Below are 288,358 nucleotides of genomic sequence, written 5' to 3'. Positions count from 1 at the left end.
ATGCTCTACCACTGAGCCAACTGGCCAGGGCCAAGGTTTCTTTTCATTAAAGCCTGTTACTCTGGTCTTTCAGACTCTGATTGATTCTATCAGTATGTTCCCTGCCCCCTCCCTAGAATCAGATGTTTCTCCCATTTCCCTTTACTGTAGAATGGTATTCAGGATCCAGTATCTGGGTGCCGAGTGTGCTCATTGCCCCTACGGTGTGGCACTTCTTTCCTTTTTGCTTCTAGACCCTCTGTTGAAAGAGTAAAGAAATATGTGTGTATGCTAACCACCATGTATATATATATATTTATAAGTATTTCTATATGCATACATCAGCATCTATATAAAGCTAAACATGACTTCATAGAAATGTCTCCAATTCTAATGCATTCCCACACATTTTGTAGATATTACAACTGTGAAGATGTATAAGTCAACCTGATTTTCCCTTCATCTATATAACTCACTTTTCCTAGCCATTTTGCTTATCTTTGAAATTCAGTAACTTCACCAGGCATATATTGGAGTTAATAATTGGACCCTGACTCAATGAGAGGAACAGAGGTGTTCATTCAGAAAGACAAGACTAGGAAGCTACCTTCTCCACAATTCCCAGGCTAAGGCCAATGGTGGTGGCCCAATTTTGGGACACAAAGTTCCCTTCTGCCTCTCCTATTGTCTGGATGGAGGGGGAAATGCGTCAGGGCAAGGAACTCCAAGTAAGATTTTTATAATTTTATTAAAATCACTTAATTTTTAAATTCATGTTTAAATTTACATGGAGTAAAAGTCACTGTCTGGGATGTACAGTTCCATGTCTTTTGACAAATGGATGGAGACGCATGTCTTACTTAGTTTACTTACTCCCCCCAGCTTCCCTCCTGTGCCCTTGGTAGACAACCCCTCCCCTAACTCTAATCTTTGTTTCCACTGACCTATTCCTCATCCCTATAGTTTGGCCTTCTCCAAAATGTCATATAAATGAAATCAAATGATAAGTAGCCTTTTGGGTCTAGCTTATTTCACTTAGCAAAAATGCATTTGAGATTCTTCCACATTATTGCATAAAATCACTCAATTTTAATATTAACATCACTATACTAAATCAGCATAGTTTAGATTTTTTCCTCTAGTCATTCCCGTGAATGCCTGTATTAGTTTTCTATTGTAGCATAACAAATTACCATAATCTTAAGAACTTAAAACAACACTCACTTATTACCTCACAGTTTCCAGGGTCTGGAGTCCAGGCTCCACTTGGCTGAGTCCTCTGTTCTGGATCTCACGAGGCTTCAGTCAACATGTCAGCCTGGACTGTGTTCTCATCTGAGATTCATGATCCTCTTCTAAGCTCACTATTGTTGTTGGCAGAAATCAGTTTCTTGCAGCTATAGGACTGAGGTCCTTGTCCTACCAACACTTTGACTTTTGTACAGTGAAACAGATTTTGGATTCTTTACCTCCAGAACTGTAAGAGAATAAACTGGCATGCTTTCAGTTTAAAGCTACTGAGTTTGTGGTAATTTGTTACAGCAGCAATGAGAAACTAATACATTGCACATAAGGAGAGAAGTGTATATCCAGTGGATATGTTAAAATACAACAGGGATTTTCAAACCCTTTTAATTGCCAACTCTTGGTAAGTAACACATTAAATCCAAGATGAACAAGCATGCATAGTTATACACACACATAGTCAAAAGTTTCTCAAGTCCATATCTATTTTACAAAGTATACTGATATTTTCTGTATTTTATCTTTTTTTAACTTAATTATTTCATTTTTTAGAAAGTGCTGGTTAGGATCCACTAAACTGATTTTATTATCTCCCAAGTACCTTGAAAAACAATGATTTGAGGAAAGAAACTAGGTTCTAAGAAAGATGGATTGAAATCAACTGAGATAAACTTTAAATGTCAACTTCTTGACAGCATATGATAAATGCTTCTTAGTAGCTCATAGATGGTGTCACTGCCATCAGGGGCCTAAACAAAATACTGTATAGACAGTGAAAAGTTTTTCCCTAGAATTCTGAATTCTCTAGTCCTATGGTTCTCAGCTGGGGGTAGTTTTGCAGCCCAGGGGTCATTGGCCAATGCCTAGAAACATTTTTGCTGATATAACTGGGAGAAAGGCCTCTACTGGCAGCAAGTGTGTAGATTGCCAACAATTCTACGGAGCACAGGATAGCCTCTAACAATGAGTTATCCAGCCCCAGACGTCAGCAGGGCCGCGGTTGAGAAACCTAGCTCTAGCTACCTTTTCTCTTGGTCTGCTGTGTTCAGGCTGACTATGTTAATCTCTTTTCAAGTCCTTCTCCAGGCTTGTCCTCCTTTATGACGTCATACGGTCCAAAATGCTGCCTTTCCTACCCAGCATAAAATAGTCACACTGAATTAGGTCCATTTGGGCTGCTATTACAAATATACAGACTGGGTAGCTTATAAACAACAAAAATAGATTTCTTACAGTTCTGAAGGCTGGAAGTGCAAATCAGGGTGCCAGCATGGTGGAAAGAGGACCTTCTTCCAGGCTGCAGACTTCTTGTTGTATCCTCACGTGGTAGAAGAGAAGAGCAGCCTCTAGGGAGCCTCTTTAATACAGGCACTGGATCCAGGCATGAGGGCTCCACCCTCATGACCAAATCACCTCTTAAAGGCCCCAACTCCTAATAACATTACCTTGGCAGTTAGATTTTTAATTCATGAATTTTGGAGGGACACAAACATTCAGACCATAGAAGCTTGTGATAGGTGACAACTGTATTAAAAAAATGTTTATAGTAAATCTAAAAGCAGTAACTGGTGAAATGTGCAAGAGATCTCCCCGGCACATAGTGGCTTAGTTTAGGCTGCTATTCTCAGTGAACTAAACCATCACATCTGCAAATTGTTTCAGACTTCCAGACTACAACTTACGTAGCTCATCTACTCATCTAAAATCGGCTGCTTTAGGTCGTCAGATTTTACTACTGGGAGAGTTAAAGTACATTTGAAAATCATTTGGGTGGGACACAAGTAGCACTGGCCCGTTGAAAACTGAAAAAATAATGACTTCCACATTGTAAAGCTATTTAGAAGTTTTTTTTTCACTCCAAACTTAATTTTACCAATCCCTAATTCTACACATTCCATTGCAAGGCACTAGAAAACAGTTTAAGGATAGAAGGAATAGTTAGTAATCAGCTTTTGTTGTTTCTACAAATAACATACAAAATATACCATATGTTTAGGAAATGACATCTAATTAAAGCAAACATGGGACAACTCTCTAAGGAAGCCCAGGCCACAGTCACAGGGCCAGCTCACTGGGGTAGGGGTGGGCGGTGGTTCACAAGTGAGTGGTGGTACTTAGTGACATGGTGGATTGTGAAAATAATCTATTTTATCTTTCATTTGGGGGGGGGCATCTTTTGAAAAAAATATCACATGTACTGTTAATTCCAGAATGAATGGTTTTGTGGTTTGGGTATTATTGTCTCTTCTAGTTTCACAGGCACATAAAAGCACCCATAAAAATAAACTCCAGGAAGTGAAAGCTACATTACAAAGAAGGTTTTAAACATAATAATTAGAATTCCTGCCTTCTGAAACTAAGATGGCTTTGCTGTGGGAAATACTCTGATCTTAATTTCTGTGTTGCAATATGTACCCACAACCCCTGGAGAGGTAGAGTCCTGGTGAGGAGAGGTCTTAGGAAACCAAATTTCAGGAGCTTGAATAGTTAAGGAAGGTGTCTGAAAAAGAAGTTTCCAGAAGGGCATTGTTCCAAGAAGTACAAACCCTTGCAAGTGAAAACTATTCTTTTTTTTTATTATTGATTTTAATTTATTGTGTTTACATAGATTCTAGTGTTGCTCCGAATGCATCCCCCCTCCCCCATATTCCCCTCAACATCTCTCTTGCCCCTCTCCCCATAACGCCCTCCTCTCTTCCCTTCAGGATTATTCCATCCTAACATGTCCTTTCCCTCTGTCCTCTTTTCCTCTGGTTCCTTTGATCTCTCCTCTGTCTCATTCCCGTTCCTCAGTTCACATTGTTCATTGGATTCCTCAAATGAGTGAGGTTATGTGATATTTTTCTTTTTCTGCCTGGCTTATTTCACTTAACATAATAGTATGCAGGTCCATGTTGTTGCAAAAGGTAAGATTTCCTTCTTTTTCATGGCCCCATAGTTTTCCATTGTGTATATGTACCACTGCTTTTATTTATTTATTATTATTTTTTTTTTGTATTTTTCTGAAGCTGGAAACGGGGATAGACAGTCAGACAGACTCCCGCATGCGCCCGACCGAGATCCACCCGGCACACCCACCAGGGGCGACACTCTGCCCACCAGGGGGCTATGCTCTGCCCCTCCGGGACGTCGCTCTGCTGCGACCAGAGCCACTCTAGCGCCTGGGGCAGAGGACAAGGAGCCATCCCCAGCGCCCGGGCCATCTTTGCTCCAATGGAGCCTTGGCTGAGGGAGGGGAAGAGAGAGACAGAGAGGAAGGAGGGGGTGGGGTGGAGAAGCAAATGGGTGCTTCTCCTATGTGCCCTGGCTGGGAATCGAACCTGGGTCCCCCGCACACCAGGCTGACGCTCTACTGCTGAGCCAAACGGCCAGGGCTGTACCACTGCTTTTTAATCCACTTGTTCACTGACGGACACTTGGGCTGTTTCCAGATCTTCACTATTGTGAACAATGCTGCCATAAACATGGGGGGTGCATTTCTCCTTTTGAAATAGTGTTATGGTGTTCTTGGGGTGTATTCTTAAAAGTGGGATAGCTGGGTCAAAAGGCAGTTCAATTTTTAATTATTTGAGGAATCTCCATACTGTTTTCCACAGTGGCTGCACCAGTCTGCATTCCCACCAGCAGTGCAGGAGGGTTCCCTTTTCTCCACATCCTCGCCAGCACTTGTTCTGTGTTGTCTTGTTGATGAGCGCCATTCTGACTGGCGTGAGGTGATATCTCATTGTGGTTTTAATTTGCATATCTCTAATGATTAGTGATGTTGAGCATTTTTTCATATGCCTATTGGCCATCTGTATGTCCTCTTTGGAGAAGTGTCTATTCATTTCTTTTGCCCATTTTTTTAAATAAATTTTTATTCATTTTAATGGGGAGACATTAATAAATTCTTCTGCCCATTTTTGATTGAATTGTTTATCTTCCTGGTGTTGAGTTTTACAAGTTCTTTATAAATTTTGGTTATTAACCCTTTATCAGACATATTGTCGAATATGTTCTCCCATTGTGTAGTTTGTCTTTTTATTCTGTTCTTATTGTCTATAGCTGTGCCAAAGCTTTTTAGTTTGATATAGTCCTATTTGTTTATCCTGTCTTTTATTTCACTTGCTCGTGGAGATAAATCGGCAAATATATTGCTGCAAGATATGTCGGAGAGCTCACTGCCTATGTTTTCTTCTAAGATGCTTATGGTTTCATGGCTTACATTTAAGTCTTTTATCCATTTTGAGTTCACTTTTGTGAATGGTGTACGTTGGTGGTCTAGTTTCAGTTTTTTGCAGGTAGCTGTCCAATTTTCCCAACACCATTTGTTAAAGAATCTGTCTTTACTCCATTGTATGCTCTTACCTCCTTTGTCAAATATCAGTTGTCCATAAAGGTGTGGGTTTATTTCTGGGTTCTCTGTTATGTTCTATTGATCTGTATGCTTGTTCTTATGCCAGTACCAAGCTGTTTTGAGTACAATGGCCTTGTAGTATAACTTGATATCAGGAAGTGTGATGCCTCCCACTTTATTCTTCCTTTTCAAGATAGCTGAGGCTATTCGTGTTCTTTTTCGGTTCCATATAAATTTTTGGAATATGTGTTCTATATCTTTGAAGTACGTCATTGGTATTTTAATTGCTATTGCATTGGGTTTATAAATTGCTTTGGGTAATATAGACATTTTAATGATGTTTATTCTTCCTAACTATGAGCACAATATATGCTTCCACTTGTTTGTATCTTTCTTGATTTCATATCAATGTTTTATACTTTTCCAAGTACAAGTCTTTAACCTCCTTGGTTAAATGTACTCCTAGGTACTTTATTTTTATTGATGCAATAGTGAAGGGGGTTGTTTACTTAATTTCTCTTTCTGAAAGTTTATTGTTGATGTATAAAAATTCCTCTGATTTCTGAGTATTACTTTTATATCCTGCCACCTTGCTGAATTCATTTATCAGGTCCAGCAGTTTTTTTATTTTTATTTTTGACTGAGACTTTAGGCTTTTCTATATACAGTATCATATTATCTGCAAATAATGATAGTTTTACTTCTTCTTTTCCAATCTGGATGCCTTTTATTTCTTCTTCTTGTCTGATTGCTGTGATTAGGACTTCCAGAACTATGTTGAATAAGAGTGGTGAAAGGGGGCACCCCTGCCTTGTTCCTGATCTTGTGAGGATTCCTTTTAATTTTTTCCCATTGAGTATGATGTTGGCTGTGGGTTTGTCATAGATGGCCTTTATCATGTTGAGGTATGTTCCATGTATTCCCACTTTGCTGAGAGTTTTGATCATAAATGGGTGCTGGATTTTGTCAAATGCTTTTTCTGCATCTATTGAAATTATTAGGTGGTTTTTCTCCTTCCTTTTGTTTATGTGATGATTGATTTGCAAATATTGTACCAGCCTTGCCTCCCCAGAATAAATCCCACTTGATGATGTTTTATGATTTTTTCATATATTGCTGAATCCAGTTTGCTAATATTTTGTTGAGGATTTTAGCATCTAAATTCATCAGGGATATTGGCCTATAGCTTTCTTTCTTTGTGTTGTCTTTGCCTGGTTTTAGAATCAGACGTATGCTCGCCTCATAAAAGGAGCTTGGAAGTCTTCCTTCCTCTTGAATTTTTTGAAATAGCTTGAGAAGGATAGGAGTTAGTTCTTTGAATATTTGGAAAAATTCACTTGTGAAGCCATTGGGTCCCAGGCTTTTATTTGTTGGGAGTTTTTTGATAACTGTTTTAATCTCATTTGTTGTAATTGGTCTGCTTAGGTCAGGGGTCCCCAAACTTTTTACACAGCGGGCCAGTTCACTGTCCCACAGACCGTTGGAGGGCCAGACTATAAAAATAACTATGAACAGACTTCTCCCGGGAGTGGTGGCCACCATGGGCGACTGGGAATAGATGCGCTACCCCAATGTGAAGAGGAACTCAGACACGCTGCTGCACACAGGCCTCCGAGCCCCTCAGACTGCTTTCATGGGTCACCGTTGGCAGGTCACCAGACACTCGGTGGAGGACACAGAGGACTTGGATGAAGAATGGACTCCTAGACAGCAAGGAAAGATGAGGGGAAATAGTGACACTGACTCCCATATGCACCCTCACCAGGATCTACCCGGCAACCCCAATTCTCAAGTACTGAACTGCTTTTTAGCACCTCAGGATGATGTGCTCTGGCTAACCAAGTCATCCTCAGCACCCAGGGCCAGTGTTTGAACCAACGGAGCAACTTGCTGCAGGAAAGGAAGAGGGAGAGAAGAGGAAGAGGGAGGGGTGAAAAAGGAAATGATCGCTTCTTTTATGTACAATGACCAAAATCAAACCCAGGATATACACTGGGGCAATGCTCTATCCACTGAGCCACTGGCTATGGCTTAAATTCAATGTAAAGGAACGAACACATACAAGTTGTTCAATAAATACATCTCTGATAATAGCAAAAAGAAAAGAAAAGAAAAGAAAAAATCCCTATGCACACTGCACATATCTTATTTTAAAGTAAAAAAAACAAAAAACAAAAAAAAAAACAAAAACAAAAACAAAAAAACCCAAACCAAACAGGAACAAATACAATATTTAAAAAAAAAACAAGTAAATTTAAATCAACAAACTGACCAGTATTTCAATGGGAACTATGTTCCTCTTACTGACCACCAATGAAAGAGGTGCTCTTTCTGGAAGTGCGGCAGGGGCTGGATAAATAGCCTCAGGGGGCTGTAGTCTGGGGACCCCTGGTTTAGGTTTTCTGATTCTTCCTGATTTTTTTTTCTTTTTCTTTTTCTTTTTTTTTTTTGTATTGTTCTGAAGCTGGAAACGGGGAGAGACAGACAGACTCCCGCATGCGCCCGACCGGGATCCACCCGGCACGCCCACCAGGGGCAACGCTCTGCCACCAGGGGGCGATGCTCTGCCCCTCTGGGGGGTCGCTCTGCCGTGACCAGAGCCACTCTAGCGCCTGGGGCAGAGGACAAGGAGCCATCCCCAGCGCCCGGGCAATCTTTGCTCCTATGGAGCCTTGGTTGCAGGAGGGAAGAGAGAGACAGAGAGGGAGGGGGGGTGGAGAAGCAAATGAGCGCTTCTCCTATGTGCCCTGGCCGGGAATCGAACCCGGGTCCCCCGCACGCCAGGCCGACGCTGAGCAAACCGGCCAGGGCTGATTCTTCCTGATTTTTAAAAGAGTATATGTTGCAAGAAATTTTTCCATTTCATCTAGGTTGTCTAATATTTTGGTATACAGCTCTTTATAGTATTTTCTTACAATCCTTTGTATTTCTGTTGTGTCAGTGGTTATTTCTTCATTCTCGTTTCTATTTTTATTTATTTGAGTCCTCTCTCTTTTTTTCTTGGTGAGTCTGGCTAAAGGTTCATTGATCTTATTTAGCTTTTCAAAGAACTAGCTCTTGGTTTCATTGATCCTCTGTATTGTTTCTTTAGCTTCTATGTCATTTATTTCCGCTCTGATCTTTATTATTTCCTTCCTTCTACTACCTCTGGGCTTTACTTGCTATTCTTTTTCTAGTTCTTTTAGATGCAGGGTTGTTTATTGGAGCTTTTTCAAGCTTCTTAAGGTATGCCTGTAATGCTATGAACTTCCCTCCCAGTACTGCTTTTGCTGTGTCCCAAAAATTTTGAGTTGTTGTATGCTCATTATCATTCATTTCTATAAAATTTTAAATTTCTTCTTTGATCTCATTGTTAACGCATTTTTTTTAATAAATTTTTATTAATGGTAATGGGATGACATTAATAAATCAGGGTACATATATTCAAAGAAAACATGTCTAGGTTATTTTGTCATCAAATTATGTTGCAAACCCCTCGCCCAAAGTCAGATTGTCCTCCGTCACCCTCTATCTAGTTCTCTGTGCCCCTCCCCCTCCCCCTAACTCTCTCCCTCCCTCCCTCCCATGTCCTCCCTCCCCCCCCACCCTTGGTAACCACCACACTCTTGTCCATGTCTCTTAGTCTCATTTTTATGTTCCACCAATGTATGGAATCATGTAGTTCTTGTTTTTTTCTGATTTGCTTATTTCACTCCTTATAATGTTATCAAGATCCCACCATTTTGCTGTAAATGATCTGATGTCATCATTTCTTATGGCTGAGTAGTATTCCATAGTGTATATGTGCCACATCTTCTTTATCCAGTCTTCTATTGAAGGGCTTTTTGGTTGTTTCCATGTCTTGGCCACTGTGAACAGTGCTGCAATGAACATGGGGCTACATGTGTCTTCACGTATCAATGTTTCTGAGGTTTTGGGGTATATACCCAGTAGAGGGATTGCTGGGTCATAAGGTAGTTCTATTTGCAGTTTTTTGAGGAACCACCATACTTTCCTCCATAATGGTTGTACTACTTTACAGTCCCACCAACAGTGAATGAGGGTTCCTTTTTCTCCACAGCCTCTCCAACATTTGCTATTACCCGTCTTGTTGATAATAGCTAATCTAACAGGAGTGAGGTGGTATCTCATTGTAGTTTTGATTTGCATTTCTCTAATAACTAATGAAGCTGAGCATCTTTTCATATATCTGTTGGCCATTTGTATCTCTTTCTGGGAGAAGTGTCTGTTCATGTCCTCTTCCCATTTTTTTATTGGATTGTTTGTTTGTTTGTTGTTGAGTTTTATGAGTTCTTTGTAAATTTTGGATATTAGGCCCTTATCTGAGCTGTCGTTTGAAAATATCAGTTCCCATATAGTTGGCTGTCTGTTTATTTTGATATCAGTTTCTCTTGCTGAGCAAAAACTTTTAATTCTGATGTAGTCCCATTCATTTATCTTTGCCTTCACTTCTCTTGCCATTGGAGTCAAGTTCATAAAATGTTCTTTAAAACCCAGGTCCATGATTTTAGTACCTATGTCTTCTTCTATGTACTTTATTGTTTCAGGTCTTATATTTAGGTCTTTGATCCATTTTGAATTAATTTTAGTACACGGGGACAGGTTGAAGTCGAGTTTCATTCTTTTGCATGTGGCTTTCCAGTTTTCCCAACACCATTTGTTGAAGAGGCTTTCTTTTCTCCATTGTGTGTTGTTGGCCCCTTTATCAAAGATTATTTGACCATATATATGTGGTTTTATTTCTGGGCTTTCTATTCTGTTCCATTGGTCTGAGTGTCTATTTTTTTGCCAATACCATGCTGTTTTGATTATCGTGGCCCTATAATATAGTTTAAAGTCAGGTATTGTAATGCCCCCAGCTTCATTCTTTTTCCTTAGGATTGTTTTGGCTATTCGGGGTTTTTTATAGTTCCATATAAATCTGATGATTTTTTGTTCCATTTCTTTAAAAAATCTCATAGGGATTTTGATGGGAATTGCATTAAATTTGTATATTGCTTTGGGTAATATGGCCATTTTGATTATATTTATTCTTCCTATCCAAGAACAAGGAATATTTTTCCATCTCATTGTATCTTTTTCGATTTCCCTTAACAATGCTTTGTAATTTTCATTATATAGGTCCTTTACGTTCTTTGTTATGTTTATTCCTAGGTATTTTATTTTTTTTGTTGCAATCGTGAAGGGGATTATTTTTTTGAGTTCGTTTTCTAATATTTCATTGTTGGCATATAGAAAGGCTATGGACTTTTGTATGTTAATTTTGTATCCTGCGACCTTACAGTATTGGTTTATTGTTTCTAATAATCTTTTTGTGGAGTCCTTCGGGTTTTCGATGTATAGGATCATATCATCAGCAAAAAGTGATAGCTTTACTTCTTCTTTTCCGATATGGATGCCTTTTATTTCTTTGTCTTGTCTGATTGCTCTGGCCAGAACTTCTAGCACCACGTTGAATAAGAGTGGAGAGAGTGGACAACCCTGTCTTGTTCCTGATTTAAGGTAGAAAGTCCTCAGTTTTATACCGTTTAATAGGATGTTAGCTGATGGTTTATCATATATGGCCTTTATCATGTTGAGATATTTTCCTTCTATACCCATTTTGTTGAGAGTCTTAAACATAAAATTGTGTTGTATTTTATCAAAAGCCTTTTCTGCATCTATTGATAAGATCATGTGGTTTTTGTTCTTTGTTTTGTTGATATGGTGTATTACGTTAACCGTTTTGCGTATGTTGAACCATCCTTGAGATTCTGGGATGAATCCCACTTGATCATGATGTATTATTTTTTTAATATGTTGTTGTATTCGGTTTGCCAGTATTTTGTTTAGTATTTTAGCATCTGTATTCATTAGAGATATTGCTGTAGTTTTCTTTCTTTGTGCCATCCTTGCCAGGTTTTGGTATGAGGGTTATGTTGGCCTCATAAAATGTGTTTGGAAGTATTGCTTCTTCTTCAATTTTTTGGAAGACTTTGAGTAGAATAGGAACCAAGTCTTCTTTGAATGTTTGATAGAATTCACTAGTATAACCGTCTGGGCCTGGACTTTTATTTTTGGGGAGATTTTTAATAGTTTTTTCTATTTCCTCCCTGCTGATTGGTCTGTTTAGGCTTTCTGCTTCTTCATGACTCAGTCTAGGAAGGTTGTATTGTTCTAGGAATTTATCCATTTCTTCTAGATTGTTGTATTTGGTGGCATATAATTTTTCATAGTATTCTACAATAATTCTTTGTATTTCTATGATGTCTGTGGTGATCTCTCCTCTTTCATTTTGGATTTTATTTATTTGAGTCCTGTGTCTTTTTTCCTTGGTGAGTCTTGCCAAGGGTTTGTCAATTTTGTTGATCTTTTCAAAGAACCAGCTCCTTGTTTTATTGATTTTTTCTATAGTTTTTCTGTTCTCTATTTCATTTATTTCTGCTCTGATTTTTATTATCTCCTTTCTTCGGCTGGTTTTGGGTTGTCTTTGTTCTTCTTTTTCTAGTTCCTTAAGGTGTGAAGTTAAGTGGTTTACTTCGGCTTTCTCTTGTTTGTTCATATAGGCCTGAAGTGATATGAACTTTCCTCTTATTACTGCTTTTGCTGCATCCCAGAGATTCTGATATGTCGTATTTTCATTTTCATTTGTCTGTATATATCTTTTGATTTCTGCACTTATTTCTTCTTTGACCCATTCATTTTTTAGAAGTATGTTGTTTAGTTTCCACATTTTTGTGTGTTTTTCCCCCTCTTTTTTGCAGTTGAATTCTAGTTTCAAGGCTTTATGATCAGAAAATATGCTTGGTACAATTTCAATTTTTCTAAATTTGCTGATATTGTCTTTGTGGCCCAACATATGGTCAATTCTTGAGAATGTTCCATGTACACTAGAGAAAAATGTATACTCTGTCGCTTTGGGATGAAGTGTCCTGTAGATGTCTATCATATCCAGGTGTTCTAGTATTTCGTTTAAGGCCACTATATCTTTATTGATTCTCTGTTTGGATGACCGATCTAGAGCCGTCAGTGGTGTATTGAGGTCTCCAAGTATGATTGTATTTTTGTTAGTTTTTGTTTTAAGGTCAATAAGTAGCTGTCTTATATATTTTGGTGCTCCTTGGTTTGGTGCATATATATTAAGGATTGTTATGTCTTCTTGATTCAACTTCCCCTTAATCATTATAAAATGACCATTTTTGTCTCTGAGTACTTTTTCTGTCTTGTAGTCAGCATTATTAGATATGAGTATTGCTACGCCTGCTTTTTTTTGGGTGTTGTTTGCTTGGAGTATTGTTTTCCAGCCTTTCACTTTGAATTTGTTTTTATCCTTGTTGCTTAGATGTGTTTCTTGTAGGCAGCATATAGTTGGATTTTCTTTTTTAATCCATTCTGCTACTCTGTGTCTTTTTATTGGTAAGTTTAATCCATTTACATTTAGTGTAATTATTGACACTTGTGGGTTCCCTACTGCCATTTTATAAATTGCTTTCTGTTAGTTTTGTATCTAGTTTGATTCTTCTCTTTTGTTTTTCTATCATTTGTTTTTGTTTGTTTGTGTTCCATACTTCTTTCCTCTGTTGCTACCTTTTTTAAGTCAAGTGTTTTTGTGGTGGTTTTTTTAAGGGTGGTTACCATTAAGTAATGAAAAGGGTACCTACCATATTCATTGTAGTACCCTATCTTATAAGTATTTCTGCACTTCATCATCCTTTGCTACTGTTAATCTCCATCCTCTCCCCCCTTTTTTTCCTTTGTTGTCACAGTTTAAGTTTGGTTTTATTGTGTTCTTGGTGGAGCTGTTACTTGTGGTGTTGTTTTCTTTTGTTCTTTGAATCTGGTTGGAAAACCCCCCTTAGTATTTCCTGGAGTGGGGGCTTTCTGTTGATAAATTCTCTCATCTTTTCTGTATTTGTGAATGTTTTTATATCTCCTTCATACTTGAAGGATAGCTTTGATGGGTATAGTATTCTTGGCTGAAAGTTCCTCTCTTTCAGGGCTTTAAATATTGGGGTCCACTCTCTTCTAGCTTGTAGAGTTTCTGCTGAGAAATCTGATGATAATCTAATAGGCCTTCCTTTATATGTTGTACTCTTCTTTTCCCTGGCTGCCTTGAGAATTTTTTCTTTGTCATTGGTTTGTGTCATCTTTATTATGATGTGCCTTGGAGTGGGTTTGTTGGGGTTAAGAAAACTTGGTGTTCTGTTTGCTTCTTAAATTTGAGGCTTTAGTTCCTTGCACAGGCTTGGGAAGTTCTCGTCTATTATTTGTTTGAGTATATTCTCCATTCCATTTTCTTTCTCTTCTCCCTCTGATATACCTATTATTCTTATGTTATTCTTTCTGATGGAGTCAGACAATTCCTGTAGGGCTTTCTCGTTTTTTATTATTTTTGAGTCTCTTTCTTCTTCTCTCTGTTGTGCCTCAAGTTGTTTGTCTTCTATTTCACTAATCCTATCTTCAATCTGGGCTGTTCTGTTAGCTAAGCTTGTTACCTCGTTTTTCAGCTCGTGAATTGAGTTTTTCATTTGTTTGATTTGTTTTTATAGTTTCAATTTCCTTGGTAATATATTCTTTGTGTTCATTGAGTTGTTTTCTGATCTCCCTATATTGCCTTTCTGTGTTTTCTTGTATATCTCTGAGTATTTTTAAGATTTCTATTTTAAATTCTCTGTCATTTAGCTCCAAGGCTTCCAATATGTTAAGTCTTTTCTCCATAGATGTTTCCACATCTATTTGTGTTACCTCTCTTTCTTTTGTATCCATAATATTCGATTTCCTCTTTCTTATCGGCATCTGAGGGTGGTCTTATTGATAGCACTAATTAGAGTTAATAAAGAGTAAAAAGAAAAAAAAAAAAGGGTAAAACACCCCACACAAAAAAAACAGTAATAATTTATTATTTCCCCCTTTTTTTCTCTCTTCTCTTTCCCTCCTCTCCCCTCCTCAGGGAAATATCATGCCTATAATGGAGGGCCTGATTTGGGGTGAAGAGTTCAAGGGGCAAAAAAAAGGGAGTAGGGACCTACTAAATGCAAAAAAAAAAAAAAAAAAAGAAGAAAATCTTAGACAAGCATAAGATGATTTGCTTGTAAGTGATGGTCAACTAAGAGATATAATGAGAGGGATAAGAGGGAATCAGAAAAAAGGACCAAAAAAGAATAATAAAGAAGAAAAAATAAAAATAATAAGTAAAAATCTGTTGTATTAAGTGGAGCGAAGACTAAATACAATGGAGACCTTGGGTTGGGAGGACCCAAAATGCCACAAAAATAAACAAACAAGAGAAAAAAAAATAAAAACAAAAGCAAAAAAGAGAAATAAAGCCAAAAAAAAAGCCTTGAGTCCCAAATTAACTAATTTGTTCGTGATTGAGGATTATATGGGAGGAAAGTAAAATGAGAAAAGAAAAAACGAATAGAAAGGAAAAAATAAGAAAAAGAGAAAAACGAAGGAAGAAATAAAATAGGAGGAGAAAAAAACAAAATAAAGCAAGACAAAAAAAAAAAACAAAAGAGGAGAGAGTGAGAGTTAAGTGTTTTGGAGTATAACCTTAAAGGAGGGTGAGGATGAAGAAGAAAAATAAAATGCAACACTCATGGGTAGTGTAGTTCAAGAAAGGGGAAGCATAAGATGAGCAGAGAATAGAAGGACCGAGGTGGAGGAAATAAAGGCAAAAAGATAGAAGAAACAAACAACAACAACAAAAACAAAAAAAAATTAATGGATCAAGTTGTAAAGTCTGTGGGTTTTTCTTGATTTTGAGAGGTTAACTTCTTCCTTTTTCTTTTCTCTCCCTCTTCCTAGTCGGTGACTCTGTACCCCAGGCTCTGCCCCTGTGTCACTCTTAGGTAGGGATTTGCAGTTGATGGGATTCTATGGCAATGTCATATAATTGGCTTTAGTCTTGCTGGAAGTAAAGGCTTGTTGGCGTTTGCAGGGTCCAACGATGAGAGAGTTTGCTTTCCTGGATTCTCTCTCCTAGTCCCCCCTTTCTGAATTAGCAGCCTGGTGATCCAGCTATAAGGCTGCAACTGCTTCTGCCTGGGGAGTAAGAGGCTCAAAGAGCTGGGAAATCCCCACTCTATCCCCACTCAGTGCAAGGCTTTGGGAAAGGCTCTGACAGTCAGGGCCTCCAGTGTAATCAGGCGGGGGTGGGAGTCAATTGTTGTCAAGGTGACTGTTCAGCGCCTATCATTTAGTTGGACCTCTCAACCCAGGCTTTCCACACTTTGTAGCCTGTTTTTGCAGGGAAGAAGAGGCACTAGTCTCTGCTTATGACTAGTGTAGTATAGACCTTATTATCTGCCAAGTCCTTCTTGTTAGCGTTTATCTCTGAATATGGAGGCTCTATCAATCAGAAGTTGCCCCCGCCCTTTTAGCGAGAGGCACTAAAAAATATCACGCCTCTTGTCTTGGATCGCTGAACTGAGAGAGATCTTATCAATTAGAACCGAGGGTGCGCAGATTTTATGGGTTAAGCTAATTTCAGTGATTGGGTCGCAGCTGTGTTTCCGAAGGTATTTTAGGCTGCCTGCACGCGCCCCTCCCCCAACGCTTGATTGTTAGCTTGAATGGCTGGGTGAGGTGCCCCGCCCACGGAGAGAATCTCCCAAGCCTCTCCCGCTCGCCCTGCCGCTGGCGGCTGGACCGCACCAGGCGCAGGATAATGGAGCCCCCTGGGTGTGCGGGCCAGTAGGGCGCCCTGGGCGCGTGGAATGCCCAAGGCACGCATGCAAATGGGGCACTCCGGGCACCGGTGGCCGGCGACCCCCACTCGCAGTGTGCGGGCCGCTGGGAACGTCAGCGGTGCTCAACCGGACCCGGCGCGCGCGGCGGCTCGTGGCGGCCGCTCGCGGTGGCGGTTCGCGGGGGCTCGCGGCCGCTCGCGGTGGCGGTTCGCGGGGGTTCGCGGCGGCTCGCGGTCGGCCGCTTGCGGCGGCTTGTGGTTCCCAAGTATATGGGCTGACTCACCGCAGGCGCACTCCCTGGCGGCTTGAATGAGTGTCGCTGCGGTAGCTTCCTCCAGACCCTCGTCTCTCAGATTCAAGTGATAACAGTCCTTTTGCTTTCAGTTTGTGTGGAACTCCGGAATGCTCCGAGGATAAATTTTTCTGTTTCTAGTTGATAAATTTGTTGTGATTTAGGGGAGAGCTGTCGGTCGCGCTTCTCACGGCGCCATTTCCATCTGTTAACGCATTTGTTATTTAAAAACATGCTATTTAATTTCCAAGTGTTTGAGTATTTTTCAGTTTTTCTGTTGTGGTTGTTTTCGTGCCATTGTGATCAGAGAAAATGCTTGATATGATTTCAATCTTCTTAAATTTGTTGAGACTGCTTTTGTGCCCTAACATGTGGTCTATCCTAGAGAATGTACCATGAGCACTTGAAAAGAATGTATATTCTGCTGCTTTAGGGTGAAAGATTCTGAAGATAATCTATTAAATCCAGTTGATCTCTTGTGTCCTTTAAGTCTGCTGTTTCTTTGTTAATTTTCTTTCTTGAGGATCCATGTAGTGATGTTATGGGGTATTGAAATCTACTATTATTATATTGCTGTTGATCTTGCCCTTTATATCCAACAAAGTCTGCTTTCTTTATTTAGGTGCTCCTATATTAGGTGCACAGATATTTATTTATTTATTATTATTTTTAATAATTTTATTTTTTAATGGGGTGACATCAATAAATCAGGATACATATATTCAAAGATAACATGTCCAGGTTATCTTGTCGTTCAATTATGTTGCATACCCATCACCCAAAGTCAGATTGCCCTCTGTCACCTTCTATCTAGTTTTCTTTGTGCCCCTCCCCCTCCCCCTTCCCCTCTCCCTTTCCCCCCTCCCCGCATAACCACCACACTCTTATCAATGTCTCTTAGTCTCACTTTTATGTTCCACCTATGTATGGAATAATGCAGTTCCTGGTTTTTTCTGATTTACTTATTTCACTTTGTATAATGTTATCAAGATCCCACCATTTTGCTGTAAATGATCCGATGTCATCTTTTCTTATGGCTGAGTAGTATTCCATAGTGTATATGTGCCACATCTTCTTTATCCAGTCGTCTATTGATGGGCTTTTTGGTTGTTTCCATGTCCTGGCCACTGTGAACAATGCTGCAATAAAGATGGGGCTGCATGTGTCTTGATGTATCAATGTTTCTGAGTTTTTGGGATATATACCCAGTAGAGGGATTGCTGGGTCATAAGGTAGTTCTATTTTCAGTTTTTTGAGGAACCACCTCAAAAAATACTTTCTTCCATAATGGTTGTACTACTTTACATTCCCACCAACAGTGTTTGAGGGTTCCTTTTTCTCCACAGCCTCTCCAACATTTGCTATTACCTGTCTTGTTAATAATAGCTAATCTAACAGGTGTGAGGTGGTATCTCATTGCCGTTTTGATTTGCATTTCTCTAATAACTAACGAAGATGAGCATCTTTTCATATATCTGTGGGCCATTTGTATTTCTTCCTGGGAGAAGTGTCTGTTCATGTCCTCTTCCCATTTTTTTATTGGATTGTTTGTTGTTGAGTTTTATGAGTTCTTTGTATATTTTGGATATTAGGCCCTTATCTGAGCTGTTGTTTGAAAATATCATTTCCCATTTAGTTGGCTGTCTGTTTATTTTGTTATCAGTTTCTCTTGCTGAGCAAAAACTTCTTAGTCTGATGTAGTCCCATTCATTACTTTTTGCCTTCACTTCTCTTGCCTTTGGAGTCAAATTCATAAAATGCTCTTTAAAACCCAGGTCCATGAGTTTAGTACCTATGTCTTCTTCTATGTACTTAATTGTTTCAGGTCTTATGTTTAGATCTTTGATCCATTTTGAGTTAATTTTAGTACAGGGGGACAAACTATAGTCCAGTTTCATTCTTTTGCATATGGCTTTCCAGTTTTCCCAGCACCATTTATTGAAGAGGCTTTCTTTTCTCCATTGTGTGTTGTTGGCCCCTTTATCAAAAATTATTTGAGTATATATATGTGGTTTTATTTCTGGGTTTTCTATTCTGTTCCATTGGTCTGAGTGTCTATTTTTCTGCCAATACCATGCTGTTTTGATTGTCGTGGCCCTAATAGTTTGAAGTCAGGTATTGTAATGCCCCCAGGTTCATTCTTTTTCTTTAGGATTGCTTCAGCTATTCGGAGTTTTTTATAGTTCCATAAAAATCTGATAATTTTTTGCTCCATTTCTTTAAAAAATGTCATTGGAATTTTGATGGGAATTGCATTAAATTTGTATATTGCTTTGGGTAATATGGCCATCTTGATTATATTTATTCTTCCTAACCAAGAACAAGCAATATTCTTCATCTCATTATATCTTTTTCGATTTCCCTTAACAATGATTTATAGTTTTCATTATATAAGTCCTTTACATTCTTTGTTATGTTTATTCCTAGGTATTTTTTGTTGTTGTTGTTGCAATCGTGAAGGGGATTATTCTTTGGAGTTCGTCTCAAATGTTTCATTGTTGGCATATAGAAAGGCTATTGACTTCTGTATGTTAATTTTGTATCCTGCGACCTTACTGTATTGGCTTTTTGTTTCTAGTAGTCTTTTTGTGGATTCTTTGGGGTTTTTGATGTATAGTGATACCTTTACTTCTTCTTTTCCTATATGGATGCCTTTTATTTCTTTGTCTTGTCTGATTGCTCTGGCTAGAACCTCTAGTACCACATTAAATAAGAGTGGAGAGAGTGGACAACCCTGTCTTGTTCCTGAATTAAGGGGGAAAGCCTTCAGTTTAGTGCCATTTAATATGATGTTAGCTGATGGTTTATCATATATGGCCTTTATCATGTTGAGATATTTTCCTTCTATACCCATTTTGTTGAGAGTCTTAAACATAAAATTGTGTTGTATTTTATCAAAAGCCTTTTCTGCATCTATTGATAAGATCATGTGGTTTTTGTTCTTTGTTTTGTTGATATGGTGTATTACGTTAACCGTTTTTACGTATGTTGAACCATCCTTGAGATTCTGGGATGAATCCCACTTGATCATGATGTATTATTTTTTTAATATGTTGTTGTATTTGATTTGCTAGCATTTTGTTTAGTATTTTAGCATCTGTATTCATTAGGGATATTGGTCTGTAGTTTTCTTTTTTTGTGCCTTCTTGCCTGGTTTTGGTATGAGGGTTATGTTGACCTCATAAAATTTGTTTGGTAGGCCTGACCTGTGGTGGCGCAGTGGATAAAGCGTCGACCTGGAAATGCTGAGGGCGCCGGTTCAAAACCCTGGGCTTGCCTGGTCAAGGCACATATGGGAGTTGATGCTTCCAGGTCCTCTGCCCTGTCTCTCTCTCTCCCTCTCTCTCCTCTCTAAAATGAATAAATAAGTAAATAAAAAAATTTTTTTTTAAAATTTGGTAGTATTGCTTCTTCTTCAATTTTTTGGAAGACTTTGAGTAGAATAGGAACCAAGTCTTCTTTAAATGTTTGATAAAATTCGCTGGTATAGCCATCTGGGCCTGGACTTTTATTTTTGGGGAGGTTTTTAATGTTTTTTTCTATTTCTTCTCTACTAATAGGTCTGTTTAGGCTTTCTGCTTCTTCTTGACTCAGTCTAGGAAGGTTGTATTGTTCTAAGAATTTATCCATTTCTTCTAGGTTGTTGAATTTAGTGGCATAAAGTTTTTCATAGTATTCTACAATAATTCTTTGTATATCTACGGTGTTCGTGGTGATTTCTCCTCTTTCATTTTGGATTTTGTTTATATGAGTTCTTTCTCTTTTTTCCTTAGTAAGTCTTGCCAAGGGTTTGTCAATTTTGTTGATCTTTTCAAAGAACTAGCTCCTTGTTCTATTATTTTTTCTATAGTTTTTCTGTTCTCTATTTCATTTATTCCTGCTCTGATTTTTGTTATCTCCTTTCTTTGGCTGGTTTTGGGTTGTCTTTGTTCTTCTTTTTCTAGTTCCTTAAGGTGTGAAGTTAAGTGGTTCACTTGGGCTCTCTCTTGTTTGTTCATATATGCCTGAAGTGATATGAACTTCCCTCTTATCACTGCTTTTGCTGCATCCCATAGATTCTGATATGTCGTATTGTCATTTTCATTTGTCTGTATATATCTTTTGATCTCTGCGCTTATTTCTTCTTTGACCCATTCATTTTTTAAAAGTATGTTGTTTAGTTTCCACATTTTTGTGGTATTTTTTCCCTCTTTTTTGCAGTTGAATTCTAGTTTCAAGGCTTTATAATCAGAAAATATGCTTGGGACAACTTCGATTTTTCTGAATTTGCTGATGTTGTGTTTGTGGCCCAACATATGGTCAATTCTTGAGAATGATCCATGTACACTGGAGAAAAATGTATACTCAGTCACTTTGGGATGAAATGTCCTGTAGATGTCTATCATATCCAGGTGCTCTAGTGTTTTGTTTAAGGCCACTATATCTTTGTTGATTCTCTGTTTGGATGACCGATCTAGAGCCGTCAGCGGCGTATTGAGGTCTCCAAGTATGATTGTATTTTTGTCAGTTTTTGTTTTAAGGTCAATAAGTAGCTGTCTTATATATTTTGGTGCTCCTTGGTATGGTGCATATATATTAAGAATTGTTATGTCTTCTTGATTCAGTGTCCCCTTAGCCATTATGAAATGGCCATTTTTGTGTCTGAGTACTTTTGCTGTCTTGTACTCAGCATTATCAGATATGAGTATTGCTAGGCCTGCTTTTTTTTGAATGTTATTTGCTTGGAGTATTGTTTTCCAGCTTTTAATTTGTTTTTATCCTTGTTAGTTAGATGAGTTTCTTGTAGGCAGTATACAGTTGGATTTTCTTTTTTAATCCATTCTGCTACTCTGTGCCTTTTTATTGGTGAGTTTAATCTGTTTACATTTAGTGTAATTATTGACACTTGTGAGTTTTCTATTGCCATTTTGTAGATTGCTTTCTGTTAGTTTTGTGTCTTGTTTGATCCTTCTCTTTCATCTTTCTCTCTTTTGTTTTTATTTGGTTGTATTCCATACATCTTTCCTCTGTTGCTATCACAGATATATTTATATTGGTAATATCTTCCTGTTGGATTGCTCCCTTTATCATTATGTAGTGACCTTCTTTATCTCTTACTATAGCTTTTGTTTTAAAGTCCATTTTCTCTGATATAAGTATTGTTACCCCAGCTTTTTTTCATTTCCATTTGCATAAAATATTTTTTTTCCATCCTTTTACCTTCAGTATATGTGTCTTTTCTTTTGAGGTGTGTCTCTTGTAGACAGCATATGTATGGGTCCTGTTTTCTTATCCACACAGCTACTCAATGTCTTTTGATTGGATCATTTAATCCATTTACATTTAAGGTTATTACTGATATGTAATTGTTTCTTGCCATTTTAGTCTTTAAAACTATATTCCTTTTTTTTTACTATATTCTTTTCCCACTTTGATCTGTTTACAACAGGCCCCTTAACATTTCTTGCACCACTGGTTTGGTTGTAATAAATTCCTTGAGTATTTTTTTTTTGTCTGGATACCTTTTTATTTCTCCTTCAATTTTAAACAATAGCCTTGCTGGATAAAGTAGTCTTGGTTGTAGGCTCTAGTTCTGCATTACTTTGAATATTTCTTGCCATTCCCTTCTGGCCTCAATTGTTTCTGTTGAGAAGTCAGATGCCATCCTTATGGGGACTCCTTTGTAGGTAATAGTCTTTTTTTTCTCTAGCAGCTTTTAATATTTTCTCTTTATCTCTTAGCTTTGGTATTTTAATTATGATGTGTCTTGGTGTAGATTTCTTTGGGTTACTCTTTAATGGAATTTTCTGTGCTTCTTGAACTTGTGTGACTTTTTCCTGCATTGATTTCGGGAAGTTTTCAGCTATGATTTGATTGAACAATGTCTCTAGCCCTTGTTCTTTCTCTTCTTCTTCAGGAACTCCTATGATATAGATTTTATTTCTCTTTATGTTGTCACAGAGCTCTTTTAGAGTTTCCTCAGACTTTTTGAGTCTCTTTTCTTTTTGCTGCTCTCTTCTGTGCCTTCATTTATCTTGTCCTCTAACTCACTGATTCAATCCTCAGCTTCATCAATCCTGCTGTTAATTTCTTCCAGTGTGGTCTTCATTTCTGATATTGTATTTGTCATTTCTGACTGATTCTTTTTTAGTATTTCAATGTCCTTTTTTATACTTGCTGTCTCTTTATTTAGTTGTTCGTTATGATCATCTATTTTTGTTCTAAGATCTCTGATCATCCTAACAATCATTATTTTAAACTCTGCATCTGGTAATTTGGTTATATCTGACTCATTCAATTCCTTTTCTGGTAATTTCTGTTGATTCAATGGGTTGTATTTCTCTGCCTTCCCATTTTGTCTGTGTATAAGAAGGGTGTGGCCACTGTAGTCCAATGGATGTGGCCTCTGTGTTTCCTAGGTGTGGTCTGTCTGCAGGCCCACCACCCCCTCTTCCACTGCCTCCAGCGTTCAGGTGTTTGGGTATGACCGTTGCTGACTGGCTGTGGCTGTTGCTGTGGTTTCTGCCTCTCCTCCATGGGAGGGGCTGTGTTCACGTACCCGGGTCTACAAGACTTGGCTTTCACCATGCCAAGGCGGGTGGGGCTGCATGCTGTGCCCAGGGCCGCAAGCCTCTACACCACGGGCAGGGGTGAGCACCTTTGCTCAGCCACGGGTCTCAGCTTATTCCCAGGTTTTCGCCCGCCCCCATGGGCGGAGCTGCATTTGCAAGTTAGGATGAAAGTCCCAGGCTCTGTGGGCCAGGTGGGGCTGCATGCCTATGCTCAGCCCCAGTTCTCCATCTGTTCCTGGGCTTTTACCCCACCCCCACAGGTAGAGTTGTTTTTGCACATAGGGCTGCAAGCCCTGGCTCCACAGGCCAGGTGTGGCTGCACACCAGCACTCAGCTACTGGCCTTCACCTGTTCTCTGGCTTTCACCCCACCTCCACAGGCAGAGTTGTGCTCATGCATTGGGCTGCAAGCCCTGGTTCTGCGGGTCAGGTGAGGCTGCAGGCTTGCGCTCTGTCGTGAGTTTCTGTAGATCCCAGGTTTTTGCCTTTCCACTGTGGGCGGGAATGCAGGTGAGCCTGCAGCTCGCAAGACTTTTTTGTGCCCCTTCTGCCCCCACTGGGCGAGACTGAGCTCATGCAAAGCCTCAGTCAAAGCCCACTTCTGCCCCCACCGACTGGACTGTGCTTTCATGTCCTGCCGCCACCCGCCCTCCAGCTAGCCCTCAGCAGTGTGGTTGGGGGCACTGTACTTCAGACCCTAGCACTCAATACTGTATTCCTTAAGGTTCCCTCCTTCTAAGTGACTCTGCTCTGAGTGCCGTTGAAGAGCTTGTTTAGCTGGTGTCCTGCTTTCCTTTGCTGGTATTGCTGGTTCCAGGGGAAATATTCTCTTCAGATTTGGGGAGTGACTCAGCCCCTCAAACTGTTTCTACCTGTGCCTCCTAGATTACACTATCTTCCTGCTACTCAGGTCCTCTCCACTCTCCAGTCTCCCAGAGTCCCGGGTCAATGGTTGTGAAAGACGTTTTCTGAGAGGTCCCTTTAAGAAGAATCCTGGATTTGAGAAATCTGTCCCTTTCTCACAAACTGTATCCTGACTTGTTTCAGAGCTAAATACTGTCCATACGCTTCTTCTAGGCTTTGGGACTGCCGGCTGGGGCTTTGTTCCTGGGGCCCATGGCCCTCCGCTCTCCACTAAATTCATTTCCCACCATGCGAGTATCTTTGGGATGCTGTTTGCTCCCAGGAGTTGGGCGGCCCTCTCCGTATTTCTTTCTTTTTTTATTTAATGTATCTGATATAAAATAATTTTCTTCATTGAATTCCTGAAAATGTTTTCTTGGCTTATATTAATTTTATTTAGTCTATAATCACAATTTTAATAACAATTAAAATTTCAAACAGTTTATTACAACAGTCAGTAATCAAAATAATTGTACTTTCACCAGTAATTGAATTGTAAAATAAAACCCTCTCTTTTCTATCCCCTCTACTTATTAAGTTCAACTGCACATACAGATTTTCTTAAATTAATTTTAATGCAGTGACATTGATAAATCAGGGTACATATGTTGCAAGAAAACTTTTCCAGATTATTTTGACCAACTTCTCCAGATTATTATTTGACATTTGGGTATATCCCTCACCCAAAGTCAAACTGTCTTCCGTCACCTTCTATCTGGTTTTCTTTGTGCCCCTCCCCGCCCCCCACCTCCTCTCTCTCCTTCCGCACCCCCTCCCCACCTCCCCATTACCATCACATTCTTGTTCATGTCTCTGAGTGTCATTTTTTTTTTGTATTTTTCTGAAGCTGGAAACAGGGAGAGACAGTCAGACAGACTCCTGCATGCGCCCGACCGGGATCCACCCGGCACGCCCACCAGAGGGCGATGCTTTGCCCCTCCGGGGCATCGCTCTGTCGTGACCAGAGCCACTCTAGCGCCTGGGGCAGAGGCCAAGGAGCCATCCCCAGCGCCTGGGCCATCTTTGCTTCGATGAAGCCTCGCTGCGGGAGGGGAAGAGAGAGACAGAGAGGAAGGAGAGGGGGAGGGGTGGAGAAGCAGATGGGTGCTTTTCCTGTGTGCCCTGGCCGGGAATTGAACCCGGGACTTCTGCACACCAGGCCGACGCTCTACCACTGAGCCAACCGGCCAGGGCCTCTGAGTCTCATTTTTATGTCCCATCTATGTATAGGTTCATATAGTTTTTAGTTTTCTCTGATTTACTTATTTCACTCTGTATAATGTTATCAAGGTCCATCCATGTTATTGTAAATGATCCGATGTCATCATTTCTTATGGCTGACTAGTATTCCATAGTATATATGTACCAAAGCTTTTTAATCCACTCGTCTTCTGACAGACACTTGGGCTGTTTCCAGATCTTCGCTATTGTGAACAATGTTGCCATAAACATGGGGGTGCATTTCTCCTTCTGAAACAGTTTTATGGTGTTCTTGGGGTATATTCCTAAAAGTGGGATAGCTGGGTCAAAAGGCAGTTCAATTTTCAATTTTTTGAGGAATCTCCATACTGTTTTCCACAGAGGCTGCACCAGTCTGCATTCCCACCAGTAGTGCGGGAAGGGCCCCTTTTCTCCACATCCTCACCAGCACTTGCTCTGTGTTGTTTTGTTGATGAGCGCCATTCTGACTGGTGTGAGGTGATATCTCATTGTGGTTTTAATTTGCATATCTCTAATGATTAGTAATGTTGAGCATTTTTTATATGCCTATTGGCCATCTGTATGTCCTCTTTGGAGATGTGTCTATTCATTTCTTTTGCCCATTTTTGATTGGAATGTTTGTCTTTCTGGTTTTCAGATTTACAAGTTCTTTATAAATTATAAATTTTGGATATTAACCCTTTATCAGACGTACAGTCAAATATGTTCTTCCATTGTGTAGTTTTTCTTTTTATTCTGTTCTTATTGTCTTTAGGTTTTCTGATTCTTCCAGATTGATTTTTGGAAGATTGTATGTTGCAAGGAATTTGTCCATTTCATCTAGGTTGTCTAGTTTTTTGGCAAACAGTTCTTTATAGTATTTTCTTACAATATTTTGTATTTCTGTTGTGTCAGTTTTTATTTCTCCACTCTCATTTCTAATTTTATTTACTTGAGTCCTCTCTCTTTTTTCTTGGTGAGTCTAGTTAAAGGTTATTGATCTGGTTTACCTTTTCAAAGAACTGGTTCCTAGTTTTATTGATCCTCTGTATTGTTTCTTTAGCCTCTATGTTATTTATTTCTGCTCTGATCTTTATTATTTCCTTCCTTCTACTACCTCTGGGCTTTACTTGCTGTTCTTTTTCTAGTACTTTTAGATACAGGCTTGTTTATTGAGTTTTTTCTAGCTTCTTAAAGTGTGCCTTTAGGGCTATGAACTTTCCTCTCAGTACTGATTTCACTGTGTCCCATACATTTTGAGTTGTTGTATGCTCATTATCATTCATTTCTAGGATTTTTTTTATTTCTTCTTTGATCTCATTCTTAATCCATTCGTTATTTAACAACCTGCTATTTAGTTTCCATGTGTTTGACAATTTTTGAGCTTTTCTGTTGTTGTTGATTTCTAGTTTCATGCCATTGTGATCAGAGAAAGTGCTTGTTATGATTTCAATCTTAAATTTGTTGAGACTGCTTATCTGCCTTAACATGTGGTCTATCCTAGAGAATGTACCATGAGCATCTGAAAAGGATTTATATTCTGGTGCTTTAGGGTGAAAGGCTCTGAAGATATCTATTAAATCCAGTTGATCTAGTGTGTCCATTAAGTCTGCTGTTTTTTTTTGTTGTTGTTGTTAATTTTCTTTCTTGAGGATCTATCTAGTGATGTTAGTGGGGTAATTAAAATCCCCTACTATTATAGTGTTGCTGTTGATCTCACCCTTTATATCCATCAAAGTCTGCCTTATATATTTAAGTGCTCCTATATTAGGTGTGTAGATAGTTATAATAGTTATATCTTCCTGTTGGATTTCTCCCTTTATCATTATGTAGTGGCCTTCTTTATCTCTTATTATATTCTTTGTTTTAAAGTCTATTTGGCTTATATAAGTATTGCTACCCCAGCTTTTTTTTTTCATTTCCATTTGCATAAAATGGTTTTTTACATCCTTTTACCTTCAGTCTATGTGCATCTTTTGTTTTAAGGTGTGTCTCTTGTAGACAGCATATGTATGCGTCCTGTTTTATTATCCACACAGCTACCCTATGTCTTTTGATTGGATCATTTAATCCATTTACATTTAAGGTTATTACTGATATGTAGTTGTTTATTGCCATTTTATTCTTTAAAGCTGTATTCCTCTTTTGCTCTATTCTTTTCCCACTTTGATCTGTTTACACCATGCCCTTAACATTTCCTGCAGCATTAGTTTGGTTGTAATAAATTCTTTGAGTTCTTTTTTTTGTCTGGGAAGCTTTTTATTTCTTCAATTTTAAATGATAGTCTTGCTGGATTACGTAGACTTGGTTGTAGGTTCTTGTTCTGTATTACTTTGAATATTTCTTGTCATTCCCTTCTGGCCTCAATTGTTTCTGTTGAGAAGTCTGATGTCATCCTTATGGGGGCTCCTTTGTAGGTAATAGCTTTTTTTTCTCTATCAAGTTTTAATATTTTCTCTTTATCACTTAGCTTTGGTATTTTAATTATGATATGTCTTGGTGTAGGTTTCTTTGGGTTTCTCTTTAATGGCATTCTCCGTGCTTCTTGAACTTGTGAGAGTTTCTCCTACATTAATTTAGGGAAGGTTTCAGCTATGATATGATTGAACAAAGTCTCTATCCCTTGTTCTTTCTCTTCTTCTTCAGGTACCCCTATGATGCGAATGTTATTTCTCTTTATGTTGTCACAGAGCTCTCTAAGAGTTTCCTCAGACTTTTTGAGTCTCTTTTCTTTTTTCTTCTCTGCTTTCATGCCTTCATTCCAGTTGTCCTCCAACTTGCTGATTCGATCCTCAGCTCCGTCCATCCTGTTTTTAACTCCTTCCATTGTGGTCTTCATTTCTGATATTGTATTTGTCATTCATCTCCGACTGATTCTTTTTTAATATTTCAATATCCTCTTTTATATTTGCTATTTCTTTATTTAGGTGTTCGTAATGACCATCCATTGTTGTTCTAAGATCCCCAAGCATCTTTACAATTATTATTTTGAACTCCGCATCTGGAAGGTTGGTTATTTCCATATCACTCAGTTCATTTCCTGGATGTTTCTCTTGTGGTTTCATTTAGATTGCACTTCTCTGTCTTCTCATTATATCTGTGTGTTAGGGTGTTTTGTTTGTAGAGCTGATTGAATCTAGGCTTGGTGTTGTCTGCCTCCAGTGTTCAATGGTGTTATTTCTAGGTCTTCTTGAGTTGGCATCAGCTAGTATTTCTGATCTACTTTCGGATTTGGGCCGCTTTGAAGTTTTGATTTGTTTGTTTTCTTAACAGGTGATTGTCTTGTTTGCTGATCTAAGCATGGGGCTTATTTGAAACTATCCAGGAATGCAGTGGGTGTAACCTGAGACTCTGAAGTCCTCTTCTGCCAATTAATCTCTCTGGGGGCGAGTTGCTTTCTCAGCTTCAGTAGGGGGAGGTGTATCTCAGATCTCTATGGATACCTGAGTTACTGCCCCTCTTCCCCACTTCTTGTTTTCAGCTATGTCTTGTTGCGCTGATTGGATCTGGAGAGATGTCTGGAGATTGGTGACCTGTAAGCACTTTGACTTTTGTTTTGTGGATCAGCTCCTCCCTCAGCTATGGCCGCCTCTAGCACTGGATGAGTCAGCTTTTTAGGTCATCCCCTGCATTCCTCTGCTCCTCACTGTCTGTCTCTCTCTCTCTCCCCTTTCTTTTTGGAAGACAAGCTGGTCCTTTCAACACACCTCATTCCCTGGTCACCAGGCAAGTGGCTGTGAGCAGTATTTACTGCTCTTTTCTTTGGAGTGAGATCCCTTCTGGGCTCTCAGCCTCATCCCCACTCTGTTCCTGTAAGCAGGGGAGATTCAGGCGCTCCCTACCAGGTTTGTTGTGGTTTCTTCTTTGCTCCTTGGTTTTTTCAGAGCTGTTCTTGTAGTCCAGATTTGGTTTTTCACAGATTGTTCATAAATTAGTTTGTAATCCAGTTCGGTGGTGTGAGCTGGGAGTCTGTGCGTCTGCCTACTCTGCTGCCATCTTCAGGTTCGTCCCTCTCCACATTTCTGCCTTTCCTACCAGTCTCTGTGTGGCTTATTTGGTGTTCCTTCGTTCAAAAGTTCTATTAGTTTAGTCCCAAATTGGTTTTTTCCAGATGATGGTTCTTAAAATTAAGTTGTAATCCACTTTGGTTCTGGGAGGTGCAAGTTGGTACGTCTGCCTACTCCATCGCTGTCTTGTCGCCTCCTATGTGGTCTTCATTACTGACTGACTCTTTTTTATTATTTCGATATCCTTTTTTATACTTGCTATCTCTTTATTTAGGTGTTCGTTATGTCCCTCTATTGTTGTTCTAAGATCTTTGAGCATCCTATCAATCAGTATTTTAAACTCTGCATCTGGTAATTTGGTTATATCTGACTCATTCAAGTCCTTTTCTGGATATTTCTCTTGATTCACTTGGGTTGCATTTCTCTGGCTTCCCATTCTGTCTGTGTATAAGAAATTTGTGGCTACTGGAGTTCAATGGGTGTGGCCTCTGTATTCCCTCGGTGTTGTCTGTCTGCAGGTCTGCTGCCCCCTCTGCCACTGCCTTAATTGTTCGGGTATGGGCATTGCCGGCAATGGCCTGCTGCAGCAGTTGCTGTGGTTTTCACCTCTCCTCCACAGGGAGGAGCTGTGTTCACGTGCCCGGTCTACAAGCCGTGGCCAGCCTTGGCCTTCCCCCGCCCCTGCTGGGGTCGCAAGCCTCCACACTGCAAGAAGGCCTGTGCACCTATGCTCAGCTGTGGGTCTCTGCCTGTTCCCTGGCTTTTGCCCCACCACTGCGGGCAGAGCCACACTCCCATGCAGGCCGCAAGCCTCAGCTGGGGGTCTCTGCAGTTCCCTGGTTTTCACCTTTCTGTTGCGGGCAGGATTGCAGGCAGGACTACTCTTGCTCAACCAATCCACAGCCAGGTTGGACCACTTTCATGCACCCCTTCCACTCTTGCCAGGTGAGACTGAGCTCACACCAGGCCTCAGTTGTGGCCGGCCTTCCTTTTGCCTCCACAGACTGGACCGCGCTTCCGCATCCCACCATCTGCCCTCCGGCAAGCCCGTAGCAGTGTGGGTGGGGCACTGCTGCTCAATTCCTAGCACTCAACACTGTATTCCTTAAGTCTCCCTCTTTCTAAGCGACTCTGCTCCAAGTGCTTCAGAGAGCTTGTTTGGCTGGTGTCCTGCTTCCCTTTGCTGGTATTGCTGGTACCAGGGGAAATAATCACTTTAGATTGGGGGGGATTAATCAGCCCAGAGGTTAGGGTGGCTGTCCTTCAAAGTGTTTCTGCCTGTGCCTCCTAGAATACACTGTCTTCTTGCTACTCAGGTCCTCTCAACTCTCCCAGTCTCCCAGAGTCCCGGGTTAGTGGTTGTGAAAGAAGTTTTCTGAGAGGTCCCTTTAAGAACAATTCTGGGTCTGAGAAATTTGTCTTTCTCAGAAATCGTATCCTGACTTGTTTTGTAGCTAAACACTGTTCACACGCTTTTTCTAGGCTCTGGGGCTGCAGGCTGGAGCTTTGTTCCTGGCGCACAGGGCCTTCCCCTCTCCGCTAAACTTGCTTCCAGCCACGAAAGTCCCTCAGGCTGCCGTTCGCTACTGGGAGCTAGGCAGCCCTCTCCACGTTTCTGCTTTTCCTACCAGTCTCAGTGTGGCTTCTTTGGTGTTCCTTGTTTAAAGAGTCCTCTTGGTTTAGTCCAAAGTTGGTTTTTCCAGACGATGGTTCTTAAAATTAAGTTGTAATCCACTCTGGTTCTGGGAGGTGGAAGTTGGTATGTCTGCCTATTCCATCACCATCTTGCTGCTTCCTGAAAACTATTCTTTACTAAGCAGTCAGGATCCTTCTGTATTTGTATGTACATATTTCCTTCTGCAGCAAAAGCATACACACTTTTTTTAAGTGACCATTTTATTAAATGCTGACCTTGTGTTTGGCACTATGCTAGGTACATTATATAGATTAGTTCATGTAATCATCACAGTAATTTTATGAGGTAAGTATGATTTATATTCCCACTTACATATTGGATAACTGAGCCTTAGAGGAATTGAGTATTTGGCTTAACAAGGGACTAAGCTAGGATTAGAAATCAGGAAAATTGACTCTACAGGTCATTAAATAATCACCATGGAATGTTCAGTGCATGGGATTCTTTCAAGCCCTGTCATAGATTTATTTTGTCATGGATTCAAAGTGAAGTGAGTTGTGAGTTGTTAAGGTATAGATGTTTGAAATAGGAGAGGTCTGTGAGTTTCTTTTTCCATTTTCCAGTCGTATCAATTCCCCTTATTGAAATATATTTGATATATGACATTTTGTAAGTTTAAGGTGTACAACATGTTAATTTGACACATTTATATATTGCAATATGATTGTCATTATAGCTAGCACCTCTATCAGTACATAGTTCTCATTTCATTTTTTTGTGGTGGGGATAATTAAGATCCAGTTTTTTAGCAAGTTTGATGTTTATAATACCATATTGTTGTCTACAATTATACCTTGCATTAGATTTCCAGGACTTATTTATCTACTAGTTGCAAATTTGTACATTTAAACAACATTTCTCCTATTCCCCCACTCTTCAGCCACTAGTAACCACTGTTTCACTATCTTTTTTTATGAATTTGGCTTTTTTTAAAGATCCCATATGTAAGTAATATCACACAATATTTGTCTTCCTCTGTCTGACTTATCACACTTAGAATAATGTCCTCAAAATCCATCCGTGTTGTCACAAATTGCAGGATTTCCTTTTTTCCCATGGCTGGATAATATTTCATTGTGTGTGTGTGTGTGTGTGTGTGTGTGTACCACATTTTATTGATTCATTTCTTGATGAACTCTTAGGTTTTTTCCATATTTTTGCTACTGTGACTAATGTTACAATTACTATGAGTGCATATATCTATTCAACATTATATAGTATTTTCATTTCCTTTGGGTATATACCTGAATATGGAATTGATGGATATGATAATTCAGCTACCCAGTCAGGGCAGCCACCGAAATTTTGATAGAAATGGTGTTAAATCTATAGATGGCTTTTTCAGGAATCTCTATATTATTTTTCACAGTGGCCAAACCAATTCACACTCCTACCAACAGTTTATAAGTGTTCCCTTTTCTCCACATCCTTGCCAATACATGTTACCTCTTGTCTTCTTGATGATAACCATTCTAACAGGTTTGAGGTGATGTCTCATTATGGTTTTGATTTGCATTTCCCTGATGATTAGTAATATTGAACATTTTTTATGTATCTATTGTGTATTTGGATGTCTTTTTTGGAAAAAATGTCTATTTAGTTGTACTGCCCATTTTTAAATTGGATTGCTTGTTTTTAATTGTTGTCGTTACTGGGTTGTATGAGTTCTTTATATACTTTGGATATGTATTCTTTATCCAATATATGGTTTGCAAATCTTTTCTCTCACTCTGTAGACTGTGTTTTCATTTTGCTGTATAAAAGATTTTAAGTTTACTGTAGTTTCACTTGTTTTAGTTTTTACTTTTGTTGTTTGTTCTTTAAGTGTTATATCCAAAAATCTACTGCTAAGACCAATATTGAGGAGCTTCTTCCCAGTGTTTTCTTCTAGGAGTTTTATGCTATCAGGTCTTATGTTTAAGTCTTTGAGCCTTTTTGAGTTAAGTGTTGTGAATGGTGCAATATAGGGGTCCAGTTTCAGTTTTCTGCATGTGTTTATCCAGTTTTCCCAACACCACTTGTTAAAGAGACTATCCTTTCCCTATTAGGTGCCCTTAGCTCCTTTGTCAAATATTAGTTGACTATATCATGTGAGGGGTTTATTCTGGCCTTTTATTCTGTTCCACTGATCAATATGTCTATTTTCAGGCCAGTAGCATACTGTTTTAATTACTATAGCTTTGTAATATAGTTTGAAGTCTGCAAGTGTGATGCCTCTGGCTTTGTTCTTTCTCATGATTGCTTTGGTTATTCAAGGTCATTTTGCATTCCATACAAATTTTAGAATTCTTTTTCTGTAAAAATGCCACTGGAATTTTTCTTGTATGTGCCCTGAGCAGGAATAGAACCCATGACTTTGGCATATTGGGATGATGCTCAAACTAATTCAGCTACCCAGTCAAGGCAGCCACTGAAATTTTGATAAGAAATGGTGTTAAATCTATAGATGGCTTGCAAGGTGGGAGGGGGGTGAGTGATGTCAACACAGAAATTCTGGAGCTGAAAAATTCAATAACTCCATGAAGAATCAGCTTAGGAAATAAAGCAGATGAGATTTAAAAAATAATTTGTGACCTGGAGATTAGGAATTTAGAAATGATACAGAAGATAACTTAAGATTTTAAAATGCAAAAAAAACCCAGTAAGTGCTATCAGATATGATGAGAAAAGCAAGTATAATAATAACTGGGCCCTAGCCTTGTAGCTCAGTTGGTTAGAGCACTGTCCTGATATACCAAGGTTACAGGTTTAATCCCCAGTCAGGGCACATACAAGAAACAACTAATGAATGCATAAATAAGTAGAACAACAAATTGATGTTTCTCTCCTTTCCTTTTTCTCTAAAATCAATCAATAATTATTTTTTAAAAAAATAATAATTGGTGTACAAGAAGGATAAGAGAAGGAAAAGAAAGCAGAGAGTCTATTTAGAGAAATAATAGCTGAGAACTTCCCAATCTTGGGGAAAAATTTGACATACAAATCCAAGAAGATAATAAGACTATATTATCTCAATGAAAAAAGACCTTGTACAAGACATTATAATGAAACAGTAAAAAATCAGTGATAAAGAAAAAAATTTAAAAACAGCCAGGGAGAAAAGGAAAGTAAACTATAAAGAACCCCAATTAGGCTATCAGTGGATTTCTAACCAGCAATGCAACAGGCCATGAAATAATGAGTGGAATGACACATTCAAAATGTTGAAAGATAAAAAGTAACAGGCAAGAACACTGTATCTGGCAAAGTTATCCTTTAGACATAAGCAGAAATGAGGGCTTTCCCAAACAAAAACTGAGGGTATTCACTACCACTATGCCTAAAATTTCATTCAGTTTTTTTTGTGCCTTCGTTGATTTCTTTCAACAATGTCTTGTAGTTTCATTACAGATTTCTTTCACTTCCTTGGTTAAATAATATTCCTAGGTAGTCAGGATCCAAAATGGTGGTGGAGTACGTAAAAATAACACTCACCTCCTTCCAGGACCAAAATGGAATTACAACTAAAATATAGAAAAATCAACCCCAAAAGACAACTGAACAGAAAAGTCTCAAAACAGATTTGCAGAGGAAGCTGCATCAAAACTAGTAGGAAGGGTAGAGACACAAGAAGGGCTGACCTGCTCCCACAGGCTGCAGCTGAGATTCTGGAGGGATATCCCAGCTGCAAAGGCCCCCCCCCTAAAGAATGAGGGATCTTAACCCCATACCAGGCTCCACAGCCCACAGCACCAGAGCCAAAAAGAGGTACCCATATAACATCTGGCTGTGAAAAGTGGCGGGAATGCTGTCCAGCAGGGAGAGATAAAAGTCTGCTAGAGACCCAGGTGCTTTCTTAAAGGGCAAATGCACAAAATTTTGTTTGCAGCCATTCATCCTGGGCTTCGGCAGAGAGAGGAAAGAGCAGACTATAGTCCTGTGATAAAAGACTGAGGTTGTGGCTCTGGGAAAGGAGTTGAAGGGACAGCCACCAGGATCCCTATGCTGAGTCCCTGTCCTACAGCACAGAGACCATCTTTCTTGAGTGAAGCACTCCAATCCATACAGCATCAGCCTGGGAAAACACAATAGCCCCACCCTGCTGAGCTTGGGCAATTCAGGAGGTCAGGATAGAATCAGGACAGGCAGAGTTGTGTGGCTTTAGGTAAGGGGCCATTCCCTCCACCTTCCTGCAGTGCCTACCCTCCACAGAAGATCCACTAGCCCCACCCTTTCAATTACTCATGGCACTGCCCTGCTGAGCTTGAGTCCTCCAGAAAGTCAAGGAAGAATCTGGGACAGACTGAGGTGTAAGGCCATTTTCCTCTCACCCACATGGCTGGTGGAGAGCCCTTCCTTCATTTGGTCAAATCTTGTTCTATTTGAGCCTGATAAACACTGCTGGCCTCATCCTAAAGACTCCCTGAGACTCCGTCTTAAAACAAAGGTGTGTGAGCACCCAGCAGGTGGCAACAAGACTTGGTGTACCTTTTGCTGAGTAGCCTCAAACCCAGCACTGACATTGAGTTTGAATGTGTATCAATCTGGTGAACACTGTGGTGCCACAGTAGCTAAAGCGTTGATGTGGAATGCTGAGGTTGCCAGTTCAAAACCCCAAGTTTGCTCAATCAAGGCACATATGAAAAGCAAATACTACAAGTTAATGCTTATTTTTCATCCCCTACTTCTCTATCTCTCTCTTCTCTCTACAGTCAATAAATAAAATCTTAAAAAACAAAAGACTAAAAAAAGTCTGATGAACATCATTCACCCCGACCTGGTCACTCACTGAGAACCTACCTCTTGGAACTCAAGTACCACCAAAGCTATTTCAGTAACTGAGCCTAACAGGCAGGCAGCAGATGGAGGGAAGCATGTGGAGATGAATCTCAGGGTTCCTTGGGCCTTTTGCTGGCCTGCCCCCAGGGCTTGGTGCTGGTGGAAGCCAGTCTTGTTGAGTAGCGTGGTCCTTCCTATGCATACCTAGGCCCAGCAGAGGACACCACAAACTGTGGATTACTTTGAGACTTCAAACAGGTTGCCCAGGGCCAGTTACAGGCGGCATCTACATTGACCTGGAGAATGATCCAAGGGGCCCAGAACCAACATGCCATGTGGCCAGCTTCAAACAATGTCAGAACAAGATTCAATTAGCTTCACAAGTGGCATTTCCAAAGGGATATCTTGGAAGGCACCAGACCCTGCTATGGTGAATTCTACTTTATGTGGTCACACCTGCACAGCAGCTCATATACTGTGGTCAGGGTTGATCCTCACAATCAGCCTGAGAGTTGACCCCATGCACAAATGGGTCAATAGCTATCAAGGCTCAGTTACAACAAGAGGGCTCACATGATACACACAGGGATGTTCCTGGAGCACCCAGCTCAAGTGATCAAGGAGACTGCACCACTGGATCCACAGGACACCTAATACATGAGGGCCACACTATCAAGACTGGAACACAGCAGATCTACCTAATACACAGAAACAAACAGAAAGAAACAGCTAAAATGGGAATAGAAAAAATATGTCCACTATGAAAGGAAAAGAGAATATTCCAGAAAAAGAGCTAAATGAAATAAAGGTAAGCAATCTATCAGATAGAGCAGTGGTCCCCAACCGCTGCGCCATTGACTGGTACCAGTCCGTGGGCCATTTGGTACCAGTCCACAGAGAAAGAATAAATAACTTACATTATTTCCGTTTTACTTATATTTAAGTCTGAACGATGTTTTATTTTTAAAAAAATGACCAGATTCCCTCTGTTATATCTGTCAAAGACTCACTCTTGATGCTTGTCTTGGTCACGTGATACATTTATCCGTCCCACCCTAAAGGCCAGTCCATGAAAATATAAATATTTTCTGACATTAAACCAGTCCGTGGCCCAAAAAAGGTTGGGGACTACTGAGATACAGAGTTAAAAAAAATGGTTATAAGGATGCTCAAAGAACTCAGCAAGCACTTCAACAGTATAAAAAAGGATATAGAAACCATACAAATGAATCAATCAGAAATGAAGAATACATTAGAAGAAATAAATCATGGGTTAGATCAGGGGTAGTCAACCTTTTTATACCTACTGCCCACTTTTGTATCTTTGTTAGTAGTAAAATTTTCTAACCGCCCACCGGTTCCACAGTAATGGTGATTTATAAAGTAGGGAAGTAACTTTATTTTATAAAATTTATAAAGCAGAGTTACAGCAAGTTAAAGCATATAATTATAATTACTTACCAAGTACTTTATGTCAGATTTTCGCTAATAAATCTTTATAAAAATTTAATAAAGATTAAATCTGGCAGAATAAATCTTTATAAAACAACTTACTATAGTTAAATCTATCTTTTTATTTATACTTTGGTTGTTCCGCTACCGCCCACCATGAAAGCTGGAACACCCACTAGTGGGTGGTAGGGACCAGGTTGACCACCACTGGGTTAGATGAAGCAGAGAACTGAATCAGTAATTTGAAGGACAAGGTAGCAGAAAACAACCGACCAGAGCAATAAGGAAATAATTTTTTTAAATGAGGACAATTTCTAGGACCTTTGAGACAACATGAAGTGTAGCAACATGTGCATCATAAGGGTAGCAGAAGGAGAATAGAGTGAGAACAAGAGATTGAGAACCTATTTGAAGAAATAATGACTGAAAACTTCACTAACTTGATGAAGGAAAAAGAAACACACATCCAAGAAATGCAGATAGTACCAAGGAAAATGAACCCAAAGAGGCCCACACCAAGAGATATCATAATTAAAGTAACAGAGAATCTTAAAAGCAGCAAGAGACCTAGCCCAGTAGCTCAGATGGCTAGAGCATTGTCCCCACATGCCAAGGCTGTGGGTTCAATCCTCAGGGCACATACAAGAATCAATGAATGAATGCATAAATAGCTGGAACAAGTCAATGTTTCTCTCTCTCTATTTCTCTTCCTTTCTCTCTAAAAAAGTTAATTTTAAAAAAGTTATCAGGAGAAAGACAGTTACCTATAAGAGAGCTCCCATAAGACTGTCAGCCAATTTTTCAAAAGAAACATTTCAGAAGAGATAATATCATGAAACATTCAAAGTGATGAAAAGTAAGGACCTACAAACAAGCTACTCTAGCAAGGCTATCCTATAAAATTGAAAAAGAAATAAAGAGATTCCCACATAAGCTAAAGGAATTTATTATCACCACATTAGTATTACAAGAAATGTTACAGGGTCTTTATAAGAAGAAAGAAAAGAGAAACATAGTTATAAAGAATAAAATAGCAATAAGTAGCCTGACCAGGCAGTTACACAGTGGATAGAGCATTGGACTGGGATGCCAAGGACCCAGGTTCAAGACCCCAAGGTTGCCAGCCTGAGTGCGGGCTCAACTGGTTTGAGCAAAAGCTCACCAGCTTTGACCCAAGGTCTCTGGCTTGAGCCAGGGGTTACTCGGTCTGCTGAAGGCCCGTGGTCAAGGCACATATGAGAAAGCAATCAATGAACAACTAAGGTGCCGCAATGCACAACGAAAAACTAATAATTGATGCTTTTCATCTCTCCGTTCCTGTCTGTCTGTCCCTATCTATCCCTTTCTCTCTCTCTCTGTAAAAAACAAACAAAAAAAAAACAATAAATACATACCTATCAATAATCACTTTAAATGTAATGGTTTAAATGCACCAATCAAAGACATAGGGTAGCTGAAAGATAAGAAAACAAGACCCATATATATGCTGTCTACAAAACGCTCACCTCATAAAGAAAGATACAGACAGACTAAAAGTAAAGGGATGGAAAATGATATTTCATAGAAATGAAAAAATAGCTGAGGTAGCAATATTTATATCAGACAAAATAAAATTTAAAACAAAGGTGGTATCAAAGACAAAGAAGGACACTACATAATGATAAAGGAATTGATCCAATAACAGGATATAAACTTTGTAAACATTTATGTCCTGAATATAGAAGCATCTAGATATATAAAGCAAATCTTAGTGGATGTAAATGGAGAGATTGACATAATACAGTCAACGTAGGGGACAAATTGATGGATAAATCTCCAGACAGAAAGTCAACAAGGAAATGGCAGCCTTAAATGACGAACAAGTTCAGATGGATTTAATTATTATCTTCAGAGCATTTCACCCCAAAGCAGCAGAATATACATTCTTTTCAAGTGCACAGGGAACATTTTCTAGGATAGTCTACATGTTAGGACACAAAACAATTTAATAAACTTAAGAAGTTTAAAATCATATCAAGTATCTTCTCTGACCATAATTTATCAGATTACAAATCTATCATAAGAAGAAAACTGAAAACACAACCACATGGAGGTGAAATAACATGTTACTAAAAATGAACAGGTTAACAATGGGATCAAGAAAGAAATCAAGAGATACCTTGAAACAAATGAAAATGATAACACAACAACCCAAAATCTGTGGGACACAGAGAAAGCAGTCCTAGAGGGAAGTTCATAGCATTAAAGGCCTACCTCAAAAAACAAGAAAAATCTCAAACAATCTAACCTTACACCTAAAAAACTGGGGGAAAAAACAACAAGCAAGGCCATAAGTGAGTAGAAGAAAGGAAATAATAAAGATCCGTGCAAATTTACTGAAACAGTCTAAAAAATATGTACTAACGCTCAATGAAACTAAGACTTGGTTCTTTGAAAAGATAAAAAGATTGATAAATCTTTAACCAGACTCATCAGGACAAAAAAAAAAAAACCCAAATAAAAAAATCAGAAATAAAAGAGGTGAAGTTACAACTGACACCACAGAAATAAAAAAGATTATAAGAAAAACTACAAACAACCATACACCAACAAATGGGACAATCTGCAAGAAATGGATAGATTCCTAGAACAGTATAATCTCCCAAAATTGAATCAGGAAAGAACAGCAAAGCAAAACAGACAGATTACAACTAATAAAAGTGAAGCAGTAATCAACATACCTTGAATAAACAAAAGTCCTGGACTGGATGGCTTCACAGGTGAATTTTATCAAATATTCAAGGAAGGACAAACACCTATCCTTCTCAAAATATTTCAAAAAATTGAAGAGGCGGGAAGATTCCCAAGGTCATTTTACAAGGCCAGCATTAACCTAATTTAATTCCAAAACCAGATAAAGAGACTACAAAGAAAGAAAATTATAGGCCAATATCCCTGATGAACATAGTTGCTAAAATCCTTAACAGAATATTAGTAAACTGGATGCAAAATTACGTTAAAAAGATCATACACCATAATCAAATGGGAATTATTCCATGGATGCAAGGTTGGTACAACATCAACAAATCAATTAATGTGATACACCACATAAACAAAATGAAGGATAAAAATAATATAATCATATCAATAGATGCAGGAAAAGCATATGAAAGAAGTCCAACACCCATTTATGATAAAAACTCAGCAAAGTAGGAGTAGAAGGAACATACTTCTTCTACATAATAAAGGGCATATATGATAAACCCACAGCCAACATCATACTCAATGAGCAAAAACAAAGCATTTCCTCTAAGTTCAGGAACAAGACAGGGACATCCACTTTCAGCACTCTTATTCAACATAGTACTAGAAGTCTTAGCCACAGCAATCAGACAAGAAGAAATAAAGAAATACAAATTAAAAAAGAAGTAAAACTGTCATTTGCAGATGACACGCTTTTATGTAGACAATCATAAAGATTCCACCAAAAAACTACTAAAACTGATAAATTCAGTAAAGCAGCAGGATACAAAATTAATATCCAGAAATCAATTGTGTTTTATACACCAATATTGAACTATCAGAAAGGGAAACTAGGAAAACAATCCTCTTTACAACTACATTAAAAAAAAGAATCCTAGGAATAAATTTAACCAAGAGATAAAAGATCTGCACTTGGAAAATTATAGCACAGCAAAGAAAGAAGCTGAAAAAGATATAAGTAAATGGAAGCATATATCATGCTCATGGACAGAAAGAATTAACATTGTTAAAATGCCCATACTAACCAAAGAAATCTATAGATTCTATGCAATTCCTATCAAAATACCTACTTACTTCAGAGAATGAGAAGAATTATTCCAAAAAGTAATATGGAACCTAAAAAACCCAGAATAGCCACAGCAATCTTGAGAAAGAACAAACTTGGAAGAATCACACTACTAGATATCAAACTATTCCATAAGGCCATAGTGATCAAAACAGTATACTGTTTTGCATAAAAACAGACATAAGTCAATGGAAAAAAATTGAGAGACCAGAAATCGACCCTTACTTAATTAATATTTGACAAATTCTTCAAAACAGCTAAATTCTTTATCAGCTAGATCACAGTATTCTGTAGCTTTGAGCTGGTTGTTGAATTACATCTTTAGGTGAAATATTTTGATTCACACGTTCCTTGTATTTTTACATTACTGTTGTCCCATCTGAAGTAACACACATCTCCTTAAAATCTTTATTCATTGTCTCCTGATAGGGTAAAAATTACTGGTGTTATATCTGAGGCTTCCTCAGCTTTTGAATGGATAAACCTGCTTCACTCTCTTGCTCCCTCTTGTGGTAGACTTCTAAACTTTTACATCTTTTCTAATTCTTAGAACTTACTAGGCTGCCTGCTGGAAACCTTTTTTTGTTTCCCAGAAGGTGGCGCTATAGCTCTAGTTTGTGATTTCTCCCCTGCTCACCATAGACCCTAGAATCCATTTTTCTGAGGTTACTAGAACTGCTCTCACTGCTGTAGTTGGGAGCATTCACAAGAATCCTCCAAAAATTTGGGGAAGGTGTGGATTTAGCAACCCCTGGTGACGGGGGAGCCCACAGACCCAGTGGCTTTTGGGTAGATTTCCTGCTTAAATCCTGAAGCAGTATAGCAGGAACTACTTCTTTAACACCCTTTGATATTCTTATCTGCTTCTTTCCCTTTCTTCTCCCTCCCCCAAGTTATGGAGGTTCTAACTCAGTACTCTGGGTGCTGTTGGACAGAAACAAGTTTCTCTAGCCACAACCCACAAAATTGGGGTAGACATTCACTGACAGCTTTCAACACCACTTCACAGCTTAGCACCAGGCACTGTTACTCTCCTCGGGGTAGGGGTGGTGGTGCTGTGAGGTTTCCCTCTCCACTGTGTACAAACTTATCTTTTTCACTCCAATAGTATGCTGACATCTTCCCTCAGGTAGGCTGGACTTTTACAAATTCTCTCTTGCATGTATCTAACAATCACTCTACAGATTTTTTCCCCTACTGGGATTTGCATGGATGGGGCAGGTTCACTGACTCTCTTTGATCCTCAGCCCTTACAAGGTCTATTTGTCTGTTTTTGAAAGCACAGGTGGGTGAGTCCTCTCAGGGAGCTGTTGGGTCCCACATCTCCCACTGAGGCACTTTGGTTTGAGGATAGATGTCTAATTACTCATTAAAAAGTGGAAGAGAAAGGAGAAACATCTCACATCACCATGCTGCTGACATCACTCCCTACCAACTCTTAGGGAGAAATCTATTACAGAAGGTAATTAATTCCACCATAGAAATTATATTCTCCAAATAGTAGTCTAATAGGTATCCTCACCTCTTCACCTGCAATAGGTTATTCTTCAATTCTTCAATTTGACACCTCCCCCCCCTCCACATACACAAAATATGGTATTTAAACATCTGGTTTTGAAGTTTGAGTGAGTTAAGGCAGCATCTGGAACCTCAGCAGCAGGGTCCTACTGAAATCTATCTCCAAAATAGCTGACATGATAGCTATTATTTTTGGTGCTCTGAAAGATACTTTTTGGGTCAGACTTCAGTGAACTGTGGAGGAATGAAAGCTGTAGACTTTTCTTTACCAACTTTTTTTTTTTTTGCTATGAGCTTGAAATTACCAGAGGTAATATTAGTGTTGTGACCCTGAAGGAAGCATTTCCTTTCTGAGAACCAAGACCTCTACACCTATAGATTTGAGAGTTGAGGACAGGAAACACAAAATCCCTTAGATGGGTCACTGGAAGTGGTGCAAGTGGAGCTACTCCTACTTCTACCCCTGGGTGCCTAGACCCAGGACTCTACCTGTTGGAAGCAAAGCACAATATAATGGTTGTCAATTTAAAGTACATGCTACAGCCTGGAGAATGTTGCCCCATCTTTCCATAGTAACTATCATCGTCAAGCTGCTGCCTCAGGTGTGACTTTTCAAAAGGCCATTCTATTGTTCTATCAGTCCAGCAGTTTCTGAGTTTGGCAGCAAATGACAAGATCAGTTATTATCACTATATGAATTCACTGCTGCACTTTTGCTGTAAAGTGTATACCTTGGTCCTTTGTGAAGCCATGTAGGATCCCAGGTAGGTCAATCAAACCCTTTACAAGTCCTTGGATAATGATGTTGGCTGTGGCTCTGCAGCCAGGAAAGAAAAGCTCATACCCAAATTGTGTCTAGTCAGAATTATTTCATTACCCTTTTCAAGATGGAAGGGGTCCAACGTTATATGCCACCAAGTGGCTGCCTGGTTTTCTCAAGGGAAGGTACTGTATCAGCAGCTCAAGGTTGGTCTCTGTAACTGGTAGGCAGGATACAGGGTGGGGCAAAATAGGTTTATAGTTGTATGTGCAAGTTTATTCTTGTATCATTTATTAATTATTGTATTATTTTCCATAGACACAACTGCAAACCTACTTTTGCCCCCCCCCCCCGTATTTGACACTAAATCATTCTTGGGGAGTAGAAGCCCACGCTGTTGGCCCATGGGTAGCCTCTCTCCCTGGCTGCTTCATTCAAGCTCCCATGGTGCCAAACACTGCAGTGGCCAATAAGAAAGGCACACTGACACTCTGTTGAGTCATTCTGTCTTTGCTGATGAGTTAACATATAAAAGTGATTCAAAAACCTTCATATTTTCATGTTTAGGCCTATAAGTCTACCCACACACTTGTTCCCTTAACTTTCTTGTCCCTGATCTTCTAATATTTCTCCTTCTAGGCCTTTGGCTAACCAGCCAAGCCATTAGCTACTGCCTATGAGTCATGCATACCTATTGCCTATGAGTCCTTGGGCTTTTATTTTCACACAAAGTGGATGCCCTGTATATAATTCAAAGCTCTGCCCATTGAAAGACTTTCTCCTCACTATTCTTTCCTTGGAGCTGAAGGAGAGGCACTAGTCAACAGTGGAAAATGACACTAGGGCCAGTACTTGTGCAGCTTATTTGTGCTGTCTGGCTCCTTCTCTCCCTTGCACCACTTGCATCTTACCACAGAATGCTGCTGGCTCTACTTACCCTTATGATTTTGTGAGTTTTACATATACCAGTTCAGTTCTGGAGATACCACCACTTCCACGATTAGATGCTTGTTTCAACCATGGCCCAGAAGTACCCATGGAGCTACTTTTCAAATGGTGTATAATTTTCCAATACAGGTAGCATGGTGTGACTGCAGATCCATAGCAGGGTCTAGGCTTTAATTCTCCCAACTGTAGTATGCCATAACTACCACAGGGCACTTCCCCCACCACTGACAGCTCTACTCCTGGGTCTGTCAGACTGTGTGGTCCAGGAGGAAAGGTCACTTGCAGTGCAGGCCAACCTGTTGCAGCCTCACTCGAAGTTGCTCAGAACTTCCGCTGTGTACCTCAATCAAAGCTGGAAGCTATTTGTATAAATGGGCTGAAGTAGTTTCCCAGTATGAAATATGCTCCCTCTAGAATCTGAAGAGGCCTACCAACCATTGATGCTTGGCTCTGAGTAGGGAAGTTGTGAAATACAGTACTTTGTGCTTTTACTTTGAAAGGGATATCCTGGCTTATACCAAATTATTGAATCCCTAAAAACTTCACTGATATGGCAGGTCCCTGAACCACCCATGGAGAACTTGTTCATCCAGTTCAAGTAATACAGTGTTATCAATATGTGGACCAATGTGATATATTCTAATGACCTAGGTACCTTCTGACTATAGTATGACTGAGGGCAGGAGAGTTAACTGTAATGTATCCAGAACATGAACTTTCTGGTCCTTCCCCTAATAGGGATGGAAAAGAAGGCATTTCCCAGGTCAATGGCCACATAACCATCAACCTTGCTGATTTCTTTGTTAGAACAAAAATTTGATTTCTTTGTTCTAACAAGGATACCAAGTCTAGCACAGAAGTTACAGTCAGAGCTACAATTGGGTCAAGTGCAGTAGTCTACCATCATCTTTCAGGATCTATCTGTAGGGAACAGACTGGTCAATTAAATGGATATGTGATAGAGATCTGTTGTTAGATGTTTAAGTATGGCACTAATATCTCTCTACTTTCCAAGATGCCACGTTGCTATTCACCTATTACTGTGGCTGACAGTGTGGGGCCATTTCAAAGCTTCTATTTAGTCTTCCTCTATAAAAACCACTCCAGAATTTTTCCCAAACACTGTGTCTGATATCCATTCAGGGATGAGGAAAAGGACTAGCAGGTGGACCTGTGGACCCAGTGGAATTATTATGAGCTAGACGTGGACCAAGACTCAATTTATTACCCAGCTCCCTTATGATCCCCACTGCGATAGGGGTAAATGGGCATGATGATGTTTGGTCCTTAGTTATCAGTGTCAACTTGGAAACTGTGCCCAATAATCCTCAAAATAGTGGGTATTTCCCACTTCCCAGTATACGGCGATCCAAATAAACCTCTCTGGGGAAGCAGTGGGAAAATTACTGACGTGCACTGGCTGTGGTGTGCAGGGTCCTTCCGATTTCTGTCAGTCAGTGAGTTCTGGGGCTGAGAACTGGCTCAGAAACAGAAACTGAACAAGAGTTCATAACTTCTTATTGCGGAGGCTACTCTCAGCCTCCTGATCATCTTTTTCTTTTTCCTTTTTGACTGTAAGCCTGGGCAACGCCCTTACTAGCAGACCATCTGTCTTGTACCTACTAGTTCCATGAACCATCTCTACAGCTCTGCAGATCAGGAACTGGGGCCGCCACCTTGATCCTGCAGTTAGCTCATTAAGATAATTGACCCACTTTGCTCCTGCCAGTTAAGTACCACAACATGGCATCTATTATTTCAGGCTCTCATTCCCATTGTTATCATGGTACCCAGTCTATAACACCATTTCCTACCATAAATCCTGGTTTTCAGAAGAGAGCCACTACTGAGCTTGTGAAATGCCCAGTGGGGGCTTCACGCTGGATGAGCCTGCACTCAAGCCGGTGACCTCAAGGTTTGGAACTTGGGTCTTCAGCGTCCCAGGTCGACATTCTATGTACTGTGCCACCACCAGTCAGGCTTGATCTTTTCTTATCTTCCTAAGTGCCTTAGCCAGGCTTCCCTGAAAGCAGAGCCTGTGCTTATACACAGACACTTTTGAGGGGAATATAATCATAGAAAGGAGTACAGGATGGGGACTAAATGGAGGAGGGAAAGTTAAATAAAGGAGATGCAGGCAACTGGCTATCTCATGTGACTTTCTGAGAAATCTTTCTGAAATATCCTCAGAACTCTGTCTAAAGTACAAAAAAAGGAGAAGTGCCTATTTCACTCACAGGTCTTAGAGGTATTAATTTTCCCTCACCTCCCAATTTTGCATATAGGAGTGTCAAGAGGGTTCCTGCAACATTCCAATGGGGGTGGCAGAGAAGTCAACGGCAGGGAGGTTACAGCTACAGCCAAAAACATGGCAAGGTCCAATTGTAGCTGAGTGAAGCCTGTCTGTATGTCCCTATCTGTCCCTCTGTCACACACACACACACACACACACACACACACACACGACTGAAGAATTAAGCCACTGTGGCAGTGGCTGGACTAAGAATTCTGAAGTACACAAGGGGTGTCTAATATGCTAGGACTAGTAATGACAACTTTTAGTTTTTTCAAGTCTTTCCTACTGAATATTAGTTTGTGTCGTTTGTGCAGGTCTCTACCTTTCATAGTAGCAGCTGTCCTCAAGTATTTGATGACCCGTTGCTGTCCCCTCAAGCAGGCTCTAAAAACCTGACTGAAAGCTGTGTGCAAGGGAGAGGCTTTGCAACAGAAGGGTTTAGTGGAGAACGAGATGGATAGCTCATATCAATGGGGAAATTTAAAACATCATTAATTGTAGGTCTTTTCTCTTGGGACAATCCCCTCTAGAAGAACAGGCTAGACTCTCCTGCTGAGGTCAGATGAAGCAGGGTACAGCCTAGCCAACAGTCTGGGAGCTCTAGGGAAAAGTGGGCTAAGGTAGCACCCATGAGCATGAATCTTTAGGGTAATCTGGCTCCTACATAGTTCAGTGCCCCTGGCCCTAACCGTGCTTGTACCTGTAGTCTCCTGCAGGGGAGAATGAGAGACAATGGCAATTGCTAACGTTTGTCATATGGTGAACGAGGTAGACCTCGAAGCAGTTCTATTTTTATCCTCCAATTAGTACCACCACTTTCTAAAATCTCTTGGGGTTCTGCAGTGCAAAGCCACGTGCTTCCATGGCTATTCTACTGCCAATTTAAATTTCAGCTTTCTTGGTTTGCTCAGTTATATACCACTTAAGTCATAAGTTTTCCAGCTTCCAAAATTTTATAGTTGTTATCATCTCTCTGATTTTCTTTGTCCTTTTGGGTCCATGCTATTTAAAAAAAATTCTTTACTGCTACTTTTGTGTAGTCTGAGAGAACACAAATATAAATGTGTTTAATAATCTATGTTTAACTGGAAGTTTCTGCCTTGCTACTTCCCAAAATAATAAAAAATTTTAAGTTATTTAATATCCCTTATTGTATACCATCCATGAATAAACACTGTAAGTAATATAATAAGGGCCATTAAATAACTCAGTCTCCCTTTTGCCCGTCCTGCTACTGACTCCTTGCTGGTTTTCAAGCTTATCAAGCATGCCCTTACATCTCTGGGCCTTCCATTTGCTACATCCTCTGTCTGGACTACTCTTGCCCTACAAGTCCCCACAGCCTCCTCATTTCTTCCAGGTTTCACTCAGACGTCACTTCCTCAGAGGTGCCTTTCCCTACCCCCTTTCTACAGAACAGCAAAGGCCCCACGCACCTCTCCCCTGCTACTCCCTATTCTTTTTCTGAACTTTATGTATCTCCACAGTACTTAGCATCACCTGATATGTTAGAGATTCATTTGTTTGTGGCCATTTAAATGTATGCTTTAATATAAACTATTTTGTTTCCTGCTACATCCCAGTACCTAGAACAAGCCTGGCACATAGCTGATGCTCAGTCAGTATTTACTGAAGAAAAAGTACGGGGAAGGAATGGGTGAGGAGGGCCAGGGAAAAGGAAGGAAAGGATGAACAGTGATTGGTTGTCTAGGCATAACTGTGTTTCACAGAATATAATGGAAAAGAAATCTTTTGACTGTTTCTTTAGGTTTAAGTATAATCTGGCGCAGATGATTCCCTAATTTTGACACATCCTAATAAACAAACAAAACAATCTTCCCATAATCCCCCCACCCCAAATAAACAAAGAAAAAAGAGAAAGGAGGGAAATATTTCTAGACACTGTGTGTGGTACTATATATAGCTCCATGAGAACAGGGACTTACTCATCTGGCGCAGTAGGCACTTAAACATTTGTCAAATGACTGAAGACCAGGGGTCTTCCTAAATGTTCTGCTTTGTGTAACCTTCTTCTAAGACTTTTACACATCTGTGAAGTGATGGAAATCCCAATAATCACAGACAGAATTTCCTGTTGCCTCAACAGGACGAGGCTGAATCAGATTAATTTTATTTAGAAAAAGTTTTTTCTTATAAAACTTACATCCCAGAGCTCTTGGAGTAAAATTCATACATGCCACAAAATCTAAGTAAATATTTCAAAGAGAACATTTGAGGAGGAAAAACTAGAACTGTAAGGAAAACCTCAGTCTAACTAGAAGAGGAACCCCACTCAAGGTTCACAAGATCAGACCAAATAAGAAACTGTGAGCCAGTGAGGAGAAATCAGAAGATGAGTGTTAGGACTTACGAAAACAGTATAGCTTTGATTTTGGAATGGGACACTCAAGTAGAGCCCCAAAGGGTTTTGTATTCAAAAGCAACTAAGCATCTGCTGAAAAAAAATTAAATATCTGAACAAGAAGGGATCAGATGCAAGGTTTAAACATAAATACATAAAATAGATTCTGCAATTTTTCAAAAAAGATTTGTCATCTCCCACTCTAGAACTCATCCTACACAATGTTATAAGATACACTACACTCTTGATTGTGAAATAACTGAGCTTTAGAATAATTCACTGAGTTTCTGAATATTAAAAACAGAGGTATAAATTAAATAAATCATTAACAGCTGCTTAACACTGATAAAATATACTTTTATTTACTTTGTTGAGTCAGAGGGTCATAAAAAAATTATTGCTAAAGTAGATATCATCAGGCAAACAGAAAGGTGCTTCGAAGTCCAGTTACCTTGGAGTTTATTTAAACTAAGAAGAAAAGGTCATAATGTTTTCATGCAATACATACTTGGTTCTTTAAATAACAATTGTGACAAATAACAGAAAGAATTAAGGAATGCTGCACTTGTGATCCATACAAAACACCAAAATTTGGGGTTGTACATAATTTAAAATGTTTCAAACACTTTTTGAAATACTGTTGTAGCCAATGCTTAGAGGCATGCCTTAGGTGGGCATAGGAATGCAGTTAAGAAAGAAAAAAAATTACACTGGAACTACTCAATTTCTTCAAAATCACTGAGCAAGAAAAACAACATTGAACCATCATACTGATTTCACACAACTTCTATACAGTACCTTGACTTAAATCCAAGAGCAAAAGTTAAGACTCTCCTCCTTTATTTTTGGTAAACAACTGCATGGTAAACTTAGATGACTTTTCCCCCTGGATTTTTACCTGGGAGTGGCCTTTAAAATTATTTTATTTAAAAGAGGGCAGGTTTGGCACTTTTATACTGATGTCACCAATGTTAATATTTCTTGGGATCTCAGGAAGATTCATATTCTTTACAGCTGATACAGCACGGGCTGGAGCTCCCGCTAAGCCAGCCTGTATATAGAGGCAAATAAAAGAAAAAGAAAACATACAACTCAGGTGCAGCTCATCAAAAACACTAAAAATGGAGGACAATAATAAACGATTTTCATATAACAAGCTTAGAAACCAGATGGTAAGTTTGAATTGATATGGGATGGGTACTTTGAAATACTAATCTATAAAGAGAAAAGCTGACACATTAAAAAATACAGTGAATACATGCAATGATAATAATGTAAAGATTTACATACAAATTAAACTGTACTTAGATATTCATAAAACGTTCAAATGACAAAAGCTAGATTTTCACCTATATCTTGATGTAACTGACATGATATAAGCATGAAGTATATTTTACATTAGTTTCCTTATTAAACACCTCTTAAAATAATTATGATATATTTTGGGTTTTTGCTTTTAAAATGCCATTTATTATAAAATATGCTGTGAAGTAAAAACTAAAAGTAATAGATCATGTTTGTTTAATTTCTTTACTCAGGGCTAATGTCTTAAAGCATTTCAAAACAATAAATTATTTTTAAACTTTTTTTTTAAATTATGGAGGCTATTCTAAATTTTTAAAGGAAGTTCTAGAGCATTAAAAAAACAATAGGCTTTTAAACTAAAGCCTCAATCCAAAGAGGACAGTTCTGTCTAAAAATGAAACTGCAATAAGAGGATCATTCCAACCTTCCACACATTAGTAAAGATGTAACGATTAAAAATGTCATACCAAGTAGATCCAACAATATATGTGTAGTTTACAAAATACAAATTTAAAAAAGAGCATAACTGCAAAAGATAGATTATATGCATATATAAATGAAGTAAATATAAAATATGCAGTACCATTAGGGTACAATATTTGGCTTTTATCTTAATAGAAAAATTTATTATTTTGTGAAGTAATTTTGAAAAAAAATGCTTAAAAATAAAAAAAATGAATATACATCACTATTCTCAAATAGCTACAACAGTCTTTATACTTTTAAGGTTTAAGTTATATACCAATTATATTTCATCAATTTTTATTCAGACTATGTAATAAAGCCAACACATCTCAATTCAATAGCACATATTGTCTTGCACAAAAGCAGACAATTAGTAACAAAAATAAAAGTCTTTCCACTTTGATTAGATAACATGAATATATACAGCAGAGGGCAAACGTAGGTTGATAGTTATTCATATGGAAAATAATACAATAATTAATAAATAATACAAGAATTAAGTCTCTTTCACTTATACCATAAATCTACTTTCATCCTATCCTGTATAAGAAACAGTGGTCATGTAATAGAGACACTAGTTTTAAAGTCCCTTTTTGTAATTTTAGGTTTTATTCTCTCATGTAATCCTGCCTCTTTTGTTAATTAATAATAGTAATAATAAAGCTGTTACCTGAGAAAAATCTTGACTGATACAAAATAGGCCAGTGTAAACTATTTGCTGAATAAAGGATACAAACATTGTTAAGCAATGAAATAAAAGCCATAGATTATCAAGTCAGAATTGGGAGTAATAGAAAAATTAGTAAAGTAGTATTATTATAAAGGCAATGAGAAGGGTAATTTGGATAAAACACTCCACACCCAATTAAAGACTTAATAGGGCTGGGGCTTCAATTTTTGTAATTTAATAGGGGTCAGTTGATTTTAATATATAATAACTAAAAATCTAATTGACCTCTATATGTATACCTACCTGAAGTAATGCAGTTTTTGTTATACTTCACTTGCCTCCTACTGCCCCAAAGGTAAAGATACATATGAATATTACTTAGGGTAGTGTAAATCATATTAAAAGGGATCTTTAAGTAGATCATTTCAAGTTCAATGTCTAGCTACCAAAATTTAAATTGTTAAGGATCAAAGAAGAATTCAATTCAAATAGCTTTACCATCTTGTAGGCTCCTTTTATCAGGAAATATGCTGTCTGCCAAGGGAACAAAATTTATATTATAAAATTACAGATATCCTGGAAGTAATATCATTTTTCCAGGTAGAAGAATTTTATGGTTTTTCTAAATAACAAGCCAATTTGCCACTATTTTTACTCTGAAATTTCTATTCAGGGTACAAATGCTAAGTAGGCTATTGAAAAGTACTGATAAGATATATGAGTATCAATATTTCAAAAGGCATAAATTATTAGAAAATTTTATGAAAGAGAGAGAAAAGATAGATATGTGTGTGTTTTACTGGGTGCTATGATACATATTTATAAATAGTTAAAATGATTGTTTTCAGTATTAAACTAAATGTAACTTTCAAGAAGCCTTTTTTTCCTTAATACCCTATACCATGAACAACAAACTGAACTTAAGCAAAGAAAATGAGAATAAAATGCATCCTGTTATATTTCATTAGATTAAATCACTTCTTTGTGACCAAAGATGGTATTGACTGTTGACTACTAATGAGAATACATAAAGTCAATAGAGCAATTGATTTAAATAGCATATCTATGCTAAATTCTTATTATGTAAAACCAAAAGAAGTTTCTAAATACAGCAAATTACAATTCTTCTAAACATAAGCAACAAGCCATAGACATGCAAAGAATGGTAATGTAAACTATTCAGAACAGTCAAATGAATTGAGAGAATCAAATTATTTCTCAAGTATGTTCAATACTTTTGTGTAGAACGTCATGAATTTAAATTGTACAAAAATTTTAAATTGCAATGTGTGCGTCAATTTTTAATTAAACATTTTAAGAAATCAGATTCTACAGAATATAAAATGTAGGAAATACAAGGACTATTGATGAGTAAGTAGATGTTTAAATGAGCTACCAATGCTTATATATATATATAAATTCAGTGTTTAAAAGAAAAATTTCATGTTACCAGGCAGTTAACACCCAAATGCTATAAAATCAATTTGACTTTCAGACTTCCAGGAAAGTGAAGTCTGAAACATTTTATTACTGAAATGTAAAAGAGGTGATTTGTCATTAGAAAATCAATTTGCCAACGCAGTTGTAATTTTCCAGATATATTCAAAACAAGATAACTTGTACTAACACTCATATTTATAGAAATTAAGTTTACCTTACCTGTTAGTTTATACAATTTAAAATGTAAAAAGAAGGAAAAAAGGTATCTCTGACCATACAATGTAATTCTTAAAGATTTAAGATTACACTATTGACACAAGCAGAAATAAAATCAAACTCTACTGGAGAAATAACTTGTTTCCATCTGTTATTTTACTCGAGCACCACCATGGCAAGTAAACTGCAGCAACTCCACTAACAAAAACAAATGTATGAATCTAAAGCTGTCAAGAGTATGAATTAGATGAAAGAATGAAGTACAGTATATAAAAGAATGGTCACGTTTTCTCTCCCATGAGATTAAATAAATTAACATAATTAAGAGAAAGAAAACAAAATGAAGTCTGCAAGTATACCAAAATGAGGCCAAACAGATAGAAGACTTATACAGACATACTCTGGGAAATTTCAAGCACTGGAATCACAAAGATAGTAATGGATGGACATGATTTTTTTTATTTTGTTTTTAAATTGCCAGACCCAAAAATAAACAAAATATGTGCAAGCAAAACTGAAAAAGCAGCATTACTAAAATGTATTCCAAAAATCTGAAAGCTCCCTTTTCCTCATGCAATAGCAATTAACTTTCTCGAAGGGAAAAGGAAAGAATCCAAATAGTTATTTCATCTAAGACATAAAATACCAACCTACCATTTTTAAAACATTTTCTCAAGATTGAGATATAGCATAAGATGGCAGTTGGAATAATTTGTACATACTAAAACCTTTACCCACCATTCCTGCTGGAAGTTGGTATATGCACATTCAAAATTTTGACCTAACAGCAAACTGAAAGTACATCAACATTAATAAACAGAGTATTAAATGGTTTCAGACTCAAAATCATTAACAAAATAATGGCAGATTTTGAAAGATGTTTTGAATGAAATAGAAAATGTCAATATTTTAATTTCTGACTGTAAGGTAGAATAACTTTTAATCTGGGACCTTGTAATAGGCTTTTTCTTTGCTTTAAAGGCAGTGCTTTAATACTACAATTCTAAACAGATTATAAATACTGATGACAGTCCTCTAGTGAGCAAGAACATAACAGCATTTCATAAAATTTTTTTATCAACATTAGAATAACAATTTTAAAAACTTTCAAATTGATAATCATTTTATATAATCTTCCTTTATAGTTTAATTTCTAGCATAGGATTTGCCTGTGTGAAATAAACACAGCAGACTAATGTCATAAATGGATTTAATATAACTAGTTTTGACCATTACAAGTGACCTCAGGGGCCCTCACCATATTGTGTAGAACAGAATAACTGTGCATGTCAACAAGGGGGGGCAGAACCAACTCACAAACTGACTTTCCAACATCTGTCAATTAGGCCCACTTTTCCTATTCTATACTCTTTAAAAACAGATACTTGATTTTAAAAAATAAAGAAAGAAAACTAAGTACTAATTTAATTCTAGGTATAGAAGTTAAAGAGACCCAAGTGGTTTATGGTTCTTGCTAGAAAATAGCAATTTAACATAAATTAAAGACTAAAACAGAAATTGGCAGTGATCTGGATCTAAGGAGTGAATAAGATAATTATTTTCTTTTGCAGGGATAAAGTGCCGGTAATATGGATCCGGCGACCAAATGTGGTGCCAGCAGCCTCATGCTATGTAGCCCATGATCTTGGAATAAAAAATTACAAAGCCTCCTGTCTATTGCTGCTTCTCAAACACATCCAGAAGGTAGTAACTGAGTGGCTATACACTATGCCAAATCTCATGACATTTTCCTAATTAGTAAAGTAGGTAATCTAACTTATTAAGTTTATAGACTTTTTTTTTTCCACAGGACTCAATAAAGTATTTTCATTTGAAAATTTTTAAAAGAAGTCCTATATATATTTTCATTTTTTCTGAAACAGCTTTGTACAAAAAAGTTGATCTAGATGGAAATGTTTAAATAATAATTCACACAGTTAACTTATGGTATAAAAAAATGTACAGAAAATACTTGAGGAAAAATAAGTTTTGTAAAGCTAGGAGCCTATTAAAAATATTTCTAATATTGGTCAATATGTTTTGCAAAAATATTCAGAGTTTATAATATTTTATTAAGTCTTATGACATGTTGGACATCAGAAGATTACTAAGTGGAAATCCATTTTATTCTGGTAAATATATTTAATTCCATTTTCTTGGAGTTTTTAATTCAAAGCTAAAAGATTTCTGATCTTGCTTTTTATTGGCCACTTTTAATATACATCTGTTAGTCAAAACTAGTAAAAGCAATTCTGTTAAGACTTTGGGACTGAAAACCATTGTGGGGGGGAGGGATACTATTCAACAGTTGCTGTTGTTCTAAGCCTTCACTGCTTCCCACGTTGTATACAAAATTTTGAAGGTTCAGCTTTTGGTTTTTAATTTCACAGCTTCCAAAACCTAGCAGTCAATTTTCTGTTAGCATTCTAATTTAGAAAGATGGGAAAAAAAATCTGTGAGAGCTAAAGTGATATTGGTTCTGCCATATGATGCTCAAAATAAACTCTAAAGTTAATATACAAAGTAAACTGTCATTTCCACAAAATATAATTGTTAGTTAAATGACAATGTTTAAAAAAAAAACAAAAAATTTAAACTTTCCTTTTACAATGCAGGCAGACAAAACAAAACAAATATGACATCAATGATATACCAGTAAAATACACTAAGTTCAATAAAAGATGGAAAAACTACAAGGAGAAACTAGAATGAAAAATAGGTTACAGGGACTATATGGGTTCATTAACACAAAGGATTTTTGAGTCTGGCCTAAATAATTAATTGCCATTGACATCATTTTGCTTTCCCTTTTGTTAAAGTACATTTTTCTCAAAGTCAGCAATACCTTGTCTACCTGTCCTGTCTGGGAGATTGAAAGATAAAGGTCTGTAAGAGAGAAGAATGGAAAGAGCTAGAAAGATCAGGATGTTCGGGAAAAAAAAAGAAGACTGACTTTAAAAAAGTAACGACTAAATTCAGAGCCATTTATTCATCTTAAAAATAACATGAGATACATAAAAACTAACAAGTCTCCCAACCCCACCCATCTACCGCCACCCCCAGGGAGTCCTTTCATGCCTAGGCAGATTCCTGGGTGCCTCTTAGACTTCCCCAAATCCCACCAAGTTCCCAGGTTAAACCCTTCTTTCCCAAGATCCTAATGTTAGAGCAAACCATTTTACTATCAAAGCAGGACAGATAAAAATACATTTAGAGCATATCTTTACTTCTTTTCTTTTTAAAGATCTGGATGATCTTTGCTCCTACCTGTCTACGTATTGGGAATTAAATTGGATCACTCCGACTGTCACTGAAAATATACTATCATTAACTCAACATAATAAATCTTCTGTATTTATCAAAGTAAAAAAACCTAGATAGAACCATATTCGATTTTAAAAGCTGTATCTTAATTAAACCTAGGATAATTTTTATAAGATAAATGCTATTCCAAATATTACTTAATTTAAAAAATATGATAACCAGATCTTGTCATCAATCATGATACTCTGGATTTTAATTAAGTCTTTCCTGGTAAGTTTTTGTTTATATAACAAATTTTAACTAAAATTTAGTAAGAGTCAGATTAGTAAAAGCTTATTGTTCGCTGTCAAGTAATTTTGGATTATTCAGTAATCATATGTTTTGTGGATAGCCAGTTTAAGTAACATGGAAATGGAACCAACATGAACATTTCAGTGTGCCTAGAATAAAGCTGGTAGTCTTCAAAACATACTTGAAATATATGAAAATTACTGAAAAATTATATAAAGTCAACATTATTTTTCAACACAATTTCTCAAAATATTATCAGGACTAAATGGCCTCAATTGACTCAAAATCCTAATTTTATGACTAAATAGTGGTATATATCACATGTAGAGAAATACTTAATAAATAGATGTTGTGGTTTATCCTCAATCAGATTTAAAATATGCTTTCTTATAAAGGAGAAAGAGAAAAACTAATCTGGTAGTAGAAAACTGACTATATGTTAAAAAAGGATCAGTGGATGAAAAATGGAGGAGTATTCACTAATATTCAAAACCATTTTAAATAACATTGCTTCTATAAATGGATTTTTAAGTTATAATATTCTTATAACTATTTCCATCAAAAATTTAAATTTTGTGTTTACTGCTCTTTATAGATTAAAAACTGCTCATTAACCAGATAGTCAAAAAGCAAATATGCATTATGCAATTATTATAGGCCCTTTATGACATTTGTCAATATTATATACATCACACTAAGGAGAAAAAGAAAAAAGGACACCACCAATGGGAAGGAGTTAACTACTTGGAAATATAAAAATTTCAGACAAGAAGTCAATATATTATAATAAATGATTATACAGAATTTACAAATTACCACATCCATTCATTTTAGTGATTATTAATGGATTGTATCACTGTTTCTTAGAATTTAAAATCTGTATCCACACAGCTTTGTAATGCAGAGTTTAACACATTACATAAATTTCAAATGACCATTTTAAGATTTTAAAAACTAGTTTAGAATTTATAGTAAATCTTTTACTATACCTGATAATATATTGCAAACTAATCACACTAAATAATATTGAGTCATTTTCCTTGTCCTATTCTAATCCAGTTTATTTTTCCCCTTTCAAAAACCAGTATTTTAAAAATTGACTATAGAAAACACAAAATACGTACAGGTACTTAAGAGTCATAACTTTATGCTCTTCACTATTATAAGCCTCTTTTGAAAAACCAAAAGGGAAAGTAAATGAGTTAAGAAGAAATGCAGGATTATTTTAATTTTAAGTAAAACATTGGAACATTTATACAAAGCTACAACTGTTTCTAACCCTCAGATTTCAGGTTTATCCATCATCCGTGTTTTATTCAATTCCAGTGAGCATAGTATGGTATTAAACTAATCTTTTAACTGTCAACAGTATAATAATTCTTCAGAACTCACCTGTTATAAATTAATGCTAGCTAGCATATGTTTAATACCTTGCAGCTTTCATAGTAATATTTACTTCATATCAACCAAACACCTGAACTTGTATTAATAATTTTTTTTGTTTTTTTGGACTAACAATTATAAATATACATTCCTAATCTGAGTTATGACTATAAATACCAAAGGTAAGAGTATCCTCAAACAAATATAGCACTGTATGAGATATCACTATTATCTCTCTAAACTTCTGCTATAGAAACAATAAAACCAAAATAATGTGAATTTGAATGGCTTTGCTACTAATAATCTAGTATATGAGGAGTCATTAAAATTCTAAAGTAGGGTTTATACCAGTGGTTCCCAACCTTTTTTGGGCCACAGACTGGTTTAATGTCAGAAAATATTTTCACAGACCGGCCTTTAGGATGGGACGAGACAAGCGTCAAGAGTGAGTCTTAGACAGATGTAACAAGGAATCTGGTCATTTTTAAAAAATAAAACATTGTTCAGACTTAAATATAAATAAAACGGAAATAATATAAGTTATTTATTCTTTCTCTGCGGACCCGTACCGGTCCGCGGCCCAGAGGTTGGAGACCACTGGTTTATACCATGCTAAAATGCTGGTTGGGCCTCATTCACCCAATCTAACAGCACAAAGTCAGCATGCATAACTAAACAAATCTTTCTCTTATAGAATGTCATAAAAGGCACAAATACATGTATTAATGAATAAAATATATGACTTAGCAAACTGGTCAGTGACCTCTGAGAAGGATCCAGAATTAAAAGATTAAGGCATTGAATTTCCTTTTTCAATATGTACTCAGGCTTGCTAAGCACCTATTATAACTTATTACTTCCATTGTCTTTTCTTTCTTCTTCCAGAAATAGCTTTGTAATGCTAAATTTATATAACTTTAAAGTACAAATTCTAAGATTTCCTTGATAATTACTGACTAAATTTGTTTTGTAAAGTAAATATTTATTCCATTTTCAAATAAATATTTTTTAAGCAAAAAAGAACTTGGAAGTGTGTTAATTACCCAAAGCAGGTATGACCGTGGCTAAAAGAATGATGCATAAAACTATTTGGCGAATAGTAATAACAGAACATTCGGCATATTGAAATTTGTATATTCCATTTCTAAAACAGAATAAGCATATCAGCTGTACCTAAAGGGTGATTCTGAAGGACAGTGAAAACTACAAGTCACGCACAATTTATGATCATGCGTACTACCTTCACTAACTAGAGCACTTTCCATTCTTACCTCAGATTTCTCCAGTTTATTTTGTGCGTCAATTTGTGTAACAATCTCATTCATGTTGGTCTCTAACACCATTCCCCCCATCACCATTTCTGCAAGAATATTGTGAACCTAAAAGAAAAAAAAAAACCCATTAAAAAAACTCATTACAAAAACATTTCATATTCCAGTAGTTTTGGTTTACATACTGCTATGTCTACAAATCTGAGCTGTAAAATAATTTAATTTGGAGTGAAGGCTCATAATCCACATCACTACTGTGAGATTTAGGCAATTATGTAATCTTTTTAAGTCTTAGTTTAATGGGCTATGAAACAGAGACAATAACACTACCTCCTTCAGATTGTTGAAAAGATTAAATGAGATCATCATGGAAGCACCCAAAACAAAGGATCAGTAAACATAAGCTACCATTTTTATCCTATCATGTTTAATGCTAAAAAAATCATTCACAAGGAACTTTTATAGGTTCTTAGTTACTAGTTACTAAATTGTTTTATGCTCAAGGTACTTAATGAAGCTATGTGGCATTACTACAAGCTCTACATTGAAAACAATAAAATTTTCTCCTTTCTGTAGGCACTTTAACAATGTTCTAACCCAGGGGTCGGGAACCTATGGCTTGCGAGCCAGATGTGGCTCTTTTGATGGATGCATCTGGCTCGCAGACAAATCTTTAATAAAAAAAAAAAATGTTAAAAATATAAAACATTCTCATGTATTACAATCCATTCATTTCCTACTGCTCATGTTCATGGTTGTGGGTGGCTGGAACCAATCACAGCTGTCCTCCGGGACAACACCAAATTTTTATTGGATAATGCTTAATGTATATGGGTCGTTGTATAGCTCTCATGGAATTACATTTTAAAATATGTAGCGTTCATGGCTCTCTCAGCCAAAAAGGTTCCCGACCCCTGTTCTAACCCCAAAGCCCTCTCTATATGAAACAATGAAATGTTTTAATCAAATACATCTTAAGACTAAAAATGCTGTTTACCAAGCCCTGTCCTGGTAGCTTAATTGGTTAAAGTGTAATCCTGGCACACCAAGGTTATGGGTTCAATCCCCAATCAGGGCACATACAAGAATCAATCAAGAAATGCATAAATATGGGACAACAAATTGATGTTTCTTTCTTTCTCTCTTCCTTCCTCTCTATCTTTAAAAATAAACAATACAATTTTTAAAATATTGAAAATAAATAAAAACAGTATCTTCCATTGGGGAGAAAAAATTTAGCCTATGCATTTTTCCATAGGGTATTGGATCAAAAAATCCCCAATTCAAAGCTGAATTAAGTTTCACTGAATAGTCTACTCTATCTGCTATAATTTTAAAAATAATAATGTGGCATTAAGAATGAAGCCTCTCTGCCTGACCTGTGGTAGCACAGTGGGTAAAGCATCAACTTGGAATACTGAGGTCGCTGGTTTGAAACCCTGTGCTTGCCTGGTCAAGGCATATAGGAGAAGCAGCTACTACAAGTTGATGCTTCCCGCTTCTCTCCCTTCTCTCTTTCTCTCTCCCCCCCCTCTCGCTCTACTCTCTCTAAATCAATAAAAAATCTAAAATAATGAAGACACTGAAATTAAAAACAAATTAGATACAAACACTGACTCTACCATTTACATGCCCTTCAGCAGTAATGTGACCTCTCTGAATCTGTTACTTTATCTGTAAATTAGAGATAAAAATAGGATAGGCATCTCACAGGATTATCATAAGAATAATTCATGTAAAATGCTTAGCAGAGTATGAATAGGTATTATAGGACAATCTATCTATCTCTATCTCTAATCTTATCTCTATCTTATCTTATCTATCTATCATCTATCTATCTATCTATCTATCTATCTATCTCTATGTAGTGAGAGGAAGGGTGGCAGAGACAGACTCCCATATGCAATCCACTGGCATGCCCACCAGGAGGCGATGCTCTGCCCATCTGGGGCCTTTGCTCTGCTGCAACCAGAGCCATTCTAGTGCCTGAGGTGGAGGCCCTAGAGCCGTCCTCAGTGCCCTGGGCCAACTCACTCAAAATGAGCCATGGCTGCAGGAGAAGAGAGAGAGAGAGAAGAGAGAGAGAGAAGGGAGAGGAGGAGGGGTGGAGAAGCAGATGGGCATTTCTCCTGTGTGCCCTGACCAAGAATCGAGGTAATTTCTTTTTTAAACAAAAACTCTTTTTTGGTTAAATATGTAACTATTATTTAATTTTCATTCCTTTATAAGAGTTTATGCAAATGTATTCATCATTTTAAAAACACTGCCATTGCCTGATCTGTGGTGGCGCAGTGGATAAAGCATCAACCTGGAAACACTGAGGTTGCTGGTTCAAAACCCTGGGCTTGCCTTGTCAAGGCACATATGGGAGTTGATGCTTCCTGCTCCTCCCCCCCTTCTCTCTCTCTCTCTCTCCCCTCTCTATAATGAATAAATAAAATCTTAAAAAAAAAAAATTTAAAAAAAACCCTGCCATTATTTAATAATTTTTCATTATGACTAGATCTACAATCTCTGGTATAAATTTTGAAGAAAGAATTATAAAAATTACTTTTCCTAGCAAACAACACAAAAACGAGAAGCCACAAATGTCTTTAAAAATTAGTACCAAGTATCATCATTTCTACTACTATCCTTTCTGCTACTAGATATCTTTTGATGCTGTACTTATAGTATCTGATTTAACTCTCATATTAACCTTTGTTAAAGCTGAGAGAATAGACCAGCTTACTCAAGACACATAAACTAATATGTGGCAAACTAACAATTCAAACCTAAATCTGGGTTATTCTAATCCAACTCCTTGCTTTCTTCTGTTAACAACAAACGAAACTGATACAGTTAATTAACTTTTAGACATAATCTATGAAAATTGAATTAAAGGCCAAGAAGGTGATTATGTGGTAAAATAAAATTATCTTGTTATAGCTAATAGGTACAACATGCAGGAAAAATTGATCAGAAAGAAAGGCCATGACCAGCCAACAGAGATTGATTCATCAACACTTTTGTTTTAGCAGTAGCACTTCCTCTCTCCATTTTAAAACAAATTCTCATCAGAAAGCACAATTTGTTATGTTGACAAACGTGTAGTAACTTTACAACACCCACTTTGGTCAGGCTTTCTTGTGGGTTCATTATATATACATTGTACTATACTGGCTTTCCAGAAACATCTAAGAACACAAGCACTAGAGTAGTGGATACTAAAATTTCAGTATTATAGGAACATCTTCCAAGTTTAGAGGTTTCAAAATATAAGTAGTCTGCAAATATGGGTCATACCCAAGAAATTCTAAGAATGTTATGTCAATTTACTAGATAATAACTAGGATGTACACTTGCCTTCAAAGTATAGGAAAATTCCTATAAAAGCAAATTCAGAAATCCAGGAGTAGAAAATAGGTATGAAGTGTGTGCTAAATCCTTAAAGAAATATAATCTCATTTATTATAAAAATAATAAATGCCTAAAAATTATATTCTTGATGAGGAGTACTTACACATTATGTAGAAATTTAAAAAGATTAACAGTTTGGGAATAAAAATTATTCATTGGAAGACTACTCTAATAGATCAAAGTTATGGTGTCCAAGGACAGGTATGTCACATGAGATAGGGAAATTTAGACAATGAACATAACATGTCCAGTGACTAAAAATTCATGTTCCAAGAAATGGAAAGAATTTTTGGTAGATTTAATATGAGAAAGAGGATGATAAAAAGCCCTAAAAATCTAACTCATATGGTTAACAAATTTCCATTATTTTGTTTTATAAATTTTATTTAAAACAGATTTTTATGGAAATAAACTAAAGGGTGACAATATGCTTTTAATACAGCTCAACTGCTAAATTCTTTGATGTTCACCTAAAATAAGAGGTCAATGAATTTTTACCCTCCTTTTTGAATTTTTATAGGCATTTAAGTGTTTTTTAAAAAAGCAAATACCAAAGAAAAAAGAACAACAACAACAAAAAAGAAAAAGTAGCAAATACCACATTAACGATGTACTCTTGCATTTAAAAAATCACATAGTGCCCTGGCCAGTTGGCTTAGTGGTGGAGCGTCCGTCTGGCGTGTGGAAGTCCAGGGTTTGATTCCCGGCCAGGGCACACAGGAGAAGTGCCCATTTGCTTCTCCACCCTTCCTCCTCTCCTTCCTTCCTATCTCTCTCTTCCCCTCCCACAGCCAAGGCTCCATTGGAGCAAAGTTGGCCTGGGCGCTGAGGATGGCTCCATGGCCTCAGCCTCAGGCACTAGATTGGCTCTGATTGCAACAGAGCAATGCCCCAGAGGGCAGAGCATTGCCTCCTGGTGGGCATGCCGGGTGGATACCAGTTGGGTGCATGCAGTAGTCTGTGTGTCTGCCCTCCCTTCTCACTTAGAAAAAATACAAAAAATAAAAAAAATCACATAGCTTTTTCTGAACATAAACCAGAACTTCTGAATTTCATTTTTTAAATATCACAATATAGGCAAATAATTAAAAGTTCAAGCCATACACAAACTTATGTATGAAGAATAAGTGTCCACACCTCTGCTTTTGTTACAACTTCTATCCAAAGACAGCCAGTTAATTATATCTTAAATACGTTTTCAGAAAACTTGTTATGCACACACTTATGTGTATATATGTATGTCTAATTTACACAAATGAGATCACATGTATGTATTTCATAATTTTGCAAGAAAATAAAAATATTAAAAGTTAGAGGCAGGAGAGAATGAGGATGTGAAATAATAAAAAATACTGGTGCCTTACCAGTGGCACATTGGGTAGAGCACTGGACTAGACCCAGAGGATCCAGGTTCAAAACCCTGAGGTTTCCAGCTTGAGCCCAAGGTTGCTGGCTTGAGCAAAGGGTCACTCGCTCTGCTGTAGCTCCCAGGCCAAGGCGCATATGAGAAAGCAATCAATGAACAACTAAGGTGCCACAACAAAGAATTGATGCTTCTCATCTCTCTCCCTTCTTGCCTGTATGTGTCCCTTCCTCAGTCTCTCTCACTAAAAAAATAAAATAAAAAATACTGGTGCCAGATATATGTACAAGGATAATCAATGACAGTGTTAGTTAAAAGACACAAAAATACAAAACTGTAAAATAATGTATCTTCACTATTACTTATCACACACCTAAAAATGAGAAGTCTATAGATTGCTTAGAAATATAGATAGGTTACTAAATAATAAAACGAGTAGGACAGAACAACATATGATCCTATTGAAGTTTACAAAGAAAATTACTAACATCCACATGCATACTTGGATATACCCAGAAAATTTCTTTAAAAGCATGCAAATACTTAAAAAAAAAAAATGACTTTAAGAGCAATTTTAGGTTCCAGTTAAATTGAAAGGAAGGTACAGAGACTTCTCATACCCCATCCATACAGCACCTGTCCCAATATGCATACCCTCCCCATTATCAACATCCCATGAGAGTACATTTGTTACAACTGATGAACCTGACACATCATCATCACCAAAAGTCCATAGTTTACACTAGTGTTCTCTTGGTATTGTACAATTTCTATGGGTTTGGATAAATGTATAATGATACAAATACCTCCTTATAGTATCATACGATTTTCACTGCCCTGAAAATCCTCCATGCTTTACCTAATCAATCCCCACCCCACGCCAGCCACTCATCTTTATACCGTTTTCACAGTTTTGCTTTTTCCAGAATGTCATACAGACAGAATAACACAGTATGTCGCCTTTTAGATTGTTTTCTTTCAATTAGTGATATGTATTTTAAGGTTCCTCAATGTCTTTTCATGGCTCATTTTTCTCCTTTCCTTTTTTTTCCTTATTTATTTCTAGCACTGAATAATTTTCCATTGTCTGGATGTCACACAATTTGATTACCCATTTACCTACTAAAGGATACCTTGGTTGCTTCCAAGTGTTGACAATTTTGAAAAAAGCTGCTATAAACATCCACGTACAGGTTTTTGTATAGATATGCTTCAACTCCTTTGGGAAAATACCAAGGAGCATGACTGCTGGATTGAGTGATAACAGTATGTTTAGTTTTGTAAGAAACTGCCTAACTCTTCCAAAGTGGCTGAACCATTTTGTATTCCCACCAGCAAAGTGTATGCCTGTTGCTCCACATCCTTACTGCATTTGGTGTTGTTACTGTTCTGGACTTGGCCTATTTAAATAGGTATCTTATTACTGATTTAACTTGCGGCAAACGTTTGTTTTTTTTATAGTTTTATTTTGACAATTAATTTTAACAAGGTGACATTAGTCAATTAGAGCAAACATATCCAGATCATTTGACATTTGATTATGTTGTATACCCATCACCCAAAGTCAAATCGTCCTCTGTCATCTTCTATCTGGTTTTCTTCATGCCCCTACTCTCCCCCCACTCCTTCCTCTCCTCCCTTCCTCTCCCCCTAGTAACCACTGCACTCTTATCTATGTCCATGGGTCTCAATTTTGTGTCCCATCTATGTATGGAATCATACAGTTCTTAGTTTTTTCTGATTTACTTATTTCACTCAGTATAATGTTATCAAGGTCCATCTATGTTGTCATAAAAGATCTGATGTCATCATTTCTTATGGCTGAGTAGTATTCTATAGTATATATGTACCACATCTTCATTATTCATTGAAGGGCTTTTTGGTTGTTTCCATGTCTTGGCCACTGTAAACAATGCTGCGATGAACATGGGGCTGCATGTGTCTTTATGGACCAATGATTTTGAGTTTTGTGGGTATATACCCAGTAGAGCAATTGCTGGGTCATATGGTAGTTCTATTTTTAATTTTTTGAGGAACCACCACACTTCTTTCCATAATGGTTTTACTACTTTACATTTCCACCAACAGTGAATGAGGGTTCCTTTTTCTCCACAGCCTCTCCAATACTTGTTATTACCTGTCTTGTTGATAATAGCTAATCTAAGAGGCGTGAGGTGATATCTCATTGTAGTTGCTTTGCATTTCTGTAATAGCTAGTGAAGCTGAGCATCTTATCATATATCTGTTGGCCATTTGTATTTCTTCCCGGGAAAAGTGTCTGTTCATGTTCTCTTCCCATTTTTTTATTGGATTGTTTGCTTGTTTGTTGTTGAGTTTTGTGAGTTCTTTATATATTTTGGATATTAGCCCCTTATCTGAACTGTTGTTCAAAAATATCATCTCCCATTTAGTTGGCTGTCTGTTTATTTTGTTGTCAGTTTCCTTTGCTGTGCAAAAGCTTCTTAGTCTGATGTAGTCCCATTCATTTATCGGTGGCAAACATTTCTTAATAGGTAGTAGTTGCCCAAAGAATGGGACTGGCACACTGAGAAAGAATGGAAATTTACCTTACATTTTATGGTATTTTTGTTTATTTTAAAAACCTTTAGCATGTGCATATTTTACTTCATTAAAAAGCTTGCTAAAAATAAAAGGAAGAACAAGCATAATTCAGAGGAACAATATTAAAAGCAATGGCCATGTACATATATAAGTATTTTAACAGGTAGCACAAAGTTGTTGAATATTTATGGTAAGAAAACATAAGCATGCCATTTTTTACATACGTTGAAATAGTAAGAATTCTATCTTATATCTCTCTCAATGCAGAACCTGGAGACTTTTACTTAAAACTACTCTAACATATTTAAGAGTAAACAGTCTCTTTTATTTTTTATAAAATAGTATAATATACTGTTGGTATCTAATAAGTAATAAATATGCTTTTTTTTCTTTAAAATCATTTATCTCAATTATCTTACAATTCAAAAGTTAAAGAGCAAGGCATTTATTTGTATTGAACAGTTGTCACTGCTCAATCAGTACACCTTTATATTTAATGTTTACTAAAAATTAGAGCTTATAGACAGCAGCATCCTGGTTTGAGTAAAGTTTAAGTCATCACTGGAGAGTACAGTGAATATTAATTCAAACACATTCCACTTTTTTTAATGATAGAGACAGAGACAGACAGAGAGAGGGACAGACAGACAAGAAGGGAGAAAGACAAGAAGCATCAATCCATTGCGGCACCTTAGTTGTTCACATGATTGCTTTCTCATGTGCCTTGACCAGGGGGCTACAGCAGACCCCTTGCTCAAGCCAGCGACCTTGGGCTCAGGCTGGTGACCTTGGGGTTTCGAACCTGGGTCCTATGCATCCCAGTCCAAAGCTCTATCCACTGCGCCACTACCTGGTCAGGCACATTTCACTTTTTTAAGAGTTAAAACACTTCTACTACACTGAACCAATCATCTAAAAAAAAGGATAAAAAGAAAGAAAAGATGGACAAATTATGTACTTTTTTCCTATGGATTGGCACTTGTTTTCAAAGCATAAAAGCTTCATTGCTATAATTTAGAAATGCTAGAAATGAGGCCATTGCACCAAGCATTTTAAAACTTGAACATCTGACTATAGGGGTGGTCAAGCAAAATATGGCATATCATTCTGCTCAATACTTCACTTAAGAATAAAACGAGTGACCAGGTGGTGGCACAGTGGATAGAGCATTGGCCTGGGACACTGAGGACCCAGGCTCAAACCCCAAGGTCACTGGCTTGAGCACAGGGTTGCTGGCCTGAGCATGAGATCACAGACCAGATCCCAAGGTTGCTAAGATGCCACAACTATGAGTTGATGCTTCTCATGTCTCTCCTTTCTGTACCTCTTGCTCTCTCTTGCTTAAAAAAATAAATAAATAAATAAAAAATAAAAATACATATAATATATATCAATATAAAAGGATCTAAAGATAGATGAAATCAATAAAGCAAGACAGAGAACATTGTGTGAAATAAAAATACTTACTGAACCAACAAAACTATACACCTCTTGGAAAATTTGTAGGAAAAAAAACTTTGAAGCTTATCTAGCCAATCTATTAAGAGAAATTACTTCAGGGACGCAGCATGGAATAGAGATGAGTGGGTGGAATAGAGATGAGTGGGTGGAATAGAGATGAGTGGGTATAAGGAAGGGAACAAGGTAAGAGTTCGTATGTTTGAAGTGTTAAACAATTTAAAACTTTCACTTGATAATGTTATTAACCTTAAAAAGTGTTTCCTAAGAAAATAATCAGTTCTACAATAATCTGGTTCATATTATCTTGAGATTGGTTCAGTTGAGCTGACTTTATTGCTAAAGAGTACTATCTCCACACAAACTACTGTTTTTGTTAATATTATATATTGTACTATGAAAGAAAATTTGAAAGTATGACAACTTTGAAAGTGTTGCAATGAATTATGATTTCAAGATAAAAATAGAAAAGTAAAGTATGTAAGTAATATATTAATAATAATGAAGACATTTGCCAATTGCTGACTAATGGAAAGCAACAGGAGTACACTAATTAAAAGTAAATGATAAGAGTAATTCTATTTTGGTATACAATGCACTTTATAATTACACTGAATATGCATGTCTCAAAGTCCAAAAATTCAAAACATTCAAGTCTGACTGAAAAGTAGAAAGTCATTCTAATTTCTATTGTGTATCTGGGCTGATCATATAAAAATCTTTTGTAAAAGCTTCTAATTATAAAAGTCAGAGCTGCTCAGTAAAAAACAGAATATTTCAACTCTGCTTTACACTTCTTGTATCCTCACCCACAAATTTACAACTTTTTTAGCTCTTCTTTCTTCACCGCATTCCTTCTTATAGCTCAGATTTCCTTCTTTGTAGAGGACCCTCTTTAGAATTTGCTTTAGTGAAAGCTTGGTGGTGGCAAATTCTCTCATTATTTATTTGTTTCTCTGACAAGGTCTTTATTTCACCCATACTCTTATTATTATTATTTTTAGATTAAAAAAAAATTCATTTTAAAGAGGTAAGGAGAGAGAGGGGAGGGGGAGGAGCAGGAAGCATCAACTGCTGTAAGTGCCTTGACCAGAAAAGCCCAGGGTCTCTCAGCATTCCGGGTTGATGCTCTCTCCACTGCACCACTATAGGTCAGGCAATCGCGCATATTCTTGAAAGATATTTTTGCTGATTTTAGAATTACAGTTTGACATTTTCTCTCAACACATTGTCTTGTAACTTCCGTGGTTGCTGTTGAGAAATCCGTTTCCAATCTAACTTCCAATTGCTTCTGTGAGGGTAGTGTGTCGTATTTCTGAAGGATTTAAGAGCTCTTTTTCTGCTATTCAATTTTATCATTAATCTAGATGTGGATTTCTTTTTATTTATTCTGTTGTGATTCTTTTATCTGTGTATTTGTATTTTACATGAATTCTGGAATATTCTCAACCATTAGATACCCAGATATTCAATGTGCCAAAATTCTCTATTTTTCTTCTGAAACTAAGAATGTTCATTAGATCTTACTCTACCCTCTCCCAACCTGTAAATGAGCTTTCCTATTTGCAATCTTTGTCTTTTTATGCTTCATTATAGACAATATGTTCTATCTTTTCATTACTCAGATATGTCTAATCTACTTTTAAGCCCACTCACTGAAATTTTTAATTGACATTTTTTCTCTTCTAGAAATCCCATTAAATTCTTTTTCAAATTATACAGGTTTTTTGGAGGGTTGTCTGTTTTTGAGAGAGAGAGGCAGGGAGAATGAGAGAGAGAGACTGGAATATCGAGCTGTTCCTTTATGTGCCCCGGCCAGGGATCAAACAGGCAACCTCTGCATTTCTAGGTGATACTCCAACCAACTGAGCTACCTAGCCAGGGCTCATACAGGTTTTTAAAAATAGTTTCCTCACTGTAGCTTTTATCAGGGTTGACTTAACAACTTGCTGAGTAGATACAGTAAGGACTTCTGGGGCCAAGCTTTTGACTAGTGCTGGCAGGGAAGGGTGGCGATTGGCATGTCTGGGGATTAGGATCTGAATGACTTAGCCAGGAGTATGGTTATAAAAGAAAATACTGAACAAACAAGTAAATGCATCTAGAACAATGGGAATGATAGGAATGAAAAAAACTGAAATAATCTCTTGTGGTCAGAGAAGCAAATTACAAATATGAAAAAGGAAAAGGCTAGAATAACTTCTATTCCCTAACCCCCAGGCCATGGACCGGTACTGGTCCGTGGGCCATTTGGTACCGGTCCGCAGAGAAAGAATAACTTACATTATTTCTGTTTTATTTATATTTAAGTCTGAACGATGTTTTATTTTTAAAAAATGACCAGATTCCCTCCGTTACATCCGTCTAAGACTCACTCTTGACGCTTGTCTTGATCACATGATGCATTTATCCATCCCACCCTAAAGGCCGGTCCGTGAAAATATTTTCTGAGATTAAACAGTCTGTGGCGCAAAAAAGGTTGGGGACCACTCTTCTATAGTGTTACACTAGACTCTGAGGTATTAGGAGAACTCAATGATTTTAAAAATATAGATAGAGCCCTGGCCGGTTGGCTCAGCGGTAGAGCGTCGGCCTAGCGTGCGGAGGACCCGGGTTCGATTCCTGGCCAGGGCACACAGGAGAAGCGCACATTTGCTTCTCCACCCCTCCGCCGCGCTTTCCTCTCTGTCTCTCTCTTCCCCTCCCGCAGCCAAGGCTCCATTGGAGCAAAGATGGCCCGGGCGCTGGGGATGGCTCTGTGGCCTCTGCCCCAGGCGCTACAGTGGCTCTGGTCGCAACATGGCGACGCCCAGGATGGGCAGAGCATCGCCCCCTGGTGGGCAGAGCGTCGCCCCTGGTGGGCGTGCCGGGTGGATCCCGGTCGGGCGCATGCGGGAGTCTGTCTGACTGTCTCTCCCCGTTTCCAGCTTCAGAAAAATGAAAAAAAAAAAAAAATATATAGATAGATATAGAAATAGGTGTGTGTGTGTGTGTGTGTGTGTGTGTGTGTGTGTGTGTACACACACAGAGACATCTATTTCCTGGCTTGGTTCATAGAGAACCAGGACTAATATCACAACCCTTCATCAACCTAAGCATAATGCGGTACTTAGACTGTATTTCTACACATCATTGTGCACTGAAAAGAACCAGGGTTACTTGGAGAAAGAGCTGACTCAAGGACTGAGGCAGAATATATAATATGTATAAGATGCACTTTCTATAGAAAAGACCTAGAAACAGTGACCAGTCTCAGAATTCTACGTACTTCCATAATTCTAAACAGAAACAAAATGGTTTCTGTTTACCATTTTCCACTGAAAGGAACCAGGGCTCCTAGAATGGCTGATAACATGTGTAGGAAATGAGCAAAATACTATGGGGCATCTCGTTGTACCAGAACACAAAGCAGCTATCAAAGTTCACAAACGGTACAGTCGTATCAAAAGAACTCAGAACACAACCTGAATGGGTTCCCACTGGCCAAAGATGAGGCAATATGAGCATCAAAAAAGAATAATATCTGGAGTGGATGAAAACAAATCGATTTTTTAAAAATTTATTGATTTCAGAGAGAGAAAGACAGGAACATTGATCTGTTCCTGTATGTGCCCTTCCTGGGGATCCAACCGGAAACCTCTGTGCTCAAGCTGGCACTCTAACTGAGCTATCCCGCCAGGGCTAAAACAAATTGATTGGTAAAATTCATAAGTCATTAAAGATATTAAAAAAAATTCAATAATCATTTTTGGTGGGTATTAGGGAATTGTGAAAACTGGTAAATAAAGAAAAATACTCTTAAATTCAATGGACCTTTCCTATATAAACTGTGCCTTTTAAACCCCTCACCTGTCTTTTAATAAATTATTTCATTTAATTCACACCTAGTGTTTTGAATAATATATCTATCTTAAATTGTTATACCCCCCAGTGTTGGATTATTTGCTCAAATTTTATTTATATTATTTTCCCCTCTTTTAAATTAGATTCTGCTTATAATTTTGATCAATAATTACTATCTCTTTCCTTGCTCTTTTAATCAAACAAGTATGACTTTATTATTATTTGTAAACTAAGTATCAAGTCTTTCTACTATTGGGATGCCTTGTTTTCCTACTAAATGTTCAAATTATCCCCTATTCCCCAATTATCCTCTTTCCCCTCAAATGAGTAAGACAATCAAAATACTTCAATAATGTCTTATCTTTTCTCTGTTTTCTATCTCTTAAGCTTTCAGCCCTGAGTTTTGAGAGTATTTCCTACACTTATTTTCTACCTATAATTCAACCCTCAACAGTGACCACCCTCTTCTTTTGAATGCTATAATTTGAAAAACATGTTTTTAAACTCTAGGAAGACTTTTCCAAATTGCATCTCTGTAAGTACTTTCTATTATTATTAAATTTCAAGTGTTCTTCTATCTCCTCTAGTAGTTCCTTTTATGGAGCATATGCTCTGATCGTTGAAATGATTCCTTTTATTTCTTGTTGAGATGGCATTCTTTTTCTCTGTTGGCTTAATGGCACTTAAGTCTGGTTGCTGAGATATTCTTTAAGGCTAGGTTTCTTTAATTGGTGAAAGGAAAAGGAATCTCTTATTCTGTATGCACTGTCAGGATAGGCTGTCAAACTTCTGAAGAGGGACTGGGCTAGAGGAAACCACTCTGCTCTTATTCTCCAAGCCTGAAGGATAGAAAAGACACTTAGGCTTCCAATCAAATCTCCCTTACCATGATCAGCTGGGAAAGAGGGGCTGTGCAGGGAGGGGTAGACAGAGGTACCACAGTTGTGAATGTCAAAGTCATACATTCTCCAAAACAAGCTCTTCATTCATCTTCAGCTCTTTCACCTTTGCCGAGACGGGATGCTGTATTAGAGCAGTGGCAATCTGGGACTGCACAATTAAAGCCACAGTGTTTGAGAAATGGGCAGGTAACCCAGTTGAACAAATATTCAGACCTTTCCAGCAAACCCCAAAAGGACATGTAGTATAAGTAAGAAATAAGCCAAGTTACTAGTACTGCATGGGTTATTACCATAGCATAAAGACTCTGACTTCATTTTTGATGTTTGGCTGTTGACAGTTTTCAATCCCCACCATTCCCCCTCTTCCTCTTCTGTCCCATATCTGGGCAAGCTGATATGAAAGTCCAGGTGCTCCATCCTCTGCAGTGGTGGGAAGTTCAAACCCATCAAGTGAGAGTGTGCAAACGAAACCCATCTCAGCCCCACTCCCTAACCACAGAGAAATCTAAGCTTACTGCTGTTCCTTGTTCTCCCCAGAAAACCTTATTTATGTGAGTAATAAACCTTTTCAGATGAGATCCTTCTGGTTTATGAGTGGCATGCATCTTCAGTCTTTACATTCAAACCACTGCTTCAGGGGGACTACAATATAAGCCTATGTGACAGATACAGAAGTCAGTATTTAATGATTTGTAATAAAAAATTGGAAAAGATACCACCTTAGGGGTTGGCCAGGAAGCCACATGGAAACTTTCATAGAATGGCTGAAAATGAGGCTAGCATTGTGTTAGAGAATGTAGCGACAGGAAATGTTTATTTGACTGGTCTCTGACTCTTGGTATCCTGACTCTTTTGTCTTATTACATTAAAAAACAAATTAAAACAAGAGCTTAGCTCAGAAAGAGACATAGCTAACTTTGGCATGTTCTAAAGGTGACACACTGATGTGTGAAATGAATAGGCTATGGCTATATACACTACATATTGTATGACCCCATTTTTTAAAGACATATTTCTGTACTTATTGTACAAAAAAAATCTAGAAATATACATACTCTGAAGTGTTAATGCTAGTGTTAATTAAACAACGAGGCCCTTAGACTGAGGTGGTTAAAATACCTCAGCAGCCTATGTAAGTCAACCAAAACCTAAGTTTGTAAGTGCCTAAGTTTAAGAAATCGAAACCAAAGGACAACAATCACAAACAGCCAATTCAGCTTTCTCAAATAATACAACTGCTTAAACTACAGGCAATCAGATCATTTCCTTGCTTTGCTTCCGCCTCTTCTCGATAAAAGTCTCCCCGGGCCCTTGTCAGTAGAGTGCTCCTAACTACACTTCTGATTTGATACTATCCAATTTGAATCAATTTTTGTTCAAATAAATTCTTAAAATTTTTAAGATGTCTGTTTCTTTTAACACTAGGCAATCTCTGAAACTGCGGTGGCTTCTATTTTCCTCTCTGTACTTCCTAATTTTTCTAAAATGAATATATATTTATAAAATACAAGTTTAAAAAACACGGTGTGTCACGAATGGAAATAGTGTAAGAGAAGAGCTTAATCTCCCCATTGAGGTAAACTTTTATCGTATAGTTCAAACGTGAGAACTTTACTCACAGCAACATTTTACCACAGAATTGTCAATTTTTTAAAGAAATTGCTAAATGTATTATATAAGGTAATGATATTTGAGCAGTCATTTTAAAAATAGTTTTTAAAGCATTTTAATCATGTACTAAAACATAATTGTGAATATTATGAATCCTATGCCTAAAAATAACGTCTTTATAAATATGAAAAGTATAAGCTGTTTAATTAGAAAACAGCAGCAGAAAACTAAAAATAGTCTTAAATATATAAAGTTTAAGTTCTCTGCCCCAAATGAGTTAATACATGCAATCAAATCACTTAATAAATGAGAACTATGATCTAGAAAATTGGCAAATGATAAATGCTTTTGATATTCCCAAATAATAAAGTGCATTTCTCGTATTACATCTTGACTATGGTAGTGATTACATAACTATACACACATATGTCAAAACTCAGTTAACTATATGCATATAAATTATACCTCAATAAAGCTGATTTTTATAAATCACGCTTTTTGTGAAATTTTTTGGCATCTTGTTTTAATCAGATTATTTTATTCAATGGCTTAATCATTCAAAACAATCTGTATATTACAAAAATTTAATATAGAAAAAGACCTGTATATAATAAAAGTGGAATGTCTTTCTTCTAAGTTCCATTATCAGCAATAACCCAGTAACACTGATTGGAGAACTCAAGTCATTCTTCCTTTCTCTCACCTACAGCTTTCAGTAGGCTATCCGGTCCTGTCAATTCAAATTCTTTCATCACTACTACGCTGCCTAGTTCATTTCTTTCTGGATACAGATTCCTAAACTGATTTTCCTGTCTTTAACTGCCTACCTACCAACTTCCATAAAGTAGAAAAAAATCATCTTGCCCAAAAAATGGTACATAAAAAGCAACAATAATGCAAATAAAAGCTTATTTAAAAAGTAAAAAGGTTAAATTGCTTCAGATTGAAGTTTAAAATCCATGGCACTAAATGTACTTCAAAATTAGGCCTCTTGATCAATAATAATCCTCCCCACAAGAAGCCTGTTTTTTATAACTCTGCCTACAGAACCATCTCTCCTTTTCTGTCTGTGAAAATATCTACTAGTCCTTAAAAATCCAGTTTAAGTGTAATTCCTCCATTCATACAATCCTGGGCAGAGGTATGTGGGTTAGCTGTGTTCCCATTAACACTCAGCATACTGTTACTTGTTAATGCCACTATATGTTCCTCTAGATATGAATGACATAGGACAAGTTCTGAACCTTCTATACTAGGCACAGGGCCTACCTATGCCAAAAATAATTTAAAATTGATTAACAAAGAAAGAAATAAAATAGTATTACTCACTAAATCCATTTTTACTTTGGCAAATAAGGATTAACATTTTTCTTAGCTAAAAGCTCAGAAGATTTGACAATATAGAAGTAGTACCTTGTCTACATGGAAAATTAAATCCAATTCACAGACATTTTCAAAACACTTGTCTAATGTTTCCACAAATACCTAAAGAAAAAGAAAAGAGAAAAATGTTAAAAGCTTCTGAGAACTGTGTAAGTCCATTCAAATCTCTTATCTACATGGCAGACAATTCCTAATTGTGAACTAAAACTTTTATAAATCTATTATAACATCTCTTGTTTAATTAAAAAATTGTATTAAGTGCAAAAGGAGTAATTATAGACTATTCTTCATGCAAAGTACTTTTAATACATTAATATATAAAACAAACTTTGTTGAAAATAACTAAGAACTAGATATTCTCAGCACCATTACTTACAAAAGCACTGAAAATATTCAAATCAAGCTCCCTATCCTCAACTTATTACAAGTATAATATCAGGATAGCTGGGTATAGTACAAGTCTCTACCACATCTATGTAGCCAATAATTTCTAATTAGCAAATCAATATAAAAGATCACTAAAAATTACTTATGGACAGAACACTGACTTTGGAGTCAGACTTACTGGGTTCAGACTCTGGCTTGACTACTTTGTATGACCTTGTACAGGAAAGTATTAACTCAGCAGACCTGGGTAGCTCAAACCCTACACACTCTCCAAAATGGCCTGTTTTCAGACTAGCCCTTGGCTAGTGCCTAGGAACTGAGCCCTTGGACAGTTCTATCTGATAAGTATGTTTTATACGACTGAGGCCTAGGGCCACAATGTACCAGTATGAGCAGACAATTTATGATACCAATGTGATTATAGTAAACAAATCTTTTTTTCTGAGGGTCTGGAACTTAAGTAATCAAGGTTAGTCACATAGGTGCTACATACCTATGGATGGACCTCCAATAAAAATCCTGGACACCCAGGCTAGGATGAGCTTCCCTGGTTGGGAAAACTTTGCACAAGTCATAACATATCATTTCTGGGGGAATTAAGCACATTTATGTGACTCCAGGGGTAAGGGACACCTGGAAGCTTGTACCTGGTTTCCTCTAGACTTCCCCTCATGTGCCTTTGAGGATTTTGCTCTATCCTTTCACTATAAACCCTCACGATGAGCACAACAATTTCTGAGTCCTGTGAGTCCTAGCACATCATTCAGATGGTCTTGGGGACCTCTGATACAAATGATCAAAACTTAACCTCTAAAATTTCACATTGCATATTTGTCAATATCTATCCTATTTGTATTTCTATTCTCACTACCCTTCTCAATGGTAGCTTTTACAGAGTAACCATTCAATTTATCATCCAAACTGGGGCGGAGTGGGGTATTAAGTGTAGAAGAGAGCAGCTTATAATAATAAAAGCAATTTTTTCATAATAAAACAATAGCCTGGAACAACAAATGGAAACCAGGACTGTTCTAAGCAAACTGAAATGTATGGTCACCCTATTCATTGGTAATATAATGGGACAAAGAGTAAACTCTAAACAGCAGGTTTCTTGCTATCAGTGCTCTGACCTCAGGCCAATTTACACAGATCTATAATCCAAGGTTCCTTCCTGGCATCAATGAAGATGGATAAGACAGGTGAAACAATATAGATAAGTAACTAGATGGATATAATCAACATTGTCTTAGACCAGAAGTAGGAAAACTACTCTGCAAAGTGCAGGTGAGGAAATTAGGCTTTATGGGCCATATAGGAAGCACAAAAGCAGTCATGGCTCTGTTCCAACAAAACTTTATTTGCAAAATAAGGTGGCAGGCTGGATTTGATTGCAGGCTGTAGTTGTTGACCCTGGACTTGGACCAAAGTCACTAAGAGAAATAAGAGGTCTGTAATAACCAAGAATATATAGTTTTACTCATAATTTCATTTGTGAGAAAAAGACAGTTATGAGAATGACCAAGTAAGGGGCATACACAGGGCAGCCTCAAATGAGTTTCTAGTTTATTTCAATTTTTTGTGGTAGGTAGAAAATAAATATTGCATATCTATCCAAACTCTCAATTTTATTAATTTCTCCTCAAGGCCTTGGTGACATGGCCCCTGAAATGACTTCATTCTGTTTCCAACTAATTCAGATTCATTTTCCTTCTTGTTATAACAGATTCTTGTTATAAGGACTAAATGAGATAATGCTGCTTGAACACAGAAAAAGCACTTACAAATATTAACTTCTTAGGGAAAGTAAGAATGGGAGCAAACAAGAAAATGTTTCCTATTGATAAAGAGGAAAATATTTACTTTTCAAACAGGGTTTTTAACTTGGAAACAACTGAGTAACAATTTATCATACCATAGTTAAATAAGTTATGGGAAATAAAACCATTTAACTTCCATTCCCCTCAGTAAATGTTTACTGAGATATAATATACAAACAGAAAAATACACAAATCGTCATAATGTATAACCTGATGAAATTTCACAAAGTAAACATACTTGTGTAACCAACACCCATATCAAGTATTCGACTATTACTAGCACTTGTAGAAGCCCTCTTATATTCCATCAGTCGCTACTACCATTCAAGCTACCGGTACCTGCTTTCTACCACTATAATGTCTTGCCTGTTTCTGAACTATATTTAAATGGTATGTAATCCTCTGTGATTGGCTTCTTTATCATTATTTTGTGAGATTCATTTATGTCAAGGGTCGGGAAGCTTTTTGGCTGAGAGAGCCATGAATGCCACATATTTTAAAATGTAATTCCATGAGAGCCATACAATGACCCGTGTACGTTATGCATTATCCAATAAAAATCTAGTATTGTCCCGGAAGACAGCTGTGATTGGCTCCAGCCACCCGCAACCATGAACATGAGTGGTAGGAAATAAATGGATTGTAATACATGAGAATGTTTTATATTTTTAATGTTACTTATTTTTATTAAAGATTTGTCTGCGAACCAGATGCAGCCATCAAAAGAGCTATATCTGGCTCACAAGCCATAGGTTCCCGACTCCTGATTTATGTTATTACATAATACAATAGCTCATTCATTCATGTCCCATTAAGTATACCACTGCAATAATTTACCACAATGTATTTATCCATTCCACTACTGCCAGAAATTTGAGTTGTTTCCAGTATGGGGCCAGTATAATTTAGTATTGCTAAGAACATTCTTGTACATGTCGTTTAGTGAATGTATGTACATATATATACTCAATGTATACCTAGAGTAGAATTGCTGGGTCACAGAGTAGCACATATTCAGCTTTGTAGACAGCCAATAGATTTTCAACACAATTATAATTACATTCCACATAGCAATACATGAGAATTCACACAGTTCCATATCCTTGTCAGAATTTTGTATTGTCAATCTTTTAATTTTAGCCATTCTTATGGGTATGTGGTAGAATTTCTTTTTTTTTTTTTAAATAATTTTATTTTTTTAATGGGGTGACATCAATAAATCAGGATACATATATTCAAAGATAACAAGTCCAGGGTATCTTGTCGTTCAATTATGATGCTGCATACCCGTCACCCAAAGTCAGATTGTCCTCTGTCACCTTCTATCTTGTTTTCTTTGTGCCCCTCCCCCTCCCCCTTTCCCTCCCCCATTCCCCCCTCCCCCCCGTAACCACCACACTCTTATCAATGTCTCTTAGTTTCACTTTTATGTCCCACCTACGTATGGAATAATGCATTCCTGGTTTTTTCTGATTTACTTATTTCACTTCGTATCATGTTATCAAGATCCCACCATTTTGCTGTAAATGTTCCGATGTCATAATTTCTTATGGCTGAGTAGTATTCCATAGTGTATATGTGCCACATCTTCTTTATCCAGTCATCTATTGACGGGCTTTTTGGTTGTTTCCATGTCCTGGCCATTGTGAACAATGCTGCAATAAACATGGGGCTGCATGTGTCTTTACGTATCAATGTTTCTGAGTTTTGGGGATATATACCCAGTAGAGGGATTGCTGGGTCATAAGGTAGTTCTATTTTCAGTTTTTTGAGGAACCACCATACTTTCTTCCATAATGGTTGTACTACTTTACATTCCCACCAACAGCGTATGAGGGTTCCTTTTTCTCCACAGCCTCTCCAACATTTGCTATTACCTGTCTTGCTAATAATAGCTAATCTAACAGGTGTGAGGTGGTATCTCATTGCTGTTTTGATTTGCATTTCTCTAATAGCTAAAGAAGATGAGCATCTTTTCATATATCTGTTGGCCATTTGTATTTCTTCCTGGGAGAAGTGTCTGTTCATATCCTCTTCCCATTTTTTTATGGGATTGTTTGTTTGTTTGTTGTTGAGTTTTATGAGTTCTTTGTATATTTTGGATATTAGGCCCTTATCTGAGCTGTTGTTTGAAAATATCATTTCCCATTTAGTTGGCTTTCTGTTTATTTTGTTATCAGTTTCTCTTGCTGAGCAAAAACTTCTTAGTCTGATGTAGTCCCATTCATTAATTTTTGCCTTCACTTCTCTTGCCATTGGAGTCAAGTTCATAAAATGCTCTTTAAAACCCAGGTCCATGAGTTGAGTACCTATGTCTTCTTCTATGTACTTAATTGTTTCAGGTCTTATGTTTAGATCTTTGATCCATTTTGAGTTAATTTTTGTACAGGGGGAGAGACTGTAGTCCAGTTTCATTCTTTTGCATGTGGCTTTCCAGTTTTCCCAGCACCATTTATTGAAGAGGCTTTCTTTTCTCCTTGTGTGTTGTTGGCCCCTTTATCAAAAATTATTTGACTATATATATGTGGTTTTATTTCTGGACTTTCTATTCTGTTCCATTGGTCTGAGTGTCTATTTTTCTGCCAATACCATGCTGTTTTGATTGTCGTGGCCCTATAATAGAGTTTGAAGTCAGGTATTGTAATGCCCCCAGCTTCATTCTTTTTCTTTAGGATTGCTTTGGCTATTCGGGGTTTTTTATAGTTCCATATAAATCTGATGATTTTTTGCTCCATTTCTTTAAAAAACGTCATTGGAAGTTTGATGGGAATTGCATTGAATTTGTATATTGCTTTGGGTAATATAGCCATCTTGATTATATTTATTCTTCCTAGCCAAGAACAAGGTATATTCTTCCATCTCATTATATCTTTTTCAATTTCCCTTAACAATGGTTTATAGTTTTCATTATATAAGTCCTTTACATTCTTTGTTATGTTTATTCCTAAGTATTTTATTTTTTTTGTTGCAATCGTGAAGGGGATTATTCTTTTGAGTTCCTTCTCAGTTGTTTCATTGTTGGCATATAGAAAGGCTATTGACTTCTGAATGTTAATTTTGTATCCTGCGACCTTACTGTATTGGCTTGTTGTTTCTAGTAGTCTTTTTGTGGATTCTTTGGGGTTTTCGATGTACAGGATCATATCATCTGCAAAAAGTGATACCTTTACTTCTTCTTTTCCGATATGGATGCCTTTTATTTCTTTGTCTTGTCTGATTGCTGTGGCGAGAACCTCTAGTACCACATTAAATAAGAGTGGAGAGAGTGGACAACCCTGTCTTGTTCCTGATTTAAGGGGGAAAGCCTTCAGTTTAGTGCCATTTAACATGATGTTAGCTGATGGTTTATCATATATGGCCTTTATCATGTTGAGATATTTTCCTTCTATACCCATTTTGTTGAGAGTCTTAAACATAAAATTGTGTTGTATTTTATCGAAAGCCTTTTCTGCATCTATTGATAAAATCATGTGGTTTTTGTTCTTTGTTTTGTTGATATGGTGTATTACGTTAACCGTTTTACGTATGTTGAACCATCCTTGAGATTCTGGGATGAATCCCACTTGATCATGGTGTATTATTTTTTTAATATGTTGTTGTATTCGATTTGCTAGTATTTTGTTTAGTATTTTAGCATCTGTATTCATTAGAGATATTGGTCTGTAGTTTTCTTTTTTTGTGCCATCCTTGCCTGGTTTTGGTATGAGGGTTATGTTGGCCTCATAAAATGTGTTTGGAAGTATTGCTTCTTCTTCAATATTTTGGAAGACTTTGAGTAGAATAGGAACCAAGTCTTCTTTGAATGTTTGATAAAATTCGCTGGTATAGCCGTCAGGGCCTGGACTTTTATTTTTGGGGAGGTTTTTAATGGTTTTTTCTATTTCTTCTCTACTGATAGGTCTGTTTAGGCTTTCTGCTTCTTCTTGACTCAGTCTAGGAAGGTTGTATTTTTCTAGGAATTTATCCATTTCTTCTAGGTTGTTGAATTTAGTGGCATAAAGTTTTTCATAGTATTCTACAATAATTCTTTGTATATCTACGGTGTCCGTGGTGATTTCTCCTCTTTCATTTTGGATTTTGTTTATATGAGTTCTTTCTCTTTTTTCCTTGGTAAGTCTTGCCAAGGGTTTGTCAATTTTATTGATCTTTTCAAAGAACCAGCTCCTTGTTCTATTAATTTTTTCTATAGTTTTTCTGTTCTCTAATTCATTTATTTCTGCTCTGATTTTTATTATCTCCTTTCTTCGGCTGCTTTTGGGTTGTCTTTGTTCTTCTTTTTCTAGTTCCTTAAGGTGGGAAGTTAAGTGGTTCACTTGGGCTCTCTCTTGTTTGTTCATATATGCCTGAAGTGATATGAACTTCCCTCTTATCACTGCTTTTGCTGCATCCCATAGATTCTGATATGTCGTATTGTCATTTTCATTAGTCTGTATAAATCTTTTGATCTCTGCACTTATTTCTTCTTTGACCCATTCATTTTTTAAAAGTATGCTGTTTAGTTTCCACATTTTTGTGGGATTTTTTTCCTCTTTTTTGCAGTTGAATTCTAGTTTCAAGGCTTTATGATCAGAAAATATGCTTGGTACAACTTCAATTTTTCTGAATTTGCTGATGTTGTTTTTGTGGCCCAACATATGGTCAATTCTTGAGAATGATCCATGTATACTGGAGAAAAATGTATACTCAGTCACTTTGGGATGAAATGTCCTGTAGATGTCTATCATATCCAGGTGCTCTAGTGTTTTGTTTAAGGCCACTATGTCTTTGTTGATTCTCTGTTTGGATGACCGATCTAGAGCCGTCAGCGGTGTATTGAGGTCTCCAAGTATGATTGTATTTTTGTCAGTTTTTGTTTTAAGGTCAATAAGTAGCTGTCTTATATATTTTGGTGCTCCTTGGTTTGGTGCATATATATTAAGAATTGTTATGTCTTCTTGATTCAGTGTCCCCTTAGCCATTATGAAATGGCCATTTTTATCTCTGAGTACTTTTCCTGTCTTGTAGTCCGCATTATCCGATATGAGTATTGCTACACCTGCTTTTTTTTGGATGTTATTTGCTTGGAGTATTGTTTTCCAGCCTTTCACTTTGAATTTGTTTTTATCCTTGTTACTTAGATGAGTTTCCTGTAGGCAGCATATAGTTGGATTTTCTTTTTTAATCCATTCTGCTACTCTGTGCCTTTTTATTGGTGAGTTTAATCTGTTTACATTTAGTGTAATTATTGATACTTGTGAGTTCCCTATTGCCATTTTATATCTTGCTTTCTGTTAGTTTTGTGTCTTGTTTGATCCTTCTCTTTAGTTTTTCTATCTTTTGTTTTTATTTGGTTGTATTCCATACATCTTTCCTCTGTTGCTATCTTTTTTATCTCATGTGCTTCTGTGGTGGTTTTTTCAATGGTGGTTACCTTTGAGTAATGAAAAGGGTCCCTACCCTGTTCATTGTAGCAAACTATTTTGTGAGTACTTTTGCACTCCATCATCCTTTGCTACTGTTAATCTCCATCTTCTCCCCCTCTTTCTTTTTGTTGTTGTCACAGTTAAAATTTGGTTTTATTGTGTTCTTCTTGGAGCTTTTACTTGTGGCTCTGTTTTTTTTTTTGTTCTTTGTATCTGATTGGAGAACCCCCTTTAGTAATTCCTAGAGTGGGGGTTTTCTGATGATAAATTCCCTCATCTTTTCTGTATCTGTGAATGTTTTTATTTCTCCTTCATATCTGAAGGATAGCTTTGATGGGTATAGTATTCGTGGCTGAAAGTTTCTCTCTTTCAGGACTTTAAATATTGGGGTCCACTCTCTTCTAGCTTGTAGAGTTTCTGCTGAGAAATCTGATGATAATCTAATGGGCCTTCCTTTATATGTTGTATTCTTCTTTTCCCTGGCTGCCTTGAGAATTTTTTCTTTGCTGTTGATTTGTGTCAATTTCATTATGATATGCCTTGGAGTAGGTTTGTTGGGGTTAAGAAAACTCGGTGTTCTGTTTGCTTCTTGAATTTGAGGCTTTAGTTCTTTCCACAGGCTTGGGAAGTTCTCATCTATTATTTGTTTGAGTATGTTCTCCATTCCATTTTTTCTCTCTTCTCCCTCTGATATACCTATTATTCTTATGTTATTCTTTTTGATGGAGTCAGATAATTCTTGTAGGGCTATCTCATTTTTTTTAATTTTTGAGTCTCTTTCTTCTTCTCTCTGTTGTGCCTCAAGTTGCTTGTCTTCTATTTCACTAATCCTCTCTTCTATCTGACCTGTTCTATTATCTAAGCTTGTTACTTCGTTTTTCAGCTCGTGAATTGAGTTTTTAATCTCTGTTTGATTTGTTTTTATAGTTTCAATTTCTTTGGACATATATTCTTTGTGTTCATTGAGTTGTTTTCTGAGCTCCCTAAATTGCCTTTCTGTGTTTTCTTGTATATCTCGGAGGATTTTTAGGATTTCTATCTTGAATTCTCTGTCATTAACTCCAAGGTTTCCAATATATTAAATTTTTTCTCCATAGATTTTTCCTCATCTAGCTGTGTTACCTCTCTTTCTTTTGTATCCATGATATTCGATTTTCTCTTCCTTAATGGCATCTGAGGGTGGTTTTGTTGATAGTATTAATGAGATTTAATAAAGAATAAAAAGTTAAAAAAATAAAAAATCAAAAAGAGTTGTTTTTTTTTTAAAAAATTAATAATGAAATAAAGAAAAATAAAATAATAATTTTTTTAAAAAGGAAATTATTCCCCCCCCCTTTTTTCCTCTCCTCTCCCCTTTTTCTTGAGAAAATCTTGTGGTGAACTGTGAATTATAACAAATAATGCCTGTGATGGAGGTCCTGAATTGGGGAAAAGTAATAAAGGGGCAAAAAAAAAAAAAAGAAAAAAAAAAAAAAAGAAAAAGGGGGGCGGTATGGACCCACAAAAAGCAAATAAGGAAAAAATTGGGGTCAAGAATAAAATGATTTGCTTTTAGGTGTTGGTTGTTTAAGAGTTATGATGAGAGGAATAAGAGGAGAACAGAAAAATGGGGGGACAAATTAAAAAAATACTATTGTATTTAGTGGAACAAGAACTAGATAAAATGGAGAGCCAGGGATGGGAGCACTACTAGTGAGTTAAAAAGGTGAAGTAAAAACCCCCAAAATGCCACAAACATAAGTTTGAGTCCCAGATAAGATAGTTTGTTTGTTATTGATGTTTGAATGAGAGGAGATGTAAAGGAGAAAGGAAGAAACTAATATAGAGGGAGAAAAGAAAGAGAGAGAAAGAAAAAAGGAGGGAACCAGTAAAAGAAGAAAAAAGAAAGGAGAGAGAGAGAGTTAAGGGTTTTGGAGTGCAACCCTCATAGAGAGAAAGGAAGAGGAGAAAAAAGATAATGGGAGATGTAACACTTATGGGTAGTGTAGTTCAAGGAGAGGAGAGAGTAAGACCGGCAGAGAGTTAATCGGCCAAATTGGAGGAGGAAAAAAAGTATCAAGAATGAAGATAAGAGAAACAAACGAACAAATATAATAAAATGGGATAGGTTACAAAGTCTGCAGATTATTCTTGATTTTGAGAGGTTATCTTCTTGTTTTTTCTTTTCTCTCCCTCTTCCTGGTCGGTGACTCTGTACCCCAGGTTCTGCCCCTTTGGCACGCTCAGGTAGAGGTTTGCAGTTGATAAGTCTCTATGGCAATGTCATGTATTGTGCTTTAGTCTCGTTGGGAGTCAAGGCTCATTAGCATTCATAGGCTCCGACAGTGAGAGAGTCCGTGTTCCTGGAGCCTTTCTCCTAGTCTTTCCTTCCTCAATTAGTAGCCTGAGAATATAGCTATGGGGTTGCTGCTGCCTCTGCCTGGATAGTAAGAGGTTCAAAGAGCTGGCAACTCCCCACTCTATTTCCACTCAGCACAGGGCTCTGGGTAAGGCTCAGTCAGTCAGAGCTGCTAGCATAATGAGGCGGGCTTTCCGCCCACTCAAAGACCTCTGGCTCTGCCACTCTGTCCGGTAACACAGGCGGGCTCCCACTTCCGGGGTGCTTGGAGGAAACTCTCTTTCACTATCTGCGCGCGCAGACCAGGATATCCGGCCAGTAGTCTCACGCTCTGAGTGAAACCCCCATCCGCATGGAAATTTGCAGCGCTGGAATTCCTCTCGCTCCGTCCCCGTGCGCGGCTTTTGCAAGGCGCTGGGGCGGCCCGAGATTCCGCTTTTGCCCACACAAAGGCCCCTGACTCTGCCCCTCTGTGCGATAACACGGGCGCGCACTGCCGAGGCACTCGGAGGAATCGCTCACTACCTATCTGCGCGCGCACACCAGGATATGAGGCCGGCCGCGTTTCCCTGAGTGAAACCCTCACCAGCACGGAAAATTTCCACCGTTGGAATTAGTTCTTGCTCCCTCCCGTGCGCGCCTTTCCCAGGGCACTGGGGCTGCCCAGAGATTCTGCTTTCGGCCCACAGAAAGGCCTCTGACCCTGCCTCTCTGTGTGGCAACACGGACACCCACTTCTGGGGCTTAGGAAGAGATCTCTCGCCCACTAACTGCGCACATGCCGACCAGGAGAACGGGTAAAATGGCTGCCCCGCTTGTCTTTCTTTGTTTGGGTTTGGCGCGAGTGTTAGCTTGTATTGCCCGGCTTGCCACAGGAACAGTTTTTCCTCCACTAGGATCTCCGTGCCACAGCCTGGTTCGGCCCTTTGTGCCGCAGCCTGGATGTATTCACCCCCTTTGCCCGCCTCAGTTTCTATATTCACAGTTACCAGAGAAAGCCGCCCTGTTTAGGTTAGTGAGGAAGGCGGAGCATTTCTTACTCCCTATTTCCTTCAGGATTTGGTTATATATTTAGCCAATTTTTCACTCGACCATACCTTCGGGTGTATTGTGAAGCATCTGGAGGCTCCAAGTATAGGTTTTTCTGTTTCTGGTTGAAGATCTTGTTGAGTTTTGGGGGAGATTTATCGGTATCGCTTCCTACTCCGCCATTACTCTGACCGGTAGTATTTCTTTATGATATTAATTTGTATTTCCCTGATGGCTAATGAGATTGAGAACAATTTCCTATTAATCAGCCATTTAGATATCCTAGTTCATAATATCTGTTTAAGACCTGCTTATTTTCTATTGGTATTTTTTTTATTGACATATAAACATTTTTTACATTTTCTAGATACAGACCTGTCATACTTACATATTAGAGATATTTTCTCCCACTCTGTTGCTGCCTTTTCATTCTCCTAATAGTGTTCTTAGAAGAACAGAAGTTTTAAATTTCAATAAAGTCCAATTTATCAGCTTTTTTCATTTATAATAAATCTTTGTTATGTCTAGTTTAAGAAACCTTTGCTTATAGCAAAGTCAAGACATTCTCCCAGAACAAAACAAAAGCATTACTGTTTTATTTTTCATGTTTGGGCTGACCAGACTGATTTTTTGAATGGTGTGGGTGGTCCTCCTAAATTTAAAATCATTATTAGACTTAATCAAAATAAAGTTTCTGATATACGTTTACTTTTTCATGCTTAGTTTTTTCATTTCCAGTGGTCTGACTGCCCATATATCATAGCCATCCGTTTTTAACCATCAGAAGATGCCTATCTTTGTGAAAACGCTGTATAGTTTCCTTTCATTTACTTTTATCTTAAAGATTTAGTTCAATGATTTAGATACAGTACTCAGCACAGTGCCCAAAACACATCTATTAAATAGAAGCCAGTATTATTCATCTGGATGTTCAAAACATGCGATTACAAAGGTAAAAATAGAGAATTCTAATTCTGCTGACAAATACTGATATAAAACCAAGGTAACTACATCTGAGGCTGTCAAGACTTTGTGATCTTAACTTAGAAAGAATAAACGTTGTCAATATTTAAACCTGAATACAACGTATAAAAAATGTAAATACATTAAAATAAAGTACCCTGAAGCAAAATGTCACAACTTCATGTCTTAATTTAGGAAAAGAATCCCTAAGATTTGATATACTCAAATGTAAATTTGGTTAAACAAAAACCAAAACCCTCTTCAAAAAATTTGCTATTACTTTTCTTTAGCTTTAGCAAAATTACTTAATTAGAAATCTAGTGCCCCCAAGATATATGCACACTGTTGATCTGTTACATGAACAAGGCCAACACAGAACTAATAATCTATAAAATGATGTAAAAAATTAGAAAAGACAAATTAATGGACCTTCGGGTTTTAGCCAAACAACGTAAAATAATAAAGTTACTACTACTGTACTATATTTCAGAGAGAACAAGGTTTTTAAAAAGCATAAAACAAGTTAGTAAATAGTAAATAGCACCCTCTTGTGTTTTATTTTTAAAACAATATAAAGTTTAAAGTCAAGTTCAATATAACAGCTATTAAATAGCTATTCATTAATCTTTGACCTCAAAGAATTCAAAGGCCAGTAGGAGAAAAATTGTATTTTAAATTTTCCTTCATTTTAATAATACCTGGTTTTCCAAAAATAAATAGCTATTTAACTCTAAGTCTCATTTTCTTCATTTGGGCATAATCACAGCACCTACACCACAGAGTCCTTTTAGTGATTAAATGAATAAATTATAAAGAGCTTAGAACAGTGTTTCACCAAAAAAAGTACTCCATATATATATATTATCCAGTACTATAATACTATACACATATAGAGAAATAAAAATGTGTGTTAAGTAAAATAAAAGTAGATGCCACAAAACATCCCTAAGCAACATCATTTAGAAGATTCTACATACAACAATTTATTTCTGGGTTTGATGACTTCTATTAAAGGAAAGGTACAAATTTAAGAACTAATAATATGACAAGTGACCTAAAAAATTTTTTTTCTTAGTCAGCAGCAAGATGTTCTAGAGAGATACATGATTGGTTTCACTCAAACCAAGAATCAAAAACTACCATAGAAAATGTACCAATAAAGCTAAGGAAGACAGACTGAACTTAAATCAGATACCTCTGAAGAAAATTATGAATGTAGCCTAGGCACACTCTCCAGTATATACCACTGAATGATATCACTGAATATAATATTCAGAATCTTTATTTTTATTTTTATTTTTTTTGTATTTTTCTGAAGCTGGAAACGGGGAGAGACAGTCAGACAGACTCCCGCATGCGCCCGACCGGGATCCACCCGGCACGCCCACCAGGGGAGACGCTCTGTCCACCAGGGGGCAATGCTCTGCCCCTCCAGGGCGTCGCTCTGCAGCGACCAGAGCCACTCTAGCGCCTGGGGCAGAGGCCAAGGAGTCATCCCCAGCGCCCGGGCCATCCCTGCTCCAATGGAGCCTTGGCTGCTGGAGGGGAAGAGAGAGACAGAGAGGAAGGGGGGGGTGGAGAAGCAAATGGGCGCTTCTCCTATGTGCCCTCGCCAGGAATCGAACCCGGGTCCTCCGCACGCCAGGCCGACGCTCTACCACTGAGCCAACCGGCCAGGGCCCAGAATCTTTAAAGTATGGTGTTTAAAGTGTGTATATAGCACTCAGCTCACCATATGACTGGAGTCTGGACTGGATTTGCACTAACTTGACCTGGACACTAACGTGCCAATGATTATAATCTTTGTAAAAATAGAGACATTTATTGTGCATTTACTACAAGCACTTTACAGATATTAGACTTTCAATTTCAATGTTATAATTAAGAGTTGCCTGGCCAGGTGATGGCACATTGGATAGAGCGTCGACTTGAGATGCTGAGGACCCAGGTTCAAACCCTGAGGTCGCCCGCTTGAGAGTGGGCTCGTTCAGTTTGAGCGTGGGATCACAGACATGACCCCATGGATTTTGGCTTGAGCCTGAAAGTCACTGGCTCAGTTGCAGTCCCCCCACCTCCCATCAAAGCACATATGAAAAAGCAATTAATGAACAACTAAAATGTTACAACAACGATTTGATGCTTTTCATCTCTCTCCCTTCCTGTCTGTCACTCTCTCTGGCTAAAAAAAAAAAAAGAAAAAGAAAAGAAATTAAAGTTGAAGAAAGGACTACCTGTCTTCTTTATTCATGATAATGACTCTGAAAGAGATCACATCAATGATTCTTTTTGTGATTTATAGCTCTTTAAAAAGATTAATGATGATAATAAAGCATTTATTGAATATATACTATTATAGCATTGTATTGTTCCAAATGCTTTAAACCAGGGGTCCCAAAACTACAGCCCGCAGACTGCATGCAGCCCCCTAAGGCCATTTATCTGGCCCCTGCTGCACTTCTGGAAGGAGTACCTCATTCATTGGTGGTCAGGGAGAGGAGCATAGTTCCCAATGAAATACTGGTCAGTTTGTTGATTTAAATTTACTTGTTCTTGACTGACCAGGCGGTGGCAAAGTGGATCGAGTGTTGGACTGGGATGCAGAAGAGCCACGTTCGAGACCCTGAGGTCGTCAGCTTGAGCAGAGGCTCGTCTGGTTTGAGCAAAGCTCATCAGCTTGGACCCAAGGACGCTGGCATAAGCAAGGGGTTACTCGGTTTGCTGAAGGCCCGTGGTCAAGGCACATATGGGAAAGCAATCAATGAACAACTAAGGTGTCTCAACGAAAAACTGATGATTGATGCTTCTCAACTCTCTTCATTCCTGCCTGTCTGTACCTATCTATCCTTCTCTCTGACTCTCTCTGTCTCTGTAAAAAAATAAATGAATAAATAAATTAAAATTATAAATTTACCTGTTCTTTATTTTAAATATTGTATTTGTTCCCATTTTGTTTTTTAACTTTAAGATATGTGCAGTGCGCATAGGGATTTTTTTAATTTATTTTTTTATTAATTTTAATGGGGTGACATTGATAAATCAGGGTACATATGTTCAGAGAAAACATCTCTAGGTTATTTTAACATTTGATTATGCTGCATTGCCATCACTCAAAGTCCAATTATTTTCCGTCACCTTCTAACTGTTTTTTTTTTGTGCCCCTCTCCTCCCCCAACTCCCTTCCTCTCCTCTTCCCCACCCTGTAACATCCAAACTCTTGCCCATGTCTCTGAGTCTCATTTTTATGTCCTACCTATGTATGAAATCATATAGTCCTTAGTTTTTTCTGATTTACGTATTTTGCTCAGTATAATATTATCAAGATCCATCCATGTTGTTGTAAATAATCCGATGTCATCATTTCTTATGGCTGAGTAGTATTCCATAGTATATATGTACAAAAGCTTTTTATTTTATTTATTTATTTATTTATTTTTACAGAGACAGAGAGTGAGTCAGAGAGAGGGATAGACAGGGACAGACAGACAGACAGGAATAGAGAGAGATGAGAAGCATCAATCATTAGTTTTTCATTGCACGTTGCACCATCTTAGTTGTTCATTGACTGCTTTCTCATATGTGCCTTGACCATGGGCCTTCAGCTGACCGAGAAACCCCCTGCTCGAGCCAGCGACCTTGGGTTCAAGCTGGTGAGCTTTGCTCAAACCAGATGAGTCTGCACTCAAGCTGGCGACCTCAGGGTCTCGAACCTGGGTCCTTCCGCATCCCAGTCCGACGCTCTATCCACTGCGCCACCTCCTGGTCAGGCTGTACAAAAGCTTTTTAATCCACATGTCCACTGAAAGACACTTGGGCTGTTTCCAGATCTTCGCTATTGTGAACAATGCTGCCATAAACATGGTGGTGCATTCTTCTTTTCAAACAGTGCTAAGGTGTTCTTGGGGTATATTCCTAAAAGTGGGATAACTGGGTCAAAAGGCAGTTCGATTTTTAATTTCTTGAGGAATCTCCATACTGTTTTCCACAGTGGCTGCACCAGTCTGCATTCCCACCAGCAGTGCAGGAGGGTTCCCTTTTCTCCACATCCTCGCCAGCACTTATTCTGTGTTGTTTTGTTGATGAGCGCCATTCTGACTGGTGTGAGGTGATATCTCATTGTGGTTTTAATTTGCATTTCTCTAATGAGTAGTGATGTTGAGCATTTTTTTATATGCCTATTGGCCATCTGTATGTCCTCTCTGGAGAAGTGTCTATTCATTTCTTTTGCCCATTTTTGGATTGGATTGTTTGTCTTCCTGGTATTGAGTTTTACAAGTTCTTTATAAATTTTGGTTATTAACCCCTTATCAGACGTATTGTCAAATATATTCTCCCATTGTGTAGTTTGCCTTTTATTCTGTTCTTATTGTCTATAGCTGTGAAGAAGCTTTTTAGTTTGATATAGTCCATATGTTAATCCTGTCTTTTATTTCACTTGCCCGTGGAGATAAATCGGCAAATATATTGCTTCGTGAGATGTCAGAGAGCTTACTGCCTATACTTTCTTCTAAGATGCTTATGGTTTTATGACTTACATTTAAGTCTTTTATCTATTTTGAGTTTATTTTTGTGAATGGTGTAGGTTGGTGGTCTAGTTTCATTTTTTTGCAGGTAGCTGTCCAATTTTCCTAACACCATTTGTTGAAGAGGCTGTCTTTACTCCATTGTATGCTCTTACCTCCTTTGTCAAATATCAGTTGACCATAGAGCTGTGGGTATATTTCTGGGTTCTCAGTTATGTTCCATTGATCTATATGCCTGTTCTTTTTTTTTTTTATTATTCATTTTAGAAAGGAGAGAGAGAGAGAGAGAGAAGGGGGGAGGAGCAGGAAGCATCAACTCCCATATGTGCCTTGACCAGGCAAGCCCAGGGTTTCGAACTGGCGACCTCAGCATTTCCAGGTCGATGCTTTATCCACTGCACCACCACAGGTCAGGCCCTATATGCCTGTTCTTATGCCAGTACCAGGCTGTTTTGAGTACAATGGCCTTATAGTATAACTCAATATCCGGAAGTGTGATACCTCCCACGTTATTCTTCCTTTTCAAGATTTCTGAGGCTATTCGTGTTCTTTTGGTTCCATATAAATTTTTGGAATATGTATTCTATATCTTTGAAATAAGTCATTGGTATTTTAATTGGTATTGCATTAAATTTATAAATTCCTTGGGGTAATATAGACATTTTAATGATGTTTATTCTTCCTAACCATGAGCACAGTATATGCTTCCACTTGTTTGTATCTTCCCTGATTTCTTTTATCAATGTCTTATAATTTTCTGAGTACAAGTCTTTAATCTTCCTGGCTAAATTTATTCCTAGGTACTTTATTTTTTTGGTTGCAATGGTAAAGAGGATTGCTTCCTTAATTTCTCTTTCTGACAGTTCACTGTTAGTGTATAAAAATGCCTCTGATTTCTGAGTATTAATATTATATCCTGCCACCTTGCTGAATTCATTTATTAGGTCTAATAGTTTTTTGACTGAGACTTTAGGGTTTTCTATATACAATATCATATCATCTTCAAATAATGATAGTTTTACTTCTTTTCCAATTTGGATGCCTTTTATTTCTTTTTCTTGTCTGATTGCTGTGGTTAGGACTTCCAGAACTATGTTGAATGAGAGTGGTGAAAGGGGGCACCCCTGCCCTGTTCCTGATCTTAAGGAGATTGCTTTTCATTTTTTCCCATTGAGTATGATGTTGTCTGTGGGTTTGTCATAGATGGCCTTTATCATGTTGAGGTATATTCCCTGTATTCCCACATTGCTGAGAGTTTTGATCATGAATGGGTGCTGGATTTTATCAAATTCTTTTTTCTGCATCTATTGAAATTATCATTTGGTTTTTCTCCTTCCTTTTGTTTATCTGGTGAATCACATTGATTGATTTACGAATATTGTACCAGCCTTGCCTCCCAAGAATAAATCCCACTTGATCATGGTGTATGATTTTTTTCATATATTGCTGGATCTGGTTTGCTAATATTTTGTTGAGGATTTTAGCATCTAAATTCATCAGGGATATTGGCCTATAGTTTTCTTTCTTTGTGTTGTCTTTGCCTGGTTTTGGAATCAGAATTATACTTGCCTCATAAAAGGAGCTTGGAAGTCTTCCTTCCTCTTGAATTTTTTGAAATAGCTTGAGAAGGATAGGACTTAGTTCTTCTTTGAATATTTCGTAGAATTCACTTCTGAAGCCATCAGGCCCAGGACTTTTCTTTGTTGGGAGTTTTCTGATAACTGTTTCAATCTAATTTGTTGTAATTGGTCTGTTTAGGCTTTTTGATTCTTCCAGATAATTTTTGAAAGATTATATATTTCAAGAAATCTGTCCATTTCATCTAGGTTGTCTAGTTTTTTGGCGTACAGTTCTTCATAGTATTTTCTTATAATATTTTGTATTTCTGTTATGTCAGTTGTTATTTCTCCACTCTCATTTCTAATTTTATTTATTTGAGTCCTCTCTCTTTTTTTCTTGGTGAGCCTGGTTAAAGGTTCATCGATCTTGTTTACCTTTTCAAAGAACCAGCTCCTGGTTTCATTGATCCTCTGTATTGTTTCTTTAGCCTCTATGTCATTTATTTCTGCTCTGACTTTATTATTTCCTTCTTTCTACTAGCTCTGGGCTTTACTTGCTGTTCTTTTTCTAGTTCTTTAGATGCAGGGTCAAGTTGTTTATTTGAGCTTTTCCTAGCTTCTTGAGGTATGCCTATAATGCTATGAACTTCTCTCTCAGGACTGCTTTTGCTGTGTCCCATAAATTTTGAGGTGATGTACGCTCGTTATCGTTCGTTTCTAGGAATTTTTTTAATTTTTTCTTTGATCTCATTGTTAACACATTTGTTATTTAAGAACATACTGTTTAGTTTCCAAGTGTTTGAGTATTTTTCAGTATTTCTGTTGTGTTTGATTTCTAGTTTCATGCCATTGTGATCAGAGAAAATGCTCAATATGATTTCAATCTTCTTAAATTTGTTGAGACTGCTTTTGTGCCCTCACATGTGGTCTATCCTAGAGAATGTACCATGAGCACTTGAAAAGCATGTATATTCTGGTGCTTTAGGGTGAAAGGTGCTGAAAATATCTATTAAATCCAGTTGATCTAGTGTGTCCTTTTAAGTCTGCTGTTTCTTTGTTAATTTTCTTTCTTTTTTTAAAAAATTTTCTTTATTCATTTTAGAGAGGAGGGGGGGGGAGAGAGAGAGAAAGAAGAGGGAGGAGCAGGAAGCATCAACTCCCATATGTGCCTTGACCAGGCAAGCCAGGGTTTTGAACTGGCAACCTCAGTGTTTCCAGGTTGACGCTTTATCCACTGCACTGCCACAGGTCAGGCCGTTAATTTTCTTTCTTGAGGATCTATCTAGTGATGTTAGTGGGGTATTGAAACCCCCTACTATTATACTATTGCTGTTGATCTCTCCCTTTAAATCCATCAAAGTCTGCTTTATATATTTAGGTGCTCCTATATTAGGTGAGTAGATATATTTATAACAGTTATATCTTCCTGTTGGATTGCTCCCTTTATCATTATGTAGTGACCTTCTTTATCTCTTACTATAGTCTTTGTTTTAAAATCCATTTTGTCTGATATGTTTTGCTACCCCAGCTTTTTTTTCATTTCCATTTGCATTACATATTTTTTCCATCCTTTTATCTTCAGTCTATGTTCATCTTTTGTTTTCAGGTGTGTCTCTTGTAGGCAGCATATGTATGGGTCCTGTATTTTTATCCACGCAGCTACCCTATGTCTTTTGATCAGATCATTTAATCCATTTACATTTAAGGTTATTATTGATATGTAACTGTTTATTGCCATTTTATTCTTTAAAACTGTATTCCCCTTTTGCTATATTCTTTTTCTCCTTTGATCTGTTTACAACAGGCCCCTTAGCATTTCTTACAGCCTTGGTTTGGTTATAGTGAATTCCTTGAGTTTTTTTTGTCTAGAAAGCTTTTTATTTCTCCTTCAATTTTTAAGGATAGCCTGCTGGATAAAGTAGTCTTGGTTGTAGGCTCTTGTTCTGCATTACTTTAAATATTTCTTGCCATTTTCTTCTGGCCTCAAGTGTTTCTGTTGAGAAGTTGAAAGTTATCCTTATGGAGGCTCCTTGTAGGTGATAGTCTTTTTTTGTCTAGCAACTTTTAATATTTTCTCTTTATCAATTAATTAGCTTTGGTATTTTAATTATGATGTGTTGTGGTGTAGATTTCTTTAGGTTTCTCTTTAATGGAGTTCTCTGTGCTTCTTGAACTTGTGAGATGTTTTCTTGCCTTGAGGGAAGTTTTCAGCTATAATATGTTTAAACAAAGTCTCTAACCCTTGTTCTTTCTCTTCTTCTTCAGGAACCCCTATGATGAGGATGTTATTTCTCTTCATGTTGTCACAGAGTTCTCTTAGAGTTTCCTCAGACTTTTTAAGTCTCTTTTCTTTTTTCTGCTCTGCTTCCATGCCTTTATTTATCTTGTCCTCTAACTTGCTGATTCGATTCTCAGCTTCATCCATCCTACTGTTATTTCCTTCCATTGTGTTCATTTCTGATATTTTATTTGTCATTTCTGACTGATTCTTTTTTATTATTTCAATGTCCTTTTTTATATTTGCTATCTCTTTATTTAGGTGTTTGTAATGACCATCTATTGTTGTTCTAGTATCTTTGAGCATCCTAACAATTGTTATTTTAAACTTTGCATCTGGTAATTTGGTTATATCTGACTCATTCAGGTCCTTTTCTGGGGATTTCTTGATTCTTTCTGTTGCATTTCTCTGCCTTCTCATTTTGTCTTTGTAAAAGAAGGTTTTGGCCACTGGAGTCCACTGGGTGTGGCCTGTGTTCCCTAGGTGTGGTCTGTCTGAAGACCCTCCACCCCCTTTGCTATTGCTGCCTAGGGCGTTCAGATATGGGCGTTGCCGGTGCCTGCCCACTGGGGCTGTTGCTGTGGTTTCCACCTCTCCTTCACGGGAGTGGCTCTGGTGTACAAGCCTTGGTGGCCTTGGCCTTTGCCCCGCCCCCATGGGTGGCGTTATGCTCAGCCCTGAGGGCAGGGGTGAGCACCTTTGTGGGTCCGCCTGATTCCAGGCTTTCACCTCGCCCTTGCAGGAGGAGCCCACTCGTGGAATGGCTGCAAGCCTTGGCTCCACAGGCTGGGCAGGACTGCGTGCCCATGCTCAGTAGCAGGACTCCGCCTGTTCTGGGCTTTTGGCTCTACTCCCATGGGAGAAGCCGGCTCCCAAGTCAGGCCACAAGCCTCGGTTCCGCGGGCGGGGCAAGGCTGTGTTCCTGTGCCCTTGCTCAAGGGCAGTTCTCCAACCCTTCCAGGGTTTCTGCCCTTCCCCCTCAGGCTGGATTGCAGGTTGTCCGCAGCTGGGCCTGAATACTTTTGCATGTCCCCTCCTCCCCAGCCAGACAAGACTGAGCTCACACCTGGACCACAGTGGTGGACAGCCAGGTTCCGCCCTTGCCGACAGAACCGCGCTTCCGCGTTCCACCACCGCCTGCCCTCTGGCGAGCCCTCAGCCGTGTGGGTGGGTGTGCTGCAGCTCAGACCCTAACACTCACTACTGTAGTCCCGAAAGCTCCCTCCTTCTAAGTGACTCTGCTCTGAGTGCTGCAGGAGAGCTTGTTTGGCTGGTGTCCTGCTTCCCTTTGCTGGTATTGCTGTTTCCAGGGGAAATATTCACTTCAGATTTCGGGAGTGACTCGTCCCAGAGGTTAGGGTGGCTGTCTCTCAAAATGTTTCTCCCTGTGCATCCTAGATTACACTCTTTTCCTGCTACTCTGGACCTCTCCTATCTCCCCATCCCCTGGAGCCCCAGGTGAGTGGTTGTGAGAGAGGTTTTCTGCGCGGTTCATTTAAGAAGAATCCTGGATCTTGGAAATCAGTCTCTTTCTCACAAACAGTATCCTGTCTTGTTTCCAGCTAAATACTGTCCATACGCCTCTTCTGGCTCTGGGGCTTCAGTCTGGGGCTTTGTTCCTGGGACTCAGGACCCTCCTCTCTCTGTTAAACTCACTTCCCACCATGCGAGCCTCTCCTGGCTGCCATTTGCTCCAGGGAGCTGGGCAGCCCTCTCCTTGTTTCAGCTTTTCCTACCAGTCTCAGTGTGCCTTCTTCAGTGTTCCTTGGTTGAAGAGTCCTATTAGTTTAGTCCAAAGTTCGTTTTTCCAGATGATGGTTCTTAAAATTAGTTTGTAATCCACTTTGGTTCTTGGAGGTGGAAATTGGTATATCCACCTACTCCACTGCCATCTTGTCTTCCGTGCACAGGGATTTGTTCATAGTTTTTTTTTTATAGTCCTGCCCTCCAACAGTGTGAGGAACAGTGAACTGGCCCCCTGTGTAAAAAGTTTGGGGACCTCTGCTTTAAACAGATTACTTTATTTTAACCCTTCACAGTAACCCTGTAAGGCCAGTATTTTTAGTAGCAACCATTCACAGGAGTAATCTAAAGCAAAAAGTTAACTACGAATACAATTTTGTAGTCAAGTCCTTATTAAGTTCCAGAAAGTCTCACTGCAGAACCCATGATCTTATTTACTAGATCCTTCCAACAAAAAAATATTTTTAAACTGGTAAGAACAGATACTACACTTGATCTTAGCCAAAAGACCGAGAAGTGATGGTACTTTAATGTAGTAAAAAGAATTTAGAAAATTTGGAAAATACAGAAAAGCATAGAGCAAATTTTTAACTTTCCGTACTTCTACCACCCACATTAACACAGTGTTGTGCAAAACAAAATTGCTTATACTATAGGAAATTTAATTACATTGCAGCCCCTCCATTAAAGTGATTTAATATAACTTGTGTGTTGGATTTAGAAATTTAAGGAAGAATAAGGGCTTTGAGTTTATAAGGCTAAGATATAAAATATTAATTTTAGAAATGAAAGTAACCTCTGATTATGTCTTTCTCTACACAGAAGCTAATCGTGAGAACATCTTAAAAACATACTGACAAATTGTTAGAAGTACTATATATATTTTTAAACTTCTAAGCAAAAGTTGACTTTAAAAATGACATTTGGCCTGACTGAGTGGTGGCGCAGTGGATAGAGTGTTGGACTGGGATGTGAAAGACCCAGGTTCAAGACCCCGAGGTCGCCAGCTTGAGCGAGGGCTCATCTGGTTTGAGCAAAAGCTCACCAGCTTGAGCCCAAGGTCGCTGGCTCGAGCAAAGGGTTACTCAGTCTGCTGAAGGCCCACAGTCAAGGCACATGTGAGAAAGCAATCAATAAACAATTAAGATGTTGCAACAAAAAACTAATAATTGATGCTTTTCGTCTCTTTGTTCCTGTCTGTCCCTGTCTATTCCTCTCTCTCTGTAAAAAAATAATAAATAAATAAATAAAATAAAAATGGTATTTGGCCTTGAAAGATACTCTAGCTAAAATTAAACATGGTACACTTGATGTTTTGAGCACTGATTTAAAACAAAATAAAGTAAATAAAAATCTTAGGAAGTTTTCTCTTACAAAATTTCAACTAATAAATACGGAAGGCATAATGGAAAAATCACACTTGGCAAATACCATAATAACAATTCTTTCAGGCAAGAATGATCAAATAAGTTAAAATTAATGACCAAAAACAGAATTAGAAAAAGGATATTAATATAGTCTCATAATTATTCTTTATAAAATACTTTTAAACACGAAGTATAAATGGAAGTTTACAGTAAACCTGAGAGGCACCATCTAACCAAGGAAATCAGAATAACTATCACAAATAATAAGACAAAATGACATCATGTACCTCTTAATATGACACATTAAAATGGAAGTAACTGCTTCTATGGTATTCTTGCCCAAAATGCATAACCTGATTTATTTATTTAAAAAAACCAAACAAATCCAAACTGAGGAATATTCTATAAAATAACTGGCCAGTACTATTCAAAGAATCAAGGTATGAAAGATATGAATAAAAGACAAAAATGAGGAAATACTGCAGTCAAGATGTGGGAGACATAAAAACAATGCAATATATAACCTGAATTGAAATCTGAATGAAAAAAAAAATGACATTAATGGGACAATTGGCAAATTTTGTAGGGTCTGCAGATTAGACAATAGTATTGTATCAATGTTAATTTCCTGATTTTAAACATTATACTGTGGCTATATGGCAGACGTTAAACTTGGGGAGTCTGGGTGAAGATAGAATAGGGAAGGATTATTTGTATTGTATACTTGCTGCCATTCTTCTGTAAATCTGAAATAATTTCAACATGAAAAGTTGTTTCTTTTAATTTTAAAGAACCAAAAAAATTGAATAACCAAGCTCAAAGGGTACTGGAGAGTGCCCAGTAGATCCAATCCCTTTCTGAAAACCTACCATTCTACATTGGAAAATGAAGAATTCACCTTAAAGAGAAACACCATAAGCTGAGTTGTTTCCTCTCTATCAAATCTACTTTGAAGGGGGAAATTAAATTTTAAGTTGTTTCTAGCTCCAAAATTCTAACTTTAAGTACCTGAGTTCCAAAAGACTTTCTTCAAGTAAATAATAAAAATGTCTAATATATTCTAGGCTCTATGCTGACAGCTTTACATACATTAGTTCTAATTCCTACAACAATACTAGCAAGGTAGGTATAAATATCAGCACCTACAGACAAGTAAATTGAGGATAGATAAGGCTTAGTAATTTGCTCAGTTATATAACTGTTAGATGACAAAGCCAATAGTCATACCCTTACCATCTGACTCCAAACACCAATTTGACACTATGATGCCCCCTAAGAGGACTGCTGATGTGTCTACAAAATATGTAAATTATAGTATCACCAAATTTAATACCAGGATTTATCATGAAGAAGTAGCAATATAAATAACTGAAAAGTAAAATTTATATTTCTAATTACTGGAAATTAGAAATCGTAACAAGAAAATAGGGAGAAAATCTTAGGAATGCTGAATGGTTTAGCATTGCCTAATTCAATTATTTACAGAAATATTCTTTGGTTTCCTACAATTATTTAAGAAACAAATCTTACTGAAAACAAAGTTTTAATACTCTGGTAATATAGCATAGTGCAGCAAGCAGAATTGTCCTAATCTGATCCTGGGCACTCACTCTGGATTACCTGAAAAATAAGCCAACTGACCAGGGCTGCCAAGAGGAACTGGCCCCAAAACTCATCTTCTCATGGAATCAGGGGTTTATTCTCCTTGCCTCAACCTCCTAATAAGGGAGCTGAAACCTCCCACAGTCCTTAAGTGCTAGTCAGTAAATTCCACAGATTTTTAAAAACTGGTGGCACCTAAACCTATACAGCCTAAAGCATAAGTAGTGTGGATGTCACCACATTGACAAGGAAGCTTTCAAGCCTAGTTAAAAGAAAAGAGAACAATGATGTGGGGTGAGATGTGATGAGGCCTCCATAGGCACACCATACTATGTTAGGTAGCACCTACCACAGTATAATTTCTTTTTGGTATTTTTCTGAAGTGAGAAGCGGGGAGGCAGAAAGGCTCCCACATGTGCCGGACTGAGATCCACCCAGTACGCCCACCAGAGGGCGATTTGCTCTGCCTGTCTGAGGCATTGCTCTGTTGCAACCAGAGCCATTCTAGCGCCTGAGGCGGAGGCCATGGAGCCATCCTCAGCACCTGGATAACTTTGCTCCAATAGAGCCTTGGCTGCGGGAGGGGAAGAGAGATAGAGAGAAAGGAGAGGAGGAAGGGTGGAGAAGCAGATGGGCGCTTCTCTGGTGTTCCCTGGCTGGGAATCAAACCCAGGACTTCCACACACCGGGTCAATGCTCCACCACTGAGCAAGCCGGCCAGGGCCACGTAGCATAATTTCTTATACAATAATGGGAAGATTAGAGGATCTTTCTTCACCTAAGTATTTTTGGCTTACAAGTATCCCCAATTAAGTCTACTTTTTTTTTTCTTTTTGCGACAAAGACAGACAGAGAGGGACCGATAGGGACAGCAGACAGACAGGAAGGGAGAGAGATGAGAAACATCAATTCTTCGTTGTGGCTCCTTAGTCTCCTTAGTTGTTTACTAATTGCTTTCTCATATGTGCCTTGAGAGAGAGGCTACAGCAGAACAAGTGACTCCTTGCTCAAGCCAGCAACCACCTCCACATCCCAGTCTGACACTCCAACCACTGCATCACCCCGTGGTCAGGCTAAATCTTTTTGATATCACATAAGTCTATCACCACATAGAATGCGTGCATCCTAAGCCATTACACATACAAAGAATTAAAAAGAGTAACAAATTCTTATAAAAGTGAAAAGGTTAAAAGACTTCTTTATCCAATTCAGTTTGTATACTAATAAATAATATCTTATATCCCTTCCTTATAAATATGTGCTTGCCTGGCCTGTAGTGGTGCAGTGAATAGAACTTCAACCTGGAATGCTGAGGTCGCTGGTTCAAAACCCTGGGCTTGCCTAGTCAAGGCACATATGAGAAGCAACTACTACAAGCTGATGCTTCCCGCTCCTCCTCCCTTTTGCTCTCTTTCTCCTCTCTCTAAAATCAATCAATAAATTTAAAAATTAATATATGCTTTAATGATGTTAGCTAAAAACCACTGACTAGTATATGTCATTTAGCCACGAGTTTTATGTACGGTGGTAGTACCTTGAGATACGAGTTTAATTTGTTCTGTAACCAAGCTCATAAGTCAGTCAACCCGTATATTAAACAAATTTCTCCCATTTAAAATAACTGAAATAGATTTAATCTGTTCCAGCCCTGTGAAACATCCTCAAACCAGCCTAAAGTATGAAGACATGTTTTTAATTAAGAAACACACATGTATACTTTACTAATGCATAACAAAATATATGAAATAAAAGAAAAAAGAGTTATTTAGTACTGTATTCTTACCTTGGAGACAGACGAGTGTGGCTAATGGAAGTGAACGGCAGAGGAGAGAGGGAGAGAGGGAGGAAGGGATGCAGGTACTGTAGACACGTAAACTTAACTGCACTTTCTTAACACTAAATGTAAACTAAAATTGTATTTTCTTTAAACAAAACTAAAACTGCACTTTCTTTACTTAAAATGAAACCAACAAAAACTTAATTGTAAAACAATGCACTTTCTTAACTTTAAACTTAACCTAAGCTTAACATTATGTATTTTTCATTTAATCAGCACCTGTTTTGTCTTTTTGTCTGCACTTTCGACACTTTCACTTGCAGGACTTTTGAATAAAAATCTATCCCAAGAGGTTTGCTTTTGCCTGCCTTTTAAAATATTATAGAAATGTAACAAATAAGTTCATTAAAAAGTGCTAAAGCAGGCCCTGGCCGGTTGGTTCAGTGGTAGAGCATTGGCCTGGCGTGCAGGAGTCCTGGGTTCGATTCCCGGCCAGGGCACACAGGAGACGTGACCATCTGCTTCTCCATCCCTCCCCCTCTCCTTCCTCTCTGTCTCTCTCTTCCCCTCCCACAGCCACGGCTCCATTGGAGCAAGGTTGGCCCGGCGCTGAGGATGGCTCTATGGCCTCTGCCTCAGGTGCTAGAATGGCTCTGGTTGCAGCAGAGCGATGCCCCAGATGGGCGGAGCATCGCTCCCTGGTGGGCATGCCAGGCGGATCCAGGTCGGGCGCATGCGGGAGTCTGTCTGACTGCCTCCCCATTTCCAACTTCAGAAAAATACAAAAAAAAAAAAAAAAGTGCTGAAGCACAACCAGTTGAAACTTTTTCTGGGTGTTTCTTTTCAATGAAACTTGAAAGCTTCTCCCACATTGCCAGCATGTCTTTAATTTCACTTGTAGAAATCACTTCCTCCTCACTACTAATCTCTTGCAGAAGCTCTATATATTGTAGCATCTGTAGCTCTTTCAACTCCTCAGTTGAGAGTTCCTCCTCATGTTCCTCGACGAGCTCGTTTATGTCACCCTCATCTACTTCCAAACCCACTGATTTTCCGAGGGACACAATCTCCTCCAATGCTTCTTACCTCGGTCTTGGTCTCTGGTTCGAATCCTTCGAAGTCTCTGTCTACAACAATATCAGGCCATAACTTTTTCCATGCCAACTTCAACGTTCTTCTTGTAACCTCTTGCCATGCCATATCAATAATGTGTAAACATATCACGATGTTGTAGTGATCTTTCCAAAACTCTTGAAGGGTTAGATTTGTATTCTCAGTTACCTCAAAGCAGCAGCAGAAAAAGTGCTTTGTATAAAGCTTTTTAAAATTGGAAATGACCCGCTGATCCATAGGTTGCAAGATTGAAGTCATGTTGGGCGGGAGGAAGAGAACTTTCATGAATTTGAACTCATCAAGAATGTCATCTTCAAGACCAGGTGGGAGGGCTGGAGCATTTTCAAGGATTAGTAATGCTTTCATCGGAAGTTTTTTTTCTTGAAGATATTTCTTCACTGCAGGACCAAAGACAAGATTGACCCATTCAATAAAAACCTGCTGCGTAACCCATCCCTAGCATTGGCGCGCCACATAACCTGCAGTTTCTCTTTAAGAATTTTGTGAATCTTAAAGGCTTAAGGATTTTCCGAACAATACACTAGCAGTGGCTTTACTTTACAGTCACTGCTAGCATTTGCACACAATGCAAGGGTCAGACGGTCCTTCACGGGTTTACGGCCTGGCAGCTTCTTCTCCTCTGAAGTGATGAAAAGTCTTCCAGGGCATTTTTTTCCAAAACAATCCCGTTTTGTCACATTGAACACTTGTTGGGGGATATAGCCTTCCTTTGCGATAAGTGCAGCAAAACGTGTGATGTAGCCCTCAGCTGCCTTAACGTCAGCACTCACAGCTTCACCATGCCTCACCACCGAGTGGATGCCAGATTTCTTCTTGAAATTTTCAGACCAGTGGTGACTTGCCTTAAATGTATCTTCTGCTGCCTCTTTTTTGAGGTTGATGGGTCTTTTCTTCTACAAGTCGCTGTAAATAATACGTGCCTTTTTGCATATTACAGTCTCCATCACTGTATCTCCTGTCAGCTCTTTCTCTTTCACCCACACCAGCAGAAGCTTCTCCATTTCTTCATGGATATTTGTCCTTAATTGGGACAGAACTGTAGTTCCTTTAGCTGGATTTGCACTTTTGAGGGCATCCTTTTGTTTATGGATGGTATAAATTATAGATGTATTGCGGTCGTACAGCCTTGCCAGTTCAATCACTCGTACACTACACTCATGTTTTTCTATTATTTCCTGCTTTACTTCTATCGACATCATTTTCTTCTTCTTCCCACTACTGTCCTTTACACTCACTTTCTTCGGCTCCATGATAGCACACAAAAAAAGTTAGTAAAAAATAAAAAAATAATGCAAAAACAAGTACAGCGCATGAGATTCAACTTGATTCTGTGGGTAACATGTGAGAAAGAACGAGATGCTAGTGTTGTGCTGCCAATACTGGACCCATGCACCAATGTGCCAACTAGCGCAGTTTCCCAAATCATGACTAGTATCTTGGAATTTTGCTCAAATTGCAAACAAAAATATGAACCAAGTCACAGCTTGTATCTTTAAAAAAATTGTATGTTGGTCTGCTCATACCTCAAGGTACCACTGTACAATATCTTTTTTAATAACCACTCCTATCTTAAGAGTGGGTATTATTATTACCCCTATTTTACAGATGAAAAAATTAGAGTCAAAGAGGTTTTAAATAACTTGTCCAAAGTTATACAGCCAATATAAACGGGAGCCTGAATGATTTTAACTGCTATTAGCTTGCTTTTATTCACTGATCTTTCAAACAAGCTCATGAGGGTAGGCAGCATATTGAAACAGGCATACTTTTCAGGTGAAAAACGAAATTTATAAAGATTAAATGATATACTCAATCTCAAACTAATTTAGCATTAGTAGTCATTAATACAATAATTTCACAAAAGTTAGTCTAATACTCAGTACCATTGTTGTAAGGTACAAAAGGCTACGGAATTAGTATTAATATTTTAGGAAGCTTAAAGAACATTTTATTAATTTGGGCTAGGCATACAGAGAGATTTTGTAAATGATCTCTGTACTTGTATGATTAGCATAAAACAAAGATGGTCTATGACATTGTGTTGTAAATGCAGAAGAGGAAGGAGACTTGGATTCTCTGACCTTTCCCCATACCTATGGGGGAATGGGTGAATAGCTAGCCAGGTGTAGGGAGAGAAAAGACTACATTAAACCTTTTCTTATACTAATGGACCATTTACAGGCATTTGTCCCTATGGAAACTACCTCTCCCCTCCTGAAAGCATGTAGTTAATGTATGTATCTCTAGACAAAGGAATAGCAAATGAACACTAGAAAATTATAGGAATTGTCTTTTAGTATGTAAAGTGACATTTTTACCATTATGTTGCCTTGTAAGTTTTAGTGTAGAAGCATTTTTTATGAATCCTATAGACAAATGTTATAAACTTGCTAATGAAATTGTGTCCCATCCCCCTCCCTTCATCCTTTCCCCAAACCTGTATAGGAGAAAACAAAAGGTATAGGCTTACACTGTAATGTCAGGTTATTTCCCCACCCATGTATAATTAACGGTATATAACCATCCCCTAGAATATTAATGAGACACACGATTGACCCCATGTAAGCTATATGTGGCTGGCATATTTAATGAATTTCCTCCTTTAATAAAACTTTTCAAAAACTTATTTGGACTACGTGCCTCTAGAAAACCTGCGGAATTGTGGATTGGGTACTTTATAATACCATAGTTATGACAAATGCTATATATGGAACTCTAGTTTATATGTATATTCTAACAACATGGCCAAAATATATTTCTATATCAAAAGAAACATTTAGCTGTTAATTATCAATTATTACTAAACTACAAGTGAAAAAGACTAATGGTGATGTAATTGCTACATGTGGTACAGAAAACAATATCAGAATTTGGAATTATCTGGTGAACTTTTATGCCTCCGTTATCAGTTTGGCATAAATTAATTGAGGACACAATGACTGCTTATAAATAACTCAAACAACCAACATGAACATTTAATGAACTTCTATTCTCACTTTGTAAATATTTTAACATTCCCAATGAAGATATCCTACAACAGAAAGGACTCTAAAATAAACTAGCTATCAACTCTGAAATTTGCTTATATGGCAGTCATTATCACACTGAAATAGTACACATCAGAAACAAAAAGGATCAACTTTTTTCCAATTTATAGAGAAAAAAAAGGAAAAAATAAACCAGAAGCTGATTATTCAATTTGGTAACAAAAAAATTACTAACAATGCTTTATCTCAAATTATATACAAGATAGTCAAATCTGGGACAATATGCATATCTTAGAAACATGAAATCGGTGCATAAATATATGCTTCCATGAGGATTTGGTCATTTTTAATATCCAAGATACCAAAATTAAGCATATATTTAGTAATTATAATATATGTTGAAGTTTATTACATTTTCTTGATCCATTCTTTAAAGAATATGCAAAACCTAGAGGTTTTGATCTAAACTCTTGGTTTATAATCTTCCACATTTATGTTTTAAACTTGCCTTCCTAAAAACTAGAGGCTAGACAAAGCAAGAAAATCAATTCTAAATAAGCTGTGAAGCTTCCAGAGTCTCGTTTTGACACTGGGTCTTAACGGCATGGGGACAGTGGTGGGAATGAGGCAGAAACAGTAGCTTGAGGCTGTGGTGAGGAAACTTCAAGATAAACGCCAGGGCCAGACCCACTATCTCCTATGCTTCAAGTGTTTTGGAAGAAACATATCCATATTGTTTTCACTTGTTCTGTACAATTCTTGAGTGCATCTCAAACCCAAGCTCAAACTGACACTAAAAATATAGAAACTTCTTAGATGAGAAGAAATTATACACTCCATTTTAAAGAAGCAAAAAAATGTGGAAAAGTACAAAGATTCAGAAAGTGTATTGTTGATTACTTGTAAAATAAGAAACAAAACAGTTAAATATCATGGTAAAAGTAGAAGCTATCAACATTGAAGAGCAATCCTACCATCCTGTGAATAAACTTAGTATAAAGATACCAGAAAGACTCTAAGTTCTGTAAACCTAAATAAAAGTATGTCTGGCTCCAAAGACATGTGCCCAGCACTGATTTTCAGAACACCTACATCTGGACAATCAATAGTCATTATTCCTCAAAAAATATAAACAGCCTGACCAGGCAATGGTGCAATGGATAGAGTGTCAGACTGGGACGCATAGGACCCAGGTTCGAAACCCTGAGGTCACCAGCTTGAGCGTGGGCCCCTCTGGTTTGAGCAAGGCTCACCAGCTTGAACCCAAGGTAGCTGGCTTGAGCAAGGGGTCACTCGGTCTGCTGTAGCCCCAGGTCAAGACACATATGAGAAAGAAATCAATGAACTAAGGAGCCTCAATGAAGAATTGATGCTTCTCATCTCTCTCCCTTCCTGTCTGTCCCTATCTGTTACAATAAGTAAATAAATAAATAAGTAGCAAAACAAACACTTCTCTCAACTAAAAATATTGCTTAGAGTGAATCCCAAAAAAATTCAAAAGTGGGCTTCAGAAATTTCCCTTCTTTTTTGTAATGGATGGACTATAAAAATAAGAAATGTTTAACGCGACTTCTGAAACTAAAGTTAGTCAAAAAAACATCTTTTAAAAAACTTTTATTTATTATTTAAATATATAAAAACTAGGGTCCAAAAGCAAACTTTTCTTGGCATTCTTCAGTGTTTATGAAGAAAATATCTCATTAGAATGAATAACTAAAACCTGCCTACTTCACAGAGTGGTTCTGAGAATCAAAAATATATGAAAGAGGCCCTGGCCGGTTGGCTCAGCAGTAGAGTGTCGGCCTGGCGTGCGGGGGACCCGGGTTCGATTCCCGGCCAGGGCACATAGGAGAAGCACCCATTTGCTTCTCCACCCCCCCTCCTTCCTCTCTGTCTCCCCCCCCCCCCCCCCACAGCCAAGGCTCCATTGGAGCAAAGATGGCCCGGGTGCTGGGGATGGCTCCTTGGCCTCTGCCCCAGGCGCTACAATGGCTCTGATCGCGGCAGAGCGATGCCCCCTGGTGGGTAGAGCATTGCCCCTGGTGGGCGTGCCAGGTGGATCCCAGTCAGGCGCATGCGGGAGTCTGTCTGAATGTCTCTCCCCGTTTCCAGCTTTAAAAAAAAAAATATATATATATATATATATATATATATATATATATGAAAGATTCTTGTAAGTAGTAAAGACATTTATGGACATTGAGTGTTTTCTCCCTTAATTGGCAGCTTTCATTATTTATTATTTTCTTTCATAAGACCTCAATGAGAGGATCCACTCTTTTCTAGGTGTCTATAATGCTAATTTGGAAAAACAATCAACTATGTGTGTCCTTGTTTTCCCACAATCATCTGCATGATTGTATATTAGCAAAATTTAAACATTATTTCTATTTTGCATGCAAAAGTAAATATTCTTCTAGAATGCTGAGGTCTCTGGTTTGAAACCCTAGGCTTACCTGGTCAAGGCACATACAAGAAGCAACTACTATGAATCGGTGCTTCCTGCTCCTGCCCACCCCCTTTCTCTCTCCCTCTAAAATCAATAAATAAAATCTTTAAAAAGTTTTTTTAAAAAGTGAGTATTCTTGGCCCTGGCCAGTTGGCTCAGTGGTAAAGTGTTGGCCCGACGTGTGGATAACTTGGGTTTGATTCCTGGTCAAGGCACATAGGAGAAGCACCTGTCTGCTTCTCCACCCCTCCCCTTCTCGCTTCTCTCTCTCTCTTTCTTCCCCTCCTGCAGCCATGGAGCAAGTTGGCCCCAGATATTGACGGTAGCTCTATGGCAGGGGTCGGGAACCTATGGCTCACGAGCCAGATGTGACTCTTTTGATGGTTGCATCTGGCTTGCAGTCAAATCTTTAATAAAAATAATAATAACGTTAAAAATATAAAACATTCTCGGCCCTGGCCGGGTGGCTCAGCGGTAGAGCGTTGGCCTGGCGTGCGGGGGACCCGGGTTCGATTTCCGGCCAGGGCACATAGGAGAAGTGCCCATTTGCTTCTCCACCCCCCCCCCCCTCCTTCCTCTCTGTTTCTCTCTTCCCCTCCCGCAGCCGGGGCTCCATTGGAGCAAAGATGGCCCGGGCGCTGGGGATGGCTCCTTGGCCTCTGCCCCAGGCGCTACAGTGGCTCTGGTCGAGGTGGAGCGAGGCCCTGGAGGGACAGAGCATCATCCCCTGGTGGGCGTGCCGGGTGGATCCCGGTCAGGCGCATGCGAGAGTCTGAAGGTCTCTCCCCGTTTCCAGCTTCAGAAAAATACAAAAAAAAAAAAATATATATATATATATATATAAATATATATATATATTTATATATATATATATATATATATAAATATATATATATATATATATATATATATATATATATATATAAACATTCTCATGTATTACAATCCATTCATTTCCTACTGCTCATGTTCATGGTTGTGGATGATTGGAGTCAATCACAGCTGTCCTCTGGGACAAGACCAAATTTTAATTGGATAATTCGTAATGTACACGGGTCATTGTATGGCTCTCAAGGAATTACATTTTAAAATATGTGGCGTTCATGGCTCTCTCAGCCAAAAAGGTTCCCGACCCCTGCTCTATGGTCTACACCAGTGGTCCCCAACCTTTTTTGGGCCACAGACTGGTTTAATATCAGAAAATATTTTCATGGACGAGCCTTTAGGGTGGGATGGATAAATGTATCACGTGACTGAGACAAGCGTCAAGACTGAGTCTTAGACGGATGTAACAGAGGGAATCTGGTCATTTTTTTAAAATAAAACATCATTCAGACTTAAATATAAATAAAATGGAAATAATGTAAGTTATTTATTCTTTCTCTGCAGACCGGTACCAAATGGCCCACGGACTAGTATCGGTCCGCGGCCCAGGGGTTGACCACTGGTCTACACCTCAGACGCTAAAGAGCTCCGTTGCTGAGCAATGGAGCAATGCCTCAGATGGGCAGAGCATTGCTGCCTAGGGGGCTTGCTGGGTAGATCTCAGTCCAGGCGCATGCAGGAGCCTGTCTCTCTGCCTCCCTTCATCTCACTGAATTAAAAAAAAATAAAAGGAAATATTCTTGACTACTTGTAGATGTTCAGTCAGATACCAAATTTTTCATTTTTATAGCTTTCTGTCACTCCTATGGTAATATTCACTGTAAGTGGCCTTTCATTTGCTCTGGTGAAATCTTAAATTTTTTATTATTTCCAGGTCTAAAATTTACACTAGAACATATAACATAGTGACAACTGAGCTGTGATAAATTTTCTATGGAACACAGACACACATTTTTTAAATAATAGGCTAGTATTACATTCAATATGTTTTTCAAACACTCTTTAATAAGTTAGATACTTTAAACTATAAAAATAAATAAATAAGCTAGAACAGCTTATTTTCATGTTTTATGAAAGAAACAGAAACAAGAAGCTACTTCTTTTCATCTTTGTTCACTTAATGTTTTTAAAGTGACTGACTCATGCCTGAGCATTCCTGCATGATAATCTTAACACAATACAATTATTTGTAGCAACTACATTTTTCACTGTGTCAGAGTTCATTTTTAAATTTTAATGGAGTATCACAAACAAAAAGTACAAAAAATTATGTGTATACAGAGCTTAATAATTTTCACCAAATTAAACACATCAATGTAACCAGCATTAAGATTTTTAAAAAATGTTATTATTACATAGCAACCAGTATATTTTACTTCTCTAGCTAACTCAACCTCTGGGTTTTGCTGTCACTTATTTTACAAAGAATACTAAATACCTGGCATTAAATTCATTCATTCAACAATTATCTTTTGATGACCTACTATGTGTCTGAATCTTTGTACAGACTGGGGATAAATAAGTGAACAAAATAAAGAAAAATCCTGACCCTCATAGAGTTTATATCCTTGTAATGCTAAATGACAATAAATAAGATAAAGTCAGTCAAATATATGGTATACTAAATGGTGACAGGTACTAAAAGTAATAATAATAAAAGTAGGTAAGGGGTTAGAAAATATCAAAGAGAAGGGCCAGGGAATACTGTATAAGAAGATGACATCTGGGTCAAGACCTGAAATAATAATGGAACTAGCCATGAAAACATCAATTGGAAGAGCAGTCTAGGTAGAAAGACCAGAAAGTACAAAGGCTCTGAGGTAGAAGCATGCCTACCTAGTAGTATGTTTGAGGAACAGCAAGGACACCAGATCTCGAACGGCTGATAGAACATTTCTTTTGGGCAGTCAATTTAAATAAGATTGGCTTGGTTAAATGAATATGGTCAGGTTTTTGAATTTTGATGGTAATTTTGGTTCTGCAAGTGCTATCACTGTTTTCCCCCTCTAAAAATATAATTAAACTTTATTCATAATGTTCAACTTTTCAGAGTTGGTGAACATCTCAAAACCTGTAGGAGATTGGTTTATATTTAGATTTATATAACTGCTTGCATTAATATGTTTAAATACTGAAGAAATCCCTTCACTGTCTTTTAGAACAGCAAAACTCACTTGTGTTTGAAATTGTGCTCATTGGCCTGTTAAAAGGCAAGGGCTAGCAGTGTCCATTTTATCTCTTTGGTCCTAACTATACTAATTGAATTAAAATTTCCTGTATCTAAACTGTTGCTTTTTACTTACAAAAGGCATTTTAGTGTGCTTTATGTATAATATCAAATAAAAATAATTACTACTTCTCACATTTTATAGGTGATTTATAGGGTTAGATGCTTTTAAAATTCAGTGACAAAATATAGAAACAAACTTTGCTTCTGAATTCTTTAAGTCAGACTAAGCTATAATTCAGGATTGTCATGAAAAGCTATTCAAGAACTATGGAATTACTGTATATATGTGTGATTGGTAATAGTGCTTTTGCCAGCTCACAGAAACAGTAAAGTAGAGGAGAAAAGATGATCAACACAAACTTGTACATTATCTGGTCCCAAGGCTTAAGATAATTAAAAACAAAATTAAGATAAAAAATAAAGAAAAAATAACAGAAGAAAGAGAGACTTGCTACTGCAATGAGGAGAAAACTCATTGTACATAAGTGGGTGAACTGGCCTTAGCTAGGGGTACAGTGAATTGATTTCTCATTGGAAAGAGAGAAGAGTCTGTAGAAGTTCTCTAATTTCTTTAGTTTTCTCAGTGAATTAGGAATCAAGATGCTACAAATGCCAGAGGTTTAAGTAGAGAGGAGAATGTATCAGTAGTTGTATAGCGTATGGAACAGTGAATGGACCAGGGAACGAGGTTAGGGATCATTAATGTAAAATGAAGCCAGTAATTATGACTATGGTGTTTTTCCTCTAATTATATTCATATATATAGATACAGGGGAGGAGTTGAATATATACAAGGCTATGATTTTTATGACTATCCACAGAATTTAAGCTGGGTAAGGAAAGTAAGATATCAGGAGGATCAAGGATGGTGGAGAAAAATAAAAAGATTTAAGAGAGTTAAGATCCCAATAGGATCAAGGAATTACTGGAGTAACATAAATCATGATACGAAAGATATGAGGTGGCAGAGAGTGCAAACTGTGAAAATGAAATAATGGAGGTACTGAAGTTTCAATAAAGACAAGATCTAAAAATACCATAAGTAGTAGCATAAAGGGTTAGACAGTAGACATATTCCCGATACATGAATCTTACACTCTGTATTGTAGGACTGTTTTTCTTTTTTTTCCCTCTAGGCATAGGGATGCCAGCAAGACTGCTTCCCTAGCTCAGATGTCAGACCTTGAAAACCAGACCAGATGCAGGAGTCCACAGCCCTGACCACAAGAGCATCTGGACCCAATCCAGCTCCTTGAGGAAAGTAACAAAGCTGTAATCCTTATATCCAAGGATGATGAGCCAATGCCTAATGAAGAATAGGATCTGGACCTGAGAAAGGACACATAGCTATATTCCTTTCCCACTCCTAACTAGCCCTGTTCACCCTATAAAAGAGGCCTATAAACTGAAGATGTTAAGGTAGGCTTTGGAGGCACAGTTGTTCCTTGTCTTTTCAGTTGACCAACCATCTGAATAAAGCACATCATAAGATTCAACTGTTGTCTCTACCTATTGGCTGGTGTGATAGACAACATAAACACGGCTTGTTCTGATTACAATGACTGGGGTAGAGGGCAAAATTCATTGGCGAAAAGGAATTCCATGTTTGAAAAAAACAGTATACTGGAAGAATTATTCACATGAACACTGAAATCGCAAGCAGTATTGAAGTGAATGTAGTGAATAATTCTCCAGGAGTCTCCTGTTCCTATATTAAAACGTGAGCAGAGTTACTGACTGCCTTTATTTGTGAACTATCTTTTCAAACAAGCTTGTCTAGCAAACAGCTTTGGAAAATAGTGTCATGTTCCAAATTAAAGGTTTCCAAGGTTTGCCGTTAGAAAATGTTCTCTTCCTCCATTTCAAGGGCAGACATTCTTAGTGTCTATTACAAAAGATTCCAGCTTCCTAAGCTTGGGGTTCCTCTACTATAATTCAATTGACTGAGTATGTAAGTATCATATGGCCTTTTTTCAAGTCACACTTTGAAAATTGGGACTTGGGGACCCAGTGTAAACAAATGTTGTTACTTTGGCTACTGCTTTTGCTGTTAGTAACAGACCTTTGTTTCTGGCCCAGGAATCTCTTGTCTTTTGCCAGCATCCATGAAACTGTGGTAGTTAACTTGTTAGCTTGCAAGTATGATAAAATCTTACATTCTTGAAAATTTTTCACAGAATCTGAATTGAAGGCAGAAATGAAAAACTACTGCAACAGATGGGTAAAGGTGATATAAAATTTGATAACATGAGATAAAGTTTGAAGGTATTTTAGAAGAGACAATGGTCTGGAAAAAGCAATGGTAGAAGCAAGGAGAACACCTGCAAGCTCAATGGTATAAAGAAAAAGAAAGCATGAAAGAAAACTGCTACCACTGGAATGCACTGCAGGTAATATCATCAGGGAAACCAGATTTAACTTAGAGCAATAAGGTGAAGGTAATATTAACAGAAGAGGTTGTAGATAAAGAGGAATTTGCTGATGACTGACCTTGAGCTCCAGCGATAGTATGAAAGATTTTCAGGAGACAGAGAAGAATGGGTTTTGGGGTCAGATCTGGATACACATGGTAAGGAGAACCATGAGTCTTGGGCTTCATGTGGTGACTTACATGAACAAGAAAAAAGGAGTGTGATGGAATTAGTTGTGATTAGTCTTAATCAGATTAAGTTAGTCTATGTGTTTTTACATCCCTCTTCCCTTTTACCCACCCAATATTTACTATGGAACACTTCATTTCTTACCAAACAAAACGTCATTTGAGAAAATTTATAACATACAAGTTTTTAAAAATGTAAATGCCAAAATTGTTATTTAAGATAGAGGTGAATATTAACTTACTTGAATTAGATCTAAAATGCCAAGTTCACTTTCTGAAGAATCCACACAGAAGACAAAATATAACGTTGCATAATGTCTATAAATCAGTTTGTTGTCAGATCCGCCAATTAATCTAAATGGCAAAACAAAACAATAGGAACATTATAAGAATAAAATAAAAAACATTTTCATTAGCTCAAGCAAACTGGTAATTTGCTTAGAAACCTTTTATAAAATGAAAGGTAACATTTAATGTTATAGCCTTCAAGTGAACTTGTATCAGAGACTAAGTAAATTAAAATGGCTGTTTTTTAAAAAAATGTTGAGTAAGTGATGCTGGTGCTTAATTTTAATTCATTCACTAATCTATCTACTGAGTACCTATTATGTGTCAGACACTGACAGCGGATAAGGAGCAACAAATAAGAAAAAATTATCAGAATGGAAAGCACTACAAAGAGAATCAAAATAGGATGATATGATATTGATGAATTCGTTACTTAAGATTACATGTTAAGAGTGATATTAAATGAGATATAATGATAATGAGCCAGGCATGACAAAATTTAGAGGAGTATTTCAGGTAGAGGTAACAACTAATAATAACATCATTTCACCAAGAACAAAATATGAATGTTTAGGGAAGAAAAAGATGACCTGCAGCAAAGATTAGGAAACAATGAAGTCAGATGGGGGATAGAAATCAGATCATAGGGCATTTGTAAGTGCTTCCTAAATTTAATTCCATAGGTCACAGTAAGTTACACAGACTATAACTGATTAGCAACTAGAAAAACAAAATGACATTTCTTCTTAAGTCTGGACAGATTTCCCAACAAGATCTCCAAAAATATATTTGTTTTTGAAGTGTAAATGCAAAAAAAACAATAAAACAAAACAAAAAAACACCTAAGCTAAGAGATACTCAATTCTTTCATCAAATGTTTTTAATATATTGAAATTTACAGCATTTAAAAAATCTTTCCAAACATCTATTTTTCTAAATACAGTTTAGCTATTTCATAGTTAAGTTTACAATAATTAGTTCATTTACCTTCTCAAAAGACCCTCTAAACGTAAGATAAAAATCAAGACTAAATGTAATCAAAGCTCACTGAACACTCAAACAAGACATGGGAAAATGGCATCTATTACTTACTCAGTAAAAGTAACACTGAATTTACAAATTCTATAAAAACAATTTCTCTAAGAATACACTATCTTTATGTTCTCTGATAGCAAAATGAAAAATAATCTTTGTCAAAAGAATTTTTTAGTGTGCTAGATGTTTCTAGAAAAGATTCAATTAAAAATATGTATGTGCACTTTAATGATTCTCTGAGATTTTTATAGGTTATAATTGTAATTTTTCCTTGAGACAAAAAGAACACAAACAGCAAGCTTTATTTCATCAGGAATCAGTAATTTAGTAATTGCCTTAAACTTTCTTTAGATCAGCTTTAAAAGAACACCAAATTTCTGAAAGTTTCAAAATGGCTATTAATATTATTAAAAGAAAGCAAAGAAATTAATATGGCAAGTATGTATTTTGCCTTTAAAAATATAATTTCATTTTTATATACAGTACAATACTAATAAAGATTAATACAAATTCTTGTATGGAATGTAGTACACCACATAAAACCACAGAATTTTAGAAATCCTTAGTCCAAATACTTCATTTTACACAGGTAAAATGTGAGTTACAAGAATTAAGTTATCTGAGAAAACCAGAGTACTATTAGTGACAAAACTAGAACTAAACCAGATATGCAGCTTCATTTCTGATGTAATATTTGCTTTCTACTTTTTATAAGGTTGGAAAAGAATAATCACAAAGTCAAGTCAGAATTTCTAGTTCAAATAGTATCCTGGTTCGATCCATCATTTCTTGCATATCTAACACATATGGTGAACTATGCTGGGGGATAGGTTTCTTTTGAGATAGGAGATTAAGAGGCTGATATGACAGGAATAGGAATGGCAAAGACAACTAAACTATTAAATTTAAGAGAAATAAAAAAAATACAATTAAAATTAAAAGCAGGGCCCTGGTCGGTTGGCTCAGTGGTAAAGCATCGGCCTGGCGTGCGGGAGTCCCGGTTTCAATTCCCGGCCAGGGCACACAGGAGAAGCGCCCATCTGCTTCTCCACCCCCCTCTCTCTCTCCTTCCTCTCTGTCTCTCTCTTCCCTTTCCGCAGCTGAAGCTCCACTGGAGCAAAGTTGGCCCGGGCGCTGAGGATTGCTCCATGGCCTCTGCCTCAGGTGCTAGAATGGCTCTGGTTGCAACAAAGCAACGCCCCAGATGGGCAGAGCATCGCCCCCTGGTGGGCATGCCAGGTGGATTCCAGTCAGGCGCATGCGGGAGTCTGTCTGACTGCCTCCCCGTTTCCAGTTTTGGAGGGATACAGAAAAAAAATAAAATAAAATAAAAATTAAAATCAGAAAGCAGGTGCACCCATCTCAACTATTAAATTGAAACCTTGAGTGAATAACTAAACTGACAAATATTTGTTAATTTATGTACAGCATATTATAACCTTTTAATAAATGAAAGTAAACTTTCTACATGATAAAAAGTAATTTATATTCAGATAAGGATGACTTCTCTACTATCATATTTTTCATAATATGCATTGTATACCTTAATACACAAATGTGTAGCCTGACCTGCAGTGGCGCAGTGGATAAAGTGTCAACCTGGGATGCAGAGGCTGCCAGTTGGAAACCCTGGGCTTGCCTGGTCAAGGCACATACAGGAAGCAACTACTATGAGTTGATGCTTCCCACTTCTCCCCCCTCTTTCTCTCTCTCCCTCTTTTTTTCTTTCTCCCTTCTTTCTCTAAAAATCAATCAATAAAATCTAAAAAACAAAATAAAAAAAATACAAAACTGTAAGTTTCTCTGACAAATCTGTGATTATTCATAATGAGGCTCAGTTAGTTTAGTTTTTGAAATTTAAATGAGGAAATACCTTACTAAGAAATTAATTATATAAACATGGGGGAACATTCACAAAACTATTTGAGAGCAAATTCTTTTCATAAAACCCACTAATTTAAAAGTATTTATAATAGTTGGCAAGTTAATTATGTCATTTTATTTTTTTAATTTACTTTTATTGAAATATATTTGACACATAACTGTAAAAATTATAAGCAATTCTTACTCATTTAAAATACAAAGATATATTAGCTGAATTATAATCTATCTATATACAGTATAGATATTCCTATACATACATATGCATACATATACAATGACATACATTTAAAAAGTAGACCAGTCTTATTTGTAATAATAATGGATGTAAACTAAAATTTAATGAACTGATCTATCACTCAAAAAAATAACCTGTAGTCATCATAAAGAATGAGGTTGTTGGCCCTGGCCGGTTGGCTCAGCGGTGGAGCGTTGGCCTGGCGTGCAGGAGTCCCGGGTTCGATTCCTGGCCAGGGTACACAGGAGAAGCGCCCATCTGCTTCTCCACCCCTCCCCCTCTCCTTCCTCTCTGTCTCTCTCTTCCCCTCCCGCAGCCAAGGCTCCATTGGAGCAAGGATGGCCAGGGTGCTGAGGATGGCTCTGTGGCCTCTGCCTCAGGCGCTGGAATGGCTCTGGATGCAACAGAGCGATGCCCCAGAGGGGCAGAGCATCACCCTCTGGTGGGCATGCTGGGTGGATCCCGGTCGGGCGCATGCAGGAGTCTGTCTGACTGCCTCCCCGTTTCCAGCTTCGGAAAAATGAAGAAAAAAAAAAAAAAAAAAAAGAATGAGGTTGTTGTAGATGGGCTTACATGCAAACTTTTTAAAAACACTAAGTGAAAATAAGCAATATGCAAACTAGCATACATAGTTTGATGCCACAGGTAAAATACAATATTTTAAGATCATACTTTTATATGTTAGTCAAAGCAAAATTAATTTTCTAGAAGGATACACAAGAAACTGGGGAGAAGTTCTAAAACTGGGAGAAACTCTTGATTTACATTTTATACTACTTCCTTGAAATTTTTTTTGCCATATGAATATACTGCCTTTATATAAAATACTTTTATAAAATTCTTAATAAGAAAATAAAGAATAGCATATCTTTAAAAAATTCTTTAAGTTATATTTATAGCTAACATAGATGGCAATTAATTTACCTGATCCAATTAATTAAAGTTAGGAAACTTTTACCATAAGCAGATAAAACAGTATATATTTTAATCATATAGTAAAAGATTAAAATTGTCTATGAAATGCTTTACTTACAATCCTCCTTCTAGGAAATTACAAACATTTTCATCTCTCTTAGATACCAAATGGAAAGTCTCCCTGATGATCTGTTGTTGTGTATCTTCACTCTGAGAAAGAATAATTCATATACGTTAGGATCAAATGTACAGGTTTAACTGCATAATAAAAATTTTAAAAGAGGCTTCTGATCAAGATGGCAGAGTAAGTAAATACTATGTTCACCTCTTCCCACAACCACATCAAAATTATAACTACAGAACAACCATCATTGAGAACTTCCTAAAGATTAGTTGAACAGAAGTCCTATAACTAAAAATATACTACTCACATAAATTAGGGGATATTTCAAAATGACTATGAAGTGATAAAATATCCCCTAAAGTTTGTGAGCAGTATATATTAAAGAACCCATGTGGAGACAGGTAGGAGAGGCGGAGAATCTGAACTGCTGGTCCCACACCCACATGTAGTGGTTAAAAATAAGCCAGGGGTGCTAAGATCCCCTGGAGGAGTGAGGGGTCCCAGCCCACACCAGACTCCTCAGTCCAGGATTCCAGTGGTGAGAAAAGAAGTCTCCATAACTTCTGGCTGTGAAAACCAGAAAGGATTGTGGCTGAGTGAGATGGAGAGCTGCTGAAGTCCCGATCATTCCTCTGAAAGGGCCTGCTCATAGATTTACTCGCTGACAGATTCACCTGCACTGGGGAGGCAACTCAAAAAATACCAGGGACAGAGAGGGAGGAATTGGATTGTCTGGCTTCAAGAAGAGGACTGGAGGGGCATACAAACAGAAGTGCTGGCAGAGGCTATTGTTCCTTTGTTGATCCTTGCTGTTGACCCAGCCTGCACTCTTGGGTAGATGCCATATCTGAGTTTCCCTTAACCTAGCTAACACAGTTTTCCTCATCCTGGTGATTCCCTGAAACCCTGCCTCACCCAACTTGCAGACCCACCTAAGCTGCTTCCAGTGGCTTTTCCACACAAATGGCCTGTCTTGGCTTATGCTTCAGACTTTCCTAAAACCTCTTATTAAAGATTCACAAACCCCAAACAAGCAGCATCGGCCTTGTTGTGCCCCATATCTCTTGCTCAGCAGCCCCGAGCCCAGCACAAGTGGTGGCCAGCCTCCATTCAGCTCTCCCAAGCTCCTCCAAGCCTAGCACAAGTGGCAACCATCTGTAGAGCACTTTGTAGCTCATATTAAGCAGCCCTGGACAGAGCACAGGCAATAGCTGACCTCTGCCTGCACCAGAGACCCTCCACAAATGACACACTAAAAGGGCAGACTTGGCAGGCACCAACTCACTAAAGAGAATCCTGCTTTGGAGGTTCAACCCAGGTACAGCAGCCCCTCCACTGTAGTCACAGCCAGTCCTCACAATCTATCAGCCTGAGGGTCAATCCCTCCTCCTGATGTGCTAACAGCAATCAGGGCTCAACTACAACAAAAGGGCACACACAACCCACACAAGTGACTCTCCTGGAGCACCCAGCTCAGTTGACCTGGGAGACTGTACCACTGGGCCCCCTATGACACCCAGAGTATAAGGCCACTCATCAAAACCAATAAATATAGCAGCTTTACCTAATACTTAGAAACAAACACAAGGAGACAGCTAAAATGAAAGACAAAGAAACATGTCCCATATGAAAGAACAACAAAATTCCATAAGAACCTAAAAAAAAAAAAATGGAGACAATCTATCAGATGCAGAGTTCCAACCACTAGTTATAAAGATGCTCAATGATCTCAGTAAGAAGAACTTCAACATGTCTACGGCCATACCACCCTGAACGCGCCCGATCTCGTCTGATCTCGGAAGCTAAGCAGGGTCGGGCCTGGTTAGTACTTGGATGGGAGAACTTCAACAAAAAAGGTGAATAAAACAATAACTGAAATGAAGAATACAGTATGTCCGTAAAGTCATGGTGCACTTTTGACCGGTCAGAGGAAAGCAACAAAAGACGATAGAAATATGAAATCTGCACCAAATAAAAGGAAAACTCTCCCAGTTTCATACCTATTCAGTGCAGGTAGATGAGGACTCACGCACAGATTTTTTAGGGCTCCTTAGGTAGCTATCCCGTATAACCTCTACAGACTTGTCACTGACTGATGACCTACCAGAACGGGGTTTCTCCACCAAACTGCCGGTTTCCTTCAACTGCTTATCCCACTGAGTAATGTTATTCCTATGTGGTGGCGCTTCGTTATAAACGTGCAGATATTCACGTTGCACTTTGGTCACGGATTCGAATTTAGTGAGCCACAGAACACACTGAACTTTCCTCTGTACCATCCACATCTCGACTGGCATGGCTGTGGGCTGCTCCGCTGTATACAAAATGTTAATGTGATCATCTGTGCATGCACACATGCTGCCACATCATCCCACAGAAACTGGGAGGGTTTTCCTTTTATTTGGTGCAGATTTCACATTTCTATCGTCTTTTGTTGCTTTCCTATGACCAGTCAAAAGTGCACCATGACTTTATGGACACACTGTACATTAGAGGGAATCAACTGTAGATTAGATGAAACAGAGAATCAAATCAGCAGTTTGGAAGATAAAGTAGCAGAAAACACTGTATCAGAACAGCAAAAACTTTTGAAAATGAAATCCAAAAGAATGAGTAGTTTCAGGGGCCACTTGAACAACTTCAAGCATACCAAGATTCACATCATAGAGGCACCAGAGGAGAAGAGAGAGAGCAAGGGATTGAAAACCTATTTGAAGAAATAATGACTGGAAACTTCTAACCTGGAAAAAGAAATAGACATAAGCCTAGGAAGTGCAGAGTCCTAAAGAAGATGAACCCGAAGAGGCCCACACTAAGACATGTCATAATTAAAATTCCAAAAATTTAAGACAGCCTGACATGTGGTAGCGCAGTGTGATAAAGTGTCGACCTGGAACACAAGGTCACCGGTTCAAAACCCTGGACTTGCCTGGTCAAGGCACATATGGGAGTTGATGTTCTTCCTCCTTCTCTTTCTCTACTTCTTTCCTTCTCTCTACCTCTTTCCCTCTCTCTACCTCTTTCCCTCTCTCTCCTCTCTGTAAATTGAATAAAGTCTTAAAAAAAATTAAGACAAAGACTCTAAATAGCAGCAAGAGTAAGACAGATAGTTAGAGAAAGACAGTTACCTACAAGGGAGTTGCCAGAAGACTGTCAGCTGATTTCTCAACAGATACATTTCAGGCCAGAATGGATAGGCATTATGTATTCCAAGTAATGAAAGCAATGGCCTATAACCAATATTACTCTATTCATTAAAGCTATCATTTAGAATTAAAGGCCAGAGCCCTGGACGGTTGGCTCAGCGGTAGAGCATCGGCCTAGTGTGCGGAGGACCCGGGTTCGATTCCCGGCCAGGGCACACAGGAGAAGCGCACATTTGCTTCTCCACCCCTCTGCTGTACTCTCTGTCTCTCTCTTCCCCTCCCGCAGCCAAGGCTCCATTGGAGCAAAGATGGCCCGGGCGCTGGGGATGGCTCTGTGGCCTCTGCCTCAGGCGCTAGAGTGGCTCTGGTCGCAATATGACGACGCCCAGGATGGGCAGAGCATCGCCCCCTGGTGGGCAGAGGTAGCCCCTGGTGGGCGTGCCGGGTGGATCCCGGTCGGGCGCATGCGGGAGTCTGTCTGACTGTCTCTCCCTGTTTCCAGCTTCAGAAAAATGAAAAAAAATAAAAATAAATAAAAATAAAAAATAGAATTAAAGGCCAGATAAAGAGCTTCTCAGACAAGAAAAAACTGAAGGAGTTCACCACTACCAAACCAGTATTACAAGAAATTTTAAAGGGACTTTAAGAAGGAAAAAAAGAACCAAATTATGAATAATAAAATGGCAATAAATACATATCTATCAACAATTACTTTAAATGTAAATGGAGTAACCGCTCTAATCAAAAAACACAGTGTGGCTAAAATGGGTAAGAAACCAAGATGCTTACATATGCTGCCTAGGAAAAATGCAGTTCCTGAAAATGAAAATTAAAAAAAAAAAAAAAAAAAAAGCTGGGGTAGCAATACTTATACCAGACAAAAATAGACTTTAAAACAAAGGTTGTAACAAGAGACAAAAAAAGACCCAGCAATTTCTCTTTTGGTATTTATCCAAAGAAACCCAAGACACTAATTCAAAAAGACATATAAATCCATATGTGCACTGCAGCACTTTTTACTATAGCCAAGATATAGAAGCAGTTTAAGTGTCCAGTAATAGACACAGTAATATTACTCAGTCATAAAAAGGAATGACATCCTGCCATCTGCAACAACATGGACGGACCTAGAGGGTATTAAGTTAAGTGAGGTAAGTCAGACACAGAAAGACAAATAACATATGATTTCACTTATATGTGAAATTTAAAAAACAAAGAAAAAAAGAAACAAATTCACAGATACAGAGAACGTTTTGATGGTTGCCACATGGGAGAGGGGTTGGGGATGGGTGAAAAAGGGGAAGGGATTCAGAAGTACAAACTGTTACAAAAACAGTCATGGGGACATAAAGTATAACACAGGGAATACAGTTGATAATATTGTAATAACTATGTATACTCTCAGATGGGTATCAGATTTATCAGGATGATAGAGTAAGTTATATAAATGTCTAATCACTATGCTGTACATCTGAAACTAATATAATATTAAATGTCAACTGTAACTGAAAATAAAAAATTACTAAAATAAATTTCATCTAAGAGCTCCTTGGAGAACTAACATATCACATCTTACAGAAACAAAACCCAGTATTTTTTTTATGAAAAACAAAACAAGAAACAATGCTTTATATTAGTTTAGCACTACAATATAACTTATTTCTAAGTTTCAAGATCAACAAGAAAAATATTAGACAGATGAATTATAGACACTTGTAAAAGGGACACTGGGTATTAATTAGTCAAAGCCCATTGTTTTACAAATGAGTAAACTGAAATAGAGAAGTTATAAATAATTCATGTAGCTTATCTTAATGGAAGAAAGTCTGGAGCCTCCAATTAAGTAAGCTTAACTAAATTCAAAATTGAGGTAAGGTCCATCTATCTTACTCATCTTAATAGGTTATCAGAAAATGGAAACCAGAATGGTGAATAAACTATGGAAGATGGTCATGTTCTCACAGAAACGAAAGAAATAAAGGTGGAAAAAACAGCCCTGCTAATTAAAATTATAATCATAACATTAAGTACCCACACTATCAATGAAAACATATAAATATGTTTAGTAATATCAAGTATTGTCAAGAATGTGGAAAAACAAAGCACTTATACAATACGAGACAAACTGTAAATTGGTACAACCATTTCTGAAAACAGACCAGCACTACCTAGTAATATTGAATACGTGATTACCCCAGGACAATGCCATTCAACATTAAAAAGATGTTGGCAAGACTACTTGTAGAAACAGTATGCAACAGCAAAAACACAACAATGTAAATGTCCATCAATCCTAGAATGCATAAAGAAATATGGTTTATTTGTGCATGAAATATTACACAGCAATAAAAATGAGATAATAATGCCAATGATGATCCTAGAAATGTTGAATTTTTAAAAAAATTCACAGAAAACTTATAAACACTATGATTATATTTTTAAGCTCAAAAACATACAAAACTAAATAAAGTGTTGAAGGACAAATATATGTGGCAAAACAAAACATGATTTAAAAAATTCAAAATGGTTATAGAGAGGAAACAGGATGAAATACAAGAGATATAGAAAGACTTCAAAGATATTGATAATTTTTCTTAAAAAAGATGGTAGACACATAGTAGTTAGGGCATTATTTATATCTTACAGATATTTAATATACAAATATTATTTTGCACCTATTCAGTATTTCATTAAAAATTTAAAAGGATGGAGAAGTATTATATAAAACAGCTGCCCTTTTCCTTCCCTGTGTTTGCTTTATTGTCTCCACCACCTCCTCCTGATCTTCATCTAGAGTTAAATTGTGTCCCTTGGATGACCTTACCTACTCTTTCAGTTTCAACCATGTTACTATCCCCCAATCTTTAAATCTCCCATATCTCTATGGGAATATGAAAATAAACAGATCCTTTCTCAGAGCTTAATACAAGAAGTAAAATATGAATGCAACTATTATAAACTTTTATTTAGAGTTCTGTATCTTGCCTTTTTTATATTCCAAAAGAGAAATAGATGTCTTTATAATCAAACTTAGAGGGCAAACCCTGACACATGAATAGTACAAATAATATAAGTAAAAGGGAGAGCAAAGACTTTCAGCAACAAGATTATCATCTTCAAAGAAAAGTGACAGATATTTAGGAAGATCCATAAAGAACAGACGGAATTCAGAAAGCCAGGGTATAGACAGGGTAAAGTTGCAAGATACTTGAGACAGAAAGAAAAATCTGAGCAAAAGAATGAAATCAGAAAAACAAGGAGCATATGGGATATAATTAGTTGTTTTCGTAATGAAAGGAAAGAAGTCCAAGGACTAAGCTTCAAAGCACTCCAAGTAGCATTCAGGAAAAAGAGAAGGCTCCAGAAAATAAAATTCTGCAAATGTGACTTTTTTTTTTGCCAGGTCTCTCCCAAGTAGGAAGTCTGGCTAGACTTGGTGTATGCGGATGAACCTCACTTCAGCCTGAGTGCATAAAGAACAAGTAATCAGGATGAGGCTACCCTTAGGTCCCTAAAAATGAGGGAAGAGGGCACCTATAACAGAAACTGTATTAGCACTTGCCCACATATTTCATTAAATTTCTTTAAAGAATCTTCTGCTGTTTCCCTCACAGTGTATAAAAATGTATTTTAAATGACAGATATTAACACTCAAAAACTACTATCATACAAAGATGTTTCCCAGTTTCAGGGGCAAAGACCCTATTATTTAAATAAAAAAAATAGCTGAGAAGAGGATAAACTGAGTTTGAAGTACTTAAAGAGAGACTCTGAACCATGGTAGCAAATATAAAGGTCTGAGAACTAAAAACAAGGTAAAATTTTAAAAGTTGGGAGTAAGGTTCTTAAAAATTCAATGGGGAAAGAAGAGTCTTTTCAACAAATGGTGCTGGGAAAACTGGATATCCATGTACACAAGTATGAAATTATATACCTACCTAATATCATACATAAACTAACTTAAAATTGATAGCAGACCTCAATGTAAGAACTAAAACTAATAGTCATTCATCTTTATGACCTTAGATTAGACAAAGCTTTCCTAGGTATAACACCAAAAGCACAAGCAAAGAAAAAATAAATTGGATGACATCAAAATTTAAAAGCTTTGTGCTGCAAATGATGAATTTGCATCCAGAATATATATATTTATATAAAGAATTCTTACAATTCAATACAAAAACAAACAAAAAAACCCAGAACTTAAAAATAGGCAAAGGATTTGAATGTACTTTTCTTCAAAGAAGATATGCAGATAGCCAATAGTTGCTTAAAAAGATGTTCAACACCATCTGTCAACAAAAAAATACAAATTTCCCTGGCCGAAGAGCTAGGTTGGTTAGAGCCATGGTCAGGACACATACAAGAGTTCGATGGTCCTGTCTCTGTCTCTCTCTTCACTAAAATCAAGAAATAAAAATTAAAAAGAATACAATCACACACACTAAAAATATACAAATCCAATTCACAATGCATATTACATGGCATTCACCAGGATGACTAGAAACGAAAAGACAGACAGTAGCAAGGGTTAATGAGAATATGAAGAAACTGCAACTTATCCATTACAAAAGATAACAAAAATGGTACAGCTGCTTTGAAAAAAAAAGTCTGGCAGGTCTTCAAACAATTAAACATAGTTATCATATGACCTATCAATTCCATTCCTAGATATATACCCAAGAAAGTAAAAACAAATGTCACACAAAAATTTCATATGAATTCACATAAACATCAAGTTAATTATACATAGTAGCCAAAAAGTATTCAATAGAAACAATTTAAACATCTATTAACTGATAGAGGAATAAACAAAATGTAGTGTGTGTGTGTGTGTGTGTGTATGTATAAAACACAAAATATTATCTGGCCATAAAAAGAAACAAAGTATTGGTAGATCCAACAACATGGATGTATCCTGAAAGTTATCATACTGGAGTGAAAGAAGCCAGTCACAAAAGACTACATAATTCATAATTCCATTTATATGAAATGTCTAGAACAAGGGTCCCCAAACTATGGCCAGCGGGCCGCATGCAGCCCTGAGGCCATTTATCCGGCCTCCGCCGCACTTCCAGAAGGGGCACCTCTTTCATTGGTGGTCAGTGAGAGGAGCATAGTTCCCATTGAAATACTGGTCAGTTTTTTTTATTTAAATTTACTTGTTCTTTATTTTAAATATTATATTTGTTCCCGTTTTATTTTTTTTACTTTAAATTAAGATATGTGCAGTGTGCATAGGGATTTGTTCATAGTTTTTTTTATAGTCCAGCCCTCCAACGGTCTGAGGGACAGTGAACTGCCCCCCTGTGTAAAAAGTTTGGGGACCCCTGGTCTAGAAGATGCAAATCTATAGACACAGAAAACAGGTCAGTGATTGACAGTGACTGAGGGAAGTAGGAATTGGGGATTAACTGTTGATGGGGTTAATGGGTACTAGGTTTCACTTAGTTTGATGAAAAATGTTCTAAACTTAAATTATAATGGTTGCATAACAGTGAATTCAATAAAAACCATTAAATTATACAGCCCTAGCCAATTGGCTCAGCAGTAGAGCGCCGGCCCAGTGTGTGGAAGTCCTGTGTTTGATTCCCGGCCAGGGCACACAAGAGAGGCACCCATTTGCTAATTTTTTTAAAATTAATTTTAATGGGGTGACATTGATAAATCAGGGTACATATGTTCAGAGAAAACATCTCTAGGTTATTTTGACATTTGATTATGCTGCGTTCCCATCACTCAAAGTCCAATTGTCTTCTGTCACCTTCTAACTGGTTTTCTTTGTGCCCTTCCCCTCCCCCAACTCCCTTCTCTCCTCACCCCCACCCTGTAACACCCAAACTCTTGTCCATGTCTCTGAGTCTCATTTTTATGTCCTACCTATGTATGGAATCATATAGTTCTCAGTTTTTTCTGATTTACTTATTTCACTCAGTATAATGTTATCAAGGTCTATCCATGTTATTGTAAATGATCCGATGTCATCATTTCTTATGGCTGAGTAGTATTCCATGGTATATATGTACAAAAGCTTTTTAATCCACTCGTCCTCTGATGGACACTTGGGCTGTTTCCAGATCTTCGCTATTGTGAACAATGCTGCCACATACATGGGGGTGCATTCTTCTTTTCAAACAGTGCTATGGTGTTCTTGGGGTATATTCCTAAAAGTACGATAGCTGGGTCAAAAGGCAGTTCAATTTTTAATTTCTTGAGGAATCTCCATACTGTTTTCCACAGTGGCTGCACCAGTCTGCATTTCCACCAGCAGTGCAGGAGGGTTCCCTTTTCTCCACATCCTCACCAGCACTTATTCTGTGTTGTTTTGTTGATGAGCGCCATTCTGACTGGTGTGAGGTGAATCTCATTGTGGTTTTAATTTGCATTTATCTAATGATTAGTGATGTTGAGGATTTTTTCATATGCCTATTGGCCATCTGTATGTCCTCTTTGGAGAAGTGTCTATTCATTTCTTTCGCCCATTTTTTGATTGGATTGTTTGTCTTCCTGGTATTGAGTTTTACAAGTTCTTTATAAATTTTGGTTATTAACCCCTTATCAGACATACTGTCTAATATGCTCTCCCATTGTGTAGTTTGTCTTTTTTTTCTGTTCTTATTGTCTTTAGCTGTGCAAAAGCTTTTTTTTTTTTTTTTTTTTTTGTATTTTTCTGAAGCTGGAAACGGGAAGAGACAGTCAGACAGACTCCCGCATGCGCCCGACCGGGATCCACCCGGCACGCCCACCAGGGGGTGACGCTCTGCCCACCAGGGGGCGATGCTCTGCCCTCCGGGGTGTCACTCTGTTGCAACCAGAGCCACTCTAGGGCCTGGGGCAGAGGCCAAGGAGCCATCCCCAGCACCTGGGCCATCTTTGCTCCAATGGAGCCTCGGTTGCAGGAGGGGAAGAGAGAGACAGAGAGGAAGGAGAGGGGGAGGGGTGGAGAAGCAGATGGGCGCTTCTCCTGTGTGCCCTGGCTGGGAATCGAACCCGGGACTTCTGCACGACGCTCTACCACTGAGCAAACCGGCCAGGGCCAAGCTTTTTAGTTTGATATAGTCCCATTTGTTTATCCTGTCTTTTATTTTACTTGCCCGTGGAGATAAATTGGCAAATATATTGCTGAGAGAGATGTCAGAGAGCTTACTGCCGATGTTTTCTTCTAAGATGCTTATGGTTATACGGCTTACATTTAAGTCTTTATCCATTTTGAGTTTATTTTTGTGAATGGTGTAAGTTGGTGGTCTAGTTTCCCCACCTGCTTCTTCACCCTTCCCCTTCTTCTTTCTCTTTCTGTTTCTCTTCCCTCCCATAGCCAAAGCTCCACTGGAGCAAGTTGGCCCTGGCGCTGAGGATGGCTCCATGGTTTCTGTCTCAGGTGCTAGAATGGCTCTGGTTGCAATGGAGCAATGCCCCGGATGGGCAGAGCATCGCCCCCTGGTGGGAATGCCGGGTGAATTCTGGTTGGGTGCATGCGGGAATCTGTCTCTCTGCCTCCCCTCTAGTCACTTCAGAAAAATACAAAAATAGAAATAAAATAAAAATACATTTTCAGTGGGTATATATTACAGTATGTGAATTATATCTTAGTAAAGATTTTTTTTAAGGTTAGGTAATTCCTTAAAAAAAAAAAGCTAGGGAAAGTTCTATAGTTACACTCTTTCCTGGAAAAGTCTCGTTATAGATATATTCTCAGAAAGAATATTGATATTGTATTTTGTATAAGAAGGAAGTTCATTTCCAAACAAGGCTTACATAACTTAAACATTGGAGTCTTTGAGAATAAAAATAAAAGAGGCATTTTAGTCTGAGGAAATACAAAGAGCAGCTGAGAACAATCTCTGGAATGTTCTACAGTTCTTTTAGCTCCATAATCTTCCAAATTTTCTACTGGAAAAGGAGAAAAAGTTCTGGAGATCGGTGATGCTGATGTTGCACACAATGTGAATGTATTTATTCCTACAGGGCTATACACTTGAAATGGTAAATTTTGTTATGTATATTTTACTACTGTAAAAATTACTTTAATCACACTAAGATATATTAATGACAGGAAATAACAAGATATATATGGGGTGGGATGAACTAGTAATCTTTCCCACTTAGCACACAGGAACCAAAATAATCAATGGGTCTGGCACACTACCAAAGGGTTCTTTCCTCCTGGGTAACAAAGAAAATAATGACTGATAGCTAGTAATTCTTGTAATTATACCAAATTTCAACCAAGGCATTAAGATGTAAATACTTCTCAACACAATAGAAATGATTTAGTGAGCTTCACAAAAATTTGCACTCCTATAATTAAGACTGTGAGATGTCTGAGAAAAAGAAACGCCTTTCTTCTCAAGCTGTATTACTTCAGAGGTATCTTAGGACATGGGTCCAGTTTGATCACTGATGTCATTAGTATAGGCACTGCAGAGAACTGGAGCACGCACTTTACTTTTATTCATTGAGTAAACACTCCTACCTTTCCAGAGCCTAAGATAACTGAGTGGAAAAGAAAATAATTGAACAGATGAGAATATTACTGTCTTTTGTGCAAAATACAAGTAGGATTCAAGGAGCAATGACTCTTCTTGTAGAGAGCATGTTGGGGATAATGTCATCAGACTGAAAAGTTTAAAGAGGATGCTGCATGACTTGGCATGTAGGCCAATCTGGCCCTGTCTGACCTCATCTCTTTCTCTTTTCTTCTTTTTAAGTGAGAGGAGGGGAGATAATGAGACAGACTCTCGCATGTGCCCCATCAGGGATCCTCCCAGCAACCCCCTTCTGGGGCCGATGCTCAAATCAACTGAGCTATTTTTAGCAACTGGGGCCCAAATGAGCTACTGTAGGAGGCGAAGATGGAAAGAAGGGAAAAAGAAGCAGATAGTCACTTCTCTTTTCTTTTTGGATTTTATTTATTGATTTTTAGATAGATGAGATAGAGGGGAGAGAGGGAGAGAGAGAGAAGTGGGAAGCATCAACTCATACTAGTTGCTTCCTGTATGTGCCTTGACCCAGCAAAGCCAGGGTTTCAAACCTGTGACCTTAGCGTTCCAGGTTGATGTTTTATCCACTGTACCACCATGGTTAGGTGAGCTGGTCACTTCTCTTGTGTGCCCTGACTACAACTCGAACCAGGAGGGTCCATATGCCACTCCATCCACTGAGCCACTGGCCAGGGCCTGACCTCATCTCTTGCCACTCTTCCTTGAAACACTCAACTTGTCTTCTTGCTGTTCCTCAACACACCACGGTTGGTCCCATTTGAGGAATCCTATACTTCTTTCTGCCCAATATATTCTTTCCTCAAGTGTTTTCATACACTCCCTTACCAAATGCCAGGACCACAAAAAGGCTTTCCCTGGTGATCTTATCTAATATAGCTTTCCCCCCATCACACTTTATCCCTTTACACTGTTTCATTTTTCTTCATAGACTAATCACAATCTTACATAATTTGTTTAATGTCTGTTTCCTATAACTAGAATGTAAACTCACAGGACAGGGATAACATTTATTTTACTCAGCATAATATTACCAGTGCTTAAAACAGGGCCATATAAACACAAATACGGAAAAAATATGGGCAGAGAAAAGAGAGTGTAAAGGTCAGATGACATGCAAAAAGGCTACTTCTCTTCTCAAGGGACTGTCTAGAAGTGCCTCCCCTGACTGTCTCAAGAACTTAACACCTGTTAGTTAGAGTATTGGCCTTTATTCTTCCTATACTGCAATATCCGTTCTGAGAGCTGCCTGATCCTTCAGTAAAGAAAGTTGTTCATCTATACTGCAGTTCAAAGGATTTGGTATGGGGAAAGCTGAAAGGGCAGAATGGTCAAGGAGTGTGAGTTTTATACAACGATTTGCTTGGCAGGGACTGGTTCCTTTTGCTGGTCTTCAATTCACAATCACCTTGGCTTATTATCAACACCAGTTAAGAGACCCATAACCCACAAGTACAAAGATGACTCCAAGTGCTAAAGACAAGAATAAATTCTGACTTTCCAACAAAAATTAGCAAATATTTGTCTTCAGGATCAGAAAAGTGAAGGGCCCTGATAGACTCAGTTTACAAATATGAGTTCGATTTTGTAAAAAAAGATATATACAAAGAAAAAATATATGGAAACTATTAAAGTGCTATTAACACATACTAATGTATTTTTAAGCAGTCTAACAATGGAGCAGCCAGATATTAACATGTTTGGTTATCTTAAAGCCACAGATGTTCAATAAATCCACCAACAGCTTTGATGCGTTCAGTTTGTGTTATTAATATCTAAAAAGTGTATACTCTTCATTGCCACATTCTGAAAGGAAATACAAAGACTAGAGAAAACACAACTAAATGTTAATAGTTATCTGTGGATAATGAAATCAAGGATGACCTCAGTGATCTTAATATTTAAATATTTTTCAGGTAATCACAAAAAAGAAACACATTCAAAAATTAAAATAAATAATTTAACAATCAACAATTTTGCTAAAGAAATATACATATAGCGATAGCTACTCAAACAAGGCCTTCCTCTACTTAGAAAGGCAGAAGAATGACCTATAACACTGCCCAATTTATATAACTCTTTCCTAAAGACAAGAATCACTGTAATTCTGAATATTTTATTTCCTCCTTTAATTTTCAACAGGTTTAATCTTATTTTTTTTAAAAGCAAGTCTTTGAGCATACTACCTACAAAAACTGTAATCATGGTTGGGGGGCTGGGTGAAAAAGGTGAAGGGATTAAGCAAAAACAAAACAAAACTCAGACCCAGACAACACTGTGGTGACTACCAAAGGGAAAGGGGTGGGAAGAAGCAGAAAAGGGTAAAGGGGGATAAATGATGATGGAAGGAGACTTGACTGGAGTGGCAAACACAATACAACATACGAATGATGTATTATAGAATTGTACACTTGAAATGTATATAATTTTATTAACCAATGTCACCCCAATAAGTTCAATAAAAAAATTTTAAAAACCAGAAATAAAATAATTGTGATCATATTAGAATGGAAATTTCCAACGATCCTTTGATATAAGAGATATCTCAAACTAAGATCTTTTGTGTGACATGTTCAGAACTGCATATTTCCAAAAACTATTCCTAATATTAACAACATTAGAAGCAATCTGAAATTACAGAGAAGAAAATATTATCATCTATTCAAAAGAAATACCATGAGCTAATACAGAGGGAATAGTGTGCATTTGTTTGCATACCCAACTTCTATTGCTCTTCTACCTTTCAAATAGAATACCAATTTTATTCATGTTTCCATCTTCATGGATAGACCCTGATTACTGTAAGTTATTATTGGTCCTGGTTATGATTAATCAGACTGAAGGGAAAGATATACTGTATTCTAGAACTGCAGGAACAGATCACTCCTTATGGATTAAACTGATTACCACTGATTTCAAAGAGAAAAACAGCCTTTGGATATCAACTTTGTGAAGAGCAAAGCAGAGAAAGAAATTGGATCTATGATGAAGTCACTGATTTGCTAAATCAAATAATTTTGGAATCTGTCTACTACTCTACATTTCCTATTCTGTATAATAACAGTTCTTTTTAAGCAAAATTTGTATCAGGCTACATAAAACCCAACTTATGCATCCAAAAGCATCCTAACTAATGTGAAAAGAAACCAAATCACTTGGAATTATCTTCCTAATAAAACAGCTCAAATACAATGTGTTAATATAATACATGTTAACATCTTAAAACTTACAACTGCTGACAATTTTATCTTTTTTTTTTTTTTCCTGAAGTTGGAAACTGGGAGGCAGTCAGACAGACTCTGACATGCGCCCCACTGGGATCCACCTGGAATGCCCACCAGAAGGCGATGCTCCGCCCATCTGGCCCGTGGCTCTGTTGCAACCAGAGCCATTCTAGCACCTGAAGCAGAGGCCATAGAGCCATCCTCAGCACCCTGGCCAACTTGCTCCAATGGAGTCTTGGCTGCAGGAGGGGAAGAGAGAGACAGAAGGAAGGAGAGGGGGAGGGGTGGAGAAGCAGTTGGGCACTTCTCTTATGTGCCCTGGCCGGGAATCAAACCCGGGGACTCCTGCACGCCAGGCCGACGCTCTACCACTGAGCCAACTGGCCAGGGCAGACAATTTTATCTTGATCACAAAAATAAGCTTAACTACCCCATCTGCCTCACTGTCATAACAGTCACTAAACATGGATGCATCTTTCTCTAAACATTTCTTAAAAGGTTAAAGAAAGTTATACATACTTCCAATACTTCGTATCTGTTATATAAACAAATTCAAAAAAGAAAAGAACAATCTTACAGCTCCTTCTGGGACTTGCATTTGGTTGACAAACAACTTAATAATTAAGTACAGTTTAAAAAAAGTTGAAGCAACTCCTGTACATAATAATTTGAAAACCCTCCTGTTTGCACTTGTGTGTGTAAGCTCACCCCTGAGTATACATATACAATTTTTTAAATTTGTGGAAACAACTAAGATAATTCGTATAAAACCATTTTTTACTTTATTAAAGTGATTCAACAAAGGATATACCATGGTTCATTAATAACACAGAAATCATAACCCAAGGGTTTATTTTTCTTGTTTGATGGCTATGTAAAAATATACCTGGTTTAAGAAATAATAGTCTCATCAGTCATTTGTAGTAATACACAACTACTGCCAGGCAAATATTAGACTCAAGTTTACTGTTGTCAAGTCACTGTGGCCAAGTAAGCATCAATTTAAAGAGACAAACCAAGAAAAACACTTGAACTTGTGTAGTCATAGCTCAAGGATATAGAAGGTAAAAACAAAAGAGAATGCATTCTGAGTCTACCTTTGAATTCTGATTCTAGCAGAATGAACCAAAAACTCCAGTTTAGCCAAATGTGTGTGTGACTTCAGGTATCTCACAATAGCAGCTTGAAGGCACTGTCAAATCTAAAAATTATAGCAGGAACTAGAAATATGCACTATTTAAGGGTAAAGATGAGCATATAAATTGTTAATATGAAAGAGGATAAATAAGGAATGAAAATCCAATGCAGTAGGTGAAGCTGGCTGGCAAATGGTTAAGCACTTTTCGAACTGCTTAGTCTTGAACCATTATTACTAGACTCAAACTTCAGCATTCTATCAGGATATAAAACTATTAACACAACCACACCCCTAAATATTGCTTAATAAAATAAAATCAAAACTGTCAGGCCCTAGCCGGTTGGCTCAGTGGTAGAGCATCAGCCTGGCTTGCAGAAGTCCCGGGTTCGATTCTCGGCCAGGGCACACAGGAGAAGCACCCATCTGCTTCTCCACCCCTCCCCCTCTCCTTCCTCTCTCTCTCTCTTCCCCTCCCACAGTGAGGTTCCATTAGAGCAAGGATGGCCCGGGCGCTGGGGATGGCTCCTTGGCCTCTGCCCCAGGCGCTAGAGTGGCTCTGGTTGCGACAGAGCGTGGCCCGGAGGGGCAGAGCATCGCCCCCTGGTGGGCAGAGTGTCGCCCCCTGGTGGGCGTGCCGGGTGGATCCCAGTCGGGCACATGCGGGAGTCTGTCTGTCTCTCCCCGTTTCCAGCTTTGGAAAAATACAAAAAAAAAAAAAATCAAAACTGTCAATCTTATTGGAGATATATATATACTTCTTAGAGATTTTGGTCAACTTAAAACAGAAACCGTGGAAATAACAGCTATTCCATTACTTTTATCCTAAAGGCATGGATTCTTCAAACCTCTCATCAATGAAGGACTAAATTTTAAGAACTGGAAGAAAATTTAGGAGGTATAGTAAACTGTTGTACATGGAAATAGAGTCACAAGAAATTCTTGATGGAATTCAGAGCTGGTTCTGATGTTTGTGATGACATGACTACAATATATTAATAAATGTTGATTTTTTGTTCAACAATAAATGCGAATTCTTGTTCATGGAAAAATAAGACATCTCCTAAAAATAAGACCTAGCATGTCTTTAGGAGCAAAAATTAATGTAAGACACTGTCTTATTTTCGGGGAAACACGGTAACTTCTAATCGAAACTCTATGCCAAACTAGAAGACACCAATAAATCCAGTTAGCAAAGATTTATTGAGACCTCCCTATATTCAAGACTGCAAATGACACAAATAGATCTAAGACCTGATACTATCTCTCATGAAATCTAGAGAATGCTCCAAAGGAATTACAGGCTGTGAAACAGAATATTATACTGTTATAAAGATAAAAGTAGTCTGGCCTGATTGCTCAGTTGGTTGAAGCATCATCGCAATACACAAAGATTGTGGTTTGATACCCAGTCAGGGCACATAGAGGAACAGATCGATGTTTTTCTCTCTCTCTCTCTCCCCACTTCTTCTCTAAAATCAATACAGAATTTTTTTGCCTGACTATGCATTGGCATAGTGGATAGAGTGTTGGCCCGGGACATATAGGACCCAGATTTAAAACCCTGTTGAGTTGTCGGGGTTGCCCGCTTGAGTTGTGGGGTTATTGGCTTGAGCATGGGATCATAAATATGATCCCATGGTCGCTGGCTTGAGCCCAAAGGTCACTGGCTTAAGCAAGGGGTCAATAGCTCCACTGGAGCTCCTCAGTCAAGGCACATATGAGAAAGCAATCCACTAGCAACTAAAATGCCTCAAGAAAGAATTGATGCTTCCCATCTCTTTCCCTTCCTGTCAGTTCCTGTTTCTCTCTCGCCCACCCTCACTAAAATAAATAAATAATAAAATCAGTTTTTTAAAAAGATAAAAGTAAAATCTTATGAGCCAGGAGGAGTCTTTCAGCAAGATCAAAAGGCATCAGGGAATGGTTAAGTGATGTCTGAGTTAGGCCTGGAACAGGGGTCAAATCTAGGTGGTTGGCAATGAAAGGAAAGGACATTTCAAGTAGTGACAACAGAATAAACACGGATGCCCTATACAAACACAACCTATTTCCAACTACTCTTTCTTTTCATATCCTGATCTTGCCATGCCAGTTTTCTTGGTGTTCCTTCACATTTAGGGCAGGTTCTTCAACAGGCTCTGCCTCCTTAGGGTCACTGCATCTCCTGCTCCCTCTGCTTGGAATGATCTTTGCCCCAGATAACTGTAAGGCGGCCTTTCTTACCTCCTTCAAGTCTTTGTTCAAATGTCACCTTCTCAGTGAGAACTTAACTGTCTTATCCTATTTTAAATTATCATCCTTGCACTGTCACCTTTCCCTGATTGTTTTCCACAGCACTTGTAAATATGATACACTGTATATTCTACTTTTTATTAGCTCTGTGTATACTCCCTCACAGAACAGAAATTTCATTTGTTCATCTCCAGATTTAAAAATATTGCCTGCATCTGGTAGGCATTTGTTGACCAACTGACTGAAATAAATGAGTGAAAAAGATTTCTGCCCTCAAATAGCTTCCAGTATAGTGAAGGGTACAAATATATAAACAAATAAGTAACCTTACATTATTCCTGAACGACAAAAATATATTTGGCAAAACCCAATGTATAAAAGACTAATGTACAAAAATAGCTCTGGTATCCCTATTTCTACATGGCTAGTGACCACCAGATTCTTCTTTATACATCTCATTGCTCCCTGCCCCCAGTTAACACTGTCACTCACTGGCCAAAAATGACACCAGAGCTGCCACTGCTGCCAGAACTGCTTCTTCCCACATTAACCTTCACTCTACCTGCAGAGTAAAGGTAAAACAGAAAGTATTCTGTTCCCATTGTTAAACAAGAGAAAGATGCATTCCTGGATTTTCAGATTAAATTAATTTTTCTGTATATGGTTAACTTTTAAACTGCAGGAATGTTTACACTGACATTATGGGTTAAGCAAGGAAACTATTTTTAATATTGCTTAATTATCAAGTGTAGACATAGAAAAGCAAATTTTTGAATTTTGTTTCATTACTTGAACATTCTTTCCCATACTGCAAATGGATGGCACAAGCAAAATGGTTAAGAGAAAGTTCCTTCAATAAAGGCTAGTACTATATTTTAGGCAAAAGGATAACAATGTAAAGTTAAAGGCATTTTTTTTTTTTTCACTCAGAAGGATCAACTAGAATTTTATCCTGGATTAAGGAATGATGTAGAATTCTTAAACAAGGCATTAGCATTTAAATTACATTATACTCAAGCCAAACAGTAGTAGAAAATATACTTGATTGATAAGCAAAAGCAAAACTACTGCTTAGGGAATGAGGAATAAACTCAAGACTTCTCACTTCAACTAACACCTCCACAGACTGCATTATCACTTCAGGCAAAGTGACATTTTCACATTATTTTTAATGGCAGGAATGCTTTCTTCCTGGGATTAATCTGCATAAAAGTGTTAGCCTTGGCACAACTTAAATATTTAATTGAAAGTTCATTTCCGCCTATAAGCAAAATGCCCCAATACTATGCAATAGTTATATGTCTATACATTAACCTTACCAATGATAGCCCAACTTTGTGTTTTAACTAATGACAAATTTTGCCCTCAGATAAGCACTTAACTCTCCCTTGACTATTACTAAATTACTTATCTTTATTATCTTAAGATATCCTGCATTTTAAAACAATGCTTACATTTCCAAGAGAGTTTTACATATATTACGATTCTTTGTAAGTTAAGGCAAAAACTAAATCACGGCAAATTCCCTTGCGTAGAAAAATGCCAAACCAGCAGCTAAAATAATTGTCAGGTACCGGTCTAGCCGGTGAACCACAAACGTCGCCAGTTATTGCAGGAGTTAAGTAATTTACAGCCAGTATGGAGGGGGGAAAGCCCCCCGTACTTGTGTCTCCTTCTCTAATAGGGAGTCACAAGAAAGTCAAACTGGGCAGTCGACCACGGATCGCAACCTGAGCGAGACTGGACAAAGCGTGCAGTTATCAAAAGCAGGAAGCTAAAGTTCCTGCGCGATGCGAGGATTACAGTGAAAAACAGGAGCCCATCTGTCCATAGAGGAAGAGGAAGAGGAAGAAGTCCACCGGGAAAGGCTGGGTGGCAAGGAGGTGGGGCTGCGAGCCCAACCAGCTGGGCTCTGTGGCCCTCAGAGGCTAACAGAAGTCGCGGGTGGCAGGCGGGCAAGAGCGCCAAAGGGCTGGCGGGCGCAGGTGGGCTGCTGCCGCCGGGCCGGCGAGGGCCCCGCACCGGGAAGTCTCCAGGGCCTCGCCCGCGCAGCCTGGAAGCCACCCAGGCAACAGACGGGCGGAGGAGCCGCCTAGCAGAGCCCCGGCGGAGGATGCGAGCGCGGTGGGAGTGAGCACCTGGCTCACACCCACCCGGAGGCTGACAGCCCGGGAGCGCGAGAAGGGCCGCGGCGCGCCCGAGGGAGTCGCCCTGAGGGCGCTGCCAGCCGCCGCCGACTCCCCCTGGCCCGCATCGGCGGCGGCGGGATACTCACGTAAGGCTGGTAGAACTTAGAGAGCCGCGGCTTCCCGTGGTTGTTGAAGATGAGGATCGCCTTGATCATGGCTGAGCCGGACTGACCCGGTGGGCGCTGGGGGCCAGGGCGGGGGCGGGAGCTCGAGCCTCGCCTCGGGATCTCGCCGGCGATCCTTCCCCACCCGCCCCCTCCCGCACGCGCGCGCGCCCCCGGTCGCGGGGCGGGGCCTGGGCGGGGCGGGACTTTGGGTGGGCGGGTCCGGGCGGGGCTGACGCGGAGGGAAGCGGAAACACTGCGGAGCACAGCCCACTTGCCAGAGCGGCGTCTGCGCACTCCCCTGTCAGCCGCAAGGTGGGCTGCTGTCACTTTCCCGAGGGGAAACTGTCGTTGCTGTTAATGGTCAGGGGTCTGCGACCGGCTCGACATAGAAGACCAAACTCACTGTTGTAGGGTTTGGTCTGCTAACTCCGGCGCCTGTTTAGCAACTCTCTCGGGCGCAAAGACCGCCCTCTGCACCCCCTGAGCTCCCCACTTCCGCTCTCCTCCCACCCGCAAGATGGCTGAGGAGCCGGAGACTGTGCTGCAGCTCCCTCCCTCAGGTGCGACGGACAGCGAAGGACCTGCAGAAGTCTCCCCAGGAACAGCCACTCCGGAGCCCCCTTCTTCGGCTGCAGTCTCCCCAGGGACAGAGGAACCTGCCGGTGACGCCAAGAAAAAAAGTAATTTTGAGAGTAGTTTATTTGTGGGCCGAGGCGGGAGGCTTTGATTGCTTCCCTGGCGGGTGTTTGACCAGTCAGGACAGAGGAGGTGTTCTTTTCGGCTTCGAAGAGCTTTGAATTGAGTGCTTCTCGGGAAAGCCATAGCCGGACACACCTTGCAGTGGGGTGCTCGCTGCTCGGCCGGCACAGCACTAGGACGCTGCCCTGGACTCTTCCTTGCGGCTGGCCAGACCGCTAACTCTTTAAAGCTGGCAGCAGAGTGGGATCTCGGTAGCTGCAGGTACTTAACACAGTATCTGGTTTTCTGAGTACTGATTTAAGATGATAGTGATAGTGAGTGACAAGTTTGGATTAGAATCCACGCCTTCTTTTATACCAATTGCGTGTGTGAACGTACTCCTTGAATAAAAAGGCTGCAATTTTATCCAGAATGAAGAATGTTAAGGGAAAACTAAAGGCAAAGACATAGCCTTTTTTTTTTCTTTTTTTTTTTTTTTTTTTTGTATTTTTCCGAAGTTGGAAACGGGGAGGCAGTCAGACAGACTCCCGCATGCTCCCGACCGGGATCCACCCGGCACCCCCACCAGGGGGCGACGCTCTGTTGCAACCAGAGCCATTCTAGTGCCTGAGGCAGAGGCCGCAGAGCCATCCTCAGCGCCCCAGCAATCTTTGCTCCAATGGAGCCTCGGCTGTAGGAGGGGAAGAGAGAGACAGAGAGGAAGGAGAGGGAGAGGGGTGGAGAAGCAGATGGGCGCCTCTCCTGTGTGCCCTGGCCAGGAATCGAACCCGGGACTCCCGCACGCCAGGCCGGCGCTCTACCACTGAGCAAACCGGCCAGGGCCAACATAGCCATTTTTTAAAAACCATTTTGGAACCTTTGTGAATCTTTTCATTGCTTGAACCAGCTGTCATCAACTCTTATTGTTTGAGAATTATTGATGTGAAATACTGTAGACATTCCTAAATTTCCTAAATTTATTTGTCATGTAGCGCTCTGCGTAGGGTTGCTTCTGAGATATGCAGCAAATCAGTACCTACAGTTCAAAGAGGTTGACCCTGAGCCTCAGACAGATTTTCTCAGTCCAGAGTCAGTGTAGGTGTGTTTTCTATCAACAATCTCAGGGCCTCGGGTGGAACTTGTATCTTTTGCTGTCTCTTCTGCCATGGAGGATAATTGTCTCTTCCAGGACTGTCCCCCTTTATTTAGACTGCCTCTACATTTGGAGAAAATCTATTCTGTCATTTCTACATGATGTACTATTAGAGAAACAAACCTTTGATTATTTTTATAGAAAACCACTAGAATTTTCTGAAGAATTTCATGTGTTTTAAGATCTTTTTTCTTTTTTTCTTCCATTGTATTATAAGCAGGGACAGACTTTCAAAGGGGTTGTTTTAAGCTCTAACAATCTTAGTCAAAAGTTACTGCTTGACCCTGATTCGTGGTGGCACAGTGGATAGAGTGTCAACCTAGAATGCTGAGAACCCAAGTTGGAAACCCCAAGGCCCCTGGCTTGAGCCGCGGGATTGCTGGTTTAATCATGGGATCATCACAATGATCCTATGGTCTTTGCCTTGAGATCCCCCGTCAAGGCACATATGAGAAGCAATCACTGAATAACTAAAGTGACACAACTAGAAGTTGATGCTTCTCATCTCTCTTCCTCTCTGTCTCTCCCCCCAAAAAGTTACTACTTAACCGTGAAGATAGCTTGGTAAAACAGTGGCTAAAAAATAATGACCCGCAGCTGGGATATGGCCTGAGGTTATATGGCATGTTTTCTTTGGTCTGCACAGTATGTGTGTTTGAGTTTATTGGGGTGACACTGGCTCCTATGAGCATTTGTTCACCTCTCTGATATAAAACTTAGTTTCTAACTATTGAATTTCTACCCTGAAATTGTCATTCTTTTTTGAGGCCCTCTTCTGATGAAAGAACAAATGCTCCACTTCTGGTTTAATCTATGAAAGAACAAAGATTATTGCAGCAAACCAAGATAATTGGTCCGGCCTCAATTAGGATCACCTGGGGAGCTTCTGAATTTATCTATGCCAAGACCCTACTTCCAAAGATTCTGATTTAATTGGTGTGGACACCTGAATTCTTATAAATTCAATGTTCCTCCAGTCGATTCTAATGCATTTCTAGAGTTGAGAACTACAAGCAAATCACCCTTAAATTTTTTTTAAAAGTAGTTATAATTAAAATAAATGTTTCCAGCCCTAGCTAGATAGCTCCGTTGGTTAGAGAGCATCATCCTAAAGCACAGAGGTTGCTGATTCAATCTCTGGTCAGGGCACATACAGGAGCACTTGATGCTCCTGTCTCTCAGTCTCCCTTCCCTCCCACCCCCACCCCCTGTCTCTCTCACTGAAATCAGTAAAATAACAACCAAAAAATAAATGTTTCCTTCTTTAGCTCCTTGCTCTTCCAATTTTTTTCTTCAATAGTACAATTCAATATTTGTACTACTTTAGTAGTACAACTTGGAGTCTATCTGCCTCCCCGCTTCTCACTTAAGAAAAATTTAAATAATAATAATGATGTGCTTGGCCTGTGGTGGTACACCCTGTTGTTGATAGCCCCAGGGGATTGAGGGGGCATGGAAGGTGAGTTATTCAAAATGCCCGCATTTACCTTCCAATTCATTCCTATTCCCTGACCTAGATACCTGAAGCTAGAATTAGTAAGTGGAGGAAGAAAGATGAACTTGTATCAGAAAGAATATTGTGTGCATTATGTGTTCTCAGTGCCTTCATTTCAAGGATAAACTTGAATAAATTGATCTCTGACTCTATTGGGTCCCAATCTTTAATACCAAAGAATGGGAAAAGTGGGATGTTATCAAATAGAATTAACCTTAGGGGGTAACAATGCAGTATTTTGCTTTTAGTGTTGCTTTTATTTGTAGGTAGACTTTTTTTTTTTTAAGTATTGTAACTTTAGGAGTCAGATTCATAGTTAGAGTTTGTATTTTGGCTTATTGAAACCTTTAATTTCTCTAACTGAAACTTTTTGGCCACTAGTTATTGTATTTTATTTCTAGTAATTATTGTGTTCCTCTATTTAAAAGATTATTGTAGAAAACTTGGCAGTAACAAAAAGCACAAAAAAAGCAAATAATAATCACCTATAAAGTCGCAAATGTATGTGCCATATTTACATGAATATGTGCTTATGATGGTTTTAATGAAATTGAGGTATTATACATGTTTTTTTATATTTAGTATATTTTGATAACTTTCATACTGTTAAATATGCTTTTGTATGTTTTACTTAATGGCAGTTTATAATCTTCAGGTTCGATAAGTATGAGTTTTGAGCTGATACTGGTTTAAATTATTTACATGTATTAACTCATTTAATTCTCAAAACAACCTAATGAGATAGGTACTATCGTACTCATTTTACCAATGAAAGAACTGTGGTACAGAAAGATGAAAAAACTTACCCAGATATATCATATATACTTAGCAAGTGGCAGAACCAGGATTTTGAACCCAGGAGTTTAGAGTGTGTACTCTACTGAAATATAAATTCTAGTACAGGCATAATATCCTTTATTTAACCAGTCCCCTCTGAATATCCTTGGATATTTAGCTTTACCAGTTTTTTTTCAAATAAAAATAAATGTTTCAACAAAGGTGACGTCCTTCTAAGTGAATCTTTTTACATTTCATATTTTATTAGACTAGATTCTGAGAGTTGTTATTAATATTATTGAGTCAGAGTATAGCTTTTTAAGTATTTGGTAATGTAGTACCATATTCTTTAGAAAGGGTGTACCATTTTGTATTTCCAACAGTAGTATTGTCAATATTATTATTCTTATTTTTACTGATTTGATAGGTGAAAAAGGCCATGACATTTTATATTTTTAAAATATATTTTTAGATATTCTTTGGGGGCTATTATTAAAATGAATTTTAAGGATTCATGGGGAGACCTTTGTGGACTATGGAATCGGGGGGAAAAAATAAATATGACAGAATAAATCTTACCTAACATTTGTACATCTTAAGAGATACCTCCAGTTTCATAAATATATATGTGTGTAGATTAAAGGTTTATTTTTTTCAAAAATAGTTTATATCATAATCACTTCAGAGCTTTTCCATGTAATTGTCAATTTTTTTCCTGTTATAGTTGATATTCTCCTAAAGGCTGTGGGAGACACCCCTATAATGAAAACAAAGAAGTGGGCTGTCGAGAGAACCCGAACCATCCAAGGACTCATTGACTTCATCAAAAAGTTCCTGAAACTTGTGGCTTCAGAACAGTTGGTATGAAACCAATGGTGAATATTTCCCTATAATAATTCACAGCAGTTACTAGACAACAATGAATAACAGTTGTATATACATAGAAATATAGAGAGAGGCACATATGTTATTTCAGTAATGTTCTTTTATTTTTTGGTGAAATTTCTGTACTTTATTCTCTGGGGAACCCTGAAGTGAAATGAATTTTAAATTTACTTTTATATTGTGAACTGATTGTTTTTACCTACTGTGTTGATTGTTTTTCTCAAAAAGTCACTGAATGTGCATGTAGAGAGGTCTGTCATAGAACATTAATATGGAAATTTTTAGGCTTTAAAATGTATTTTGATATCAGTATTGCTTCTCTCCCATTCTTGAGGTAAGCAGTATATCTTTTCCATATGTTGTAGAAAAAACTGAGAAATATTCTTATTTCATATTATAGTAAATGTTAAGCACTTCATGGTAGCAGTTGTAAAGATTAATATTTTAAATGCCTCTGGTTTTCAACTTGCTATTTACAGAAATTTAAACATCTACATGTATTTGGAATGTTGTTGCATGTTAGGATATCAGACATCTTTATCTACAAATCACATCCTGGTCAATATTAATACTGATCTAAGAGTTTGCCACTAAGTGGCTCTCACAAAAGAAACATGGGCACAAGAATAAGTACAAGATAGGTCAATCACTAGAAGTTATTTGAGATAAGAATAGCATAGAGCCAGGGATTTCTCCAAAGGAATTTGTTTAGAAAAAGTATTGGGAATATTTGAGTTTTGCAGTAGAACATCTCCCTCTCCCTCTATGCTGATCAGAGTAAGAAAAGTATCTGTTTTATAGGAGAGCCATATAGAATTTAATTATATGTCAATTCCTGACTGGATAGCTCAGTTGGTTAGAGCATCATCCTGATGCGCAAAGGTTGCCAATTTGATTCCTGGCCAGGGCATGTACAGAAACAGATTGAAGTTTCTGTCCGTCTGTTTCTCTCCCTTCCTTTCTCTCTAAGATCAATCAATCAATTAATCAATCAACTTTAAAAAAATTAATTCAGAAAGGGTCAAGGAGATTATAGTGTCATCCACATGCATATGGTAGCTAAAACCTCAGGAGCAGAGGACCTTTCATTGAGTCCAAGTCTAAATGGAAAAGTCAGGGAAACGAGGACATACACTTGAGAGAAATGAGCAGTGGCTATATCTCTGAGTGAAGAGTTGGAGAGGTAGGAAACCAGAGGAATACCAAGTAATTAAGACATTACTTTGATAAACTTATAGATAGAAGAAAAGATGATGCTATGTTCTGTTAATGTTAGAGTCCTGGCATTTTGTATTGCTTATATCCAGTAGTCTGAAAGGACTAGATTAATAGCTACATGGATTAGGTTAAACTATGTAAAATTGTCATTACAGCCATTTTAAACTATAAAAACAGCAGTTTCATGTGGTTCAACCGTAAACCTCTGTAGTGAATCTAATTTTCCCTTTCCATTTATGCAATAAGAAACATGAACAAAAGTAATGATTTTGTTACTTTTGTGGATTAAACTAGCACTTACATCTTCTGGCTTTTATCATAGCTGCACCCTACATTATTTTTGCAAAATGGGTGTTAAAGGAAAAATAATAGTGGCCCTGGCCAGTTGTCTCAGTGGTAGAGTGTCAGCCTGGCATGTGGATGTTCCAGGTTCGATTCTCAGGGCACTTAGGAGAAGGAACCATCTGCTTCTCCACCCCTTCACTTCTCCCTTCTCTCTATCTCTCTCTTCTCCTACAGCTATGGCTCAGTTGTAGCAAGTTGGCCCCCAGTGCTGAGGATGGCTCCATGGCCTCTCCTCAGCGCTAAAATAGCTTGGTTGCCAAGCAACGGCCCTAGATGGGCAGAGCATCTCTGATATGGGGCTTGCCAGGTGGATCCTGATTGGATCCGCATGCGGGAGTCTGTCTGTCTGCCTCCCCACTCTCACTTAAGAAAAATTTAAATAATGATAACAGTGATGATGTGTCTGGCCTGTGGCACACTGCATAAAGTGTCAATCTGGAATGCTGAGGTTGCTGGTTCAAAACCCTGGGCTTGTTTGGTCAAGGCACATACGGCAAGCAGTCAGTGAACAACTAAAGTGAAACAGCTATGAATTGATACTCCCCCCTTTCTCTCTCTGTAAAACCAATAAATAAAATTAAAAATAATAATAGGGATTTGGGGAAGACAGAAGTGGTATTAGAAGGCGTAATCTTTAGCTTCCCACAAAAACATAGTCAAGTCGATAGCAAAGCCAAAAACCCATGATCAGTATTTATAACAAAACTAGATAACAAAGTAACCTCATGAGCCTTAAAACCCAAATTTGTGAGGACAAACCACCAACAGCTGCAGGATTTGTGTGGCATCAGCTAACGTGTTGAAAGAAGGTAGTAAGCAACGGATTGGCACCTGACAATGCCAAGAAAGGAAGAACCTGGAAATAGCTAACCAGGTATTCACTGAAAAGTACAACGGTCAGTTTTTTTTTTGTTTGTTTGTTTTGTGACAGAGACAGAGAGGGACAGATAGGAACAGAGATAAGAAACATCAATTCTTTGTTTATGGAACTGTAAGTGTTCATTAACTGCTTTCTCATATGTGCCTTGACCTGAGGGCTACAACAGAACGAGTGACCTCTTGCTCAAGCCAGTGACCTTGGGCTTCAAGCCAGTGACCATGGGGTCATGTCTATGATACCATGCTCAAGCCACCAACCCCGTGCTCAAGCTGATGACCTCAGGGTTTTAAACCTGGGTCCTCCACATCCCAGTAAAAAAATTCTATCCATTGTGCCACTGCCTGGTCAGGCTGCAGTAGTCAGTTTTATGAATAGTAGTTAAGAGGGTTCTCTCCAATAGCAAGTAATTACCATATATCTTCCCTATGGAGGGCTGAAGGGACTGGACCAGTCTAGTCTGGAAGAGCACTCAAAAAAGATTCAGTAAGGTTCCTTCCCTTCCAGAACAAGACCCCACACTGAGGAAGAGCATCTAGAAGTGAAACAATTGAACAAGGTAGGAGGAACATGAGAGAGGAAGGAAAAGACAAAGACCAGGTCAAACTGGAGGAGAACAGAACCAGGAGTCTCAGAAAGCAGGCTTCCATATTGTTGGACATTGTACCCCCCCCCCCAAAAAAAAAAAAAACAGAAGAGGGAGTTCTGTGGAGTTAGAAAAACTATACTAACTGCATTCTAAAAGTTGAAGAGAACTTACTCATATAAAAACAACAGAAAAATATCAAGGTCAAATTTCATACAATGTTATTGAAAAAAGAAAAGTAATAACATTGCTGACGATAGTAAAAGCATGCTAGAAAAATGTGCCTACAATATGGGTCAATAATTGTAACTTACTATATTTTCCCATGTATAAGACACTCCCATGTACTGATATAAGACGCACCTTAATTTTGAGGCCCAAAATTTGAAAAAAAATGTATTACATAAAGTTATTGAACTCGTTTTATTCATCATAAAATTCATACAACTCCTCATCACTGTCAAAACTGCCATCGTTAACTTGTCCTCATCTGTGTCTTATGACGAATCACTATCTTCGTGTCAATGCTCTATCCACTGTGCCACCACAGGCCAGGCACGAATCACTATCTTCGTGTCAATGCTCTATCCACTGTGCCACCACAGGCCAGGCACGAATCACTATCTTCAACAATGAGTGCAAAAGCAAGCGTGAAAAAGCAGGAAATGCAAGTAAAAAAATCTACAACCACTGTATAAGAGGCATCCAGTTTATAGACCCCAAATTTTTCGAAAAACAGTGCGTCTTATACATGGAGAAATACGGTATTATTTCAAAACAAGCTAAAATATTAAGAAAATTAGGCAGGACATGAAATAACAACATAAATCAGCATTTGTAAAATTCAAAGTGACAGAACTCAGCAAAAGAATTATAAATTATTTCAGAAATGAACATTAAACTAGAAGGAGCAAGAGCAAATAAACAATAAATAATGTATTAAAAAATAGAATGCAAAAGAGAATTTTTTTAATTTAAAAAAAGGAAAGGTAAAAATGATTTGAGAAAATGGGACATATTGAGTATTAAGAAAGGGGAGTGAAGACATGGCTAACAGAAGTCCCTGAAGAAAAAAACCAAAGCAGAGGAACAAAACAAATATTTAAAACTATATTCAAAGAAAATTTTTTTTAAAAGATTAGAGACTACATTTTAAAAATATACCATATTTTTTGCTCCATAAGTTGCACTTTTTCCCCAAAAAAGTCTTGAGCGAAAAAAATGGTATTTTATTAAATATTTTAACACTCCATTTGGTTCAGAATATTTTTTTTTTCTTATTTTCCTCCTTAAAACCTTAGCCGTCTCTTATGGTCAGGTGTGTCTTATGGAGCGAAAAATACGGTACTCAGGAATATCAGCCCAGAATAACAAACATCAAGACACATTCTGGTAAAATTATTGGACTTGAAATAAAAAAACAAACAATTCTTTGGACATCTAAGGAAAAAAAGAGGACATGACTTAGAAAGAAAATTAGGCTGTCATCAATCTTTGACAGCAAAGATACAAAGGAAGAAAGTGCAAAATAAGAATTTTATATACAACAAAACTAACTTTTAATCAGGGCACTAACTATTAATAATGTACCAGACTGAGGGAATACTATTCCCATGAACCCTTCTGAAGAATTTACTAGAGACAGAACTTTATAACAACAAACTATATAGAGGGACATCAACATAAAGACTGTGATTTAAAAACAAAGTCATGGCCTGGCCAAATAGCTTGGTTGGTGAAAGAATTGTCCCAAAGCTCAGAGGTTGCCGGTTCAGTGCCCAGTCAGAGCACATACAGGAGCAGATGTTTCTGTCTCTTCCCTCCCTTCCTCTCTCACTAAAGTCAATAAATAAAAGTTTTTTCAAAAGTTGCTATTCTTTAAAACTAAAATAATTTTATCTTCCCAACTTCTAGCATTTAGCAAAATAGATTTGCATTTGAAATTGTAACTTCTGTAGCCTGACCTGTGGTGGTGCAGTGGATAAAGCGTTGACCTGGAAAACTGAGGTCACCGGTTCAAAACCCTGGGCTTGCCTGGTCAAGGAATATATGGGAGTTGATGCTTCCTGCTCCTCCCCCCTTTCTCTCTCTCTCTCTCTCTCTCTCTCTCTCTCTCTCTCTCTCATTCTAACTCTCTCTCTTCTCTAAAATGAATAAATAAATAAAAATTAAAAAAAAAGACATTGTAACTTCTGTAGAATTTTAAACTAGCTGAATTGCTTTTATTTAATTAAAGTCACTTTCAGTTCCTGACTCCTGTTTCAAATCACAGTGAGTTCCTGTAGTTCTGCATTTACTCTACTGTCCTCTTAACATTAAAACCATCATTGGCCCTGGCAGGTTGGCTCAATGGTAGAGTGTCAGCCAGGTGTGCAGGAGTCCCGGGTTCGATTCCTGGCCAGGGCACACAGGGGAAGCGCCCATCTGCTTCTCCACCCCTACCCCTCTCCTTCCTCTCTGTCTCTCTCTTCCCCTCCCGCAGCCAAGGCTCCATTGGAGCAAAGATGGCCCGGGCGCTGGGGATGGCTCTGTGGCCTCTGCCTCAGGCGCTAGAGTGGCTCTGGTCGCAACGTGGCCACGCCCAGGATGGGCAGAGCATCGCCCCCTGGTGGGCAGAGCATCGCCCCATGGTGGGCGTGCCGGGTGGATCCCGGTCGGGCGCATGCGGGAGTCTGTCTGACTGTCTCTCCCTGTTTCCAGCTTCAGAAAAAATGAAAAAAAAAAATAAATAAAAATAAATAAATAAATAAAAATAGTATCTACCAGCCAACTATTTTAATGTTATTGGGTTTAAATACTATGTTAAACCCAGGACATTTTAGTCTTAGAATTTGACTATAGACAAAGGAAAAGTGAGCATGTTACCTGAAAATAATGTTTTGTTTTCTAAAAATAAAATTATCAAAAGCTACTTTGATACTGTGACTTTTTATTTCAGTATCTTTGGGAAGTTTTAAAGTATAGATTTCTCCTACTATCAGAAAGAATAGTATTTCTTTAAAATTTTTTATTTATTGATTGATTTTAGTGAGAGAGGAAGGGGGAGAGAGAGGCGAACAGGATCATAGATCTGTTCCTGTATGTCCCCTGACCGGGGATTGAACCAGCAACCTCTGGGCTTCAGGACGATGGTCTAACCAACCAAGCTATTCAGCCAGGGCTGAGAAAAGAGTATTTCTGTGAAACCTTTCCTAAGCCAAAATGGCATAAAGCAAAGAAGCCAATTACCATTAATTTTTATGGAAAAATTTTGAGCATACCCAGATCCCCCAAAATAATCTACCAAATCATACTAAATACACTTAATTATATCCAGTGTTATGCTAAGCATAAAACATTAATGAGCTCTCAGGCTATCTCATATCTTTAGGATACATCTTGCTAACAGATACACAAAATAAATCAAGATAAAGCATAGATGCTCACAGACACATTCCAGAGCTATGGTGGCTTGATGCTCAGTATAGTTCCTGGTGAATGAAAGAGCTTGGCAGAGCCAGTCTCACTGCTTTTATAATGGCTCACTACAAAACATGTTGAATGTTATTTTCGCTTTCTCAGAAAAGCAAAATCCTCTTTGGATTTCTTCAGTTAGTGAAAACACGTACTAATGTAGGTGTTTCATAATATGAACTTTCAAAAAGCAGAGGATGCCTATACTAGAATGTTTTAATAACAGAAACATTGAACAGTGAATTCTTTAAAGAACAAAGTTATAAGGACATTAGGTTTCAATTATGTTACATTTTTCTATCTTATTTGACTACAAGTGATAGTCTGTGTTTAGTACCTTTAAGAGTTTTCAATGTTGGTAAAGGTTAAAAAAAATGCAACCATGTATGTCATTTACCCAAGAAAAACACTATCACAAATAATAGATTTTCTGATTTTAGGCTATGTTTGTGAAATTTTATTAGGAAAAATTCTGTCTTTACTTGAAATGAGTAATCGGGAAACTCATAGTTTTTGTGTGTGTGTTTTTTAATTTATTAACTGTTAAAAGACAGGAGAGAGAGAAAGAGGAGGGAGAAGCAGGAAACATCAACTCATAATAGTTGCTTCCTGTATATGCTTTGACCAGACAAGCCCAGGGTTTTGAACCAGTGACCTCAGTGTTCCAGGTAGACGCTTTATCCACTGTGCCACAACAGGTCAGGCATGTAATTGGGAAAAATAATAATTTTTGATAATTTCTTGAATAAACCTTCAAAAACTATTTGTAAAAACAATATTTAAAAGATTCTTAATTATAATAAGTGGGAACCACTATTCTAAGAGCAAAAATTCTTTTTTATTCCTCCAGGAAAGAGTTATGATATAAAGATCTCATTAGTTGACTTAATTTATGAGAATTAGTCAAAGGAATTTAGGAAAGCTTTCTTGAATTCCAAAGATGAAAAATATGAAATAGCTGGCTGATTGGACCCTAGAAAATGCAAATTAATCAGGATACCATTAAAACTGAGTTGCCTTTTTTTTTTCTTGCAGTTTATTTATGTGAATCAGTCCTTTGCCCCTTCTCCTGACCAAGATGTTGGAACCCTCTATGAGGTAAAACAATCGCTTAATGGAAGGTGCACATCTGTGAAGAGTATGATTATTAATTCATATTATTGTTTTCAGACATGTATTCTTAATTGCCTCTCAGAAAAAGAGAGATTACTATCTTGTTTTCTGTTATATCTCTGACACTTTGCACATAGCTGGATCTCAAATTATATGGTGATTAAAGAATTAAGGAATGAACAATACAAACAGAAGATGACTTTGATGTATGCCCAGAAAGTAAGGTCTTCTTTTTGGCCTAATTTGTTTCTTCTACATTGTTTATATAATCAGTAATCCAGATTTACCTCTAAAAAATTTTAAAGGAGACTACGTAAAAATGACTTCATTCGACATTCTTACAGATTCGTGCTAATAATATAGTATTCACATAGCACCACTGGTAGAGAACAGTACTATATACTGTACATTACGATAAAGATGTAGAGAAGGGACAACATTAAAATATGTACGCCCATCTATGCCTATGATGTTTAAAGGACAGGTTTTATTAAACATGATTACTGATATGTGTCTGATAGCAACTTGCATCTCTTGAAAGAAATAGCATTATAGATAATTTATACATACATGTATGAGGACACTTTTGATACATATAACTTTTTTCTTAGTTTCATTTCAGAACAACAGAAATTAAGTTTCTTTTATTTCCTTTTTTTCTTTCTGTAGTGTTTTGGCAGTGATGGTAAACTGGTACTACACTACTGCAAATCTCAGGCATGGGGATGAACTACAAAGAAAAAGATCTTGATAACTAAAATGAATCTTCACAAAGAAAACAGCACTGAAAAGTTTGATACTTGTGGCAAGAGACTTGTGGACATGATCTACTCCGCATGTTATCTGCTGTGACCCATGTTTATGCATTTAAAAAAATCCTAGATTAGACAGACAAAAATGTAATTTGCATTAACACAGAAGTCATCATAAAAAATTGACATTAGAGTATACCTAGTACTACAAGTATTGCTCCAGATATGCCTCCAAGATATTGAAAAGGAGACTCAGATTGTAAAGCTTTTCTGCCAGTTCTCAAAATGACTGAAATTGTTACTTGTAGAATTAGTGCTTTGCTGATTATTTTTACACTGTAAAACTCAATATAATTTACTCAAGGATTCTTTGTACTTTTTCTGGGAAGTTCAATTTGTTTGAGGTATGGGATATGCCTATTCTCATTTACACTTATACCTACCTACACTATTATCTTATTAAATAAAATTTCATTGATGGCCTGGCTTTATACCTCACCTAGTCCAGTAGAGGGCAGCCCAGCTCACAGAAAGAGGCAGTTTGGTTTTACATCTTTGCCAGATGATAATGGTGAAAAAAGTTGTTCCTTTCATTTCTAGCAAACATCTAGCCAAGAGAGCATGTATGTTGATACACTGGAAGACTGCTTTAGAGAATATGCATGGTTTAGATTTAATTATTTTATTGGGAAACTAAAGGAATTTCATAAATTTTGGACAAATGAGTCATTATAGCTCTTTTTTTAAATTTTATTTTATTATTATTATTATTTTTTTTTTATAGAGACAATGAGTCAGAGAGAGGGATAGACAGGGACAGACAGACAGGAACGGAGAGAGATGAGAAGCATCAATCATTAGTTTTTCATTGCACGTTGCAACACCTTAGTTGTTCATTGATTGCTTTCTCATATGTGCCTTGACCTCGGGCCTTCAGCAGACGGAGCAACCCCTTGCTGGAGCCAGTAACCTTGGGTTCAAGCTGGTGGGCTTTTGCTCAAACTAGATGAGCCGCGCTCTAGCTGGAGACCTCGGGGTCTCGAACCTGGGTCCTCTGCATCCCAGTCCGAGGCTCTATCCACTGTGTCACTGCCTGGTCAGGCTCATTATAGCTCTTTCAGTCCTATCGTTTGATGATTCTTAAGTCCCAGTGATTATAGCTGTGGTGGTATTCTGTCTCTTATTTGTACAGTATTAAAAGCATTCAAGTGAACATGGCAACATCTTTGAATTTTTTATAATGCATTATTCAACTTGAAGATGCTCAAATAACAGGAAAAAAAAGCCTTAGTTCTTACATGTATTTCATGCTGTAACTAAAAGTACCTTTTTTCTATTGTTATAGACTGGTAATTGAAGTAAGATTTAACTTTTTGTTCATTCTGTATTAGTAATGCAGCATTAAAAAAGCATTCGAATAAACTGGAATGTCTAAACAAGATCTAAGGTGTGTACAAGAATACTAAGTGTTTATTTTCAAAGGTAATGGACATGGTATGATATTTCCAAAGGACTAAGAATTACACTTATGTCCCTTAAGTCCTAAAATATACCTTTGCTTAATGATCTGCCATGCATTAGCATTAGGGGATGCTAAGGAACAATTCAGTTTACAGTGATGAAATCACTATTCAGTTCTCATTTTCTGTCCAAGAATGACGTCTTAAGTCCCCTTACCCTAATATTTCTGTGTAATAAATTAATACAGCTAGTAGTTAGCACTGGAATAATACAGGTTGAATTGTGCGTGTTAATCTTGTAAGACTGGGTAAGAAATTTGTATATATGTTAAAAACTGGAAAGTGTTTTCAAGTCAGGTTGGAAATGGGAAAAATTTGTTCTCTTGCTCTGTCCATTTACTGTTTACTGAAGGATGAATATATTTATATGCATATATATTGAATAGCAAAAAATGTGTTTAACTTAATTTGTCACCTGACCAGGTGGTGGTGCAATGACTAGAGCATCGGACTGGGACATGGAGGACCCAGGTTCGAAACCCCAAGGTCGCTGGCTTGAGCACGGGCTCATCTGGTTTGAGCAAAGCTCACCAGTTTGGACCCAAGGTCGCTGGCTTGAGCAAGGTGTCACTTGGTCTTCTGTAGCCCCCCAGTCAAGGCACATATGAGAAAGCAATCAGTGAACTAAGGTGCCACAACAAAGAATTGATGCTTCTTATCTCTCCTTTCCTGTCTGTCTGTCCCTGTCTGTCCCTCTCTCTGTCTCTGTCAAAAAACAAAACAAAAAAACAACTTAACTTGCCACTAAGATTTCAGGTAATGGAATGCTTACTGTCTCAATAATCAAAACTACTTGAGTTTGAATTTATGACATCAATTTAATTGTTTATTTCTGATTTAAAGAACTTATTAGTTGATTAAATCTAAGGTTAGCTAAATATGTATATACCTTACTTGGTTTTTTTTCCTAATAATCTTGAAGAATATTTTATAGGGCATTACACTATTTCAACCCATATTTACGCTATTATCTCTTCAGCCTTACCCAAAGAATTCATCATTGTCTTCTAACTTTGCAACATTTAGTTGTAAGCCTGGATTCCCTAAGTTATTGGGTGGCCGGAACCTAATATGCAATTCACAAATATTTTTGCAGATGTCTGGTTAGAATTGTTAACTGCAGTTGAAGTTGGTGTGGGGAGGAGCATGAAAACAACCCTCAGGTTCTAGTTTGTTTTCTGTGTTTATGAGAAAATTGATGTCAGTAATGTCATGCTTTACCTTACTGTGCAAAGATGATCCACAGCACAGAGTGTATGTAATTATTAGAATATTGTCCTTCCATTTTTTAAGGTTTCTGTGCCAAGGACTTCATAACGAGTTCCTCATATTTAGCATATAAGGTAAGCTAAGAATTTTTGTAATCAAGATAAGATTGGATACTTTTTGGAATATGATTTTCTAGAAGTTTTAACCCTGAAGGGGCCTTAAACATTGTCTACTCTAATCAGACTAGAAACCTGAGAAAAGTGCAGGCTATGCCTTCAGTTTATATAGTATTAATCAAGTTTCGTAGTATGTAACCCAGTGGGAAAGTGCGATGTTCAAGGCGTATGAAAATCACCCTTTGTGCTGCTTCTACCTCATTTCCAAGGATTATACTGGGCAGGCTGGCACCAGGAGAGTCAATTACAGGCCATAAAGTATTCAGAAAGCAGTACAGCAGGTTTAGTCTTAGAAGTACTATTAATATTTCCCTACAATATTCAATCCGCACTGGATTATTCACCGTTCCCTGAAGGTGCCTTATTTTTTCTGTTCTTACATCTGCATATGTAATTCAGTTATGGAAGTGCACTTACCTACACCCCTTAAAATCATGCTTCTAATTCAGATTTTAACTCTTCCTATAGCTTATCTGAATCAGTGCAGGGAGAGGTACTCTCCTTCATAGGAACAGTTATAGCAAACTACCACTATTATAGCACTGCTGCATACGATCTTATAAGCATTGTGTCTAATACCCTTCATGATTATAATATTTCTGAAAATAGGGCTTTTCTGTTTTTTTATCAGGTGCCCAAACACACAATGGTACATTTCCTTACACATATCTAACCAGTAATTGATCATATATTGAGTGAATGAAATGAAGTGTGGCTTTTAACGTATGATTTAATTTTAAAAACAGTAAAGGAAATTTGTGTACAGTAGTCTTCCCTTACCCATGACCTAGGTCAGTGTGGTCTCCAACCTTTTTTGGGCCACGGACTGGTTTAATGTCAGAAAATATTTTCATGGACCGGCCTTTAGGGTGGTACAAATAAATGAATCACGTGACCGAGACAAGCGTCAAGAGTGAGTCAGACGGATGTAACAGAGGGAATCAGGTCATTTTTTGAAATAAAACATTGAGCCTGACCTGTGGTGGCGCAGTGGATAAAGCATCGACCCGGAAATGCTGAGGTCGCCGGTTCGAAACCCTGGGCTTGCCTGGTCAAGGCACATATGGTAGTTGATGCTTCCAGCTCCTACCCCCTTCTCTCTGTCTCTCCTCTCTCTTTCTGTCTCTCCCCCTCCTCTCTAAAATGAATAATAAAAAAATAAAATAAAACATCGTTCAGACTTAAATATAAATAAAACGGAAAATTATTCTTTCTCTGCGGACCGGTACCAAATGGCCCACGGACCAGTATCGGTCCGCGGCCCGGGGGTTGGGGACCACTGACCTAGGCAATTCCTGAAACCGTAGATAGTACTGAATCATATAGATACTATGTTTTTTCCATTACACACATACCTACAATAAAGTTTCCTTAATACATATTTATAAATTAGATATAGTAAGAGACTTAATAATAAAATAGAACTATTTTAACAATATTCTATAATAAAAGTTATGGTGTCTCAGACATTTTTCACCCTTGTGATGATGTGAAATGATAAAAAAAAATGCCTACATGATGAGATAGCCTCCCATATCAGCTAAAGCTGAAGACCTTACAAGGTCCTCTGTGATTTGCAGTCCCCACTTAAACACCCTGCATCTAGATCCATATTTATTTATATTACTCAAAAACTAAATTTGCTACCATCTTAGTACTGTACTGTTTCCTCCACTTGGAAACTTTCCCAGAAAACTACATGTCTCACACGCTTCAGTCCCTATTCAAATATCGCACCATCCAGAGTGTTCCCCTGAACTAAAATAACACTGTCAACCCTCCTTCCCCACCCCAGCTTTAGTTTATCTCCATTGTAAATTTTATACAGTATTTGTGTGTCCACCATGTGTGCTGTATGTAATACATATTTCTTGGTGGGTCTACCTGCCCCCCCCCCCCCATTAAAACATAAGCCCTCTGAGGGCAGAGACTTAGTTTTGTGAGCAGAGCCTGGCATGTATCAATAGTACATGATTTTTAAAATGCATTGAATGGATAGATACATATTTCCAGATCGCTGATTGCCTTCTGTGGATCCCCATGTCAATGACTGTCTTCAGATGTATAAATCATTGCCCCCAGGCAATGCAGAATACGATAGAACTATCTCTGGATCTATGTATTCCACTTACGTTGCTGAGCCTCTCTGCAACACATCACAAAAGGCATGCTTTCTACCCAAAGCCTTTTCTGAGCAGTGCTGATTGTACTTCCTCAGAACATTGTTAGCACAAGTAAATTTATACAGTATATAAACACAGACATAAAGGGTTGGGCAAAAGTAGGTTAAATTACCAGCCATCATCACCTGAGAGATAAATCATAAGGATACAAAATATGACAAATAATACAATAATTGTAATACAAGAATAAACTTTTGTGTACTCGCTACTGTATATATCAATAATACATTGAAAGTCTAGAAAAACCAGACTAGTCTTCCAGGAGTCTAGATGGCTAATAACCTTGAGTCCAAATTATTCCCTGGGTCCATTCATGAGAAAGAGGTATCTACTGATATATTGCATTTCTTTTGTCCTCGCATTTTTATTTTCAATCATACTTAATTTTCATTGTTCTCTAAGTACTCGAAGTGCTATTCAGAACATAGAAATGCGTTTCCTTCCAAGTATTTCCTTCCAGTAGGCTCCTTCAACCACTTGCCTAGATGTGAAGGATTTAAAGTGTTTAATTAGAACCCTTTAAATTACTGCATTGGGAAGAAAAACATAGCATTTCCCATCACCATGAATTAAAACATCAGGTCTTTGCAGGGAATCTTTTTTAGGTAACGTTTGATTTTGAAATCTAAGAGGCTTCCCATGGTTTTACTAGTTTTGCTCGACTGCAAACTCTCCTTTATCAAAATGTACTTTCAGTACAGTACACTTAAAATTTTTTAAAGAAAAACTTAGACTTATTTTTATGTAGCCTGGAGCATATTATCTATATTTTCAGTAGACAAAAACAGATCTCCATCTTGGGAATGGAATCCATCCTCAACCTTCGCAAGCTCTTCACAATTCCTCAACTCTGAAAGGAAGGGCTCCCTTCATTCCTCAGCACCCACCCCCAGCCGTCTCCTCCCGATCCCCGAGGTCTGCATCCCTGGTCACGAACCCCAGCGGCTGAAAGGAGAGCCTCAGGGAACCGCAGTGGAAGGGCTCAGAGAGAAGGATGGGGGTGGGCGGCCAAAATGCGCTCAGTTAGGTCGGGGAGAGATTGGGCGCAGCACCCCGCGAATGCTAGGATTCCGGGGCGAAGTCTCCTGGGAGGGCTGGACTACTCAGAGGGCTTACGCTAAGTGCGCGAGCCTTGCGCGCACGCTCTCGCTGCCTCCACCACCTACCTCAGGTCGCACCCGGCCTCTCCCCACCCTCCGAGGGCCATTGGTACATTCCTGCTGACTCCGAGAGCTTAAAAAGGGCCCGGGAGGCTAAACCCTGCAGATTTGGTGCCGATTTGTTTCGTTTCCTGGCAAGCCCAGATTCTCTGCGGGCCCCCTAGTGCGGGGTGCCTCTCGATATCTTGGCCAGGGACTCTTGAAGCTGTGGCTCTCAAGGGTCTGGGGGTTTTGTGTGTAGCTGGCTGGCTGGCAGCTAGAGTTCCCCGTGCCCGATTCCTAGGCTTGCTCAGCTCCCTCGCCGAAGCCCAGCAGTGAGAAAGGCGCGCCGCCACCTATGCTGACGATGGAGCAGACCGAGGTGCTAAAGCCACGGACGCTAGCCGATCTGATCCGCATCCTGCACCAGCTCTTCGCCGGCGAGGAAGTCAATGTGGAGGAGGTGCAGGCCGTCATGGAAGCCTACGAGAGTGACCCCGCCGAGTGGGCAGAGTATGCCAAATACGACCAGTACAGGTGAGCCCGCCCCAGCCCTGCCCGCTGAGGGTCTCGGCGCGGCCCTCAAAGCCTGGTGGCGCTGACTTAAGGAGCCTGGGGAGGAGCGGGCGTGGGGGGGGAAGCGCGTCTTGCTGGGGAAAGTGCGGGCCGCATCGCGCCCACGCTCCCCACCCCGCAGGCCAGTTGCCGCACCCCAGCGCTGCGCTGCCTTCACCGCGGGCTGCCCCGCTCCCCCTCCGCGCTTTTGGCTGAAGGTTGATCTTGCAAAGTTCGGCCTCGGGAGGGGAGGCCACCGCGCATCCAGTTTTCTATTCTCTTCTCACGTGTCAGTTTCTCAGCTTCCAAACTGCCACTCCTCCTTCTCCCGGCCTCGGGAGCAGTGCCTTGGGGAACCGCCTGGCGGGACTAACGGAGGGTGGTGCTCCCAGCACATTAGCTATCCAGAGAAAGGGGTAACGGCGAGGACACAGTTCCCCGACATCAGTTCTCCATCGGTCATCCTCGGTCGTCTGCAACCAGACACCTACCAACTGGCATTTTTGTGTCTTGGGAGTTGTCATCAGCTCTTTTTCAATTTGTGGTGCACCCTTTCCCAAACTAGTTCAACTTCCCGGACTTCGGTTTTATTTAAACACATTGTCGGGTTCTCGAAGTAAACGACTGTCTCTCTTTTACGCCCACCCCTCCCCCAAGCCATATGCTTTCTCTTATACTACTTACTTCTGAGGGTCTGGCATGTAAATTGAAGACCTCTACTTCTCAGCTAGACTGGAGATGCCTGGGGAGGCCTGGTTCTTTCCAGCGCTGGCTTGGTGATTGAGTAAAAATGTATCGCTGAGAATCCTCTTGGGGCCAGAAATAAATTTAATCATTCCGAAGATTAGCTAGCACTTCAGTCTTTATAGTCAGTTGGGTTAGGGGGACAGTTGAAAGAGAAGAATAAGTAAAGATTTAAGCTTTTTTTGGAAGCAGTTTCTCTGTTATTTCACTAAACATATTTAGGGCGTTCAGTAGAGTTTTGTTGGAAGGAACTGTTTAAACTGTATTTTAGGATTTGAAAGAAAGTGAAATCTACCTAGGATCCCATTTTCCACTTGCAGGTGGCTCTAGGAAATTCCTTTGGTTCCTGTCAGTTCAGTTCATGGTAAGGTCCTTCTGTGGCTGCCAGAAATTACCAGAATCTAGTTTTTGATTTAACCAATAGTTCCAAGTAATTGAGGCTTTTGTTATGGGGCAGGTTCTCTTCCAGTCACTTTACACGGTACTCATTTACCTTGACAGCCTTATGAGATTGGTACCGTTCTTACCCCTATTTTACAGGTGAGAGATGTTAGGCAATAAAGAGTTTGAATTACCTCCTGACTGGTGGTCAAGTGTTGTAGTGGATAGAGCATGGACCCAGAACACTGAGGTCCCTGGTTGGAAACCTGGAGATGACAGGCTTGAGTGTCTGATCATCGACATGGTCCCAAGGTCACTGGCTTGAGCCCAAAGGTCATTGGCTTGAGCAAGGGGTCACTAGCTCTGATTGACACACACATACACACACCCACTTTCTGTCAAGGCACTTAGGATATTCAATCAATGAGCAACTAAAGTGAAACAACTTCAGTTGATGCTTCTCATGCTCTCTCCCTCTCTCGCTTTCTAAAATCAACAAATTAAAAATTTTTTTTTAAGTTTGGATTAACTGCACAAGATCATACTTCTTTCAAGAAGTAGCACCAGGATTCAAATTAGGATTATTGTTCCAGAGCCACTTGGATTTATCTATTCCACAGGTATCTGAGATATAGTTCATTAAGATAATAGGTGCAATCCTGGGTGGGTGTTTGGGGGAGGAGAGAGGGAGGGAGAAGGAAGAGTAGAAATCAGTTTCAGAGCATTTTTTTTGTGTATAATAAGTGCTCAAGCACTGTGAAAGATTCTGATCTCTGACCTCCGGAAGGCCATTGCATAAGAACCAAACAGAATGCGTTCCAGTGTGGGCCAAACAGTGAATTCTCGGAAAGAAGCCCCAGAGAAGCAAGAGGGACTGCCCTAAGACTGGTGGGGGTAGAATTAGAATGCTGGTATGGGAACCAGATTTACTGTGAATTAAAGGCCACATGCACAACCTCTTGCTAGGTCAACAGGGCTACAAAGTGAGGATGACTGACTAGATCTGAAGAGCATTTACTAAACACCTGTCAGTGATCTGACAGCACCTGGCCTTCAGCCAGGGAGAGAAATGGACGTGTAGGATGTAAGTGAACAGGTAACCATAAGCACAAACACTGCCCCAGAAATGGGGTCAAGGTTGCTTCCTTTAAAAGTGAGTCTAAATGAATGTCATAATTATCAAACTTTGCTAATTAGATGATATCATTAGTACCTGTTGTTGGACCAATAGAAACTTCAAAGTTGTTTTATTTTTTTCTGATGGTGTGGTTGTTTTGATTCAGGATTTATTTTAGTTTAGTTTAATTTATTACTGTTTTATCATCATTGTAAAAGGTTTAGAGTGTTAGTAAACTTTCTAATGTAGTCTCCTATGTTCTGGTAGTTAGATCAACCCCCACCCTATTTATAGAGGACTTTTCTTTAGGGATGGGTTTGCATGTGATTTGTATCTGGGCTATTGTAAAACTAAGAATTCTAGAACAGCTATTTAATAAAACCTTGTTTCCCAAGTTCAGGTTTAGCCGACCCGAGGGAAAAGACAGAACAAACAATAGCAACAATCTTGCCTAGAGCACTAATGCACTTTGCAAATACCTTCTGTGAGAAACTTTTGTTTATTTATTTATTTTTATCAGTTTGATGCAAACACATGGAGAATAATGAAATTTACTTTCAATTTCCTGTTAATTTTTTAATGCCATTAATTTAAATGCAACAGCTGTAAAAGCAGTGATTGATAATAGAAAATGTGCAAAATGAACTTAGAAAAATATTTTTCTTTTGTGCTGGATTTCTAATTAGAAAACCACATTCAGAGTTCCTTAGAGGTAGAAATGGTAAATCTGTAAATGAATGATACTTTGTGACACATTTATTTTTCCTAGTGCTTATTTCATCAACCAGATTTAAACTTCTAAATACATTCTTTTTAGGTACACCCGAAATCTTGTCGATCAAGGAAATGGAAAATTCAATCTAATGATTCTATGTTGGGGTGAAGGACATGGCAGGTAATACAGCTCTTCATTTGCAGATATTTATTAGAGTATCTGTTCCAGTGTATGAAATATATGGTGCTGCTGGCCACAAGTCTTGAAAGCAGTAACAAACCTCATTTTATAATTATTTGTCCCCTAATCCCAACTAAAAATATCACGAGAATTAGCATGAAGTGTTTAGACATACATCATGCATATCAAAACCAGCCTCCAAATGAATCATCCATCAAATAGGTGCTAACTAGTTTAACATATTCTCTCTCCATACTTTTATGATAATGTGCTAAAACTTGATTTTTGTGGTATTTTGAAGTGTGTAAATAATCGTGAGACCAAAGACCGAAATGTCCAGATTTGGAGTTAGAAAAACAGTTCACAAAAACAGAAAATTTCTTTCTACTTCAAGTTTATTATTTACTTTGTTTATACAAAGGGTAAGGCAACTTAAACTAATACCAATTCTTTGAAACTTTGTTTCTTAAATGTCCTTAAACATTTGCCAATGTTGTTTCCAATTGAGTATTATCTCTTTCAACAGATTATTCTCAATCTTTTGAGAAAAGTGAAGACAATAATCCAGACCTTTTTTTTTTTTTTTTTGGCTTTTTCTAAAGTGAGAAGCGGGGAGGCAGAGAGACTCCTGCATGCACCCGACCAGGATCCACCCTGCATGCCCACTAGGGGGCAATGCTGTGCCCATCTGGGCCATTGCTCCGATGCAACTGGAGCCATTCTAGCACCTGAGGCGAAGGCCATGGAGCCATCATCAGCACCCGGGCCAACTTTACTTCAGTGGAACCTTGGCTGCGGGAGGGGAAGAGAGAGACATAGAGAAAGGAGAGGGAGAAGGATGGAGAAGCAGATGGGTGCTTCTCCTGTGTGCCCTGACTGGGAATCAAACCCAGGACGTCCACATACCCTACCAATGTTCTACCACTGAGCCCAGACCCATTTTTGATAGGAGAAAGGAAACGTAAAGTTACAAGACTTTGGCAAATTAGGACTAAAGAATATGTACTCATATATGTACTCATGGAGTGGAATAGTTTTCACACATTCTCTCAATATTTTTTCAAAGTAGATTATATATCAAGAGTAAAACTATGTTCTGTGGATTTAGGAAACAAGTTTTTTCTGTGGTACATATGTGGGCTAATAGAATTCAACATATGAAATAAATGCCAAAAATATATGTAGTTCATATGTATGGCTCACAAAAATTAGGGGATATTTAAAAACGAATATGAAGCAATAAAAAGCATTTGATTTCTTTTATTAAACAAGAACATCAGGAAAGCAAACAAGTCAAAGAAAGTTGTTCGATTTTGCAAATGAGATGCAAAATCAACTTTTATTTCATTGGTGAAAATGCACTGTACAAAAGGCTGAAAGTGCTAGAATAGCTACATGTTCCCTGATCCCCTAATTTTTGTGAGCTGTGTATTTTAACCCATACATAGGTAGTCCTACTCAATAAACTAAAATACTATTTAAGATTATATGAATAAATTCTTTCCCCAGATCAAATTTACTTTTTTTCCCCATGAATATTGGGATGTAATCACAAGTAGGATACTCAAAACCAGTGGTAGTCAACCTGGTCCCTACCGCCCACTAGTGGGTGTTCCAGCTTTCATGATGGGTGGTAGCGGAGCAACCAAAGTAGAAATAAAAAGATAGATTTAGCTATAGTAAGTTGTTTTATAAAGATTTGTTCTGCCAAACTTAGCGAAAATCCGACATAAAGTACTTGGTAAGTAATTATTATTATATGCTTTAACTTGCTGTAACTCTGCTTTATAAATTTTATAAAGTAAAGTTACTTCCCTACTTTATAAATCACCATTACTGTGGAACCAGTGGGCAGTTAGAAAATTTTACTACTAACAGAGATACACAAGTGGGCGGTAGGTATAAAAAGGTTGATACCCCTGCTCTAAACCTACAAAATATTAGCATTCTATATACATTACAGTATAATTTTAAGGTGGTGGTAATAGCTACATATACCTTTGTCCCCGAAAGAAAGGATAAAAGAGAAAATTCCTGGGGAAAATCATTAAATGTTAAATGATCATCTCAGTGTGATGCAATGATTATTTTTGTCCTTTCTAAAATTTCTTCAGTGTAATTTTATAATCCAGTTTTAGCCCAGCTTCACTGAGTTGTTTAAAGCTCTATCTTGAAGAAGTTAAAAGGTTTCTAGTTTTGTGTTTCTCTGATGAAAGTAGCATTACAACAAGGTTTGAAAAAAATGAACTGTTCTTTAGGAGAGAGTGTGCATGAAAACTGTATCCCTTCTATGCATTGATATGGAAGACATTTTATTTATCTTGAACAATGTTAAATTATAAATTGGTGACATTTAAAGATGCAGCTGAATTGGATTTTATCCTGGAAGATGTCCTAGTGACAATATGCAGCTGTAAGCTCTGGGGAACGGTTACTGTAGGTCTGGGTACTGGACCATCGACTGAGTTCCGTTGTTATTTTGTGTGTATATAGCAGTATCCATGATCACACCAACTCCCACTGCTTTCTGAAGATGCTGCAGGGAAATCTGAAGGAGACTTTATTTGCCTGGCCTGACAAGAAGTCTGATGAGATGATCAAGAAGTCTGAAAGAATCTTGAGGGAAAACCAGTGTGCCTACATCAATGGTAACATCCAGTACCTTTTTCTAAGAGCAAGTGGGAAAAACCTTGCGCTCTCATCTGAAATACTGATCTCTTACAAATGTGAAGTAGAAGTTGGATCATGGAGTCATGATGTCAAATACCTGGGAAAGAACCTGAAAGCCGTGGGCTTTGCTTTTTAAAGTTGTGCATCTGGGTTGGAATCACTTACTAGAAACACGTACGTGCACATTAGTGCTGGCTGAAAAGTCATTTACCTGCCAAGTCTTAGGACAGCTAGAATCAAATATGGACTTATGTATGTAGAATCTTTTAGTAAAGGTAGAAATACTAGTCTTTGTGTCAGAAAATGTAAAGAAATGTTCTGGGAGTAGTTGTGAATGCTAGCTAGTCCCTGTTTTTCTAGAACACATATCACATACGTAGAAGAGCATTCTCGAGGGGAACTTTACAAAGCACATTATTTAGCAGTGATTTATAGATCTTTCACCAAGAATTCACTCTTTCCCCTAAATGTGTTATGGGAAAGCCATATAATTTTTAGGAGAGGCAGTGATGATCATTTGTATTCTTAAAGGGGATAGTAACTTTCCAGAAAGCTTGTTAAGTTTATATGAGATAATTTTTTTCCCCAATTTTAGATGAGATTCCAACACAGAGGAAGATTAAATAACTTATTCAAGTAATTCAACTTTGAAGTGGCAGCCAGGATTTGAACTTAAAACAATTTGTTTCCAAAGGCCATACTCTGAATTGGTAGCCATCCCACTCACGTACAATAGAATATTAGATTTTTTTCTGGCAAAGCAGGCTCTTCTTTAAAGTCAAGTATTGGTCTTGATACTTGACCTAAATTTGTTCCTTAGTTTCATAATGTACTTAGAAAGGTCAGATTATACAGTAGTCCTTTGTTATCTATGGAGGAATACATTCATAGATTCCCAGTGGATACCCGAAACTGGTCAGTATTGAACCCGATATATACTATGTTTTTTCCCTATGCATACATACCTATGATAAAGTTTAACTTAGAAATAAGGCACAGTAAGAGAGTTAAAAACAATGATTAGTGATAAAATATAATAATACATTATAATAAAAGTTATGTAAATGAGTTTTCTCTCAATATCTGATAACTGAGATGCCTACCAAGTGACCAAAGGGCAGAGAGTCTCTACAGCAGGTTGGATGAAGGGTGATTCCCGTCTGGTTGGGATAGAGTGGGAGATTTTTATCACACTACTCAGAACAGCACATAATTTAAAGCATGAATTATTTATTTTGGGAATTTTCCACTGAAGATAGTCAAGCCATGGCTGACTGTAGGTAACTGAAACAGCAGACAAAGAGGAGGTACTGTATGGGAAGTTTGTCCTTCTATGCACATATCACAAGGTGTAAGTTTCTCATATAGTGGGAAACTCTTATTTGAGGGTTGCTATATATATGTGTATATGAGCCACACCAGATTTTCAAGTACAAGTTTGTTGTTCATATAACTCACAATAAAGCAAAAAGCCTTTTAGAGTAATTACCTTCAGCTAGTCACAGGTCCTTGTGAAAGTAGATTAGATCTTGATGAATAGGTGAAGAGTCTACTATGTGAAGAGTATAGAGCCAGGCAAAGAAGGTCAGTGAGTGCTGCAGCCTGGAAATAAGGCTGTGGGAACTGATGTGTGCAAGCCAGGGGGCACAGCAGGCACCAGCTCCAGCGAGATCATTCTGACTTCTTTTTTCCATAGAGGTGGGAAAGTGATTTTTGTGGGAAATTTTGCCAATTGATAAAATATTGGGGGGTAAGCTAAAGATTTGTGTAGACTAATTACCCATATGGTCGAAAATCACAAATTTACAACCTTTGATTTTTACAGATGCAGGAGTAGGAGTGCCAATAGATACTGGTCAGAGGGAAGGATGTTTTAAATACAGGGAAGAGAATGAGTTAAGGCACAGTCATTGCAAAACATAAAAACTAGTCAGGAATGGTCCCCTGGAGGGAAGAAGGAAAAACAGGTTTGGACACGACTGGTGGAAGAGCGAGGGAGATCAGGTCCCGGGACTCCAAGACCAGCTTAAAGTAAGATCTTGCTTTGGTCAGCAGAACTTTATTTGGGAATATCTTGATCCATATGGTAGCAGTATGTAGTATTGGATGGCGGAAAGAGAGAATTGGGGCAAGAAGACAGACCACTGTAGTAGGCGAAAGGGGGACATGGCCAGGATCAAACTGGTGTCCATAAGTATCACCAAGTTCAGAATTACTGTGACAGAGATTACACCATGGGGATAAAGGAAAAGAGGTAAAGACCAATAATAATGTTAGGATTATTAACAATTGAGATCAGGCATGAGCCTTGAGCTTCTCTAAAGGACAAGTAACTAGTCGCAGGGGTCTCAAACTCGCGGCCCACGGGCCGCATGCGGCCCGCCGAACAATTTTGTGCGGCCCGCAGACTAATCCACGAAGTTCAAGAAAAGTGTTGCATAACAGTTGCCTTTTGTAGACCTAGTGCGGCCCGCCGAATGGCTGTGATCTTGCTCTGCGGCCCACATGCTGAGTTGAGTTTGAGACCCCTGAACTAGTGTATGCAGGGCCTTTGCTTCCATTATTGTCTAGCATGCAGTGGCTGGTGTATGTACTTGTAATTGGAGAAACAAATAATTAATTTGTATAAGGGCAGTCAGTTCTTAAGAATGTTGAACTTTTGTACAGAATTGCGCTTAAGCCAGTATATTATGAAAGCAGTAAGTTACAGAATTAAAGAGTTTACAGACCTGAGAATTAGGCCCCATTTTTAGGAGTGAGGAAAACTGAGGATTCTAGAAGTTGGGAGTTGTTTAAAGGTGGTCTTGCTGGGAGCAGAGCCTAAGTCCTCTGTTTCTAGGTTTTGCTCTTGATCATGCAAGCTCATGGAGCTAGATCTCAAAGCATAAGGCCAAAGTACACCAATTACACTGAATTCCTTTCTTGATTAGTCTTCATATTCTCTCCTAACTATAAATTTCTCAGCATATTTTTAAAAAATCATGTACTTTGTCATTATTTCTTTACTTTAATCTTCTTTGAGACATCTCCTCCAGGGCCTTTTGACCGGCTCGAGTGTGGGTTGGGTGATCTCTAGGCCAGCGCTCAGCTGTCATCCGGGGGTCCCCTCACATCTCCCAGGCTTTCCCTTTACCATCCTCTTTTGCTAATCCCCTTGTTTCCAGTTTTCATGTCTGCTTCATTCTGGTCCAGGCTTCTGTTTTAGTGAAGCATATCCTCCAGTGGCTCTATGAGAAAGGATATGTGGAAACAAAGTTTTTGAGATCTCCTATATCTAAAAATCTCTTTATTCAACCCTTGTAACATGATTGATAATTTAGCTGGATATGGAATTATGACTTGACAATCATATTCTCTCAGAACTATGAAGAAGGCAATGCCTTGTCTTAGTTCTCAGTCTTGATGAAAGCCTGGTGTCATTCTGATTCTCAGGTCTTTCTATGAAGCTGTTTTTTCTTTCTAGAAACTTTTGAGATCTCTTTCATATTTTCTCTGTCCCCACTATGATAGAGATGTACTGTGTTTCATAACCCTCATTCATTGTGCTGGGTACTCACTCAGTGCGTTCTTTCAATCTGGAAATTCATGTTCTTCCATTCAAGAAAATGTTGTCAAGTTATTTGATTTCAAACCGCCTCTGATTTATTTTCTTTTTTATTTTCTACCTTTGTTCTTTTGTTCTTTGAGTCTTCCTCAGCGTCCTCAGTTTTTCTTCCAGCCTTTCTATTCATGTTTTTATTTCTACAATCTCTGGTCCTTTTATAGTTTTTTTTTTCTTATCTCTGAGGATATTAGATACATTTGTTTTTTAAATCTTCTCCTGAATTGTTTCTGTTTCTAGTTGCTTTTTTTTAGGTTGCTCTGGCCTCTATGTTTGTACTAGAGGACTTACTCAAATGTCTGGTGACCTTGGCTGTGTGCTAATATTTAAAAACCAGGGACAAAAAAAAAAAAATAAGCTGGTAGCTCTTAACACTGGACTTCACCCTAGAATAATCTGGCAGAGCTCTTTCCTTGAGGAACAACCAATGGCAGTGTCCTTCGGGCTTTGTTCTGAGCCAATCAGATACCCTGAGAGGCTGTTTCCTATCTCCTGCTGGAGAAAAAAAAAATTCCTGTCTGGCAGCATTCTGGCAGCTAGGTGGTGAAGAAAGAGGGGCTCTTCCCATTCAATATGTAAATTTTCACTTCAGTCACCTGTTTTTCATCTGTCCTGAGTTCATCTATTACCTTCTTTCTAGAGAATAGATCTCAGATCTCTACCAGGGAGAAGGAGAGGGAGAAGTGATGAAAGGGATTTGAGACTCTACTGAAATAGGCTTTCACCAGTTCTTGTACTTTTAGCCCCATTGTCATCCTCATTTCCAGAAATACCCATGCTGCTAATTTCTGAGCTGTTTGGGAGGTTCACAATATAAATCAGGTTATTTCTTGGCCATCCCCATGTGTAGATGAGTATTTAGCTTTCTCTCTTCTGCAAAGCCATCCATCTACAGTACAGGTTGAACTACATGGGTCCACACATACACAGATTTTTTTTTCAATAAATAATGCTTTCAATCTGAGGTTGGAAGTTCACGGATGTAGAGTCTTGACTGTATGCATTGGTGTATGCTATTTTATACAGGGGACTTGAGCTTCCTCAGTTTTTTGTATCCACAGGGGGTCCTGTAACAAATTCTCCCACAGATACTGTGGGACAACAAGTTTTGGGGGGTCAAAACTTATATGTGAATTTTTGACTGTGGGGAGTGGGAGTCAGCACCCCTAATGTCCATGTTGTTCAAGAGTCAGTTGTACATTCAAGCTTTTAAATTTTTATTAAAATGTTTTTCTTTTTCCATTTTCTTTGAATTTTGATGCCTTTGTTATTCTTTTACTGAAGCTGTAGGGGGTTTTGAAGAAAAATATAGTGCATATGGCTTTTTTAATGAGAAGTTCCATTATGTACCCAATTGATTTATGATGTTTGATGATTGACAAAATATTTACCTACACCTACCATTTAAACTCCTTCATCTATTCTTTCTGGATGTTGTTTAGATTCCATTGGCTTACATCGAGTAGAAAATACCAGCCATACAGAACCTGCTGTGAGCCTTCACTTGTACAGCCCACCTTTTGATACATGTCATGCCTTTGATCAAAGAACAGGACATAAAAACAAAGTCACCATGACATTCTATAGCAAATTTGGAATCAGGACTCCATTTGTAAGTATAATTTCTCTCTCCTAGATTTAAGAGCTTTGTGGGTATGCATTGCTTTTTGTTTGTTTTAGGTATTATTTGATTATTTTATGAATTGAAGTTTAGATAAACCTTAACCTAGGGGACAGTCCCCTTATGTCCTAATTCTTTTCTTTAACTTTAGAGGCTCTATTTTTTTTTTTTTTTATTTATTGATTTTGGAGATAGGAGAGAGAAAGAAATGGGGGAGGGAGAGGAGCAGGAAACATCAACTTGTAGTAGTTGCTTCTCATATGTGCTTTGACCAGGCAAACCCGGGGTTTCAAACTGGCAACCTCAGTGTTCAAAGTTCATGCTTTATCCACTATGCCACCACAGGTCAGGTGAAACTGTATTTTCAATTTATAAATAAACTTAAATTGGAAGCAAAGAATTATTGAGAGTGTTTCCAGTGTGTGTTGAAAATATATGCTCATTTCTAAATTATTGGTTTTATTTATTAGAGAAATAAGAGTAGAACTTATTTGATATAACTTCTGCTATGACTTGATATTTATAGGTCTAATTTACTGGAACAACACAAATAACTTGCAGAGTTAACCTTCGCAAAGTTTGAGATCCTATTCCAATGGTAGAAATAAAGAAACTTGCCTATTTCCTTTGCCAGATTGCTTTGTGTGTGTGTGTGAGTGTGTATGTGACAGAAACAGATAGGGATAGACAGAGAGGAAGAGAGAGAGATAAGAAACATCAATTCTTTGTTGCAGCACCTTAGTTGTTCATTGATTGCTTTCTCATATGGGCCTTGATGAGGGGACTACAGCAGAGTGAGTGACCCCTTGCTCAAGCCAGTGACCTGGGGCTCAAGCCAGCCCAAGGTCATGTCTATGATCCGATGCTCAAGCCAGTGACCCCACACCCAAACTGGTGAGCTGGTGCTTGAACCTGAGTCCTCAGCATTCTAATCCCATGCTCTATCCACTGCACCACCACATCGTCAGGCCCAAGTTGCTTTTTTTTTGAAGAAGTCATGCTATTCAGACTACAAATAAATGAGAATAGACTGTGATAACATGTTTCCCTTGAGGAGCAAATGTTTCCAACTAAAGATAATAAGGCAACCAGTAGTAATGTAGTACGGCAGTCTTCTAGTCCTGGTGAAGTACATTGGCCATTTAGGGGAATGTAAAGACAAAAGGATTCTCATAAATCTGATGCAAGTACAGCCTTTGAGGGAAGATAGGGCAGAATCTCCTCCAGTGATTGTCCTGCTTTGTTTTCTGCGTTTTGATCCCCAAGAGCTACTTTTATGGCAGAAATAAAACAAGAAGACTCCATTGCCATAGCTGAGTTTTCACACACAGATAAGAAAGCAGGATTATTTAGAACAAGCTGAAATGTCTAATATGAAGAATCTTACACAGCCTTCTTTTTTTCTTTCTTACAGATAACTCCAGGATCACTGGAGAATAACTAAGGAGCACCAGACGCTCTAAGGTCTGCCGAAAGTTTTGCCTTGGACAGGAAGCCTCCCACCATTTGCTGTTCAGTAATACACTTTGCAAAGCCAATACTTAGATCTCCTGTAAGGCAGATGCTAATTACAAGGCACTAAGTAAACAAATAGTGCCCAGAGCTACTACAGAGGGAAAATCCCAGTAAAGAAGAAAAAGATGTGATTTTAAAGGCCAAATTAGGTGCTCTCCTGGTTTTAGTTTCTAAATCCATCGGGACCCTTCCGGGAATGTCAGTGAAGATTTTTTATAGCTTTGGGAAATACTTTGGTCTCTGAACTGTAGTTAGCAATAAATAAAAACAAGAAATTACAAACATCAAATGCCTACCTTATGACTTGGATGACTAAATGTAGTTGTTTTTAGTATACTTTATATGTTCTTAATATTTGAAGAGAATTTTTTGAATCTGCACTTTATTTTTTCAATCATGTTTTACAAATTCCTATTCTATAAATACCATATTTTCCCATGTATAAGATGGGCCCCATTTTGAAAAATTTGGGGTTTAAAAACTGGGTGCGTCTTATACCATGGTAGCATTTCAAATGCCATAGATGGAACTGAGGACGAGGCGATGTATGAAGACAGTGACTCATCGTCAGACACAGATGAGGACAAGCTAATGGATGGGAGTTTTGACAATGATAAGGAGTTGTATCAATTTTATGATGAATAAAACTTCAATTCAATAACTATGTAATTTTTTTTTCAAGTTTCAGGCCCCAAAATTAAGGTGCGTCTTATACATAGCATGGGGAAATACGGTAATAGTGTGTTGTAGATAAAGAAATTTAAGGTACTTTGGCATTTGCTAATGGAATGAAGGGTAGAGAATTTAGAAAAGTACATGTACCCTAACCCACAACAAACCAAAAACAAACTCATGTCTGGTGTGTCCAGTGGTCAGAGTCAGAGATTTTTGTACTGCTCTGAAATGCCCAAATGATTTTAATAAAACTGAACTTTAACACAATTTAAAGTTTTGTGTTTTGTTTAACTTCATAAGAATTTCATAAAATTCAGTTCCTTAGATTTGGGTAGACTACCAAAAATAGTGCAAATATGATTTTATGACGTAAGAATAGAGAGCCACAAGATGCATAAAATGTAGCTTAACTTTTGGGCTTTACATGTATCCACTAATTGGCTGGAGCTATGGACCTATGGACCTGAGATGTTAAATGGAAACATACCCAATTTTGCCTAAAAATTGTGTGTGGTTCTGTACAGACATACGTCATTTTATTGTACTTGGCCTTCTCGCACTTCGCAGATGTTAACGTTTATTACAAATTGAAGGCAGGACCCTCCGCCAGCAAAAAGATACAGCTCACTTTATAGCGGTAGCCTGGAACCGCACCTGCAATGTCTCTGAGTATGCCTGTCTGTTTTTAAATGTGAATTGTTTTTCAACATTTAAAAGCTGGAGATAAAAAAGAAGATATATTTCTGCTTCCTGAAAATTTAAAGAATCTAGCAACACTGGACCTGCATTGCATTTTCATTGACATCAGTCAGTGAGGTGAGGGTCCGTCTGTCCCTTAGATGGGGCCATTCCATCCGTGCCAACCCCCAACTTGCCTATTTCCCATACGTATGTTACCAGCAAAGCCTACATATGTATTTGAGTTTGCTACCCCTACCTACTTTAGGCAATTTTCTTCAGAATGTCATAAGCTTGGAATTTATTATCTCTAGAAACAATTAGAAAGTAAAGGCCTTTAAAGATAGTTCTACATTGGTCATTGGCTACATTATATCATGTCAGAATTATTTACATCTTTGCTTCCTCTCTTCTTTGAGAAGGATATTAACATTTATTGAGTGCTTACTACATATGAGGTACTGTTCTAAGTTGTTTAGGTTGCACTAACAAAATTTTGTTAATAGAACAAACCTCCTTATGACTTAGGTACTGTATTGGTTTCCTACTGCTGCTCTAATACATCATCAAAAACTTAGTGGCTTAAAGCAATGCAAATTTCCCTATAGCTCCATAGGTCAGATGTTGAATAATTTTACAGTACTAAAATCAAGATGTCAGAGGCCTGCATTTCTTTCTGTGCATTCTGGGTAGGATCTATTATACTGGGTTTTCCTTCTAGAAACAGTCATGCCTCATATCCCCTTCTTGCATCTTCAAAGCCAGCAATGGCAGCTCTGGCTGGATAGCTTGGTTGGTTACAGCATCGTCCCAATACACAAGGTTGCAGATTTGATCCTCGTTCAGAGCACATACAGGAAGAGATTGATGTTTCTGTCTTTCTCCCTCTCTGAAATCAGTTTTAAAAAAAAGCCAGCGCCCTGGCCGGTTGGCTCAGTGGTAGAGCGTCGGCCTGGTGTGCCGAGTCCCGGGTTCGATTCCCGGCCAGAGCACACAGGAGAAGCGCCCATCTGCTCCACCCCTCCTCCTCTCCTTCCTCTCTGTCTCTCTCTTCCCCTCCCGCAGCCTCTCTGTCTCTCTCTTCCCCTCCCGCAGCCAAGGCTCCATTGGAGCAAAGATGGCCCGGGCGCTGGGGATGGCTCCTTGGCCTCTGCCCCAGGCGCTAGAGTGGCTCTGGTCGCAGCAGAGCGACGCCCCGGAGGGGCAGAGCATCGCCCCCTGGTGGGCAGAGCATCGCCCCTGGTGAGCGTGCCGGGTGGATCCCGGTCGGGTGCATGCAGGAGTCTGTCTGACTGTCTCTCCCCGTTTCTAGCTTCAAAAAAATACAAAAAAAAAAAAAAAAGCCAGCAATGGCACTTAGTTCTTCTATATCTTAGTATTCTGACCTATTCTCTCCTCTTGTCCTTGGAAGAACTCAAGTATTAGATAACATCTCCATCTCTAGGTCATGCCCCTAATTTATGTGAAGTCTCTTTTGCCATGTGACCTAATATATTCATAGGTTCTAGGGATTAGGATGTGGGCCTCCGAGACCTCTGCCAGCCTCAGTTAGCTGTCCTGCTCCCAGTGATCCATGCCAATCCCCGTGCAGAGTAGACTACTCACCCCCACCCCCAGGATTTTCAAAGTCTCATCCCATCACAATGTCAACTGAAACTCCAAAAACCTTCTAAATTAGATCTCATTTAAAGTTAGTAGAGAAAAAAAGAAAAAAGAAAAAAAAATAAAGTTAGTAGAGGTAAGGCTTCATTATAATCCATCCTGGGACACAATTCTTCCCACATATTTAGAAACTTACCAAAAGTTATCCAGCCGAGAAATTACAGGGCAAGGATTTGATTCCAAGTAACCTTCCTTTAAAACTCGTTCTCTTTATACTCAAGCCTTTCAGGGTAAGAGAAACCTTAACCACTTTCAGTTTTTGTTTCCTACTTTTAAATAATAAAATTGTGGCATATTTATATGTTTTATATGTATGGTGTATTTAAATGTTTAACGTACTGCACTTTCAACACACAAATGTGGAAATACCTGTGTGTGACAAGTAGTGGCTAAGTCTGAATTTGAAGATCCTTGTGCATGTGGCTCAACCTAAATGGAGGTCCTGGCCGTGCTGGCCACCCTGACCTCTGCAATTGGCCCTGTTCCTACTGCCCAGATAATCACAGAGAAGCAGGCACGATTCTCGAGTAGCGCAGCACAGTTGGATCGATGAGGTGCACACACACAGCAAGGCAGTGAAGCCATCAAAGGTGCAAAGCGATTACCGGTATGTAGGAGGGGAAGGAACAGCTGGAATCATGCTGGCTACCAAAGGTGACTAGGGTATAAAAGGAAAAGAGGGTAAGAAGCTGTGTCAAGAAGAAGAGGAATGAGCACTGCGTGAGCAGATGGTGGAGGGCTGGTGGTGAGCCCATGAGCCGCCTTAGCACTCAGTACCTCCCATCTTACCTACAGCTAAGCTTCAGCACTTGCTCTTCCCGCTGCCCAGTCTGTCCTGGAAGCTCTTTCCATGGTGGTCTCTCCTTGACCTTCAGATATCAGCTCAAGTGCCATCTCTCTAGAAGAAGACTTCCCCAACCACTCTGTCTGAATGTAAAATCTCCAAGCACTCTTCATCCAATTTCGCTAGCACACTATGGTTACCTGAAAACTGTCATTTCTTTTTTCACGTCTTTATCATCTGCAGTCTACCAATAGGGTGCAGGCCTCACTGGGTAGAGAAAGTGTTTCATTCACTGCTGTATGTTTTCTGAGCACTTAGAACATATTTGACACAAAGGAGTGGTACTCAATAAATACTTATGAACTGAATGGAGAAACCCTCAATGTCATTACGTAAGAATTTTATTAAACCCTAATGCTATAGTGTCTTTTATATGCCACTAAATTGTGTGCCATGTTATTTTTATTAAGTATAGAAATTTTGGCCTGACCAGTGGTGGCATAGTGGATAGAGCATCGACCTGGGATGCTGAGGACCCAGGTTCAAAACCCTGAGGTCTCCAGCTTGAGCATGGGATCATCTGGCTTGAGCATGGGATCACTGATTGATTCCATGGTTGCTGGCTTGAGCCCAAGTTTGCTGACTTGAGCCCAAGGTTTCTGGCATGAGCAAGGGGTCACTGGCTCAGCTGGAGTCCGCCAGTCCAGGGACATATGAGAAGCAATCAATGAACAACTAAGGTGCTGCAACTACTGTGGATGTTTCTCATCTCTTTCCCTTCCTGTCTTTCTCTAAAAAACAACAACAACAAAAAAAGGTATAGAAATTCTAAGGATCATTTTTTTTATGATACAGTCTTCTTTCTTCTGTAGCCCATGTCAGAAGCTTATATTTTGGTGGCGGTTCATTAATCATGTACTTAGACAAACTAGTTGATGAATAAAGGGTTTTTCTGTGGGTTTCATGGGAAAAGACGGCATTAATTACCCCATTTAGCAATGGTGCTTAGCCATTTTTTTTTCTAACTCACAGACCACTTTGAAATTCTCTGAATGCTAAAGAAGTTCTCTCCAGAAAGGCCAGCACACAACAAATATGCATACAATTTCAGAAAAGATTTCTGGACTCTCTGAAGTCAAGCCCTGGTTAAAGAACCCTATCGTATGTGAGTCAAGGCATATGGGAAGTAGTTGGTAGCTGTTTTACTTCATTTTCAAAGATAGGAGGGCATTAGCAAGCTGGGCAACCAGTTAGCTTTTTACAAGTTTCAACAGAGTTTTTAGAAAACACTGGAGACTGGCGCTACTTTGTCTGAGAAACGTCAACACATTTCACAAGATCTGGGTTTTTTTTCTAGAAGCATTTCAGATATTTCAGGAAAAAAAAATGTTTACAATGTTATTTATCTAGTTAGTAGATGCTTTCTTTAAAAAGTATGTGTGGGATAGTGAAGTAAGCCAGACACAGAGGACACTTATACGAGGTACCTAGAATAGGTCAACTCATAGAAACAGAAAGAAGACCTGGGGTCTGGGTGGTGGGGATGAGGTTACTGTTTAATGGGTGCAGAGGTTTCTCTGGAGATGATGAAAATAATTTGGGTATAGATAGTGATAATGGGTCCACAGTATTTAAAGGTATTTGATATTACTGAACTGTACATTTATCAATGGTTAAAATGATAAATATTATGTATATTTTCCCATTATAAAAATAAGTTATTTCTAAAAAAAAAAGGTGAATGTGGGAGAAAATGTATGTGTGTGTGGTGGGGGTGTATGTTGCAGTAGGTAAGACCTACTGTCATAGAAAGTGTAGATGATATGAAAGGCATATGTAAAAAGCTTCCTTTCCCTTCCTTTCTGGCTCTCAGTTTCCCTCTCCAGAGGTAACTGATGTTAGCAGTTTCCTGTGTTTCCTCATTTGTTTTTCCCATGGCTTATTCATAGGGTAGCATCCTAAAGTCCATGTTGTGCACTTACAAGGAGACCTTTCCATATCAAAATATAAATAGTTCTGCCTGACCAGGCATGGTGCAGTGGATAGAGCATTGACCTGGGACGCTGAGGACCAAGGTTCAAAACCCCGAGGTTGCCAGACTCATAGACATGATCACAGTATTGCTGGCTTGACACCAGAAGTCACTGGCTTGAGCAAGGGGTAACTGGCTCAGCTGGAACCCCCTTGTCAAGGCACATATGAGAAAGCAATCAATGAACAACTAAAGTATTGCAACTAAGAGTTGATGCTTCTCATCTTTCCCCATTCCTGTCTGTCTCTCTCCCTTCTTCCTTCACTAAAACAACAACAACAACAACAAAAACAATTCCTGCATTCTTTTGTATGCTGGCTGCAAGGTATTCCACTGTATGAACATACTATAGTTTAGTTCACCAGTCCTCTATTGATTGACTTGAATGTGATTTCTAAACTTTTACAATTGTAATTCTGTAATAACCACACATAATGTCATTTCACAAATATCACTTGAATTTTTTTTTCCAAATTCTTATTTATTGATTGATCTTCAAGAGAGAGAGAAAGGGAGAGGAAGAGACAGAGAAAAAGAAGCATCAATTTGTTGCTCCACTTATTTATGCATTTATTGGTTGATTCTTGTATGTGCCCTGACAGGGGATCATACCCACAACCTTGGCATACAGGGACGATGTTCTAACCATTTGAGCTACATAGCCAGGATGATTATTTGCTTATTATGAAGCAACCAAGATAACTCAGCTCCAGGAAATGAGGTAGCAGGGGAAGGTCGTGGCAAGCTGCCCTTGCTGAAGCGTACCCCTTCTGTGCAGAATCTCTCACCTCATGCCATCCCTGTTCAGTTCAGCCACTTCCACTCTGCTCATTGGTCAAGTGTGTTCATGTGAACCCTTCCTCGCTGTCCAAAGCTTAACACTCACAGAGGTTATTTATCACTACTAAGAAAGCCCTTGTGCTTGTGAGAAAACTAATGATCTAGTCATGCTCAGTTTGCAATTCTGCCCAAGCTCAATAAAAAAGTTGATGCATTCCTGTTTGGTTTTAGAGGGGTTTTTTTTTGTTTTGTTTTGTTTTGTTTGTTTGATCACTGAGCTTTTTGAGTAGTTGAAGACGATGTGATAGATAATTTTGTGTGTTATTTGAAGACATTCCTCATAGGTTGCTTACAAGGGGCATTTTGCTTATTTTTTGAGTAATTCACAGAGAAACATAAAGGACACTGAGATCTACTGAATATGGCTCTGAGCACTGATTTAAACCTTTATCAGTCTAAGACACATCCACATATAAGCTCAAGAAAATGGTCATCTGCTTAAAATATTTATATCTATATACTATAGTGACATGTATAATATTTACCTAAAAGCACAACCAGAAAAATTCCTTGCACACAAGGGTAAAAATATTATAGAAATAGAAAGTAACCTAATGCAACTGAAGATCGATTAATCCTCAATGCCAACAGCCCTCCAGGCATGACAGAGCAAGAAGTGTCGTTGCAATGATAAGTCACTGTGATGTACCTTTCCATGAAAACTATATGATTATCATGAGTTTGTGCAGGATTCATCTAAGTAATAAATATAATCATATTATGGACTCATGAAGATAAAATGTACTTGAGGGAGCATTTAGCCAAACAAGCCTTTTGATAAATGAAGAAACTGAGGCAGGTGAGGTTAAGGATAACCAACATACCTGAGCAGTGTGCTAGTGCAGGTTCTTCTAGACTCATGGGAGGTGATATTCAGGAACTTTTCAAGCTGACCAGTAGGTTAAAATTGGCCAGAGGGAGTACCTACACAGTGAACTCTGTCAATGCTACAAATCAGCATGATTTTCTTCCCCTAGGGAGCCTGTTGTTAAACATTTGCCAGCATACCATTTTATCTAAGGCTATTCAACCAATTCAAAATAAAGGTAAGGCTTGCCTGGACTATTTAAGTATACCCTTTTATCTTTTAATTTTTACTGGAATTCTAAGTTTTTAAATCCTTTTGCATATATATTATTGTCACTTCAGAGAAATCCTTGAAGGTGAGACAGGGGTATTATTTCTCCCAGCCTCATTTCAAAGATGAGGACATTCAGGCACATGTAGATGAAATATTTTACCCACAGACACACAAGTAGGTAATGGAAAAACCAAAATAGATGTTGATTCTTCCCAGGACACACTGTACATTTGGCAAAAGTGAAAAACTATTAAGCAGGGACAGAAAGTCAATACTGTGGCCAATGCAATGGCGACTCTGTGGCTTTTCTGTCTGAAATCTGTCATTTGGTTCTTGACTTTAGAGTTAGAAGAAAGAAAAAAAAACAAACACTCATAAGTTATTCAGGCTGGATGGGATAGTGAAGAGTCTTATTTTTCCTGAGTGGATCCAATTGATTATGTCATAGCAGAGTTAGAATCACTTAATTGTAAGTAACAAAATGTGATCCAAACTGACTTGACCAAAACAAGTTTGTGTAACCATAAAGTTCAGGGGATACTCGGGCAAGGTTGGATGAGAGGTTCAAACATCTTTTTAGAACTCTATCTTGCTCTCCACCTTTAAAATTTTTTAATTTATTGATTGATTTGAGAGAGAAAGAGAGGAAACAAGAGATAGAAAGAGAAAATCAATTTGTTGTTTCACTTATCTATGTATTCACTGGTTGATTTTTGTATGTGCCCTGACAAGGGATCGAACCTGTGATGTTAGCGTATCAGAATACTGCTCTAACCAACTGAGCTACCCAGCCAGGGCTCTCTAGCTTTCTTTCTTTTTTTTTAATTTAGAAATTAAATTTAACGGGGTGACATTGGTCAATAATAATACATAGGTTTCAGGTAAACATCTCTATAGCATTTGAACTGTTGATTGTGTTGTGTGCCCATTACCCAAGGTCAAATCATTTTCTGTCACCATATATTTGTCCCTCTTTACTCACCTCTGCACCACCCCCTTCTCTTTGGTAACCACTCATTTTTGCCTATGTCCATGAGTCTCATTTTTATTTTCCACCTATGTGTGAAATCATATAGTTCTTAGCTTTTTCTGATTTACTTATTCACTTTGCATAATGTTCTCAAGGTCCATCCTTGTTGTCGTGAATGGTAATATATCATCATTTCATACGGCCGAGTATATATGTTCCATTGTATATATGTACTACATCTTCATTAACCAGTCCTCTATCAAGGAACACTTTAGTTGTTTCTATGTCTTAGCCACTGTGAATAATGCTACAAAAAACATGGGGGATGCATGTGTCTTTGAGTACCAATGTTTTCAAGTTTTCCTGGCAGATACCCAGAAGAGGGATTGCTGTGCCATATGGTAGCTCAATTCTTAATATTTTGAGGAACCACCATACTGTCTTTCATAACAACTGTACTGGTTTACATTCCCGCCAGCAGTGAACAAGGGTTCCTTTTTCTCTACAACCTCTCCAACACTTGTTATTACCTGTCTTGTTGATAACAGCCAGTCTCTATCTTTCTTGACTTTACCCCTGTGGTATTAAGATGACTCCCAATATCTCTAGGCTTATAGCTTCAATTTAAATTTTTGCATGGTAAGAGGCTATTCATAGTTTTTTCACAGAAGTTAAGGAATTTAGCGATGTGGGCTCTGATTGCATCACATGCCTGTCCTTGATGCACTCACTATGGCCAACAGGGTATGATCTCTGCCCTGGCCTGAGTCATGTGTTTACCTCTGGAGTCAGGAGTGGAGTTAGTTCCACCAAATCAAATGGATTGGTTTGGAGGATAAAATCAACAAGGAATATCAAAATTCTCTTATGAGAAGAAATAGGGAGAGATAGACGATGCTAGGCAGACAAAATCAATAAAATTCTACTACATAGGAACTCAATAGCTCAATAGATATTTGTTAAATTAATGAATAAATAAATGCATCAAAGAATATATAGCAACTAAATCACCATCACCTTTTCATTCCTGCTAACACTGATTCAAACAATTCAAGGGTATTTGCTTTTCTTTCTGTTACTGGTAAACGTATAAAACACACTATCAGTCCAACAACAGAGGACTTTACAGATAGACTCATAGGTGTGCCCCAAGGAAACCACCAGTGTCTAAGTATTCTCCATTAGTTCTAACCCAAGACAAAATTCTGCCACTAGAATTATAGCTCTGTGTCATAGGAGGTCAGTCGGCTTTTCCCATTGTTCCAGAATCTAGCTAAATCATAAGGTTAAAAATAGAAGATGTCAGATATGCTCATATTCTACAGAGAACAAGTAAGAGGTTGGAGTAAGAATTTCCCTTCAGGGTTTATTAGGAGCTGGTAGACCTGTTGTTCTAGCAGCAACTCTATCCCATTACCCCTCCCCAACCTGTATAAAATAAGGCTGAGAAGTGGGAGTTTGCATTGCCGTTGTGAGTTACTCAGATCCCTCTCCTAATTCGTGAATCTATATGACTGCATTAAGCCTGGTGGAACCACATTCCAGCTCCAGCTATGACCATCCTCCTATTTTTCCTGCTAACTCCCACCTCCTACTTTAATCCCTTTGCCCCTCCCCTCCTGAGTGAGATTTTCCATTCAGATCTTATGCCTTCCTGTGCTTTGGCCAAATACCACTTTCCTACTTCACTGGCTTTGTTCTCCTGTTTAAAATACACTCTGTGCCAGTACCCTGCCTTCTGAGAGTAATAGCAACTCCTCTCCCAGGCCCAGCTCAAATGTCATTTTTTTCTGAAGTTTTCCAATTATGGGGGAATCATGTCATTTTTGGGTTTCCTTTTTTTTTGTTTTTTTTGGTTTTTGTTGTTGTTTGTTTGTTTGGACAGACAGGAAGGAAGGGAGAGAGATGAGAAAAGTGTCAAGTTATAATTGCAGCATTTTAGTTGTTCATTGATTGCTTCTCATATGTGCCTTGACTGGGGGTGGGGGGGGTGTGTGTGTGTGTGCTCCAGCTGAGCCAGTGACCCCTTGCTCAAGCCAGCAGCCTTGGGCTCAAGCTAATGACTTTTGAACGTAAGCCAACAACCCTACATTCAAGTTGGTGAGCTTGTGTTCAAGCTGGTGACCTTGGGGTTTTGAACCTGGGACCTGCCCCAGGCTGACACTCTATCTACTGTACAACCACCAGTCAGGTTGGGCTTCCATAGAATTTAACTTGTACTTGCCACATTCTGTTCTAGGTTACCAAAATGTGTGCCTGATCTGCCACCCTCCAACAGATGCCTCACATGCTGGACAGCCCCTAAGTCAGAGCCATTCAGTGGGCCACCGCTAATTCTTGTTGTATTGAGTTGTAGCAAGGCAGTTTTATTTTAAAAATACTAATTTGTAAGGTTTTTTGTTTGTTTGCTTGTTTTGGATTTTAAAAAAATTTTTGTTTATTTATTTATTTATTTAATTATTTTAAAGAAATCAGAAGAAATAGTGACCACTAAGCTTTTTTTTTTTTTTCTTCTGATTATCTTTACCTCTCTAATTTCAGGGGCTGAAGAAGTGGCTTCAGGACAACCTCTGCTACCTCTCCCCTCCCCTCCCCCTTGTTTTCTTCTAAAGCTTAAACTGAAGAGATTATAGGGGGCATTTAGGGTTTGGGTGGGGTGGGAGGCAGACTCCTGGAAGCCTTTGTGGAGAGTAGCTGGAGGAGAAGGACATGGGGGTCTTTAAGGAGGGCTTGTGCCCTGCTTCCTGGAAGTATTTTGAAAAGAGTGGACTTGTGGTTCACCCTGGAAGGCTGGACTCTGAGAAGTGGTGCCTCCCAACCTTGGCACAAAGCCGGATCCTTCCAAGGATCATGTAAATTTAAGCAATAAGCTTATCAGCGGCTACAAGCGGACTTGAAGCCTAGAAGTGTTGACTTTCCCAGCATCGCAAAAGCTTCTTGGAATGCTGTGTAATCCTGAGAGGGGAAGAAATTCCCTCCAATAAAAACTAAAATTGAATTTCTCATCAGCCTGAGAAGATATTGGCCAAGAGTTAGAATTAATCTGATCCACAGAGAAATAAAACAAGACAGCTTCCAATCTTGGATAAGATCCTAACTGTTGTGAACTGAATGTTGATTCAAAAGGGATTTTCTTTCAAGCTCAGTTCTGGTCCATAGACTTGCACTCCACTGACCCACAGGGCAAGAATCTGCTGGGCGCACCTGGGTTTCTGACTCAAAAAAGGTTCAAATCATGAGCAAGAGCACAGACAAATAGTGTAACAACAGAGGATTACATCATCCAGAAACCAGTTAAGCCCCTGCAGGCACTTTGTCTTGCCTCCTTCAGAAAAAGTACACCTTTGTGTTATGGCAGCATATAAAATCATCATTCCTGGCCCTTGACAGGCAATTGACGCTTACCAGAGGTTCAAAATTTACATCATCATCAACAAATACAGTAGTTAAATACCTCCTATAGACATGATTTAAACATAGAAACCTTCAAATTTTTGTCAGATAGAAGATGAATAGGTGTTATGAGATGCCTTGGTATTTTTAAAAATTTTGATGGCATTAAAATACTGAGAAAACAATATGATTTAAAAATCACAGGTACTGCCCTTGCTGGGTGGCTCAGTATATAAAGCATTGACCCGGTGCGCCAGACATCACAGTTCTACCCCCAGTCAGGGCACATATGAGAAGCAATGGAGTACACAACTAAGTGAAACAACAAGTTGATGTTTCTCTCTCTCTCCCTCCCCACTTTCCTCTCCCATGCTCAAATCAATGGAAAAAAAAAAACAAAACCAAAACCCAAAACTTGCAGGCTGTCAGTCAAATAAATTTGTAAATATGATATATATGTTTGCTTCCTTATAGTTTGCATTGAGTGTGGGGGACAGGCTGTAAGCAAGCAGGGTCGTTATAGCCGAAAGCTTAGTTTTAAGACTAAGCTTTTCCCTCCCTTCTAATACTAAGATCTTCTCAAAACTAAGCTTTTTCCCATAGCATTGACTGTTGCAAGATGTGGGGTGGTGCACTCTTATGAGGAATCCCATTTATGCCTCAGATAAGTGGCTTTGTACTAGAGACTTTGTTGGGCGGATAAAATGTATTATGCTCACTTTGTTAAAGATGCCATCGCCCAGGTGATATTAATGTGTGTTGGGGGCAGACAGGATTATTATAGCCTGGGGCTTGGTTTTGGGATTAAGTCTCTCCCACCCGTCTTGATGTGGGGTGGTACAATCCAATCATGCCTCAGAGAAGTGACTGTATTAGAGACTTCCCTATTCTGTATATTGGATTAAGGGTTTAGATTTCTACGCTATAAAATGGGGACGGAACGAGAGTTTGGGCTCTTGGTTCCTGAGGTTAGCATGAGAGAGCAGAGAGAATAGAGCCAGCAGCGGGAGGAGGCCACGTGGAGAAGGCCAGGAAAAGCAGCCAAGATGGCGGAGTGCTGAGTGAGATGCCAGTTTGTACAGAGTTTGTATCTGGGATAAGGAAGGAGATGGGGAACTGAGGAGAATAAGGCTGGTGAGCTAGAAACCTTTGATTCTAGGAAACTCGGATAAATCAGTAGCTTTGTGAGTAGTGAATGTGACTGGGTTTTGGAGCCCAGTGTGTATTTTTACTTGCCCGCCGGGTGCAAGCTAGGATTAAAGGCTATGGCCCATCAGTTTTTGGCTCCACTGTTTCTTTGCCGACTGTCCGAATCCAATGCGAACCTGCATGGGCTGGGCGGCTTTGATAGTGGCCCTGGCCGTGCCTTCTGGCTTTACAGACTTCCTTATTTGTATACTGGCTTAAAGGCTTTAATTACTACACTATAACATAGGCAGATTGAGCTCTTTCTCAGTTCCTGCCATCAGAATTGCAGAGGAGAGGCATCCAAGATGGCGAAGCACTGAAGGAGAAGTCAGTTTGTGCAGAGTATGTGCAGGAGAAGGAGATGGGGAACAGAGGTGAATAAGACTGGTGAGGAAGAAACCTTTGATTCTAGAAATATTCGATGAGTCAGTGGCTTTGGGAGCCCTGAATGGAAAGGGAAGTGTTTTCTCGCCCTCCAGGTGCGAGCTAGGATTAAAGATAATGGCCCACCAGTTCTTGGATCCGTTGTTTCATTACCATCTGTACAAATCAAATGCAAACCTGCACGGGCCTGGCAGCTATGATGGTGGCCACGACTACTGGCCCTACACAAGCACTTTGTGAATTTACTTTTGCTAAAAATTAACCCCGTTTTAGGAAAATATTTTCAGACAGTCTTTCAATAACATGAGTAACAATCAGGGGACCCCTAACCCTTTGCTTTTGGAAAAACTGGGGCACTATCATTTATCTATGTACAGATGAATGAAAGGTAGACACTGTGGGCCAAACCAAAAACACAGGGTGGTGTGTTTCAAAAGGAAAATTTATTTTAAAGGTGCCTGGGTGCAGGTGGGCTGAGACCAGCCAAGGGTGTCAGCCCCGAGGGAATGGGGCAGGGATGGGGCAGGGATTATATGAATTCGTCAAAGGGCCTTGGGCAAAGGTGACGTGTAGAAAAGAAAGGCTCTTAACATGAATAATTTTTGGCAAAATTTACTTTCTCTAAAACAAAGAGACTTTTAGCAGAACTTACTTTTTCTGAAAAGACTTCCTATTCCTGGCCTGGAGGCTGGTTTCCCAGACTGTGGCCTTGGACTAGCTTTGAAAAGTTGCAGGTGTTCTCAGAATATTTCTCCCTGAATTAACCCTATAGATAAACATTGTAAGAAGGCTTGTTTCATTGCTTTGTTTTACTGCTATGCTTCCTCTCCTCCCCACTCCTCAGTCAGTATATAATTTTCCCTTTGAAAGCTAGCCCCAAGCTGTGTTCCCCCGGCCACATTGATTTTAAGGGCCTTGGCCTCTTTGTGGTCTGCGCACATAGCTAGTAACAAAGGCTCCCCAATTACCTAATTTTAAGGTGACCAACTTTTTTACAATAAAAAGGGCAAAAATAAATGGAATAAAACAGTATCATAAAAAAAAGAATCATTTTATTCATTCCAACAATACACTATAATATGATAAATGCATAATAAAAAACATTTGTAATATTTTATATTGTAATTATACTTACCTGCCTATTAATTTTTAATAATAACTGTAAGAAAAAAGTACTCATTTAGATACAAATACTTCCCATCACATTCAATGGATCAACTCTGAATCGATCAAATACGGATATTAACAGATTAGTCTTCCAATATCAAAAAGGAAGACATGTAGAAGGACACTTTTCGAGGGAGGATGGAACTTACAAAAAAAGGACTCTCCTCCCTAAAGGAGGATGATTGCTCACCTTACTAACTTGTCTTTGTGATTGTGTGGCAAGACGCTTGTTTCTTGCTGTTCCAATACAACAAAGGTAGCTGCAAGATTGCTTCTTCTGTTTGTGGTTGAGAGTGGCACCATAGTTCCTCAAAACTGTCTGCACTCTATTCCAATCGTCTCTTATTAGCATCCAGCTACAAGGGAGGTCTGAACCGAATTACTGAGTAGGCAAGTCCTTCTTTCTCCTTTAGACCTGCATTGTTCTTAAGATGGTGGCTGAGTAGCCATTTTATCTATCAATGTTGAGATAAATAAGCTAAATGCTCTGGGTGATCATGTGAACTGAATTTCTGTGTCTAGAGATGTTGATGTTACTTTGGAATAAATGGATCTGTTCTCTATATAAACAGTGTGCATGGTCAAGCTGGGACCCATAGGAGACTAGTTGCAGAGACGTAAAGATATGGGAGGGACAAGACAGCCTCAGAGTTACCTCGCTCTGCAGGAAAAAATGATGGTCGGACTTGAAAAAACCCTGTAGGCATTCCTCTCTCCGTGTTGTTCCAGACAGAATATGCCAAACTTCTGGTAACGCGTTGGACAGTATTCTGCTGTGAGTTTTGTGAGTGTCCTGCTGAAGCCAGAGGACCAGATCACATCAGGAGATGGAGGTAGGAGAGGGGTGGGGCAGGCTTTCCCTGAAGGGAGTGTGTGTTCCTCTCAGTCATTCTGGGAAGAGGCAGATTCTGGCTGAGGGAAAGACAGGGTGGACCACAGACTAGAAGGGGGTGAAAATTTTATTCCCCTTCTCCAGCAGAATTTGTAAACTGTAGAGTGAGTTTGAGTGTTTTTGTAGGAGAGTAGGGCTGCTTCCTCCAGGTGAGCCCTTAAAGAAGCCTCACAGCAGGTCTGAATTGCAGGTCTCAGAGAAGTCACATGTAGCAGTTCTGTGAGGCTCTGTACTATATAGTGTTCATTTCATTGTGTCCAAAATTTCATGTTTATTTCAACTTAGTCTTTGCAGGACTATGAAGGATGAAAGGAAGGTTTGGGCAGTGGTGGGATTCAGCCAGTTCGCACAGATTTTGCAGAACTGATAGCTAATTTTTTGTGGAATTTGGTAAACCGGTTGTTAAAATGGCACTAGTAATCAGGGTTCTCTCTAAGGCGGGTGCCTGGGCAGCTGTCCAATGTGGAAATCACAAATTTACATTCCTTACTCATTTTTAGCATTCATCTGCACTACAGCGTATTCTAAGCACCATAGTAATGTTCATTCCATCCATGAGTGGAAAAAATTGCAAGTGAAGACGCCAATCAAGAAGCAATATAAATATCTTAAATAACAGTTTTATTGTTTCTTGTCAGGTATTATTTCATTAATATTTTAAAACTCTTTTTTATAACAATCTAATTTTGTGTATCTCTTTTATTGCTCATATTTACACTGCTTCAAAAATCAAGGGATACTTCAAAATGAATATGAAGCAATAAAAAAAGCATTTGATTTTTTTTATTAAACAAGAACATCAGAAAAGCAAATGAAAGTCAAAAAAGGTTATTCAATTATGCAAATAAGATGCAAAACCAACCTTTATTTCATTGGTGAAAATGCACTATACAAAAGCTGAAAGTATTGGAGTATATGCACATTCACTGATCTTGAAAGTGCATTTTGAAATATCCCCTAATTTTTGTGAGCAGTATAAGTATTAAATGCATGAAATAATAAACTACCTTTCGGTATATTGTTTTTTATACTTAAAATGATCATTAGTGCAGAGAAGTGGTTGTTAAATTATTTGAATCCCACCACTGAGTTTGGGACTGTGGCGTCCTCTCCCTGAGGCCAGAGTTGGGTGATAGGGTGGCAGATGGGGGTCATTAACCCCTCCTCCTTTAAGTGGATGAAGGGACATTGACAAACTAGACATTCTAATTGACTCACCCAGGTGTGGAAGGTCTCCTAGCTTACTTACGGTTAATCCTTTCTTCCTCCCCCTCTTAACGAATACTAGCCCCCACACACCCTCAAATCCCCTATTTAATCCAACCTGTTAGAGAACTAGTTGCTGACCTCCACTTTAGGAGTCAGCCCTGCAGATGACTCCCTAATAAACTTTTCTCACCAGAACTCAGCTGTCCTCCTTTGGCCGACCTTACACTGGGGACACAGTGATAGGGTCAAGGACCAGTAAGCTCCAAGAATCACTGGCAACAGCATTATGCTGGGCAGCAAAGAAGAACAAAGGGGACTTGTTGCACACCCATGAGACAGAATCTGCATGTTCTCAAAAATACTTACGGGTTTCTTTGCAAGGACAGGGGTCTGAAACCATACTAGAGGTTCTGGAAACTTGATCATTAGGGTATTTAATAGAAATGTGATGATCTAAGGTTACAGTTGCAGGCTGGGGAGAAGTTATTTGGACTTATTATATGGGCAGTATCTGCAGGGGAGATGGCAGCCCACCATGCCAAGCTGCACTCATTCTGTGCCGCCAAGACCCACCTTTCCCGTGAGACCCTTCCACTCCACTCCCTGCTGCTGCCATCGCCCAGTCTGAGCCCAGCAAGTGCTGCTCCCTCTTCAATACTTTGGCCTAAGCAACTATAAAGCTACTCACCTTAAATCTTTTGAGCATAAGTGTTATCTCAATACTAAAAAAAGTTAACTCATACTAAAATAAATACATTTTATACTTTACCTCAAAAAAGATCTGTAAGAAAATACTGAATTCTAATCATAAACAGGCTGAATTGTTTCAGGTTATATGTTTGTAATTTTTTATAATACAATATTGGCAAAGACACCTTATTAAAAACTTTATGGACAACACAAAGGTTTTCAGTATGCAGATACAGATTCTACAGAACTTCACTCCAGTGCTAGAGCAATGTCACTGCCATCTCTGAATTCATTTCGCTATGCTCCAGCCTGTCTCCATGGGCTAAGTGCCATCATAATCTCTATCGCACATCCACATGGGTTTGCTAATATCTCACTCTCCTCAGTTACACATAGTCACTCACTTCGGCACTGGCCCAGCTGGATGACTTTAGGACTCCTCCTCAACCCTGCTTCTCACCTTTTCCCCAGGAGTAAGACCCTTGCTACAGGGTGGGGAATGGGCTCTAACCCTGAGGAAGGAGCTAAGTGAGCATGCCCAGTTTCTTTTCCCAGTCTCACTAGTCAGATCATTGCCCCTACCTTTTCCCCCCAGTTTTTGAATATTTATATGATTCACACATCTGTTTGGGTCTAAAAACCTTTCAATGGCATCTCAAGGGCATAGTGAAGAGAAGTAGGGCTGGGTGAGAAAATTGGGGTCTGGAATCAACAGGCTGGGGCCAGGGCTTACCGCTGCTTGCCTCTCGCTGAACCTCAGTTTTCCTGCTGGGTTGGCAGCTGTGTGAATAGAGGCCATTGTGTTTGTAGAAGTGGCCAGCATTGCTTTTCTCCCCTGGGAGCTCAGATGCCCTGCGGCCTGGGGCCCAGCTCAGGGCTGCCACTGAGTTGCTGCTCTCAGCCTCAGCCCCCAGCCCTGCCCCATCCTGGAGTCCATGGGGGCCTCCTTCAACAACACAACAACAAATGAGTGAGGAGGTTACAGTGGTCCCTCATCTATTATAGAGGTTAGGTTCCAGAACCCCCCACAATAGGCAAAAATCCGCGAAGTAGCGACCTTATATTTATTTTATTATTTATATATTTTTAAGGCTTTATAAACCTTCCCCACACTCTTATAAACCTTTCCCACAGTTAACCTTTCCCACACTCTTATAAACACTTCCTATGCTCTTAAACACTTTCTACACTCTTAAACCTATGTAATTTTAACAACATATAAAATTTTATATGGGTACCTACCAATAAATATACTACAACTTGAATGATGATGTTTTAATTAATATTTTTTATATTTTCTTACATTGTTTTTAATTTTTTAGGGTAGAAAATGTTTATTTTACCACAAAAGTAATTAAAATAATATATAAAAATACCTATATACTGCAAAATCCTGCGACATAGCGAAAAATCTGCGATACAAAATTAGATATATACAATTTAAAAATCCATGATAGAGTGAGACCGCGAAAAGCGAAGTGCAATATGGCGAAGGAGGACTATACATTCTCCCTGCTTCATCCTGCAGAAGAGGCCCAGAGAGCTTGAGCAACTACTTCAGGGTTGGATAGCAAGCACTCACTTAGACCAGGCCCAGGCTCCTTTCTGGGACATCTGAGCTCTAACCTAGACCATCTGGCTCTAGAGCCCACTGTGCCCCCCCTTCCCGGCCTTAGTTTCCCCTTGTGCAATGGCCCTAGCAGGCCGGCTTGCAACTCTGACTTGGGCAGGTTTGTTGGTGAGCTTGCCTTCTGCACCCTGTTGGTTGGCCCCTCCTTTATGCTAAGGCAAGGGTCCCCAAACTACGGCCTGTGGGCCACATGCGGCCCCCTGAGGCCATTTATCTGGCCCCCACCACACTTCCGGAAAGGGCACCTCTTTCATTGGTGGTCAGTGAGAGGAGCATAGTTCCCACTGAAATACTGGTCAGTTTGTTGATTTAAATTTACTTGTTCTTTATTTTAAATATTGTATTTGTTCCTGTTTTGTTTTTTTACTTTAAAATAAGATATGAGCAGTGTGCATAGGGATTTGTTCATAGTTTTTTTTATAGTCCAGCCCTCCAATGGTCTGAGGGACAGTGAACTGGCCCCCTGTGTAAAAAGTTTGGGGACCCCTGTGCTAAGGATTGGTGGCCTCCAGAGCACAGAGTCCAGCCATTGGGGGTTCCTGCCCTGAATGGTGAGCTGTAGGATCGGCATGTGGTTGCTCACTCTGGGCACTGCCAGCACCCACTTATCAGCCCCATCACCTCCCCCAGCCCCGCCCTGTGGCTCCTGTGGGCCAGCTGGCCCTGGCTTTGTTGGGGAGCAACCCTATCTTAGGAATCATGCAGTTTGCCTTTGATAAAAGTCATAAAAAAGAGAAAGAAAAGGAGCAAGAAGGAAAGAAGGAGGGAGAAAGAGAGAGGAAGACAATTCCAGGGTGAGCAGAACACCTACCACCATGGCAGGGTTCTAAAAGTTTTCCTGGGTGTACATCCAGAGTGAGACTGACCTGAAGTTTGTGTAACTTCTGTGAGTGTGCGTTTCCAACACATCCTGTAGCAATGTGGAAGCCAGGCTCAGAGAGGGCAAGCAGCTCGATTAAGGTCAGAGCAGATCATGGCTGGCCCCTCTGTTGGCTGGCACAAGCTCTCCTGCAACGGTGTGACCTGGAAATCTGTTCACTCACACACCTGCCAGGTCCTCCAATAACATTTTTCCTTCAATGTCATTTCCTTATAATGTTGATGAGATGCCATAGGGGTCCCCAAATTTTTTACACAGGGGGCCAGTTCACTGTCCCTCAGACCGTTGGAGGGCTGGACTATAAAAAAAATTATGAACAAGTCCCTATGCACACTGCACATATCTTATTTTAAAGTAAAAAAAGCAAAACGGGAACAAATATAATATTTAAAATAAAGAACAAGTAAATTTAGATCAACAAACTGAGCAGTTTTTCAATGGGAACTATGGGCCTGCTTTTGGCTAATGAGATGGTCAATGTCCGGTTCCATATTTGTCACTGCTACCCGTAACAAGTGATATGATGCGCTTCCGGAGCCGTGACGAGAGCATCCAATGTCACCGGAAGTAGTACTGTACCTGAGCGATGCCGCGCTTTGCAGCGCCTGCTGCCACATACAATACTCCAGGAGCACAGGATGCGGATGCATCCTGACCACCAATGAAAGAGGTGCACCTTCCAGAAGTGCGGTTGGGACCAGAGATGTGCCTTCCAGAAGTGCAGGTGGGACCAGATAAATGGCCTCAGGGGGTGTTTATATCAATTAGTTTACAGTAAAATTGGTTCATTACACATTTTTTCACTTGAAGTCACAGAATCTTTGATGACACTGAGGACTTGCTATAGTTAATATGATGAGAGCTGAGCATTAGGAAATTTTATCTTGGTTCTTGGTGTGAGTTTGGTTGGGGGAAGAAGTGAGACAAGAAGGTTATTTCAGAGTCCCAAGGGAATTGACAGGGAGATAAGGACTAAATGGACAGGAGGTAAAGGACAGAGAAGCTATTAACAAGGCTGAATCCACAGGATTTGGTCATGGATTGACCGGAGGAAACAAGTTATCAAAGATAACTTGGACATCTCCACTAGGCTCTAGGAGAAGGGATCTGACGTATTTAACACAGCCAGGAAGAAACCAATCTAGGGAAGATAAAATTAAGTTTGATTTTAGGTGGTTTCATAGGGCAATAGAATCTACAAACTGCTTTATATTAATTCTCTCTTTTCAAATTTTTATTCATTGAATTTAGAAAGAGAAGGGAAAGGGAAGAGAGAAACATTAACATGTTGTTTTATTTATTTATGCATCCAATAGTTGACTCTTGTATGTTCCCTGACCAAGAATTGAACCTACAACCTTAGCATATTGGGACAACGCTCTAACCAACTGAGCTACCTGGCCAGAGCCATAGTTATTCTCTTATCAAACTATATTGCACTGCTATCAGTAGAATACAGCCTGGATGGAAATGTGAGTGATGTGGGGTGAGGAAAAAATATGCTCTCAATGAAGGGATGGAATATGCTTTACAGGGATGGCCTGTTCTGTGTGAATTACCCAGATAAAGAATCACAGATTCATTTAATTTATTTTTCTATTCTATTAGTTCTTAGGTTTAGGTTCAGTCAGGGCTGCAGGAGAAGAAGAGAGAGAGAGAGAGAGAGAGAGAGAGAGAGAGAAATGAGAGGGGGAGGAGTGGAGGGCACTTCTCCTGTGTGCCCTGACTGGGAATTGAACCTGGGACATCCACATGCACGGCTGGTGCTCTACCACTGAGCAAACCAGCCAGGTCAGAAACCTTTAAATTAAAAGGAAATTATTTTTGCTTGGCCTTGTGATGCAGTGGATAAAGTATCAATGTGGACTTGCCCAGTCAAGGCAAGCAATCAATGAACAACTGAAATGAAGCACCTATGAGTTGATACTTCTCACTGCCCCCATCCCCCAGCCTCCTCTCTCTATAAAATCAATAAATAAAGTATTTTTTTAAAAAAGCAATTTATTTTCTCCCAGTTGAGATCATCACTGCAAATTTCTGCCAATATCTGGTATGGTTAAAGAAAGAAATCATCAGACTCAAAAGTAGATTTAAAAAAAAAAACCTTGATTTTTTTTTGGCTTGATATTTTTTTGGGTTGACTCAGTGATAGAGCATCAGCCTAGAATGTGGGTGTTCCAGGTTCAATTCCTGGTCAGGGCACATAGGAGAAGCGTCCATCTGCTTCTCATCCCTTCCCCCTCTCCTTCCTCTCTGTCTCTCTCTTCCCCTCCAGCAGCCAAGGCTCCATTGGAGCAAAGTTGGCCCTGGCACTGAGGATGGCTCCATGGCCTCTGCCTCAGGTGCTAGCATGGCTCCTGTTGCAATGGAGCAACATCCCAGATGGGCAGAGCATTGCCCTCTGGTGGACATGCTGGGTGGATCCCAGTCAGGTGCATGCGGGTGTCTGTCTCTCTGCCTCCCTGCTTCTCACTTCAGAAATAAATAAATAAATAAACAATATTTTTTGCAAACCAGGGCTGAAATAACATATGCTGACAAGTTTATATCTTGGAGAAAGACAAATCATAGCAAAATAAGTAGAACTAGATTTTCAGGTAGCATTAAAACCATCTTTAATGATTTATATGAGGATTTTTTTTTCTGAAAAAAAAGTAATGTAACAGTTCTGCCTATCATGTGCCTGAGAATTAAACTCTATTATGTATTACTTTATAAAAAATCTACTTACTCAAGTAAATTAAGTAAATGTACTTAATCTATTTACCTAAATAAATTAAGTAAATTTACTTCTATCTGGCATTCAAAAATTTTTGAATACATTGAAACAAAAAGAAGAACGGTATTGCCGGAGGCTGAAGACGGGGAATAGGACGGGAGTGTTTAAAGGGTACACACACACTTTCAGGTACAGGATGAATAAGGTCTGAGGATCTAATGTGCAGCATGGTGACTACACAGTTCATGATACTGGATTGTATCACTGACGTTTGCTAAGAGAGTAGATCTTAAATGTTCTCACCACCGTGTCCCCCAAAGATAAATATATGAGTTGATGGATAGAAATTCTTTCACAGTGTATATCAAATTACCACACTGCACACTTTAAATATGGTAGACTTTTATTAGTCAGTAAAGTTGAAAAGAGTTACTAATGAAAAGATGCAACTGGGAAGGAGGAAAAGCCTATTTTCAGTCTCCTTTGGCAACTGGCAAGTCGGTATAAACCCCTCAAGTGCGTTAGACCTGGAGGGACTCCAGTTGGACTGCCTTACCCCGCACTGGAGAGCTGACAGGCTAAGCCCCCTACACCCAATGGAAGGTGGCCCTGGGAAAGGGGGGAAGCCTCTTTTAGCTTCTCTTGGCAACTGGCAGGTTGCTATAAACCCCTGAGTAGGTCAGACCTGGAGAGAACTCCAGCTAGACTGCCTTATCCTATATGGGAGAGCTGACAGGCTAAACCCCTTCCCGGGTCTATGGGTGGGCACTGGGGAGAGCAGAACCGAAAACACAAGGCTGGTATGTTCCAAAAGGGAAATTTGTTTAAAACGCCTGGGTACAGGCTGGCGGAGACAGACTAAGCTGTGTGGGCCCCGAGGGAGGGATGGAGCAGGGGTTATACAGGTTAGTCAGGGGTCTTGGAAAAAGCGGCTGACGTGGCTGCCTCTGTAGGTACAAGGTAATATTTCTTTGTATGTGGACTGGAGTGGCACCACAGATTTATCCACTGTGCCACCACAGGTCAGGCCAAAGGTTTCACTTTTAGACTGGTAAGGTTCAAACCCAACTTCAATTTTTTGAACTTCAAAATCCAAACTGGTTGGAAATTAAGAACATTTTTACTTTACAATTTTCACATATTTTTCCAAAATAGTCATAAGACAATCTCTTTTTGCTTCCCTTACTCTCTCTTCACAAAATGCAAATAAAAAAACTAATGAATAACTTTATCAAAGGATACTTCAAAGATTCAAGTGAATAGAGGTCCAAGAAGCCAATCCAGGCTACTTTCCCGGCAGGAGGTAAAATTCTAGGAAAGTGTCAGCATAGAAACTTGGTTTTGGAAATGCGGAGCAGTCATATAGGGAAGAGCTGAGATGGAGGTCGGAGCAGGGAAACCGAAGCCCCTGGCTAACCAGCTGGGCCCAGCAGGCCCCTGGGCTCCAGAGCTCCTGCGCAATCTGCAGTAATTCCAAAAAATAATAAACACAATAATAAAAGTAAAAATTGCTCCCGTAGCTCAGCTACTTATGCCAGGCGCGGCACTGCATATTCATGTGTTATTTCACCCCATTTCACAACCTTGTAAGGGTGTGTTTTTATCCTCGTTTTACAGATAAAGATATCAAAGCCCCAAAGCAATCTGCAAAGTGGCAGACTGCTGACTGGGATCAAGTTCTGTCTGACTCCAAAGTTTGTGCTCCATGCGCACTGCTGCTCTGTCCCTCCAGCAGGTTTTTCTCACACTTGAGCAGGAGATCAGATAAGAACCCAGCTTCAGAATGAGCTGTTAAGATGCTGAAAGCCAGCCAGCACACTGAGCCCTGCAGCATAAAACTAAGACTCCAAATTCCCCTGGCTAATGACTTCTATATTAGAAGTTCTTACTTTTCCATTCTACTAGAGGTTATTTTCTAATTTCTCCTACTTGTAATAAAATAGATATTTTTGCATCATAATTTAAAAACAAGATACTAAGGGGTACTATTGCCCATCTACTCAACCTAAATGAGAGCTTGAGAATGTGATTATTTTTCTTATCTCCCACCCTCTCCCAATTCCCATTTATTGAGAGATATTTTGGTACTCTTAGTTCTAAACTATTTCCTATTGCCATATATGCTTTCAAATCCTTCAGTTCTTAAGACTTCTTATTACAAACTCCCAATCCTCCTAGATTAAAAATATGTGCTTCAAAATGTGTGTGTGTGTGTGTGTGTGTGTGTGTGTGTTTATGACAGAGAGAGAGAGGGACAGGTAGGGAAGACAGACAGGAAGGGAGAAAGATGAGGAGCATCAATTCTTTGTTGTGGCACCTTAGTTGTTCATTGATTGCTTTCTCATATGTGCCTTGACCAGGGGGCTGCAGCAAACCGAGTGACCCCTTGCTCAAGCCAGTGACCTTGGGCTCAAGCTGGTGAGCCTTGCTCAAACCAAATGAGTCTGCCCTCAAGCTGGTGACCTCGGAGTTCAAATCTGGGTGCTCTCCGTCCCAGTTCGACACTCTATCCACTGCACCAGCACCTGGTCAGGCTGTGCTTCAAAGTTTACTGCTCATCACTCTTCCATCTTCTCTTTACTTCCCTTATTTAAAAAAAAAATTAATTTTTTTTCAATTACAGTTGACATTTATTATTATATTAATTTTCAGTTCTTAGCCTGACCTGTGGTGGCACAGTGAATAAATTATCGACCTGGAATGCTGAGGTCCCCCGTTTGAAATCCTGGGCTTGCCTGGTCAAGGCACATATGAGAAGCAACTACTAAGAGTTGATGCTTCCTGCTCCTCCCTCCCCCTTTCTCTTTCTCTCCTTTCTCTAAAATCAATAAATAAAATCTTAAAAAAAACCAAATATAATAGTTTTTATGTTCTTGAGCTTTCTTTAGCTCAAAATGTTCTTAATATTTTCCTCAGTGGGGATATATATGATATATATAATCTAAATCATCACATATTCATCGGTGGGTTTCTTTTTACGCTGGACAGTGAATGGCATCTTGGCTGAGTAAGTTTTCCTTTCTTTCAATGCCCTAAAAGCATTATTCCATTGTCTTCTGGCTTTCCTGCTGCAATTTAGTTAATACCAATCTGATATTTGTCTTTCGTCTAGAAACATGAAAGATCTCTCTCTATCCTTGCAATTCAGAACACTTGCCAGGATATATCTACGAATAAACATATTATTACTTATTTTTCTAATCTGGCTTGGAATTCAGTAACCTTTTCAAGGTAATGACTTCAGTCTTTATTTAAACCAGAACTGTTTTAAAACTGAATGCTTACCTAACACAACATATAAAATTAATTCAAAATGGATCAAAAACCTAAATGTAAGAGCTGAAACTATAAAATTCTCAGAAGAAAACATAGGAGTAAATCTGTAGTTCCTTGGATTTGGCAATGGATTATTAGATATGATACTAAAAGCACATGTAGCAAATGAAAAAAGACATAAATTGGCTTTAACCAAAATTAAAAACTTTTATGATGCTAGGGACACTATCAAGAAAGTGAAAAGACAGCACACAGAGGGAATTAAAATACACTGCTCACAAAAATTAGGGGATCAGGGAATGTGCAGATAGTCCAGTACTTTCAGCCTTTTGTATAGTGCATTTTCACCAATGAAATAAAAGTTGGTTTTGCATCTTATTTGCATAATTGAACAACTTTCTTTGACTTGTCATTTGCTTTTCTGATGTTCTTGTTTAATAAAAACCAGGTGGTAACCAGTAGATAGAGTGTCGGACTGGGATGTGAAAGACCCAGGTTCGAGACCCCAAGGTTGCCAGCTTGAGCACGAGCTCATCTGGCTTGAGCACAAAAGCTCACTAGCTTGGGCCCAAGGTCGCTGGCTGGAGCAAGGGGTTACTGGGTCTGCTGAAGGCCCATGGTCAAGGCACGTATAAGAAAGCAATCAAGGCCCTGGCCGGGTTGGCTCAGCGGTAGAGCGTCGGCCTGGCATGTGGGGGACCCGGGTTCAATTCCTGGCCAGGGCACATAGGAGAAGCGCCCATTTGCTTCTCTACCCCCCCCCCCCTTCCTCTCTGTCTCTCTCTTCCCCTCCCGCAGCCGAGGCTCCATTGGAGCAAGGATGGCCCGGGCGCTGGGGATGGCTCCTTGGCCTCTGCCCCAGGCGCTAGAGTGGCTCTGGTTGTGGCAGAGCGACCCCCCGGAGGGGCAGAGCATCGCCCCCTCGTGGGCAGAGCGTCGCCCCTGGTGGGCGTGCCGGGTGGATCCCGGTCGGGCGCATGCGGGAGTCTGTCTGACTGTCTCTCCCCATTTCCAGCTTCAGAAAAATACAAAAAAAAAAAAAAAAAAAAAAAAAAAGAAGAAAGCAATAAATGAACAACTAAGGTGTTGCAACAAAAAACTGATGATTGATGCTTTTCATCTCTCTTCGTTCCTGTCTGTCCCTGTCTATCCCTCTCTCTGACTCTCTCTGTGTCTGTAAATAAATAAATAAATAAAATCCTTCTTTTTTTAATCACTTAATATTCATTTTGAAATATCCCCTAACTTTTGTAAGCAGTATATTTGCAAAGCATGTATTTAAAGGACTTAAATCTGGGACATATAGGGTTGGGCAAAAGTAGGTTTAAAGTTGGGAGTACACAAAACAGTTTATTCTTGTTTTACTATTTGTTAATTATTTTATTATTTATTTGTATCTACCTTTGCCCACCCCTGCATAAAGCACTCTTACCACTCAATAATAAAAAAGACAAATACCACAATGTCTTTAAAAATATTTTATTTACTGATTTTAGAGAGAAGAAAGAGAGAGAAAGGCATGGGGTAAGAGAGTGGAGGAGAGAGAAACATCAACTTGTAGTTCCTTCTTGTATGTGCCTTGACTGGGCAAGCCTAGGATTTCAAACCAGCGACCCCAGCATTCCAGGTTGGCGCATTTCCCACTGCACTACCACAGGTCAGGCTACAATTAAAAAAGAAAAAAAAGAGTAAGTATCTGAATAAACATTTCTCCAATGAAGATATATAAATGACCAATAAACATGAAAAGATGCTGGACATTATTAGTCATCAGCGAATGCAAATCAGAACCACATGGGATACCATTTCACGTCCACCAGGATGGTTCGAATCAAAACATCAGATTGTAAGTGCTGATGAGGATATGGATAAATTAGAATCCTTATACTCTGCTGGTAGGAATGCAAAATGGAATGGGTGCTTTGGAAAGCAGTCTGGTACTTTTTCAAACAATTAAATTTAGAGTTTCCATTTGACCTAGCAATTTCACTCTTAAGTAACAACCGAGATGGAAACAATCCACATATCCATCAACTGATGAATGGATAAACAAAATATGGTATTTCTGTACAATGGAACATTATTTGACCATAAAAAGGAATGAAAGGCTATAGTTGCTACAACATAAATGACCTCAAATATATTATGCTCTGTGAAAGAGTCCAATTACCAAAGACCAGATATTATATAATTTCATTTATGTGAAATGTCCAGGATTGGCAAATCTAAAGAGACAGAAAGTAAATAAGTGATGCTTAGGTCTGGGTGGTTGTGGGGGTGGGGGAGAGAAGAGGGAGAATGAGAGAAAAACAAGTAGCTCAAGGCTATGGGTTTTGTTTTGTTTTTGAGGTGGTGAAAAAGTTTTAAAATTGAGTGTGGTCGTGGTTGCACATATTTCTGAATACTGTAAAAATCAAGTGTACACTTTACATGGGCAGAGTATATGATACGTGAATTTTCTCTATGTGAATAAATCTGTAATAAAAATACGCAATTATGAAAACAAAGAATAATATTTCGGCCCATAGAGTGTCGGCCCAGCCACATAGATCAGTTGGTAGACATCTCAGGTTTGATCCCTCGTCAGGGCACACATGAGAAGCGACCATCTGCTTCTCTTCTCCTCTCCCTCCCCTCTCTCTCTCTTTTCCTCTCACAGTCAGTGGCTCAATTGTTTTGAGTGTCATCCCAGGCACTGAGGATAGCTCAATTGATTCGAGCATCAGCCCAAGATGGGGGGTGCTGGATGGGTCCTGGTCTGGGCACATGCAGGAGTCTGTCTCTTATCTCCCCTCCTCTCACTTAAAAAAAAATATGAGATCTCAAATGAGATCTCAAAGAAAAAAGGATTAAAATAACCCCAAGCTGTGGTAACCAATAAAAAAGGTAAGCAATGCTCCCCGGTCTTATAAAATGGGCAAAATTATAAGATACACATTGATATACAAAATACCACAATTTATTATAAACTATAAATATAACATATAAAAATCAAACTCTATTAAAACTTAAATTTGACCTAAATATAGGTTTGCAGATTTAGCAAATAAAAACACAGAGTGCCTAGTTAAATTAAAAACAATTTTTTATTCATTGATTTTAGAAAGAGAGGAAGGAAGAGAGTGAGAGAGAGAGACAGAAACATTGATTGCTCCTGTATGTGCCCTGACTAAGGATCCAGCTAGCAATCTCTGTGCTTCGGGATGATGCTACCCACTGATCTACGTGGCTAGGGCAGATTTGATTTATTTCTAATTGCTTATGCATATACACATTGAGATAAACAAACAATACTGCAATGGACATACTTTACTATAAAAAGTATTTGTTATTTATCTGAAATATATTATAATCATCTGATTTACATACTCCTTTTTAAAATTTTATTTCCCTGATGACTTAGGTTTCCTTAACAGTTTTGTTTTGCAGAATTTGTTTATAAAATTCCTTGTGGTTACAGTCTATATTTTATTTACATTGTATGAATGGTCACATTCAACTTATTTTATTCTTTTGTCCATTTAACATTTATCAATGAGAAAATATGCTCAATATGAGCATTAAAAACCAGTATACAAAACATATACTGGCATTAATCTTAAATTCTGATAATTGCTCTTCAAATTTCATTTGTTAAAGCACACACCATCTTTCATGGCCCAATTTGCTTTTCTGTTCTTGAAGATAATGTTTAATATCTTCATCAATATCATTTAAAATAAAAAATTTTAATTACAGTTGAAATTCAATATTCTATTAGTTTCAGGTGTACAGCATAGTGATTAAACATTTATATAACTTAAAAAGTGATCCGCTTGACAGATCTCATACTCACTGACACCATACACAGCTATTACAATATTACTGACTGTATTCCTTATGCTGTACTTTATATTCCCATGACTATTTTGTAACTACTAATTTGTACATCTTAACCATCCCCCCTCCCACTTGAAAACCTTCATTTTGTTCTCTGTATCTATGAATTTGTTTCTGTTTTGTTTATTTACTTTGTTTTAGGTTTCACATGTAAGTCAAATCATATGGTATTTGTCTTTCTGTGTCTGACTTATTTCACTTAACATAATAACCTCTAGGTCCAACTATGTTGTCACAAATGGTAGGATTTCATTTCTCTTTATGGCTTAGTAATATTACATTGTATATATGTACCCCCTCTTTTTTATCTACTCATCTATCACTGGACACTTAGGTTGTTTCCATATCTTGACTATTGTAATAATGCTGCTGTAAACATAAAGATGCATATATGTTTTCAAATTAGTGTTTTGTATTTCTTCAGATAAATACTCAGAAGTAAGATCGCTGGGTCATATGGAAGTTCTATTTTTAATTTGATCAATAACTTTAAAAAATATTGTCCAATAACATAAAAGAGAATTATTGTCTATATTTTCTTCTTCTTCATCAATACACATAATTCTACTTTTCCCAAGCTGGAAGAATATTTAATAATATCCAATAAGAGAATCAAATTCTTCAAAGGATAATATTGGCTTCAAAACATAGTTATAACAAGTCTCATAATAGTTATCTACTTCAAATTGGAATATGTTTTCTTATTCAAAAGTATGATTGCCCCTCTTAAAGAACAACCTCATAATAAAAGGGATAAATTCTTCATCAATTTTTCTTTAATGAATTCAACGGGTTCTTATAAACAATGAGGTATTTCAAAATCATTATTTGTTCTTCTTACAGTTTGTATAATCCTTTGCTTAGGTGATTGAAAACTATGAACAAGAAATAAGTAGCCTTCACTTAATAAAATATTAAAACTCAACCAGAATTTTGGGTCCTTTTCTTCATAATTAAAGCACGATTTTAAACTTTAAGTGATAAACTGAGAATTTCTTTAAATGTAATTGTTAAAGAGAGCCAGCAGGTTTTTAAGAGAATTGAATAATGCCAACAAAATCACAAAAAAATTTAATAGCTCAGTACAAACAGTATAACTGTTACTGAGTATAAGTACTGAAGTAAGAGAACAATTTATAACAATCTCATGCCAGTGTCAACAACAAAAGAAAGCCAGATGCTATTTGGGTGGCACATAGTGAATATGGGCAGGACGGCAAACACTATATGGAAGCATTCACGCTTTGCTCCAACTTTGAACAGACTTTTTTTGTACCTATACATAAACATCTGCATGGTCAAAGTCAAAAGCAACACAATTTACCTCATTAACTCCTAGGTGAAAAACAGTGTTTTCTAAAATTTGCTAAGGCAGTGGTCCCCAACCCCCGGGCCGCAGACTGGTACCAGTCCGTGGCCCATTTGGTACCGGTCCGCAGAGAAAGAATAAATAACTTACATTATTTCTGTTTTATTTATATTTAAGTTTGAACGATGCTTTATTTTTAAAAAATGACCAGATTCCCTCTGTTACATCCATCTAAGACTCACTCTTGACGCTTTTCTGGGTCATGTGATACATTTATCCGTCCCACCCTAAAGGCTGGTCCGTGAAAATATTTTCTGACATTAAACTGGCCTGTGGCCCAAAAAAGGTTGGGGACCACTGTGTTAAATAAAGTATGTTAAAATCTCATCTCAAAGGTATTTTACTCACAATGGCCTTGTTAGCAAGCCTTTTACACACACACAAATATTACAAAGCAAAAGGGAAATATTTTTTCTGATTCGAAATATCTGCATCTGTATTTGTGCTGAAAAACAGTTGTGGGAGGGCATTTAGATCTTAGATAACCTGTAATAGGGAATGCAACTATTACACTTTCTATTATTGCTGTAGATTCATCCAGGTACTTGAATGTTTGCTTGCAGTTTAGAAATCAGAAAATACTTCTGGTAGCAGTACATTTAAACAGTTATTTGAGCTGAAAAATTGATGATGATACATACCGTGGAAGGCCATTACAACTTCTGCTCTAATGATTTTAATCTTTGTCTGCATCTCTCTTAATCAGAAAAATTGTTACTGTATCATTGTCTTTGCTACCACCATGACCTCCAAGAGCATGACTACTAGATTGGGGTACTTGTCGACTGGCCGTTGTCTAGAAGCACGGGCTGTCACAGATTGCTGACTCTCAAGACTAGAGGATTATCACTGATTGGCTTTCAGAAGCTCGGGGCTCCCCTTCAGTCACTTCTAGAAGCTTAGAGTGAGGCTGTTGACTGGCTGGTTTCCAGAAAAAGAGCCACAGGAGTGAGGCTGTAGCTGTTTGGCTGATTTTCCGAGCATACATATTTACAAATTTATCTTGGATTAACAAAATGTACTTGTTCACAACTTGAGAATTTATCCAAACAATAGTCTTTTCCTTTCTTGAGTATGAAAAAGAAATACTTTTAATTTTCAGTTCCCCTTTTTTGTCTCCTCTCAGCAAATCTGCAAGAGAGACAATTAGAGATTGTCCAGATGTCTGTTTGTGGGGGTATGGTTTTCAGCTGGATGTGCCATTTAAATAACTTAAGCACCATTCACTGTGACAGAAAACAGCTCTAACTAATGAGTTTTTGTAATTTCTTAAAGAAAGCTGAATACAGGGCATTTAAGGTGTCTTGATAAAGTAAAAACAGAACATAGGACAGCATAATTAAAATCAGGGTGTGTCATGTATACACAGGCTGTCTTCCAACCCTACCTAAATACGATATTCTTGCTATAACAAGCATTAAACATTTGCATAATAGTAAAACAATTTTCTTTCTAAAATTTTTAAAAAGGTATTCGAATAACTTGGGTTTCTTTAAAAACATCAAATTAAATTGAATCATGCTTTTTTGTTCTCTCTCGTTTCATCTCTCCAAACAATACAGATATTTAAGATTTACTCTGTTAAAAGAGGTGCTTTCTTTTGTTGATGACAGTAATAATTTCCCACTAAAAATTCATTAAGCCTGACCAGGTGGTGGCACAGAGAATAGTGCATTGGACTGGGATGCAGAGGACCCAGATTAAAAACCCTGAGGTCGCTGGCTTGAGCACAGATTTACCAGCTTGAGTGCTGGGTCGCTGGCTTGAGCATGGGATCATACATATGAGCCCATGGCTGCTGGCTTGAGCCCAAAAGACACTGGCTTGAAGCCCAAGGTCACTGGTTTGAGCCCACCCAGGGTCACCGGCTGAGCAAGGGGTCACTGGCTCGCCTGGAGCCCCCTGGTCTAGGCATGTATGAGAAAGCAATCAATGAACAACTAAGGTGCTGCAACTATTAGTTGATGCTTCTCATCTCTCTCCCTTCCTGTCTGTATGTCCTTGTCTGTCTCCCACCTCCTTGCAAAAAAAAAAATTTTTTTTACATAGGTCAGAGTTTGCATTAACCATTTTGCTTTTGCTTATCTCTTTGCTTTATTCAAAGCTGCTATGATTTCACCTTCTTTCTATGAGATAAATTAATATCACCAAGAAAGTCATTGATGATTGGTGTCATTTTAAAGAGGCAAATCAAGAAGTTCATATTTCTTTACAAGTCTCTTAAAATGATTTATGCAGATCACAAAGAGAAAGCATTTAAACATTTTAAATTTAACTTTAGAGAGAGAAAGGAAGAGAGAGAGAGAGAGAGAAACATCAATTTGTTGTTCCACTTATTTATGCACTCATTGGTTGATTCTTATATGTGCCTAACCGAGGCTCAGACCTGCAACCTTGGCATATCGGGACAACACTCTTACCAAATGAGTTACCTGGCCAAGGCAGAACAGCATTTTTAAAGGGGTTTCAAGAAATCTTTTATAAATCTCTTAGTAGAGATCAAATCATAACAACATTGATATAAATGCTTTACTTTATGCTATATATAAATTCTATTATAAGTAAGTTTGTGAAACTTAACTGTATTTCCAGGAACCTGCAAGCCCATTCAACAGATGCAATGGTGCAGATGGAGGCTACAGTTATTAATTAGAGAATCCTGTGCAGAGCATCTGGACAGGTCAACTCCTTCCTTTTTTCTTAGTGCACAGAGCACTGTCAGCAGCTCTTTTGACATCCACATGTACTCTGGGGATGAAATGACACAGCAGTGCTCCACATAGCTGTTAAATTGTGAGAGGGATAGGGGAACTCTCATGCAGAAAACACCTATTAGAATACTTCCTCCCAGCCACATATCCTGCCCTTCCCCACAATCTCTGGAGTTATGGTAAATAGAAGCCAAAAACACAGACATGTATATACAGAGTCACAGATACAAAGATAAGCATAAAACTAAGAGTCACTATTTGAGGAATACTGTGAAAGAGCAGCACCAACCTCAACAACAACAGCAAAATCCTGAACACTTGAAGAAACAGAGTTAATAAAACAAATAGAAAAGACCCCAAAATAGTTATAATTAATTTTCTTGTGTGATAAAAGAGAAATATGTATTTATATATAACAATATATAGAGAACCCTAAAGACTTCCCCCCAAAACTACTAGAACTGATAAATGAATTCAGTAATGTAGCTGGATACAAAATTAATATTCAGAAATCAATATCTACAGTGTGTTCATAAAGTCATGGTACAATTTTGACCGGTCAAAGGAAAGCAACAAAAGATGCTAGAAATGTGAAATCTGCACCAAACTAAAGGAAAACTCTCCCAGTTTCTGCAGGATGATTGGCAGCATGTGCGCATGCACAGATGATGACGTAACACCGTGTATACAGTGGAGCAGTCCATGGCCATGCCAGTCGAGATGTGGACGGTACAGAGGAAAGTTCAGTGTGTTCTGTGGCTCGCTAAATTCGAATCCATGACCAAAGTGCAACATGAATATCAGCGCTTTTATAACGAAGCACCACCAAATAGGAATAACATTACTCGGTGGGATAAGCAGTTGAAGGAAACCAGCAGTTTGGTGGAGAAGCCCCGTTCTGGTAGGCCATCAGTCAGTGATGAGTCTGTAGAGGCTATACGGGATAGCTACCTAAGGAGCCCTAAAACATCTGTGTGTGAGCCCATATCTACCTGCACTGAATAGGTATGAAACTGGGAGAGTTTTCCTTTTATTTGGTACAGATTTCACATTTCTATCGTCTTTTGTTGCTTTCCTGTGACCAGTCAAAAGTGCACCATGACTTTATGGACACACTGTATATACCAACAATGAATTATCAAAAAGAAAAATTACCCTGACCTTTGGTGGCACAGTAGATAAAGCATTGACCTGGAATGCTAAGGTCACTGGTTCGAAATTCTGGGCTTGCTCCGGTCAAGGCACATATGAGAAGCAACTATTACATGTTGATGCTTCCTGCTCCTCCCTCTGCCTTTCTCTATATATATTCTCTCCCTAAATTCAATAAATAAAATCTTCAAAAAAAGAAAAATTAAAAATCAATCCCATTTACAATTGCATCAGAACAATAAAATACTTCAGACTAAATTTAACCAAGGAGGTAAAAGACTTGCTCTTGGAAAATCATAAGATATTGAAGAAAGAAACTGAAAAAGATGCAAACAAATGGAAGCATATATTGTGCTCATGGATAGGAAGAATTAACATTGTTAAAATGTCCGTACTACCCAAAGCAACTGATAAAGTCAATGAAATTCCTTTCAAAATATCAACAACATATTTCACAGAACTAGAACAAATAATCCAAAATTTTATATGAGACCATATAAGACACAGAATAGCCACAGCAATCTTGAGAAAGAAGAACAAACTTCTCAGAATCACACTACCAGTGATCAAACTATACTACAAGGCTACAATAAATCAAAACAGTATGGTACTGGCATTAAAATAGACACATAGTCAGTACAGAGCCTTAAAATAAACCCACACCGATATGGTCAATATATGACGAAGGAGGCAAGAACATACAATGGGATAAATGATGTTGGGAAAATCAGACAGATACATGCAAAAGAAAATGAAACCAGACCACCTTCTTAGACAATAAACAAGAAAAAACTCAAAATGAATTAAAGACTTACATGTAAGACTCAAAACCATAAAATCCTAGAAAAAAACAGGCAATAAACTCTCTGACATATTTTTATATGTAATATAATGTTATTAATATTTTAGTAATATTTTTAATGCTTGGTAATATTTTTTTTCTGATACATCATTTTGGGCAAGGAAAACAAAAGAAAAAAAAATTGAACTAATTCAAACAAAAAGTTTTTGCACAACAAAAAAACCATCAACAAAATGAAAAGACATCCTGCTCAATGGGAGAAGATATTTGCCAATGATGCATTTCATAAGGGGTAATATCCAAAATCTATAAAGAACTCATACAACTTAATACCAAAAAACAAAACAAAAAAACTAGCCAATTAAAAAATAGGCAGAGGACCTGAATAGATATTTCTCCAAAGAGAACAAACAGATGGCCAGTATCCAAATAAAAAGATGCTTAATGTCACTAATCTTCAGAGAAACACAAATTAAAACCACAATGAGATATCACCTCACACCTATTGGAATGACTTTCATCAATAAACCAACAAACAAGTTTTGGCAAGGATGTGAAAAAAGAGAACATTTATGCACTGTTGATGGGAATGCAGACTGGTGCAGCAACTATGAAAAACAATTGGAGGGTCCTCAAAAAATTAAAAAATATACCTTATGACCTAGCAATTCCATTTCTAGATATATATTTGAAGAAACCCAAAATACTAATTTGAAACTACACACACACACACACACACACACACACACACACGTTTATTGCAGCTTTATTTACAATAGAAACAACCCAAGTGCCCATCAATAGATCAGAGGATAAAGAAGAGTGTATACATATATAAAAGGGATTTTACTCAGCCATAAAAAGAATGAAATCTTACCATTTGTGAAAACATGGATGGACCTAGATGGTATTATGCTAAGTAAAATAAGTCATACAGAGAAAGACAAGTACCATATGATTTCAGTTATATCTAATCTGAAAACAAAATGAAAGAACAACAACAAAAAACACCCAGCCTGACTAGGCAGTGGCACAGTGGATAGAACATCAGACTGGGATGTGGAGGACCCAGTTTTAAAACCCTGAGGTTGCTGGCATGAGCGCAGGCTCATCTGGCTTGAGCATGGGCTCACCAGCTAGAGCACGAGGTCGCTGGCTTGAGCGTGGGATCATAGAAATTACCCCATAGTCACTGGCTTGAGCCCAAAGGTTGCTGGCTTGAAGTCCAAGGTTTCTGGCTTGAGCAAAGGGTCACTTGCTCTGCTGTAGCCCCCAGACAAAGCACATATGAGAAAGCAATCAATGAACAACCAAGATACCGCAACAAAGAATTGATGTTTCTCATCTCTCTCCCTTCCTGTCTGTCTGTCCCTCTCTCTGACTCTCTCTGTCTCTGTCAACCTCACCCCCCAAAAAAACAAGCACTCAGAAACAAACTCATAAATAAAGATAACAAACTGAGTGTTGTTAGATGGCATGGAGGTTGGGGACTGGGTGTAAAAGGTGAGGGATTAGAAGTACAAATTGGTAGTTACAGAACAGTCACAGAGATATAAAGTATAGCATAGGGAATATATTCAATAATTTATAATAACTATACATGGTGCCAGGTAGGTACTAGAATTAACAGAAAGATCACTTCATAAATAATATAATTATCTAACCATTATGCTGTACACCTGAAACAAATACAAAATAATATTGAATGTAATTTAAAAATAAAGAAAAAACAATATAGGTAGTGATGAAAAAATTCTTAGAGATTAAAAATATAAGCATAGAAAAATTAAAATCTCAGTAAATAAGCTTAATAGAAGAATGGACAATATTAAAATTAAATATTCTAAGATCTAAAAGAATTTGCTTATAACCCAGCACAGTTTAGAAGTTTTGATGTTCACCTCAGAGGAAGGACAGAGGAAGGAAGAGAGGGGGACATTAAGAAAGAGAAGGAGGCTCTAAAATACAAAGTCTTTAAAAAGAGATTTAAGTAAAGAATTGATTAAAATAAAATAATGAGACCTGTGGTGGTGCAGTGGATAAAGCGTCAACCTGGAAATGCTGAGGTTGCCGGTTCGAAACCCTGGGCTTGCCTGGTCAAGGCACATATGGGAGTTGATGCTTCCAGCTCCTCCCCCTTCTCTCTCTCTCTGTCTCTCTCTCCTCTTTCTCTCTCTCTCCTCTCTAAAAAAAATGAATAAAATAAAAAAATAAAAAATAAAAACCAAAATAATGAAATAATAGGTCTTCAGAAGGTATTAGTAAATATTAACATTTTATGTACTTATTCATAGACTTCATTGTTAACACAACATACTTTTCTTCTTAGTTAAATAGACAAATAAGTCAAATGACCAGATTTACGTGGGATTAACATATATTTATCTTTCAAAAAGCATTTTGGATATGTATGAGCAATTCTGTCGAATTGTGCTTCTATACTTGTTAATAGATATTGACATCTAATCTACGTAGGAAATGCTTTATCTGAATGGCAAAAATATACAGATGAGATGAAGTGAGAGGTTGGTGTTACGAGAAAATAGATCCAAGAGCCTTGAGTGCTTACAGATGAAACAGTCCTTTCCTAAGCTTTTCCCTTTTATGTTGATTATCTGCATCCTGTACTTCCATTTGATGAGTATATTCTTCTCCTTTCTAATGTGTTTTTCTCTTTCTTCAGGAGTCTCTTGCCCACCTGTATTTCATCTCAATCTTATCATCTACAACTAGACCTTCCCTCTAATATTTCATTCTCATTTGTTCTACAATTTCTCACTGTTCTTTCCAATGGTTTAGTCACTCTTTTGATACATTAAAACTTTTAGGTCTATGATTAGGTAAAACCATTAGAAAAATACAGTTTTATAAACATTTTAATATATTGAATTTAGTTCAGTATAGGTGATGAGTTTAATAGTATTATGTACTTCAGAAACTCAAAGTTTAATTTATAGAATATTAAGAAGATAAGTGATCAGAAATCTTATAATCCGTATACAAATATAGACCATCACCTCCCAGTGACAACACTTATAAGTTAACAGGCATAGTTTTCATATTATTGGTGATATATTCACATTTTTAATGTTTATTTATTGATTGATTTTTTGAGAGAAAGAGAGAGAAACATCGATTTGTTGTTCCACTTAGTTGTGCATTCATTGGTTGCTTCTTGTGTGTGCCCTGACTGGGGATCAAATCTGCAACCTTGGCATATTGAGACAACACTAATCAAATGAGTTACCCGGCCAGGGCACACTCACAATTATTGTATAAAGTAATCTGATGAGACCAGGCCCAGCTGTGCCATGGAGAAAGAAAATGTTCTATTTTTACTTTTTAATAGGCAAGTGAATGAGGAGAGTGAGGGGGAAAAACTAATAAAGAATCCAACTTGAAATGGCTGATAGAGCAAAAGAAAATATATAGAAATAAGGACTCTTAACTATATATGTGATTATGAGTGTAATATATGTAATTTAATGACATTAACTTTTAAAATATAGTGTTTATTTACAGAAAATGGTAGAAATGGCCTGACCAGGTGGTGGCACAGTAGATAGAGTGTAGGCTTGGGATGCTGAGGACCCAGATTCGAAACCCTAATGTCGCCAGCTTGAGCATGGGCTCATCCAGCTTGAGTGCGGGTTCACCAGCTTGAGCGTGGGACTGCTGGCTAGAACATGGGATCATAGACAGGATCTCATGGTCAATGGCTTGAGCCCAAGATCGCTGGCTTGAGCAAGGTGTCATTGGCTCAGCTAGAGCTCCCTGGTCAAGGCACATAGGAGAAAGCAATCAATGAACAACTAAAGTGCCGCAACTACAAGTTGATGCTTCTCATCTCTCTTCCTTCCTGTCTGTCTCTATCTGTCCTTCCCTCTCTCTCTTCCTCTTTCTCTCTCACTAAAAAGAAAAGAAAACAGTAGAAAAATAGAAAAGTTTGAATAGACCAGTAGCTGTAAGAAAATAGAAAAAATAGCCAAACATTTTCTCATAAAAGTGTCACAAAGCCACAATACTCTGTGAGCAAATTATCACAAATATTCAAGAAACAGATAATTCAGGCTATGTTGGAGTGAGAGGTATTCTCTTATCCTTTTGGAGAGAGTTCAACTTTATTCAGTCTTTGTGTTTCAGGGTTTTTGTTTTGTTTTGTTTTGTTTTAGGGCAATTTGGCTGAAGCTATTAGTATGGTTGGGAGATGAGAAGGAGGGTATAAAGAAAGTGAAGAAATGGAGTGACTCACAGGTTTCTATCCTGAGCAACTAGGTAGATGATGGTGCCAGTGACAGAAACAGGAAAGCTGATAAAATAAATATATTGATATTTCCAGAACCTAGCATGAAAACTTGATGATTATTTGATAAATGAATGAATGAAATGGTGCATTTAATTGTCATCACTGTTTATCAAAAAGCAGTTGCTTTAATGTTCACTTATTTTCCAAGTCCTCATTTTAAAATGTTTACTTTTTCTTAATTTTTTTAATGCAACATGTTATAAAAGAGGTTAGTTAAAAAGCACAAAGTGCATGTCATGATTGGACTCCTCAGATTCTTCTTTCTTTGCTTCCACTTTCTTCTCTTCAGCTGAGGCAGCTGTGGTGGAGGTCCAGCAGCCCCTACACTACAGATATGCTCCCGAGGTTGACACTGGCCAGAACCTTTGCAAACAAGCTGGTCAGAAAGACTCAGTACACACACCGGCTGCTTCAATGAGGGCATTGATCTTACTCTGCCTCACCATCATCTGTCACCTCATCCTCCTGAAGGATAAGAACCAAATAGATGCATGCGAGCTCCTCGGAGACAAAGGCCATGGTGTGGGTGAGTGCTACTGGACACTACAGTGGGATACCAGACCCTGGATGAAATGAGGCCCTCACCCCAACGTGTCCTCAGTTTTCTTGGAAGGGTGGAGCACCTTCCTGCCAGCTGAGGAAAGGGCTTAATGTTTCTTTCCATAAGCTATTATATAATATTACTAGCTAGTATATTAATAGCTCCTTCTAGAAATTTTTTTTTTTTTTTTACTTTCATAGCATAAAGTAAATGTATTACTAGTGAGTTGAAGAACTGTGTTTGGATGACTTTCAGGGAATTTTAGATATCCAGTAGTTCCCTCTTATTGTGGTTTCACTTTCCAATGTTTCAGTTACTGTGGTCAATCCAGGTCTGAAAATATTAAACGGAAAACACCAGAAATAATTCATAAGTTTAAATTGTGCACCGATCTTGAGAAGCATGATGATATCTCACACAGTCTCACTCTGTCCTGCCCTGGATGTGAATTATCCCTTTGTCTGGGGTCCTCACACTATATAAGCTCCCTGCCATATTGGTTATCAGATTCACTAGAAGGGTATTGCAGTAATTGTGTTTAATTTTACTTAATAATGGCCCCAAAGCACAAGAATAGTGATGCTGGCGATTTGGATATGCTAAAGAGCAGCCATAAAGTGCTTCCTCCAAGTGAAAAGGTGGAAGTTCTCAACTAAATAAGGAGATAAAGAAATTATACGCTGAGGTTGCTAAGATCCAGGTACAGTAAGAATGAATGGTCTGCCTGACCAGGCAGTGGTGCAGTGGATAGAGCATCGGCCTTGGATCCTAAGGACTAAGGTTTGAATCTCCCAGGTCACAGGCTTGGTTGTGGGTTCATCCAGCTTGAGTGCAGGATCACTGGCTTAAGCATGGGATCATCTCACATCATCACAAAAAGAAGAAAGTACAGTAAAATAAAATTTTGAGCAAGAGAGAGAGGGGCCACATTCTCCTAACTTTTATTACAGTATATTGTTATGATTGTTTTATTTTTTTATTTTTTATTTATTTATTTATTTATTTTTTTTTTACAGTGATTAAAAGCCTTTAAGCAAACTCTTGGCCAATACAGCAAGAATCCATAAATGAGTAGTGTCCTTAACATGTTCCCCAAGTCCAAGTTGGCCCCCTCACCATGCCAAATCCCTGAAAAATGCAACCCAACCACAGTTCAGTCTGTTAGGAGCTGTCACAGGGAGCAGGAGTCCAGGAACGTTCCCCACAGGAAAAGTCCGTATGGCACTGGAATTGTTGTCACCATTCTATACTTTGCAGCTCATGTCCAAGTCCCAATGACCGCTGCTTCTAGCTGGTAATGATTCAGGTAGACTGGAAAAAGCCATTTGCAGCATGCGTGGATATGGAGCTTCTGTTCTCCTCTGCCTGGAGAGTTGAGACCAGGTTGCTTTTCCCTGGAGCTCTGTGACTGTGGCCTGGTAAAGAGAACCTTGGGATACACTAAGCTGGGTGGCAAAGGTAAATTCATAATACAAGTTGGCAAAAGGAGGAAAGAGAGCTCTAAATTAAGAGTAGGTCCCAGCCTGAAATATGAGTGGGGCGTTGAGGTAGGAGGAATAAAGGAAACACTATATATTAAGCAAAGCAGCAGAAAATAGGACTATCAACACCCACAACAGAGATCTTTGAGGGAAGAATAAAGAACCTGACTATTCAGGCAAAACATAGTTAAGTGGCCCTTGTGCAAATGAGATCAGTTTACCTGCTTCTTGGAAGAAATACCCTAGGCTCGTCCACAGTGTCGTAGATGGGGTCGACGGCCCTGGGCACCTTCAGCCTTCAGTGGCAAACCCCAGCATTCTGGGCAAGGTTAGGTCATAGGTGGCTGGAGCAGGCCTGGAAGAGACTGAACCCTCCCTTAGAGGAGCGAGGGGGAAGCCCACCTTCCAGTGTCCCTGTTTCCTCACAGTAGAGGTGTGTAAGCCTGGCAGGCTTTAGCTCAATGACCTTCCTTTCCACTATTGAAGCAGGACCCAGATGGCATCCTATGAGACCCCTTTGTGGTGCTGGAGCCTTTAAGGGTGTATCCTAAAAGCTGGTAGTTCCCCCTGATCTCTATTGGGCTTTTTCTGCCTCTAGGTATCTTAAAAGCCATTCTCAGAAGATCTCGCTGAGGGGTTTGAGGATCCCCATCCGCCTATATAAATCTTTTCCATATATCTGGAGCTATTTGGAAAAAAGACAGAACAGTGTTATTAGCTAGATCTAATAAAGAAGGTAGATTTGGTGTCTCCTGTTCATCAGCTTTCAAAAGAAATGTAAATTTTTTTTTTTAAGTAAAAAGCATGATATGGTAGACCCATTGGAGTCATTGGCCTGGTGTGCAGGATTCCCGGGTTCGATTCCCAGCCAGAGCACACAGGAGAAGCGCCCATCTACCTCTCCACCCCTCCCCCTCTCCCCCCTCCCGGTCCCTCTCCTCCCGCCCACACCCAAGGCTCCACCGGAGCAAATCCACCCTGGGCACTAAGGATGGCCCCATGGCCTCCGCCCCAGTTGCTAGAATGACTCCGGTTGTAACAGAGCAACATCCCAGATGGGCAGAGCATTCCCCCCGGTAGGCATGCCAGGTGGATCCCAGTCAGGCGCATGCAGGAGTCTGTCTGCTTGCCTCCCCATCCCCATCCTCAGAAATATACAAAAAATAAATAAATAAAAGAAAAAATACAAAAAAAAAAAAAAAAAAAAAAAAAAGGGGGGGGGGGGCATTCCCTTGTGCTAAAGCACCAGGAAGCATGGAGTGAGCTTGAGTATGTCCTATGAAACATGGAGCTCTATGTTTACATATAAGTCTTTGAAGAAGGAGGAACTGCTGAAATAGTTTGTCAGCATTTGTCCCTAAGATAGCAGTCTTCATAGTGGGAACACCATACGTAAATATTTGCTGTCTGTCTATAGATTAAGGGGGGAATATGGCCAATGCTGAAAAGCCATGATCTTTGTGCCCCTCCCCTCCCCCAACCCCCTCCCTCTCCTCCCCCCACCCTGTAACCCCAACACTGTTGTTCATGTCTCTGAGTCTCATCTTTATGTCCCACCTATGTGTGGAAACATATAGTTCTTAGTTTTTTCTGATTTACTTCTTTCACTCAGTATAATGTTATCAAGGCCCATCCATGTTGTTGTAAAAGATCCTATGTCATCATTTCTTATGGCTGAGTAGTATTCCATAGTATATATATACCAAAGCTTTTTAATCCACTCATCCTCTGATGGACACTTGGGCTGTTTCCAAATCTTTGCTATTGTGAACAATGCTGCCATAAACATGGGGGTGCATTTCTTCTTTTCAAACAGTGCTATGGTGTTCTTGGGGTATATTCCTAACAGTGGTATAGCTGGGTCAAAAGGCAGTTCGATTTTTAATTTCTTGAGGTATCTCCATACTGTTTTCCACAGTGGCTGCACCAGTCTGCATTCCCACCAGCAGTGCAGGAGGGTTCCCTTTTCTCCACATCCTCGCCAGCACTTATTCTGTGTTGTTTTATTGATGAGCGCCATTCTGACTGGTGTGAGGTGATATCTCATTGTGGTTTTAATTTGCATTTCTCTAATCATTAATGATGTTGAACATTTTTTCATATGCCTATTGGCCATCTGTGTGTCCTCTTTGGAGAAATGTCTATTCATTTCTTTTGCCCATTTTTGGATTGGATTGTTTGTCTTCCTGGTATTAAGTTTTACAAGTTCTTTATAAATTTTGGTTATTAACCCCTTATCAGACGCTATGTCAAATATATTCTCCCATTGTGTAGTTTGTCTTTTTATTCTGTTCTTATTGTCTTTAGCTGTGCAGAAGCTTTTTAGTTTGATAAAGTCCCATTTGTTTATCCTGTCTTTTATTTCACTTGCCTGTGGAGACAAATCAGCAAATATATTGCTGCGAGAGATGTCAGAGAGCTTACTGCCTATGTTTTCTTCTAAAATGCTTATGGTTTCATGGCTTACATTCAAGTCTTTTATCCATTTTGAGTTTATTTTTGTGAGTGGTGTAAGTTGGTGGTCTAGTTTCATTTTTTTGCAGGTAGCTGTCCAGTTTTCCCAACACCATTTGTTGAAGAGGCTGTCTTTACTCCATTGTATTGTCTTACCTCCTTTGTCAAATATCAGTTGTCCATAGAGCTGTGGGTTTATTTCTGAGTTCTCTGTTCTGTTCCATTGATCTATGTGCCTGTTCTTATGCCAGTACCATGCTGTTTTGAGTACAATGGCCTTATAATATAACTTGATATCTGGAAGTGTGATACCTCCCGCTTTTTTCTTCCTTTTCAGGATTGCTGAGGCTATTCGTGTTCTTTTTTGGTTCCATATAAATTTTTGGAATATGTGTTCTATATCTTTGAAGTAAGTCATTGGTATTTTCATTGGTATTGCATTGAATTTATAAATTGCTTTGGGTAATATAGACATTTTAATGATGTTTATTCTTCCTAACCATGAGCACGGTATATGCCTCCACTTATTCGTATCTTCCCTGATTTCTTTTATCAATGTTTTATAATTTTCTGAGTACAAGTCTTTAATCTCCTTGGTTAGATTTATTCCTAGGTACTTTATTTTTTTGGTTGCAATGGTAAAGGGGATTGATTCCCTGATTTCTCTTTCTGACAGTTCATTATTAGTGTATAAAAATGCCTCTGATTTCTGAGTATTGATTTTATATCCTGCCACCTTGCCAAATTCTTTTATCAGGTCTAGTAGTTTTTTGACTGAAACTTTAGGGTTTTCTATATACAATATCATGTCATCTGCAAATAATGATAGTTTTACTTCTTCTTTTCCAATTTGGATGCCTTTTATTTCTTTTTCTTGTCTGATTGCTGTGGCGAGGACTTCCAGAACTATGTTGAATAAGAGTGGTGAAAGGGGGCAACCCTGCCTTGTTCCTGATCTTAAGGGGATAGCTTTTAATTTTTGCCCATTGAGTATTATGTTGGCTATGGGTTTGTCATAGATGGCCTTTATCATGCTGAGGTATGTTCCCTGTATTCCCACTTTGCTGAGAGTTTTGATCATGAATGGGTGCTGGACTTTATCAAATGCTTTTTCTGCATCTATTGAAATTATCATGTGGTTTTTCTCCTTTCTTTTGTTTATGTGATGAATCACATTGATTGATTTGCGAATATTGTACCAGCCTTGCCTACCAAGAATAAATCCTACTTGATCATGGTGTATGATTTTTTCCATATATTGCTGGATCCGGTTCGCTAATATTTTATTGAGGATTTTTGCATCTAAGTTCATCAGGGATATTGGCCTATAATTTTCTTTTTTTGTGTTGTCTTTGCCTGGTTTTGGAATCAGAATTATGCTCGCCTCATAAAAGGAGTTTGGAAGTCTTCCTTCCTCTTGAATTTTTTGAAATAGCTTGAGAAGGATAGGAGTTAGTTCTTCTTTGAATATTTGGTAGAATTCACTTGTGAAGCCATCAGGCCCAGGACTTTTCTTTTTTGGGAGTTTTTTGATAGCTGTTTCAATCTCATTTGTTGTAATTGGTCTGTTTAGGTTTTCTGATTCTTCCAGATTGATTTTTGGAAGATTATATGATTCAAGGAATTTGTCCATTTCATCTAGGTTGTCTAGTTTTTTGGCGTACAGTTCTTCATAGTATTTTCTTACAATATTTTGTATTTCTGTTGTGTCAGTTGTTATTTCTCCACTCTCGTTTCTAATTTTATTTATTTGAGTCCTCTCTCTTTTTTTCTTGGTGAGTCTTGTTAAAGGTTCATCGATCTTGTTTACCTTTTCAAAGAACCAGCTCCTGGTTTCATTGATCCTCTGTATTGTTTCTTTAGCCTCTATGTCACTTATTTCTGCTCTGATCTTTATTATTTCCTTCCTTCTACTAGCTCTGGGCTTTACTTGCTGTTCTTTTTCTAGTTCTTTTAGATGCAGGGTTAAGTTGTTAATTTGAGCTTTTTCTAGCTTCTTGAGGTATGCCTGTAATGCTATATACTTCCCTCTCAGGACTGCTTTTGCTGTGTCCCATAAATTTTGAGTTGATGTATGCTCATTATCGTTTGTTTCTAGGAATTTTTTAATTTCTTCTTTGATCTCAATGTTAACCCATTCATTGTTTAATAACGTGCTATTTAGTTTCCAAGTGTTTGAATGTTTTTCAATTTTTCTATTGTGGTTGATTTCTAGTTTAATGCCATTGTGATCAGAGAAAGTGTTCGATATGATTTCAATCTTCTTAAATTTGTTGAGCCCGCTTTTGTGCCCTAACATGTGGTCTATTCTAGAGAATGTCCCATGAGCGCTTGAAAAGAATGTATATTCTGCTCTTTTAGGGTGAAAGGTTCTGAAGATATCTATTAAATCGAGTTCATCTAATATGTCCTTTAAGTCTGCTGTTTCTTTGTTAATTTTCTTTCTTGAGGACCTATCTAATGATGTTAATGGGGTATTGAAATCTCCTACTATTATAGTATTGCTGTTGATCTCGCCCTTTAAGTCTATCAAAGTCTGCTTTATATATTTAGGTGCTCCTATATTAGGTGCGTAGATATTTATAATGGTTATATCTTCCTTTTGTATTGCTCCCTTTATCATTATGTAGTGACCTTCTTTATCTCTAACTATGGTCTTTGTTCTAAAGTCCATTTTGTCTGATATAAGTATCGCTACCCCAGCTTTTTTTTCATTTCCATTTGCGTGAAATATTTTTTTCCATCCTTTTATCTTCAGTCTGTGTGCATCTTTTGATTTAAGGTGTGTCTCTTGTAGACAGCATATGTATGGGTCCTGTTTTCTTATCCACGCAGTTACCCTATGTCTCTTGATCGGATCATTTAATCCATTAACATTTAAGGTTATTACTGATATGTAACTGTTTATTGCCATTTTTTTTCTTTAAAACTGTTTTTCTCTTTTGCTATATTCTTTTTTTCCTTTGATCTGTTTACAACAGGTCCCTTAGCATTTCTTGCAGCCTTGGTTTGGTTGTAGTGAAATCCTTTAGTTTTTTTTTGTCTGTAAAGCTTTTTATTTCTCCTTCAATTTTAAATGATAGCCTTGCTGGATAAAGTAGTCTTGGTTGTAGGTTCTTGTTCTGCATTACTTTGAATATTTCTTGCCATTCCCTTCTGGCCTCAAGTGTTTCTGTTGAGAAGTCAGAAGTCATCCTTATGGGGGCTCCTTTGTAGGTGATTGTCTTTTTTTCTCTAGCAGCTTTTAATATTTTCTCTTTATCATTAAGCTTTGGTAATTTAATTATGATGTGTCTTGGTGTTGGTTTCTTTGGATTTCTCCTTAATGGAGTTCTCTGTGCTTCCTGAACATGTGAAATATTTTCCTGCCTTAATTGGGGGAAGTTTTCCACTATAATATGTTTGAACAAAGTCTCTATCCCTTGTTCTTTCTCTTCTTCTTCAGGAACCCCTATGATGCGGATGTTATTTCTCTTCATGTTGTCACAGAGCTCTCTTAGAGTTTCCTCAGACTTTTTGAGTCTCTTTTCTTTTTTCTGCTCTGCTTCCGTGCCTTTATTTATTGTGTCCTCTAACTCACTGATTCGATTCTCTGCTTCATCCATCCTGCTTTTAATTCCTTCCATTGTATTCTTTATTTCAGATATTGTATTTGTCATTTCTGTCTGATTCTTTTTTATTATTTCAATGTCCTTTTTTATATTTGTTATCTCTTTATTTAGGTTTTCGTAATGGCCATCTATGGTGGTTCTAATATCTTTGAGCATCCTAACAATCGTTATTTTAAACTCTGCATCTGGTAATTTGGTTATATCTGATTCACTTAGGTCCTTTTCTGGGGATTTCTCTTGGTTTATTTGTGTTGTATTTCTCTGCCTCCGCATTTTCTCTTCACGAGAGTGGCTTTGATCACGTGCTCGGGTGCACAAGGGTTGGTGGCCTTGGCCTTTGCCCCGCCCCCGTGTGTGATGTTATGCTCGGTCCTGAGGGCACTGGTGAGCACCTTTGCTCAGCTGCGGGTCTCCGCCTGTTTCCGATCTTTCGCCCTGCCTTTGCAGGATGATCCCACTCAAGGAACAGCTGCTAGCCTTGGCTCTACCACCAGGAAAGGCTGCGTGCCCAAGCTCAGCTTCGTAGCGGAACTCTGCCTCTTCTGGGCTTTTGGCTCCACCCCCGCGGGAGTAGCCTGCTACCAAGTCAGACCGCAAGCCTGGGTTGCACGGGTGGGGCAGGGATGTGCTCCTCTGCCCTTGCTCCGGGGCTGGTTTCTACCCTTTCTGGGTTTCCCGCCCTTCTCCCGGAGGCTGGATTACAGGCTGCCGGCAGCTGAGCTTAGCTGCTTTTGCACGCCCCCTTCTCCCTAGCCGGGCAAGATTGAGCTCACACCTGAGCCCACTGGTGGCCAGCCGGCTTCCGCCCCTGCCAGCAGGACCGCGCTTTTGTCTCCCGATGCCGCCCGCTCTCCGGTGTGCCCTCAGCCGTGTGGGTGGGGGCGTTGCAGCTCGGACCCTAAGACTCACTACCGTAGACCCGAAAGCTCCCTCCTTCTATGCGACTCTGCTCTGAATGCCGCGGGGGGGCTTGTTTGGCTGCTCTCCTGCTTCCCTTTGCTGGTATTGCTGTTTCCGGGGGAAATATTCACTTCAGCTTTGGGGAGTGACTCGTCCCAGGGGTTAGAGTGGCTATCTCCCAAAAATGTTTCTCCCTATGCCTCCTAGATTGCACTCTCTTCCTGATACTGTGGTTCTCTCCCCTCTCCCTCCGTCTCCAGGAGCCCCGGGTGAGAGTTTGTGAGAGAGATGTTCTGCGTGGTCCCTTTAAGAAGGATCCTGGGTCTGAGAAATCAGACTCTCTCACAAACAATATCCTGACTTGTTTCAAGCTAAATACTGTCCTTATGCTTCTTCTGGGCTCTGGGGCTGCAGGCTGGGGCTTTGTTCCTGGGGCTCAGGGCCCTTTCCCCTCTGCTAAACTCACTTCCCGCCACGCGAGTCTCTCCCTGCTGCCGTTCGCTCCGAGAAGCTGGGCAGCCCTCTCCGCGTTTCCGCTTTTCCTACCAGTCTCTGGGTGGCTTCTTCAGCGTTCCTGGGTTGAAGAGTCTTTTTAGTTTAGTCCAAAGTTGGTTTTTCCAGTTGATAGTTCATAAAATTAGTTTGTAATCCACATTGGTTCTGGGAGGTAGATGCTGGTACGTTCGCCTACTCCAGCGCCATCTTGTCTCTCCTGTTTTATTTTATTATAAACTATTGTTAACCTCTTACTGTGCCTAATTTTTAAGTTAACCTTTATCATAAGTCGACATGTATAGGAAAAAAAGAGTAGTATTTAATAAGGTTTGGTATTATCTGTGGTTCTAGGCATCCACTGGAGATATTAATGGAATATATCCCCCGTGGATATGGGGGGACTACTTTAGTGAAATTCTGCAGAAGGAAATATTCCACGTGCTACATGTTACTAAACTACACATTCTTGGTGCAGTAACCACAGAAGGAGCCCGGATGCATGGCAAGAAGAGGGTCCCCCTTCTCCTGGCCTCTCCCTCTGTATTAGGTCAGATATTTACTTCTACTTCAAATTTCAGAATTTCATCTCATTGAAATGTGTTTCAGTTTTTCAAATTACCAAGCAATTTTTTTTTTTTCTCTAGAGCATTTTTTCCCAACCAATTTACCATGGATTATTATTTTATGGGGGCAGAGGAACTAGAGTCGGGACTTGTTAAAAAGTACATATTCTTAAGTCTTAGTTGAAATTTAGTGCATCAAACTTTGGGGATGGGAGCCCAGAATCAGTATCTTAAACATGCCTTTTAAATTATGCACTAAAAGTTGAGCACTACTGCTATAGAAATATGAAAATACATACATTTTTAGAATAAAAACTCTAAACATAGCTTGATTTAATTTCCTTTTTTTTAAATACACATTTATGGCTTTTGAAAGTAGCAGTTTTCAAAGTTCTTAAGACCTTTTCATGGAGTTCAAAAGTCAAAACTACTTTTTAAAATAATACTGAATGTCATTTGACTTTTTAATGCTCATTCTCTCATGAATAGGCAGTGGAGTTTTCCAAAGGCTAAAGAATGAGTGATAGCACAGCAAAAGGAATGAGAAGCAGATAAGAGGGTCTAGTTTTCTTCTATTAAGCTAGATATTAAAGAGATTCTAAAAAATGTAAAACAATACCACTCCTCTCATTATATATAGTCTGTTTTGAAAAATATAGTATTTACCCTGGCCAGTTGGCTCAGTGGTAGAGCATCGGCCTAGTATGAGGAAGTCCCAGGTTTGATTCCCGGTCAGGGCACACAGGAGAAGTGCCCATCTGCTTCTGCACCCTTCCCCCTCTCCTTCCTCTCCTGTCTCTCTTTTCCCCTCCCGCAGCCAAGGCTCCATTGGAGCTAAGTTGGCCCAGGTGCTGAGGATGGCTCCATGGTCTCCACCTCAAGTGCTAGAATGACTCTAGTTGCATCAGAGCAACGGCCCAGATGGGCAGAGCATCGTTCCCTGGTGGGCATACCGGGTGGATCCCAGCCAGGTACATGCAAGAGTCTGTCTCTCTGTCTCCCTGCTTCTCACTTCAGAAAAAAAAAAGTAATTTTTTTATAGAAAGGATATTTATGTTAACATGTAATAAATCTTTTATTGTTATTTTAAAGTAATCATTACTATGTTTTTTAAATTACTTAGTTTTAATTTCCAATATCAATAAATATAATTCACATATCAATAGGTATAATTCACACAAACAAAAGCTGTTTGGGTTGTTCAACAAATTGTAAGGTTGTAAAATTGTCCTGAGACAAAAAGTTTGAGAACTGTTGTTCTCAAATTTACTTTTTCTCTGTAAAAGAATCCTAGAAGATTACAATAAAAACTCTTTCCTCATCCTGAGTCACTGTGCATTCTGAATCCTTGTGATTTATGACCTACCAAATCCTTGACCAGGTGAACAAACATACCATTGAGGCTTGGTGAAGCCCTTTATCTACAAGAGCAAACAGTGATCATTTCCATGAAGACCAAGTAAAGAACTAGAAAAACAAGCTCTCAGAATTTTGTTCAAATAGCCAAGGTTAGTTAACGCTGAAAAAAGAACAGATGGGACATTATTAAAATAAAGATGTTTTAGGCATGCATAATATTGAGGCAGGATAGTAAGAAGCTAGGAAAATTTCTTGACAAGGGGAACAAGGGAAACTGAGACAAAATAATTAAAGCCAAACAATTTTGGCAGTGTACAGCTGAATAAATCACAAGGTTTTATCTTCCCTAACCAAGGACACTTAAGAGCAAATAGTTTGCACATTACAGGCCAAACTGGAATAGACCGGCCTCAGTCCTGGTCCTTCTTCCATGATGTTCTTTAAAAATAAAATTAATCAGAAAATAACCCTGACCTCTTTTTACACACATTTTGATGAATCAACGTATTGAATGACACACCTAGAAAGCTAGTGAATAGTCTATTAAGACCCTCCCCTAAGTGTCCTCCCCTTTGGTGATTCAACCTCCAGTCCCACAACCTCTGGGGAGTGGAGGGTGGAACTGAGGGTTCAAACCCTCTAGTGTCAGGTTGGTTTCCCTGGCAACAAGTCCCCATCTAGGGGCTTTCCAAAATTCACCTTATTAATGTAGACCTCAGGTGTGGTTGGAAGGGGCTCTTTATGAATAACAAAAGACGGTCTTTTCACTTCTGGAGTTATGTCAGGACCCAGGCCACAAGAACAAAAGATGTTCCCATTTCTTCTATTGCTCCGGAAATGGCAAGTGGTTTTAGGAACTGTATATGGGGGAAGAAGACCAAATTCATGTCTTATTATAAATCACAATATCACAGCCATTATCTAAAAATGTTGATGATAGTATTATTATGATCATGGTTAATGTATACTGAGCTCTTAGTAAGTAAAAAGCACTATCAGTCAATTTTGATTGAGAACTGAAAGGCAAGCAAAAGCTTTGTTTTTTGTTTGTTTGTTTTTTAATTGCAAATTCGGGAGACACATCTAGAGACTTTTTGGTAGAAACCTAACTATATTCCAAAGGAGGAAAAAAGGAGACCGAGTTTATAAAGACAGAAAGGGAGTCTTCCAAAGGAATTACGTAAGTTGCTCTGAAAGAGCTGTATTTGGTGCTGGCAAGCAGACTTACATTATGCTATACATGATTAATTATGTCTTTTGCTAGGTAAAAATTTATTTTTGATAGCAAGCTCAGTGATGCAGAGCCAGGTGCAGGAACAGTGTAAGGATGTAACCATTTGGTTTAGGCCAGTTCAAAAGTTCAGTTTCATAGGGAGAGCAGTGAGTTAGCTCACCTTCCCAGAGGGTTCCCAGCTCCTTTATATACATATATATTGCTCTCTTGACAATACCAACTCCATTCATCTGTTTTTCTTCCATAGCATTTAACATATCTTATCTCATCTTCAAATAACCTCATAAGTTAGAGAATATTAATTCCTATTTTATAGAGAAGGACACTGGTGCTCAGAGGGGTAATGGGGCTTTCCCAAAGTAAGTAGCAGAGTAGTTTAACAGGATCTCCAGGTGGTTAGTATGCACATTAAAGTTTGGGATGCACTGGTGTGCAGAAGTGTCTCATAATTATACACTAGAATAATCTGTTTTTCAAAATACATTGGGGAGGAAAAAGGGGCCATATACTAAGCCTGACAAGCTCAGGGGAGGCCTGCATGGCAGCCTTACAAACTCGAGAGACCAAAAGTAACCACATAAGATGGTCTGAGATAAAAACCTTCCAATTAAAAACGAGTCATGGCAAATGCTTCTGTCCTAGGCTTTGTATCTTCCTTGACCGAAGGTCAATCTTGACCTTAACTGAGAGAGACTGTCTGTTGTATTTTTGCATCTACAATAACATATCTTTAGAATGTCAGGGTGATTTCCTTTTTCCCAGACCCCTCAGGGTACAATCACTGCACCAGAGCAGAGACCACAGCACAAAGGAAATATGTGTCTACTCCTTTTGTTTTCTCCAATCCCAGAGATTTCCTCACTTTGCTTTCTCCAACCTCTCTCTCCTATCACCAGTGGATTTCATATAACCCTCGTATGCCTTCTCCCTTGATTCTAACGTGTAAAATGAGACGTAAAACTGCCATTTCCCAGATCTTTTTTCAATTTGTTGAGATTTTACTTACAAGCAATTGTTAGTATGGTTCATATAAATGGAAAAATTCTCTACAGATTTGGATATTTGTTATGTTGACAGCATAATTTTTACTTCCATGTAAGCTGCTTGTAATTATTGGAAAGGAAAAAACTTTCTTCCATACTCAATGTCTCAATGTTTTTTTTTGTTTGTTTGTTTTTTTGCTGGTCTAATAATCTTATAGACATGAGACAGATTAACAAGAGAAAACAACCAATTTTAATACATACATCTGTATGGAAACTGCGCACTCATGGGAGAGTGAGAGACGCCCACATGCATGAAAGGTTCTGAGACAGGAAGGGAGAACGGGTCTAGAAGACATCCTGAGCTAGGGATGAGGTAAGGTGTGTTGGGGGCTTCAAAGGTCATTGGAGAATGATTTAAAGAGCCAATCTTTAATAAATAGAAGTTTGTGCTGTTCTACAGACAGGTCAAAAGAGGTTATTTTTGATCATCTTTACTGGCAAGGCATCTAATTCAAGTTCTTCCAGGTAGTCAAGGGAGGGGCAGAAGTATCTCTTGAACTCAAAACTATCTGCATACCGAAGAGGCACACTTTGGGGTGACTTGCTCTAAACCCCCACCCAATATAGCATGCTTTGAGCCTCTGTATGAAGTTATGGCAGACACTGCTCATTGCTCTCCCAATAGCTACTATTCTTTATCTTAACTATGGGAACTCCAGTTTTGTTTGAGTGGTACAATGTGCCCAGTTAGAAACACTCAGCTTCTCAGACTGCCTTGCAGCTAGACCACAAAACACAGTTCAGCTTCTGAGCAATGAGAGGGAAGCAGGAATTGCTGGGCGAGGGCTTTAGGAAAAATTCTTCATTCAAGGGGAACTTGGCTTCCATGCCCATTCTTGACTTCTGCTTTTGGGTCCTAACCTTGTAACTTCTTCCAGGAATGTGGACAAGAAGCTGAGGAGTGTAGCTGTCATCTAGTAACAGAAGGACTTAAACTACACAGTGAGAATGGTGGAGGCAAAGGGAAAAGAAGCTGGTGTTCCCAATGGGGCTCTTGAACTGTCATACCGAACTGGGACTGCTTGAGCGCAAACCGCATGCTGCTCGAGAAGTGTCTTTTCTGACTGAGCTATTGTAGTCTTGCTTCTATTACATGCAGCTGAACATAATCCCAAAGCAAGCCACAAACACACATTCACGTAACCGCAGGCCAGCACTGTTTTTCATTCCTTCTGTAGGTGTGTATTTCCCTGATTAACAGAATTTAACCACTTACTGTACTGCTTTTAAAAGTAATTTTTGAAAGGCTCGTTTACAACAATGTTTAATCACAACTATGTGATCATATACCCAGGAATAATGACAAAATCTATGTTATTTATTTTTCTCCTTTGTTTTTCCTTAAGGCCATCAGGTGACTTCTATAAGCAGCCAAAATTAGTACTGATAAGAGTGCTTCACCAAACAGGACTTTGTTTTCAAAAATGAAGTAATTGAGATAGAGCCTTATGATAGAAACACTTGGTAAAATCTCCAACGTCAGGTAATTTTCTCCTTTCTCATACTCCTCAATTTTTATTTAGGCATGTATAGGCATAAGAATAAATCTGCGTATCCAGCATTTTGAATCTAGGTACAAAGTCGATAATAAGCAGGCTGGCCTGAGAGGGCTTCTCTCCTTCCGGGCAGAGTGATTTAGGGTCAGGAATTAAAGGAAGAGGAAGGAATAGAAAGACACCCTTGGAGTTTGGGATAAGATCCCAATGCAGAGGCAGTTTTGTAGAGAGCAGCAGAATTCACTTAAAGGGCACAACAGCCCTGTAGTGTGCTTTGGGGAATGATGGAGAAGAGGCTGTATCCATATTGTGGCACAAAGAGAATTGGACAGAAAACTACTAAAAGAAAGGGAGTTTTCTCCCAGAAACTCTGGGTTTGGGGCTTCCAGAGTAATATGGGATGGGACTATAGTTTTTATTTGGCTGTTTTTTTTAAATTTTAATTTTTTTAACATGTTTAATTATTTTTATTGATTTATTTATTTTAGAGAAGACAGAAAGAGAGTTAGAGAGAGAGAGAGAGAGAGAGAGAGAGAGAAGGGGGAGGAGCAGGAAGCATCAACTCCCATATGTGCCTTGACCAGTCAAGCCCAGGGTTTTGAACGGGCGGGCGACCTCAGCGTTCCAGGTCGACGCTTGATCCACTGCGCCACCACAGGTCAGGCTATTTGGCTGTTAAACAGTTTAACCCTAAGACACTGGAGGATTTTGGAGGGGCTGGGGTTGCATCTGTAAAAGCACATGTGTCTGGCATGTGATAGATATCCACTACAGGCTTGTCAAATTTGAATATGTTCATTTGGTCTATGTCCAAGTTAAGCGAAAGTATAAATATAATACAAAAGCTTATTAAGAATATAAATCAAAACACTAGTCTGTCAAGCCAGATGTTAGAATGAAAGATTCAGAATGAACAAACACGTATGGAGCATCTGCTTTGTGCCATGCACTGCGCTATGTACTTTTACAGGCATTTTCACCTGTGCCTTGCAACAGTCCTTTCCATAGAGATTAACTTGGCTCACCTGGCCAAACTAGACACCCCACTGCTGCTCCTGCTGATTGTGCCTAGCGTGTTCTACCCTTGGAGGAGCCAAAGGAGCTGACCAGCTGGCTCTGAGCTTGAGTTCCATTGTTGAGCTCTCGCCCCCACAAGGCTCCTGGGTAAGAATAATTGTGTTTTTTTTTTTTTATTATCTGTGTAATGTTTTGCAGTACTACTCAAGAGCTATATTTATACCTAAAATATTTAATGCCCTCTGTTAAGTCTGTATCTTTCCACTTGAGAGAGCTGTAGCATATTCATTCCACTTGTTTTGACATCGCATTTAAGGGAATAGATGGAAGGAAGTCATGCAACAGAGAAACTGAGGTAAAGAGGGATTAGGTGTTGTAGTTTTCTTTTACCCTTAAAAGTTTTTTTTTATTGATTACATTGATTTAAGAAAGAGAGAGGAAGAGAGAGAGAGAAAAAAAGGGAAGAAGAGAGAGAAGCATCAACTCATTGTTCCACTTAGTGGTTCCATTTAGTTGCGTACTCATTGGTTGCTTCTAATATGTCCCCTGACAGGGGTCAAAACCTGTGACCTCAGCATGCCGGGATGATGCTCTGTCCACCGGACAACCTGGCCAGGGCCCAAGTGCTGTTGTTTTTCTTTCAATTACAGTTGGCCTATATTAGTTTCAAGTGTATAATATAGTGATTAGACATGATATAACTTTTAAAGTGATCACTCCAATAATTCTAGTATCCCTCTGAGACCATAGTAAGTATTATACCATTATGGAAATGGAGCAAACCATAGGAAAGCTTCGATTAACCCCTTATGGGGCAAAGCAAGGAGAGGATTGGCTAGGACTCCAATAAAAAACTTTGTAAATCCAAAGACTCACAGTAGAACTGTCATAAAATGTTGAATAAAAGTTTCAGGGTGATATTTATTAATAGTTCCATTTGGTTTTGTAAAAACCATTGCTTCAAAACTACTGATCATTAAAAAATCTCAAATAAAATTTTGATGTTCTTCAGTGGTAGGATAAGTGACTTTTTCCTGCTTCGGTGTAATTCTGTAATTTCCAAATGAGCAACAATGACGCAAGGGTAGGGATTTAAATTCAGACTGATTGGCTCCACTATTTAACACCTAAGTGGCCTTGGGTGAGTACTAATTTCACTCTACTTCTGTTTCCTTCTATAAAATGGGGAGAATAATATTAATAATATCTGCCTTCTTGAAGCTCTTGTGAGGATTAAATTAGACCATTCAAAAAAAGAGCTTACAGTGCTTGACACACAGTAACTATCCCCAAAGTTTAGCTATTATTACTGTTACTACTATACTTTATTAATTCTAAGGCACACTTTTTTTAAACTTCTTTCTAATGGTGATATATCTTACATTAGATGGTAGACATGCCTTAATGGTGAGCCCTTTTTTCTATCTTGGTAGTACATGAGACAGAAATGCTTGTTAAGCCAACAGTATTACTTTGTGTTGGGTGAACAGTTATCTCCCACTCATATTTACTGTGGAGGATGTGAAGTGATAGCTTTTAGGCCTGATGCTTCTGGCCTCTTTCTACCTCTCTATTATCCTCCCATTCAGAGAAGTGCCTTACCAACTGAAGAGCATGGCAGGTGCTGGGCTGCAGAGACTCACACCTTCCTTGCTTGATCCTCATGGGACTTCAGTATGGAGGCAATGAGTTAAAAGCAGGGAAATATTGGGTATTAGGGCATTTGCAGCCAACCTGGAGAAACAAATGAGTAGAATTAATTTGGGTACCAAATGGCAGTCTCAAATGGAGCTTTAGGTGGGGCCAGGTCACCTAGATTTTTAACTGTGGATGTTTGATGCAGTCAGTCTAAACAGCTGTACAATGACCTTTTCGCTGCTGCAGCCTAGGCCAGAGTTTCCTTCCGGTCATGTGGTACTGAGTTTGCTGGTTACTGCTATTTATAAGGCTCTCTGTTCATAGTCCAGTGGCTGTCTTTTATGGAGGAGGACCCAGAAAATGTATGGGGTCCATAGTTGGTCTCAGTAGAGAGCCATGAGGGGGCTGGTGAGCAAGCAGACATAGGCCTTGCTGTCTTTAGAAAGGTACTGTCGCCAACAAAGTGGTGGCTTTCTTGTGCAGGCTGCAGCTTGTCCTTAGACTACGCAGGCAAGCAGGCTGCAGCTTGTCCTTAGACTACGCAAGCAAGCAGGCTCTGGCCTCCTGGGCTTCTTGCAATACCAGCAGGCCTCAGAAGGATTAATAGCTGGAGAAGCTGAGGTGGTTACCCAGTTTTAGGGAAAAGAGATATTTTTGAGACATACTTTTAAAGCAGCGTTCTTTTACTGCCTTTATAGTGCAATACAGCTGAGGTATGTGTGTGTGTATGTGTTACAGAGTGTTTCAATTATGAACGCCAGACCTTGGTGGGGCACACTAGCTGACTTGCTCCCAGGATGAAGGAGTAAACTGCGAATGCTTTAACCTTGGATTCACAGGGCTTGTGCAGAGTCAAGAATCACTCCACCATGTAATCTTAATGTGACTCAGATTAGAAGGCAGGGTTCTGCCTGACCTGTGGTGGCACAGTGGATAAAGCATCAACTTGGAATGCTAAAGTTGTTGGTTCAAAACCCTGGGTTTGTCTGGTCAAGGCACATATGGGAGTTGATGCTTCCTGCTCCTCCTCCCCCTTCTCTCTCTCTCTCTCTCTCTCTCTCTCTGCTCTCATCTATCTCTAAAAATGAGTAAATAAAATCTAAAAAAAAAAAAAAGTTGGAAGGCAGGGTTTTTAGGACTAGTGAACTAGCAGCAAGAGGTAGTAAAAACAGCCTCTCTGGGCAAAGACAGAAAAGGCCTCTCACATAAGAATGGGAATGCTGTGTAACTAACTGGGGCCTACATCCAATTCAATATTGGGGTGCTAGTGAGGGAAAATAAAATGTGTGCTCCTATGGAAAACTGGGTAACTATGTCACATCTAGATTAGCACACACCCTCTTCATTATCCAATTCTGCTTCTATCGGAGCTATTTTACAACTCTGTAGGATGACAATAACTGATAGCAATGCAAAATAATTCTTGTTTATAGACATGGAAATAATTCCTTCCCTGGAGGGACAACTCCTATACCACTATACTGGCAAAGGCCAATTTTGTATTTATTTGCACAATCATTTCAGCATTCCTTACTCCATAAAAATATGTGGTACTTTCTTCTTTGAACCAGGTACCTGGTTCTTTCATTTAATCAATTAGTTAAATAAAATCTGTAACATGTGTTTTTTTATATATATGTGTGAGTCATGATTCCCCCCCCTTTTTTTTAGTGAGAGAGAGAGAGAGAGACAGACAGACAGACAGACAGACAGGAAGAGGGAGAGTTGAGAAGCATCAATTCGTCGTTGGGGCACTTTAGTTGTTCATTGATTGCTTCTCACACATGCTTTGATGGGGGGGGGGGCTCCAGCTCAACCAGTGACCTCTTGCTCAAGCCAGTGACCTTGGGCTCAAGCCAGCAACCATGGGGTCATGTTTATGATCCCACGCTCAATCTGGTGACCTCAAGGTTTCGAACCTGAGTCCTCAGTATTCCAGGTCGACACTCTATCCACTGAACTACCACCTGGTCAGGCTGATTTTACGACTTTTGAAAATATTTTTTAACACTGGAAACATGGAATTCAAAAAGGAAATGGAAATTTAGAAGGTTTTTAATATATTAGACGGGAAAAAAAGCTGTCTATATATTAGACACCTCAAGACTGAGATAGCACCAGATCAAATCTCTAGACTGTGTTCAAGCAGCGATATCTTTTTATAGTTTTTGCAAATGCATTAGATTTTAATCTTTAATAGCTAACATTATTGTTTTAGGAATTTTTTTCCTGAAGAAGAAATAGAATGCTAATTACATAAAAATATACATATAAAAAAGTAGTCCTCCATTTTCCTGGGAAGAATACAATAACTTCTAAAATATTTAAGGGTTTCATTTTAATTATAATTAAAGTCTTGGTCATCTCATTAATTAGCTCTGTAACTTATATCTGAACGTTATTAGACAACCGTTACAACTTATAAATGTAAGGTGGCATTATTGAATAAACAGATTCTTCCATGAGGAATGTGTCCCTTCTCCCACCTGCTGATGAAGAAGCAGCATGGTTAGTGCAGTTTTATGAGTAAATAAGCCATTGCTCCAAATGCTAATTCTCCTCTCCACCTTGTATGTATTTGTGAGTTGGTTAAAAGACTCAGGCAGCCTTTTTAATGATCAAGAGCAAGGAGAGCTAAGCTTGGGCTTTTGGTGCAGATGACCACGTCTGTCTGCATCAGGTGGTCTGACCTATCCTTGGTAAGTATCTCTTCCAACTGCTTTCTCAAAGGTCACTGTGACATTTGTGGCATCTTTTGCACTTGTTTCAAAGTACAGGCAGTCCCCAGATTACAAATGAGATTGGTTTTGTAGATTTTTTTCTTAAGTTGCATTTGTATGCAAGTTGTAACAGGTATATTTACCCATTAGATGCAACTTAGACAGATGTTGGTCTCAACATAGTATTTATTTTTACCTTTCTGTAAAAATACTTAAACATTTTCAAATCTAGAGAACCTATCTCGTTTGTAACCTGGGGACGGCTGGTAAAGGTAGTTGCCATTGTCCCTGCACCAGGCTTGGGCTTTCTCTGCAGACACTTGCTGATCACTTATGTCAATCTTGTTACCCAAAATCACAAAAGGAAAGCTTTCAGGCTCTTTCACATCTGCATAATATAATAATTCTTTCTTCCAGTTACTAAAGTTCTGGAAGTTTTGAGAATCACTGACACTAAAAGTGAGCAGACAACAGTCAGAATCTCTGTGACATCATGTCCCCAGGCTTCTGAATTACTCTTGACCAGCTGCATCCCAAATCTGCATGGTAACAAAATATCCATCTAACTCCAAACCTTTATTTATTTACTTATTTATTTTATTTTTTTTTGTATTTTTCTGAAGTTGGAAACGGGGAGGCAGTCAGATAGACTTCCGCATGCACCCCACCGGGATCCTCCTAGCATGCCCACCAGGGGGCGATGCTCTGCCCATCTGGGGCGCTGCTCTGTTGCAACCAAAGCCATTCTAGCGCCTGAGGCAGAGGCCATAGAGCCATCCTCAGCACCCGGGCCAACTTTGCTCCAATGGAGCCTTGGCTGTGGGAGGGGAAGAGAGAGAGAGGAAGGAGAAGGGGAGGTGTGGAGAAGCAGATGGGTGCTTCTCCTGTGTTCCCTGGCCGGGAATCAAACCCGGGACTCCTGCATGCCAGGCTGACACTCTACCACTGAGCCAACCGGCCAGGGCCAAACCTTTATTTAAAAATTCCATACCTATTGTATAGAAGAGCTGGGTATCAAACTATTTAGTCACATGTCTGTTCACTAGAGAACTCTTCCCAACTACACCATCTCCAAGGAGGATTACTGTAAAAAATGATGATTTTCCTAGCATTATTAATCTCAAGATCTTTGACTTTGGAACATTTAATTATTCAGTTCAAGCATCATCATTATTTCTCGGGCTCTTAGGGAGATTTACCCAGACACAGGGAGAAAGAGGTTCACCATTATGCCACTCTCACTATAGGAGTGCAGGAAGTTCCTCTCAGCCATACAGAGGATGTCTTGAAGTTCCCAGCTGACCTGTCCAGGTGCAATGAGGAAAGTGAGACAGTTGGGGACCTGGCTGACTGAACAAGGTGGTAGCACTGCCTGGGTCCAAACTCCCACCCAATGCCCAGGGAACAACAGCAAACAACAATATCTTAAATGCCCTTTCCTGAGAAGAGACAGTATGCATGGGTGGATTCCTCTCCTAATCTAGAAAATTCATAGTTCCAAAAAAATATCTTTCCAAGAGCTATTTTTCAGTTGATTCAAAGTTCACAGGTCATAGCTCCTGAACCACTGGCATACACTCTGGCATACTGATACAGCTCAAACCAAGCAGGTACCCTCCTTTTCTCAGTGCCACTGAGTCTCTGCAGTGGTCTTTGCCAAGTCTTTTTGATTTAGACTAAGTACCAAATTCTAGGGATATAATTTTGTTCTGGGCTAACTGCCCTAGGGACTGAGTTGAGTAATTTTCTAAATTTTGTAGCTGTGAAGCCAGTGCTATGATAATCTTGTATGTCCTACTAATAATTAACTATGAACATTTTCAAGGGTGTTTTGTGAAAGAGTTACCATTAAGTAATACCACTATAAACTATGTAATTTATGGTATGAGACTACCTAAGCTACAGCTGCTGAAAGAATCACAACTTTACCCAAGATGGAGAATCTCTAAATGAAAACTGAACAAGATAAAAAATGGGGGGCCCTGGCCAGTGGCTCAGTGGATAGAGCATCAGCCTGGCATATGGATGTCCCAGGTTTGATTCCCAGTCAGGGCACACAGGAGAAGCGACCATCTTCTTCTCCCCATCCCTCTCCCCCTTCTCTCCCTCTTTCCTTCGGGCAGCCAGTGGCTCCATTGGTTAGAACATAGCCCTGGGCACTGAGGATAGTTTGTAACTTGAGCATCAGCCCCAGATGGGGTTGCCTAGTGGATCCCAAGCAGGGTGCATGTGAGAGTCTGCCTCACTATTTCCCCTCCTCACACCTAAAAAAAGAAAGAAGGAAAGAAGGAAAGAAGGAAAGAAGGAAAGAAAGGAAGGAAGGAAGGAAGGAAGGAAGGAAGGAAGGAAGGAAGGAAGGAAGGAAGGAAGAAAAGGGAGGGAGGGAGGGAAGAAGGAAGGAAGGAAGGAAAGAAAGGAAGGGGGGAAGGGTATCCCTGGCCAGTGGTGCAGTGGATAGAGAGTCATCCCTAAGCACTGAGGTTGTGTGCTCACTTCCAAGGTTGCCAGTTCCATCTTGGAGTCACTGGTTCAATCTGGAGTCACTGATCCTGGGGATCACTGGTTTAAGCCCTGATCAGGGCACATATGAGAAGCAATCAGTGACATGACTAAGTAGAACAACAAGTTGATACTTCTCTCTCTTTCTATCTTCCTCTCTCTCCCTTCCTCTCTCTCAAAGAAAAAAAAATGGGAAGGATAAATTTTGAACATCAATGGCTTTGCACTTTAATACTGAAAGGTAAGGGAAATTGATTCTGAACTTTTCACTTCTTTGAGCCAAATGGCTTTAGATTCATTTTGTAAGCAGCTTTTAGTTTACGGACCTCAGCAGCTCTTTGAGAACTGTTAATGGAAGAGAGTTTATATTCATATTTCTATGTTAAACATTCTCTGTTGGACTATCTTAATGTTGTCATTTGCTGTCATTGTTAACTCCTAACAAACTATATTGGACCATGAGGCTGCTCAGGATTTGTGACAGGAAACAAAATAGTCAATTTTTAAAGTGTATAGAAAGTAGCCTTGGCCTTAATTTACCTAATGTATTGTTCTGGTCCATTTATGAACCTTATAGAGGCAAAATAAAAACTACTCACCAGTGGTTCCAGGATGCTATTCAATGAGGAAGACAGTGGTATTAGGAAGCATTCATGATGGGGGATCACAAGATTGCTGATACTTTCCCCCAAGGGAGTGGCTGCACCCCAGGATTAATGATTAGTTTATAGAACACAAAACTAAAGAATATGTCTGGGAAATTCTCCTGATGTTTTGTTCTATGTGAAGGACATTCATTAACACTTTTTCCACTCCCTGACTTATCAGACCCATGAGTTTAGAAGGAACAAATGGGCACGGAAAGCACAGACTCTTTCTTTTCCCTTCCTTCTGAGAATAAGCTGTTCAAAAAATAACATGGCCTTCCTCCTCCACAGGGGATGACCCTGTCCAGTGATGTTGGGGGAGAGAGACTGTCTACTTCTGGTTCTAATATTAGGAAGCTTGCTTGTCCACAGATACAAACCCCTTTCTCCAGCATTAAGTTTTATCAGTAATAAAGGTGATAGTTGGATTTCGTATCACATGTCTTTATAAATCTTACTTTAAAACTCAAGGAGGAGAGTATCATTTCTGAATTGTCGTCAAATCCCAAAAGTGTGCATTATTATTTTTAATGGTAAATGTATTTTATTTTGTTTAGATTTGCTGATTTTTATTTTTAATTTATTAAAATTAAATTTATTGGAAAAAAAATTAAATTTATTGGGGTGACATTGGTTCACAAAACTATACAGGTTTCAAGTGTACAACTCAATAAAACATCATCTGCACACTGGATTGTGTGCCCACCACATGTATTTTATTTTAAATTATCTCTTAATTATTCAGAATAATCAGTCACATTCTAAATAAGTCTCATATCTAAAATTAATCCCAGAACGAGCATGTGTTCATATATACATACACATATACCCCATACACTCGTTTCCATTATTTGAATGAGAGCTAATATACCTAAGGAGATACAGGTATTTCTAATTCATTCAAGAAAGATCACAGCTGTGTAGAAAAATAAACCTATCTAACATCCTAGGATAATGATTTAAGCAAAATTTATCTACATTATAACAATATTGTTAGAGTCTCAGTCTCCAAAGACATTATCCACCAAATAATTTTTCTTATAGTGAGGTGCAAAAAATAAAACATGTAGATACAATCATGCAAATGAGTGTATAAAGAAATTCAGTTATAGAACTCTATAACCAGTTTTTCAGGCCCCATTATCTCTATAATTTTTGTTTCTTTCAGCTGTTTGCTCTACTTTTATCATCCTACATTTCCCCACATTACTTGAAGAATAAATACACTTTCTGCACACATGTAGACATGTTTCTTGCCAAATTTGGGAAAAATTTTCAGCCATTATTTCTTCAAATGCTGCTTTTTTGGGGGGTTATTTTATTTTGTTTTCATCCTCTCTCTCCCTGGACCTTCCAGGACTCCCTGTTAAAAATGTTAGAAATTTTGTTATGGTCCCATTGGTCCCTGAGACTCTGTCCGTGTTTTTTGTTTTCCAGTCTATTTTCTCTATGTAGATCACATATAATTCTGTTGTTCTAGCTTCAAGTTCACTGATTCTTTCCTCTTCCTTCTTCATTGTGCTTCAGATGTGCTTCATTGTGCCCATCTACTGTGGTTTTATTTTGGTTACTGTATATTTCAATTCTAAAATTTCCTTTGAGTTATTTTTCATATCTTCTTCTTTTTTCCCCTCCATCTGTTTCAAGTATGTAAATCTCATCAAATCAATTTTATGAGAGCTGTTTTAAAATTCTTGTCTGATAATTCTCACATTTGGCATCTCGTATTGTCATCTGTTTATTGCCTTTTCTCATTTAGTTGTGATTTCTTCTGGTTTTTGTTAGGAAGAGTAATTTTTTTTATTGTATCTGGACATTTTCAGTACCATGTTATAATACTCTGGATCTTATTTAAATCGTCTGTTTTGACAGGCCTCCCCTTAAAATCATACCAGCAGGGGAAGATGAATGCTTCCCTTATACTGACAGGTGGGGTTAGAGGTCTAGGTTCCCAATCCAGTCTTTTTTGATCTTCCCAGGAGGGGCACCTTATTACAGCCCCATGAGGGTAGAAGTCTAGGCTCCCCACCCAGTCTTTGCTGACAGGAGTGCAAGTGGGGCTATAGTTTTTTCTATTGTGTGTGCCTGAAGTTGAGGGAAGTTATTGTCAACAATTTTCTATCTTGCTAGGTTGACCATTTCTTGTTTCATTTTTCTAGAGAAAAAAGGCTTTTCTTAGGGCTTTTTTCTGTCTTTGCCTATTGATATTTCTGGTTTTTATGCTCTTACAGCACCCAGTCCAGAATATACAAAGCAAAAGAAATGCTAGAGAAGTCACTACCATGTTGTTTCTAAGGTTTCCAGGTCCCTAGCTGGTCTGTCTTCTCTCAACCTTTCATGGTGTTTTTATGTTTGTTTTATATATAATATACAGGGATTTGGCTATACCTAAAGGAAGGAATAGGGAGAAATGTGTCTATTCTATCTTCTAGTCATATTTTAACCAGTGGAGGGATTCAATCGATTCACACTGGTTTGACAGAACCAATACCTAACTTTTTGTTGAGTTTGGCAAACTGGTTGTTAAAATTACTCTTGTAATCAGGGTTCTCTCTCAGGTGAGTGCCTGGGCAGCTGCCCAATGTGGATATCATAAATTTACATTCCATAATCTTTTTTAACATTCATCTGCGCAACAGTATATTCTAAGCACCCATAGTAATGTTCATTCTATCCATGGGTGAAAAAAATTACAAGTGAGAACACCAGTCAAGAAGCAATATGGAAATATCTTTTTTATTTTAACAGAGACAGAGAGAGAATCAGAGAGAGAGGGACAGATAAAGACAGACAGATAGGAAGGGAGAGAGATGAGAAGCATCAGTTCTTCATTGTGAAACCTTAGTTGTTCAATGATTGCTTTCTCATATGTGCCTTGACTGGGGAACTACAGCAAAGTGAGTGATCCCTTGCTCCAGTGACCTTGGACTTCAATCCAGCAACGTTTGGGCTCATACCAGCGACTATGGGGTCATGTCTATGATTCCACGTTCAAGCCAGTGACCCTACACTTAAGCTGGTGAGCCTGTCCTCAAACTGAGTGAGCCCACGCTCAAGCCAGGTACCTCAAGGTTTCAAACCTTGGTCCTCCGCTCCATTGGAATTCCACTCCAATGCCCTATCTACTGTGCCACTGCCTGGTCAGGCTGGAAATATCTTAAATAATAGTTTTATTGTTTTGTCAGGCATTATTTAATATTTTTTCATTAATATTTTATAACTTTCTTATAACATAATATAGTTTTGTGTACCTCTCTTATTGTTCTTATTTAAGTATTAAATACATGAAATAATAACCTACCTTTTGATATATCTTTTTTTTAAACTTAAAATGGTCATTAGGGAAGAGTAGCTGTTGTTAAATTATTTGAATCCCACCACTGACTTTAACCCTTTAAAAACACCCTCAGTGTCCAAATATTTTGAAAAACTGAGCTCCAGAAAGTTCTATATCCAAGGTGAATATGTGGATTTTTGTGTTAGTTGGTTCACATATATTTGAGTTGTCATGTTTATAATGACTGACTTACCTTACTCTAATTTGCTTTTATAAATTACAGTTTGCCAGATTACTTTTAGCCTAGTTTCTTTCTTTTCCAAAAATGTATGTAACTCTTCAGGCAAAATTCCTGGTCTTTAACCTCCTCAGTAAATACTAACTTATCCCCTAATAGTGAAATAATTTTAGAAAAGTTTGTTTTGGGTTTAGAAGTGCAACTGCTCCATCTAATCTCAAATCTCATTTCAAATATGGGCTTGATTTATAAAGTTTACCAGTGAGGTGTGGCTGCTGAGTAAATTTTAGGGTATTACAAGTTCCTTTTCCAGAGATCATAAATCTTGCTATCAATGGTATGGGTTCTGAAATAAGGCAGCTCCAGGTTGAACACCTAGAGTATGTGCGTGAGTGACGTCCACAGACTGATAGCTTTGGCAAAGGAGATTGGAGAAGACCCCAGGTGAAGAGGGTGCTAGCAGATAACAAGGAAAGGGAGAAAAAGTCGTGCTAGAAAGGGTCACAGAGCAGAGTGATGTGGTCAAAACCCCAAAAGCTAGAGAAAGGAGGCAACCAAAAGTGGCATATTTCTGAACTTTAGTCAATGTGACTGACTTTGTCTAGCAGGATAGAAAAAGCCAGATATTTGTCCTTTATTATGATATTCTGATGAACTATGGCTGCAAACTCTGACATCTACAGGGACCAGGGTGATGACATAGTTATAAAAAATATTTATTTGGCTCTCAACCAGATTAAGTTTTGATTGAAGTTACTAGGCATATATATGTGTTTACTTTCTCACTCCTTCCGGTAGGTGGTCCAAAACAAAACATATCTGCAAGCCAGATTCAGACTATGGCCAACCAGTTTTTCATAGATCCTGAGACTCTGTTTTTCTCGTTGGAAACAGTGTGGTTCTTTGGCTAGACTGGCCCTTTGAGATTTGACACCAGATTTTCTGTATTCACCATCCTGAGATTGTGGAGATCATGATTAGAGGCCATAATTTGTCTGACCTGTGGTGGCACAGTGGATAAAGACTTGACCTGGAAATGCTGAGATGGCCAGTATGAAACCCTGGGCTTGCCTGGTCAATGCAACTAGGAGTTGATGCTTCCCACTCCTCCCCCCTACTCATCCCTCTCTCTCTCTCTCTCTCTCTCTCACCTCTAATATCAATAAATAAAATCTTTAAAAAATGCCAACATTTGGCCCTGGCCGGTTGGCTCAGCGGTAGAGCGTCGGCCTGGCATGTGGGGGACCCGGGTTCGATTCTGGGCCAGGGCACATAGGAGAAGCGCCCATTTGCTTCTCTACCCCCCCCTCCTCTCTCTCTCTTCCCCTCCCGCAGCCAGGGCTCCATTGGAGCAAAGATGGCCCGGGCGCTGGGGATGGCTCCTTGGCCTCTGCCCCAGGCGCTAGAGTGGCTCTGGTCACGGCAGAGTGACGCCCTGGAGAGGCAGAGCATCGCCCCCCTGGTGGGCAGAGCCTCGCCCCTGGTGGGCGTGTGCCGGGTGGATCCTGGTCGGGCACATGCGGGAGTCTGTGACTGTCTCTCCCCGTTTCCAGCTTCAGTAAAAAAAAGAAAAAAAAATGCCAACATTTATGGCCTTGGTTGTGCTCCTCTGCTCAGAATCCTCTGCAGGGGTTGAACATTCGATAGGGGTGGTGAAAAGGTATATTGGCATATCTTCTCCAATGAACTGGAACTGGCAGTACATTGTTATAATCTACTTAAATGCTTGCTTGGGGTATTTCTGTCTGGTTCCCTGCCACTCTACCGAACAAGCAGACTGGGAGTCAGACAGGCTTCTGTGTTTCTGTGTGGGTGGTCCAGCCAGCCTCTTAGCTGCTCGGGGCAGCCTCCCTGCAGGGCCCTGCAGTGATAGCTCCAGGGAGGCAGGAACACAGGGATCCTTTGTTCTCTTTGACCTGAGATGGGAGGGAAACTGCAGACTGGTTTGGACATTAAGCCTTGTTTGTTACTTATTTTTCCTTTTTATCAAAGATAGAGAAAGGGGAAAAGAAGTTACTACCGGCTCTGAAAAGTAGTAGTGTACTCTGTGGTAGTTGCAAAAGGGAAAGGCAATGAAAGAAGGTCAATTTGGGCAAAGATAAGGGATAGTGGCCTTAGGAGACCTTCAGTCCCTTGGCTGAGATGCTGGCGGGCATCTACCAGAGGTAGTGCAGGGATCTTTGAAGACCGTGTGAGGAGGGATGCCCTTAAACATACTGGCAGGGGATGTCACTGCAGAGGAGGCAGCGAATGGGGGACTAACGTGGTAGCCAAGGCAGCTGGTTTGGGGGTACATGTGGAACACCCTCTGCAGCTCCTCGGACAATTTAGGGTGAATTTGAAGACATTGGGCTTTAGCAGAGCTGGTATAGACAGATCCAGAGAAACACTACTTTGTCATCAGTACTATGCCTCTATCTTTAAAATTGAATTAACTGGATTTTGTCTTATAATAGTAGTACACGCTTATAGAAATTTCAGAAAATTTAGAAAAGTTCGAAGAAAATGTAAAAGTCATTTGAGCTTATGGTATGCACCGATAGCCATTATTAAATCTTAAATAATATTTTTTTAGATTTTGAAATATCCAGGGAGCCAGGGGATATTACAAACACACACACACATGCACACACTCACATTACTATATATACACACATATTCATGTACATGTATATATACTTATGTAATATATACATATATAATGATAAAGATAAAATCTTATTCTATTACCTCTCTTGGAGACAGATGTTAGCTGGCACCAAAGCTTCCCAGAATCGGGTAGGATAAAGTCTGAAGAGCTATTGAGCTAGGAGTCTAAGTAATCACTAACATGTTTCTTAAACCTCAGCAAAGGCAGCAAAATTTCACAAAAGGCTTATAGGGAATAGACTTACTGTGAAAGAACTCAGGTTTACATCTGAGTTTTCTGATGTTAAAAAAAACCTGTGCTCTTGGGTATAGAAGTACAGAGGCAGATGAACATATTAAGAAGTAAATCTCAGGAGACGGCACTGAATTCTCAAAGGCCTTAGAGATGATGTTAATCTAATCTAGGTCTCACCAGATCTAAAACCAGTTTAACCCCAATATTAATATATATTAGTATGTATTTATATGTGTATATAAATATAGATACATATAACTACACATATAAAAGCCATTAAACACATTGTGTTGTATAATGTGTTTTTAAAAAAAGAAATTATACAAGTTGTTATGTAATGGGTTTTTTTTCTTAATAGTAGATTTTCTTTTTCTTTTTCTCAAATGAGAGACAGAGAGGCAGAGAGACAGACTCCTGCACGCATCCTGACTGGTATCCACCCAGCAACCCCCATCTGGGGCTGCTGCTCCATTGCTCAGCAACAGAGCTACTTTAGTGCCTGAGGCATGGCCATGGAGCCATCCTCAGTGCCCCGGGCCAACTTGCTCATTTAAGCCATGGCTGCAGAGGTGGAAGAGATGGTGATGGGGGGGGGGGGAATGGAGAAGCAGATGGTCACTTCTCCTGATACACTGACTAGGAATTGAACCAGGGACTTCCACATGCTAGGCCAACACTCTACGACTGAGCCAACTGGCCAGGGCCCACTTAATAATATGCTTTCAATAACTTTTTATGTCAACAAAAACATACACAAAACTCGATTTTTTAATAGCAGCATGATTTTCTACTATATGATTAGATCATAATATAAGTAACTTCCATGCTTGAACATTTAGATTATTTCATATTTTTACTATTATAAACAATGTTTTACATATCTATTAATTTATATTTTTCTAGTAATTGCTGGGTCATAGACTATGTCCATTTTGAAACTTTTGTGGTATATTTTAATGAAGTATCCCACTTAATAATGGTAGCAAATATTCTTCCTCTTATCCTGTAGGATAGCTCATTTTCCTATATGCTTACTGTCAAGGGATATGATGATTCTTCTGTATTTTTAACAATCCATTGCTGAAAAATTGTAGGTCTTTTAAAAACTTTTTAAACTTATATATGGTGAAGCTATATTTTTTCTTTTTGAATCAAACAACTATAGAAATGTGAATTCTTTATCACACATATTTTAAATGTATATTTTTAGTTTTTAATTATTTTATTATTTAGTATTTTTCTGAAGTGAGAAGTGGGGAGGCAGAGAGACAGATTCCCACATGCAACTGACTGGGATCCACCTGGTATGCCTACCAGGGAGTGATGCTCTGCCCATCTGGGCCATAGCTTCGTTGCAACTGGAGCCATTCTAGCACCTGAGGTGGAGGCCATGGAACCATCCTCAGCGCCCGGGCCAACCCATGAAGCCTTGGCTGCAGGATGGGAAGACAGAGATAGAAAGGAGAGGGGGAAGGGTGGAGAAACAGATAGGCACTTCTCCTGTGTGCCCTGGCCAGGAATTGAATTCAGGACTTCCAAATGCTGGGCCGATGCTCTACTGCTGAGCCAACCAGCCAGGGTCAGTTTCTAAATTTTAATTCTGATGTTACTTTGTTGTATTTTTCAATATATAAGATTTTCTTTTCTTTTTGAACATATTTACATATAATCTTGGTGTCATGCCAAAGGCCTTTATTTACCCTAAGAGTATAAAATTATTCACTTGTCTCACATTTTTCTTGTACCTTTTAAAAAAATTTTCTTTATTATTTTTACAGAGACAGAGAGAGAGTCAGAGAGAGGGCTAGATAGGGACAGACAGACAGGAACGGAGAGAGACGAGAAGCATCAATATTAGTTTTTCGTTGCGACACCTTAGTTCACTGGTTGCTTTCTCATATGTGCCTTGACCGTGGGGCTACAGCAAACCGAGTAATCCCATGTTCAAACCAGCGACCTTGGGTCCAAGCTAGTGAGCTTTGCTCAAATCAGATGAGCCTGTGCTCAAGCTGGCAACCTCGGGGTCTCAAACCTGGGTCCTCTGCATCCCAGTCCAATGCTCTATCCACTGCGCCACCTCCTGGTCAGGCTCTTGTACCTTTATAGTTTAATATTTTACTTATATTTTAAAACATACCAAATACATTTTTTTCATAGTAGGTTAAGGCAATGATTGAACTGTTTTTGTTTGTTTGCTTTTTGGAAATAGCTAGTTTTCCCCAATATTATTATTTCATCTAATTTGAAATGGCTGACTTATGACAATCTTGTTTTGACTCCAGGCTCAGGGAAACTAAGAAATACAGTTGTTCCTCGCCATATTGCAGTTCACTTTTCACAGATTTTTTTACTGTATTGCAGATTTTTTACTGTATTGCAGGTTTTTAAACTGTATATATCAAATTTTATATCATGGATTTTTCACTATATTGCGGGATTTCAGTATATAGATATTTTTATACATTTATTATTTTAATTAGTTTTGCAGTAAAATAAGCATTTTCTAGCCTAAAAATTGAAAACAATATAAAAAATATTAATTAAAACATATTAGTATTCACTGGTGTTAAAATTACATAGGTTTAAGAGTGTAGAAAGTGTTTAAGAGCATAGGAAGTATTTATAAGAATGTGAGAAAGGTTAATAACAGTGTGGGAAAAGTTTATAAGAATGTGGGGAGGGTTTATAAAGCCTTAAAATATATATAAATAATAAAATAAATATAAAGTTGCTACTTCACAGATTTTCACCTATTGCAGGGGGTTCTGGAACCTAACCCCCGCAATAGATGAGGGACCACTGTATAAGAAACACACATGGAACCTGACCAGGCAGTGGCACAGTGGATAGAGTATCAGACTGGGATGTGTAAAACCCAGGTTTGAAACCCCAAGGTCTCTGGCCTGAGCACGGGCTTATCTGGCTTGAGTGCTAGTTCACCATCTTAAGTGCGGGGCCGCTGGCTTGAGTGTGGGTTCATAGCCATGGCCCCAATGTCACTGGCTTAAAGCCCAAGGTCACTGGCTTGAAGCCCAAGGTCGCTGGCTTGAACAAGGGGTCACACACTCTGCTGTAGCCCCCTGGTCAAGGCACATAAGACAGAGCAATCAGTAAACAACTAAGGTGCCACAACAAAAATTGATGCTTCTCATCTCTTTCTTCCTGTCTGTTCCTATCTGTCCCTCTCTCTTTTTCGAAAGAAAGAAAGAAAGAAAGAAAGAAAGAGAGAGAGAGAGAGAGAGAGAGAGAAAGGAAGAAAAGGAAGGAAGGAAGGAAGGAAGGAAGGAAGGAAGGAAGGAAGGAAGGAAGGAAGGAAAAGAGAAAGAAAGAGAAAGAAAGAAAGAAAGAAGGAAGGAAGGAAGGAAGGAAGGAAGGAAGGAAGGAAGAAAGAAAGAAAGAAAGAAAGAAAGAAAGAAAGAAAGAAAGAGAAAAAAGAAAGACATGGGACTCACCTGTCCATGACTAATTATACCTTTATCATATTAAAGTTTTGCATTTCAGGAGCTGCACTAACCCCACTATAATACTTGTTATGTTTTTTGCTATACCCTAGTAGCCTTGCATAATTTTCAGCATACTACCCATGTAGTCTGCTCATTAAGCAGCCAGAAGTTCATGCCCTTTTTTCTTCTGAAGACCAAACAGTTCCATGATAAACAGTTTGAAAATGAAAAGTTACAAGAGGCACCTACACCATTTGTCCACTCTAAGCTTAAAACAAAACAAAACAATTCATTTTTTTAGTTTTTTCTGAGCCATAGAGAAGTTTTTATTTTGTTTTTGTTGTGTGTGTGTGTATGTTTTGTTTTTTGCACCAACTTCTAAAGACAATATGCTGGCATAGTACCTTTTAATGTCACTGTTTCTGGTCTCTCCAGCCAGCAGTTAAAAATAGCTTCTAAGCACCTTGAATCTGATTTTAGGCTGGGAACCATACTGGAATCTCCATTTACCTGGGCTTCTGGGTCTGACATGTGATGAGAGTCTTCTTTCCTTGGATTTCAAACCTCTTGTTCTTAGTAATGTCAACCATAGGGCTCCAGGAAAAGAGAGCCTTCCATCTCAGCACTGTTTATTCACTTGTTTTATTCTGCCACACACTAAAATTACTTACCCAGAAGCTAGGTACTGAACAAATCCTTTTAGAAGATGTAAAGTCATGATTATACCCTACTTTATATCACAGCTGTTTGTGTAGTTAGCTTCCTTATTAAATTACTCCTTGAGGGCAGAGCCTTTGTCTTGTACATATTTGTTTCCTCCTGGTGCACCTAGTGCAGATCTGGGGACACAGAAAAGCAGTCTCCTTAACACAGGCTTTAGCTTTAGACAGAATGGACAAAGAAACCTGACTCCATCTCTAATTAACTGTATGACTATAGTCAAGTTGCTGAACTTGCTAGAGCCTTAGTTACTTATCTGCAAGATGAGAACTGTTTTCTCTCTCTTCCTCTTTCCTTTCCTTCCTTCCTTTCTTCCTTTAACAATCATTTATTGAGAACCTGGCCAATACCTCACGCCAAGGGATACAAGATAAAATAAAAAATAACAGAGGAATTATCTTTATTCACCTGGAACTGTTTTAAGATTAAGGATGACAAGAATGAGTATGGTGATGAAATATAATGTCACCTAGGTAGATGAGAGATGGAAAAGACTGAGTAGAATAGATATTGTTAAATAAATGAGTTGCTAGTAGAGAGAGGCAAAGGGAATGTAATTCTTTTTTAAAAGTATGATTGACTACTAATGAAAGAAAGAAAATCAAAGAAAGAAGAAGATAAGGAAGGAAGTAAAAGGAAAAGGGGATGAGGATGCAAAAATGAAAATTAAAAGATAGAAGAAAAGAGTGAGGTAAAGAAAGGCAGGACTTTAAGTTAGTAGGTTAGTTGAGGTATATCTAGAAATCATCAGAACATAGAAATGTCACTAAATTGTAGCTTAAAATACAGTTAGTAATTCTCACAGTGTTCTCACTGTAGTCATTGCTGGATCCTAAGAGCCACTGTAATGCTGGTGGTTGAGGCCAGGCAGGTTCCCATTGAATTCAGGCAGATGGTAGAGGAACTGCGAAGCTGGAAAGCATTGGACCATACCCATCTATTAAAGGCTAACAAAGACAAGCAAGCAAATAAACAACAAAAGGAAAAGGGCTAATAAAGGAATATCTGCTTTACACAGTGAAAGGCAAGGGAGCAGGGAAAACCGCACCTCACAGTTGCAGGAAAGTGAACTGGGAGAATCGCCGCCCAGGCAAAGCACCCGCAGCCTTACACAGACCACACACACATGGTGGTGCCACACACCCATGCACCAATCAGGCAAAGTGCTTGCGCCCAGTAACCTGTGAGCAAGCCTAATATAGCCATTTCCCACAGCCACCCATGAAGGGACAGAGAAACCAAGGATAACTCAGAGGCTGAGAGCTCATGTGACTGGAGTAATGATGACACCATTTGTACAAATAGAAAAGTTAGGCATAGAAATTAGTTAGGTCTCAAGTTTGGAATAAAACTTAGGTTTCAGGTGTAAGAAACTAGTCCAGGTGGAGATAACTAATTGCTAGTTGGAAGTTGGAATGTAATTTGGGGAAAGGGTCCCTTTGGAAATACATATTTGAGTAATGCTCATTGAAGCCATGAAAATGGAAAATTCCTCAGGAAAAGGACAGAGACAAGGATAAACCAAAATGTAATACTGAACCTGAGTGGAATTAGGTTCCTTCAGGTGGCAAGAGGAGGAAGAGCTACAATCAAAGGAAACTGGAGTTGTCTGCGGAGAAGAGTCAAAAGAATGTAGTGTCAGAACCATCACAGAGATGTCAATTACAGCACAGGAAATATGGTCAACAACATTGTAATAACTGGATGGGGCCAGATGGGTATTAAAATATTGGAGGTACTACTCTGTAAAGTACATGACTGCCTAACCACTATGCTGTACATCTGAAACTAACACAGAATAATATTTCATATAAACTGCGGTTGAAAAGAAAAAAGAAATGAAGAGTAAAGAAGTATGCTGTCAGCTAACCCAAGAGAAGAAAGTTTCCAAGAAAAGGGTGGTTGGTGTCTGATGATGAGAAATGGTACTGAGGACAGATTAAAGATGAGGACAAAGACAAGAGGCATTGTTGTTAATATTCAGGGTTTCTTGAAGAGGAGCCACAAAGGAATGAGGCAGCAACAACAATACTGCAAGTGGAGGACCTCAATCTCTCCAGGATGAGGTGCCTGGGAGAGATCAGCTACCCAATTTATTAAGCAGAAATATGTCATCTTGTGTAAGAAACTAACAAGCAGAATACAGTGTACAGTTTTATTACTTAGTTTAGCAAAACTGACTAGATTTCTCTTCTCCTTTCTGAGACTTAACACCATCTGCTGTCTGATTCCTGGCCTGCAGAAAGCTCCGGTTGGGCTAAACACCCACATCCTTGGGCCTTACCTGGATGTGACTGCTTTCAGTCATGAGTGCTTGGCCTCAACCTTTACTTCCTCAGGATGGGAACAGAAAGTCACTCGGTGCTTTGCCTTTCCTCCAACATTTCCCCCTTTTTTTGTTTAACTCATTCTGCAACATTATGGTGTACAAGGAGGCTCATACTTCAGAACAATGCAAGTCGCTTCTGCTCCTTCTCCAGACTAAGCAAACGCAAAAATATAAAACAGCAATGACAATTAATGCGCTTATTGTAGAAGCTTCTAATTGTAAATGTTTAACAGGGTTTAGTTCAGATAATACACCATCAGTTCTACTTAATAAACATGCACCAGAAAGCAATTCTAATTTTTCTCTGAAAGTGTCATATACATCTTGTTGCAATTGTTGAATTTCCATAGATATATTACCTTGATTAAGCAAATGTCTTCTAAATTTATCCCAAGGAAAACTAGTCTCATTATATGGATGCGGGGTTACACAAAAGGTAGTAATGTTCCAATCACATTTCAGATTTATTTGATGTTGTAAGCTTACCAATTGATCTCCCAATAGTACTTCTGCCTATTGTAAATCCATTATTTGACTCTCAATATGACTATAAATCAATCTTTGGCTATTCCATAATTTTCAGAGTGTTCATGTCATTTTTGCACAAATTCTGTGTTTTGTATAGATTGATGAAAAGCAACTCCTGCTGCTGCCACAGTGGCTATGAGAGCTATAATTCTAATAATAGCAGTGATTAACATACCTCTAAAACATTTTTCTTTGTGTAATATTTTTTTAGAGCCTCACTATTAAATATATTTCAGGTGAGTTTTGCCATTGTCTTTGCATTCGAACAGGGATCTAGACTCCTGTTCTAGCTTTAAGTATATACACAGAATCAACAGATTGATTATAATTAATAGAGGAATTGAATTAAAACATGTATAAAAAGAACAATTCACACAGGTAATGAGATTGATTCATTCCATAGCACAGGACCAATTATGAACATATAAGGTAGACATACACAAGCCTGTATATTATGGGATTCATTGCATGTAAATGTCAATGAATAGTTTCCTGATTGATAAATATATAATATGAACCTTTCCATGAACTCATATGATATAAACCTTTTCCAATTTTCCATAAATCTGTATGTGTAGGTCCTCCTATAAAGTGAGGATCCACAGGAGACATTCCTCCACCATGCCATACAATAGGCTATCCAGTGCTATTGGTAAATATGGTGTTACTCCCTCTTTTCCATGTTAACATATGTAAAGAATATTTGGTCCAAGCAGAGCCAATTGGGGCCCAATCAATGATGTTTCCATGGGAAGTATTAAGACATACTATTCCATTTTCTCCTTTTCATGTTTCCCACATTATCCAACTATACCATTAGCATGCCTTTGTTGAGAATTAGGAAGATTGAGAGTCACTATTAGTGGTGCCATTAGATGACTCATTCTGAAAGGTTTACCCTTGTAATATATAAAGAATAAGGTGATGTGACCCATTTAGTATAGTAGATAACCAACACTGTGATTTTATCTGTAAGTACTGATCTCCTGCCCTATACAAATGGGTAATCCATCTGAGCCCACAGTATAATTTGATATAACCTGTCCCTCCTCTTCAGGCCTTAAGGGTCTTACAGCTGTCAAATGGTCCTGAAAGCCATACAGAATCATTAACATATAAAAAAGGGGTGTCTTCCCAATTAACAGGTCTATTTAAAGGAGGATTAGGAATATAAATCAATTAAGAATAGTTAGTTCTCCTTACTGTTACAGACACAACAGCCAACATTACCAGAAACAGAGTCGAGGATGTTTTTGGAGTCTTAGTCCTGATTAAAACATTTTCTGCCTCCTGGGGAAGTTTCTTCAGTTGCCCCCAAGTAGGTGATTCAAGATGTCAAATCTCCCTCTCTTCCACCTCCAACTCATGCCAAGGCTTCAGTCTTCTGGCAGATATCCACTGGTCTCCTGTAACTATGAGGATAAGAGCAAATCCTTGACCCCATATTTTGACTAATCCCTTTTTCCATTGCCCATTATTATCTTTCCAATAAATTGGCTTTGATATAATAGTTAAAGGCTGTTTCAGGTGGTGTCTTTCAGTAGCTGTATCAGTGGCATCATTTCTAATGTCTAAAAATTTTTAAATAAAAAGAGCTCTGGCTAATTGTATCCTAGGGGGTTCTCCCTTATTCCCCCTTTTTTTGTTTGAGCAACATGGCTTTCAATGTACAATGAGCTCTTTCAACAATGGCTTGCCCTTGAGAGTTATAAGGGATTCCTGGTGTGTGTTTAATTTGCCACTGTTGACAAAACTGAGGAAACACAGAGGAAGTGTATGCAGGACCATTGTCAGTTTTAATGCCCATGACAGCAAATGTTTTTTAAAAGTTTTGGATAACATGACATGTTTGTTCTCCAGTAGCAGGTGTGGCTCATAAAAATCCTGAGAAAGTGTCAATGGAAACATGAACATAGTAGAGATTTCCAAATGAAGGAACATAGGTCACATTTGTTTGCCAAACCTGACTAAGATGCAAGCCACAAGGATTAACTCCTCCTGAAAAAGGTATAATGGTAAAAGGACTACAGGTGGGGCAATGGCTCACAATCTTTCAAGCCTGTTGTCTAGTAAGAGAAAACCTTTTGCGGAGGCCAGAAGAATTAAGATGAGTAAGTGCATGGTAATCTATAACTGAGGAGAAATTACCTATAAGCAATTGATCAACAATTTGGTTACCTGCAGCCAAAGAACCTGGTAAATTAGAATGAGAACAAATATGAACAATATATATAGGATTAGAATGAGTGTGAATAATATTTTATAAGTCAGAGAAAAGAAAAAAGTGAACGTAAGGCCAGTAGTCATGGCCATCACAGCCATGCAGGTGCAGGTTCCCATTGAATTTGTACAGATGGAAATGAAACTACAGAGCCAAAAACTGGTGAGCCATTCCTTTACTCTAGCCTCATACCTGGCCAGCGAGTAAAAACACACAGGGACCAAAACCCACTCACACATTCTCTGGTTCCACAACCAGGAGAATATTTTCTGTTTTCCTAGAATCAAAGGCCTCCACTAGTGTAAGTCATCTTTGGTTCCCCATCTGCCAACATGGCTTCTTATTCTGCAAAACTGGCTTCTCTCTCCTTCCCCTTCATCTTGGCTGCTTCTTCCCTCTCCTCTCTGCACAAACTGGCTTCTTCAGTACCCTTCATCTTGGCTTCTTCCTCTTCTCCTTCTTTCTTCTTCTTAAAACTTTTTGGCACAAAACCCCTCCTCCAGTACACATTAGCATAACAAAGCCCCTTCCCAAGCAGGAAGGTAATTAGCAGTTTCACCTGGTAGCACCATTCACGTGGGCAGCAGCCATTTTTTTTTTTTTTTTTTTTTTTTATAATTTTATTTTTTTAATGGGGTGACATCAATAAATCAGGATACATATATTCAAAGATAACAAGTCCAGGTTATCTTGTCGTTCAATTATGTTGCATACCCACCACCCAAAGTCAGATTGTCCTCTGTCACCTTCTATCTTGTTTCCTTTGTGCCCCTCCCACCCCCTATCCCTCTCCCATTCCCCCCTCCCCCCCGTAACCACCACACTCTTATCAATGTCTCTTAGTTTCACTATTATGTCCCACCTACGTATGGAATAATACAGTTCCTGTTTTTTTCTGATTTACTTATTTCGCTTCGTATCATGTTATCAAGATCCCACCATTTTGCTGTAAATGTTCCGATGTCATCATTTCTTATGGCTGAGTAGTATTCCATAGTGTATATGTGCCACATCTTCTTTATCCAGTCATCTATTGATGGGCTTTTTGGTTGTTTCCATGTCCTGGCCACTGTGAACAATGCTGCAATAAACATGGGGCTGCATGTGTCTTTACGTATCAATGTTTCTGAGTTTTGGGGATATATACCCAGTAGAGGGATTGCTGGGTCATAAGGTAGTTCTATTTTCAGTTTTTTGAGGAACCACCATACTTTCTTCCATAATGGTTGTACTACTTTACATTCCCACCAACAGTGTATGAGGGTTCCTTTTTCTCCACAGCCTCTCCAACATTTGCTATTACCTGACTTGCTAATAACAGCTAATCGAACAGGTGTGAGGTGGTATCTCATTGCCGTTTTGATTTGCATTTCTCTAATAGCTAAAGAAGATGAGCATCTTTTCATATATCTGTTGGCCATTTGTATTTCTTCCTGGGAGAAGTGTCTATTCATATCCTCTTCCCATTTTTTTATTGGATTGTTTGTTTGTTTGTTGTTGAGTTTTATGAGTTCTTTGTATATTTTGATATTAGGCCCTTATCTGAGCTGTTGTTTGAAAATATCATTTCCCATTTAGTTGGCTTTCTGTTTATTTTGTTATCAGTTTCCCTTGCTGAGCAAAAACTTCTTAGTCTGATGTAGTCCCATTCATTAATTTTTGCCTTCACTTCTCTTGCCATTGGAGTCAAATTCATAAAATGCTCTTTAAAACCCAGGTCCATGAGTTGAGTACCTATGTCTTCTTCTATGTACTTAATTGTTTCAGGTCTTATGTTTAGATCTTTGATCCATTTTGAGTTAATTTTTGTACAGGGGGAGAGACTGTAGTCCAGTTTCATTCTTTTGCATGTGGCTTTCCAGTTTTCCCAGCACCATTTATTGAAGAGGCTTTCTTTTCTCCATTGTGTGTTGTTGGCCCCTTTATCAAAAATTATTTGACTATATATATGTGGTTTTATTTCTGGACTTTCTATTCTGTTCCATTGGTCTGAGTGTCTATTTTTCTGCCAATACCATGCTGTTTTGATTGTCGTGGCCCTATAATAGAGTTTGAAGTCAGGTATTGTTATGCCCCCAGCTTCATTCTTTTTCTTTAGGATTGCTTTGGCTATTCGGGGTTTTTTTATAGTTCCATATAAATCTGATGATTTTTTGCTCTATTTCTTTAAAAAATGTCATTGGAATTTTGATGGGAATTGCATTAAATTTGTATATTGCTTTGGGTAATATAGCCATCTTGATTATATTTATTCTTCCTAGCCAAGAACAAGGTATATTCTTCCATCTCATTATATCTTTTTCGATTTCCCTTAACAATGGTTTATGGTTTTCATTATATAAGTCCTTTACATTCTTTGTTATGTTTATTCCTAAGTATTTTATTTTTTTTGTTGCAATCGTGAAGGGGATTATTCTTTTGAGTTCCTTCTCAGTTGTTTCATTGTTGGCATATAGAAAGGCTATTGACTTCTGTATGTTAATTTTGTATCCTGCGACCTTACTGTATTGGCTTATTGTTTCTAGTAGTCTTTTTGTGGATTCTTTGGGGTTTTCGATGTATAGGATCATATCATCTGCAAAAAGTGATACCTTTACTTCTTGTTTTCCGATATGGATGCCTTTTATTTCTTTGTCTTGTCTGATTGCTCTGGCTAGAACCTCTAGTACCACATTAAATAAGAGTGGAGAGAGTGGACAACCCTGTCTTGTTCCTGATTTAAGGGGGAAAGCCTTCAGTTTAGTGCCATTTAATATGATGTTAGCTGATGGTTTATCATATATGGCCTTTATCATGTTGAGATATTTTCCTTCTATACCCATTTTGTTGAGAGTCTTAAACATAAAATTGTGTTGTATTTTATCGAAAGCCTTTTCTGCGTCTATTGATAAGATCATGTGGTTTTTGTTCTTTGTTTTGTTGATATGGTGTATTACATTAACCGTTTTACGTATGTTGAACCATCCTTGAGATTCTGGGATGAATCCTACTTGATCATGATGTATTATTTTTTTAATATGTTGTTGTATTCGATTTGCTAGTATTTTGTTTAGTATTTTAGCATCTGTATTCATTAGAGATATTGGTCTGTAGTTTTCTTTTTTTGTGCCATCCTTGCCTGGTTTTGGTATGAGGGTTATGTTGGCCTCATAAAATGTGTTTGGAAGTATTGCTTCTTCTTGAATTTTTTGGAAGACTTTGAGTAGAATAGGAACCAAGTCTTCTTTGAATGTTTGATAAAATTCGGCAGCAGCCATTTTTAACAATAAAAGTGAGCAAACCCAGAAAATACAGATTTTACAAACTCATTTCACCAACATTCCACCCCTTTTGCTCACATTGCAACCCACAATCCACACCACAGGCATTCCTGTGCAAGGAATTAGGCACATTACACAAACAAATTACAGCAACAGCACAAGTCATACAATTTCAACAATTACAAAGATGCCCTTCACCAGAGCTGTCCCCTCATCAGGGTCTCTCACATTGTCCAAAAGCCTCAAGTCCATCCAACATGGGAGCTGGTGCCCCCTCTGGTCACAGTCCAGGAATCAGTCCATGCACATGGAGCCTCAGGCCTCCCCCCTCATCCCTGCCATCCTGGCAGCTCTTAAGACGCTGTCCCAAGGAGGAGCATGTAGCAATGGTAGCCAACATTTTCACCTCTGCTCCAGAGAGCACCCCTATGTCCCCTATGTCCCAAAATTGCCATCCATTCCTAGTTCCCAAAATTGCAGCAAACCTACTAGGGGCATAGTAGGAACTCCTTGCTGCTGGGCTATTACCTTCTGGAGTCTGCAGACAGCAACTCCAGCCTTCTCATCCTCAGAAGAGAAGCTGGAAACATCTGCTCCCAACAGCTCAGATCCACTCCACTAGCACAGCTCTATCTTAGGCTCCTGCAGCTGCCAGCTCTCGGCAGCTTCCAGAAATTCCAAGGCAAACTGCAACTCATGAACCTGTACGGTCTTCTTCAGAGACAGCTCCATTTCCAGGTGCAACTCACAAACCTGGTTCCCCTCCTACTCCAGCACTTGCTCCAGTTCCAGGATCTGCATCTTTTTCTCCCGTGGCAATTCCAATTCCTGCCACTCTTCGGTTTGCAGGCAGCCTCTTGCAGGGCTGTAAAAATCAGCCAGCCCACGGTCAGCCTCTTGCAGGGCTGTAAAAATCAGCCAGCCCACGGTCCCCAAAAGGACAGCCACGGGGAACCATAACAACAGCCAGTCCTCTACCCTACCACTCAAGGGTGGTGACAGCTGCATACCAATCTGATCCTAATCCTGCTGTAAACTACACCAAATGAGGCCCAGTAGTCACGGCTGGCCACCACTGCCACTGCCACCAGGCAGGTGCAGGTTCCCATTAGATTTGAATAGATGGCAAAGAAACAACAGAGCCAAAAATTGGTAGGCCATTCCTTTATTCTAGCTTTGCATCCAGCTAGCAAGAAACACACGGAGGGAAAATACTTCCCTTACCATTCAACATCTGAGTTTTCCTAGAATCATCGGCCCTCACTAGTCTAAGTCACTTCTGGATCCCCATCTACCAACATGGCTTCTTATTCTGCAAAACTGGCTTCTCTCTCCTTCCCCTCCATCTTGGCTGCTTCTTCCCTCTCCTCTCTGCACAAACTGGCTTCTCTTCTCCTTTAGCACCCTCCATCATGGCTTCTTCCTCTTTTCCTTCTTTCTATTTCTTAAAACCTTTAGGGCTGAAACTCCTCCTCCAGCACACATTAGCATAATAAAGCCCCTTCCCAAGCAGGAAGGTAATTAGCAGTTTCACCTGGCACTGCCATTTATGTAGGCAGTGGCCATTTTTAACAATAAAAGTGAGCAAACCCCAAAAATACAGATTTTACAAACTTATTTGACCGACAGTGTATCATTAACAGAGGATCTAGATAAGGTAACAGTTTCAAGATATTTAACAGCATTGGTAGAGTACTGAGAATCAGAAACTATAGTAATAGTATCTGCTACATCTGACAATAACATAAGAATGGCAAACAATTCAGCCTTCTGGACAGATTTATAACCTGAGAAACAATGTCACTGTTGTGGGCCAAATAAGCTGAAAAACCATCCTTATTAGCATCAGTGAAATAAATGTCACCTTGTATTGGAAAATCTTTAACAATTTTTGGTAGAATAAAAGCAGTTCTCTTTAGAAAATCAATGAGTTTAGATTTGGGATAATAATTGTCAATTTGTCCCACAAAATCAGCAACACCCAATTGCCATTGAAGGTTCTGTTCGAAAGCCATCTTAACTTGGTCTTTGATCCATAAGGACTAACTTCCTTAATTGTTGCAGCCAAAAGATTCATGTTATATACAGGGTTGTGCCAATATTAGCACAAGCCTTAACATAATTTGCTATATTAACACCATTGGTACAAATGGGACATAAGGCCCTCTGACATTCAGCATTAGCATTGTCAAAAGCAACTACTGGAAGTAACATGTCTCTGAGTCCCACTTGTGGGTTCATTTTAGCTAACACATCATGGAATTTTGTGAGAAAATCAACATAAGGCTCAGAGACTCCTTGTTTAACATTAACAAAGGAAGGCGTCACCTCCCCTGGGGTAGCTATTCTTTGCCAAGCATTTTTACAGCATAATTTAACTTGTTCCAAAATACGATCACTCATCCTACATTGCTGTTGTAAATCAGCAAACTGTCCCTGTCCAAAAAGCTCACCTTGTGTAATATTAACAGGAGGGTTAGCGTTAGCATTCCGATTAGCTTGAATACAAGTCTGATCCTCCCACCAAGTCATAAATTGTAAATATTCAACTCTTGAAAGAACAGTCCAAGCTAACATCTCCAAATCTTTTTGGCATCAAACATTCAGAGTCTGCAAAGGAGGATGGCAATCCCTGCATATAAGGAGAGTTAATTCCATACTGGAAGCAAGCCATTTTTAACTCTTTAAGAGCTTTGACAGGGATTTGGTCATATTGAGCATAAAAAACGTCTTTGGGGAAATTGTGGATTAGGTCCAAATGGAGTGAGTATGACTGGAAAAGCTTCTAATGCCAGACTTATGAATTCTAAATCCCCTTTTTGTCTAGCCTGCATTATCCCTCTAATAAAAGGTTTAAGAATAGGTTCCTTAGCTTGTTTTTCAGGTACAAGAATAGGTACTGAATCTACAAACCAATAACAGAAGGGGCTTCTGTGGGTAGTGCTGGATACAAGGAAAATGGTGGTGGAGCAGAGGGAGCAACAGAAGGAGGAGGTGGAGGCCAATTATCTTGGTCAGTTTTGAAAGGGTTAATACTATGTTGAACTTCCGTGTCAGAAAGTTGAGACTGTAATTCAAAAAATCACTCCTTTAATTGTGTAGAAAACAAATGTTCTTCTTCATCAGAGGCCAAATGACCCTTGTCATCCAACAAAGGTCTCGGCATTTCACAAGAATTTAAAGGATTTTCATCTTCTCCTGAATCTGACTGTAAAGGTTTCAGGGCCATTTCAATTCAAGTACATAAGGACCAGACTTTTCTAACTGGTTTTCTTTGTGCCCCTCCCCTCCCCCAATCCCTTCCCTTCCTCCCCCGACCCCGTAACAGAGACATGGACAAGAGTGTGGTGGTTACGGGGTGGGGAGGACCAGACTTTTAAAGGAATGGTTATTCCACTCAAGTCTCTGGAGAGACTTCTTTACTAATCTCCACTGTGATAAGTTAATTTTTTCCTTTGGGAGTAAATCAATAACAATGCTTTCTAACTAAAAACCATAGTTTAAAGTTCCTCTTTTAACTTTGACTCTGGAATTAAGTAACAATATCTTAAGCAACTGTGAATAAGCTTCGTAGTCGCTTGATGGGGAATTTCCCATTGCTCCACTATCCCAAAATAGGGACTTACTCATCCGCACGAATCCCTCTGGTTCCTTGGACTGAACATTGAAAGCAGTCTCGAAGACTTATTTCCTCTTCATGTCCCTGTTCAAGCACCACTTGTTGTTAATGTTCAGGGTCTCATAAAGCGGAGCCACAAAGGAATGAGGCAGCAACAACAATACTGCAAGTGGAGGACCTCAATCTCTCCAGGATGAGGTGCCTGAGAGATCAGCTATCCAATTTATTAAGCAGAAATATGTCATCTTGTGTAAGAAACTAACAAGCAGAATACAGTGTACAGTTTTATTACTTAGTTTAGCAAAACTGACTAGATTTCTCTTCTCCTTTCTGAGACTTAACACCATCTGCTGTCTGATTCCTGGCCTGTGGAAAGCTCCGATTGGGTTAAACACCCACATCCTTGGGCCTTACCTGGATGTAACTGCTTTTAGTCACGAGTGCTTGGCTTCCATCTTCACTTCCTCAGGATGGGAACAGAAAGTCATTCAGTGCTTTGCCTGTCCTCTAACAAGGCATTGGATTTGAGGATGAGGAGATCAATGATGATGTTTAGGAACCATTTCAGTCAGGAATGGACATCAGCTGGTGGGGGGTGAGTGAACAATCAAGTGTAAAAGTAAAGGTATTGACTCCAGAGTTCTCTAGCATGGTGTCACCTGGGTGCTCATCAGAAAGGCAGAATCCCAGGTCCTTACTGAATTGACCTGTGTGCTAACACTGTTCCCCAGCTGGTCACATACACAATAATGTTTGAGAAGCTGTAGAGTACTGGTTCAGGGTGATCAGTAGGGAAAGAGTTGGCTGTAGTATCTCGAGGTGAGAGCACAGTGTAGAGCAGTTTACAGAATTGGGCAGATGTGCACAGGTGTTTCATCAGAAAGAAAGGGACAGGAGGAAGGGAATATGTGCAGAAAGAAAGTAGATGCAACCAGGAGTCAGAAGAGAGAAGCTTCTCCCTCTGCAGGAAGGAAGGGCGGTGCAGGAAGTGGAGAGGGAGACGCAGTCCCCGAGAGTGGAGAAACGGTGGTTGTCCTCTTACGTGATGCATGGCCTTGAGGACAGTGGCTGGCTCAGACTGTCTATTTTTGGACCATCCTGAGACATTGCTGCTCCTTAGTAATGCTTTGTGGAAGGAAAACAGGTGAGGAGGGTGAACCACAGCAAAAGTGGAATTAACCATTGCTGTGGCTGTGATTTCTGGGGCGCTGGAAAAGACTCTTTTTTTTTTTTTTTTTTGGAAAAGACTCTTATCCCAAGTTATTTCCTCAATCTTTAAAAAAAAAAAATTTCTTGTTAAGTGGCTTTATTGCATCTTAAGTCATACTTTTATTTTTATTTTTTAAGTAATATTTTTAAATAACGTCTTTCTCAGCCCTGACGGATAGCTCAGTTGGTTAGAGCATCATCCTGATAAGCAAAGGTTGCAGGTTCGATTACCAGTCAGGGCACATACAGAAACAGATCAGTGTTTCTGTCTCTCTCTATCTCTCTCTCCCATCCTCTCTCTCTAGAATCAATAAATAAAAATTAAAAAAAAACTCTCTCTCACATGTGGTTTTCTTAAAATGGAAGGTCATACTAAAATCAAGTTTTCCTGCAATTAATATAAATTTAGTATTCAAGCTAGTGCATGGGCCAATTGTTATTTGTAAACTTGTTTTACAGGTAAAACAAAAAAAAAGGATGAAAAGGGATACTAGCTAAAATAGAACTCTGAAGATTTTTTTAATGGGAAAATTAAAATAAAGTTTCTTTGGTATTTCCTTTTGCTAGACCCAGGTTTACTACATAATTAAAGTATATGTTCATTCAGGACACCATCAAAAAACATTCACAAAGCACCTCTACTGATGCAGTGGATGTAACAAGGATTTATGAGAGTTGACAGAACAATCTGCAGGCCAGATGCTGCTGCTTAATGTTTGATTTCCAAATGAAAACCACAAAAATCTTTTATTGTAAAAATGACTGGCATCTAAAGAGGGACAAATATTCGGTGACAGAAAAGGGTTAGGGTTTGACTTTGGGTGATGAGCACATAACACAATCAACAGTTCAAATGCTATAGAGATGTTTACTTGAAACCTATGTACTCTTATTAATCAATATCACCCCATTGAATTTAATTTCTAAATTAAAAAGGAATTACTGGCATCTTTTGAAAAATTTGCTCAAGAAAGAAGCATATCTTACAAGAATTTATAGAGGAGACAAAGTCTTTCTTCCTTTGACCTTCCCTTCATGCCCTTAAAATAAGAAGCAGTATTTTGAATTAGAGCTCTTTTTTCCTTCTTCTTCCTCTTTTCCAAGTGAGAGGAGGGGAAATAGAGACAAACTCCCGCATGTGCCCCAACCAGGATCCACCTGGCAACCTCCATCTGGGATCATGCTCATAACTGAGTACCTTTAGTGCCTGACACATAGGCTCTACAGAGCCATTCTCAGCACCTGGAACAGATGTGCTCCAACCAATGGAGTCATGGCTTCAGGAGAGGAAGAGAGAGAGAGAGAGAAGAGGGAAGGGTGGAGAAGAAAATGGTGACTTCTCCTGTGTGCCCTGACTGGGAATCTAACCTGGGACATGCACACGCCAGGCCGATGCTCTACCACTGAGCAACTGGCCAGGGATAGAGCATTTTTATAAAACACTTCTGTTATTATTTTTTGTTTATTTACTTTGGAGAGAGAGAAAGGGGGAGAGAGAGAGAGAGAGAGAGAGAAAGAAAGAAACATCAGTCTGTTTCTCCAGGTGCCCTGACCAGGAATCAAACAGGCAACCTCTTGTATCAGGATGACATTCCAACCAGCTGAGCTATTTTGGCTGGAGACTGAATTAGAGCTTTTAAAATAGGGTTTAAAACATGTTTCTTATACCTTTTCTTTGGCCCATATTTTGATGCAGGGAGGCAGGCAAAAGTGAGAAAGAGATCATGACTTTGGGAACTGTGCAGTGAGCAGAGAGAGGAGAACCTACTAAAAATGAAGGGAAAGTACAAAAAAAAAAAAAAGAGATTCTGTCTACCAAAGAGAGAGTTCTGTTTCACAAATTCTCAGTGTCACCCTAGACACTTTCCTCAATTCATGTGAATTTAGTATTGATATATGTGAGTGGCCAAGTAGTTATTTGCAAACTCATTTTAAAAATAGTTCCATTTTTCTTTTCTTTTTAAAAATTTTTATTTATTTATTCATTTTAAAGAGGAGAGAGAGAGAGGGAGAAAGAGAGAGAGAGAGAGAGAGAAAGAGAGAGAGAGAAAGGGGGGAGGAGCAGAAAGCATCAACTCCCATATGTGCCTTGAGCAGACAAGTGCAGGTTTTGAACCGGCGACCTCAGCATTCCAGGTCTACGCTTTATCCACTGCGCCACCACAGGTCAGGCAGTTCCATTTTTCTTAATCCTTGATTTTCATTATTACTAACATGAAAGTTAAACTTTCCAATACCCCACTTGAAGTTCAGATTGAAAATATGCTCCCTTCCCTTTTCTCTTTTTCTTTCTTCTTTCTTTCTTTCTTTCTGTCTGTGTTTCTTTCTTTCTTTCTTTCTTTCTTTCTTTCTTTCTTTCTTTCTATCTCTCTCTCTTTCTTTCTTTCTTTCTCTTTCCTTCTTTCCTTTTCTTTTTAAAGTGATTGTGAAATAAAGCAGACAGAATGTACTGTGTGTACCCTAGGCAGAGTCTGAGGTTTTTTCTTCCTGTGCAAATCTAGTGAGTTGGCTGAAATATATCCCAGGTCTCTTTCACCATTTGTCAAACACTTAATGCCATGTCTGCTTCACAGTCATAATACTCCCAGCTATTTTCATTTTCAACAGAATGGCATTCATGTAATTACACAGTGGAGATTTTAACAGAAGGTGAAGTTGAGAAATCTTAACTCATTCTCATCTACTTGGCTGCAGTTTAAAATCTTCTTAGAACTTAGGCAGATAGTTGCAGAAATAAAAATCCACCTAAGCATGAAAAGTGTAGCTGACCATTGCTATGGCAATGTGCCTTTGCCTCTCCAGGCTGTAGTGGGAATGACTCTGTCATACTGAAGCCTCTGCCTGTGCTACTTCCCAGCACCGATCTCTTCCTAAAAGTAGTTCCCATGAGCAGTATGGGCATTTCACCCAAGTGGAAAATTCCTGACCTTAATTTGTGCCAACAGATAGGTGGGGTTCCAAAGGCCTGTGGCTGCTTGTTGCATTCAAATTCTGCTAAGACAAAAAAATCATGTCTTGCACACCTCAAAATTTATCTATTTATTTGTTTTTGTTCTGCTCCAAGAAAACACTAGTTGAAAGTTATAATGTGTAGACTAAAATAGCAAGCAGGATTTTAACAAAGTTCTGGTAATGTCAGTCTCTGTGCAGGAGAACAGCCTAATGATATCAATCCTTTAGCTTCAAGCAACTAAGTAAATACCACTCATCTCTGGAGTCCAAAGTCCAGGCCTTCCTTACCTTACTAGTGGAGTGACTTCACTGTGCTCTGGTGAGCAGACCAGTTCATTGCAATAGCCACTAAGCCTCTGAGTTATCTCTTGGAGGGAGGGTGGTATATTTGAGGTCTCTCTTAAAGCCTCTAGCCAATTTTTGCAAAATTAAGTGCCTACAGGAGACAGATAGGTGATGTAATTGAACAAGGCAGGCAGGTGGGAGCTCTTGCCCATTATAAAGGTCCTGGCTTGGTTTAAGTGGCCAACCCTCCTCGGCAACATGTAGTTGTTGTCCTATAGGACTATGGTTCCATGTTGCCAGACCTTTGGATTTCTCTACATAAGTTAGCTGTATATATAAAATCTATTCATTACAAATATTGGCAACAAATTTATAAAATATTTTAAATCCTTTGTCAAGTATTCAAAAACATTGAACACCCTTCAATTCTTTGCTCAAATGTCATCTTCTCAGTAAAAATAGCTCCCGACCACCCTATTTGAAATGGCACCCTCTTTCCTACCCTGGCACTTCCTTATGCCTTTTCTCTGATTTCACTTTCTCGATAGCACTTATTGCTACCCAATGCTGAGGTCAGAAACTTTTATTCGATTGCTCCTCTTCTGCACATCTAGCATCAAAAACAGTGTTTGACTCACGTAAGGTACTTGGGAATATTAGCAAATAAATGACAGTATGATACCCAGAGACAGAACTAAGGTAAGGTAAGGGAGGCTCCTAGGGTGCAAAGTTAAAAAGGCACTGAACTTGCATGCCCACAGGAGTGAGTACCTCCTTAAATTTTGTATCCTTACCCTAGTCACTGCCATGCTGGTGCAGTTGTAGTAATGGTCTCTGATGTAATTCCGTGGGTGAGGCAAGAGAGAGTAGAAAGGGGTAGCCATTTAAAAATTAACATGCTACTGTTATTTAGACATTTATAACTCCAATGGATCTCTAACAGGCCCATCAACAGCTCAAATGATATTGGCAAAGAATGGTGTAGTGATCTTGAGTTAGAAAGCCAATCTTCTCGGGAATGGGAATCTGAGTTTATGCTCTCCTCTGCATTTTCACATAGGAAAACCTAAAACATGATGAACTCATATGAAAATGTTCCACAAGCAAGAAGAGACAGAATTAATTTTAAATCTAGGCACATGATGACCAGAGTTGAGAGTGTCATTTACTAAAAGCCACCAAAGTGTGAAAAAAAATAATTGAAAAGGGTATTATAACCCATTTTCAAATTTAAGTCAAAACAAAACTTTGAATGAAAAGTAATAAATAGAATTTTCAGGTACTATAACAAGGGCCAGCCAACATTTTCATATATAGCTTTACTGGCTTGAAAGGAATGTTATTTTGCGCTCATAGCCACCAAAGGGACAATGAGCCATAATATGTAGGCTTGATATAATGGCAAATGTTAAAGGTTGTAAGTAGAAAATCTGTCTAAGGCTCTGAGACATGATAGCTATCAGATACCAAAGAGGGTAATGAGGTAGGTTACAATGCAAATTGTTAAAAGAACTGCTGGAGAACTGGTTTCTCAAGTGGAGTTGCAGTGGGCGGGGCCTATCAAGGGAACTTGGAAAGAATCCACAGTAGTGCTTTCCGGGAAAATCAGCTTTAAGTATCTGCCATGCCAGATAGTGCAAACCCCCTTAGAATGACACTAGTCAAGGAATGACTTCTGTAGTCAAGGAATAACTTCCATACTCCATTTCCGACTCCCTAAGAGCCTTGCTTAGCAGGTTGAGAGGGGGAAAAATGGCACCACCACTCTTCCTTGAAGCACCCTAGCTAGGAGAGGGAAAAGATTTAACACTGAGTCAAAGAAGGGGTTCTGCATATCATGTGGGACTGAGCATTCTCATATTGAATGGAGACTGAAAGTGACCTAGGATTATCTATCTCCTCAGAGTGAGCAGAAAAGTCATGGAATGTACTGGATTTCATTCAGGAAAAGAGGAAACTAAATCATTCTTTAAAATTTATTTTTTAAATTTATTTTTTACTTAGCAGTTGATAATATTATGTTAGTCTCAGGTATACAATACAGTGATTAGATATTTATATAACTTATAAAGAGATCACTCTGATAAATCTAGTACCCATCTGCCACCACATATAGTTATTACAGTATTATTGACTATATTCCCTATGCTGTTCTTTACATCCCCATGACTGTTTTTATAACTGAAAATCTGTACTTTTTCATCGCTTTCACTTTTTTTACCCATCCTCCCACACCCCTCACATCAGGCAACACTATCAATATGAATACTGTATTGATGGGTGTAAAGCCAGGAGCCACGGCCAGGACCACTATCACAGCAGCCCGGCCCTTGCAGGTTCGCATTGGATTCGGACAGTCGGTAAAGAAACAACGGAGCCAAAAACTGGTGGGCCATAGTCTTTAATTCTAGCTTGCACCCGGCGGGCAAGTAAAAACACACACTGGGCTCCAAAACCCAATCACATTCAGTGCTCACAAAGCTACTGATTTATCCGAGTTTCCTAGAATCAAAGGTTTCTAGCTCACCAGACTTATTCTCCTCAGTTCCCCATCTCCTTCCTTCTCCAGCGTCAAACTGTACAAACTGGCATCTCACTCAGCACTCCGCCATCTTGGCTGCTTCTCCTGGCCACATGGCCTCTTTCTGCTCTCTGTTCTGCTCCCTCCGCTCTCTCATGCTAGTCATCCCAGGAACCAAGAGGGCAAGCTCTCATTTTGCCCTCATTTTATAGTGTAGAAATCCAAACCCTTAATCCAATATACATAATAGGATTATGTAATAGTCTCTAATACAAAGTCACTTCTCTGAGGCATGATAGGATTGTACCACCTCACACCAAAAAGGGTGGGACAGGCTTAATCCCAAAACCAAGGCTACAAGGATTCTGCCTGCCCCCCAACACACATTAATATCACCTGGAGCGACGGCCTCCACGTGGGCAGTGCCACTTTAACAAAGTGAGCATAATACATTTTATCTGCCCAACAATTGGAATCTGAACAAATTTTGAACAGACAGGGAGACAAAGCTCAAGTTTTCTATCAATCACATCTCATAAATATGCTTATTTGGTGTACTAATTACTGAGAGCTAAGACAGACCTTCCATTAATCCTATGACCAGTCTCTGCAATTATTATTAAAGTATCTAGAAAATGTGTTCTTATGAAGAATAACATAAGAATAGGTTAATAATAGTGAAAAGACAAAATGATCAGGTTGCTGTTAGGGGCATTAGTATGGTTATGTAATAACTGGGAATTAAAGAAGTTTCTTAGTTCAGGCTGTATCTTAGTTCAAACATTTATTTCTCACAGTTATGAAGGCTGGGAAGTCCCAGACTAAGGCAGTGCCCATGTGATACCTGGTGAGGGTATTCTTTCTGGTTTGCAAATAGTTGTCTGTTAATTGTATCCTCACATGGCAGAAAGAACAGAGAATAAGCAAGCTCTCGTCTGCCTCTTCTTAAAAGGCAGACCCCTCTCTAGTTACAAAAGATAAGATTCTCACTTGAAAAATAGAATCCATCACTTTTAGTTCATACATTTTAATCCAGATGTTGTAAAAGGAAGTACTGAAACACTTCTTAAAAGGGCAGTAATCCCATCATTAAGTTCCACCCTCATGATCTAATTACCTACTAAAGGCCTCATCTCTGAATACCATTACATTGGGGATTAGGGTTTCAACATATAGGGCAGTGGTCTCCAACTCCAGGCCGCGGACTGGCACTGGTCCGTGGGCCATTTGGAACCGGTCTGCAGAGAAAGAATAAATAACATGAAATTTTGTCAGGATAACAAATTTAAATACAGCCTGAATAATGAGAACATGCTTATTCCTCCTTTAACTTAGCCCAATAAATATCATAAGTTCGACAATTATATTTAAAAATACCACAGTTTTACACAGGTCGCATAATTTTATTTTGTGCATTTATCCGTCCCACCCTAAAGGCCGGTCCATGAAAATATTTTCTGACATTAAACTGGTCCATGGCCCAAAAAAGATTGGGGACCACTGATATAGGGTATGGGGGTGGGGGGACACAAACATTCAGTCTATAGTAAGAAGTGAAGGTGCTCAGAGTAAAGGTTTTAAAAGGAGGAATGGAGCCAACTAGTACTGGAGAGATGGATGGAGGGGGTATATCCTCTTTCTGAGAAATTACCCCTCTCTAGTTACAAAAGATAAGATTCTCACTTGAAAAATAGAATCCATCACTTTTAGTTCATACATTTTAATCCAGATGTTGTAAAAGGAAGTACTGAAACACAACAAGTTCTAATAAGTGAATAACTTGTAATACATTGCTGAATAAGGGAAGGAGGTAAAAGAAAAATAATCTTTTTATTTTATTTATTTATTTTTTAGGTAGAGAGAGAGAGAGGCAGACAGACAGATAGGAAAGGAAAGAGATGAGAAGCATCAACTCATAGTTGTGGCACCTTAGTTGTTCATTGGTTGCTTTCTCATATGTACCTTGACTGGGGGCCTCCAGCTGAGCCAGTGACCCCTTGCTTAAGCCAGCAACTTTGTACTTAGCTACCATGGGCTTCAAGCCAACAACCTTTGGGCTCAAGCCACTGACCATGGGGTCAGGTCTATGATCCCATGCACAAGCCAGCAACCCCATATTCAAGTCCAATGAGCCCACATTCAAACTGGCGATCTCGATTTTGAACCTGGGTCCTCAGTGTCCTAGGCTGACACTCTATCTGCTGCACCACCTGTGGTCAGGCAGAAGGAATGCTATCTTGAAAGAGAGGCAGATCTGCCACTTGTGCCTTTGTACATCTCAATTTCTTCATTTGTAAAAATAAATTTGCATATTAATACCACTTTTAGGATTGTTGGGTAGATTAAATGAGAACATATATATAAATAAAGTGTCTTATAAAATTTTGGGCCACAGCCAACATTCAATAAATGAGAGCCATTATTGTTTTTTTTTTATTTTTTAAATTTTTTAATAAATAAATTTTTATTAATTTTAATGGGGTGACATCAGTAAATCAGGGTACATATATTCAAAGACAACATGTTCAGGTTATCTTGTCATTCAATTCTGTTGCATACCCATCACCCAAAGTCAGATTGTCCTCCGTCACCTTCTATCTAGTTTTCTTTGTGCCCCTCCCCCTCCCCTCCCCCTCTCCCTCTTTCCCCCCTCCCCCATTATCACCACACTCTTGTCCATGTCTCTTGGTCTCGTTTTTATGTCTCACCAATGTATGGAATCATGCAGTTCTTGGGAGAGCCATTATTGTTAAAGTAAATGCTGGAAAGCTCATCATCAGTGGTGGGATTCAGCTAGTTCGCACCGGTTTCGCAGAACCAATACCTAATTTTTTTTGTTAAGTTCAGCGAACGGGTTGTTGACAAAATGGCACTTGTAGTCCGAGTTCTCTCTCAGGTGGGCGCCTGGGCAGCCACCCAATGTGGAAATCACACAGCTGATGATGCTTAGATAAAAGTGAAGAAAATTGTGAGGACACCAATCAAGAAGCAATATGAAAATATCTTAAATAACGGTTTTATTATTTTTTTGTCAGGTATTATTTAATATTTTTTCATTAATATTTTAAAACTCATAATATGATCTAGTTTTGTGTACCTTTTTTATTGTTATTATTTAAGTATTAAATGCATGAAATAATAAACTACCTTTCAGTATATCTGTTTTTCTTACTTAAAACAGTCATTAGGGCAGAGAAGTGGTTGTTAAATTATTTGAATCCCACCACTGGGCATCATCTACATTAGAAAAAAAAATTAGTTGTATCATAATATTTCTTATTTCTGTTGTCATTTTATGCAATGACAGGCTAATAAACATTTTGCAGAAAATTTATGTTGGACCAAATATATATATTTATTTTGTGTAGTTTGCTTACCTAACATGAATAACACAGGAAGCACATGACAGAAGACTTGTATGATAATCAAAGAAAGACCTCCACATATACCCTCCTAGAAAATTACCTCTTTTTAATTATATTTCACACCCCCAAAATGTTTGGAGAGTTCAATAATAACTTCAAAATTCCTTAAGAAGATTAAGAGAGCTGTTTTACAGTGAATAATTTTTTTTCCTAGCTTCTCTGTCTTTAAAAAGGGAAAGGCTAATTTATTTTAGAGTGCTGGAGATCCACCTTAATGCAGCTAAAGTAACAACTAATGCAAACAGCTTTGTGACTTTTTCCACTTGTATGCCATCTTGGTAAAAATATAGGTAGGACCTGAGAAACCAAATTGGGCTGACTGCTCTAAGTCCCAGAGGGTAATGGGTGACTTTTTTTTTTTTTTAAATAAATGTCTGTAGTTGTTAAAAATCTCAACAACATATAGGTTAAGTTGTGGCTAATATAAAATAGGTATCAGCATGCATGTACCAATATGTTTAGGAGAATCAGATGCCATCAACAGATAAGAATGAATGACCAGATTCTGTCTCTTTCTTAAACAGGAAACAGTTGTGGTCTTGATTGTGGTTACATAAATTATTACATAGGTAAATATTTGAAGATTGCCATTAGACTGTTCATGCATGTATCACACTTGTACTTAAGTCCATGATTTTCAATATGCCATCCCTTTGTCTATCTGGATGGCTCTGGTGACTGTTCTCCCCCCGCCCCCCAGTGAAATGCTGCTGCACTTGTGAGCTCAGAGTGGGAATCCTGGAAGGATGGAGGAGCAGGATGGACAATTTGGGAGTTTTACTTTCTACCTAAATTGCATGTTACTTGAAGTGGTAGTTCATATGTATATATGTATATTTGTCAAAACTTACTGAACTTTACACTTATACAGGGTGTAATTATAATTACACCTTTAATTTAATTACACCACAATAAAATGATTAAAAGTAATTACAATCCAATCAGATTATTAAAAACTAATAATTAATGTATAAAAAAAACCCCAAACAAAGAAAAATGAAACCTTCAGTGACTTCCCTTTGCCTACAGGATTAAATTCACACTGTTGAAGAAGATATTCAAAGCTTTCTGCTATGTGGTGCCTACCTACCTTTGGCAAAGATTTATAACCTATTTTGTATCATGGACCATTTTGATCTGGTGAAAACTACTGATTCCTTCTCAGAGGAATGTGTTTAATTGCAGATAATAAAACACATAAGAGTACAAAAAAAACCAAATTATATTGAAATTATGTTAAAATTTAAAGTTTGTGTTACTGTAGTATATATATACTTCTTTTTCTTTTTAAAGGTTTTATTTATTGATTTTAGGGATGGGGCAAAGGGACAGGGGGAAGCAAGAAATATCAACCCATAGTTGCTTCACTTTAGTTGTTCATTGATTACTTGTTGTATATGCCTTGATCAGGCAAGCCCAGGGTTTGGAACCAGCAACCTCAGCATTTCAGGTCAACATTTTATCCACTGCATCAGCACTGGCTAAGCTATATATATATTTCTTTATTAACTTATTACATAACAAAAGCTAGCATAAGTCTTGTAACTATAATACTTTCAAAGTATTGATGGGTAGAAACAGTAGTTTAAGATATCTGCAACAACCATAATGTGGAATAAAATGATCTGTCAGTTGAATTGGTGACAGTCACATAAGCTGCTAATACTATTGTAATTTTTTGCTCACATTTGAAATGGAAGGAAATGCTAAATTTCAGTTAGAGTTTAGTGAAAATAAAGGTGCAACCGTCCCCCAACCTCCAACTTCAAATTCAACTTTCCTCCACATACACACTCCTTGTCTCCTTTAATTCCTGGCTGAGAACTCCTGCCTATTTCCTAGTTCTCAACAAGCCCCAAGATAGTACAGGAGTCACCCATCCTAAACCCAGCAAAGATAGCAAGTATTGTAAATATATATATGGATGGGCGGGTAAATCAAACAGTGATGAATGATCACAGATACAAAACCCACGTCTTTCCTCAGGGCATTCAAATACAACCTTTGTTTTTTACAAAAAAAAAAAAAAAATTAATAATCTACAGCTAAATAAAGATTAGCCCAGAGTTGGCCAGTGTGCAACCACTGTTTAATCAACCAGAGTGAACTGCCAGTTCCCCTCCTGTCCTCCTCCACCACATCTCTAGAGACTTTCACTTACGCAGAAAATCTGTCCTCACCAATATCCATTAATCAAAACGCAGCTTGTTCAGAGGTTGGCATTTCCTGCTTTGTGTCGCTGGAAGTCTTCTGGCCCCTCTGTGCTTCCAGAAAAGTTGGTTCAAATCATTCTGGGTTTTTTTTGTTGTTTTTTTTTAAACACAGGTCACATTTTGCCTTGTCTTGTGTTTGTTAATGTACATTTCACCTTCTCTGATCCATCAGGAGCTCTTTCAAAGCAGGATGCTGCCACATTTCTCTTTGCATCTCCAAAAATACCTGCTCTCCAGTGTACACAGGGCGAAGGGGACACGGTGCAGTCAGACTGACCATGTTGGGCCAGACTCTGCCTCCTGCCTCCCTCTGTCTCATGTCTTTGTCTCTTTAACTATGGGTTCCGATTCTTCAACCACTAGAAATAAATTAATGTAATTTTTCTTTCATACCAAGACTTACAATGTAGCCACAAACTTCACAGCCAGAAAAGTAATGATGTCACTTAAAGTCTTCTTCCAAGAATGGACATCCATTCAATCATTCATTCATTCCTGCAATCTTTCATCCTCCTTAAAAACCAGGTGAGAGCTTACTGTATGAAATACACCAGGTTGGGACTGGCAGGAGGGACACACTGTGACACATGTTTGTGAACTGTCTCTTAGTAGCCTGGAGACCAGGAGATTAATGCCTCTTTTGAAGGGCACTCAATCCTCCTCATATGCAGGGAGTTGCCCAAGTAGCGTTCTATTAATACCATCTGTCAGCAGTGTCCAAGGATCCACTGAATACACATAGCTCTGGACTCCATAAAGTTACATTTAAAGACATGAAAAAAATGACAAAAATCTTAGTTTGTATCCTAGTTTTCAAAATTCTTTTCAGTGTGACCTTGAGTAAGTTACTAAAGATCTCTGAATCTCAGTTTGTTATCTGTAAAATGTGGATGCTAATTACATCTACCCTCTTCATGTTTAATTAAATTAATACCTGTGCAGCACTTAGAACAGTGCCTGGTGCATGATAAGTGCTCCATGAATGTCACAAGTATCAGCTACAACAAAATGACTCCCAAATCCAGTACCTAGTTCTTATTAAGCACTTGTTATGGGCTAGGCACAGGGTTAGGCATCAGAGACATAAAGCTGAACAAAACACAGCGTTTTCCTCAAGAAGCTCATAACAATGTAATGCTTTAACTTGATATAGACTGAAGATTCCTTGGTAAGACTTTTTCTAAGAATCTATTTTTTCATCAGACTGAATAAATAATCTACCTCAAACATATTATATGCTTTATTTTTTAAACATATGTAGTTGCTTGGGATTAAAATACAGTGGTACCTTGAGATACAAATTTCATTCATTCTGTAACCGAGCTCATAAGTCAGTCAACTCCTATATCAAACTGCCGATACTGGACCCATGCACCATCGCGCCAACTAGCAGTAGCTTCCCTAATCATGACTCATATCTCGGAATTTCGATAGGATCTCAAACAAAAATATGGACCAAGTTGCAGCTCGTATCTTAAAAAATTGTATGTTGGTCTGTTCGTATCTCAAGGTAACACTGTATGCCAAAATCATTTGGAACGACTCTCTATTTTATATTTTTTGTGATTACATATCATCTCAACCAATATTATAGAAATAAATGTGATCACATGATGGTCCCCAACATTTTTTTGGAGGATATTCAAAATAGCCTCTGTTCAGGAGCAAACTGTACTGCTGTTTTTCTGATCTCATTGAAGAGGGAAAAGGTCTCTAAGTTTCGCAAGATCAGAGGAGGCCAATTTGTGGTTGCTATTGCTGAACTTCTGTGACCTTGTGGGTGTAGCCGCTGAGGGAGCTCCCACCCAATGGGCAAGGTCGCTGAGAAGCATTCGATTCCCTTGTCTCTGCTGCTGTTTGGGCTCTACAGAAATTATTAACTTATTCATCCTCATGTGGTCAGTGGCTAAGAAGCAGGGATAGGTTCTGAGAACTCTTTTTGCATGTATGTAATAGATGTCAGGATGTGTGTGGGGAGGAGAGTGTGAGTGCGTTGGATTTGGTTTCTGTCATAGTTTTAATTTTCTGTCTTGGCAGTCCTCCTAGATAAAGTCTTTAAAAGACTGCAATGACTTTTCTGGCAAAATGACTGGGGACTATTGCCAACACTAAGAAACTCATACTAAGTAGAGAACCTCCTACCTTTAAAGTCCCATGCCTTAAAATAGTTACGGCACAATGTTCTTGTAGAGAGGAGATCATTAATATTTGCTTTCTGGTCCAGAACAGAAGGCTACTATAGTTCTCTGCAGACAGTTTCTGTGATCCTTTGATTGTTTAATCATTCTCAAATCACTTAATGATCTCCGTGGAAAAAAATAAGTCTCCCAGTTTTTGCGTTTAGTTTTGCTTTGTTTGATATTTGTTTTTCTTCTCTGGGAACTAATGTCTTTGGTTACTCCCAGAGAAATCATAACCAAGTTTATTGTACCAAGTTTATTGGCTGGCAGGTTGCAGACACTTCATACAAGTTTATTGACTAAGGAAATGATTATTCACAAACCAGTCAACCCCCAAGCCTTCCTTAGTCATATTTCCCATACCCGAGGTGTTTTCTTTTAAACATTTACCTTCTTTCACTCAAAAAGCTCTTGTGGACTTGATAAACAAGTGGTGGTGTTTAGTAGTTCAGAGTATAAACTTTGCAGTCAAAAACATCTGCATGTGCACTCTGGCTGTGTAACTAACTACGTGGTTGATCTTGAACAACAAACTTTTTGCATCTCAGCTTCTTCTTTATTAAAATGTGCCAAATAAGACCTATCTTATAAGATGCTGAAAGAATTAAATGGAATAAAGCAGATTTCCCCAAATTTCAATCATTTGTAATTTGCCTGCAAAGTTTTATCCATATTTAGTATCACCTGTGCTATTATTTCTTTAATATTTTCTTTAGTTAACTCTATTTTTAATACAGATTAATTTTAAAAGGTAAATGGACCCTGTTATCACCTTCCTGGTTCTAAAATTTATGTATAAAAATAAATATAGTAAAGACTAAACCAGGGGTCCCTAAACTTTTTACACAGGGGGCCAGTTCACTGTCCCTCAGACCATTGGAGGGCCGGACTATAAAAAAAACTATGAACAAATTCCTATGCACACTGCACATATCTTATTTTAAAGTAAAAAAACAAAACGGGAACAAATACAATATTTAAAATAAAGAACAAGTAAATTTAAATCAACAAACTAACCAATATTTCAATGGGAACTATGCTCCTCTCACTGACCACCAATGAAAGAGGTGCCCTTCCAGAAGTGCGGCGGGGGCTGGATAAATGGCCTCAGGGGGCCACACGTGGCCCGCGGGCCGTAGTTTGGGGACCCCTGGACTAAACAATGGTCCTGAGGTCCAGCGGGATAGTTTTGCCTGCGGATGTCTCTGAGTAAGGCCTGCTCTCTTTGGTAAAAAGAAAAATTACTCTTAGTGTTAAAGATATATTAGTCCCAACTTGTCAATTGCCTTTTTATTTAATCAAAATAACTGAAAAAAAAAATGATCAAAAGGAAATAACTTTCTCACACTTTGATTCAATATAACTAAATACCCTGTTTATGTGCCACATACTATTGTCTCAGGTGTCACTGATGGCAAGTGTGTCACATTTCAGAAAGCTGAGAGAAATTTGTGAGAATTTTTGTTCCCCGGTGAAATGACAGATACACCTCAACGATACAGCTGCACTGGCCCCTGTCCAGGTATAATATCCACAGAGAAAGTGTAGTTTCAACATACAAGAAAAAGAAAAAACAGACCTCTGTAGGATCCCTCTGATGATTGCTTGAATTTCCACAAAGAACCCTGAGGTTAAACCTGAACCCAACAATGGGTCTTCAAATTAAGAAATCACTACTGTTTTACACAGTGGCCAAGACATGGAAACAACCAAAAAAGCCTTTCAATAGAAGATTGGATAAAGAAAATGTGGTGGTACATATATACCATGGAATACCACTCAGCCATAAGAAATGATGACATAGGATCATTTATGACAACATGGATGGACCTTGATAACATTATACTGAGTGAAATAAGTGAATCAGAAAAAACTAAGAACTGTCCATACATAGGTGGGACACAAAATTAAAACTCATGGACACAGACAAGAGTGCAGTAGTTACCAGGAGAAGAGGAAGAGAGGAGAGGGGGGGGGGTTGGGGGAGGGGAAGGAGAAGAGGGAAGGGGTGAGGGAGGGGAGGAGCACAAAGAAAACCAAATAAAAGGTGACGGAGGACAATTTGACTTTGAGTGATTGGTTTGCAACATAATCAAATATCAAAATGATCTGGAGATGTTTTCTCTGAATCTATGTACTCTAATTGATTAATGTCACCCCATTAAAATTAATTGTCTAAATAAAATTTAAAAAAGAAAAAGAAATCACTGCTGACCTCAGGGAAGGCTGGGAACCCCCGCCCTCTACAGAGCACTGAGCCAGGAGTGGTGTTCCGCAAGTGATGGAAGAGACAGGACAGGAAGTTCCTTTTAAATAAAACTCTCACCCTGGTCTCTGCCTCCTTGGAGTCTTTTAGGGGCTGAGTAACCCCCAGCACTTCAGAATGTGGCTCTACTTGGAGATATGGTCTTTAAAAAGATAATTAAGTTAAAATTAGGTCAACAGAGTGGATTCTAATCCAATATACATGTTTTATAAGAAGAGGAGATTGAGACACAAACACACAAGTGAAAACTAAGAGGACTCTTCAACCAAGAAACACTGAAGAAGCCACACTGAGACTGCCCCAGATACATGGAAAAGATTTATATAGGTGGATGAGGATCCTCAAACCCCTCAGCGAGATCTTCTGAGCATGGCTTTTAAGATACCAAGAGGCAGAAAAAGCCCAATAGAGATCAAGGGAACTACCAGCTTTTAGGGTATGCCCTTAAAGCCTCCAACACCCCAAAGGGGTCTCATAGGATGCCATCTAGGTCCTGCTTCAATAGTGGAAAGGAAGGTCATTGAGCTAAAGCCTGCCAGACTTACATGCCTCTGCTGTGAGGAAACAGGGACACTGGAAGGTAGGCTTCCCCCTCACTCCTCTAAGGGAGGGTTCAGTCTCTTCCAGGCCTGCTCCAGCCACCTATGACCTAACCTTGCCCAGAAAGCTGGGGTTTGCCACTGAAGGCTGAAGGTGCCCAGGGCCATCGGCCGCATCTAGGACACTGTGGATGACCCTAGGGTATTTCTTCCAAGAAGCAGGTAAACTGATCTCATTTGCACAAGGGCCACTTAACTATATCTTGCCTGAATAGTCAGGTTTTTTATTCTTCCCTCAAAGATCTCTGTTGTGGGTGTTGATAGTCCCATTTTCTGCTGCTTTGTTTAATATATAGTGTTTCCTTTATTCCTCCTACCTCAATGCCCCATTCATATTTCAGGCTGGGACCTACTCCTAATTTAGAGCTCTCTTTCCCCCTTTTGCCAACTTCTATTATGAATCTACCTTTGCTACCCAGCTTAGTGTATCCCAAGATTCTCTTTACCAATCCACAGTTGCAGAGCTCCAGGGAAAAGCAACCTGGTCTCATCTCTCCAGGCAGAGGAGAACAGAAGCTCCATATCCACACATGCTGCAGATGGCTTTTCCAGTCTACCTGAATCATTACCAGCTAGAAGCAGTGGTCATTGGGACTTGGACATGAGCTGCAAAGTATAGAATGGTGACAACAATTCCAGTGCCATGTGGACTTTTCCAGGATGTGGACTTTTCCTGGACTCCTGCTCCTTGGGACAGCTCCTAACAGACTGAACTGGGGTTGGGTTGCATTTATCAGGAACTTGGCATGGTGTTGGGGCCAACTTGGACTTGGTGAACTTGTTAAGGACACTACTCTTTTATGGATTCTTGTTGTATTGGCCAAGAGTTTGCTTAAAGGCTTTAATCACAGTAAAAAAAATAGAAGACTAGATAAAGAAAATGTGGCACATATACACCATGGTATACTATTCAGCCATAAGAAATGATGACATCAGATCACTTACAACAAAATGGTGGGATCTTGATAACATTATACGGAGTAAAATAAGTAAATCAGAAAAAAAAACAAGAACTGCAGGATTCCGCACATTGGTGGGACATAAAAACAAGACTAAGAGACATGGACAAGAGTGTGGTAGTTACAGGGGCAGGGGGAGGGAAGGAGGGAGAGGGGGAGGGGCACAAAGAAAACTAGATAGAAGGTGACGGAGGACAATCTGACTTTGGGTGATAGGTATGCAACAGAATTGAATGAAAAGATAACCTGGACATGTTGTCTTTGAATATATGTACCCTGATTTATTGGTGTCACCCCATTAAAATTAATAAAAATTTATTTATTAAAAAAACCCAGCCCTGGCCGGTTGGCTCAGTGGTAGAGCGTCGGCCTCGCGTGCGGGGGACCTGGGTTCGATTCCCGGTCAGGGCACATAGGAGAAGCGCCCATTTGCTTCTCCACCCTCCCCCCTTCCTCTCTGTCTCTCTCTTCCCCTCCTGCAGCCAAGGCTCCATTGGAGCAAAGATGGCCCGGGCGCTGGGGATGGCTCCTTGGCCTCTGCCCCAGGTGCTAGAGTGGCTCTGGTCATGGCAGAGCGATGCCCCGGAGGGGCAGAGCATCGCCCCCTGGTGGGCAGAGCGTCACCCCTGGTGGGCGTGCTGGGTGGATCCCGGTCGGGCGCATGCGGGAGTCTGTCTGACTGTCTCTCCCCATTTCCAGCTTCAAAAAAATACAAAAAACCCCCACAAAAAACAAACAAAAAAACAAAAACACACACACAAGTGAATACACTGGGAAAACATGGTCATCTACACACCAGAGAGAGAGACCTCAGAAGGAGCCAATCCTGCTGACACCTTGATCTTGGACTTCTAGCCTCCAGATTTGTGAGACAATAAATTTAAGATGTTTAAGCCACTGGTCTGCTATTTGTTTTAACAGTCCTAGCAAAAACTATATAGTCAATACTTCCCATCTGAATGAAGGGGATAGGGCTGAATAGTTCTTCACTCATCAACAGTCTCACTCAATGCCACACACAGACTGGAGTGTTTTAGAAAGCCAGGACTGTCTGATTTTATACATATGTTTTCTCATTTACCATTTTCTCAACCTAACTATTTAAATTCTTCAGTGAAAAAAAGGTCTAGAAAAGACTTGGTTATGTTATCAGTTTAGGAGATAAATTTTAGTGAGGTTTTATATAATCTTGATGAGTTAGATTATCTTATTGTCAAAATAGAATTATTAGCCTGCTCAAGTCTCAGACAAATTTATTTTCTCTCTTTTGACCTTTTCCTCACTTTTGTTTCTTAAACACAAAAATAGCACTTCAACTTTGTTGAAGCTGTGTCTTGTCCATAAGTTCTGAGATGACACTTATCTGTTTACCATCTTTGTGTCCTTTTTCCTTTCTCACTTTTTCCTCTCCTTCCTTGCTATCATCCTGTATGTCAATTAAAGGCTCTAACCCAGGGGTCTCAAACTCGCGGCCCGCCCACCAATTTTGTGCGGCCCGCAGACTGGCCCGCAGACTAATCCACGAAGTTTGATTAGTCTGCGGGCCGCATGGCCGCGAGTTTGAGACCTCTGCAACCTAAAGCCCTGACCATCACCTTCCCTACCACTCCTGTGCATTTTTAACCAACCTTGGCATGTATGGCACTCTGCTAAGATGCTAGTTAATGTTTAAGTCCATTAAGGTCATTATATATTCTCTGTGCTCATGGTGTACCCAAAGCATGCAGAACAACCAGAATCTCAAAGGCTTTCCCACCTAGGACTGAAGGGAAATTCTGTTTGTGACTGTGTCTATTTTACTCCAAGATCTCTGACTGTCCCTAATTAATGTGTTATATATTTGTCATTGTACATTCTGTCTCTTGAGAAAAACTCTCCTGGTCCTGTGAGTTCAAATTCAAATATGACTTCTCTGAATATCATCTACAATCACAAACATTAGCCAGGTAGGCCAGCACTTAAGGTGGTTAAATGCCTCTTGGCTAACCACTTGGTTAGTTGAGATGGGAAGATGTTTGGGTATTTTATGGAAGGAGAAGAAGTATTTTGAGGCCTTTTTTTCAATCAGTTCATCCAGGAATAAAGGGTGAGTGTTAGAAATAAGTAACAGGTCTCATTATCAACTATGAGGCAGGTACTAGAGGAAAAGGAACAAGACAAAGAAAGGCTGCAGACCTCCAGATAAATAGTGAGTCACTGATGTCCCTAGAGCCTCTGGTAAGTTAGTATGATGTGCTAGTGACACAGAAGATGAGGATTACATGTTAGGAACCCCAAGTATGAAGAGCAGCTCAGAGTCATGGGTGGAAAAGTGGCAATAATTACTCACTGGTTGTTGTGTGCTCTGTTGTTCTCTGTGGCCACTGTTTCTCCTTGGGAATAAATCACTCCCTCTTGAAGTTTTTTCTGGCCTGATTCCAGGGCCTACTTCTTAGTTATATACAATACGTTCTGATTCACAAATTTTTTGTGAAGGGTCAGCCTGTGAATAGATCCTTTATCTTGTTGGAAAGGTTCTGTGCTGTTGGGTTTTAGATCTGCTGAAAGAGAGGCCGAAGGCAGCCTCTGAATTCTGACCTCTGTGCTTCTCCTCATAGTCGGGTTTCTATGCTGGGAAAGCCTAGTGTTTTCTCTTCCTCCTAGAGAGCTCCTTATTCCTCTCCTTCAAAGCCACATGATTTATAGACAGTGAGGAGGCTGGGCATGCCCTCCCCAATTTTGTGCCACCCCTGCACTCAAACACTAACACATTAACAACCAGTGTTTTAAGCATCGAATTTGTTTGGTGTGTGGCCATTTGTCAACCAAACTCTGTTCATGTTTCAAATTAATGGCAAAAGACACATCTTGAATATCTACTGTGCTCTTCTTCTTGTGTCCCTGCTTCTATATGTTCCCAAGCCTATGGCCTCACCACCTGGATCAAATTTTGTACAACGTGATAGGCCCCAACAGGAAATGCTCTAGAAGGAACAGTGAAGTAAGTACCCAATGGCTCCAAGCAGTATCTGGCTTTGATCTTCGGCTGGATCCAGGAGGCCACTTCAATGCTGAACTTTTCTCTTCTTACTTCATTTTGTCTGTCTTTTCATTTGTTTTCTCTTTGTGTTCAGTGTTGTTCCTGGAGATTGAGATTCAAAATTATGCCTGAAAGTTTATAATTTACAAGTACTACTAAAAAGAAGGCATAGTGCCCTTATTTGTGTCACCTTCCCAAAGTTTCTCTGTGAAGAGCAGAGCCAGCCAGAAAACCCAGGAGTCTGGACATTAAGCCTTCCAGAGAGCAAATGGCCCTTCTCTCCCTCAGAAAAGTTCCCTCACAGAGGGTCTTTTCTCCTCCTCTCTTATCACTGGGCCCAATTTTCTCAACAATGTCTTTGTCTATAGCCTTCTGCAGTAGCAAATGGACTACTTAACTAGGAGTAAATAGTAGTAAAAACCTTCTTGTATACATCAGATTAAAGGAAAACATGTTCTCTAGCCTCATTTCTGCCCATCATGTGTATTCCCCACCTTTACCACAGGCATGATATGAAAGCCATCCACTCATTCACTCATGGACAGATGTTTATTGAGGAGGAGGCACTGCTTCAGACTCACAATACCTCTGTGAACAAGTGTGGTGGGGTCCCTGATCTCACCCATTCACATGCCAGTGGAATGCAGGGCTGAACCTTCAAGAGGGTCCTAAGAGAATGTGGCAGATAGACTCTTTGATGGCCCCTAACAATTCCATCTTCTGGTACTCATGTATTCTGCTTAAATACAGGCCAGACCTGTGACTTCTCACAATTGAATGTGGCAAAGCTGCTGGAATGTCACTTTAGTGATTAGAATAGGATATATAAGACTTCACCTTTTTTGCATACTCACTCCAGAAATTCCCTTGCTGACTTTGAAAAAGTAGAGTTATGTTGGAGGCTCATGTGGTAGGAGCTAAGAAACAACCAGCAAGAAGCCAGGGCCCCCAGCTGCCAGGAACTGTATTCTGCCATCAACCGGAGTGAGCTTGGAGGTAAAGTCTTCCTAAGTCAGGCCTCCAGGGGAGAACGCAGTCTGGCTGACTTTTTGATTGCAGACTTGTGAGTTCCAGATAAGCCATTCCTGAGCTACTGACCCACAGAAACCACGAGGTAATACATGGGTGTTGTTGTAAGCTGCTAAAATTGTGGTAATTTGAAGTAGCATAGGAAGCTAATAGGGACCCCATAGACAAGAGGAGTAACCTAGCCCAGCACTGACCCACAGCCCTTAGAGCTGGTAATGCTGGCTTCCTCTGTTTGTCTTCAATACAATTCTTAGGACCCTTGCACTTCAGCATTGTGACTTCTCCACAGAACTTCCCTGGCCTGGGCAAGCGTGTTTACAATCTCCCCAACTCCTGAAACTCTTTTCTTCCTCTTCTTCTTCTTCCTCTGCTTCTTCTTCTTCTTCTTCATCTCCTCCTCCTCTTTCTTTTCCAAGTGAGAGGAGGGAGCTAGAAAGACAGACTCCCACATGCACACCGACCAGATTCCACCCAGCAACCCCCGTCTGTGGCCAGCTCTTGGACCAACTGAGCTATCCTCAGCACCCAGGGCCGATGCTTAGACCATTTGAGCTGCGAGAGGGGAAGAGGAGAGGATGGGGAGAGGGATGGGGGGAGAAGCATGTGTGCTGTGACCAGAGATCAAATCCAGGATGTCCACACGCTGGGCCCACACTCTATCCACTGAACCAGCCAGTCAGGGCCCAGAACTCTTTAAAATTAGAAAAATGATGGAGCAGAATTGTCTGAAGCATGACCGCAGACAAGGAGAGCCCCCTGAAAAACTGTGTAAATTGGGCACTGTGTCACTGAAGGGATTAGAAATACTTGTCCTCTCCCCACCCGCCTTCCTTCACTCCCAAGTGCCTTTTCATACCCCAAATCCCCACTGTTGAAGGAATTATCTTAGTAATAGTACCTGTATATAGTATTATAGTACCTGTACTATAATAATAATAGTACCTGTCTCCTACAGTTGTCATGAGAGGAATTGAGTTAATATATACAAATTGGGCCTGACCTGTGGTGGCGCAGTGGATAAAGCGTCGACCTGGAAATGCTGAGGTCACCGGTTCGAAACCCTGGGCTTGCCTGGTCAAGGCACATATGGGAGTTGATGCTTCCAGCTCCTCCCCCCTTCTCTCTCTCTGTCTCTCCTCTCTCTCTCTCTCTGTCTCTCCCTCTCCTCTCTAAAATGAATAAATATATATATACAAATTGTATAAATAATTGCTTATCACATTATAAATACTATATAAGTATATGCTATTATTATTGTATGGTTACTATTTATATGGTTTGTAGTGTTGTTACTTATTACCTAGATGTTGGGAATACAGATATATTTAAGTCACAGGCCTGCAGTGTAGCTGGTGTTTTACTGTTAGAGAGCTAAGTTCTGAACAGAGGGATGAAAGAACAAGAAGTTTTAAGAAGTAGGGGGCTTGAAATCAGCCATACAAATTTCATAACCACATATAATACATACTGGAAAAGCAGGTTCTAGATAGGTGAAGACCGGAGGTGGGAGTTATACAAGATGGATCCAATAGTATCCTGTGCCCTCTTGGTATTTTAGTAGTTGGTCAGTGCTGAGAGAGAATAGATGGGTGAAGATAAACTTCACCTACATCCTTATTTTCACAGGGTCAGTCCTCTTAAAGCAGAAACATTTAACTACAAACACTCATCATAGCCATAAGATTATTATTCATGATAAATTATAAGGGTACAATTAATACTTATTTATGGCTTCAATAAAAATGTTAGTCAGAAAAAAGTTATATTTGATTGCTCTTCTTTCAGGACAGCTAGTGGGAAATCTAAGGGTAAAATAATCTTTGGTGGTGGGCAGGAAGAGTACTGGAAGAACAGTTTTTTTCCTATTCTCTGGGAACACAGTTCCCTTTTGTGAATGAAACATGATGGAGCAAAGGGGCAGTGGGCTGCACTGCCCTGTGTGGGACAGTTGCTAAAAATGAATCTCTTGGGCCTGAGCTGTGGATAGAGCACCAACCTGGAATGCTGAGGTCACTGGTTCAAAACTCTGGGCTTGCCCAGTCAAGGCACATATGACAAGCAACCAATGAACAGCTAGAATGAAACAACTGCTTCTCATTCTCTGCCCCCTCTTCTCTGTAAAATCAATAAATAATATTTAAAAAAATAATCTCATAGGGAAGACTTTGGTCTCCAAACCAACAAACCATTAAAAATTAAGTCCATGTTTCCTTGGGCTTTCTTCATTAAGGTATCATCCAGGATGAAGATAAAAATGAGATTGTACCTTTATGTGATCATGTCATGTTATAATTGGTTGCTGATGAGTGTGTCTCAGTCTGTGGTTGAACTTTGTATTTTTTCTTTTTACCTCGGTATCTAGCATGGTGTCTTTAAATAGCAAAATGTTTTATTGGAATTTTGTTGTTGTTGTTTGTTTTGTTTTATTTTTACAAATAATGAGTCACTGAATGCTGATTAATGAAACTAGATAAAGAATATTCAAAGGTGGGACAAAATAACTGTTATTCAATAGTTTTTATTATGTGTAGATTCCCCTATTGAGGGAACGTTTTGATCAATTTGGATTCAATTCTGTTAGGAACAGAATTTTAATCTTGACTTGAGGGACCTTGTTCAAATATTATGTCTATAGCAATAACCAGTTTCTTGTTTCTTGGGACCTCCCCTAAACCTTCTTCCTAATTACCTCATACAACTGGTGTTTTGTTTTTTGGCATAAAAAGAACAAAAAATACTTCTCCAGAACTTTTCTGCTAAACTCCTACTCTGCCAGGCTTTATAAATATTTGTGTACCAAGTGAAACTAGATGTTTTAATTTTTTCTTCTGACTTGATTTTCACTTTGAGATTGTTATTTACAGCTTGAGATCTTGTGATTAAAAACACCATTTTGATTAATTTAATGTGACAGCTTGACTGGGCTAAGGAATGCCCAGAAAGCTGGCAAAACATTATTTCTGGGAGTGTTTGCAAGGGTGTTCTTGGGAGAGAGAAGTATTTGAACTAGTGGACTGAGAAAAGAAGGGTGCCCTCACCATCCAATCCACTGAGGGCCTGAATAGAACCAAATGGTGGAGGAAGAGCAAATTTGCTCTTTTTACCTGAGCTGAGACATCAATCTTCTCCTTTGAGATTGGAGTTCCTGGTTCTCCCAGAGAGTTGGCCTTTGGACTCTTCCTGGCATTTATATTGTTAGTGCACCAAATCTCAGTCCTTCGGATTAGGACTGAATTATACCATTGGCTTTCCTGGTTCTCCAGTTTGCAGACTACATATCATGGGACTTCCCTACTTCCAGTCTTACATAAGCTAATTCCTATTGTGTGTATATATATGTATAAACACACCCTATTAGTTCTGGTTTTCTTGAAAATCCTAATACGTTTTTGCATATCAGCTAATGAACATGTTAGGTTTCCTGTTTATTTCTTGGAGTAAGGGAAATGTGAAAATGGGGCATCACAGGAGGTAGAGTTCATAATGATTAAAAAGCAGAACTTGTATAAAAATAAAATCTGAGCTCTCCTGTTTAGTATCTTTAATAGGATAGTTACATTTTCTAAGCCTCCTCTTTCTCTAAAATGAGAATATAATTACTTAATTGAGATGATATGATAATGATTTGTATGAAAATGCTCAACATAGAGTAAAGCAATCTGTACTAATGACCTATTTCTAGTATGTTGTGATTGAGAGGCAGGAAAAAGAGAGAGAGAAGAAGGGGTGAGGAGGGTGGGTGACATCCAGCACTGTATAGAAGATGGAGAGAGTGCAGGAGGGAGAGTTTTAAAAATAGTGATAGTGGAAAGCTACAAATTTCTCTCGTTGTCTTAAAAAAGAACAATTTTAGGTGTTGATAGCTTGTGCTAACGCATTCCTCAAGAACAGCTACCTGTTCTCCACCAGATTCCTAGGATTTGGATGCTTTTAATATTCTTTATCCAGTAGAGTAATGTAGGTAGAATAATGTCCCACCAAAATTGTATATGTCCTGATTTCTAGAATTTGTAAATATGTTACCTTACATGGCAAAAGGAACTTTGCAGATGTAATGAAGACTATGAACCTTGAAATAGGGAAATTATCCTGGTTTATCTGAGTAAGACCTGTTTCAACATACAAGCCCTTACAAATAGAAGAAGAAGACAGTGTCAGTCAGAGAGATGTGGCCAAATAAGAAGAGGAAAGATTCAGTGCCTGAGAAGTGCTCAACCCACTATTGCTGGCTGTGGAGATGGAGGAAGGAGACTGCGAGCCAAGGAATAAAGGCAGCCTCCAGAATCTCAGCAAGGCCCTCAGCTGACAGCCAGCATAGAAATGGGGACTTCAGTTCTACACACGTAAGAAACTGAATTCTGCCACCAACCCATATGATTAAGAAAATGAATTGTCCCCTAGAGCTTCAGAAAGAAATGTCCCCTGCTGACATTTTGATTTTAGCCCAGTGAGACCCATGCTGGACTTCTGACATGGAGAACTGTAAGATTCTGTAAATTTTTGTAGTTTAAACCCCTAAATTAGTGGTAATTTGTATTGATAAGGATATAAAACTAATATAGACAAGAGTTTAATTTCATTTATTTATTTAATTGTTGAATTTTCAAGGATTCAATGAGCAGCTACAGTGAATCGGGCACTGAGCCAGTTGCTGATGACAGAAGTGTAAGATCCAGTTCCAATTCTTGACATATTTATAGAAAGTCAGTGGAAAGATCAGAAAAAGGTTTCTGACTTGCCAAACAACTTGTTATGCCTAATGCTCTGAATTACCCAACCTTACCTCTTGACTACAATTTCAAAACAATTACTCCCAGTGGGGGTGGGTCATATTTTGCAAACTCATTGGCAGGACTGTAGCTTGGGAAAGTTAAGGAAAAACTAATGACTTTCCCTTGATCTGTGTCCAATAAGATCATGGCTTTCATGAACTTCATTGTGGAGCTTTGGCCACTTAACAAACACCAACATCACAGTGCTGCTACCCAGTGACACAGTGACATCCTCCTTCCTCAGAAGAGTAGCCTATAGGCCTGGGCTTCTCATGCCTTAGCATGCCTAAAACAATAACATGTGGAAGGCTAATTAAAACACAGATTTCTGGGCCTCACCTCCAGAGGTTCTGATTCAGTAGGTCTGGTTTGGGGGCCTGAGAATCTGAATTTCTAACAAGCTATGCTTCCTGTCCACTGGCCACACTTTGAGTGTCTTTGGTAGATCATCCCTTATATATTGATAAATATGTCTGATGGAGCCAGGGTGGTCAGAAGGAGACAAACGATGAAAACATGTAACTTACCTGTCAGCTTGCACTATACTTTTTAAGACTTGAGCCCTGCTAGTTCTCCAATCTGGTCCCTCCCATATTTATTTCCAGATGGGACTGCCCTCCTGTGGTGACCTGGGATGCCCTGCAACTTGCACAAACTCACCACTGAGAAGTAAGGGACAGGAAGGCAGAGTGAGTGCTGTTTCCCTAGCCCGTATGTCAGAAAGCAGAGTCTGATGCCCTCGTGATGATAAACAGCATCCTCACTGATAAGGTAAAAAAACAAAAATACAATAAAACAAAACACTGAAACCTCTACTTATGTAACTCAGCATGAGGACAGATCAAGTGTTCCACGGAGAGGCAAGCAAAATGATTGCACAATGTGCTCTGTGGACACTGAGGGCCTCACATGATGTTAAAGCCTCTCTCCTTCCCCAACCTCTGTTAATATCCCCTCAACAAGTCTGTTGTCCTGTACTTCCCTTGCTGCCACCTTTCCATGAACTTTAAAAGGTCAAAGGGAACAGTAAACTGTATTGACATGCTAATGATTTACTGCGCAGCCCTCTGGCATCGTCCTTATGAAAATCTTTGATTTGAGCTATGGAATGGCCATAAACCTCAAAACAGTAATTTCACGTAGTAATTTTGAACTCCTAATTTGAGTACTTTTACATAGCACATAACTTTGATTGGCTGCATGGTTCCAGGTTCCTCTTTTTAAGATTCAGAACAATAAAGTGGGATTTGGGCCTAATGTTAAGAAAAATCCATTTGAAATCCCAAAGCATCCTCTTCATCATTTGAAAGAGCAGTCGTGTCATAAATCAAATAGTACTTGTTTGATTAAAAATAAAAATATTATCTTTGTTATAGAAGTTGGTTTTTGCTTAGGCCCTCTTTTTAAACAAAGGGTCTTTCTAGAGATACAGGAAGATGGTTTATCTTCAGATGACTGTGGTAATATTTCCTTTGTGGTGGGCAGATCTCTGTAAAATGAAAAAGACTTGTTCTACATATAGACTTTTACATACCTATAAATCTTTTTCCTTTAATCTGAGTAAAAGACTATTATTGCTTTTATTTGTGAAATTATTATTTAGTTTTGTTTTGCTTTAAAGCAGGAATTATTGACTTATTTTGTGCTATGAACATCTGTGGAAATCTGGTGATGTCTACAGACCCCTTCATAGAATAATGTTTTAAATGCATTAAAAACACTATGTATAGGGCTACAAATAAAAACAATTATTTGTAAATACAATTACCTAAATAACAAGTCAGATTTGTAGTATAGTAATACTTATACTTCTTTATTAATACATTAACTATGGTCTAGCATCGGACCTACTACCTACTACAATTTTGAAGTAGTAGTGAGCAGAAATAGTATTTTGCAATATTTGCATCAGCTATAACGGGTATGAATAGATCTATTTCCATTGGAAATAAAGACACAATTGTCTATACCTAAGTTTAATGTTTACATTTTTTT

At 38.8% G+C, this 288,358-nt stretch overlaps 3 protein-coding genes, 1 long non-coding RNA gene, 2 other non-coding genes and 3 pseudogenes across 13 annotated transcripts in view; 4 read left to right on the top strand and 5 right to left on the bottom strand.

Annotated features, from left to right (window-relative positions):
- Positions 1–31, bottom strand: part of TRNAV-GAC (transfer RNA valine (anticodon GAC)) — a 76-nt gene extending 45 nt beyond the window's left edge. The window contains exon 1 of the tRNA in view: positions 1–31. This exon is cut by the window's left edge and continues 45 nt beyond it. This is a non-coding gene — a tRNA (tRNA-Val).
- A 49,085-nt stretch (positions 32–49,116) lies between these two features.
- AP3S1 (adaptor related protein complex 3 subunit sigma 1) lies at positions 49,117–139,799 on the bottom strand. 5 transcript variants are annotated; one of them, XM_066274123.1, is made up of 7 exons: positions 139,667–139,799; positions 119,148–119,239; positions 114,915–115,026; positions 75,637–75,708; positions 59,086–59,193; positions 55,722–55,762; positions 49,762–49,831 (listed from the first exon to the last, which is right to left on the bottom strand). In XM_066274123.1, the coding sequence occupies exons 1-6, from the start codon at positions 139,733–139,735 to the stop codon at positions 55,727–55,729; spliced, it is 489 nt and encodes a 162-aa protein (XP_066130220.1). In that variant the 5' UTR covers positions 139,736–139,799; the 3' UTR covers positions 49,762–49,831; positions 55,722–55,726. The 5 variants fall into 5 exon arrangements, with proteins under 5 accessions (XP_066130218.1, XP_066130219.1, XP_066130222.1 ...); XM_066274124.1 differs by lacking the exon at positions 49,762–49,831 and adding an exon at positions 51,238–51,261; XM_066274121.1 differs by lacking the exon at positions 55,722–55,762 and having other exon boundaries at positions 49,117–49,831.
- LOC136334050 (UPF0711 protein C18orf21 homolog) lies at positions 96,755–108,042 on the top strand (annotated as a pseudogene).
- LOC136336797 (U2 spliceosomal RNA) lies at positions 98,045–98,163 on the bottom strand (annotated as a pseudogene).
- On the top strand, positions 139,318–153,506 carry ATG12 (autophagy related 12). Of its 2 annotated transcripts, none has more exons than XM_066274129.1 (5): positions 139,318–139,666; positions 140,205–140,367; positions 144,515–144,651; positions 152,190–152,252; positions 152,937–153,506. In XM_066274129.1, exons 2-5 carry the CDS (start codon positions 140,205–140,207, stop codon positions 152,994–152,996), a joined length of 423 nt encoding a protein of 140 aa, XP_066130226.1. In that variant the 5' UTR covers positions 139,318–139,666; the 3' UTR covers positions 152,997–153,506. The 2 variants fall into 2 exon arrangements, with proteins under 2 accessions (XP_066130226.1, XP_066130225.1); XM_066274128.1 differs by having other exon boundaries at positions 139,634–139,755.
- Positions 153,507–159,358: 5,852 nt separating this feature from the next.
- On the top strand, positions 159,359–173,287 carry CDO1 (cysteine dioxygenase type 1). Its single transcript, XM_066274106.1, has 5 exons — positions 159,359–159,783; positions 162,861–162,938; positions 165,432–165,586; positions 170,652–170,821; positions 172,245–173,287. Exons 1-5 carry the CDS (start codon positions 159,605–159,607, stop codon positions 172,272–172,274), a joined length of 612 nt encoding a protein of 203 aa, XP_066130203.1. The 5' UTR covers positions 159,359–159,604; the 3' UTR covers positions 172,275–173,287.
- Positions 173,288–199,987: 26,700 nt separating this feature from the next.
- On the bottom strand, positions 199,988–236,470 carry LOC136336386 (uncharacterized). Of its 3 annotated transcripts, XR_010731439.1 has the most exons (4): positions 236,368–236,470; positions 230,514–230,645; positions 206,325–206,491; positions 199,988–200,158 (listed from the first exon to the last, which is right to left on the bottom strand). It is a non-coding gene; the product is annotated as an uncharacterized lncRNA (long non-coding RNA). The 3 variants fall into 3 exon arrangements; XR_010731440.1 differs by lacking the exon at positions 206,325–206,491; XR_010731441.1 differs by lacking the exons at positions 199,988–200,158; positions 206,325–206,491 and adding an exon at positions 210,505–210,592.
- On the bottom strand, positions 233,168–234,381 carry LOC136334049 (ras-related protein Rab-9A-like; annotated as a pseudogene).
- Positions 236,471–277,878: 41,408 nt separating the features above from the next.
- TRNAA-CGC (transfer RNA alanine (anticodon CGC)) lies at positions 277,879–277,954 on the top strand. The gene has a single exon. It is a non-coding gene; the product is annotated as a tRNA-Ala (tRNA).
- Positions 277,955–288,358: the final 10,404 nt, after the last annotated feature.

Source organism: Saccopteryx bilineata, chromosome 4 (assembly GCF_036850765.1).
Source record: "Saccopteryx bilineata isolate mSacBil1 chromosome 4, mSacBil1_pri_phased_curated, whole genome shotgun sequence".
NCBI lineage: Eukaryota > Metazoa > Chordata > Mammalia > Chiroptera > Emballonuridae > Saccopteryx > Saccopteryx bilineata.
This window is presented reverse-complemented; position numbering and strand designations above follow the sequence as displayed.

Coding starts and splice junctions, on each gene's coding strand:
- ATG12 (XM_066274129.1), top strand. CDS start 140,205: ATGGCTGAGGAGCCGGAGACTGTGCTGCAGCTCCCTCCCTCAGGTGCG. Junction 140,368..144,514: donor CGGTGACGCCAAGAAAAAAA/GTAATTTTGAGA, acceptor TTCCTGTTATAG/TTGATATTCTCCTAAAGGCT. Junction 144,652..152,189: donor TTGTGGCTTCAGAACAGTTG/GTATGAAACCAA, acceptor TTTTTCTTGCAG/TTTATTTATGTGAATCAGTC.
- CDO1 (XM_066274106.1), top strand. CDS start 159,605: ATGCTGACGATGGAGCAGACCGAGGTGCTAAAGCCACGGACGCTAGCC. Junction 165,587..170,651: donor CCAGTGTGCCTACATCAATG/GTAACATCCAGT, acceptor GATGTTGTTTAG/ATTCCATTGGCTTACATCGA. Junction 170,822..172,244: donor TTGGAATCAGGACTCCATTT/GTAAGTATAATT, acceptor TCTTTCTTACAG/ATAACTCCAGGATCACTGGA.
- AP3S1 (XM_066274121.1), bottom strand. CDS start 139,735: ATGATCAAGGCGATCCTCATCTTCAACAACCACGGGAAGCCGCGGCTC. Junction 119,240..139,666: donor CTAAGTTCTACCAGCCTTAC/GTGAGTATCCCG, acceptor ATTCTTTCTCAG/AGTGAAGATACACAACAACA. Junction 115,027..119,147: donor AATTTCCTAGAAGGAGGATT/GTAAGTAAAGCA, acceptor TTTGCCATTTAG/ATTAATTGGCGGATCTGACA.